At 36.0% G+C, this 237,342-nt stretch overlaps 16 protein-coding genes across 25 annotated transcripts in view; 7 read left to right on the top strand and 9 right to left on the bottom strand.

Annotated features, from left to right (window-relative positions):
• The first annotated feature begins 40,816 nt into the window (after positions 1–40,816).
• On the top strand, positions 40,817–43,516 carry gadd45aa (growth arrest and DNA-damage-inducible, alpha, a). Its single transcript, XM_051096632.1, has 4 exons — positions 40,817–40,982; positions 41,507–41,608; positions 41,849–42,065; positions 42,755–43,516. Exons 1-4 carry the CDS (start codon positions 40,942–40,944, stop codon positions 42,866–42,868), a joined length of 474 nt encoding a protein of 157 aa, XP_050952589.1. The 5' UTR covers positions 40,817–40,941; the 3' UTR covers positions 42,869–43,516.
• Positions 43,517–46,035: 2,519 nt separating this feature from the next.
• On the bottom strand, positions 46,036–64,769 carry gng12a (guanine nucleotide binding protein (G protein), gamma 12a). Of its 3 annotated transcripts, XM_051093412.1 has the most exons (4): positions 64,525–64,769; positions 64,326–64,422; positions 47,840–47,948; positions 46,036–46,420 (listed from the first exon to the last, which is right to left on the bottom strand). In XM_051093412.1, the coding sequence occupies exons 3-4, from the start codon at positions 47,942–47,944 to the stop codon at positions 46,295–46,297; spliced, it is 231 nt and encodes a 76-aa protein (XP_050949369.1). In that variant the 5' UTR covers positions 47,945–47,948; positions 64,326–64,422; positions 64,525–64,769; the 3' UTR covers positions 46,036–46,294. The 3 variants fall into 3 exon arrangements, with proteins under 3 accessions (XP_050949369.1, XP_050949351.1, XP_050949362.1); XM_051093394.1 differs by lacking the exon at positions 64,326–64,422 and having other exon boundaries at positions 64,525–64,766; XM_051093405.1 differs by lacking the exons at positions 64,326–64,422; positions 64,525–64,769 and adding an exon at positions 54,127–54,268.
• Positions 64,770–66,593: 1,824 nt separating this feature from the next.
• Positions 66,594–89,878, bottom strand: wls (Wnt ligand secretion mediator). Its single transcript, XM_051134710.1, has 12 exons — positions 89,637–89,878; positions 86,782–87,057; positions 81,477–81,601; positions 79,997–80,158; positions 79,509–79,645; positions 73,590–73,758; positions 73,272–73,369; positions 73,090–73,153; positions 72,675–72,818; positions 71,866–71,949; positions 71,612–71,765; positions 66,594–67,585 (listed from the first exon to the last, which is right to left on the bottom strand). The coding sequence occupies exons 1-12, from the start codon at positions 89,740–89,742 to the stop codon at positions 67,476–67,478; spliced, it is 1,629 nt and encodes a 542-aa protein (XP_050990667.1). The 5' UTR covers positions 89,743–89,878; the 3' UTR covers positions 66,594–67,475.
• A 1,930-nt stretch (positions 89,879–91,808) lies between these two features.
• scinlb (scinderin like b) lies at positions 91,809–106,008 on the bottom strand. The gene is given in 18 exon segments (XM_051127680.1): positions 91,809–92,993; positions 94,613–94,673; positions 95,511–95,588; positions 95,688–95,803; positions 95,873–96,047; positions 96,122–96,268; positions 96,270–96,293; positions 96,613–96,703; positions 96,804–96,937; positions 97,422–97,637; positions 97,754–97,842; positions 98,507–98,639; positions 98,877–98,966; positions 99,468–99,617; positions 100,636–100,797; positions 101,146–101,300; positions 104,044–104,229; positions 105,850–106,008. Coding segments are annotated over 17 exon segments (2,163 nt in total). The 5' UTR covers positions 104,225–104,229; positions 105,850–106,008; the 3' UTR covers positions 91,809–92,832.
• Positions 106,009–109,764: 3,756 nt separating this feature from the next.
• On the bottom strand, positions 109,765–142,490 carry ccdc18 (coiled-coil domain containing 18). Its single transcript, XM_051127669.1, is given in 29 exon segments — positions 109,765–110,173; positions 110,826–111,042; positions 111,044–111,307; positions 113,979–114,191; positions 114,278–114,415; positions 120,157–120,298; positions 121,102–121,169; positions 121,248–121,364; positions 121,443–121,542; positions 123,420–123,633; positions 123,999–124,162; positions 124,919–125,061; positions 127,674–127,841; positions 127,954–128,070; positions 130,972–131,049; positions 131,568–131,702; positions 131,790–131,921; positions 132,005–132,115; positions 132,679–132,896; positions 133,027–133,114; positions 135,076–135,364; positions 136,341–136,462; positions 136,560–136,656; positions 138,780–138,908; positions 139,005–139,114; positions 140,123–140,272; positions 140,415–140,586; positions 141,988–142,109; positions 142,239–142,490. Coding segments are annotated over 28 exon segments (4,005 nt in total). The 5' UTR covers positions 142,089–142,109; positions 142,239–142,490; the 3' UTR covers positions 109,765–110,165.
• A 1,224-nt stretch (positions 142,491–143,714) lies between these two features.
• mtf2 (metal response element binding transcription factor 2) lies at positions 143,715–155,093 on the bottom strand. The gene is made up of 15 exons (XM_051096580.1): positions 154,819–155,093; positions 154,134–154,335; positions 153,119–153,200; positions 151,496–151,588; positions 151,295–151,395; positions 150,191–150,339; positions 149,936–150,031; positions 149,779–149,847; positions 148,185–148,308; positions 148,029–148,096; positions 147,764–147,934; positions 147,545–147,644; positions 147,358–147,416; positions 147,151–147,258; positions 143,715–144,693 (listed from the first exon to the last, which is right to left on the bottom strand). The coding sequence occupies exons 1-15, from the start codon at positions 154,821–154,823 to the stop codon at positions 144,318–144,320; spliced, it is 1,803 nt and encodes a 600-aa protein (XP_050952537.1). The 5' UTR covers positions 154,824–155,093; the 3' UTR covers positions 143,715–144,317.
• Positions 155,094–157,211: 2,118 nt separating this feature from the next.
• Positions 157,212–175,604, top strand: dipk1aa (divergent protein kinase domain 1Aa). Its single transcript, XM_051132111.1, has 5 exons — positions 157,212–157,625; positions 169,369–169,503; positions 170,577–170,684; positions 170,933–171,109; positions 173,024–175,604. The coding sequence occupies exons 1-5, from the start codon at positions 157,572–157,574 to the stop codon at positions 173,834–173,836; spliced, it is 1,287 nt and encodes a 428-aa protein (XP_050988068.1). The 5' UTR covers positions 157,212–157,571; the 3' UTR covers positions 173,837–175,604.
• rpl5a (ribosomal protein L5a) lies at positions 175,483–179,611 on the bottom strand. The gene is made up of 8 exons (XM_051132123.1): positions 179,466–179,611; positions 178,973–179,042; positions 178,715–178,830; positions 178,481–178,615; positions 178,194–178,396; positions 176,482–176,659; positions 176,026–176,114; positions 175,483–175,645 (listed from the first exon to the last, which is right to left on the bottom strand). The coding sequence occupies exons 1-8, from the start codon at positions 179,466–179,468 to the stop codon at positions 175,546–175,548; spliced, it is 894 nt and encodes a 297-aa protein (XP_050988080.1). The 5' UTR covers positions 179,469–179,611; the 3' UTR covers positions 175,483–175,545.
• Positions 179,612–180,042: 431 nt separating this feature from the next.
• On the top strand, positions 180,043–198,476 carry evi5a (ecotropic viral integration site 5a). 4 transcript variants are annotated; one of them, XM_051129747.1, is made up of 17 exons: positions 180,043–180,804; positions 181,047–181,202; positions 181,847–182,000; positions 182,081–182,305; positions 182,397–182,471; positions 182,558–182,683; positions 186,022–186,165; positions 186,675–186,764; positions 186,904–186,995; positions 187,613–187,673; positions 187,800–187,853; positions 187,949–188,068; positions 188,447–188,542; positions 188,634–188,783; positions 190,279–190,425; positions 193,316–193,399; positions 197,835–198,476. In XM_051129747.1, exons 2-17 carry the CDS (start codon positions 181,105–181,107, stop codon positions 197,922–197,924), a joined length of 1,806 nt encoding a protein of 601 aa, XP_050985704.1. In that variant the 5' UTR covers positions 180,043–180,804; positions 181,047–181,104; the 3' UTR covers positions 197,925–198,476. The 4 variants fall into 4 exon arrangements, with proteins under 4 accessions (XP_050985704.1, XP_050985709.1, XP_050985717.1 ...); XM_051129739.1 differs by having other exon boundaries at positions 180,327–180,804; positions 188,405–188,542; XM_051129752.1 differs by lacking the exon at positions 188,634–188,783 and having other exon boundaries at positions 188,405–188,542.
• gfi1aa (growth factor independent 1A transcription repressor a) lies at positions 197,841–203,119 on the top strand. 2 transcript variants are annotated; one of them, XM_051129799.1, is made up of 7 exons: positions 197,841–197,979; positions 200,785–200,948; positions 201,039–201,224; positions 201,487–201,869; positions 202,282–202,419; positions 202,513–202,678; positions 202,797–203,119. In XM_051129799.1, exons 2-7 carry the CDS (start codon positions 200,843–200,845, stop codon positions 202,973–202,975), a joined length of 1,158 nt encoding a protein of 385 aa, XP_050985756.1. In that variant the 5' UTR covers positions 197,841–197,979; positions 200,785–200,842; the 3' UTR covers positions 202,976–203,119. The 2 variants fall into 2 exon arrangements, with proteins under 2 accessions (XP_050985756.1, XP_050985763.1); XM_051129806.1 differs by lacking the exon at positions 197,841–197,979 and adding an exon at positions 198,874–198,950 and having other exon boundaries at positions 202,797–203,118.
• A 363-nt stretch (positions 203,120–203,482) lies between these two features.
• rpap2 (RNA polymerase II associated protein 2) lies at positions 203,483–211,036 on the bottom strand. Of its 2 annotated transcripts, XM_051129768.1 has the most exons (12): positions 210,916–211,036; positions 210,788–210,833; positions 210,566–210,680; positions 210,371–210,469; positions 210,190–210,255; positions 209,995–210,083; positions 209,525–209,560; positions 208,498–209,392; positions 207,869–207,960; positions 207,300–207,380; positions 206,315–206,383; positions 203,483–203,921 (listed from the first exon to the last, which is right to left on the bottom strand). In XM_051129768.1, exons 1-12 carry the CDS (start codon positions 210,959–210,961, stop codon positions 203,768–203,770), a joined length of 1,788 nt encoding a protein of 595 aa, XP_050985725.1. In that variant the 5' UTR covers positions 210,962–211,036; the 3' UTR covers positions 203,483–203,767. The 2 variants fall into 2 exon arrangements, with proteins under 2 accessions (XP_050985725.1, XP_050985733.1); XM_051129776.1 differs by lacking the exon at positions 207,300–207,380.
• On the top strand, positions 210,987–221,061 carry glmna (glomulin, FKBP associated protein a). Its single transcript, XM_051129789.1, has 19 exons — positions 210,987–211,083; positions 211,490–211,565; positions 211,642–211,767; positions 211,852–211,965; positions 212,068–212,176; positions 213,019–213,268; positions 214,597–214,696; positions 215,960–216,141; positions 216,238–216,291; positions 216,371–216,401; positions 216,532–216,621; positions 216,713–216,754; positions 216,852–216,925; positions 217,487–217,571; positions 217,670–217,779; positions 217,874–217,937; positions 219,675–219,810; positions 220,136–220,212; positions 220,339–221,061. Exons 2-19 carry the CDS (start codon positions 211,527–211,529, stop codon positions 220,432–220,434), a joined length of 1,779 nt encoding a protein of 592 aa, XP_050985746.1. The 5' UTR covers positions 210,987–211,083; positions 211,490–211,526; the 3' UTR covers positions 220,435–221,061.
• A 787-nt stretch (positions 221,062–221,848) lies between these two features.
• On the bottom strand, positions 221,849–226,305 carry cdc7 (cell division cycle 7 homolog (S. cerevisiae)). Of its 3 annotated transcripts, none has more exons than XM_051124790.1 (11): positions 226,163–226,305; positions 225,720–225,806; positions 225,477–225,612; positions 225,247–225,340; positions 225,004–225,146; positions 224,534–224,771; positions 224,276–224,371; positions 223,989–224,194; positions 223,528–223,610; positions 222,456–222,605; positions 221,849–222,346 (listed from the first exon to the last, which is right to left on the bottom strand). In XM_051124790.1, exons 1-11 carry the CDS (start codon positions 226,236–226,238, stop codon positions 222,012–222,014), a joined length of 1,644 nt encoding a protein of 547 aa, XP_050980747.1. In that variant the 5' UTR covers positions 226,239–226,305; the 3' UTR covers positions 221,849–222,011. The 3 variants fall into 3 exon arrangements, with proteins under 3 accessions (XP_050980747.1, XP_050980755.1, XP_050980763.1); XM_051124798.1 differs by having other exon boundaries at positions 224,708–224,771; XM_051124806.1 differs by lacking the exon at positions 224,276–224,371 and having other exon boundaries at positions 224,708–224,771.
• A 929-nt stretch (positions 226,306–227,234) lies between these two features.
• tceanc2 (transcription elongation factor A (SII) N-terminal and central domain containing 2) lies at positions 227,235–229,307 on the top strand. Its single transcript, XM_051124178.1, has 4 exons — positions 227,235–227,513; positions 227,597–227,738; positions 228,007–228,203; positions 228,918–229,307. The coding sequence occupies exons 1-4, from the start codon at positions 227,415–227,417 to the stop codon at positions 229,110–229,112; spliced, it is 633 nt and encodes a 210-aa protein (XP_050980135.1). The 5' UTR covers positions 227,235–227,414; the 3' UTR covers positions 229,113–229,307.
• Positions 229,308–229,387: 80 nt separating this feature from the next.
• Positions 229,388–235,248, bottom strand: cdcp2 (CUB domain containing protein 2). The gene is made up of 6 exons (XM_051124163.1): positions 235,148–235,248; positions 234,000–234,347; positions 232,204–232,545; positions 231,769–232,122; positions 229,807–229,985; positions 229,388–229,693 (listed from the first exon to the last, which is right to left on the bottom strand). Exons 1-6 carry the CDS (start codon positions 235,212–235,214, stop codon positions 229,388–229,390), a joined length of 1,596 nt encoding a protein of 531 aa, XP_050980120.1. The 5' UTR covers positions 235,215–235,248.
• Positions 235,249–236,350: 1,102 nt separating this feature from the next.
• Positions 236,351–237,342, top strand: part of mrpl37 (mitochondrial ribosomal protein L37) — a 15,480-nt gene continuing 14,488 nt past the window's right edge. Inside the window, exon 1 of the mRNA XM_051126526.1 lies at positions 236,351–236,867. Coding sequence (XP_050982483.1) covers positions 236,483–236,867 — 385 coding nt within the window. The 5' untranslated portion in view covers positions 236,351–236,482. The remainder of the gene's footprint in view (positions 236,868–237,342) is intronic.

Here is a 237,342-nt window from a genome sequence, read left to right as displayed (position 1 = left end):
TGAGAGCATTATCCTAATAGTTAAAGCTAATTGGCAGGGGCATGAGCATTTTAAGGCACCCAGTCAGTTTGATTATATTGATGAGCTGACATTCTGATTTTTCAGCAGTAGACAGCTGTGGTGTGAGTTTGGTGGCATTTACAGATCACCTCAGTTGAAAGGGATTGGTGCACATTCTTAATACAAGCAAAGTCCTCTTTCAGATAAAAAGATGGGTTCAGAAGTTGCAAATCTGCCCTTGACGACAATACGCTTCCCATTAACTCCTTGCCCCTGAGTATGGATTGCTCTCCATTGCACGGCTACAACATCTGTCTTTACTTTCGCAAATCCCTCTGTATCAGCTCTGGGCTTTGTACTATCAGTCAGTAATCTGGCTCTCAGCACTCTATGCGTATTGAGGCACTTTGGCGAAGTGGTTTAAAACATGACCCGGGATTCGAAATAAGCGGACTCCCTGCTTCTGACTGAAGTTTTCATCATCCTCTCAATGAGTGGCTTTAAGAGGATACCTGAGAAGAACCATTGGCACCTCAGCCATAAGTACCCACATTGGATCTGTGCTTGGCGGTCTTATCCTTTAAGAAATGAAATAGTCTCATAACCTGTTTCGTGAGTGTATTTTTGCTGTTGTAGATGATGAGAAGCGATCGAGCTGGCAGGAGGGCCGCTGACTATCTCAGGTGCCTGTCGTCCACACGATCGGCTTTAACGTGTCTCCGGCCGAGCGAGTAGACAGTGACTATGAGCTGTTTGCGTCATCAACGCGTTACATTACATAGCGCACAGATTTCGTCATCTGTAAAATAGCTAGCTAACTGCTGGACCTCGGCTAAGTGCTTCAACAATGCAGTTCTGTTTGATGAGCTCTTCACAGGGGTCCCCATTTAGACCTTATAGCAGCATCTCCCTTTGGCACCCACACCTTAACGGAGCTAATGCTCTTTTAATAGCGTAAACAGAGAGAACAATTGACTCATTAGAGAGTCAACTAGGCAAATCCGCCACAATCTATTGAAAATGCTGAAGAGGGTGGCTCCAGCATTAGCAGCACCTGGAAAGCCCAGATTTGAGTCTTCTGATAACAGTAATACTTCCTCTTCTCCATTCATTCCCAATGCGTAGTCTGAACCACCTCCGTATGGGATTACCTGGCCCCACTGTAAAATATTTTTTTGCAGTATGGCTGCCTGATGCTTAGCCTCCCACAATAAGTATAAATCCTCTTCTTCTGTGGGAATTACGGGAATGAGCATAAGGGATTGTGTTATTGTTGACCTATAATCTGGTTTTAACTCCTTGTTTTACAAATGGCCCTTTTAAAAAGCTTTTCCACTGCTCTTGGCATTGTTAAAGCTCCTGGTCTGCATTTCCCTTACATCTTGCTTCAGAGCATTATTTGACTTGTACAATAAATGTCTGCCGTTTTAAACCAGAATCCCTCATTCCACTCTATTGCTCAGAGAAATAAAAGACTGATCAGGTTTTTTGTATTAATTAAACAATTAAATATTTGTTTAGTTGTAGGATGCGTCATAGTATGCAGTAATATTTGCATTAATTCGTTAATTTACTAATTTCGTTACAAACATATATGACATTCCTCCTCCTGTGAAACATAAAGAGAAAAATTATAAACATGTCTCTACTGTTTTTGTCCAGTCAGTAAAAGTCAGTGGGATTGACTTTATTGTATGACATTTTTTAAAAAAAATATCTTCTGTTGTATTCAGTGGAAGAAAAGTAAGTCATACACGTTTTGAAAAACGTAAATGATGACAGAATTTACATTGGCTATTAATATGCATTGGTTGAACTATAAATGGTTTAAACATTACTAGAGACACTTTTGAGTCACATGTGCTTATATCACTCTTAAACCACACCTGCATGCATAATGTTTCTTTATTTACACTGGCATGCATGTCATCCATGCAAACTTTACAATATCTGACATCTAGCACTGTGATAAATCACATATCATTAGCTATTTTGAAAGCAAAATTGCTTTTTTTTTTTTTTTTTTTTTTTTTCTTGAAGAACCAAGCATCTTTTCCTCTGAGGCCCATTGACTCTGGCCAGAGCTATTTAGCAGTAATCAAGATGTCTAAATAGACTTTCAATGAGAGTCATGCTATAGAAAACCTCTCATCTCTTTCTTATTAAGCTAATTTGCAGAGACGATTGGAAAAGATAATATTGGCCAAAAGACTCCACATTAGAGGGTTTAAATGGCCTAAAGAGGAATGATCAATGCTTATATAAGGGAATTAAAGCATTTATTTCTGGGCTAATTGTTGATTTCACCCCTGACCTTGCTTCATTTAGCAAGCAAGTGCTGTTTTTGTGACTGGTGTGTGTATGGTCTAGATTTCTATTTTTTAGCCTGGTTACATTTTATTTTATAGCCACATTGTTGGACTGAAATTCCACAGTACTGAGTAATATGAGCTGTGTGTATTTACTGGGTTAAGGTTAGGGTTTGGTTTAGAAAACTTTTTAAAACTTGCTGCCTCACAGACTGTAACAGATGCAGAGTGGCATGTGCTACTGTCACTGTAACCAATAGTCAATGAACTTTGGTGATCAGTCATCAGGGAACTGGCACAGCTGTGCCTTCAGCCCCGTCCACACCAATGTACTCGGCACTGATCCAGAGCCTGATTGGTGGAGATCACCATGTCAAAGGAACCTCCTCTCTCTGTATGTCCCTGAGGCCCGCTTCTTATTTTTTCTCCCTGTGATGGTGAACAGAGTCTTGCTGGGCCCAACTGCCCATGTAAAGAGGTGGGCTGGTCTGTCCCAGTGGGGTGGGAATGAAGTGACAGTCCCCCTCAGTTGCTGGGAGCTTGTCAAGGCCTTGTTAGCTCCTCCACCTCCCCATTGCCTCCTGCTCCTGTTCCCTGGTAATCCTCCAACACTCTTCCCCAGCAGGGAGGAGACGTAAGGACAGAGGGAGGGCCAGAATTAATGGACATGTTTGTTTACCTATTTGTCCTTGACATGATCAATTGATCAGGAGGCTAATTCACTGCCTCCGTGGGATCATTAAATTTCCATTTAAATTGCAAATGGATTTCTCCCCAACCTCCCCAGACCACCACCTCTATTTATGTACTCGCATATGCACTTCTGTATGTTTTTTCCTGTTACCACCTCTATTGCTGTTTAATGAAGATGGCTACACTTTTAAAAATAAAGGTTCCAAAAGGGGGTATTCACAGGAATGCTGTGGAAGAACAATACTGGGCTTTTCCTTACAATGAACAGTTCTTAAAATAACTTTTTTTCTTAGTATGAAGGACATATTAAAAATCTAAAGAACTTTTATGAACCTTTTGTTCAGTAAAAAGTTTACATGGATGTTCTTCATGGAACCATAGATGCCAATAAAGAAGCTTTATTTTTTTAAGAGTGTCATTTGCACAATATGGGCAGATTGATTGGAATGTCAAATTTGCCTTTACTTCTGATAAGATTCTGGCTGAAGAGCATTTCCACAATGCTGAGAACACTGTGGTACTGTATCCAAGCTCACAGACCTCAAAAGATATCTTTTGTGTGTGTGCATAGGCATAATGTATTGTCATCTTTCTTTTTTCATTTAACAAAACATCCCTCAGGAAGAGGGGTGGTGAATAGATCTGTTCAACTCATTTGAAAACATCAGTGGTGATAATTACCCATATCATGAAGATGTCAGTCATTTAACTGGCAGTTAATTTGCTTTTCATGGCATCCCCCTCGAACACTCACACATGCATATACATGCTCTCAGTCATCTATAGCGCGTTGAGAGGAAAATATGTTAATTCCTCTATGGAAAAGCCCTGCGATTAAACAGCACTACAGAGATTACAATGAATGATTACAGTTTTATATTTGAGTGCTGAAGAGCCCTTTTTTCCAGTGGGGCCATGCGGAATTAAATCACTCTCTAATTTGAGCAGAATAACTGCTAAATTTTAGTATCTGATCATATTTCTGCCGGTGGTGTAAAATGTATGTATATTAGGTGTTGAGTGCAATTATGTATGTTAGTTTTTAAGTAAAATTATTTGTTATATTATGTTGTTATATATAATACACTACCATTTAAAAGTTTGAGGTCTCTATGATATTTTTTATGTTTTTTAAAAAAAGTCTCCTAAACAAGACTGCATTTATTTAATAAAAATGCAGTAGCAATAGTAACATTAAAATATAAACACATAAAATATTTTTACAATTTAAAATAGCTGTTTGCATAATTATTTGTCTGATGCAACATGACTTCTCAGCAGCCATTACTCTGGTCTTTAGTGTCACAATGATTCGTCAGAAATCATTCTAATATGCTGATTTGCTGCTCAAGAAACAGTTCTTATTATTATCTCTGTTAAAAACAGTTGCTCCTTAATATTTTTGTGGAAATCATCATAAATATCTTTCAGGATTCTTTGATAAATAGAAAGTTTAAAAGAATGTAATTTATTTGAACAAATATTTTGTAACAGTATAAATGTCTTTATTGTCACTTATTATTTTTGACAATTTAATGTATCCTTGCTGATGTTTTTGTTTTAATCTTACTGACTATAAACGTATGAATGGTAGTGTAAAAATATTAATAATTAATGCATATAAAATATTATAAGTCATTTATTGCTTTTCTTCTAACAAAATAACAATCAATAGCCTCTGTAACACATTATTACATGGTGCATATGCTTTTTCAATGTGAATGTTATAACCTAAACAATTAAAGGTTAATTTCAAGAAATGGACGTAATTCAATTCAAGCAAGAAGAGAGCAGATTGCAGTGTCAGTTGTTAAAATGTGGTTATTTGATAATGGTAAGTTTGATTTGAGATATTTGATACCCTATGGGTTTAGGGAAACATGCTAATCAACCTCACGATGTGGCAAGGTATGTGTGCTTATTGACCAATGCATCTATATCACAGACCGGCTCCTCTTCTATAGAGTCATTACCTAATGTTGGTTCTCCAGAGGGTGTGAGTCAGTCATCAGTGCATGTCAGGTGTTTTTCCCAACACTGTCATTTGCCCCCATCTCTGACACATGTTGGCCCTGAGCCAGATAAAGCCGTCCCTCATGCACTCTAATGGGGCTGATCTGATAACCCTGTAAACCCTCTTCTAATATCCCTTCACCAACACACACCAGTCCGATCGAAGCCTGTAAATTTGATCTCCATCTAGCCTGCCGCCGGGTGCAAGCTGCGGCCTCTCCCCCTGCTTCTTGTTTCAAAGTCCAGCCCTTCCTGACACATCCGTCAGGAACCCTGTTGAACTTTGACCTCTCCCACTTGGCCCTGTTATTGATTTATTTTTTTTTCGCCACCTCATCGTGCTCAATCCGGATGAAAGGGGCAAAAGGGAGAATTAGTGAGTGAGACAGGAGGGACTCAGAGGATATGGAGCGATCGATGGCGAGTGATTTTGAGCTTACAGCAGCGGAAAAAAATGTAGACAGGTAGAAAATGCTTGAGGCATGACAGATAAGCATTAACAGAGCAGGACTTCAGCCAGTGGACAACTAAAACCAAAAACAGGGTTGATTTTCTGAGCTCCAGTCTTTGCTTTGGTCAAAAGGTCAGTCATTTCAACAACAACAAGCCACTGCGAAACCCTGTGAATAAACATGTTTCGCAGTGGCAATACAGATCCCCAATTCCAACAATGTTTTTCATAAGTGCAGGTGCAAAAGCCTCCCATGAAGCTTTCAGTTGCACAGATCTCACATTGCTTTCCTTCACTATTCACTTGTTGAATCACGGGCCGCCTCCGTCAGTCACGTGGCTCAATTGGTCATGGCACCTGCTCAGCTAAATAAAGTTTGTCATGGCCCTGTTCACTGGCACTCCTGGGACAGCACGGGCTGCACCACACAAGCTGATTAGTGTCATATCGCACTTTCTCTGAGCTCATATTTACCGCCTTGCCACAGTGCCCAGACAACCTGCGGCACAGACTGACCGTGTCCTCATGGAGGAGATGCTCGCGCTATGTTTGTGTGTGATGAGGGTTGTAGGCAGGCTGGTTTGGCTTCCCTCTTACTTTGGCTAATGTGCTGGGTGACACAGATATGCATAATCATTTTAAAGGATTTTTTTGATTAGCTGATTAGTGATTTTAATAAGGCAAATTTATTTATAAAGCGTTTTTGTTCACAGTGGTAATTTAAAATGCTTTGACGTAATAAAGAGAAGAATAGACAAAAAATGAAAATTTGAATTACAAATGGATGAAAAGAATTTATAAATATATATTTTATTCATTCAAAAAAAAAAAACAGTATTTTATTCCTGTAATCAGTTGTGCTGCTTAATATTTTTTGTGAAACTGTCATACATTGTATTTCCAGGATTTTTTTGTAGGAAGTTCAAAAGAACAGCATTTATTTGAAATCTATTCACCAAAAAAAAAAAAAAAAAATCAAACTGTTTGATTTTCAGGTGAATGAATGTTGGATGTTTAGTTCCTTATAGACACAGAGCAGCTGAATTCTTGTGCATCTGAAAGATTAGCATCATCTTGTGTATCTCATGTGCATCAAAACACATGTGCATCTGGAAGATAAGTGTAACCTAACCTAATACCATATATTATGTTCAAGAAAATTTGGACTTCAGATTTGGATTTCACAATTGCAGAAAAGAAATGTGGAGGCACTGACCATGCGGTAAATGTTTTCAAACAGCATGTGTGTGACATCCAATGAAGTGTAGTATCTGAACTCCATGAATATCCCAGAGAGAAGTCTAAAGCATGCTACATATGCTTAGCAGAGACCCTAATATCTCCAAAATCCCTGAGCGTGAACTGATAGAGCAGTTTTATGTATGGAGACATGCCTCCCTTCCTCATGATTTGTTCCATAAGCCAGTCCTCACACCTCTACACTCATCCAAACTGTGACTGGATTCTGCAATCTCACCCACCCAGAGCTGTGGATTAATGGGCCCTGGATTTCCTCACACCTCACAGACGTGTCACTGGAGAAGAGACCCCCACTGACACTCAATACTGATATCAAAAAAGGCCCTCGTCCTATTGGCCCTCATTAGAGTGATCCAGAGGCCAAATCCCTCAAGCTGTGAATTATAAAGACCCTATAGCGTTGATCAGAGTATAGCGTTGAGTATATGGGTCCTGACAGTACGGGGGGATTCTCTCGCATGCTTAGGGCACTATCAGGCACGGCCCAAAACTGATCATAATCCTCTTAGCTGTCAGCCTTATTAACCAATCGTCCCATTAGACGTGGAAGAGAGGCCTACCAGTTGGAGTAAATCTTCACTGCCGGTGTATATTTTTATTCAAATTTTTGAGCTTCCATTTTGGTCACAGTCTCTCTGAGAGACATTTGACATTAATTGCTTTGGCTTCTGCTTTCTTCCTAAATCCGCAGATAAACTGAAATTTATTTAAGTCATTTCTGTCAAGTCATATCTACCGGTTAATTAAATTGAACATTGTTTGCAACAGTATAATGTTTTAATCATATTCAAAGGATGACTGCAAACTAAAGTGCGTAAATTGAACGTGACAGCTGATTGTTTTAAATGAAAGTGCCGTCTCCTCCCTGATGCCCCACCCTTTCCCCTCCTTTACTGCTCCCCACACTCACCCACCCTCTCTAGGGGCAGATCAAGCCAAATTCCCCAGTTCCCTGCTAATTGATATTTATGTAATTGAGTCAGGCTGGGATTTCCACCGAGAGTTGGGTGTTCTCTGTGGCCCTCTGTCTCCAATGGCTTGAGAATCAAATAGATTTTAAAGCAGCAATTATAAAAGCCCCTGTGTCTAATTCAGAAACACACAGTTTGCATGTGCTGAAATGAAAGGCAACTTTGAGTACTAATAGGGGTTATGGCTGATGTATTCCAGTTCACTCCCAGCAGACACTGGTTTATGGCCTCTGAGACTGAGGGGTGGCCGTGTCATATTTAGTTACTTATACATTGAAATTCCTCCACCTTTTTCAAACTTGGGACAATCACATGCTCAATGTTTCCTTGGCTGGAGGAAAAAATGCTAGCTCCTAACTTGGATTTTACTCAGACTGACGTCCAGTTGACTTCATTGCCATTTGACATTGAACTTATGACAAAACTATAGCCTTATTTTTAGCTTTACACATGCCTGATAAAATGTCCAGTCACAACTAAACTCCAGTCACAACTAATCTGTACATCGTTTATCACTGAACAAACTAGTCTTCAGTTATTATTATCTAGATGATTGATAACATTAGCACCAATCTACCATCTGGTGTGGGCTCAGACTGATCTGGTAGTCCTTGATCAATAAAGAAACAGGTTTGTCCTGGTAGACCACTTTGGGCTAGCAACAAACTAGTTAACATTCCTAGTTGGAAATGTATGTAGCTTTCTTCAAAAAATGATGTGATATGGCACGCATTTCAAGCACTCTTTACAAAAATAAAGTTAATTTTTGGCATTGATGCTTGCATGAAGAACATTTTGGAAATTAAATTTTTTAAGAGTGAAGGGATATAGACTTACAATTAAACTTTTTTTTTATTTTGTATTTCTTAAAGTGCAGCAAACATTTAAACTATAAACCTGAACTGTTTCTTTTCACCAGTGGCCTGACCCACTTTAACTGAACGTGATTGTAAGTGGGAAAAGTCTATATGCTCTATGACTCAGAAATTCCATTAAATAGTATTTCAATAAATTTACATGTAGATCCTAGTGAAAAATAAATAATCTAAAATGTATTTAAAATACATTTATTTCATACTAAATACTACAAATGCATTTACATATTACATACTTAATAAAAATACCCTGCAGTTGTACTTTTAGCATACTAAATTGGTATATTTAAAGTCTGCTAAATTGGAACAACTAATTTTGTACATAATGCACTTTAACTGTACAGATATAGTGCTTGAGTCCAACTAAAGATAAACTTAACCTAAGTATATTTAATTGTGCTAAAGTAGAACTATTGCAAGTATACTTAAGGTACACTTTAAATAAATGTTACAGTTTAATTAATTTTTGTATCAGTAAATTTCAAGTGTTATGCCAGTAAATATGTTAATAGAACTATATTTAATATAAAATAAATACATTTCAAATCTATTACCACTAGGGGAGGCATTGTGGCATTACATTTTTTTTTTAAATCAGTGCTCTATTATTATATTATTGCATCTATCAAATGCATTTCTCAAATGCATTACTACTAACCTAATTCAAAAAAACTTTAGGGGGTAATTTAGGTAAAGTGAGTTAATTAAAGTGTTATTTCCCCCTGATTTAGGACAACTTTGTTTTTTAGTAATAAACAGTGCACATAATGATAGATTAAACACTTCTGATTGCTCTATATTGACAGCTCTGGATATAGTTTTTCAAGTCATCCTCATGTGAAATTAGTCCAAACTTCATATGAATAATGAACTTGGACTAATAACCACCCTGGTAACTAAAAAGTTAGTTCCATTGTTTCTTAAAACTTTACACTTAACTTAAAACTACAGCAACTGATTGATGAGCTTTAATCATTTGTAATGTAAATTCAGAGCAGATGCCTCCTAGCTAAATAGCTGTATAGTTATTGTGAATTGTCAAATGACTGATATTATGTGGTAGTCACTTCTCAACTGATTATCTCTGGGGAGAGGCTTTTAATTAAATTCTAGATTAGATTAGATGAAGATGATTAGTAAAATCCGGGTCTAGCATGTTCATGTGGATGGGAGAAAAGGGGTTAAATTGAAAGAGTAGCTGGGTTACACACTCACTCCCTCTGGGGAGATTTTATCATTAGACAAGATAAACACTGTGTTTTCCTGACTCAAAACTGTGATAATCCTGACAAATTCCCATGAATCTTGGGTATTAATGATGAATAAGTCTTAAATCCTGGTTTATCTGGCAGCTTTTCCGAGGCTTTGGAAGGAATGCACAAAATAGAGAAAGCCTTTCGCAAATGTGCTGAATTTGACTTAAACCCCCCCGATAAAGCTGTTTTTCCAATGTGGTCTGTTTTTAATCTGAGCTGTTAACCGCTGTTGATTCAGCATGGACGAATCTTGAAATTAGGTGGACAGAGAGTCAACGTACTGTATATCCAGTCATTACAATTTTGGTTTGTCTAAGTCTGGTATTCTACGTCACATCATCAATTCTAAAGTCCCGTTCACACCAAGGATGATAACTGTAACAGTAAAATATTATATCAATTAAGCCTACTGTAACATATTGCTTTGCAAATTTTATGGCTTCTAAATTATCAGCGTGATCAAAACTTTACTAAAAAACCTGTTGTACACAATCTGCTACGAACTTCTGCCATCTGATTGATAGTTTAATTTTCTTTAGAAAGTAAAAGGCCTATACAGATTTTTAAAAAAATAAACGCAAGAATAACTTTTATATTGTTAGTAACATTTAAAAATGAAAACTTTCTGGAGTACTAAATTGAGTACTTGATTATCCATAAGTATTTTTTTAGAAGAAATCATGTTAAACTATGAGTATCAAATATGACACATCAGGCTTTTGTAGAACATTTATTTGTACATGTACATTTGTACATTTGTATGGACTCCAATATAGTAATCATTGTAGTTATCTTTATAGTTGTTGGTGATGTGAACCTAAAGAATCTTTTTACACTATAAAGAACTTTTTGTGCAGTGAAAGGTTTCCATGCTTGTTAAAGGTTCCTCATGGAACCGTCAATGGTAGTGAAAAGCCTTTATTATTAGCATTGAATAATGTATCTCTTAAATACAAAGAACTTGAACTTATATAGGCAAGTATTCATCTGACTGTAATGTTTAAACTATTAGAATTAGGGGTGAATTCAAGTCAAGTAAAATGTTTTCTGACACTGTTTTTCTTTAGGTTAAACTCTTAAATTGAGCAGTACTATTCAAATCACTTTCAGAATAATAAAACAATATGAAACAATGAACAATAAAAACTTGCTGAAGTCAGTGATAGGGTAGAACATTATTAGCAGAACAGGTTAACAAAGCTGAAAACAAGGAAACATATCAATCTGATCAGTTCACGGTGGTCTGTCACTGTCTGTAAGTGATGGAATCATGCTGTAAAAGCAGTTTTGTAGCTTTCTTCAAATCTGCCAGTGCAGATTCCTCATATACATCCTCTCAGCTCTAAACCAATGTAGTGTGTGTTGACTCGATTATTATCAAGACTCTGTCAAATCGTGACACTTGCGCTTAAAATACTCACAATGAACTTCACTGCAACGCCTCACTGTCTGCGCACTGCCAGACAAATGTGTACATTACAGAAGATCTCACACACTGAGGCACCACACATTAAAGGATCCATTGGAAATACTATAAAATTTCACAACCCCTTGAAAAATTCCCCTGTCCCTGGAAAATAATAAGTACAGTGGCTCTCTGTGTAGTCTGAATCAGTCTCTTAGGTTGAGGTGCAGGTAAAGTTCAGCCTTTTTTACTTAATTTCAGTGAATGCATGCTTTTATTTTATTTGAAGTGTGTTCATTACTTAAATTTTAAATACTTACTTTTTAAAAAACCATAATGTACAAATCATAACCATTTGTATATTGTTGCAGTTAAAACAAGTAACCAGATTATTCAAATAATCTGCCAAGATTATATATATATATATATATAAATAATAAATATGTATAAATAAATTATGTAATTGTGATGCTTGACTAATACATGAACATTTATTTACTTAGCATGCGCTTTTATCCTAAATGAATTACAAAGGGGTGTAATACAGGCATAAATGTTTAAATGAGGGGTGAAATTACGCTTTGGTCCTATACAGTGGACCACAATAGTACAGTGCAAATTAAGCTCTAATTGCACCATTCACCTTCATTTACCTTCACCACAAAATTGTTCCAAGTTTAATCTATAGCCAGGACTTCTGTAGAGGTCAAGATGGGGCGACTTGGCGTCTTAGCATCCATTACATATTCTCAGGCTCAGCGGTGTGTTAGATTGAAGGAATTTATGTATGAGTGTGATGTATGTGTCTGTATACTGTGTGTGTCTGCATAAAGAGGGCCAACCATGTTTGTTTTGCAAGATCTTCAGTACATGCTGAGGGAAGCTGTCATCAGGTGCTGTTGGAAGTAGTGGGGCACGTCTTAGTTTTCCCCTGTTAAGCTCTGCTGCACGGCAGTCTTGGAATGACAGCACTGTGTCAGTGTTAATATTTACCTGTTCTGAGGAGCTGAGAGAGTCTCACCTTCTCTCTCATTCTCACACCTCTCTCACCTCATTCAGGTGAACTGTTTATGTTATCACAAGCTTTAGGATGTGAACAACTATACAAAATCAAAAACCAGAGCACTTTTTTAATCCTGTTTTCATGGTAGATTTATTACATAATATATAATAAGATACAGTTCATTAAGCACATGTTGACCTTTTGTGATAACATGGCCTAATAGTATAACATGTTTTCAGACTATATGAGAAAGTTGGAACCAGCTATTGGAGCCAGTCAGTAAACAGTATATATATTTTTCTCAACCAAAGAGCCAGGGCCCACTAGGGGGCCTCAGCATGACTTAAAATAAGACAAAATAAGCGTTAATATAAGCTAAAACAATATTTCCTTTATTTTCATTCTCCTACTCAGCATTTGTTTGATCCAACTAAAAAAAATCCCAAAGACTTGAAAAATCTAGATATATGAGGTAGCTTAATTTTAAATTTGTCTGATTTGTAGACCTGAAAAAAACTTAAAACAGCATGTAATGACATGCTCAAAAATATTTTATCTGGTAAACATTGTGAGTAAAAATATTTTTTAAAAATCCTTATTTTTAATCCTTTTCCTGAAACAACAAAAGTGTGAACAGAAACAGAAATATGAAACCACTATTTTACCAACAAATATTGGTTAATTAATAAACTGTATAAATTAAATCTATAATATACTGTATAAAACATTGTGACAGGGTGCCCTAAAGTGACATTTATGAATTGTGTAATTAAACTTTTGGCTCAAAATCTGAGATACAGCTTTTTACTGCATAACTAGCCCCAGTCTCGCTTAATGGCAGTTTGGGAACAATTTAAAATAATAAAATCATTAACAGACTCTTAAATCCATAATGAATTAGTCACAGTCCAGAAGTCACATAAATTAACTGTTCATGATCACTTATCGTTGTAACTGTGCAAATATTTCTGTCTTTGGCCTTCAGTCAGATGGCTTCTCACGTGGGAAGAATGACACACTGATCTGACTTCCACTACCACTCACTAAGGCTTTTTATTTCTGAGATGTGCCATGCAATATGGTGGCTGAGATTTTCAAAATGAACGCCTCCTTGTCCTGTTTTAAGGGGAGAGAGATTCCCTGGGCTAGTGCTGAAAAGAGATTAAGGATGCCGTTGAGCGTTAAGCTCTTTAAAGAGGTATCGCCATGCTGTTCAGGCTCCAGCACGCTGGGTCACTGACCATGAACCTTGGACTCCCAGCATGCAATGATAAACCCACACTGAGTTCATGAACCAGAGCTGCACACCTAAGATGATGAGGAAAAAGAAAATACATGACGAGACTGGAATATTTCAAAATTAAATTGAAAATTTAAATTGTTTTCTCTGTGATATATTGGAGAATCATGCAATCACAGCTACTATTATTATTATTATTATAAGGCTTTCCCATTTTAACTAAAACTACAACAATAACACGTCATTATAATAATTAATATTAATAATAATAAAAATTAAAATTATAATAATAGCTATTATTGTTGTCGTTGTAGTGTTAGCTAAAATATGGTATATATTCATATGTTGGCTAAAATAGGGTATATATTCATATGAAAATGCATATTATCTGTTAGCAAGCAAACAAAAAATGAACTGCATATTTTGTCCTGTGTTTCTTTTTATTCTGAAATAGCTTTTATGTTATAATTTTGTTTTAATATTAACATTATTTTAGCATTTAAACTGAGGCATCTCAGACTACAGCTGCATTTCAATTCATATTTTCTGTGACCATTAATGTGTAGGTGTAATAGTGTAATATTTATAAAGGTGTAATAAAATGAATACATAAATAATAATGCATAATTATGACTTGGTAAAACAATCAAATTCTTTGCTCTGTTGTAAGCCAGTGCTTAAAAAAAAAAAAAAGAAAAGAACCTTATCTAGTCAATTCAAAGGCCTGTTACCATACAGAGAGGATAACAGACAGAGTCCTGGGAATATCAGTGGCTGCCAATTGCAGTAATGGCCTCTAATTCCAAATTAATTCAGTCTAAATGAACTGTCAGGAGAAGATTGATCTGTTGTAAAGGTTGTCTTGATGAGGAGTGTCTTGGGAAAGGGTGATTAGCCGCGGAGGGCTGGCTCAACCCGCCACTGCCTGAGGCCGGAGCGATGCTGAGGAGCAGCTGTGAGCCCAATGGATGGAGGAGGGAATATTTAGGAACCGGTAGAAGAATCAGAAGCCTTATGATTTTAGAGACACTGAATTCTGTCGAGAATTTAAGTGTCAGTTGCTTTTCAAGTTGTATGCAGATTAACTTCCACACAGTGCAATCTTCAATAGGATTAGCCTTGATTAGCTTGATTTTGGTAAATATTGATTACATGCATCATCTGAGCCTCTAAAAATAACTGTATCGCTTTCCTGTTCGTTATTCAGTCTACTGTTCTGTTTATGACAGCATTATGTTTCCTATACAGTACAAAATTTTTACATTTATAAAAATGTGGTTTAGGTTATCATCATAACCTAAACCACAGTTTTAGGGGTGATACACTTTGTGTCTGTTTTGTCCTGTGTCTATTTCAGGCACAGAATCAGCCTTCACTGTCAGTGCTTGACCTTTTCCTTTAGAGCAGAGTATTTGTCTCTTTGTGAAATACATTTAGTAATGATGAATTCCATCATTTTTTGTCCTGAATCACCCCAAGCAAAGTTAATTTTGAGTGGCACTTCATAGGATGATCTCATAAGTTTGGAAGGTCTTTTATTTGATTGTCACAGTTAATGACATCCTGACTTTCATGATTAACCAGACTTCCTTCTGAGATACAACTGATATATTGATGAGTAAACAGTTGAGAGATTAAGAAATATTGTAATCAGACAAACAAAAAAGTGTATTGGAAAAAACAACAACAGAGAATGTCTCCTTTTCAATTAATAAAAAAATATGAATGTTGCAATAACATTTCAGGGTGCAAAACTAGTCAAAAAAAAAAAAAAAAAGCTGTTCACGCTCTAAACTGATTCCATAGCATTTTATTTATTAGGTAATCATAATTTTTTGATCCTTGATCCATAGGGTCAGGCCTCTTCCCAATCCTATACTCAGGGATGGGTCGTTATGGTTACTATACCACTGAATTCCTCCGAGCATAATTATGTTAATCTACACAGCAGGTTGAGCTCCAGTGCTGACACCAGAACTTTAAACCCCACCAGCTTGAAAGAGGCCGGCCTATAAGGTACTGTTTGATGTTCAAATCAATCTCTTTCAAAGTCTATATTAACGGCGTGCCTTAAAGTATTGGACACACTCCCAAGTACTGCAATGGCATTAGATCTACTGTCATTAATTTGGCCAGGCCCTTGGAAAAATATGAGAAGCCTCTCAAAAGCCAAAATAGTTAACCTTATTAAGGCATCCATTTATTTAGAGTGTCTGTTTATTTATTTATTTGTAGGCCCAGAGTGGAATTTTCTGCTTTGTGAATAAATATAGGCCATAAAAATATTTTCAGAACTGAGCTTTATGCTGAAAAACTCCTTATGATGCAAAGAGGAAAAAATTATGGTCATCATAGGAATGTGTATAAATAAATATCGTTTTAATGGAATGGATATAGTAATTTGAGGACCTGGCCACTACAGATTGCTCTGATGTGCTATAATTTGCATGCAAATAACTTTGAGCGCCCACATTTGTTGTTTTTTGTACAGACTGATGAACTATAGTTTAAACATTATCAATTACTTTCTCTATTTCAAAATGTTTTCCTTATAGTTGTATTATAAAATGGCAGAAGTGTTATTTACACTGTACTACAGCTCCATCATGGGCATTTGTGTGTCTGTGTAGTGTTTTTTTTCCTCACTCTCACTTAGTTAATCCTTGTGAACCTTCCTTTTAAACACAACACATAGGAGATTAAGTATCCGGTCAGAGAAACATGTTTTGCGAAAAGATGTTGACGACCACTGATCAATTAATATTCTCATGTCCATCTGGACTCATGTTTTCTGAAATTGATCTCTGTTTTCTTCTCTTGTTGTTCGACTGCACTGTACCATACTAATCCTCCCAAGAAAAACAGATTTGTTTTTGCATAAATTATGTCACAAGTCTGTTTTAAGAATATTAACATTACTTTATGCATATACAGTGTGGTCTAAATGTCTTGGATTTAAAATGAACATATTAAATCAAATAAATATAAAATGAACAAGAAATAAAAATGTTGTACTATTTCTAAGTCTGTGCAAAAAAAAAAAAAAATGTAAAAGTTAAAGATTCTGATTTTAATATATAATTTAATTAAGTTTCAGCTACTTAGTATTTAAGTGGATTTATATTTACAATATAATTTAATATTAATTTTAATATTAAGATTAGTCTTTTTGTGGACTCAAATTTTATAAGTTTGAATAAGTACTCAAAAATATTTTTAAACTTAAAAGGTAACCTTTTAAGGTAATCGGTTTCCTGAAATGGTTTCCTGACATGATCATGTCATTTGTAATGAAAAAAATATAAAAGGGAAAATCATTTTCACTGGTGTCAGATTTTTATACCCTACTGTTCTTTGTTGGGTAAAAGTGAAAAATGAATAATACTATTTTTATGTCCTGTTTTAAACAGCCCTCATTTTACTTACATTGCCATGTCATTATCATGTAGTTCATTAGTTATTAGCATCAGCTCAGCGAGCCAGTGCTGGTGTAAGGGACCTGTGCATCCTGAGAGAATCTGCTCTGTCTCTATTTAATCTGGCTGCCTGGCTGGCTGTAAAGTAACTTTGGACCCTTGATGCACCTCAGGACATATGGTGTCCAATGTCTCATTTCCCTGATGTACCTCCTTGCCGTTTGACATCGCAGAGATTTGACGTCGATGAGATCATTAGCAACTTTACTCCCCCGGTCGCCCGGGGCTATAAGCAGATAGACGGCACAATCTCTATGGATTCCCTTCATTTCAGCCCGACGCCGTCCTCGTCCTTCTTCCAGTGTCATCCTCTCTCCATCTCCATCTCCTCTCCCCCCTCCTCCTCCTCTCACGAATGGAGTCATTTCCATCCTTAAAAAAACTTATTTCAACCCTCGGCCTCTGTTGCCCTCTCTCTGTGATCAATATGGGGCGCCGATGTCGGCAAGCACCTCAGCAGATTAGATTATCGATAGCATTTAAATACTCCTCTTGGATTCAGAATGGATGCTCATTATTTAGTAATGTTTTAGTCTGGCCAGGAGAGATCTTACCTGGTTGGAATACACTCATTCACTGTAAAAGATTATTTTTTAAATTTGTAAGCACAGCAAAGATTATTAGAGTATGTTTTACAGGGAAATCTTCATTCCTTCTATCTCAAAATTTCATGTTTAACTTAACGTCTTTAATTATTTGTGAATTGTACTAGATATTTCTAAGTGAAAATTTTTTTCTACAATTTTTTTTTAGTGGTCCCTCAGCCTTAATCTTTTGCTCACAACAAATGCTACTACATTTAAAAAAAATAAGAGAAATACCATGCAAAACCAGCCTGACTTAATATAGAATATCAAATCTTGTAATGGGATCATTAACATTTACTTGATTGTCCATCGTAGTTTTAATGAGTACACTATTAATTATTAGGTTTTGGTGCAAATAAAATGTTTGAAAATCGAAACGTATAAGACAATAGGCGCTGAAAAATTTAATTTGAGATGCCTCGGTGCTTAATACATCTCATCATTAGGTGAAAAAACAACATTCATTGAGAAATGCATCAAATGAGCCATGACTTCCCCACACCCGAAGCCATAATCCAATTTATATTTCGATTCTGCAAAGCAGCAATGTGATCATTCCATCTTGTTGTGCCACTGAGCCTAATTTCCTCTACTTGATGAACATGTTAGTAAAATATTTAAATATATGTTACCTTGTGATTAAAACTCAGGAAGTTTTATTGCGCCTAAATATTCTGTGAATTACAGAGGAAAAATGAGATAAGTCTTGACTTTGGATCTGTTGTCACATGCTGCATCTTTTTCCTTCAAAGACTGAAGGCCTGGCCGTCTCACTGTAAAATCACCTGAACTTGGGTTTAACTAATATGTAAAGTGGGCCAGAGCTTAGAAAGGCATGATGCGATTTCGAGGAGTGCCGTCGTTTTGGAAGAGGACTCTTAGAGATCTGAAGTGCCTCCCTCCCTCTTTCTCCTGCTCTAGAGGTTTAGAGACCCAGTGCAATCTCGTTCCAAATCCCTCTGATTTCATGACTCTCAGCGAGCTTCTGGAAGGGGGTGTCGGACGGTGGGTCGACTTTAGGGTGGCGTACCTTCTCATGGGCTGAAGCTGGCAGCCGCAGAGGGGGTGTGTGATTTGTTTGTGCTCCCCTTTAGAAAAAGAGCTTACGAGTTCGGCAGAAGAAACGCGGGGAGCTAATGTGAAGATTTAGGACTTTCTCTCAGGCTTGGCCTTCCTTAAGCTCTGTCTGCTTGAGCTGTTTGCTGAGGTCCTGCTCCCACTGAGCGCGGATTAATACTCCCTCACTCCTATAGTCCGAGTGACCCACCCACACCGGCTTCCAGCCAGTCCGCTCACACACAAACACGGACACAAACAGTCCTAATCACCCCAGTGCTCTAATCCACATTCTGTTATCTCGCTCGCTATCTTGACTAAGCATCTTCCGGGGTTATTATTTTCAACAAGCTAATGTATGGAGAAATAAGATAAATATGTTTTTTTTTCTTTTCCCTCTTTCAAAGCCACAAATCTACAGCATTAGGTGGAATTGACAAGAAGCTTTTGATTGACCTTGTGGTCTTTAAGAAGATGTTTGTCTGATTTGGTGGAGATGGTAAAATTTTAAATGGTGTAAATGCAGTTCTGTCTTAGAGTCAGCGATTCAAATTATTAGAATTTTTTCAGAATACTTTCATTTATGCTGGTGTACTGTTATTAAAATGTATTATTTAAAAAAAGTAATAATAATATCCATATTTTAGAGATAATTCAGCAGTGATTGAGGGAAAAAAATACATATATATATATATATATATATATATATAATTTTAATTAATATTTAATAATTAGAAGATTATTTAATTTCAAGCAAAATAGATTACCTTTTTTTTTTTTTTTTTTTTTTTTTTTTTTTTTTTTTTTACCTTTTTTTACCTTTTTTTGTCTTATTCATATTGATGACTATGATTCAAAATAAAATATCAATACAGATTGACTTTTTTTTTTTTTATTATGAAAATAGTAGTAGAGGATAGTTCTGCTTTCTGATTGGCCAATTAGTGGATCTTTTTTGCACTTGCATTGCCACAATACATCCCCAACATTTTGTAAGGCTGTATTGTAAAGACACATAAAGTTTATACTTGACTACTGCTGTTCCTCAGTTGAAAGAATTACAGAAGATGCTATCATTCCCGGTCTTTTATTTTACACAAGTATTACTGACTTTGTAGACTCTTTGCTAAGTCGTATCCACAAACTTCCATCGTCTAGCCCTTCCCCCCGCCCTAACCACCACAAAAGTAGCTGGGAAAGAAACAGAATAACAAACATATTTGGAGCAAAGCAAGAAAAAGAGGATGAGCCTTTTTTGCCATGCAAAGAGGCTGTCAAAACCCATTACCTAAGTGTCCTTTATCTTCCCATATGCTTTTGTTGTCTAATCAGCTTTGTATCTCCCTAAATCCAGGATTGAGATGAAAAAAAAAAAAAAAAACACACAAATGGATGAGCCCATCATGTAGAGGAATGTGTTCCCAGCAGCCTGAGGTGGGCTAGCACGGCTCTGTGGCCAGACGAGGGAGTGCAGTCAGAAATAGGACATGCCACTCGTTAACTCTCCTTGCCGCCAGATCCGATTCTCCAGCCGCTCTCTCGGCTCTTGATCCTCTTGGATTTTTCCTTTCTCTCTCTTTTTTTCCAATAGAAAGGAGGATTGTGGCTTATTCCACCACAATCCACACTGGTGGAAGAGAAGAGGACATATTCAGGATCAGGGCTGGACTTGAGCGGGAAATTGCCTCACAATAGAACTATTACTCTTATCAGATTTGCGTGAGAGGGTTGGTGTTTTTAAAAAGGGATGTATTGTAAACGTATGCCTGCACAGAGGGCCAGCTTTTTTCTGTGGTGTTTGCTAACACACTTATGTTTTTGTATTGCATGCTATGATAGAGACAAGTATGGTATCTGACCTAGGAATCATCATGGTTGTATCTCTAACAGATCAATGAGAGTGAAATAACTGGCCACACACACACACACAAACAGCCCCATCAGCTCTCCTCTCATCCACTAATCTATACCAGACAAATTAGCCTGGCAAACAGATCGGGACAGAAAAGATTTACTCTGTGCTGGCTAATTACATCAGCTCATTAAGAGTCTTTAAGAGGCTGTGATTAGAGATGTTTGTTCACACTCTGCATGGTGTGTTTAATGGCTGACAGTTTATCACCCATCTGCCTGAAGCTGAGGGGAGGAACCTATTGGAATTCATCAATATTTAAGAAGCTTGTGTCCTGGAGTCAGAAAAAACATTCAGTGGTAGAGCATCCTGTGAGTTTAGGGTTGTGAGAGATGCCTGTTGAGGTGAGCCCAGACAGGACATCCTGTTTGTTGTCTCCACATGTCATTGCAGGTTCCTATGCAAACTTCTTACGGCCCTTTCCAAACTGTGTTTGAGTTTAGAGGCTTGTTTCAACCTCACATTTTAGGTTCACATCTCAGGTGGGTCTCTTTCCTGTGTCCTTGAGAAATAGTCTAACCTGGATTTCCAACATGAGCACACATGGTGTTAGGCATCTTAGCATCTCCTTGCCTGTGGAGACTCATGGGTCCTCAACATTTTTTAGGCTAAGGAGCCCTTGGTGGATAGAGAAACAGAGCAGGGAGCCCCTTTGCATGTTGTATAAAACTGAGTGGTATGTTGTTTGGCCTCCAACCTAAAGTAACAATGTATACTTTTACTGTACGTACTTTAATAAGATCCTGACATTGCACATTAATTAAGACTTTAACGGTAAAAGACTCTAAAAATGCTACAGTAAAAAAACTGTTAATGCTTATATAGTGAAATACTGTATTGGACATGGCATGTAATTTTACGCTAGTATACTGTCAGTATGCTGTTATACTGCAGTGAAAAGAATGTGTAATTTACAGTGAATAAGATTCCCAGAGTTCCCCGCATTACATTTCAAATTTGATCTTTTTTGTTGTTGTTGAAAGAACTATTTTTCTTCTTAGTTTTTTTCTTATCAGTTGTGTACATTAGGTTTGTAAGTTACATCTAATGTTGTCATATGAATGTGTATTACATTATTTCAGTTTCATGATGGTGTTTAGTGTTTGTGTGAATGACACTGTGCACCTTCTATATATGTTAATATTTAAAAGCTGCTTGTGATGAGCTTTGGTTCATCATGTGACTTTCTCATCACAACCTGCTTTTGGTGGTTATCAATGTGTTACAAATGTACAAAACAGATTTAAGCACTTTATTAGGTTGGTATATTAACATTATTTCAGTTAATGACATTACAGTATTTAAATGTAAAAATTAAGTTAAACCTATAAAACCAAAATATTGCTACCGTACTTTTTTTTTTTTAATTAGTCATACACACATATTTCAAAAGTTTAAGGTCAGTAGGATTCTTTTTTTTTTTTTTTTTAAAGAAATTAATACTTTATTCAGTAAGGATGTACTGAATTATTCAAAACTGACAGTAACGACGTTTATTATATTTCAATGTGTTTCTATTTGAAATAAATGCTCTTTGTTTAAACTTCTTTATACATCAAAGAATTCTGAAAAATATTGTATCACAGTGTCCAAAAAAAAAAGAAAAAGTAGCACAACATTCATAATAAGAAATATTTCTTGAACACAAAATTAGCATATTAGAATGATTTCTGATGGATACTCAAGACTGGAGTAATGGCTGCCGAAAGTTCAGCTATCCAATCACAGAATTAAATTACATTTTAAAATACATTAAAACCAAACAAAGCTATTTTAAATAGTAAAAATCTTTCATAATGTTACTGTTTTTACTGTATTTTTGATCAAATAAATGCAGCCTTGGTGAGCATAACAGACTTCTAAAAACATTTATAAAAAAAAAAAAAAAAAATCATACTAACCTCAAACGTTTGAATGGCAATCCAATGTCTATTTAATGACTGACTGACTTTTGTGTACACACACAAAAAAAGGCTACAAACAAAACTAAACCCCATGCATTGAGTTTTATTACATGCATATAAAACTTTTCTTTTAAAAAAAGAAAAAAGAAAAGAAAGTGGAAAATTTCCCCTAGTGAAAAATAAATATTCTGAAGTGTGTTTAAAATATATTTATTTTATGCTAAGTATACTACAAATGCATTTACACATTTAATACTTTAAAAATACCTTTCAATTGTACTTTTAGTGTACTAAATTGCTAAACTGGAACAACTATTGTGCAGAAGTAGTACTGAAGTCCAACTAAAGATATACTGAAGTATATTTGATTGTGCTAAAGTGGAACTATTGCAAGTATACTTTAGGTGCACTTTAAATTTGCGTTTAGAGATGGATATTATTTAAATATCGTACAATCCTCATCAATAGTGACATTAAAACATATTTTAGGCTTAATAATGTATTGTGCACAAGTAGTACTCCAAATAAAGTTTAATTATAGTTTTTATATCAGGAAGTCTCAAGCGATAAGTCAGTAAATGTGTTAATAGATTTGAACTATACTTTGTATAAAATAAATATATTTGAAATACATTAGTTTTTTACTAAAATTCACACTGTTTTGAAACCACAGAATTTTTATTATTATTTTATTTTAACTATCAGTGATATTGTATTTTCAATTTACATTTTATTTTTCTCACAAAACTTTGATGCGGATTAAACAATAATTTTGTGGTCTGCCTACAACACAGTCAAAGACTCCCTGTTGAAGACCACTGCTCCAGAAGATTGGGCCTTGGGTAGACTCTAAGCTGAGACATAAAGAGGAACTACTGTTGTTGTGTTTTCTGTTTTGTTTTTTTCTATATATATATATATCTTTCAAAGAGTGCATGATGTTACACCACCAATCCTCCTTAGCTGCTGTATAAACTTGAGTACGCATTGCAACACATAGCACTCTTATGACAAAACAAGACAGCACGTGCACATACGCAGACATTAAGTCACTCACATACCAACAGATAATGATGAGAAGATGTTCATATTTCTGACTGATACCAGACTACCTGTGTTGTCACCACGTGTCCCCAGAGAGAGAGCCCTTCTCTCAGCTCCAGTTACCCACACACCCCCCATCTGCCCCGCGGCGACGCGTTCCACAATGGAGAACGGAGCGGTTTGGGAAATGGAGGCCATTTATAACTGCCGCATACGCACACACACCCCCCGTCCCAACTTGCGCCGCATTCGGAGACAAAGCGAGAGCCCCCTCTCCATGCTAATGTCACACAATTACCTTTTAACCGCTCAGACAAACGGCGTGTGGGGGGGAGAAGTGACATCAAATCAAAACTGTCACAGGTGATCGAGTCCAGTCATCGAGAGAGAGCGTCGGCTCGCCGCCTGTCACGCGTGCTTATGGGGGCGCTGGAGGTTGAGGGGAGTGTGTTTGTGTGTGTGTGATTGGAAATGATAACTGACTGCTAATATCCCCCAACATGTTCTTCTCATCAGCTACTAATGTCGCCGCAGAACCGGCCCTCAGACACACTGCCATAAATCACCAGACTTTTGGATATCTCTCTCTCGCGCGCACACTCGTGTTCGCTTCCCCCCTTCCTATTTCTCTTTTCTCTCCAGCTCCGTCTCTTTCTCTGCCATATCTCTCTGGGGCTTGAGCTGGCAAGCATGGAAAATGGAATGGTCTTGACTAATGATATTCAAAAATGATAGGGAAGAGATTGAAAAAGTGTTCCCCCCTGAACCATGCCGAATGTGTACCTACTAAAGCATTGCTTTTTTAATGGAGTTTTAGGGGACACTCTTAAACTGCATATGCAGTCAATGTCAACTTATCTCCCACCCTCCAGTGAGTTGAGTTATTGATGGATTATAGGGATCTTTGCGTCTGACAAAGAGGTTCTTGGGGTGTATCCGAATTAAAAACAGCTCAAAATCTCTTAAAATCCAATTTTGCGTCATCTTGCAGAATTAATTGCAATTTGCACATCAGGTTCATTCCATAGTGGGCAAATTTCCAGCGTCATTTTCTGATGATTCATTGGCGGTAATTCTGTCGTTATGAAGCGATCGGTGGCAGATCGGCTCCTTGCTGAGACTTTGATGGTGTTGTGAGCTTGAAATAAGTGTCTTTGAGATGGCAGCCAACGACTGGCAAATTACAACAACATTACCGCACAGCATGTAACCATGCCTACAATGCAGCGAGACAAAGAGTCAGAATCCCTCATTGCGTCATTCGATCTTTTTTATTGTTAATCATCCAGTGATGTTTAATCTAACTTTAAAATGGAATCACAAACAAATGTCTCTTTAAAATCTTTGAGAGGAATTATGTTGTTGGTCTTATTATTGCTGCTTTTGTGTTAGTAAAGGAAGGCTGTAAATTAGAGAGATTCTTAATCAATCAGAGATGTTCCTTCCGTCGAGGTGTGTGTGGTTGCTCACACATCGGTGAAAGCAAAGCCCTCAGTCTGACAGCAGAAGCCTTACACTGCACCACACGCCCCACAAAGCTGTCACACTCTTAATTGCCTGTGTGACCCTACCTCCTTCTTTGACAGCCTGCTAATTACCCCCTTTGAGAGCGTGTGTGAGAGAGAGAGAATGAGAGACGAAAATCACTCATAAGCAAGTTTAGTCACAGAAAATAAGGCATTATAGACAAAATTCTGTAGAAATCATTGAATTTATTTTAAAAGTGATAAATTCAAGTACTGTCGTAAGTATAAAGGTAAAATTTATATATTTCTTTTTAGTGGGATATTGACAGAACTCAAATTTTCAAAAGTTTAGGGCCAAAAATTTTTGGAAATAGAAGAACAAAATTTATATTTTTATTTAGCATGCATTAAGTTGAAGGTGACTGCATTTTTTGTGCATTGTTGCATATGATTAAATTAAATGCTGTTCTTTTGAAATTCGTTTTATCAAAGAATCCTGAAAAAAAAATTATCAGTTTCCACAAAAATATTAAGCAGAACAACTGTTTTCAACATTGATAAAAATGTTTCTTAAGCACCAGATCAGCATATATCCAAAGGATCATGTGACTCTGAAAACTGGAGTAATGGCCACTGAAAATTCAGCTTTCCCATCACAAAAATAAATTACATTTTAACAAACATTAAAACCAAAAACAGCTATTTTAAATTGTGAAAACATTTCATAATATTACTGTTTTACTGTATTTTTAATCAAATAAATGCAGCCTTGTTGAGCATAAGAGAATTCCAAAAACAATTTTAAAAAATCATACTGACCCCAAACTTTAGAATGGCAACCCAGAAAAAAAGTATACTTGAATGCTGTGATTTGACATCACAAAAATAAATCACATATTAAAATACATTAAAATACAAAAATATTTTAAATTGTAATATTTGATTCTGTTTTTTAATTAAAAATGCACCCTTGGTGAGCTCTAGAGACTCCAAACTTTTGAATAGTTTGAGAGACCAAATACTAAGTTAGCATAATTGTTTGACTTTGTTCGTTTTCATAAGACTCTCATGGTAAGAGTTGTGCATATGGCTCCTTTCAGCAGCAGTCATTACAGATTTACTTCAGTTGTGCCCTTACACAGGCCTTCCCAGGACTTTCCTTTCTGACATTCTCCTCAAACATGAACAAAAAAAAAAATAATTAAAGCAGACGAGGGAAGTTCTAAAAAAGGCTATGCAAATGAAATGCTAATGGCATGCTAATGAGGGCTGAGGGGAGGCGGGCGGTGGGTAAAGTTTGGTTAGAGAGCGAGGCAGCGAGGAAGCAGGAAATGGCTGGGTGAGCAGTGAGTACGACTGGTGCCATGCTGAGTGGAGGAACGTTTTGTTAGCGAGGGAATGAGAGAGAGAAAGTGTGGGATGTAGGGAGGAGCGAATGGATGCCCCGTGGGCTAATGAATACTGATTGATTTCCAAATTAAATTTCACAACTGTTCTCTCTTTTCGTCTGCATTTTACTCTCACATTCTCTCTCATACATGCATTTGTTTATTATACTTACAGACTTACAGTTTTAGGTGTCTGATTATTATTTCCTCAAGTCTTGAAAATGGAAAGAAAATTTCACAGTCATGTTCAGGACTGTCCAGTGGACACTGTAAGAATGAAATCTATTACTCAAAACATCATCCGTCTGTCACAACCTCTTATAAATGGCAAACCAAGACATAGTTCTGTTTGTCTGAGGCCGCTAATGTTCATCACTCTGTTTTGTGCCCCCATCTCTGCTGCCGGCTTCATTTCAATCTTAAAACCCTTTACACGTCCGAGCAGGCAGAGTTTTTGTTGTTTATTTCAGTGCAGGAGGGGGCACAGGCAGGGTTGATCATTAGACGACAGTGTAAAACAAATGCACAAGGTGTAAGAGAGCGTAATGATGAGGAAAGCAGGAAGGGAAAAAAACAACGTTCAAATACAAGAGGCAATTCTGTTGTTTTTTTCTTAAACAAAATATTAATGATCTTTCATTTGGCTCTCATCACAAGGCGCGCGAGGAGAAATTGCATTCTATTTCGCAAAGCCTAAGAAAGCACGGGCCTAGGTAATGGGTAATAGGTGTAGAGAGGAGAACGGAGGTGAGGGCCGTGGGGCAGAGAAAGCGAGGGAGAGAAAAAAAAAACTGAACGAGAAATATTCCCTGAGAGAAAGGGGGGCAGGAAAGGCTGGCTAAGGTGGGAGCGAGAAAAAAAGGAGAGGAGATTGGAAATTGAAATTGATGACATTGAGAGTGACTATGACAGAGACAGGCCCTTTATTCTTTTCTCTTTTTTGAGGAAATCACAGCAGCCAACCTTGCAATGAGGGCAGATCAAGCTAAAATAGGCTGTTGAGTGCTCAGAGAGAGAGAGAGAGAGAGAGAGGGAGAAACGGGGAGAGGTGGTTTGGCAGGAAGGGAGCAGACAGAAGTGGAGGACATTAGTGAGTAGATGATGTTGTCAGTGACCGATGTAAATCACAGCGATACATAGTCAACAGACACACTCGGCTGACTGTGAGGGGGGCAGCCGTCAGGATGCTGGCACTGACAAATGGAATATTTTCAGAGGACTTAATCAGAGGAAAATGGGGTTTCATCTGCACGCCTCCCCGCTCCACTGCCCTCAAAGAGAGAAATGATTGCCTGTCTTTCTCACCCTCGCCTTCCCTCTTCTCTTCTCTGTCTCACTCACTCGTCAAGCATAACCGCAACACACTGGAAAGGTTACAGGAAGACCGTGTACATAGCTGCTTTGGGCCGCTGTTTTACAATACAGAATGTGCAGAGGGGCACACGCACACACACACACATTCATGTAGATACATCACATGCACTATGACTGATGGACATCGCTATCTGAGATGACAGAGAGGTAATATCTCTGTCTGAGACATGCATCCGATTTTAAACACTTCCACAACTTCTTTTGTTTGTTCTTTTTTTCATGTTCCCATACCAGGCAAGATCTATATGTCAGTCGCTGTGTGACGTTCTAGTTTTCATGTGAATCAGAGGAATGTGAATCATGTATAATCAACACCAGTGCTGGGAGTAACATAGTCAGATCACTTTCTTTTTTCTTTTTTTTTTTTACCAGTAACAAACTTAACATTTTCAAACGTTACTTTTATATTACAAAAGCTGTATGTGTGAACGTATGCCTCTGGAGATACTGTGACAAATTTACTGTTGTCTCATCTCATAAAGATATGTATCTATTCATTCTAGATATAAGATATATCTATTCATCAAAGAAACCTGAAAAAATATTACTCTGCTGTTTTCAACATAATAATAATAATACATGTTTTTTTGAATAGTAAATCAGAATATTAGAATGATTTCTGAAGGATCATGTGACTGGAGTAATGATGCTTTGAAATCACAGGAATAAATTACATTTTAAAATATATTCAAATAGAAAACAGTTCTTTAAAATAGTACAAAATATTTCAGAATTTTACTGTTTTTGCTGTACTTTGGATCAAATAAATCCAGGCTTGGTGAGCAGGAAAGACTTTATCAAAAGAAACATTAAAAATCTTACTGTTCAAAAACTTTTGACTGGTAGTGTTAATATATATAATATAAAAAAAATAAAATAAAAAAAAGTGTATATAAAAAACACAACCAACTCTGATTATCTTCTGACCAAAAGCAGGGAAACACCTCTAACATGCAGTCCAAATATCTAAATTTGCTTAAGAACCAGTTACTGAAATACCAACTGAGGGATCACAGAAAGTATTTTGAACGTGTATATAAGAATCAATTCGTCCTTGACTCTAAATGCCCCATGGCTTCTTCTAGCGCATGTGAGGCCAGAGATTGGTACAGAACGGTGTCAAACTAATAATCAACCTAACTTTTACAGTACACGTCCAAATCTCACTCCACTTAACCCATAATCACAGGTCATGGGGGTTATGGGTAAGATTTGTGGCTGACTGTATGAGCAGGTTTTAGCATGACAAGTCACCTCTATTAAGTTTTCCACAAGACTGTTTTTCCATTAGCCTGTGTTCGGTTTAGCATGCCGAGACATCCAAACACCTAGAAAAATGAAGTACATAGCCTGTGCTACTCATACACGCCACAAGTTTACACGCACAAACACACACACAAATAATCATGTACTGCAAATTTGTACATATAAGCGCAGTGACACATGCACACACACACCCTCCCTGTTCATGGTGCACAGGGCCTAGGTCTCTAAGCCGCAGGTGACCACCGAGCGCTGGATAAACACTAATAAATCTTCCTGCACAGCTCGGCAATCAGTCATCTATCAAAACTTAGTGACAGAGAGAGAGAGAGAGAGAGAGAGTGGAGAGCAAGGAGGGGAGGAGTGTCCGTTAACAAGAAAGTACAGGAAAGTCACCAAGTGAGTGTGTGTGAGTTTAAGTGTGTATTGTATTGAATTGTTAAAAATGCTTTGAAGATCTGCACTAATTTCTAGGTCTCTAATGAAATTAGCAAATTTGAGCCCTTTGAACGTCTGTCATTAAGGCAAATTGGTAACATAACAAATACTTTATTATACTAATTTTCCATGTAAATACGTTTCTTACAAATTGTTATACTTAATATGATTTGATATAATTTTTATCATTTGAAATTAAATGTAAACCAAAACTATATGGTTAAAGAATAAAATGACAAAATTATAAATTATTAACTTAAAATTAAAATGAAACTTGAAAATAATAATAATAATATAAAAATAATAATCTCAATTATACTAAAATAACACATTACATTACAAATATGCTTTGTGTAGTTTCATATAAACTAGTGTTAATTTACACAGAATTACCCTGAGTAATATTGGCTTACTTCAGAAAACTGACTAAGGGTCAGATCAGGTAGAAATAGCTTCTTGAAAGGAAAGTGCACCTAAAAAGTTCTGCCATCACTTACTCACCTTCATGTCATTCCAAACCTCAGACTTTGTTCTGTGGAAGATAAAAAGGAGACATTTTGAAAATTGTTTTACTGTTCATACAATAGTTAACAAGTTATTGTTGTTAATATTGTTTGGACCCCAATAATTTTCAGTATATCTTTTATTGTGTATCATTAGGGAGTAGCTAATAACCAACTGTGGATCCAAATAGATCCATCCAGAAGTCATATAGCCAAGTATGACCTCTCATTAACTTTTTTTTTTAATTAATTTATTTATTTTTGGCCTTTATTATGATAGGACAGATCATAAAGGATAGGAAGCGAAGTGGAAGAGAGAGAAGGGGGCAGAATCAGGAAAGGACCTCGAGCTGGGATTCGAACTCAGGACACCCATAGCGCAACAACGCTGCATGTCGGCACACTGCCCACAAGGCTATTGGCGCCAACCAGCTCTCATTAACTTTTAGTTTCAAATAAAATTATTTTAATTCTAGAAAATGAAATATTGCAGAAATCTTAATTTTTGCAACCGTGTCCAGTATATCATGTAATCAAGAGGACATTAAAAGGAATCTGAAGCTTAGTTTGTCTTTCCAGCCTCTCCACCCTCAGTCCTGGCAGTAAGCGTTACAAGCCCCTGATGCCATCCATTTGTCTCATGATGAATGTGGCAATCTTCCAGCCCCTTGCCCTGTCCAACTCATTTGTTATGACCTGACATGCCGGCTGCTTTCCGCTCCATTCTTGCCAGTGGGGACCACAAGCTAAGTAGGATGAGAACTCTGTAGCAGACTTTGTTGAAGAGAGGCTGCCAATTGTTTTTGTTTTTGTTGTGTCAATGATACAAAGTTATTCTGTTGTGAATTGTCGTCGGAGTCATCCTGCAATAATCTACAAGCTCTCTACTGCAGTTTCAGTGTTGAGGAAGCCAGAAAAACCCAGAACGATCAATGTTCAGAGTGGGAGAAAAAGTTTCTTAGGAACCATAAAGGTGATTTGATGCTAATCGTTCCTCGAGCTTACATAGACAGCTCGAGAAAAATGTTTACAGCTGTCTTTAGCTGAGGGTCCGATCAGAAGATCAGCTCTCTCGTTCCTCAGCTAGATAAAGGTTACATTGCTTATATTAGCTGGAGGAGGCTATTTAGTTGTGGCACGCTCACCGTTAGTCCAACGCTCAAGCATGAATCACGCACTGTTGCGACAGCGAAATTTGTCACCTTTTCCAGCAGATCAATGATAATTACCTCCCTGACACGAGTTCAGTTATTACTTTACAGGATCAAGGACAGAGGGGAGGGAGGGCTGGGGGCGATAGGCAGAGTCTGATCGATACTCTCTGAAATATGGCTGCTACAGGCCTCAGCAGCTCAACAAACCATTACAGCCACTGTTCTCCACAGCTTAGTAACTGGATCTGTTCTGAGTCCAGCTGTCTCTAAGCTTACTGCCGCTCTGAGAATCAGACAAACCATTAATGAGGAAAATTATGTCTTTTCTGGTGAATACCTATAATTGTGGGTTTCGTGCCAAAGAAGGGACAATCCCTGTTGTCATTTAACTTTTAATGCAATTATGACAGGTTATACTGTCAGGTGTCATAAACTGAAGATCAGTTGTGAACATTCTTTTTTCGAAAGTAAAGTGTAGTTTAAAAGATGATGTTCAGCAGATTTGTTGTTGTTATTAAAATGATTTATCCTATCTCAGCTTAATATCCAGAGAAGTAAACCATCCAATTGTTTCCCCCTGAAAAGTATAAACACTGTGGCACTGAAATGGTTGCTCTGACACCATAACACTGGCTCAAAAAATTACAGTGGTGGCCAAAATTATTACACTAACATTTTCACCAGCTAAAAATGGTTTTAAGTCAGTTGTTTCTATCTCTTGCTATCAGTTTACATTCCCAAACATTCATTTTGCTATTAATTGTAATAATCCAGTGAGGTTTTGTTTGAACAAGGAGTCTGACAGCAGCCAAAGCTCCACACAGAGATCTGATCTCATCATCATCCAGTCTGTCTGGAATGAAATGAAGAAACAGAACAAACTGAGACAGACTAAATCCAGAACTGTGGCAACGCCTCCAAGATGCTTCAAAAAACCTACCTGCAAAGCTAAAGTACTGTTAAAAGTTTTAGGCATTTGTGTGAAGATGCTGTAAAATGAGGGTGCTGTCAAAAATAATGTCATAAATAGATTTTCTTTATCAATTAACTAAATCAGCATTTGGTGTGACCATCCTTTGCATTTAAAGCAGCTTTTGCCCTAGATGCACTTGCACATAGTTTTTTACATTGCTTTGCAGGTAGGCCTCTTGAAGCATCTTGGAGAAGTGGTCACAGTTCTTCTGGATTTAGTCTGTCTCAGGTTTTTTTTCTGTTTCTTCATGTCAATCTAGACAGAGTGGATAATGATGAGATCAGATATCTGTATGGAGCACTGGCTGTTGTCAGACTAAAATCTCACAGGATTATTATAGTTAATGACAAAATTAACGTTTGGAAATTGATATTTAAACTGATATTTCCTACTTACACACTATAGCAAAAGCCATTTTTAGCTGTTGAAAATGGCCACCACTGTAGGTGAGCATCAGCTTTAGCTAAATTAAGCTAGATGATGACACTCTTGTTTTCTGTAGAGCTTCTTTACAGCTGAATCACATCTTGCAATATTGACACTGATATTGAACTAAACTAATTCAACATTGAACAGACTCGGGCTGAAAAGGACATTGCTGCCTTTTTTCCGAAATACTTGTAGCTGATTGATTAACTTCACAGTTTGTGGTCTAAACTGACACAGTCTGTATTGTAAAAAGCATAAATACACAAACATACACTACCATTCAAATGTTTAAGATCAGTAATATCTTTAATGTATTTTAAGAAGTCTCTAATGCTCATCAAGGCTGCATTTATTTGATCAAAAATACAAATAAAAACAGTAATAATGTGAAATATTATTACAGTTTAAAATAGCAGTTTTTATTTTAATATAAATATAACTCAAAATATAACTTATTCCTGTGGTGGCCATTGCTACAGTCTTGTAGCCATTGCTACAGTCTTCAGTGTCACATGACCCTTTAGAAATCATTTAAACAGTTGTGTTGTTTAATATTTTTTGGAACATGTGATATTTATACAAAATAGAAATCTACACTACTGTTCCCTTTCGAGAGAACATCGAACTGTGTCCTCTAGCGGTCGCTATGGGGAATGTCTCCAGCGTGACCCGTGTATGAAGCATACATTCAGAAACTACAACATGTTGGCCAGCGATAACCTATGACGTCACTACCGGTCAACCACAGTATAAAAGGGTGCCGGGAGAATACATCATCCTCTTCTTCGTCTTCATTGACTGCTTTGTCTAGCGTGCATTCTGGTGGTAAGAATCGTTTTCTTCCCTTGTTTCATTATGGCGAGCACTAGTAAGGTGTTTAAGAAGTGCGTGGATCCATGTCCTTGTTATCTTACACACATGATTTTTGCATCATTTGTTTGGGCGAAGAGCACGCAGGCGATGTTCTTGCGGGGGCAATCTGTGTGCATTGCGAGGGTTTTTTAATGAAAAAGCTCCGTTCTCGTTTGTCTCTCTTTTCGAGGTCTATGGTGCTCTGTATATACGCTGGTCTGCCCCTCGGAGTGCCGTGGTCACGTAAGGTCTCTTGAACCCCTTCTAAAATCCATGTTATGGTAAGTGCGCACATTTGTCTTTGGGCACTTTCTTAAAATCCACATTGTGGTATGGATGCACATCAGACATTTTATGTCCATTTCTAAAATCCTGTATGGTAGGGATCATGCGCTGCCAGCCCGTACCCTTTCTTTCAGTTGGTTCAGACCCCGTCATTCATCCTAGGGGCAACTCCCTAAGCTTTGGTAGAGTTGGTACTTAATGCTCGCCCTTACCTGGCATGCACTCCCCTCAGCATGGCAGCATGGGTATACTGTTCCCCATAGCAACGGCCAGAGGATGCAGTTCGATGTTTCCTCGAAGGTTCTCAGGTTACGTATGTAACCATGGTTCCCTGAGAGGGGAACAAGACACTGTGTCCTCTAGAATCCTCACCATGCTTCAGACGAAGAAGCGGATGACGTATTCTCCCGGCGCCCTTTTTTACTGTGGTCGCACAGGTAGTGACATCATAGGTTGTCGATGGCCAACATGTTGTAGTTTTTGAATGTACGCTTCAGACACGGGTCACACTGGAGACGTTCCCCATAGCAACCGCTAGAGGACGCAGTGTCTGATTTGGAATATCAGGCCCTTTCTTTCAGAACATGCTAACCCTCTAACACTTGCACTCTCGATTATATTTCTATTCTAACTACTTGGTTTCTTTAAAAAGAAAAAAAGACCCTCTAACACTAGCATTATCTTTTGTTTTATTATTCTATCTCCTTTTTTTTTTATTGATTATAAAAAAAAATGATCCTCTAACACTAGCATTCTCTCTTTGTTTTTCTATTCTATATGCTTGTTTACTTTTTATTTATTATAATAAATGACCCTCTAACACTAGCATTATCTATTCTTTTTCTGTTTTCTTTTTATTTATTTTTTTAAAAAAAGTTTGCTATGTGTACTGCATAAGGCTAACCGAGACTTGTCATAGCACTTACATATTGTTCTTTTGTTGGTTTTAATTGTTTCTATTGTCTTTATTTGTAAGTCGCTTTGGATAAAAGTGTCTGCTAAATGACTAAATATAAATGTAATGAAAATGTTCCGAAGTTTGGGGTCAGTAAAATTAATCTAACAATTTGGAAAAAATCTTTAGGTTATCTAAAATCAAATATTGCGGCATCCTTTTTCCTAAAAAAAAAATGCAGTGTGCTTTGTTTCTTTAAATGTGACATCATTTTGTTAACTCATAAGCATCACTAAAAGTGTATATTTGCAAGTTATGTGTAAATAAGGCTTGTTTTAAGGAACAAGAGAACTTAATCACTGGTCTGATACTCTAACAATGCTTTGCCATATATCCATTTGGTGAAAACACATACTCACATGACTCCACATAAAGAATGAAAATTAATACCACACTTGCAAATTTTTTTCTACTTGATTATCCTAAGACATTTGTCTTAAAGGTTTGGAAAACTGAAGAAGATAAATGAATGAAATAGGCCAGTTGCCTTTTTCAGAAATTCCTGTTTCCCAGAGTTTTCTGATTCAGGGCTCAGTGCAAAAGCATATTTTATTTTTAGACTCCCACCTTAACACACACACAGTCCCCGTTCTCAGCCACGCTCCACAGAGTGAGGTCTCTCTCTCTCTCTTTATTAAATGACCTGTCTGCCTGTTTTTGCTGTCTGTCCCTAGTGGCGCTGTATGTTAAATTCTATCATTAAAACCCATTACTGAGCTATCAAAACCCTCTGTAATTCCAGCTAATGACCTCATTTCCCTAAGTGTCACCCATGTCAGTCAGTGCTGGGGCCACTTGCTCTGGCAGGCACTCAAAGTAGTGTCACTCAGTTACGGGACATCCCCCACCCTCCTTTTTTCAGAAAAGAAAAGGGGAAAAAAAGCTCTTAGAAATCAATGGAGGTGGAAAATGACAAAGCGCAGTGGCATGGGACTTGAGCCCACGTGTTCTGATATACTGATTGACCTAATAGGTGCAGTAGTCAAACTGGGGACAGCTTCTGATGTGTTAAGCAGTTTGAGGAGAACATAGACCTGATAAAAGGCGAACGGATGCCATTTCACAAGCGATTGTTGCAGATCTCTCACGTGCCAATCACAATTTTCCCGTTTTCAGAAGCCGCTTCGTAATGAACGTTTAAAAAAATGCAAAGTGGGGATAATGACACACATCATTTCCCAGTTTAATCTTCATCCCGCTTCTCCTCTTCTCCACGAGTTCCCCTTTTTCTACACTGCCAGGCATCGTCCTCTCAATTGGAAAAAGGACCCTAAGGCCACTGGAGCACCAAGCCCCTGTTTCTTCAAGGGATGGATAATTGACTCCCTTCGCTTGGTAATTTATCGCTTGCATATGCAGCTAATACATCAGCAGGCAAAACAGTGCTGACCTCCCAACCTTGTCCAACAACTCTACCACTGCTACCAAAACAAGCCCACATGCCCACACACACATACACGTGCACTTTCGGCCCAGCACACCCCCCTCAATAAAGAGCCAGGAGCCTAGATGTGAATTGGAGAGGGACACAACTGGCAGGGGAAAGGAAATAAAATGATAGATGGGGTGCATTGTGGCATTATGAATGAATTATGCTGGCCAAATACCTTGAGCAGAGCAGTGTGTCAGCCAGTGTCTATACTAATCTTAGAGGAAATATGACTGTCTCTATATTAAAGAGTGTGGCGCAGGGTGAGCTGGCGAATTAGTTCAATCAGTCCATTACAAAGACATATCTTAGATGGCATTATTCAGTGGCCACATTTATCAGCCTCACGCTGTATAATACTCAGCAGTTGACTTGTTGTTTTTGCTGTTTCTATCAGTGGGGTATCAGTATTGTCTGTCACCTTCTGTACATTCACTCTGTTTGACAAGGATTCATCGTCACCTTCACTCGAGCTCCATCTACCTCCCAATTCATCATGATGACAACACAATGTAAAATACATTATTATGAACACTTTAGTAAATTTAAACTTGATCTGACATATATGTCTTCACTATATTCTTTAAACACCCAGGAGGAACAATTAAGAGTTTTACTCTGTCTGTAAAACTAAAAAACCATTAATGAAATATTGCTTACTTTTTATCAAACTATAGCACAGGTCATTTCAAATGTTGCTGTACTCTTTTTTTTATTATTATTATTATTATTTTAACAGGAATAGCTGTAATAAAAGTTGAGCCTAAAATACTTTGATGCAGAAAGAAAACAGGTTATTCACAGAAACATAAATATACATGACCAAAATAAAAAAGACATTTGTTTGTTGTGAGATGCTTTGATTCAAATTTTAAAACACATATAAACTTTAATCTGACTGCTGTCAAAACTAGAGCAGCAAAACCTACAAACTATAGTGTGTGCATAATTATGTGACAGTTAATGACTAAGTAAAATAATTACAAATCATGTCAGCAATGCTACAAATACATTTGATTTAATTTCCGAAATATGATTGTAATTAGAGTAAATAATGACAATGTGTAATGTAAATATAATTATGCTTTTCTAAATAAGTTTCATAGCTGTATAATCTGTTCAGATAAATATTACATAGAAAACCCCTTCACATTAGACATTATTTGTAAAATACAAATATAAGATCTTTATACACACTCATGCCTGATAAAGTGCACAGATTATTAATATAAAATTATTTAAAAAAAAAAATAATAACCTAATAATTATTCGTTGGTAGTGTTTTTTTTTTTTTTTGTTGTTTTTTTTTTTTTTTGTTTTGTTTTGTTTTGTTTTGTTTTGCATATTACTCAATTCTTAGGATGTCACGTCCCATGTAACATCATTGTTTATTAATTATTTTATTTTTAATTCATTCAGATGTCTGGCAAAAATGCATTTTAGAGACCTTCATGGATCACAATTCTCTTTATTTCAGCGTGCTCTGTCAACGCTCGTGTTATATATTCATTTGGTTTTGACGCCATCTGCTGTTAAATTGTAAAATTTCTCTGCAATTGTTTTATACAAGCACAACTTCACTAGATTTAATTTTGTTAACTTAATTAGCCCATAAAGGCAGTTATAAGCAATCAGTGATTTAAAACATGTAGCCACACTATTCTGTGAAACTATCTACTAATGACATTACAGATAACAGATTTGACCCAGTAGACTGATTGATTGATTGACTGATTTTTTACTTCAAAGTTTTATTTAACCCTAAAAAGATGGTAAAAAGGGTGTTTATTTGTGAATACTTAGATCTGCTTATAACTTTGTTCATACGTTCTTTGTTTAGACCACAGGCGGCATTTAATACAACATGGTCACCTGTAATGGGAACTACTCACCCTCAGATAAAAGTTGATGTATTTCACATATTTAGAATATTTGGAGAAAACTTACATGCATAATGTTGTTGTTAAGTCTTAGCTTATGTTTATGTTGGAAAAGTATTAATTAAATTTTTACATTTTTCATAATCTGTCTTTAAATGTTTGTATCTCAGGAGGATATGTTGCCCTTTTTAAGATTCTTTTTTCACATAGACTCTGTGGTCCATACAGAAAATCACTACTTAATAATCTTAAAAGAAAAATTTGTATGCAACCGTTTATTGATTCATCTATATTGAATTTAGTTTTAGGTCAACAAAACATGGATTTTTCCAGGCAGTTTGTGTCAACATTTTCTATAGTCGAAGGAAGAGACATTTTATAGTAGAAGTAAGGGATCTAGTTTGAAAATGTGCATTTTGTTGAATATCATATTTCATACATGAGGCTTTTATGGCTCAAATATGCAATTAGATAACTGCGTAACTGCAGTTCAGTGATGATTAAGAGATACACAAATAAACCTTCCTCAAAATCCTAATGTAAAAAAAGTAAGTAGAATAATAATAATAATACTTTTTAAACATTAAAAAATGATGTGTGGATAATCAGGAAAACCCAAGCTGCTTCAGTCTATTTCATCTTGAGTTATTTGTTCATAATATATAAGTTATTCTTTCTTCATAAAAATCATTGAAGATTTCACAGCAAAAAGACTTTCACTGATTTAAAAAAGCATAATTTATCAATCAAAGAGCAGAAAGCATGAAATAGATTGTATACAACAGGTTTTAGCAAAGTTTTGATAATGTTGATAATTAATTCTCTAGAAAATTGCATATCAAATAAGATACAGCAGGCTAATATATTAATAAATATACACACTTATTGTTTAACAGAATTTTACAATGAATTATTGTAAGGGACAGGATTAATGACAGGATTAAATGTTTTAAAAATTGTTTTCAATCAATTTATACCCCAAAATGGACAACGTATTCTGGGGGATACTAAATAAAAAAAAAAAAAAAAAAAAAAAAATTTATAATGTATAAAAACAGATCATGAAATTGCATTATTTCTGGCCTAATACGATGGAAAATAGCTATAATTTATTATTTTCTGATGTCTCTTAATGGTTTTGCCCTTTTTAAGGTTTTAGGCCCATTGGCTGTCCAGCCAACAAACACTAGAAAATATTACTAACGTTCTTGTGTTACTTTCTTTCAATTTCAGACATCGCTGATATAACTTATTGTGAATTAAATGTATCTTACAATAGAATCCTGTCAGCCTTCCACTGGTCTGGAATCATGTGGCCTGACTTAACTTTATTATTTGGCCTTTATTGTGCCTCAGTGTTTTATGTACTTGATTGTCATGTACAAACAAACAAACAAAAATGTTTGTTTTTTCAAATCAGAAGATTTGGTAGGAGATTTTGGTAAGACTCTGTTTTATACCTTAATTAGAAGCACAAATGTAAATACTGAAGCAATGTGTTAATTTGTCCTCAGGGTGTCACTGTTGGGTTAGGGATCACAACAGACAGAAATTGTACCAAAGCGCTTACAGGGCAGAAAACAGTGGTTTGCATCATGTCATTGAGTCACAAATTATTAAAGCTGTTTGCAACTGTACCCACAGAAAAGCTCAGAAATGTCCATACTGATGATCCACTAACATAATTTTAGTGTGCAGTTGCAATCAAAATTATTCAACCTCCTTGACCTGCATGTCATTTTGCTGCGGAGAACAAAATTTTGTGAAAACAATTCAACAAAGGCATCAGTACGCTATTGGAGGTTTATTAATACATAATTGAGCAATTCTAAGAACGTAAGTTGATGAATAAATAAATAAATAAATAAATAAATAAATAAATAAATAAATAATCTAATTCAACCCCCAAAGGTAAAATTTGGTGCAGAATCTTTTATTCTTTAAAACCAACAGTAAACGCTGCTTGCAATCTACTGCAATCTTAGCCCATTCCTTGCCTGAAAAAGCTTTTAGGTCACTGATAATCTTTGGTTTTCACATTGCCACTGCTTTCTTCATATTCAACCGAATATTTATAATGAGAATTAAATCTAGAGGCTGAACAGGGCACCCAAGAACATTCTATGACTGATCCCTGAACCAAACATAAGAAGATTTGGATGTAAACTTTGGGATGATTGTCTTGCAGGAAATCTTTAGCTACAGTGCACCAAAAGCATCACAATTCTTGCCAAAATGGCCTGATACTTCAAAGAATCAATGATATCCTTCATACGGTCATGTTTTCCGCTTCCTTCTACAGTAAAACAACCCCATAACAGGACTGGTCCACATGTTTGACTATGGAGATGGTGTTCTTTTGCTCATTAGCTTTGCCTTTTTTTTTTCTTTTTTTTTTTGCACCTGACATACTGCTGATCCATAGTTTCTAAAAGCTTAATTGTGTTTTAAGACAATTTTGTTCCTTACCATAAAAATAAGTGACTTAAAACAACAATGCTGAATGGGGGTTGAATAATTATGACATAGCTGTGTGTTATTAAAAAATCTTTTACCTCAAAAACATTGCATTATATATTGACATTATCACCTTTAATATGCCAGTAAACTGTTGTAGATGCAATGTTGTGTTTATGAATTTATGTAAAATTGTATTATTTATTGTAATGTTTTTAATATTTTATGTGTTACATAGTTAATGTGGTTGAATATCTGTTGGGTAAATTCCCTGCTTTCCTTTGCCCTGACATGTCACTGCAAAGTTTTCCAACAAGGTTAAAAACAACGTCACCCAACGTGACTGCCCCAAACTCTGCCAACTTAGACGGGCGAATGAGAATGGTCGACTTTTGTAAGTGCAGGGTGACAACCAATCAAAATGTTTTTTACTTATCTTGATTTGCATGTGTCCAATGAGGACTATTATGCAGATATTGCTCTCCTTGCAGCTCTCGGGGAAATTAAATCTAATGTAACTCCTCGCAACGTCAGATTTTCCCGGTGACAGTCAGAGTAAGAAGACATACGAGAACACTTGTGGATTTACTCTGTTTTTAAAAGAAATTAATTCAAGACAGTGCTGGATTTTACGTGCAACATGACGTTTGAAGAACTTAATGGAGATTATTCTATTGAAAGGTAAATATGCCATTATTTATTTATTCGATAATTAAGCGGTAAAACATTATTGTAGTAATTTTACCAATAATTGAGTAATGTGCGAAGAAGCTGTTATATTTTAAATGAACACAAGTTAGTGATTTCTATAGTTATGTTTCTATTTATTGTGAAATATAAGGAATAATAACATGTCAAACACATGTACCGGATAAACTCAGTTGCACAAGCTCAGCTCACGAGACCCTTCGCGCGCTGTGACGTGCCTATTAAACAGCCAAACTTTATCAGTCTAAAGCAGGTCTTTTAAGTCAAAAACATAAGTTTTGTTTATGTTTTACTTGCTTATATAAGTCGAACGTCGGCAAATTACTCACACAAACATTTAAACTAGCAGTGAGTACACTGCACAAATTACTGTAATACTTTTCAACCGCCGCAGCTTAAAACTGTGCTCAAGCTGTTGCCATGCAAAAACGTTTAATGTTCTGGACTTTTTAAATGTATTAATACTTAATGATTTATCCAAATTGTGTTTTTTACAGGATGGATTCTGTGATTAAAGCTTTAGAGGAGGTCCTGCGCTCTGCATTACCGCAGGGATGTGTTACAGTTGGGGTCTACGAGGCTGCAAAGTCACTCAATGTGTAAGTTTAGAGGCTTTCATTTAGAGCAGGGTTGGGCAAATTAGGTCATGGAGGGTCACTGTCATTTGAGCAAGATGTCTTCAAGATCACTAGAAAGCTACAGGCAGGTGTTAGATTAGGCTTGGAGCTAAACTCTGCAGGACTGTGGCCCTCCAGGACCAGCGTTGCCCATTCAGGTTTAGAGGCTTTCAGTGTGTCATTGGTTTTCAAACTAACTAAAATCTCAACTCTTATACTCAGTGACCCCGACAACGTGGTATTGTGCATCCTGGCCACAGACGACGATGATGTGAAGGACGTGGCGCTTCAGATTCACTTCACTCTCATTCAGGCTTTCTGCTGCGAGAACGACATCAACATCCTGCGGGTGAACAACACACGTCGTCTCGCGCATATCCTTGGGGGCGCAGGAGTGCACGGCAGCGAGCAAATGGATCTGCACTGCATTCTGGTTACTGTAAGTGTCAACAATCTGTGATTAGAATCTAAATAGGAAGCAAAAGCCTAAAAAGGACAGTAACCAGCACGTGAGACACTTTTTTTTAGTAACTTGTCAGGACATGCCCAGGTGTAACTGCCAGTGCGTGACACCCACATGCGCATCCTGCTCTGTACTCATTCTTAGGCAAATAGGAATTTCTTCACATAATGTTCCAGGTTCCTATTTGCATTGATTTTGCTCCATTGGTATCAAATGAACAGGTGCTTCAGTATTCATCATTGTAATGTTCTTTTTAAAAAGATTTTATTGACTCCCCTGGATGCATTCAGTAAGATTTGCATAGTCTCAAAATCCATTCGGCCATTTGAATTCATGGTCATCTAATTCAGTTTGACTTCACTTTTATTTATACTCATGTAAAGTGTCTATAGCTCCTCTTTTTCCTGGACATTCTGTAGAATGTATTTATGGTTTGGGAAATTGAGGTGTCAGTCTTACTAATGGCCAGTACTAATATACAGAGACCAGGGTGAGGATAGGTGATAGAATGTTGATGATATATTCAAAACTCAGAAAATATTTGAAATCACAAGGCTGTTTGATAAATTAGAAAGGACAGTGCTCAGTGTGTATAAGTTACTCAGCATGATGTTTTAGCGAAGCAAAACAGAATGTAATCCTATCGCTTCTTCTGATGTTCACAGGTTCCACATGCATCCACATGGAAGAACCCAGCTTTGGGAAAAGTGAACCGCTTCTGCAGAGAGAGTCGCTGTATGGATCAATGGGTGCCCATTATTAACCTTCCAGAACGATGAAGACAGCTAAAAAAAAAAAAAATCAAGGGGAAACCTGGATAAAAAATATCTAGTAAAAATGATAAAAGCTAAAAAAGGTGGTCACAAAAAGGACTGGTAGTCCAGACTGGTGGAACTGAGGACTAACCAACAGAATAAACTGGAGGAGGAGCACCCTTTTGCAATCTGAGATGATTCAGCAGTTTTTGGCTTTGGTTGTGGGACTTTTTAAGGACGTCACATAAAGCTAATTGTGAATGGAAGTGAGCACCCGAGTATCTTGTGAGAGTTATTGGTGGGGTGTCATAAAGCACTTCAGTTAATTACAGGATGAAATATTTCTCAGGCAACACAATATCAGAGATGATATTTTTCAAAGAGGCTGCCCTAATTGTATTTTTGATATCATTTTTGAATAGTATACTATTAGTACTTGTTTATTAATGTTGGGAAATAAGTTATTTAAAGGGACTTGCTTCTAAACCATTGAGATGAAAGCTGTGCATTCACAGTATCCTGTAAGAACTGTTTTTTTTTTTTCCATAAGTTAATTGTTCTTTTGTGGTCTTTAAATTATTTATATTAAATTAAAAAAGTATTTATGTAAAAACTTTTATACTATTATATTCAAATGCGAAATGAATTTTGTTGTAATAAAAGTATTTTTGAACACAACATGGTAGTCATGCTGGTTATTCTGTTAGAGGTTTCTGGAAAAGCAGAGTGGACTAGTAGAAATGACCTGACAACACCATACACCTCTCAGATCAGCAGGGTCATGATGGACTCGGTGGCCTTCGTGATTCCCTATTCCAGACTAACAAAAGCCATCCAAGCCTTTCTTTTGTCCTGCTTTAGTTAGCGTGACCACTGCATCTATTCATCAGATTCTTTTTTCAGCTGAAATGAATTGCTCAGTTTCAGTTTGCTGTATGCTTGCTTGCGTCAATGTCAAACTTACTGTCGTAAATCAAGTTGCTCTTAATTGTGCTATGTTTGACAAACTGATACTACTCTGTAGGTTAAAAGTCAAAGTATGTAACACATTACACAAGGAGGAGCCTAGAGACTTGTCTGTAGGTGTTCAGAAAGCACGGATGTGATCACATGACTGGTACATATTAGGTCAGGTTTCCTGATACCATATACCAGTAAATCAGTTGTGTAACCCACCACTTCCCTATACAAAGATGATGAAGCAACATTTGAATGATGTTAGGCTGATGTAAGGCAGGTAAACCCCAGTCATGTTAATAAGAAAAAAAAAAATAGGTTAAGTTAAATGCAAAACATGGCAGTTAGGAATTACATAAAATTTAGCTTAGCAGTTTGTGTAAATGAACCATAATTCATCCCGAGCAAAAATTAGCCAGTCTCTCAACTCAAATAATTAATGGATTTTGTAGGTGTTCACTGTGCTGTGTAGGCAGTTTTCTGACATCTTTAAAAAGATTATTTTTTGAAAGCAGGTACAACAAGGACCAGGTGATATAAATACCGTTTTGTCACAATTTACATCAGTGCACCACTCCTAGCAGCCCACGCCACATTACAATTGTTTGTGTCACATCTTTCATGCCTTAGCAGAATTTTGAAGAACTATCATCCAGAGTATATACTTTAATAATTGTATTTTGCTATCAGTTACACTACAGTTCAAAAGTTGCTATTCTTTTTTTTTTCTTCATTTTGTTCATTCAGCAAGGATGCATTACACTGACCATAAATGACAGTAAAAACATTTTCACATCATTGGTATCACAATAATAAATTCCAATTCAAAATAAAGTAGAAAAGTTATTTTAAATTGTAGAAATATTTCACAAAATTTGTTTACTGTATTTTTTAATAAATACAGCCTTGATGAGCATAAACTCAATATTTTTTAAAAAATATTAAACATCAATAAATTAATAAAAATATTAATATTAACCACAAACTATTGAACAGGTTATTTGGTTTCTAACTATTCTAACACCTAAGCCTTGGGGTAAAAACATTGTTTTGTTTCCTTTGTGTTTAATAAGGTATAATTCACCAAAAAATTAAATATCTGTCACCATTTACTTGCCTTCATATTATTAAAAAACCCATATTACTTTATTTCTTATGTGGAGCACAAATAGATATATCTTGCAGACATTAAAAAGTCAGTTTACAATAACATAGTAATAATATAGTACAAACAGTTCAACGTTAGATTTTGCAAGAACACATACATTTGCGATGCACTTAGTTTTACTATTTCACAATTTTAATAAAATCTTTCAAGGTACAGTACATATAGCACATTATGAAGGCTTGCAAAAGTACAGAAATTAGAAAATTAAAAAAAAACAACAAAAAAAAACAACAAAAAGAACAAAAGGAAACGTGTTTCTTCAGAGATACACAGGGGTCACAGGGATCTGGTTGTTAATCTCAAATACTGCATAACTTCTCTGATGTCTCCAAAATAATACACACGTTGCAGCATCAATATATTGTTGCTCGGCCCATTAAAAGTGTAAGTGTTTCACGACTGCCCTTTTTTGGAAAAAAATCCATTTCTTCATAGACAAGATCAAACAGTGGTCTTTGTTTTACAAATGTGCTTAGCACATTACAAATCAGAAGGAAAGGCACTTTAAATCTAAACAGAACAAAAAGTCACGCAGTGTCAACAGACAAAACGTTTCATCTTCTGTCATACATGAGGACTGCTTTAAACAACTTAAGGCACGTGGGTTTGAAAGTGCAGGGTAATCGGTTCTCCTTTCATATAAACCACACTAGAAACTTGTCTCTAATGGTTTTGCACATAGTGGTACTGCCTTTCGTTGAGAACAAATCAGTATTGGTGTGACATGAGATTCACAATATTGTTTAATTTACCCAGCATCCACTCAAACAGTGATGATTGCAGAAGTCACATTAGATTCATAATCCAAATCAAAATATGGATCTTTAAATTCCATTTATTTCAGTCAGTCCCTTTGCTATTACATTATTCATACATACTACTCGAGGAATATATAACAAACGTCCACCTATCAGACGTTAAATCAGATTTAATCAGTTAATGTAGTTGCAAGCTCTTTACATCATGTGTCGTGCTACTTCCCTATTTGAAGCACAAAGTGTAACTAAAGGCATCATTCGGTGAAAAGAGGAACTTAAGACCATTTTAAAACATCTAAACGGCTTGATTTTCCTGGAATGACTTCAGTTTGGCCCAAACAACCAAACAGAGGACAAGTGATGCTGGTAAAGATGAGACACAATGCTAATCATTACCAAAATGGCAATTAATTAGTACTGATTGGAGTTTATTTACAGTAATAAATACTGTAAGAGCTAAATACAGTTAAGACATGGCACAAAGTTATACTAAGGATCTAGAGCTGGATGTAAGGCAAAGTTGAGTAATAGTAATTATTAAATAAGATGCCTGTAGTGCTTTTTACACTACAATATAGTGCAAGGCTTTTTGTCCTTGAAGGGGTTTTCTGAGGCAGGAATGCCCATGAGCAGGGGGTCGTATTTGGCGTTTTCTCCACAGTAACGCATGAGATCAGCAGAGGCCTTGGATACCTGGATGAGACAAGCCAGAATGTAAAAAATGTTCTTGCATGTTTTTGTTCTTGAGTAATTTGCTTAACCCTTTGACACATTAATTATTAAATCACGGAGAAACCATATCTTATGGTTTCTTTTTAATTCAAAACAAGAATATACACTACTGTTCAAAAGTTTTGGGTCATCATGTTTTTTTTTTTTAGATCTTTGCTAAAATAATAATAATAATTTATTTTACAACAATTGCACTGACCCCAAACTTTTGGAGGGTAGCATAATCATTACCATTTTTCCCCCAAAAAGACCTAACCGCTATATGACTACCACAACATCACAGCCACATGTCCATGTGTCTATACTCTACATCATTCACTCAAAAGTGAGGAGCATAAGCTCAGATCAATGAGGCCTATGGGCAGAAAAAAAATATAGTAACCGTGCTAATCAAAAGAAAACAAGTTGACAAAAATATTGAATTTTTAAAGGAGTAGTTCACTTCCAGAACTAAAATTTACAGATAATGTACTCACTCCCTTGTCCTCCAAGATGTTCATTTCTTTCTTTCTTCAGTCGTAAAGAAATTATGTTTTTTGAGGAAAACATTTCAGGATTTCTCTTCCTATAATGGATATGTATGGTGCCCCTGAGTTTGAACCTCCAAAATGCAGTTTAAATGCAGCTTCAAAGGGCTCTAAATGATCCCAGCCGAGAAAGAATTATTATCTAGCGAAACTATTGGTTATTTTGTTTAAAAAAATTACAATTTATACACTTTTTAACCGCAAATTGGTCTTGCTCTGTGTTTTACTTTTTTGTAAAGGATCACCTTTGCACAGTTTTTCAACATACCCTAACTGTGCTAAACAGGAATACACACAGTTCACACAGAGCTAGAACAAGATGAGCGTTTGCGGTTAAAAGTATATATATTGTAATTTTATTCAGAAAATAACCAATTGTTTTGCTAGATAAGACCCTTCTTCCTCGGCTGCGATCATTTAGAGCCCTTTGAAGCTGTATTTAAACTGCATTTTGGAAGTTCAAACTCAGGGATGCCATAGATATCCATTATATGGACAGAAATCCTAAAATGTTTTCCTCAAAAAATAAATAAATAAATAAATTCTTTACGACTGAGGAAAGAAAGACATGAACATCTTGGATGACAAGGGGGTGAGTACATTATCTGTAAATTTTTGTTCTGGAAGTGAACTGCTCCTTTAAAGGCCTTTTTCGACTAGGAGGTATAACTAATTGTTTGTTATTTTGTTCAAATAAATTTAAAAATACACAATCACACATAAAGAGGACTACAGGAGGACTATGGGGAAAGGGTCAATGGTGAGCATCCATGATGGAGAATGGATAAAATGGCTATTAAAGATCTGTTCACAGTAATGAAATTACCCATGTAAAGAAACAAAAAAATATTACCTTTATCCTCTCAATACTGGCCTCAACTCTTAGTTGCTGTACCATCCTTCTAGCATGTGCCAGGTTGTTTGAGCCCACCATTTTAGAGGACATTTTTGAAACCATATAACTGCAAAAACAAAACAAAAAAGGGTCGTAAATCTGCAGACAAATCTTAAAACAATCACACCAAAACAAGATGGCATCACCTGTGCATCACCAGTTTCTCAGCATCAGAGAACAACACATGTGACACAGTGGCAGAGATTTTGACATCGCATTGACAAATCCAACCTCTAACTTCAACAAATCAACAAATTTACAGTAACGGAATCTGAAGCATTTTCATGCACAGAAATGAATGCACAACAGTCTACATAATAAAAGTGTACTGTAGACTGTACTGCTATCCGTTAAAAGGGACTTTGTTCACTATTAAAGTCAGTATACATGTACTCCTCTCTACAGTCCCACACACATCTTTACTCACACAAACTGGAAGGTTATGTGCAATAGTTACGGACAGACACTCAAGTGATTCTTAATTCTCTGAAGATAACATGACGAAACCTTCTCAGGAAGTAAAGTAATGCTGGAATTGAAGTGCTTGTACTTTTGAAAAGTTATGTCTTGTGTTTGGCTAATAGCATCCACTGGATCCAACTGGATTCATTATAATATGACAGTTCTGTTTAATATGCATTTCAGTCATGCTTTGCTTACATTTGATATATTTTAAGCCACTAATACAAATCTACCCTGAAAGACCTGAATCTTTTTTGAGATTATCGTTTGGTTTAATAAGCCAGTCTGACAAGATAACATAAATGAATTGTTTTGTTCAAAGCAGGAATGGGTCATGATGGTCAAAACGTCTAGATATCTTTTCCCTTCTTTTTTTAAAACTTCTGTTTCATTTTAAATGCACGAACACATCCTATGTCATAAGGAACACAACTGTAATCAGGGTCAGGTGAACTCCATTGTAAACCATTGTAATTATACATAACAAATTCGAAAGTTCCTGTAATGTATTACATTTAATCCACTTCCAGGTTCCTGCACTCTCTAAACTTGAGATAACTGGAATACCTCTGAGTAAAGCACAATGAGGTAGTAAACACCATCTACTGTCATTCAAAACTAAAAGAGACAAAAAGTTTATTTTTACTGACTTATGGGTAAAGGAAGAGGAAATGTTGCAATGGTGGTGTTTTAGGTTACTAGTCCTCAAAGACAAAACATTTTTTCACATGGGACATGTCCTACTTTACCTGGCTTGAGGAAGTTTGGCAGTGGCATAATGCCATGCCCTTACAAAACCGGGACAGTGTTACAGTGCTCTCCATAGTTGCATAACCACAAATGACATCCCATAATATCCAGTCGGCAGTCGGCAGACAGTCTGCACTACAAATGCCCAGATTAATATTCAAGTTCAGTAATGCCAAAAAAAACTCAAAGAGATGTAAGAAGTGCAATCGCAATTTAACATGTAAATATTACAATGGCATTAGATTTTGAAAGCTGAACATTGTATGAATGTACACTACAGTTTAAAAGCTTAGAGTCGGAAAGGCTTTTTAATGTTTCTGAAAGAGGTCTCATGTTCACCAAGGCTACACTTATTTGATCAAAATTATAGTAAAATGGCCACAAGATCCTTCAGAAATCTCTTTAACATGAATAGAAAGTTCAAAAGAGCAGTATTTATTTGTAACAGAAATCTTCTGTAACATATAAATGTTTGACTGTTACTTTTAAGTAAATTTACGTAATCGTAAATGTTCTTCCAGAAGATCCAGGCCTCAGTCGACAGACAAACCACAGGAGATTGTGTCTGCACTACAACTGTCCAGTTTAATCTATTCAAGTTCCGTAATATCAAAGAAATAGATTTTAAAAAGCATATTTTATGAGAAATAGAAAGAAGTGCTCCAAACATCATTGGTTTTTTTTCAATTACAGTTTCTGGCATGAAATACATTTGAAAAAATATATATAAAAATATTTGGGCCATTTCCCATTGCTATACTCGTGAAGTCATGAAGGAACATTTCTAAATAATTTATTATGAACACTGGAACATTTAGACTAAATTTAGTAACAGAAGATACAAATTACACTGGATGTCATCATTTACACGACACACTGCTAAAATTTTATGACCATGTCTGACTGGAAGACGGTCTTCAAAGATAAGAGTGTATGTTTATTCCTCAATCCAAGAAAATGTGCTGATGACTTTATGTTCTGCATACAGATGTGTAGATGTGTGTAGGGGTGGTACACAAAACATGCCCCTGTCTAAGTGGTACCCTATTAGCCCTGAGGTCACCAACTGCTGCCCCTAGACATGTTCATTCAGCAGATGTTATCAGTTCTTGCCACTCGCTTAGTCACATGATCTCTCAGTGACACCAGCACGCCCTGATCAACCAGCCGTAGCAATGCAACTCATTCTCACTCAGCATGTACTACTGTGACTACTCATTTGGACTTGCATCACCTGAAAGCCGCAAACTAAGTTTTAGGTAAGCTCAGGTTTTAAGCATTAGTTAGGAAGATAAGACAGGTCACAATTCAATATGCAAAAAGTGTGTCAAGAATACTAATTATTAGATGTTTAGGGCAGTACTACATCCTTAGATGAATTAGAGAAATAGTTCACCCAAAAATGAATTAATTCACTCTCAGGTCTTCCAAGATGTAGATGAGTTTGTTTCTTTATCAGAACAGTTTTGGAGAAATTTAGCATTACATCACTTTACTCACCAATTCACCAACGGATCTTCTGATAAAAACATCACATAATCAACAAGTAACCCACAAGACTCCAGTCCATCAATTAATGTCATGTGAATTGAAAAGCTGCATGTTTGTAAGAAATTAATCCATCATTAAGATGTTTTATCCATAATATTCATATGGATTCACTCTATCCATAATATTGCTTTCTTCAGTGAAAAAGCTGTTTTGTCTGACTGGAAAGAAATATGCACAGATCAAGCACAACTTACAAAAAAAAAAAAAAAAAAAAAAAAAAAGTTAAAAACCGTTCCAAACAAATACTTGAATGGATTTTGATGTGAGAGGGACAACAGTGGATGAATTTTTAAAAACATCTTAATGGATCTGTGTCTTACAAATGCAATGCAGTCTTACAATGCTGCTTTTTGCTTTTTTAAGACATTACTTGATGGATTGAAGTTGTGTGCACTTGTCGATTATTGTGATGTTTTTCTTAGCTGATTGAACTGTTCTGACGACAGCCATCACACTATGAAATGGTCATTTTATGATGAATGACTGACAGGCTAAGAGGCGTAAAGTTAACCGACCCAATATCTGACAACCATCTCTCTTTCTCCAGGGTCTTTTAACGACTTTATGGAAATTTTATTAGGTAGGTCAGAGGCCATTTCTACAGAAAGTGGTCTGTTAACCCCCAGGGTCCAGTTCTGTAGAAACAACTCTCGAAACCACTTCACATTTGACTGCACATGCAGCTCTCTGGTTTTGCCCAACAGTTCTATGGAAAGCATCAGCCTAGACATTTTTATCATGAAAAGATTTTAACAGCTATTAAAATTACACTGCAAAATTACTCCACCGTATGAATGTGTGCTCATATCAGTACAGCAAAATTCAGTCTTATGCAGTTAGATAAAACATTGCCTAAACACTGATATTCTAGGCAATCTGGGTTGGGCTTTCTGGGATGGCTCTCAATTGGTTCAGGTCATACTTGGAAGGGAGAGGTTATTATGTGAGTATAGGAGAGCATAAGTCTAAGTGGACATTCATGACATGCGGAGTCCCCAAAGGCTCAATTCTTGCGCTGCTCTTGTTTAGCCTGTATATGCTTCCGCTAAGTCAAATAATGAGAAAGAACCAAATTGCCTATCATAGCTATGCTGATGATACCCAGATTTACCTAGTCTTATCACCAAATGACTACAGCCCCACTGACTCCCCCTTCCAATGCACTGATGAAATTAACAGTTGGACTCCCAAAACTTCCTTTAGTTAAACAAGGAGAAAACTGAAGTCATTGCATTTGGAAGCAAATAGGAAGTTCTTAAGGTGAATGCATACCTTGACTCTAGGGGTCAAACAACTAAAAATCAAGTCAGGAATCTTGGTGTAGTCTTGTTTCAGTAGTCATGTCAAAGCAGTAACTAAATCAGCATACTATCATCTCAAAAACACTGCAAGAATTAGATGTTTTGTTTCCAGTCAAGACTTGGAGAAACTTCTTCATGCCTTTATCACAAGCTGGGTGGACTACTGTAATGGTCTCCTCACTGGCATTCCCAAGAAGACTATTTGACAGCTGCAGCTCATCCAGAACGCTGCTGCCAGGATTCTGACTAGAACCAGAAAATCTGAGCATATCACACCAGTCCTCAGGTCCCTACACTGGCTTCCAGTTATATTTAGAATTGATTTTAAAGTACTTTTACTTGTTTATAAATTACTCAATGGCCTAGGACCTAAATACATTGTAGATATGCTCACTGAATATAAACCTAACAGACCACTCAGATCATTACGTTCGAGTCAGTTAGAAATAGCAAGGGTTCACACAAAACCAGGGGAATCCGCTTTTAGCTATTATGCTGCCCGCAGTTGGAATCAGCTTCCAGAAGAGATCAAATGTGCTAAAACATTAGCCGCATTTAAATCTAGACTCAAAACTCATCTGTTTAGCTGTGTATTTACTGAATGAGCACTGTGCTACGTCCGAACTGATTGCACTGTATAATCCTTTTTTTTTTATTTTTTAACTGTCTTAAATTTATTTTAAATCAAATTTTAAACCATTTTAAAAGTTTTTAAATTCTTTGTTTTATTGTTGTGATTATTGTTTTTATGATTATTATACTTCCTTTTTTGTGATTATTGTTTTTATTATTGTTTTTATGATTATTCTACTTCCTTTTATGTAAAGCACTTTGAATTACTTTTGTGTATGAAATGTGCTATATAAATAAACTTGCCTTGCCTTGCCTTGCCTTGCAATCCTCCCTTCTTTTGGATACACACGTACACCGAGTACAATTCTGGTCAGTAATGATAACCTAAATTATTTCACGTTATAGCCAATAACTGATAAATTACTTACTAAGAATCTGTACTATTTTGTCTAAATGCATTACCAAGTTTGGGCCAGTAAGATTTTTTTTCAACATTTCTAAAATAAGTCTCATGCTCAGGAAAGCTCCATTTATTTGATGTTTTAATATTTTAAAGGAAACCACAATCCTTTTCAGTATTATTTGATGAATAGAACATTCAAAAGAAAAGCATTTAATTGGAATAGAATTTTTTTTAACATTATATGGATTTCCTCTCACTTTTTCTCAATTTCATTGTGGATATTTATTATAAGATTGACTAAGGCTAAGGCTATTGCATTACATTTTTTTTATTAGCAATTAAATGTTCCATATTAACTGAAAATAATAAATTAATATTAATGACATGATACCAATGTATTGTGCTTTCCTAGTTTAAAAAAAGCCATTTCCATTATATTCATTAAAGGATCTCTGCTAAATAATTAGGAGTTTTATGAAAGTTTTAAACCTTTAAAAGCACTGTAGCACAATGAGGCCAGTTTGGTTTAGTATTTAACAACTGTAATCTGATTTGCAACCAACAGTGTAAAGTATAAAGGTGATAATCATGTACTTGCCCAAGCATCAAGCAGTATTAATAGTCATGACAAAAATAGCCACTGTGCAGTGACTCCTAGCAGAAGGGAATATGTGAACAAGTCCAAAAAAAGAGAGCCAATCCACATAGAACAACATAGGGCTAGGCCTACAATAATGGGCCATTATCAGCCAATGCCTGGGGCCTAAACAAACACCAGCTCTTGCAGATAATGTCTCATGTACGTCAGCATGTGTGCAGCCTGATAACCAAGAGCTGTGTGTGGAGGTTTCACCCCTTGGAAAATAAATAACTTTGTCGTGAGGGGATGAACCAGCGCAGTGGTAGTTCCCAAAGTCATGCAGCCCTGGAAAAATTAAGGGCTGGGAACAGTCAAGCGAAAGAATTGGTGGAGAAGTGGTTTAAAATGGAATCACAGAGAAAAAAGAAAGCGAGAAAGAGGATGCAGCTGTGAACAGGAGGTTATTCGTATATCTGTGGGCAAGACGCCAAATTTGCTGGTGCAGCAGAGGTGCAATAAAACTCCCGTCCATTGTTTTCTCTGCCTGCCACCCCCCTCTTAACGCCCCTATTCATCTCAGCAGCTGAAAAATGCACAACTATTCAACTTCGAACAACAAACTCACCCCAGCAGAGCTCTGCGTTTAGGCTACAACCCTAAAACAAAGCAGTCTTTATGAAGCCACAGTCACTAGCAGCTCCACTGTGTATGAGTACATCAGATTATATATCGCTATCCGAGGCCAAAGGTCTGCGCTTGGCTCCTCCTAGTTAATATGCTGGACGGTTCAATAACAGGGAAAACACAGTAATGTCACACAGCAGTGAATGGGTTTGGGCTTTTACAGGGACAGTCTTTGTGTTGAGGGGCTCCACTATGGGAAAAGTGAGACAAGAAAACAAGCAAACATAGAATGAGAGAAAGAATAACTTGCTGTAAGTTTATGGAAAACAAATCACCCAAAAAAAATTTCACGTACACACCTTCACGTCAGTCCAAACCTGTATGACTTTCTGTTTTTTACTAGACACAAAAGATGATATTTTGAATGATGTGTGTTTTTTTCCCCCAACTTTTTGGTTTCACAGAAGAAATAAAGTCATACAGGTTTGGAAGAATGTGAAGGCAAGTAAAGTATTTTTGAAGGAAGCAACTCCAACCACAATGAAAATAACTAAATGACAGTTTAAGAAATGATTAAAATAATGAGAAGCCATAAACTCATTCATTAATACAAGCTGCAAATACATGTTTACAATTTCTGTAATTAGTTTCCAAGGTGTTGCTTTGCAGTTACTAAAGTATTTTGTAGTGAGGTGCTACTGTATGCAGTTGCAAGGGTTTTCTGGGTGGTTGCCAGAGTGTTGTGTTCTAGCAAAAATGAACACATTAACATTTAAAAATGGGGGCCATCGTGGCCTAATGGTTAGAGAGTCAGACTTGCAACCCTAAGGTTGTGGGTTTGAGTCTCGGTACTGGGATTGTAGGTGGGAATGTATAGTGCTCTCTTCCACCTTCAATACCACGACTGAGGTGGGACTTTCACCGAACCCCCAACTGGTTCTCGGACGCTACAGCAAAAAAAAATAAAAATAAACTGCAACATTTTACAATCTTTTTACAAACAAAAAAAATGATCCCATGCAACTCATTCTATATTCAAAGTGTTCTGAAAGTATACGGCAGGGTTTGCGGAGAAACAAACAGAAAATGTTGCAACACTTCATGCCGAATCACAAAGGAAAGCACACAAGCAAGTTATTTTGAAACAAGACAAATAAAATTAACACAGTACTTTCTTTACTGAGGTGAAAAAGCTCTGTTCTGAGACAGCCTAGAATGCGTGCAGAGCGCTCCCTCTATAATCACTAAATGCAGTCATTCACTTCAGTTCATCGCAATTGTGAACTGAGGCTCTCTACACTGCAAAATGAATCTGTTAGTTATCTACACTTTTATAATGAGAGGATTCAGGCGCTTGCAGAACTCTGGACTTGATAAAAACTCAGCATTTTGAGTGGTAAGTGATTCTGTCTTAAACACTTCTGGTCACTGCGTTCAAGAAAGTTTTTTTATCATAGCAAAGGCAACATACAGAAATACCGTGAGCAGTGGGCAGTAGCCCATTTTAGAAAAAATCTGTAGCATTAATTCTGTTCATAGCTGAAATACAAAAACAGTTTGACGATCGTCGTAGGAGAAGTCACACTGCAGGACTGAGACTTTCGTCTGAGGTAAAATTTAATCGCAACGGTCATTTATCAGCTGTCTGTAAACATGTCAAACTAACAAAGACTACAAATTCTAGTCTAGGATCAGAGGAATCATTTAGGATTTGTGAAATTTTTCCTCAGGCAGCCAAATCGTGGCCAAAATTGTACAGTGTGTGCCCAACTTGAATAATGCACACAATGTTTAACTAATGAAATTTAAACAGGATTGGTTTAAATTACTGTTTCATTGGAGATCACTGCTCTGGTCTCTCTTTCAATAGGCATATAGGATTTTCTGCACATTTCATGCATTATTGTGCTGGATGAGTTACAAACCAAAGTTTAAAATTTTGGGTTAGGGTTTGCTCCGACCCCATCAAGCACCATTAATGAGTAACGTTCCAGCCACAACAGTGTTCTCTTAGATCTACAGTGGTGTAATTTAAAGGACAGGGTTGTGTATGAAATGCCAAATATTCTCATTAAGAATGAGAACAAGAGACACATGGGAATGAAGAGGAACTTCAATGTACTTTGCAAAATGGAGCTGCTTAGGAACTAATGAAACAAGCCAAAACTTGAAATGAGAAACAAACCGAGTCGAAAAGAGTCTGACGTGCAAGATATGTTTTGCATGTATTTGCATAAACCATTCATATTGACAGAAGTATATGTGAACCTGTAGCAATCATATTCACCTTTGTACAGCAATCTGATGATAATACTTAGAAAGAAAAAATCTGCATGTCTCTAATAACTCTTTTAAAACAAACAATGTTTGCTTTGGTTTAAAAGAAACCCTGTCAATCCAGCCTCCCTTCACAAACTGGAAAGAATTCCACACATGCCGCCTCCAGAGTTTCTGAATGTCACATGAACCGACGTGTCATCATAGGATCAAAGATCCTTTCCATGAACTCATCAGCACATGACAACACCCATATGATATAATGGTCAACTGGCTCCACAGCATCAAGTGTTTTCACTAATAGAATAAAGCCTACAGGAGATTGTGTCAGGTTTGGGCATAGTGTATAATAATATGGGGAAAACCACTGTGTGACAGGATCTTGTAAACACTTGTTCTGTGCCACTACTAAAGACAATCACTGTGAAGTAGACATTTTAAAGCTCCATCCCCATAAATGCTATAGACTAAAAGTAGAGGTTTACATTTTATGGAAATCTGAGTGGTGTTTGTACATGCGAAATTTGCAATACCAAAGTGTTGCAATGGAGTTCCTAAGGTGTTATAGGTGCTTTTTAGCATGTTTTTGTGTGGTTAAAAGAGTGTTCTGAGTTGTTGGTTAGGGACCCAAGTGAGGTATTAAGTTGCAATTTGGAGATACAAATGTGCAATTACTTGAAGTAAAGCTGCAATTGCACAACAAAGTTGCAATCACCTGCAGGAGGTGAAAAGGTTTTAAGGGTGCTGCCACATTAGTGAAATACTGTGAAACTTTGTGAGCAAAAATTTACCCACTAAACCTGAAGTGAAATCTGTGTGGGGACATATTTTGCCTTTACAGAAAATTCCATATCTCAAGGAATTTTAAATGACTTCTGTCTGTGAAAATTAAAAGTATAAGCAATACTAAAATTGATGCTTGCCTCATTAACCACAAGCTTAGCACTAGTAAAGCAGTGATCTTGCAGAAAGTACACGTTTCCAAAACTTCACATTTTTCATTATTTCTAAACATATATAACCAAATAGCACATAACCAAGATCTTTGTATAATATTTGTGCACTTACTAGCTAAAGAGGAGACACAGCAGGCACATAACACCTTAAGACAGCAGCTCAGTGATGAAATCATAAGCATTTCTTGGAAGTTATTTTGAACCAGGCAGAAGCTCAGAACATCATGACACAAACTGTTCCAGGCACAGAATGTTTAGTCCACAGTGAACTTGAATTGACCAACAAAACAGAGTACTTGGAAAAAGGTAAAGTCAAGTATCTGTGCCTTGTTTCTTTAGAATCTCTTAAAAAAAAAAACATAAACATAAAACCTTACGATCTGATGTCAGACACACTACCGTTGCATCACAAGGTCACTACAATTTTGTGCCCGATAGAAGGAGAAAGAAAGTGACCCAAAACACACTTTGGTTACAGGTGAGTAGAGTAAGTCAAGGACAAATGCACAGAATGTATGTGACTGGGGGAGGAGAAAAACACAAAGTGACTTCAGAGAAACCACCTTTACACACAGAAGGGAAAAAGGAAGCAGTGAAAAGAATGACAAGCATGACAACCAACAACTCACACCAGGCTTTCCTTTGGAAAACCCATAATAAAAATTGGTTTATATGTGTTATGTTCAAATACCAATAAAAGTTGTCTTGCAGTTTGCTAGAAGGATAAATGGCATAAAGCCCCACAATGTCTATTAACTACTGAATTAAAGGAGGTCCCCTAAACACTGAACTATACGTTTTTATTTTCAATGTTTTTATCAAAATAAAAGATTTTTATTTAAGTCAGATTGAGTCTAATATTGATTCAGCAACCGCTTATTTCTGGATTCAGTCCAGAAGGATTCAGACTGACTCAGAAGAGTCATTCGTTAAGGAATCAGACTACACTGGATGCACTGTTTGCATCTGATTCACTAAAAAGAACCCACTCATAAGAGTCATTCATTCATGAATCAGTTACTTGTTTACACCGTATGTTTGTTTTTGCATAACACACTTGAAAACTGACATATTTGATGTTTAATATACAGGTCTGTGAAGGAGTATTGTGCACCAATGAGATAATCACAGAGGACAAGGATACCAAATAATGGCGGGGCGGGTGGGGGGACACTTTGAGACCTTTAGAAGCAATAGTCTTCTTCAGACATGATGCCAACATAAAAAGTCCCAATTGCTATGTTTGTCAATAACAGGCTATTTTTTCATCCTTGTTCCTGCTTGATCAAATGCCTTTGACTCTAAAGTTAAGACTTGCTTCAGTTCTAACATTAACCAGTTGGGGCTCAGAAAGCCAAGAGAAAGTGAGATGGTTGTCTGAACATAGAGAGCACTTGTATATCTCCATGCCACCTGCACACTTCATTCTCCAGCGGGACAAAACACTTTGGGGCCCTACGGCCCCCCTGAGAATGAGTTTCTCCCACACAGAACCTCTCTCACAAATCTCCCTTCACAAGTCCCCCCAAAACCAACCTCCGATCTTTGAGGAAGCTTCCCAAACATCTCATAAGTCCTGCTTTGTTCCCCCTGACAGTGAACTTCCCCTTGTACTCTCACAGAGCTTTGTTCCCTCATCACACAGTGTTAACCACCTGATGCTGCTTATTGTAATGGACATTTTCTCAGTTTACAGCATGAGACACCTTGCTAGATCAATGACTTCCATTCATTCAGTTGCCTTATGGGAGCCATTTCCTTGAGTCTTGCCCATCTTTACTCTCATGCTCTCGCTACCTTCCCGACAGGAAGGTAATTCTGTCAGATCCCTGTGCTGAAGCGGAAGTTGTCCAAATAAGAATAGGTTGTTGTGGGTTTCATTCCCAAAGGACATACTGGCAAAATGTTAACTTTGAACGCATTGTATGTTGTTTTATAAAAAAAAGCATCTGGTAAATGCATTCTTGACTCATATGAGCCTCTTGTTTTTAGTGAATCAAAAAATAAAAAAATAAAAAAACAGCACAACCAGTGCAGTTCGATTCCCAAGCTCTTTAGTGAATCAAAATATACAGTGCACTGAGTTCAACACTGCCTGATTGCCAAATAAATGACTGTTATGGGTTAGTTATTTTCAGTGAATCAAATACAAACAGCTTACAGCTGTGAGAAATCACTGTAGTAACTGGTTGTTCACATAGTACAGTTAAAGATGCATGTTACACTAGAAAGAAGAATGGTATAAACATACATGCAAATATAAATAACTATTTTGCATGAATATAGTTGTTCAGTGTTTTATTAAGGACAATTTGGTCATGTTTTATTCTCACTATTAATTTACTACAACTTTTACCTTAATAAACTCCTAATTTGCTGCTTATTAACAGTTAGTAAGGTAGTTGTTAAGAAATCTAAAATATGGTCATGCAGAATAAGCATTAATATATGCTTTACAAGTACTAATAAACAGGCAACATGTTAGTCATATGCATATAACTATATGACTAGTGTGTATATTAAGCCATTAAGGAACCAGAAACATAAAGAGGAATCTGAACCGGAATCATTCATTTCTTTATGATTCCCATCCCTAGATAGGAAAGACACACCTAAACGTCACCATCCTCTTAGTACTCCCACAGACAATTGGGAAATATATAACTTGTGTATGCTTTTAAATTCTTCAAATGTAATAAATGCACCAACATTTTTATGCTACTATATAAAGATAAATTATGTCACTACTAAATACAGTAGTATATCATAAAAAGGATACGTCCAGGTTATAGAGTAACAAAACAATAATCTTGTATTGATATCTCTGACATCTGTTTCAAGGTCCATTTATGGTAATGTCATGCCCTATTGATTTCTGAAAAATGACTTCTAATGTGAATTTGGACTAGTTTCAAACTGTTGTAGTTAATGAATAGATAGGATACCTCAGAGTTACTCAGCATTAATCACTCCATGCTGGTGTCAGACAGCAAGGAAATGTCAACTTTGTCCAACTGACCTTGGTCAAGCTAAAAAAAATGACGTATCATTCTGACCATCTGTCAGTGTTGATGGACGTTTACGCTGTGTCTCGCCATGGGTCTGACCCCTGCTAAACCTTACAATGGAAATTTGTGTCATATGGCAGCTTTTTTTTTTTTCAGCTATGGCCTCATTGGATTTCATCCACAAAATCAAGAGTGCAAAATCAAGTGTGAGCCACGTACGCCACCTTTTGGAGACAAACGGTAGTGCAGGGATTTAGCTGCCATAACAACATCTTTGTGGTCACAGGCCATAACATTAAAATCACTACCAGATACATATTACCAGTAGATGGCATCCTACCATGTTAAGTTAGCTGACATATTCTAAAACTTTTAACATCAACAGTACAAATATTACAATATTCTATGTGAAAAAAACACTGTTAGTAATTATTAATAAAAACTGTTAAAAATAATTACTAAAATAGTATTAATTATAATAATTTAACTAAACTGCATTATACATTACATAAAATTATATTAAAAAATAATTATACAAAACTTAATTATACAAAAATTATACTACTACTACTACTAATAATATAGCCATACAATAATAATAAAACAAAATACAAAAAAATATATATAATAATAATAATAATAATAATAATAATAATAATAACTAAAACCGTATTAGATTAAGTACAGCTTGTCACACTACAGGACACAGCTGTCATCAATGTGGAATATGCCTTGCTCAAAATTCATGACAAAAGTACTGAACTGAAAAATAAAAAATACTATGGATTTATACTAAACAGATCTTTCATGCACATACTACAGATTTTATTATCAGCTCCTTATTTACAGACTGATTCGAACTGTTATGGATGGTATTTGAGGTCGACACAAACACGCCTAACAGTGGAAGCGCATGACAATTTTGACAAGGGTGATACAATAAATCCATTCATCAGACTGGGATGGAGGTGAATGACTTGTAAACATAAGGTAGAGTCCACTAATTCTCAAAAACCTCATGGCCACCATTTCACCCATCATATGCATAATGCACTGCATCATATTTACTTGCAGTAACATGTATATCTAAAAGGATTACCCGAGAAGGTCAAGGAAAACCAAAGAGAAACATGGAGAAATAAATGTGACGCTTGGATAACAATTTTCACATTTGATATAAGAACTAGGAAACCATTGCCCAAAATTACACATGATCTTGTAATTCTATTATTGCATAACTTTAATCTTCCAAAGTACAGTCTTTTGATTTAGTTCTGAAGTCATGCGGCAGCTCTTTAAATCTGTTTCTAATGGTATCGGAGGATGAAAGTGACTGCATGAGCCTGATCTTGGCAAAGACATTTTTCTGTGAAATCACAGGAGTGAGAAGGCGGTTTATGACACAAGTTAGATTCAAACCCACACTGCCTGAGGATGGGACAGAGCGTATGTGCTAACCACTAGATCATGGCTCGAACCCTTTTAAATGCACCAAATAAACCATATATATACAGTCGTCTTAAGACAAGAACGGGTATTGTTTTGGTTTTTGGATAACTTTGATGCAGGGTTTTGATCCACTTCAAATGTTGACTACTGTATGTGTTTATATATATATATATATATATATATATATATATATATAAAACAATTATCTATATATTATTATTGTATTGATCAATATTTTTAGGTTTAATTATTATTATAATTAGGTTTAATTTTTATATTTTCATTTTTGTTTTAGTAATTTTAAGTGCTTTGCCAGTGTATGTAGCTGTAAGGTGAGAGCGGCGGTGACAGATGTATAGTGGTGCGATATAACAAATCTTAATGTGGCTTCTGAGGAAACCAAAATGGTGCAACACTTAGTTTCACAATCAAATTGAGAAATGGTATGAACTATTGCAACAATTACGAACACTGGCTAAATGTTACTATGCCTTGTGAGGCCACCCAACTTATTTTATTAACATCTTATAGTCTAATACAGTAGTAACAGTGAATACACTGTACATCATTACCAAAAACTAAACAGAAGAAAAACAAACAAAGTGAAACTCAAACTGCACATAGTTTTCAGAGTAAACAGTACATTTACATTTTCTTGAGTGACAGGAAAACACCAGTGTTTGCAGGTTTTAAAAGTCTACCATGTCATATTGCAGCCAAAAGTTTGAGAGCTGGTGGGTTTGTAAAGTAAACTTTTAAAGTAAACCAGTAAACCTTTGCTTTTGTCATTCTCTGTGTCTAATAGAAAAAAAGCTTTGATTAGATGGGTCATGCATATGGTGTAATTTAACAGCATTGCTGGAATCTAACCCAGTGCTGATTATTCATGTGCAATGATGCAAAAGGTCTACAGTACAGCATGTCTCACAAATAGCTAGCATTATTCAAATATTAGATATTTCTTAAGTTAAAGCAGTGCTACAGTCAGTAGATGTTTAGTTTTAGCAGAGCTCTGTTTCCAGTCACATCCTAAATACAGACAAAATATAAACAGAGGACACATTTGAAGAATTCTGTGGTTAATCACTGCAACACTAAAAGCCACCACTACCTCAAAGGGAAGTAGCGGATTTATATGTCTGAATTGTTTTTTTAAAAAATTATTCTCAAAACTTCAATATTTCAATAATACGTCAATATTTACTCATATTGCTCTATTACTGAAGCTGACATTGAATGATGACTTCACTCCTTTCTATACAACAACCATTCATGGTGTCCATGTTTATCAAGTTTAAATCAAATAGAAATGTTTAATCAAATCATGCCGGAAGTTTGCTGACTAATTTAGAAGGCTGATTCCCCACAGATTAATTTAGGAAATTCCAATTGATTGAAATTTGCTTTTTCATTTCAATTACTGAAAAAGAAATCTTGAGAGAATCCATGACAAAAATGCTAATTATGATCTAGAATATTATTATGTACCTAAGATTTTATGTCAATAATGTTTGGTCACCAGAAACATGAGAATCAAAAATATTTGATGGTTGCAAAGTTGGATGTCAGTGCCACATTGCATCAAAAGGAGCTATGACTGAAAAACTACAGTGAAAAATGAATTAAACTTTTGTCTGTTCATCACAAACACATTTTATGGCTCCAGTAGAAGTGGAATATAGCATTTAAGTCATATTGTCTGCATTTATAGTGTTTTACCTCTTTTTGTCCATTTTGGAGCTTAATCGACAACATGGCAGAGGGTAAAAAAAAAAAGTATCTGTTTTTAGGTAGTGTATTCATATGAACAGAAATCTAAGATTATTTAAATTGCGTTAATTGTGTATGTATAGGAGTTTACGGACATCCTCAGGGCCATGTGTCAGCTTTCAGAGGAAATTAGACTAGATTCAGTACAACCTCCTATACATGAAGACAACATGGATGTGGCTTCCAAGCCAGTAACATTAGATTGTTTTGTTGCCCATAAAACAAATACTTGGGAGGACGGTCCTTGAACAGAGTTTGATAAAAGAGAAATGAAGCGTTCCTCAATGGGCTCACATGCAAACTAATGAGTGCGGATCATTAACAGTGTAGTCATGCATGCAAACCCCTTCAGAGAGGCAAAACTGGGGGTTTAAAACACTGTACACAAGTCTGGACTTTACGTTTCATAGCCCATATTTAATGTGCAGCACATCCCCTATAGGTTTCACTGACTACAGAAGGAAATTCAGTCGTCTTGTCTCTACTTGTAGTTTGATCTGTGGCAGTATCACAGAAGCTAAGAAAGATTTTAAATGATTTCTGATGTATGTTAGTGTATTTTCATCTCAAAACAACCCTACCACAGTCATTTTGGCCTACTAATAACAATAATTCAAATACAGGAATTTCCCTCGCATACCATAAGGTGGATAACAGGCATTCACTTTTAACTTTAACTTTGTAGCTCATGAGTTATAACCACCCACTAAATTACAGTTTAATATTTCACATTGACTAACCTGTTGAATAGTGAAAGTTTGTGATCCGCTTCACAACTTGATATACACTTAAAGGATTACAAGGCAACAACTTTCTCTTTTCGACATACAAATGTACCTAGGCCACAAAAAGAAGCAGAGCTGCCACATTTTGTGGTATTTGTGAAATACATATAACTTAAACGGTAAAACTCATTCGCCGTCGACAGAATATGCTTACCTTTAAAACAATCTCTCAAGTGTGATCTCCTGATAAATCAGTGAACAAACGGAAAATACGCCCCAGAATTGGCTTTACGTGAACTTCAAAAGATCCGTGTGTAAAAATGCCTGGGGAAAAAATGATCTAAATACTATTTTAAAGTTAATTGCATTCTTTATCACTATTGTAATGTATTCCTGTTACTTTGTGAATGACACCGTTTGTAACACTTCCACCTACGCTGACCAATCACAGTCAGCGCACGACATGACGTCACCGTCGACCTTTCGAAGCCATCGAACTGTGGAGAGAGACGCCGCAGATTGTTTTCCGCCTCTTTTCATCCGAATTCTCTTCAATTCGGGCGCCCTCTTTCTGTGATTCTGGGAACAATCGATTCCTCGCCTTCACAAAATAGCGGGGAATGTTGACTATGTTATTTTAGTACTGTTAAGAATTTGTCGTTGTGATTATGGCTGTCTACATTACGACACTGACACAGTCAAACGTATAGATTTATGTGTTACACTGATTCTGCCATTAGTTTTGAAAATAGCAAAATTATGATATCATCAGTCCACTTGTCCTCAGATTGTAAATTTTTCAAATATAATGTTTTTATTTTTGTCAACACAGTGACAAAATTATTTAAGACTTCATCCCGATGGTCCTCACTCCATATTTCATCTGTTTAAACACAATTACATTTCAACCATGATGTTAACTATACAAATTTGTCCAGTTGTCCTGAATTTTCATTCGTCAACTGTCCTGCCATGGCTTACTGCGCATGCTCACATCAATACTGCGTCATTTTTGTCACATTGTACAACACGTAATTACAGCATTTGCATTACTGTAAAGGTAGGTTTAGGGTTGTAGGGACAGACATCTGAGTGGTAGCAGTCTTCGTTGTCGAATTGTGCTCCCTGCTGTATTTATGGAAGGTAAATTAGCAAAAGCTCACGGGGTAGCACAAATCGTCAGAACACTGTAATGAAGTTGTCTGGGATTTTAGTACCCTCATTTTTAGGTACGTATTATTAATAGATAGCAACACCATACACACAGTGAAAAATGGTCAGTGAATTTTCTAAATATTTATGACAGAGTGATACTGAATGGCATTTTGTGATAAAATAGGTAAGCTTGAGATTGCACTAAAAGTGAATACCCATATACACTGATTAGGTCTACTATAAATAGTTAATACATACACCTTTTTTCAGTTTTCCATTATTGATATCCAGATAAACAATGATATTTCCCCCAGAATTCATAGGTCATGGCCACTTCTAAGCAGAAAAAAAACACTTCTTGCCATAGTGTACAATCTTGAGTAGCTGACACAATTGTACTCAAAAAATAGCAATTATTGTATGGTAGTTGTGTATATGTTTGTCTGTCTGTGTTATTACATCGGTAGAGCACTAGTCTGCACCTGGGTGAAGAACACAGCAGAAGATTGTTGAGGCGGAGATAAACTGAAAGGCTGCTGTGTTGCAGAGATGGCCAACAGGAAGATGATGGCAGCATACTAAGCAATGAAATGGTGCATTTTCAGGTTTTGCTACTTCTAAACTCTAAACTAACTTTTTCCTCTACTTTATAAAGTGTGTTTTTTCCATTTTAAATTAGCTTTAATTTTAATATTTTCATTTTAATTTGATTAATTTTAATTAGTAATTAAGTAATTTTTTGTTGTATGTTTGTCATTTTATTAGTTTTTTTAACTATTTTGAAACAAGTTTATTTGTTTTAGTTTTATTTCTGCTTGTAATTTCAAAACTTAAACTTATTTCAGTTAGCTGCTAAAATGTAATTTTCATTTAATCTAGCATTTAAATGTTTTAGCTTTATTATTATTATTTTGTGGGGTTTTTTTTAAGTTTTAGTTTTTAACATTACCAATTCCTAACACAGGAAACATTTTGACTTATAGTTCAGTGTTTTGTGCCTCCATTACAACTTATATATACATAAAACTAAAGCTAAATCAAAGATCTAAAGTCAAGTGAGGTTTAAAATTACAGTGATTGTATTTAGTCTCCCAATTATCAAGTGTAGTTTTTATGCTGCAGCACATCTTTCAGTTCTGTTCACCAATATTTTATTAAGCAAAGTCCCTTTAACCAAACAATTCTAATTTTTTTTATTATTATTTAAATTAGCATAAAAAGCATGAAAAAAGAAAAAACTAAATTTCCATGTGATACAAACAAAAATCTGAAAAAGATACTTTTTTTACAACACAATACAATACAGCCACTAATGCTTTCATACAGATGAAAATAAGCACTTTATAAAAAATATATCTCTACATTGTAACATAATGAACATAGTGTTTGCCATTCAGAACACAAGGACCTGAATCTATCCATATGTGTCACTTTACATCCACATCTTGTTTTGGGAGACCTTGGTTTGAACTTGGTCATTCATGTTATGGGTTCCATGTGTGTGTTTACTTTTGGTAGGGAGTGTTTAAGGAAGTCATATGAGGAAGGATCAACAGAAAAACATACCTAACCATACAGTATGCTGACAGAGTTTTTCTTCCTTGTTTTGTAATTACAAAATTAAAGTGGAAAACAATGACCTCAGCTACAGAATAAAGAAACAAGAAAGAACTGCTGCATAATTAAATTAACTGACCTTGTTTCCCTTTCCTCCCTATTTTTGAAGTATTTTGTATTGGTCCTTGCAAACACCAGTGCTTTTCCAGAGTGCGAGATACACTTCATAATTCCTCTCAGCACCCACAAGATGGTGCACAACTCCGTTTTTCTACAGCATTGCACAAGCAGATGTTTTAGACTAAACCTCAGTGGAATGGAAAGCCAAAAAGTGAAAAAGGGGCTTGATATTTGTGACGCTGTGTTTGAAATGACGGGGACCACACAGGAAACGCAAAAGCCTATTGTTTGAATTTTTGAGATTCTTGTTGGATTGCTGAATAAAGGAGATGGTTACTCTTGAGCTTCTTTGCCGGTCATTTTGTAGATCTCTGTAGGTCCGTCCACATGTGTGATGGTGGTGGTCAACTGTATGTCTTCACCACTGTTTCCAGCCTGATCAGCTATATGGAAAAAGGTAGTGAGGAATATGTATTAGTGACTGATCAATACTTAATCTTAAACAGATTATTAAGACATTGTAGGAACAACAGGAAACATGTTTTTGAGGCAATAATGTTTTCTTCATAAAGAATTCAGCATAACAAACAAGAAAATACTCCAAAAATGCTGCCGCACAAGTCTGAATAAATATGGAAATCCATGTGTGATGCACTATTTTTCTATCTAGCACAGTCATTTTTCAGTACTAAATTAAGATCCACTATGTTTGCAATCACATCAAGAACAAATAGTGTAAATATGCAATAACAATAAAGACCATTTGGGAACAGAAAACTCTAAAGTTTTAAGCAGGACATCAAGATATTGGTGGTTTTCATTAGACCAGCCCTGGCCTAGAGTGGAATTACTCACTGCTGCCTGTGGGGCCCATTTCCACACAGAAGAGAAGGGGAGAAAAAAGGCCAAAAAGTAAGGAAGCACCTTGTCTTTTTTTCTCTCTCTCTCTCTCTCTCTCTCTTTCTCTCTAACGGCCACCTTCATAAAGAATTCAGCATAACAAACAAGAAAATACCCCAAAATTGTTGCCACCAAGACAGCATTTATTTGATCAAAAATATACTGAAAACAACAATACACTTAAATATTACAATTTAAATTTAATTCATTAAAAATGTATTTATTTATTTTAATATATTTGAAAATGTAATTTTGTCCTGTGATAGTAAAGCTGAATTTTCATATGATTTCACATGATCTTTCAGAAATCATTCTAATATGCTGATTTTAAATAACAGAATTTTTTTGTAACATTATAAAATGTCTATAAAGTAATTTTTTTTAATCAAAAATTAAATATTATTGACCCCAAATATTTCAGTGGTATATTCTTTATAAATGTATTCTTACCTACCAAACATCTTGCCAGTAAAGTCATCATAAACCACAGTCATTATGAAATAAACAATATAATACCAGTTTTTCTATATGTTGCCTACAAAACGTTAGTGAATTTCAACGTGAGAGCTGAGAGTGATTTGTTAACTCCTGGCATCATGCACTTAAATAAAATAAACCCATAAAACAAAGCACGAAATATTGAAGTAATGTTTGAAGATCGGGGCGTCATGAACTCATTATTTTTGAAGGGGCACGAGTGGGCGGTTATGTTAGTTGATCTATTACGGGCGATGGTCAAAGTAGCCTTATAATGTAGTCTATTAACTATGCATAAAAACCTATCTGTTTACTTAAGAAACAGATATGGGTGTCATGCCATATCATATTTTTAATATGACTGACTTTATATTTAATGTGAATTTAACACTGAAAGTTATGTGAATAAAAACATTGCAAGTTAGGCTACTAATCATAACACTTTCGATGTACAGAAAGAGAGCAAAGAACATTTACATTATCAAAGAACATTTTCACTGACAGTCTAGAGTTCAAGCACTCCCAAAAACTCCCATTAAAATCACTGAAGCCGTTTACACTGTAAAATGAATATATTACAGATTTGTACACACATCTGCACTTTGTTATTTCTGACGAGAGAATCCGCCAGAAAGAAGTATTCAGTCAGTAAACGAGTAAAGAAAACACTGGCATTTTTAGTGATGACTCATCTGAATGCCTCTGATTGGTCATTGCATTCATATGCTCAACAGAATCGTGTGTGATTGGTTATAATTCACAGTGCTGTAAAAACGTCTCTGGCTCAACACCAGCCAGCGAATGCAGATTTGAATTAGCAGCTGATGATGATACTCACTGAACAATCTAATCACACCGGTGTGATTGTATTAAATATAGAAAATATTATTTGGCTATTTTTTGTCTTTTGGAATCTGCATTCAAAATCCACTTGGCTCAAAATCTGAGGGGGCACATTCCGGAATGCCTAATCTGACATTACAATAAAAACCATTCGGGGACAGAAACTGTAAAGAAAGTTTCAAGCACGACATCAAGATATTGATGGTTTTCATTAGACCAGCCCAAGTAGGAAGCCTGGCCTAGATTAGAGACACCCACTGCCGCCAATGAGGCCCATTTCCCAAAAAGAGGGGAAAAAAAAAAAACAAGCCCCACCCTTTCCTGGCATCAAGATGTGCTAGTCCAACAAACACGGGGAGACTGTTTTACATGGTGCTAAGTCAATGTGAGTGCTGCACGTACTGATTTCTTTGTGCTACAAACATGAAACTGCACTGTCTGACTCTTTTGAGACATCTTTTTCACATTCCAAGATTGATTTAGACAACCTGTGCATTTCGATACAGCACAATTAAAAAAAAAACATTTGTGCATTACACATTAATTTCTCATGATTCAAGGGAAAAACTGAGCAGTTTTGGGTGTGCCTCAAAATGTAGTCTCAGTTTATCTGAAAACCAAATAATCCTAATGCTAATAAGGGCAACATTTTTGCACATTTGTATGTATTTACAGCTATCTGGAAGACATAAAATAAAGTATTTTTATTGTATCAAAGTATATAAAATGTTTGGGGTTTTTTTGGTTTTCTAATGTCAAATGGCCACTTTCGAAACACTAAAAATATAATATAAACATAATATACAATGCTATGGCTATAGAGTCTGAACTATATGTCGATGCCACTGTAGATTAGGCAAGTTTACTCCAGGTCAAATATTAGTTTGGTTAGGATTTTCATCAAACGTTATAATCATGGGCGTAAATTTCATTTAACAGTAGGGGGGGACAATAAATATAAAATTTCTCATGAGCAATTTTTGAAGGGGACACAAATAATACAGTCAAACTGTACTTATAAAGATATGTCCCCACAGTGAAAAACTTTGCTTCTATCATTATTATTGTAGCATGGAGACTGCGCCATTATGGTTATTTTCAAAGTTTTTCTCAAGTTCAATGACAAAGCAGATTTTTCTTCAAAACTATTTATTGCATTGTTTGTTATGTTGTTTACAGTCAAGCCATCAACATACAATAAAATTTAAACATGACTGTTATTGTGAAAAAGATATATAAAATAAGTAATGTTTTGTAACAAAATCAATTATTAAATAATATGGTAATTCAAATTGCTTTACATAAAGAAAGTAAAACTATCATAAAAAATAATCACAACAATAAAAACAAGGAATTAAAAAAAGGTTTAAATTGTATTTAAAATTAATTAAGACACTTAGAACGGAATAGATATTGATTATACAAAAAAATACAGTGGGGTCAGTTCGGACGTAGCACAGTGCTCATTTAGTAAAACAATATGCTAATTGTGGCCGTTAATGTTAAGTTAACATTATGCCAAGTCGTCACAAATAAAACAATGCATGGGAAACGGCTTTGTCGTGTTAGTTGTAGTGCACTATGCAACAAGCTATTGTAAACAAGCTAACGTTAACTAGATAAGTAATAATTTAATCGCTAATATAGCAGATTCATGGAAAATTACATCGGTAATCAGCATTTTTGCCGCAACTAATTTATGAATGAGTCTGCATCAACTACATTAAAGATAATCGCTTTATTTAAAGTGAATAATATACCCTACTTACTGGAGTTTAACATTAATTGAGCCGCAACCACACACCTGACTTGAACTGGGAAAGCAGTGGGCCAAACCACTGTGAGGAAGGGGAGGGGGAACTCAACTGTTTCTAAATGCATTTTTTGCGGGGGGGGTTTTCTACTTACACTACTTATTTTAGGTATACATACATATATTTTTCACAATAGAGAGTGCGATTTTTTTTTTTTTTAATAATTTTTTGTTTTGGGGGGGGACATGTCCCCTCCGTCCCCCCCGGGATTTACGCCCATGGTTATAATTATCTATCAAGGGTCCATAATGTCCATTCCATGATGACTGACGAGGTGCATATTGCTGGACCATCCTTGATCTTGGTTGATACAGGCTTATAATTCAGAATGACCTATGATATGGAGCATGTCTGTGTAGACGTTTTCCCATCAGAGTTATAAAGTAGCTATTATTCAAGCTGTCAGAATGCAGGTTTACTGTCCAAGAGTCTCACCGCTTGATTGCTCGTCCCCATAACGCTTGTGGGATGGTGCATAGAGAAACATGAGGGCAAACACATAGAGGTTCCACATGCCATAGATTCCTGTGAAGAAGGCGCTGTTCACCTGAACCGTGTAGCCACCCCAGTGCCAGTGACCCTCATTCACCTGTTAACACACAACACATACATAATGAAAACCATATGAATGAATCAATCTACAATAACATATCATGTAGAAACTGATTTAGCAGACAATTAATCTATACCTGGCTAATAATGAAGAAGATGACAGTCATTGCAGCACATGCTAGTGTGACCAACATCAGGAACTTGAAGCGGAAGATGAGGCCCTACATGAGAGAAAACATATTCAAGAAACTTAAGTTATGTAAAATCAAACTGGTAAAATTAAATACATCAAACATCAAAAAGTTGAATACACAATACTGTTCAAAATTTGGGATTAGTAAAAGTGACAGTAAAGACTTTTATTAAAAACTGTACCATTTATAAATGCTGTTTTTATGAACATACTATTCAAAGAATCCTGTAAAAAAAAGTATTTCATTGTTTCCACAAAAATATTACACTGATACTACCAAATGTTTCTAGACCACTAAATCAGCATTGTAAGGAACCTCAAGTACTTTGATCTAATGATATATGGGCAATACAAACACATTTTGAACGAGTAAAATATTCATTTTGAAAAAGTAAATAGTTAAAAATAATCACCAAGTGTCACAATATTAAAAGTCAGAAACGGACAATCAACCAGTTTGCATTTCAACCTAAATTCGAGATTATGGAGTCTGAAAGCTTAACTGAAACTAAACTACTTGGCACAACCGAAAAGACCAAACACGCAGGAAACCTTCAGCTACCATTGGATAATAAATAAATTATAGGAATAAATTATATTTTACAAATTACATGTAAAATATATTAAAATAGGAAACAGTTATTTAAAATTGTAAATATATTTGACAAAATTGCTATTTTTACTGCATTTTTGAGCAAATGCAGCCTTGGTTAGCATATCAAAACGAAGACATAAAGATAGATTACACATTACCTCATAATGAAGTCGACGAGCCTTCGTCATAGCAGGTAAGGACGACCTTTTCCCACTGATGTTTCTGAACACTTGGAACACCATGAAGCACAGGAACAGAAAGTAGAGACATGCACAGATTCCTGCTACAATGATGAAAGCCATCTGCACCAGCCTCAGTTAAAGTGGTAACTTAACACAAAGCATATACCACAAAAGTGTAGAAATAAGCAACAGTATGGCTAAGTGGATCATTATTTACTCTAGAAGGCTTTAGTGGCATAGTAGGTCTGAACATATGTGGCACATAAGGAAGATGCATGACTACAATACATTACTGAACAGAGCATGGTTTTGACCATTAGTCACCATCCTGAAGATCTTCTCTTTAATTAAGAAACATCTGTATCGACATCCCACACTGCCAAAAGGATACAGCTAGCTCTGTCCCAACATCTGACGCCCAGATACTGTAGAAAGGGTTCTTCAGCTGTACTCCTCTATGAAGGAAATAAATAGAATGTTTTTTTCAATACTAAGGACTAAAGAACTGGAGTTAGATGGACACTAAAGAGAATACTTCATGCCAAGAATATGGGTAGTTCAACATTGGCTCACCTTTCACACATATCAAAAATGAACAGGCAGAAGGAGCCAAAGACAATGGGTCCGACTTGCTTCCAGTACACAGAAAAACGGTTTCTCTCAGTCTGGTCCTTGAGGGAAAAAAAAAAAATGTAACATTATATAAAACATGTTCAATTTTGTATGGCAATCAATTGTATGGCAATATGAAAATCAATTCAGTAGCTCTGTTTACTACAAGTTAGTTTAGTCTAACACAAAACTGCAAAGTAATTCTGCATTAAATAAACAATTTCCAAGCACTCCTTTATAGTATTCCATTGTTTGGACAAACAGTAAAGTGGTACTTACCATGAGATGTTCTCCGCAGAAGACGATCCAGAAAGAAAGAAGCATGGCGTAGAAGATGCCCTGTCGGATGTCACCAAACAGCAGCATCCAGGTCCAGTTGAAACCCACTGAGAACCATTCAACTGGGATATTGATGAAGGTCATGGATATTCCCAGAGCGAAGATAATCCTAAAGTACACAAAGCATACAGAGATATGATCATTTTTAATCATAACCAACAAAGATCACTTTTTTTTTTTTTTTTAAATCCAACATATACATGAAAAGACAAAGCCAAAACAAAGTCAAACAAATATGGCTCCATGTTGGATTTAACCTTTTCTAGTGTTCAAAAGCAAGCGTGCTGGGACAAGTTAATTTGGCGCAACTGAGATGGGGTGTAGAATGTGACTTCAAACACATGAATCACATTCCAGTCTGCCCAATCAGGGCAGAAAGAGACCATATTGTGTTGGAATGCCAGGAATGTTCCATGAGTTCAACTCTGGTGAGGGTATGAAGGTGCATTTGTATGCTTGCAATGGGAACAAAGCAGCTTTTCAGCTAGCAAAAAGTAAATTTGCAGTATGAAATGACAAGAGAGTCCACAATAAAGAAAAGAAAATATCTTTGAAAATATTAGTTTAGAACACATGTACCAAGTTCTTAGACATGTACTCAATTTCATGTTGGCTTCATGTGGTTTTATAGCAAGAAACGTTAAAGTAATAACATTCTTCATCCACAATAAACACACTAATCAATGTTACTTTTTTTTTTTTTTTTTTAAGTTTTAGATGCATTTTCAGGTGCTTTTTAAGTTTGGGGGTCAATGAGGTTTTTTTTGTTTTTTTTTGAAAGAAAGAAATTAATATTCTTTTCAACAAGGATACATTAAATTGATCAAAAGTGACAAAAGATTTGTATTTCAAATGCTCTTTTGTATTTCAAATACTCTTCCGCTACTCTTTTGAACTCTCTTTTTTTAAAGACTTTTTTTTAAAGATACTAAAGTATCAAGGCTTTGACAATAAGAAATGTTATTCAGCATCAAATGAGCATATTAGAATGATTTCTGAAGGATCATATGATACTAAAGACTGGAGTAATGACTGCTGAAAATTCAGCTTTGCCTGATGTTTCACAGTTCTTATTTTACATGCAATGTATTTAAGTCACTGTATGTATGAAGGTGCATTTATGTATTTTTGAAGAAAAAAAAAAAAGAGCATCATATCATTGATCCAAGAACTAGAAGAATATTTTAAACGCACAAGTGCACAAACAGCTAGCTGTGAAGAGCAAGAATGCAAGACAGCACACATCCATGACGTCAACTAAAATAAGCTGTTCCCTGGAGACGTGTAACTCACACACTCCGCCGGTTCCACTGCCATGAAGCAGCATTCTGGCATCATTCCAATAACAAGAAAGCCAGCGGGAGCCCATGTCACACATTTCTTAGCTCCCTTAGAAAAGTAAAAGAGGATTCCAGTTCCCATCTTGACATTCCAGTAAAAAACATGCTATGGAAAAGCTTTTACAACATGAAAAAATAATTATCCTGTCTGCAAGATGCACAGAGAACAACCGCTTGAGAGCTTCCTGTCTTCTGGGACCACTAGTGCAAAGGCACTAAGGAGTGTGTGAGAGATGGATGGTTGGTGCATGTTTAGTTTGCAAAGAAGAAACTAAATGAAAATTTAATTTTAATTAAATTATGGAAAAGATGAAAAAGACAGTGATCATCAGGATTTTCATTAAAGGGAAAATTCTGTCATTAACTACTCGTCGTTCCAAACCTGTAAGACATTCAATCTTCTTCGGAACACAAATTAAGATATTGTAGATAAAATTCAAGAGCAGCTTTCTGACCCTCCATAGACAGCAGGAGTCCTACCACGGTCAAGGCACAGAAACACAGTAAGGACGTCGTTAAAATAGTTCATGTGATCAGTGGTTTAACTGTAATTTTAGGAAAATTGCACAAAGAAAAACAAAATATTGACTTCAGCAATTCTTCTCCTATGTGTCACCCTAGCGCCATTATGAAGAGTACCATGATGCATGTGCTCTGTACGTAAACAAGGCAGAAGATAAACGAAGGTCTTGGGTTTGGAATGACATGAGGGTGAGTAATTAAAGGTGAACTCCACTTCCAGAACAACAATTTACAAATAATTTACTCACCCACTTGTCATCCAAGATGTTCATGTCTTTCTTTCTTCAGTCGTACAGAAATTATGCTTTCTGAGGAAAACATTTCAGCATTTTTCTCCATATAAGGGACTGGTATGGTGCCCCAATTTTGAACTTCCAAAATGCAGTTTAAATACAGCTTCAAACGATCCCAAATGTGGTTGTAAATGATCCCAGCCAAGAAAGAAGGCTCTTATCTAGCACAACGATCAGTTATTATTTTAATAAAAAGAATACAATTTATATACTTTTTAATGCCAAACACCGTCTCGTCTTACTCTGCTTGCACTGTTTTTGTTTCGGTTCGTGACAGTTAGGGTATGTCAAAAAACTCCCATCTCATGTTCTCCCTCAACTTCAAAAATCGCCCTATATCGCTGTTTTACCTTTTTTGTGTTTGATCTTCTTTGCATGTTCACGTTGCAAAGACTTGGTTGGAACTTCTGCAGCGATGTAGGATGATTTTGAAATGATTTTTGAAGTTGAGAGAGAAAATACGATTGGAGTTTTTCGACATACCCTAACTGTCTTGAGCCAGAATACACAGAGTTCATGGAGAGAAACGCAAGACAAGCATTTGAGATTAAAAAGTATTTAAATTGTATTTTTTTAGTGAAAATAACCGAACGTTTCGCTAGATAAGACCCTTCCTCCTCGGCTGGGATCGTTTACAACCGCGTTTGAAGCCGCATTTAAACCGTATTTTGGAAGTTCAAACTTGGGGCACCATAGCAGTCCATTATATGGAAAAAAAATCCTGAAATGTTTTCCTCAGAAAACAATTTCTTTACAACTGAAGAAAGAAAGACATGAACATCGTGGATGACGAAGGAGTGAGTACATTATATGTGAATCTTTGTTTTGGAAGTGGACTTCTCCTTTAATGACAGAATTTTCGGGTGAACTATCCCTTTAATATCGGATCTTGGTCATCTAACTGAAATAGTGTCATATCAAACACTTTCACAATTCAATTTATTTTGTATTGAGAAATTGATTGTTAAATGCATTCCTGTAGCTCAAACAGTTGATCATGGCGCTAACAACAACAAGATCATGGGTTTGATTTTTAGGGAATGCATGAACAAATGAACTGATAAAACGCTTAAATGCAGTTTAGATTGCTTTGTATAAGAGAGTACACAATATGCTTGAATGTAAATGTATTATGAAGTGCTTTTGAAAACATTAAGATGTTTCATAACAAAACATTTTACCATTTTGATTCCTTCATCAAATTTAAAGTGTTGTCAGTAGCAAGCACCTAGCTATCAACCCACAACACCCAAGCAAGTACTGTAATACTGTAAAAACAACCCATAACCCCTGTTTTCTCATAAACTCACCCAAACAGCCCAACAAAACTGCAACACCATAGCAACGCTTTTGCAAAAAAATGTTACCAAAATGTTTCCTATGGTCACAGCAGTGTGAGGATCTAAATGATCTTACATTTCTTTATTCTATTGACCAGTAAAACAATAACACCAGAAACAAATTACTATGTTAACTTCTGTGCTACAAAACATATCTACATTTGTATAAATATGCATCTAAAGTCAACCCCGTATTCCATTTGCAACCACTATCTGTAATTACAGTGTTAGTCATAAATGTCATATATAGTGACATTCAAAACTGCAAGTCTTTTCACATTTGACACATCAAAAGTTCAACTGAGGCCCAATTTAGTCTGTCAAATCTTAATTAACCAATGACAGCTTTATACCTCAGTAAAGAGCAGAGCTTTTGAGAAGCGAGCAGACAACAAAATTGACAGGATTAACTGCGGTGGAGGATAGTTACTGGTAGGGCTGCACAATTAATCAAATTTATAATCGTGATTACAATTACAGATGCCACAATTATGTAATCATTCAAAGGCATATATATGTATATATATATATATATATATATATATATATATATATATATATATTAGGGGTGTGCAAAGCAGCCGGTATTTGTATCTGTATTTGTATTTGTTGAGGGGAGAAAAGTATTTGTATTTGTATTTGTATTCGAGTAAAATTCAAAATAGGCGTAAAAATCCAGTTTTTTTGCGTTACACTTCTACACACTTTTTTTGGCCGGTGGAGGACCAAGAGATCTCAGCAGCAGCCACACTCTTTTCTATTTGGTTGCCCAAATCCATGTGAGGAGTTCCAACTAAGTTAATGAGTGACGGGAAGCTATGCTAAGGTGAACTGGGGAGTCGCTCTCTAAACGTGGGGTATTAAAATCGCTTTTGAATGCGCGCGCGCGCGTTTTACTTTCGGTTTAGTTTTAACGATGGCGCGAAACTCTCTGCGGTGCTGAGCGTGCATTCCACAATACAAGACATTAATTTAACAAAACTATTGAAGTGGTGGGACACAAACGGGATTTTGAAAAGTGTGTCCCCAGTGGAAATTACGCCCCTGCGTGAGTGGAGTTATCATTTGATGTGAATGTATGCCAGAATGTGCGCTGTAGCACAAAATATAGTATATTTCTTCAAAAGCAGATTGTGGAGACATTTTAATTGTCCACAATCAAAAATCGTCATATCACACACCCCTAATTGCAATGTAGTTTGTACAAATCTGGAACAGAGGTTGGTTAAGAGAGAGAGAAAAACGGCCGGTTCCGAGTTTCAGCGGAGCGCAGTGTCAGTGACAGGGAGTGATTGACGGCTAATATCTAAAATCTGTTAAGAATGTAAAGATCAAGTTTAGTTAGTTATGTAATGTTGGAGAAAACGGCGAAACTGTCACTGTATCAGCTCACAGCAGTCTGGGCAGTAGTTAGGCTAGCGAAAGTTTTGTAAAGAAATAAAAACAAGTCGCACCGCAACGATTTCTCGCACTCGCACAAATGCTTCCAAATATATTTTGCGGTCGCGCAGATTAAATTTTGGGAGCATATGCCCTGCCCCCAACCCCTCCGACTCCTGAATGTCACCCACTCACTCGCTCATGCGGGCATGCACTGCGGTCTCATGAGGAAACGCAGCTTTTTGATATGAAGTTTTTCTTGTTCCCGAATACAAATATTTTTTTAAGTATTTGTTCGAAATAAGTATTTGTAAAAAACACGCTATTTGTGCCTTTCCGAATACCGTATTCGGGTTCGGCTCCACCCCTATATATATATATATATATATATTCTGCCTGCTTAAGATGTGGGGGTGGGTGTGTTTTTCCTACATGTTATCTTTTCCTACATGTTTTTTTTTTCATAGTTTTAATTTTTACATTTTTTATATTTAAAGAAGAAACTATACATAAAAAGGTGCCATGCAGCGCTTCAAACAATGGTATAAAGCCATTCAAAGCATCATTAAATATAAATTGTGATAATCATAATTAATAATCAACAATTATGATTTTTGTCATAATCGTGCAGCCGTAGTGACTGGATCTAAAATCTCAGATGACACAGCTCATACCTGCTTTTCTGTAAATTACGGAAAACAATGAAACGAAACATGAAAACCTGCAATGTGAAAGCTAATTAGTTATGATTGTGTGTATGTTCACACAGCAGGGCTTCCCCTAAAATACAGATCTGAAACCCAAGTTTACTTATGTAAGTTTGGTTATAGAATACAGTTATCAAACCCATAAATTACCAAACTGTGTCTGAACGTAACCCTATTAAGGACTCAAATACAGGACTGACAATATTCTGCTGCTGTGTGAACGTTGCCTTGATTTAGCAGAAAATTTAAGCAAGTGACAGAAGCAAAATGGTCTTACTTTTCCAGAAGAACAGGTGGCCTGGTCATCTGGGTTATTCTCCTCCAGTACCAGATCATGATAATGAGGACGCTGGGAGTAAGGAACGTCTTCATGGCAAACCAAACCTTGGTGAAGCCACCATTTTGATGAATGCTCTGGAAAGTTACATTAAGAGGGACAATACAATGACATCACAAGTAACACATTAAGAGCACTTAATTGATAGGTATGGTTGTTTGCTGAGAGTCAAATAAGCGGAGTAAGACAAACAAAAGTGAGGATTAAGAGGTGATGCAATCCAGATATCTCCAGTCCACTGACATTTGTATAACCATTGCCCTGTCCAGACGTGTCTGCCAATTATAACAAGCCGAGACTGGGCCAAAATCCTCCCATGCAAACAAAGCTCAAACAAAACTGCTTGGATAACTGCTTGAGTAAACATGCATTCTATGACTGTATTTATCAAATTCACAGCACACATTCTGTACTGTGTGAAGACTCACCACAAGACGGATGTCTTTGATTTCTCCAATCCCGATGTTGACTTTTTTGCGTTCATTGACAGGTAGACGGATGTTAAGAAGATAATATTTATGGGCCACACTGCCAACCTCCATAAAGGGCAACAGGTCACAGTCATAGTAGCGCCCCTCGTTCTCATAAGTCTGAAAATAAAAAGATATTCTGGTGAGGTTTTGAACATTTACAAAGGAAACAAAGCTGAATACTGAGCTATTTAAGGTACAATACACTTGTTCCCTATATAGTGTTTATAGAGACTGCAGGCAACTGAGCATGTGCAAGCTAAATTCAGTTTGACCGGTTGTGAACAAAATTGGGTAATGGGAAGCGGCAGCCTTGCACATTGTAAAATGGCCTGAAAGGAGAAGTTCACTTCAAGAACAAAAATTTACTCAACCCCCTTGTCATCCAAGATGTTCATGTCTTTCTTTCTTCAGTCATAAAGAAATTAAGTTTTTGAGGAAAACATTTCAGGAATGTTCTCCATATAGTGGACTTCTATGGTGCCCACAAGTTTGAACTTCCAAAATGCAGTTTAAATGCAGCTTTAAATGGCTCTAAACGATCGCAGCCGAGGAAAAAGTGTCTTAAACTATCGGTTATTTTCTAAAACAAAAAAGGTTTACAATTTATATACTTTTTAAAATCTTCCTAAATTGCTACAGAAGCACCAACCCAGTGTTTACAAACTTAACGTGCAAAGAAGGTCAAATGCCCTTTACAAAAAAAAAAAAAAAAACAGCAATGTAGGACAATTTTTAAAGTTGGAGGACAAAATGAGATGGAAGTTTTTCAACCTACTCTAACTGTCTTGAACCAGAATGCACAGAGTACACACAGAGTTAAACAAGACGAGCATTTGAGGTTTAAAAGTAAATAAATTGTAAAAATTGTAAGAAAATAACCGATCGTTTCGCAAGATAAGACCCTTCTTCCTCGGCTGGGATCTTTTAGAGCCCTTTAAACCTGCATTTAAACTGCATTTTGGAATTTCAAACTCGTGGGCACCATATAAGTCTTTTCACATTTGACACATCAAAACAACTGAGGCCCAATTTAGTCTGTCAAATCTTAATTAACCAACGACAGCTTTATACCTCGGTAAAGAGCAGAGCATTTGAGAAGTGAGCAGACAACAAAACTGACAGGATTACCTGCGGTGGAGGATAGTGACTGGTAGGGCTGCACAATTAATCGAATTTATAATCGTGATTACAATTACAGATGCCACAATTATGTAATCGTTCATTTTGGAATTTCAAACTCGTGGGCACCATATAAGTCCACTATATGGGAAACATTCCTGAAATGTTTACGACTGAAAAAAGAAAGCCATGAACATCTTGGATGACAAGGGGGTGAGTAAATTATCTGTAATTTTTTATTCTGGAAGTGAACTTCTCTTTTAACACTATCAGTGTTAAGGATTTGTTATAGGTCAGAAATGACTAACATGTTTACCTTGGTTGCAGTGAAATTGCAGCTCAGTTTGCGATGCTCTATGGAATGGGCCATTTCAGTCCACTCACTCAGGGTACTGTCTCTGTAGGCCAGACCAACATCCATGGTGACCAAAGCTCCATCTTCTACATGCCAACAAAGAACACACATAATTCAGTCTGATATATCACAAAGATAATGCACCAGTAACATATATAACCAGTAACAGTTGCTGGATTATAATAACTACTATTTTCTACTTATCTTAACCGCTTAATCTTCTTTAAAACCTCTGATTGCCAAATCTGATATCCGATCTTTTTTTTTTTTTAAACAAGGAATTTTTTTTCTTTAATCGTAAGACAATAAAGAATGAAAAAGTATATAAAATAAGATGTTTTTGCTCTATTACAGGCTGAACTGACCTCGAAAAATATCTGTAGCCATGTGGAATTAACACAATCCAAACAAAGATGCCAGCGACATCTTTGCAGCATGAGAAGATATTTTTTATAGCGCACACAAATTCATTGCAAAATATGCATACACATACAAATATTTAAATATTTTGAGAGCTTAAGGAGTTCGACTTTACGTCATTCGCAGTCTCATCTCTGGCCTCTGTTAACGTCCTGTTCACAGACTTTGTTATATTTCTACACAGATGACATTTTGTGAAATGACTGCAACGCATTTTGTCTGTGAATGTAAACAGTTGTGGAAAAAAAAACTGCATGTGTATATCAAATCTGTAAAATATTGGAAATGACGATGCAACACAGGACCTCGCTCCACCGGGGTGGTAATTATTTAAATTCTGGATATAGGTTGTAGGTTCCCTTAAGAGAACTCGGGACTACAATCAAAGAATCTGAGGGAGTTTTAAAAAAAAAAAGCACCTGCTGATATACAGTCTGGATTTGGGAACTAGATCAAATCGATTTATTGAAATGATGAGACTACGAAGTGCATCATTCTCAGTGAATGACAAAATAAATTCAGTCTCACACAATCATTATCATATGGCTACAGGACTCTTTGAACATTATTCTACGAGTTCTACTGACCACTTTACTTTTACTGTTTTACTATTTAACCACCGTTACTTTTGGTCTGCCATTCGGATTTTGACAACACCTAAAAAACAATCTTTTGTGTTTCACAGGAAAAGTCGTTGCATAGGCTTGCAACAACACTAGGGTGAGAGTAAATGATCACTGCAGGTAATTTTCGAGTAAACTCTTATCTCTTCAAAACCCTGACATCTGGGGAATTAAATGAGTGCCTGCTGACTGAAGAACAGTAGTGAACTTTTATGGACAAGGCTAAATGCAGCCATGTGAAAGGACAGATTTATGACATCCCATACCATTCTTATGAATAACTCTTTTGTCATCATACTATGGCTAAAAGTGGCTCAAGGTAACCCAGGAGTCATTTTCTCTATTCAAGTCAATCATAACCTTACACACACCTCTTTCAACACATCAGGAGGTATATATAAAAGATCAAATTCACATGGACTCAACTTTGGTTCAACTTTGCATAAGGGATTGTCAAAGTATTACAGAGTCATGTGGTGTGATTCTCCTGAGCTTTGGGAAAGCAGGAGGTAGCTGGGAAAGGGGCCGTGGTTTAGATCGCTTTGCACAGCCTTGTGAGTTCCACTTCACTTCTCTAAAGAGATCCTTGTTGTGTTATGAAACAAGCTGGAGAGCACTAAAGAGAATTCCTGCACATAGAGGGCTGAGCTTTATGGGGGGAAGGGCAGCAGGAACAGAGAGGGAGAGAGGGGCAGACATTATTAGCCCAATCCTCTCTCCTCCAGTGTGTCTGCAGTGGCCCCCACCTACGACCGGCTGTGCCAAAGAGCTTTGAATGTCAGCTTAGCACACACAAACATTCCGCCCGGGCGCAGCGCGCATCACCCCGGCGACTAAGCCATTTCAACAGCTGTGTTATTGCTGGAGATTGGCCAAACTGTGCTGCTTGGCCAGAGAGACGAGAAAGACAGAACCAATGGCACTCTATTGAAAATGAAGCAGAGGGACTGGTGATCCCGATGATGGTCATGTGATCCATTAGAATGGCCTGAATCTAGATTTTTATAAAGGTTAACTTTTTTCTCTTTTGTTTTCAAAAGCAACAGGTCTTAAAATAAGCACAAATTATCATAAATGTACATCTAATTTAACACAGCAGATTCAGTTATAAAACAATTACATTATATTATAAATGCATATTATTATAGAATATGTGACCCTGGACCACAAAACCAGCCTTAAGTAGCATGGCTATATTTGTAGCAATAGGCAAAAATACATTGCATGGGTCAAAATTATCGATTTTTCTTTTATTCCAAAAATTATTAGGATATTAAGTAAATATCATGTTCCATCAAGGCATTGTAAATTTCCCACCATAAATATATCAAAACTTAATTTTTGATTAGTAATATACATTGCTAAGAACTTCATTTAGACAACTTTAAAGATGATTTTCTCAATTTTTAAATTCTTTTGCACCCTCAGATTCCAGATTTTCAAATAGCTGTATCTCGGCCAAATATTGTCCCAAACCATACATCAATGGAAAGAGTATTTATTCAGCTTTCAGGTGATGTAGATGGATGAATCAATTTCAAAAATTTCTCTTATGACTGGACTTGTGGTCCAGGGTCACTTATAGTAATGGCTTTACCTGCAATCCAAAACTTGGCACTCTGACATGTGTATTCTGATTATGTCACTCAACAGTGCCACACCAAGTTGGCTGGCCAAAGCCTGCAGAATCTGTACTGTGGTGAAAGGAGTAAAATAACCATATTCTGTATTCTGGCAAAGTTGAATTTTCAACAGCCATTACTCCAGTCTTCAGTGTCACATGATCATTCAGAAATCATTCTAATATGCTGATTTGGTGCTCAGGAAACAGTTCTTATTATCAATTTTGAAAACTTTTTTATTCGTATTTTTGTGGAAACTTCTTGTAAAATTAGGTCTTTACTGTTACTTTTGATAAATTTAATGCATATTGCTAAATAAAAGTGTTTTTTTTTTCTCTCCAAAAACCTCTTACTGACTCCAAACCTTTGATTGGTAGTGTATCATATCTTAATACAGGTTTCGCTGGAAACTGTATTAACCTTCAATGAAAGGACGCAACATGCAACACAAATTATTTTTGAAAGTCAATTTATATATTTTAAAAAATATTCAATTATTATGATTTCACTGGCACTGTATTAAAAACATTTAACTTTTAAATTAGAGGCTATAAATATGCATTATTTAATGGTGCTCTTAGTTATAATGCAACTATTAAAAATCTCTGTTTATTTAAACACCTTTTTAAGCAATGTGTTAAAAATACTGTTTTACATTTAGAGTGATAAAACAACTAGAAAGGAAAGATTTGGAAACAAAATGTGTATAAAGTAGCTTTGTATTCACCAATGTGCAGTGTTGGGAAAAGTTACTTTTAAAAATAATGCATTACAATATAGCACTACTCCCTAAAAACAAATCGCAAAACAAATTGCATTACTTAGTTTTATGGAAGGTAATGCGTTACTTTACTTTTTGCATTACTTTTTCTCATTTAGGCTGGGCTTGCTTGTTTGTTTTTAATATAAAAAGTTCTATTTTTAGCAAATGTAAAAACCCTTTCAAACCTAAAGTGAAATGAATAAGCCTCAGGCCGAAGGAAATGTAAATTCACGTCTGTAGAGTGTGCAGCTCAAACAAACCTTTCAGCTGTGCTGCCATTCTGGATTGCAGGAAGAAAAGATGCCAGAGAAGAAAGTTTAACATTCTTCAGCAAATTAAAAAAATGAAACACAAATGTTATGTTTATCTAAAGTCATTTTTGCTTAGTAGTATGGTTGAATTGGATCATCGGAGGTCAGCAGCAAAGACACTGGTTAGTAAAATGGGATGTGTGCAAAGTAACACTTTACTTTAGTAGTTACTTAAAAAAAAAAAAAAAAAAGTGTTTACGTAATCACACGATTGTGTTACCCCAACACTACCAAAGTACCATCTGTAATTAAAAAGTAATATGAACACGCCTCTCTCTCTGCACAACATTACTTTTTCAATGTGAAATGCTGAGTGCCAAATTAATTCCTGCTAGGACCTTATAAGACTGCTGACACTCTGTGAGGTCTTGCTCAGAGAACAGGATACACAGAGTGAGAGAGAAACAGCTGGCAGAAGATCACACAAGACTTATGGTAAACACATAACATCTGGCTGCGGATGATCTTCTAGGAGAGCATGTTCCAGACTGTGCTAGAAAACCCTGAACTATACAAAAATGGTTTATTCAAGTGCTCAAGGCAGAATTAATTATGCAAAGATCTGCAGTAAAGGCACTTATAGTGAGAACGCTGTGTCAAACAAGTAAAAAAAATACATATATTTTTCTCCTACTAGCACATGCTTCAGGGTGGAGTATACAACAACAAAACCATGGTAGCTCCACACAGTAGTTAATGTACCAAGGAACCAAAAAACTCCTCCTACATTTCTCAAGGCTTGAATAACCAGCAAAGGTGCTCCTGCTGCTAGAAGGAGCAGACGTTCCGATCACTTTCCCAGACTGCTCTAGCTCGACAATGGCTCTTCATTAGTGGCCAGTGTTATCCGCTTAATCCTGTTTTTGAAAGGGCAGACTTGGAGCTGTTCCAGATCCCCACCCTCCCACAGCCAGATGATTTTAAATGGCAACAGTACTATGCAGGTCCACAAGGCCGGAACCAGTCAGGTTCAAACAAAGACGCATTAACTTGACAAACAAAAAAAAAAACAAAAAAAAACAACAACTGTCAAAAGGAACTTAAATGGTGATGGAAACACTAATGAGCTAAAACATTAGTGAAGATATATTTTATTAATCTTTAAAATTTGATTTGTGCATCTTAATTCTCAAATGGCAATCAAACCAGATGGGAGGACTACATTCCTTTTTATTATCCTGCAATTGTCTGTGTTCAAGCCTTAAGCAGTTCCCCCCTACCTGCATGCTGACTTAATCCTCATTGAGGTCCCTCAGGCTCCAACCACAACAGTGAGAAAACAGACCATCCATCATTGTTAGTCCTCTCACAGCATGTGAGAAATCCAATCTACTTTTGAGTGAATAGAATGGGAAATTCCACTGGGTGTTCACGTGTCCCTCCTACACTTTCGTCACAATAGTGATGTTCGTATAACCTTATAAACCATAGTGATATCATGTTTATGTTTTTTGGGGGGCAGAGAAGGTGCACATTATAGCCTCAAACACACAAAAAAAACACAATCACACATTTTTTATTACTCACCAATCTGGTTTTGCATTTTAAAGGCAATGTCAAACTGGAGAATAACCAACATGAACTGGAACCAGGCACTCATCTCTCTGTTGGGCAAAGGAATGTGGACTGCAAACACAATGTTGTTGGCCTCGATTCTCTTGGCCATGGCCTCATCAAAGTCTCTGATCTTGCTGCACTGGTCAGGGCCCCATGGCATGAACCACTTGGAGCCCTTATGGTGGGTCTTCACGGTGTCCACACACTTGGTGGCCAGGTAGTGGACGGCAGTGGTTGGGCTGGGAGCTACGGAAACATATTTGAATATCAGTTTAAGAATAGCTTGAGAGAAATCCAATCCAATCAGTAACTTCAGGTACTGATAACCACACAGGCAAGAGATAACAAGTAAGAGCTCTCATATATATTTTTACAGGAATTGAAGAAACAGAAGAGCTTTTTTGAATCACATGGAGTATAAAATCTTTAATTTTTTTAATTAAATTTAGTCTTAAATTAAATTTAGCCCCTATATTTTTGGAATGTTATAAAGTTACTAAATCTTAAATAAAATACCAAGCAGGAAATTGCAATTGCAATTATTCAGCGTATAATCCATTTATTAAAAAAATTAATTAAAAAAATAATAATTCTTACAGAAACTGGAAACAGATGGTTTTACAAATAGGAATTTATACTTTCAAAAACTAAAATTGCATATAAAATAGAGAATTTCCCACTTTTCAGCAAGAATGCATTAAAATGATTAAAAGTGACAGTAAAGACTATTTCAAATAAATGCCAAGAATTCTTTGTAACTTTTTGAACATTAAACTATAAAAACAATTTTCAACAATAAGCAATAATAATAAAACAGCAATAATAAGCATATTAGAATGATTGCTGAAGGATAATGTGACAATGAAGAATAGAGTAAAGGCTGCCAAAAATTCTACTTCTGCCATCACCAGAAGAAACCACATTTTAACATACTTGAAAAACAGAATTATTTTTTTTTCTTTTTTCATTTTAAATTGTAATGACATTTCACAAATTTACTGTATTTTGACTGTATTTTGACCAAATAAATGCAGCCTTGGTGAGCATGAGACTTCTTTAGACTTCACGTACTGACCCCAAACTTTTGAACAGTAGCGAATATAAAGAAACACAAAGGTTTAGACAATAAATACAAGACTCGCAAAATTACTCTCTGATATACTCTTACTAAGGGGGTCATTAGCATAAGAAAGTATGGACAGGCTTCCTCCACCATTCAGAAGGCTGGTCCTGGTATTTTTGTTAAGTATGAGTCAATAGAACCCTTCCTGGGTCATCAAGGACATCTGAAGCGTGCAAATGACCAGGAAGTGAGAGATAATGTGAACAAGCCTATAGCTTGAGGACACTATTCAGATACAGTCTCTATTCCGGGAGTGTTTATCAGTATTCATTTAATATAACTGAGCAACAGCACGATTAAAAATGTTAATAATATCTAAAAAGCTTATGGGTGGGCCTTTAAATTGCTCTGCTCACATATTGCGGGGTACAACCATGTTACTGTGAAATACACTTAGCAAACAAAATTAGCTGTACTAAACCTCTCTGGATTCAATTATTCATTGACCCACAATCCTGGGAACAAACCCTCTTCAAAATACCAACACAAAATAATAGTCGCCTTTCGGCCCGGTGACCTCATGCCGTGTTTAAGATGTCCAATAACAGGGGAAGCAGCGCGCCTTTCTACTCAATTACCCTGGCTGCCACCAGCCACCGAACAAACACAAAGGAATCCTGCTTCATTAAATCAATCACAGGCAAGAATAGCCAAAGCAAGCTAATTTATCACCATTCATCCCACATTCTGCAGGAGACCAAGAAATTATTCCCTTCCTATCAAAATCAGAAGGAAGTGTGTGGTTGCAAATAGGAAAAGTGGAAGAGAACAAAACAGTCTTTCCAGTTGGTGTCAAATGGAACAAGCTACATAGAAATTTATACTCAAGCCTTAAGATAGAAGGGAATATTTCATTGTTTCTGTAAAAAAGGGAACAAAATAACACTGGTGAGGTCGACACGAACTGAGAAAAGAGCTGGAAGAGCCTGTGGGCACAGAGGAGGGGTTGTCTGTTCAGATGTAAGATCAAAGAAAAGTTCTAGAGATGCACCTCGTTTAACTCTTTATTGTCTGACCAGAAGTAGACAGGCTGAATGTAACAACAGAATACAAGACTGGTACAAGTTAATTGACTAAAATTAGCAAATAAAATGTGTAATATACAGCATACTTCATTCCTACCTTCGTCTATTGTTTGTCTATAACATTTCTTTATGCTGTACTAAGGAGAGGTATTAATGTGTTTGCTCTGCAATGGAAACATTAAGAACTATCTATGATTGAACATTAATTAAAAAGTTGTTTATAATAAGTTAGTAAACAAAACAAATATGGAAGACACTTAACACTATTAAATAAAAGATCAAGCTGGTTTAAACAAGCCTTTCCTCCGTTTAGTTTCTCGTGCTATATTTCAGAGACCCGGGACAAACTAGACACATCAAGGCGCACAAGTAGCGAGTAAAAATCAATGTTGTATATGATCTGCTCTCAAACTTCCAGGCGGAACACTGAAAGCAGCAGCACAAAGACTGCACCAGTCGACGGCGTGAAAATAAGCGCCCATCTTTGACACTACTGTAACAAAGCCATTCCGCAACTTTTCACTCCTTCTTAGAACGCGAAGAAGACTCTCTGTTTTGGCCAACAAAAAAAAAAACACCGTGTTGCACACCAGAGCGAATGGCAACATTCTCTGTAGTAAAAGCCAACAAACCCTGAACTACCAAATCTAGGCGGATTTGTAAAAGTAGCTACTCACCAATCAGTCCGCCGACCATAAAGGAGAACGCCTGGAATAAAAGGAGAATTACTCCCACAATCACCAACTTTTTGGTGCTCATATTCTCAATAATTGCTCCAGCCATTTTCAAAGTGTCTCTGTTGTCAGGACTGAATGCAAAGAAACGAAAGTCACGGCATCCAGGTGGACCAGTGCGCTGTCCGAGATTGAGAGCGCGACACAGGCTGTGTCTCAAACCCTAGTGAACTGCTTGTGTTGCGCTCTTCCTAGGGAACTATAGGGAAAAGGGAATGACCACGTGACCCACCCTGCATCAGGAACTCCAGACTAAACGAGTGCACGTGACGTCACACCACACTCTTGACTAGATGCACAAAACTTAAAGCTTTTTTAAAGCATTGGCCGCATGCAAAACGAAATGGTTGATTTTTAATGGTTCCAGTATTCAGAGGTATGTATAACATTTGCTCAGTCTTTTAATACGAAACACATTTGTCATATTCCCATCTGTGATATTCTCCACAAATCATGTTTCCATGCTTTTTGACTGGCAAGCTTTTAGCTATGTAGCTAAAATTATGCTACTCTATAAATTTTTCAGATTGTGCTGGAGGCAACACAGAGTCTGAGAGTCTCAATAGGACAATAGGACAAACCTGCTTCATTTTAGCCTTGTGTTGCTGTTCCAGCTCTAAGTATTAACTTAGTAACTCTGAGGTACCAAGCAATAATACATACAATATACAATTATATGGTTTTGATTGAACTGTTTCAATTTCAAGACACTCATTTTAGATTGTTACTATATGAGTTTTTCAGAGAGCTTCCTCATGTGTCACCATGTGAACAATTTTGAAATCAGATGACAACATCCAAAAAACATTCTCAGATCTTGCACATAAAGATTGACTGCAGTTTTTTTCAGAATATTACTACTAAAGAAGCATTGCTTCTTTTTTTTTTTTTTTTTTTTTTTTTTTTTTTTTTTTTGTAGCCCTGTCCATTACCAGTTTTTAGGTTTTTGGGCAGCAGCCATGTTGAGTTAAGCAATGTATCATTTCCCCAGGTAGGGACAAGCTTCTTCATGAACACATTTTCATATTTGGAAAAAAACAGCTGTAGATCTTAAGAGAATGACACAGGATGGCCTCAGTACAGGAGACTCATCATACACATACTTTCAACTGATTCTTTGAAAGAAAAAAATAAAAACAGCTGCTGTGTAAATTCATTTAAAAGCTGAATGTGGATCAAGCTTGGTTAAATGTGGCATTCTAGGGACACTAGGTTGTCTAGAGAAAGCAGGTTGCTTTATAGCAAAAGAGCACAGTGCCGTTGTGTGATCTAGTTGTGTTAGACTTGAACAACACCTATGACTCATATGGCTTAATCCCAGTGATCCTGTTTAAAGTCTAACTGAGGAGGAGTGCAACAGATAAATTTATATGCCGAAAACAAGTCTATAATTCCTTCGACTACAAAGCTGAATTTTCAGCAGCCATTACTCCAGTCATCAGTCACGTTATCCATCAAAAATCATTTTAATATGCTGATTTGCTCAAGAAACATTTCTTCTTATTATCGATGTGTGTATAATTAACATTGTGCTGCTTAATATTTTTGTGGAAATCATGAAAATGTTCTTTGATGAATTTCTTAAATAAAAAATAAATGCTTAAAGAACAGCATTTATTTGAACAAGAAATCTTTTGTAACATTATAAAAAGTCTTTACTGTCACTTTTGATCAGTTTATCATCTCAAAATCTCAATTTATTAAAGGCCAACGTATCATCATACAAACTGAAAATATATCAATGGCTTGTGTATAAACAGTAGTCATGACGTTTCCAACACATTTCATAATGCTACCATTTTATAATGCTAATGCTAACATGATAGGAAGCCATAATGGCAGAAATAAATAGCCAAAAGACTTGACAAAATAACAAGGGTAACAAGGGTTTATCCACTATTATGAGTGCTAATCATTTGGAGAAATTTCTTCTATTATGACCGCTGGTTCTTCTTAAACAGAGCTAATTTTTACTGGACTAGGTTCAATAAAACTATGGATCTGTAATCTGTCTCTGAAACCTGTCAGTTTTAATGGTAATTTTTTTTTATTAAAAAATGTAAAGAAATTAATGGTTATGGTTATGGTTAAAATAATCACGAGAAGACAAAGCAGTAGTACTAAAGAAGACGTTTTATTTTACATGGAGTGCATTGCCTCATGAGGACAGACATGTTAAGATCACATGACCAGCTGACTTTACTTACTCAACTATAGACCAGTTCAGTGTTTGCAAACAGGGATGATGTTTTTGTTTAGTTTTTTGTGGGCAGAGATTATCTGGTTGCAGAAAATTACGGTTTTCATGTAGTAGTCTATGGAGCAATGGAATTAAAGAATAAAAAGGTAAATTTGAGTTTATATTTCAAAATTCTGACATTATTCTCACAATTCCGAGATTAAATCTCACAATTCTGATGAGAAAAAACAACTCGCTCTTTTTTTCCATTGGCTCTGGCTCACTATTGTTGAGTTAAATCGAGTTATAAAATCTGAACTACGACATATAAACTTGCATTTGCAAGAAAAAAGTCAGAATTGTGAGATAAAATGTTATCACTCTATATCATTATAGTAAAAGATTTAAATATTATGTCATGCTGTAACTTTAGGGCTAATACAATGCATCCCCTACAAACAGCATATGGGAATATTATGTAGACATATTGTTTAAATCAAATTTATGCTTTAAAAGTAGAGTAATCATATCAGATTTCATCCATAGTTTGTCCGTTTAACTTTAAATAGCGTCTTTGACGATAGTATTCTCTAAAAATTTTTGTTCCGATTCTGGCATCAAAAGGCACAAAAATAGTTTTTTTTTCTCTTATTACATGGATTTTACCCATTTCCCTCCACCTGTTAGCAGTGTTTTTCTGCCACCACTATGCACGCACAGTGACGTAACTGTTGCATCTACTCCAAATTGGTCTATTATTGGACTCTTTTGCTTACTGAATAACTGAATTATTTCTACAATGGCATCTGTAACTAAAAACTAGTTACAGTCCAAGACCAATCGCACAATGGCCAACAAAATCTTAAACAAGTAAAACAACAGATTGGACCTTTAAGTGAGATGGGCATTTCACCACAAGAAGTGCTTATATGAAGAAAAGAGAAAGGAACAGTTCTGGGTTTAAAAGCGAGCTCGGATTGTCTCCAGAGGGTCAGTGTCCCACATATTTGGGTCCCAAGCCTGGAACCAGCCTGTGAAGGTTGGGGGCTCTGCTCCCTGCTTTATGGTTGTGATGGGCAGCCCACGACGTCCAGAAGGATCAGAGTCCACATAGTCTTTAGCTACAGACAAAGAACATTCTTAGTTATAGAGTATATAGAATACAAAGTGCTATAGGAGTGACATATTTTTGTAGGTCAACCTGTATGTTAGCACTATCCTGTTTCCCTTAACAATTTTTTTCCATTGGCTTTTGGATTATTGTAGAAAATAAACTCAGCGATTAACAAAAGCGCTGTGATTCTTACACATTTTGCTCATCATGATAATCTTCACAAATGAACACAACCTTTATATATTTTGAAGCCTAAATACAATCACTTGAAGTAAAAAACTAAAGGCTACAGTATATGCATAATTATTAACTATTAAATTGATATTCTGATCATATTTTTTTCCAAGCCCATTTTACCAATTCCAAACCACATCAATCTTAATAACTATTATTAATTTAGTATTTAATCATTTATAAGTGATATATAATTGTCCATAGAGACTGGAATTGAAAAACTTCATATACTGAGATGTGCATAATTATTAGGTAGGTTTTCTTTAACAGATGAAATGAGCCAAGAGATTTAACTAAAAAAATATTAAATGCCCATGAGAAATATTAAAAACTAATGCAACACAGAAATTGCAAAGTTAAGACAAGACCACTGGACAGCAAAATGCTCACTGGATCAGTAGGATCAGGGAAAAAACAGGTGGGGAAGAAAAGACATGTTAACTGCAAAAAAATATGAATTAATGTGAAGAAACAGGTGTGAAACCATCAGAAACCCTTTAGTCTCCAGTGCCACCATTTTCCAGAACTGCAAGCTATTCTGGAGTCTCCAGAAGTGCAAGGTGTCAGATTCTCAGAGACTTAGGTTAGGTAAAGAATCCTAAAAATGACCTGTACTTAATAAGAATGCTGAACTGTTGTGTCACATGCTGAAGTGTTGTGAAATACATAAAGACTGGTTGTATTATGGGCTTTATAGATAGATAATTATTATGCACACCTGAATAAATGAAGTTTTTCACTTCCAGTCTTCATGGACAATTATATATTACTTATAAGTAATTAAATACAACATTAATAGTAGTTATTAAGATTGATTTGGTTTGTAATTGGTAAAATGTGCTTGGAAAAAAATATGATAAGAATATCAACTCGCCTAATAATTATGCAAAAACTGTGACTGAAATGTCACTACCATTAAGCTTTTGAGCACTCTTTTGATCTTAATTTAAAAACTATAACTTGGAAAGTCTGAGAGAATAGTTTGCAAGAATGTGAAAATGATGCTATAAAAGCAGTTTATTGGTTGGTGTGATGAACCTCTCTTATCCCATTAAGCCAATTTTTTAGCAACTGCCTTTTTCAAGACAAGTAAAAGCTTTAAAAATCACGAGTGGGGTATTACTGATGTATTTTATGCCGTAGAATGAAATGGAAAAATATCTTATGCTTGTGTTAACCAAAATCCTGTTAAAAAAGCTAAGTTGTTTTTACATTTTAGGACTCTTTCCTATAGCACCCAATTAACTGGTACTAACTACATGACTGCAATTCTGTATAGACCAATCAGCATCCAGGACAAGAAAATGTTTTATGATAGAGGATCATGTAAGTGGTTCTTCAATTCAATGTTTTATCATGTGAAAACGATTTAGTAAACATTTGATCACTCACCTATTTTTGGTGACTCGGTTTTTTCAACCTCATTGGCTTCAATACCAATCCAAATGAAGATCTAGAAAGAGCAGCAGTTCTTCAGCATTACAGGTCATTAACTAAATGCGTACTAGCTTATACTTAATTTGTTTTCCAATTCAGACTGTATCCGTCCCAGGCCATAAAGGATACAACAAATGGATCCTTCATGGCCCAGGCTATCCTAAGATTCATTGCATGCTCATGACAACAGGAAAATCCTACATTATCCTGTTTTGTTTTCAGAGAGCTGAATATAACTTTTACAAAAATACAATACAAACATTACTGGCCGCTCATCAGCTGCAGCTGTCATAGCAGTCCTCCGTAAGCTAGACTGTCCCATTTAACAATGCTCAGTTTGACCTACACAGACTTCAAAAATATGGCCTTCAAAGTCTATGTCCTTCTGAGGATGCATCACCTGAATTGGGACACAGCTACAGTCTAAACAAGTGGTTCTCAAACTTTTTGACTCCAAGGTCCCTCATCATCTAAGACAAGTTATTTTTGGTACTTCAGCTATACTGACAAAGTTGCTCGTTTTCAAACCTTTTAATACAAACTTTATTAATATAATAAATATAATAGTATTATAATATTGTATTCATATAGTAAAAATCATGCATTTATTAAATATATTTTCATAACTTTTCAAATTTGTATTAATTTCCATGACTTCATAGATCTAAAAATGTATACATTTATTATATTATTTTAAATAATAAATTAATAAATAAGAATGAGGGAACATGTTAGATCTTGGGAAACAAAGTAGTCATCTTGAAGCCCCATTATAGGTTTGCTGCGACCCCCTAATTGAGAACCACTGGTCTGAACTACATTCGTGTGGACTACATACTGTGAATCAACTCACCTGATCCCAGGCATCAAGCAACATAACATCATCGGTAGCCAGGTCTGACTGAGTGAAGTCTCCAGGAACTTCCTCAACCTGAGAAAAAGAACAAGACATTCGATCCATGAAATCACCATATTTACAAACCGCAGGTGTCCTCCAGCCTGCCTGTGTGTTTCTGTGACTCTCACTTACCACTAGCCGGCCTGTCTTATTGGAGCAGCCAAACAGACGTGGTGGTTTGACCATATTTCGTAGAGTTGGAGATGTCTGGTATTCCTTCTTCCCACCCAGAGCTGACCAGAATCCAGCTGAAGAGAGAGCTATTTAAGAAAGGAGTTCATATAATGCATCATAAAGAAAACATGGCAGACTCTCACCTGGTTCTTTACCCTCGGCCACATCAGTGGATTTTCCTCCCAGCACACTTACAACATACTTTGCAGCTACCATTTCTTCCTCGCTGGCACCTGCGCCTTTCCACACAAACACACAATCTGCCGACTTCAGCACAAATACGTCATTGGTGTTTAAGTTGGGTGCAGATGGTTCAACCTATAATGGAAGTTATAGGTGATTCATGAGAAACATTACACTATGTGTATGACAGTATCCAGACTGTGACTGACCTCTACAGCACGTGTGGCTCTAGAAGAGCTCTGACGGATGTGGAAGAGGCGCGTGCTGCCTGTCTTGGTCTGGCCATCCTTGCGGGACGTTCCTCCACTATGGATAATCATAGGTTTGCCCTTGAACAGACTCATCAGATGGGGGGGGTTCTTGACCCTGTGTCACTCGCACCTGAGCAATTTATTGAGATGGACACAATCATTTTAGCATCTTTTTTAATGATGGTGACTACAACTGATAAAATTCACAATAGACAAACTAGGTTAATTTAATAGCTCTTCTGATAAAGGTTGCACCCTGGTAGTAACCATCAAAAATACGGCAAATTTCTTGGACTTTTTGGGTATTATAGGCCTGCCCAACCCAAGTGCAATGCAAAACGTACAACCCAAACCTAAATCTGTACCCCATAAGTTTATCAGTAAATAGCATTTTAACCAAGGCAAAAAGCTTTTTCAAAATGCTGTTTTATTCTACAGATTATTTTCACCTGCACTGGAGCTCCTCCCATGGAGTCATCCAGCTGGACTGTAAGGAAGGCAGAAGCTGCCAGCTCATCTTGAGTGCTCTTCAGCCCTTGCCTGTAACACGCCACATGCAAGCAATATAATGACACTTTGTTCATATGAAACAGATAACATAGATAATATACTATAAAGCACTATAAACATGAGGACTGACCAGGTGTAGATGATATGCTGCTCCCTACTTCCCTGTTTGTAACTGTAGAGGATCAGGTAACAGTCTCCCCCAAAGAACTGACCGTAAGTAGAGGGATCCACTGGGACACGGGCTCCTCCTTCCACACGCCAGATCTGACTCGGACAAACATGAGTGTTAATGTCAGGCTGATTGAAGGACATTCCTAACTTTATTCCCCTTTTGTACGTATAAGCAGGGTCCAACTTTAATATTTAATAACCTCTGAATGCAGGTAAACACTGGATTTGCTACTTGTAAAGAGCTAAAATATAATATATGGTTTAAATCCAGTTGGAAAAATTATATTTGGACCATCACTGATGACCATTTTAGATTCTAATGTAAGCGATTTCCAATCCCATTGTAATTCCATTTGAAAAATATTATTCTTAAGAAAAAAATATTTTATTTATACTGTGTGTATATACACATTAAGGCTGGCAAACACTTTATTTGCTATATTTGGTATAGATTTTGAATTATAGTAGACCTAAATCATGTTTATCAACTTCATATACACTACAGTTCAAAAGTTTGGGGTCTGCAAGATGTCATATGTCACTATGAAAGAATTTTGATGACTAAAATGAAATCTACCTGGATTTTTCCAGAACCATCATCAACCATGTTGTGCTGGGCTGCCATGGCCTTGTTGTTATGGAGGCTGGAGGCATCGAAAGGTATCTGCTCAACATGGGCTATTTTGCCAATGGTGTAGGCCTTGGTGGGACCAGTGGTTTGGTCCTTGTCCTTCCAGTTAGAGAAGAACTGCTTGAACAGGGTAGTCTCGCCCCCTGCAGGAAGCACCTGGATCTACAGCGTCAAGTATTGAAGGTAAATCATTAGAAAATGTGACATTAGTTCTTCATATATACAGATGATTTTCTTTAATTGTCAATATTATGTGTTTCAAATCATAATTTATGTACCTGTGTTCTACTAGAGTAGTTCTTCTCTTTTATGAACTGCTCTGCTGCTTTCATAGCCGCTTTGCGTTCAGATGTATTTGCATTTGGTCCTGTTGGCAAAGGGAAGGCAGAGACATATGCTAAATAAAGTTCTTTCATTTTATGAAAAATATGTGGCACATTTAAACAAAGGGCCCTTAGTGATCTGCGTTGTATGTCAGCGATATGGAAAAAACACAAAGATGGTATCAGTCTGACATATTTATAATATGATATAAGAACCATTATAGGGCAGATTCAATGTCTAAACAGATTTATACTATTAGCTGCTGAATAACATTAATTTAAAGGGATCATCCACCCAAAAATGAAAACTGTGTCATCATTTACGCACCCTCATGCTTTTCCAAATCTGTATGCATTATTTATTTTGTATGTTTATTTTTTAATTTTAATTTAATTTAATTTATTTTTTTTTGTAGAAAAAACAGTAACCAAACAATTTTGGGTCCCACTGACACCAAAAGTATTTTTATGTTATGTAAGTCAGTGGGAGCAGAAACATTCTTTGGTTTAATAACCAACATGTTCCACAAAAGAAAGTCAGTCATACAGGGTTGGAACGACTTGACGGTGGGTAAATAATGACACTATTCAAATTTTTGACTAGACTATCCCTTTAATAAAACGGATGGTCTATATAAGAGCAGGAATGTGTGTTAGAAAAAAAATAGGATCTGTTATAGTTAACAAGTCATGTACAGAGAAACACACCTTTCCAAACAAACACATTCTTATCAACTCCATTGTCCATGATATAGCACTCATCTAGGGAGAGCATCTCCTGTTTGAACGGACTAGTCTGGGCCACAACAGATGTTTTCATGGAGCCAGAGGCGTCTGAAATCTACAATAATGATAAACCACAGGACAGCAATCAGGCATGAATTGTAGATAGATAAATAAATGTGTTGAAAGCTTAATAAATAAAGATAATAAGAAACAATGTTTTGTGTGAATGATGTAGGCAGAATTTTAGGTTTTACAGCTGTCAGCTCTAAATGTACACCAGTCCACATAAATAATTAAAAGTAAATATTCAGAACTGAGCTAAAATGTAAATAGAGATAACAGTCTTTATTACCATATACAATGCTGCCTTCTTCTTGTTGGAGGTTTCCACTTCCTCATCATCAGGAGTTGCTGGGGCGATGCTGGATTTGGGCCCAAGAACCTGCGAGAGGAAATACAGAATTAAAGTCCATATGGGACCAGCAGGGCTTTATTTCTAACACTTATCTGATGCCAAGTGGACCAAAAATAGTGAACCCTGTGCTGAGTGACCTGATAGCAGACTGAATATTTGGCATGCAAAACTCATCTTCTCTCATTAAACGCATAATGGATGCTTTCTCATTAACACTACACACAAGTCAGAGCCAGAACACAAACAAGCAAGCCATTGTGCCAAATTTTACATCAGACCTGGTTGATAGTGTTCATACCCTAATGTGTGGCTATTCAGCATCCATGAAACCTGTGTTTTTCATTTCACAAATACAGGCATATCTTGTGTAGTGTCAGCTTTGATTTAACATTTTGCACTTAACCAGCTAACAAAGAAATAAATTCTAAGTGATTTTGAAGTGGATATCAACCCATATTTTTCAGTACATCACATGGTGGTTGAGCAGAAACGGTTATTGGAAGGATAGATCTTAAATCTTTCACTCACTTTAGTCAGAGCTTCTGGTTCAGCCCCATCCTCCACCATGATCAGCTTGGCCCTGCCGTTCCTTTCATTGTCCCGGATATCAATGGCCAACTGGGAGGCCTTTAGACGTTCAAAACGATTGCACTCACTGCCGCACCACTGATATATGTCCTGATGGAAAATGGGAAAAGTGTCTTTAAAATGACTAAATTGTGCAGCACCATTCAAAAGTTTAGAGTTTATAAGAATTTATTTTGAAAAAAAGGGAGATATTTAGTTTTTAATTCTCTTTTCAAGAATTAGAACGAATGGCTCTGTTTTCCGCATTGCAATGATGTCACAACACGGTCCATTAGAATATTATTAAAATAAATCCCACCGACAGAAAATTCGAATTGTTGGAGGGTGTGTAGGGACAGGGTGGGTGATTAGCCTTACTTTAGCGATGCAGCGCGAAGAACTGCTTCAACGATAAACACAAGCCTTGACTACAGTGGCCGCTTCAATGCAGTAACTCGCCGCAATCTCTACTCCGGTTTCTCTAATAATAAATAGTGCACGGCTCCGGGGGTCAATAAAGGCCTCCTGTAGCAATTTGATGCATTTTTGTAAAAAAAAAAATATCCATATTTAAAACGTAAGAATCACTTCAATCTAGCTTGCGCTAACAGTTGTACACAGAACTTGCTGCTTTGACAAGGGGTGTGACAGTACTGAAACACCGCCTAAGCTGTTCGCCAAACACAGTGGGAGAGCTAACCAATCACAACACACTTTGTTTTTTGGAAGGCTGGCCTTCATTAAACCCGGAACTAATCTAGCCATTTGTGCCAGGTTGGGAGAAATGTATTGTAATAATGTAAATTATGTTAAAAAATAAAGCGTTTTTCGAACCACCAAGCATGAAATCATGTTCTAGTACATCCCCCAAAACAAAATCAAGACTTTGTAAAAGAGCATAACAGGACCCCTTTAAAGAATCTTAAAAACACACACACACAAATATTAAGCAAGTTTTAAACACAGTAATTCTGACTCCCAATTTTTTGAACTGTAGTGTATTAAAAAATAACAGTAAAATATTTTAGTATATCTTAAAACATTCAAATGTGTTCTAATGGCAGCTCTCAGGAAAGTATATAAATAAAACAAAATGTTTTCCAGTCTGGTCAGGTTCTGTTATCTATACCTTTCCTAAGTCTACAATAAAGCAGTCTCCTTTGTTGAAGCTCTTCCAGGACATCTCCACCTCAGTAGCTCTGATGGCCCTCCTCCCCTTGATGTGCAGCAAACGTTTCACATCCACGTCATTGGTCAACACGTGATGGAAACCAGATGCAACCCCACCTTGCTGAGGAGTCAGGAAAGACAGTTCACTCATTCCATTACATAAAATGTTACAGGGATAATTGCCAAAATAAAAAATTAAAAATGAGCAAAGAACTAAATGCAAACTATTCAGCAAAGTGCTTCTTAAAGAGCCATGCAGACTTACTGAGCTAAGCAAACTGCTGAATATAATGGAAAGAATGCGGCATGACTAATGAGTAATGGATGTTTTAGAGCCATAATTGATTCTACCCTGGTGCTTTTACAAAGTAAAGCCAGCAGGAAGACTACTTTTGCATTCTCACTGCAAGTTAATGATGAACTCTGCTTCTGAGAAGGGTCATTTTCATTAAAGCAAAGGTGAGTTTACCTTATACTTGATGCCAGACTTGAAGTAGCCCAGGAAGGTGAGTGACTCGTTGTTTTGGACCTCACGGAACTGAACTGGACCACCCCCGAGAAAGTCATCCAGCTGTGTGGCGAAGATAGCTGCAGCTCCACTTTCATCTTGAGAACACTCATTCCCTGAAAGAGAAGGAAATGGTCACAGGTAAATTAGTGAAAAGGCCTGCTTGTTTGTGCTTTCTTATTAAAATATATGTATATGTAAATATATATATATAAATATATATATATATATATATAAAGCAACTCAAAAATGCAATTCACACATCTAATGATGAGTTAAATGAAGAGCCTAATGAAATACTTGGAAAAGTAATAACCTTAAGTAGTTTGTAATATAATATGTAATATAAAATGTATTATGTAATAAATGTAATATAAAATATAATTTAAAAATATTTTAACATAAATGCTTCACTGCTTTTGTAAGTTTAATGTTTGAAGGCTTTTTTATATTTCTATTTACCTTTATTTCAGAAAATTCTTTGAATTTGAATCTTCATATTTTCATTTTGAAGATTTTTTAAATACTTATAGTTCACAATAACAACCCTGCTATGTCAGCAAGTTCAGTAACTCTCTTACAATATCAATAATTTGCCTCTTTTTTGACAAGTCATGGTTAGTTCAGGTTGTAAAATATCATGTGATGCAGCTCCCCTAGAGGCATATTTATGAATTAATAATTCATGAATACATCATGATACATCACACTTTTTTTTTTTTTATCTTTTTTGAAAATAATGATATGTAAGCAAAATTATATATATACTTTTAAATCTTAATTTCTCAAGAAAAAAACTGTCCTGCAGCTTACAGGAACATTCAAACTGTCAACGTGGCAAATTCAGGTGACCAACTTGAACCAGTGGTGAAATATTCTTGGAGAAATCTTTCATCTCACATAAAATTCCTCAACCAACTGAATTCATGGACCAACTGTTGTATAAAGTGCCTCAGTAAAGTTTTAAATGCATTTGTGTTTAAGTTCATGGCAGATGTCACTGGCAGAAAATATAAAGAGCATTTCTTAGTAAATGCCCATTACATTTCTTAAGAGTTAAACACAGCCTAGCACTCCCTTATGGGAAATGCAGCATTAAACATGAAATGACATGAAACTGAAAAAGACAGACAGGCCACAATCTTTCTCATCTAATAAAGCAAATTAAAAATGTATGTGGTTCACCATGTGCGAAAAAATATGTTCATATTGTACATCCCTAACTTAAATGCTTATATCACCTTTTTTTGTTTTGTTTTGTTTGTTTGTTTGTTTTTTGGAAAACAATGTGTAGACTCTCATGTATTCAGTGTGTAAGGAAAATTATATGGTGTTTACTTTTAAATTGTCATTAAATTGATACATTTCTTAAAAATGTATCACTTTTTTATTTTGAACACATCCTACTTTTACACAAAAACAGCATACAAAAGACAAGGTAGATGCTTCTGTTAGTGAAAAAGCTGTCCTGCAGCTTACAGGAACATTCAAACTGACCTTGCTTGTCAAGCAGCACTAGCAGTGAATCTGTCTTTAGCAAAATAAGAACCAAATAAAAACCCCAAAGAGACCACATGGAGCACATTATGAGATTTTCCACTCTGTGTCCTCAAATAAACCTTTTCTTCCCACACTACAGCTCCATTCAAACGTTTAAGCACTACTATGGTTTGGAGCATTTCTGCGAGCAAAACAAGCAAGTTTAAACCACTGGGTGGAACAAAAACGGCATCTCACTGCTCAGTTTAATCCTGGAATACAGGATGCCACATAAACCTAAGCGGGCTGAGAGTCAACGGTTGACGCATTGCCACAAAAACAAGTGGAGGCACGCTTAAGTCTGTGGAGGTGACTAAACCCTTTAAGTGACTACCCTTCTGAGATATGCCATCAGTACTTGATCAAAAGAACATCTCCTCAAGGGTAGGAGGGGCTGTCTTACATAATTAGCAGAAAATAAGTGGACTTTCAGAATGTTTTATATTTCTGTGAGCTAATAGTGGAAGCTCATGAGAATTACAGTATTCATAAAAAGTAGACAAAATGTCCTCGGATGACCTACTATTTCCAGCAGATTCTGAAGTGCACATCTGATGGAAGATTTACTATCCCATGAGGCCATGGCAAAGGATTTGTGAATGTCAGTAATGCAACACAACTGATGCTGGAAGGTCACATGACAATGACAACATGATGACTATGTACTATGTCTGGATTACTCCAAAAATTCATACTAGATAGAATATACTTTTTAACAGTTCTAAAGAAGCACTTACTTAGAGAGTATGTGATTTGGAACGTAGCCAGTCACTTTTCGTTCCTGAATGAATCAGTGTTTTTGAAGGAATCGGCTGAATGAAGGATTCAACAACTTATAGACAGTGATCTGCTGCGTCTATTGGTGTACATGTACCAGTAAAATTCCTATTATCTTCAAGGTCTATCATCAATAGTGTAGTGATGTACACTATTTTAACGGTGGTGAAATATACTACACTTAAAATTCCCCCGAATGCCACTCAACCAATTGAATTCATTGATCAACTGTTGTATAAAGTACTTCAGTTTATGGCAGATGTCACTGACAGAAAGTATAAAAAGCTTTTATAGGCTCATTACACAGCATACAATGCTCAAGAGCTAAACATAAACTAGCACTCACTTAGAGGAAAAGCAGCTTTTGAAAAAAACAACAACAGTGAAAATTACATGAAACTGAAAAAACAGGCCACATCCTTCCTCATCTAGCAAATTAAAAACATATGTGGTTCACCATGTGTGAAAAGATATGTCCATATTATTTTATATCCCTAGCTAAAATGCTTCTATTCTGTTCAGTCCACTAGGTGTGTCACTTACCCATCCACATATGTATATAGTACGAGGGTGCGTTGGTGGTATACAGCAGAAGGTAGGCATCACCCGTGTAAAAGTTGCCATAAAGATTCTTAGGCACTGGCTTCAGGTCCATGTTCTCAATGCGCCATATCTGCAGACCAGGAGCTTTCCCTGCAGTCTCAAACTCCTTATGGGACACCATAGTGACTGAAGGAAATGCAGAAGATAAAAGGTTTGGATGTCATTTCAGGGATTTACATCATGCTGGGAAAATGAGAAATGTCTAGTGTGCAAGCAATGGAGAAGAGAAATAGGCTTTAGAGAAATAAGAAGTATCTGTTCCTCTGAGAATGCTTTTGGATATTGCATGAGAACTATATGAAGTCTGAATCTTCTGATGTCTGTGATTTTGCAATACAACACATTTACTGACATGCAAATACCCAGATGCAAATGTAATGAACCATACATCACACCTCTGTGCCTGTGTGATGGGAGGTAAAAGACTGAGCTTTCAAAAAGAGGATCTTAGTCATCATAGTGTTGACTACAACACACAGCTGATAAGGATGAGAAACACATGATAAAGGTGACAAACATGTTTTACATGCTACCTCAGAAACTAAACATTTTACAAGGTCTTATGCTTCTCATATAGTAATCAATAAAAGATACATTCTGCATTCTACAGTCAAGGTTAATGCCTCTATGCCATTGCTGCCTACAACTAACACATATGGGTTTTCATTTGTTGCTTTTCTCCATCTGAAATATTATACATATAGGACATGGCTTTGAAGCACAGAAACCACAAAACCCATGCAAATGTATATGTTTAAATATATTTCCTGCAGCAGATGTAAATGGCTCTTTGAGTAACTTTAATAGACATGTCATTATATTAATAGCTTGACCTGTTTCAGTCAAATTAACGGCCAAAGAGGTTCTGCTGCTGTAATGTAATGCAGTGGATTTATATACGATTTATTACAGTTTTACGGTTTTTGAAAGAAGTCTCTTATGCTCACCAGGACTCCATTTAACTGATCAAAATAGTTAAAAAGTAATGTTGTGAAATATCATAATACTCTGTAATTTAGTGATGTGATGGCAAAGCTGCATTTTCATCATTACTCCAGTCTCCAGTATCACGTGATCCTTCAGAAATAATTTTAATATGCTGATTTGGTGGTTAAGAAATGTTGCATTTACATAAAAAATATATATATATATTTACACATTTAAATAAAAGCATTTATTTGGAAAAGAAATGTTTTGTTACATTAGATGCGTGGGTGTGTGTCTGTGCACACAATGTATAACGTATATAAAGTTTGTATAGCAGTAAAAAGCCAATATTGTTCCTATAGCTAAAAACGATCGAAGCGAATTCACAGCTACATCTACATAAGTGTAGCAATGACATGCATTTTAGATTTTATATAACCACAAATCCTGCAAAGGTTTTTTTTTTTTTTTTTTTTTTTTTTTTTTTTAATGTCCGTTCTTCTTTGCTGTACTTTACTATACTCAAAGTCTTTCGTTTTTACGAGCAGAAATAAATTATTGCACTACTACGGACAGCAAAGTACTAGTTGGACTTTGTCTTATGAAGGTGGAAACGTGGTGTTAAACCGCGTTGACTTCTGAATAACAAACATTTAGCAAAATCCGCGTAGGCAGAATAACACAGTACATACTACCATATATTGCTACTTGAGGACAGTGAAAACATTCCATTCATTTAGTCTTTATTATGCAGCCAGTGAATTTTAAGAGCGATATGATGTAAAAATTAAAAAATTAAAAAATTTGAAAACAACTTACGAGAATGTGGCAGATGCAGAAAGCTGTCAGTGCACAAGAAAAAGCGATGTGTTGCTTGATAAAGTGTAGTCTTTCTTTACCGAATCTGCGATTTAAAAGGAGGGAGTGTCTGTAAAACAGGGGCGTGTATGAACACACGGTAATCTTTTAGTACAGTTGTGTCTCAAAGCCTGATGTCAGCGGACTACCTAACATTTTATTGTAACATTATTTAACAATGCCATTTACTAAAACAGCTTTCCAGGGTTTTTTTTCCCCATTTGCAACGAACCTAAATACAATATGTACAGTATTCTATACAATATGAACCGTTTTATGTCAGCCAAAAGTTTCTCAGTATATTCAATAAGGTAACAACATTCATGTTTGTCATGAACTTCTGTATATATAAACTGTTCTAATACATTTTTAAAACAAAACTCAAACTTTCAAATAAAAGCCCTTGCTTAAGGCTGTTACTGGCTAATTTAATGAAACTCAAGCTCTACAAATAACACAAGGGTGTTACAAGTATATGATGTAGCAACAGGAAAGCAATGACCATACAATACCAGAGAAACTGTAATGCCAAACACTGTTGGTTTACTCAAATATTGTTGGCAAACACATTTTGAGCTTCTGATACAGGATGCACTGCATAAGAAAATGTCTCTTAGGCAAGGCCCTTGCAAAATGGCAGACAAAAATCTTACAATGTAAAATAAGAATCAGATGCTGCTTTTGTGGGTTGCTCACCACTAAAGAGGCTTGAAACTTGAAACATCTCCCCCACTAACATGTGCTTGCAATTAACCCACAGACATGAAAGGCTATTTAAAATGGCATCGGATGTATTGAATATAAACTCTCAGAGAGGAGCTAAAAATGACATTACAGATGGACATTATTGTATTTTATACATTTTAAAACTGTTTTGTGATTTTCTCTTCTATTTCAACTCAAAGACATTAGCAGGCTCATATTTCTTACTTCCTAAAGTAAACAACCACAAGCAAACTGACCGTTGGAGGTTGAGCCATAATGTGAAAGCTTCACTGTTAACCACATAAAAAGCAACATCACTCAGTAATATTTACCAGATTATAATCATGATTATAAACTGACTGCAAGCAGAGCTGATGGAGAGCTTATGTTAAAACTGAACTGTCAAGTTTAATAATCAACGGACAGATGGCAAGCCAAAAAGCTCTCTGAACGGCAATGGATTTCCGGGATTAAACTCCTCTGCAGTGTGATCATGCTGGAATAACTGCGACTCCTCGGCCTATGAAAACAACAGCTGTGGACATCTGCAAAAAAACGATGGGTGACAAAAGCATGCATTTAGGATGAAGGGGCTGTGGCAATGTCAATAGTCAAACAAAGAGAGGGAATCACCAGAGACCTTTACTGTCTCATGGAAACTGTTGCCATGGCTGCCATTGGGGACCTCTCCATTGTATAGGTCAAGTTAACGAGAAAAAGGCTGCAGAGATATTGTCACAAAAAACAAGGCTATGGATTTGAAACACTGGTATTTATCTGTCTGCCGTTCTTGCAAGCACATCAGAGTGTCAGGTTGTGGCCTAGTGGTTATTACAAATGCTCCAGCAAGAAGACCCTGTGCTCACGTGGGAAATGTGGGTTTGAGTCTGCAAAAACTCTGTTGCGATTGTTATACATAATGTAAGGTCTGTTAGAAAAAAGAAGTCTACAAGATGATAAAGCATTTGCAGCACAACTTTGTTTGGAAAGTGAACTTTACTACATCCGTTTTCTGATATACTGTAGATATGTCTAATCATTTAGTGCTCACATACTCCTATGAAGAAGTAGACTTTAGAATGCTTTTTAAAAAAGTATAACAGAAATAATATACTTAAGTGCAAACTAAATTTAATGTATTCCAACACTTAACTGCATGTAACTGCAATTAAACGAAAATGTATTACACCTTAAATTTATATCAAATGCAATTAGCTGAACTTCAGAGAACTTTTTTGACCCACTACTTAAATGTAAGCATTTATGGTAAACTAAAATATACTTTAATGCCATTTCTGTTTACACTTGTTTGGGATGTATTTAAATATATCTGTAATCACACATTTATAAAGTTGCAGTTCAGAACATTTAAATATATTATCTTTAAACACAATATTCAATAACACTCTACAATTAAACTATAATCAATTACTTTACATATGCTTTAGTATGTATCCAATCCATCATTTCAATATTATCATTAACAAAGAGATGGTTGAAAAGGCAGAGCATTTCAGATACCTTGATGTTACACTGGACAATCTTCTAATCTTCAATTAGCATAGTCTAGGAAATCTACAAGTGCTGTCAACAGATACTTAGACACTTGTCTGTTCAGTATTGTTGAGCCATTGCTTATGGTGCCATTCGTCTCTTTCATATGCTTACAGTTACGAATAGGAACAAAGATAACTCATTCAGATAGTGAAATTACTGGCATTCCTACTCCAAAATTTTCAGACTGCATCACTTCATTTGTGATTTGCAAACCCCTTTTAATCCTAAATGATCCAGACAATCCACTCCATCAGCATTTTATCCCCTTTCCTTCTGGCCACAGGTATCGATTACCTATGTTCAGAAAGGCCAACTATAGTAAGAGTTTTGTTTCTACAGCTATACAAGCTTTTAATACATCGGAAATTAGCCATTTTATGCCATCTTATGCTCTTGCATTTGTTGTGTGATCCTTTTTTTTTTAGTGTTTTGTAACGTGTTTTGCTTATTGTGTTATGCACCCACTATGGAAACACATTTCCTTCCTAAAGACAAATGAATGATCAATCTGATCATCTTATGTTAGTCAGCACATCAAAATAAGTGCATTTCATTAAAGCAAGTCTTAAAAGTGAACATTTAGGTGGCCTTTTATTTCTTTAACATTAAATTATCTGCATGTACGGTTAAAAATTATTTGAAGTTTCGTGCAGTTACTTTTGCGCACACAGAGTGCACACAATTAAAATGAACATGACAGTCGTGTGCCAGAAAACCAAATGTTCCTGCTTTGAGAGGACTGAAACGGTACATGGTTTCTGCCCTAAACACCACAGAACTCTCAAAGCCACACGCAACAAGATCAATGTTTGATGCAGACAGAAGCACCAACTCTGTGCTTCATGTCTTTTAAATCCACCTCATACAGGCATATACAATGCATGTTTTAAACAATCTTATTTCCATTTGTTTGGTAAATTTGTTAAAGAAATGAACTAATGTATGAGGGGCTTCCAGATGACAGAGCTCTCTTTATTTGTGCACATAGCGTGAGCGCACTGCTCACACAAAACTTTGACCACATCCTCTTCATTGCAAGCCAAAGCCTCTTGTATGCATGCAAATGCCTCCTTCAACATAATGAGAGAAAACAGAAGAAGTGATAATTTGCTAGTGTTCCCTTTTATGCTTTTTACAATGCTTTTGCATATGCGTAATATGTGGAACATTTTCTGGGAAGCCCTGGTTTCAATATTGCAAATCTTTATTTTTATTTGATCTAGTTCTATCAGCACAATGGCAATAAAGTGCTTGACATCCTCCTAAAATGATGGCAAATTACATACCTACACAAAAAAAGAAGACACAACAGACCTGCCAGCCTGCATCTGAGCAGCAACTACACCACCTCCAGCAAACACAATGTTGTATCATTAAACAACGGGCCTGTTTAAACACGTATGAGTGCACACGTATGTAAATACAAAAATGTTCCTGCATAGATACACACACAGTTAGTATCAAAAGGCTGCGTGTTGTGATACATATTAACTTGGTTCATTTAAACTATGACACACTTCCTATTAAAGTGCTATATAGAGTACTGTGGTCTAAGGCTGAAACAAGGTGATTCAGAAAAGGTTTAGCATGACAGTTTAACATGACAGCAAAGAGAAATTTCTGAATATCTAAAGATTTATTATGAATTAACCAGTCAGTCATTCACATTAGAAATTTTATAAATTAGCATCATAAAATGTAAAACAAAAAAAAAAAAAAAAATACATCTCTAAATACAAAAACACCACCAAAAGGACATTCCAAATACAGTTGGGACAAACTTGATCATGCTACCAGACAAGCTCAAACACCTCTAGCTTATCCAAACTGATTGATAACTGAATTGAGGTTAATGTAACATTTGGGATTCATATAAAAATAATCTAGTAGCTCAGGGCAAAATAAATGAATCAGCAGGTTTTGGACGTCTATGCAGTTATTTTGCAAAGGCTTCAGGAATATTAATAGTTGATCCGCTCTCCTGTGAGGATAGACACAGTACAGCTGCCACCACATTATGATTCTGTAGGAAAAGTAAAAGATTTAGATTTTCATTAAAAATTTCATTAAAATAAAAATAGAGGTTGTTAATGCAAAATCTGCCACAGTGACACTATAGGCTGTTGCCATGTAATTGGTAAAGTGTTTTGAGTGTTTTTAGTTTGCTGCTATGCTGTTGCTGTATGCTGTTTTATTGTGGCTAATGGGTGGCTTTCAGGCCCAAATTAAAAGAGCAAAATGAATGAAAATTCACTCAAAATGTACTCATCCCCATGTTGTTCTAAGTCTTTTATGCTAAAATTGGCTGCAATTATTCTGAAATATTTTTTTTTTAATATATAAACTTAATAGAACTATTTAATATAAGCATGTATAATGTATCTTTCCTGAATTAAAGAAGAAAAAAAAACATGATCTCATACTTTTGAACAGTAGTGTATTTTACAGAATGTTTCAATTGTTCAACTGTGACCTCACTGACTTTCATTCTATGGAAAAAATCTTTTAAAAACATTTTTTGTACTCCGAAAAAGACAGAAATGATGACAATTTTTATTTTAAGGTAAACTACGCTTTTAAGTATGAGCGATAAGAAGTTAATGAACATTTAAAAATCCACTCCACTGTGTACACTAGACATGACAGAAGTGCTTATATGTAGCTGTGTTACTTGCCTGTTTTATGGGTGCTGGTGTCACAGAGAGATTGTTGCTCTTGAAGGGCCAAAGTCTGGTTAACAAACCTCAGCATACCTGACAGAGAGTCTAGATCTGGTTCCTCTGGTTGCCCTTGGTCCAGCATGTATGTGAGTGGATTAAAGGACATGTCTGTAGTGGAGGTGGCCTCATGGGTGCTAAGACCCTGCCAGGTCTGGTCTGGGGAGGGGGGGCAGCATTATTGAAGTCTGTACACTGGCTTTAAAACTGTCTGAAAGCTCTAGAGAGGTGTCAGAGAAGGTGTTCTTCCAGGAGGAGATGCTGGAACGTGCTGAAGTGTTTTTGTGAGAGGGGGGCGGGAAGCCATGAAGAATAGAGTCTTTGAGAGGAGGAGAGAGAGGTGGGGGAGTGCTGGGTTTATGACGAAGTGTGATGTTGTGTAGTTCTGTGGCCCTTTCGAAGCTGGAGAGCTTGGCTTGAAGACGGGTGAGCTCGGACTCCTAAGAAAACACAGTATAAGGAATGAGGGAAAAACCTCACAAAAAAGTTACTGAAAATCATACATTAGCTCTGTTCCAAAACCTTGTGAGATGCCTACTGAGACTGTTTATTTTTGTATCTTTTTAACAAGGGTATACAGTACATTAGGCTTTTAAGGCAAGGTTTATAAAGGCAAGATTTATTCAAAGACATTGATTACTGTTTGCTTTACAGTACGCAGTCCGTTTTTGTCAATGTGTTAGAAAAACAGTTGAGGTAAAAAATTTACATAGAGCATGCAGAATCTGCAAAATGTTAATTATTTTACTAATGCATGTTATTTTTTTTTTATTTTGAACTGACCTGAATAAGATATTTCAAATAAAAGATGTTTACATAAAGTCCACAAGAGAAAATAATAGTTGAATTTATAAAAAAAAGGACCCCGTTCAAAAGTTTACATACACTTTATACTTAATACTGTGTTGTTACTTGAATGATGCACAGCTGTTTTTTGTTTTTTTGTTTAGTGATAGTTGTTCATGAGTCCCTTGTTTGTCCTGAACATTAAACTGCCTGCTGTTCTTCAAAAAAATCATTCAAGTCCCACAAATGATTTGTTTTTTCAGCCTTTTTGTGTATTTAAACCCTTTCCAACAATGACTGTATGATTTTGAGATCCATCTTTTCACAATGAGGACAACTGAGGGACTCACATGCAACTATTACAGAAGGTTCAAACACTCACTGATGTTCCAGAAGAAAACACAATGCATTAAGAGACGGGGATTTGAATTTGATGATCAGGGTATATTTAACTTATTTTGTCTTCTAGGAAACATGTTTCTTCTGTAGCTTCTGAAGGGCTGTATTAAATGAAGAAAATATGATATTTAGGTAAAATAACAAAAATATACACATCTTCATTCTGTTCAAAAGATTACACCCCTGACTCTTAAAGCATTGTTTTTCCTTCTGGAGCATCAGTGAGCATTTGAACCTTCTTTATTAGCTGTATTTGAGTCCCTCAGTTGTCCTCAGTGTAAAAAGATGGATCTCAAAAATCATACAGTCATTGTTGGTTCAAATAAAAAAATACTGAAAAACCAAATAACTTTTCGGACTTGAAGGATTTGTCTGAAGAACAGCAGGCAGTTTACCTGTTCAGGTTTCAAGGAACTCATGAAAAACTATCACTAAACAAAAAAACACACCTGTGGATCATGCAGGTAACACAGTATTAAGAATCAAGCATAGGGCTCTATGATTTCCAAAATAAAACATGGATGAACTGCAGAATCCAGTAATGAAAATGGAATTTACTATATAATGTGGAATGTTGCGGAATATGTCAAAGTGGATGAATAAAGCAGAAGTAGGTCTACACACATACTGAAGCACATCGTCTTACTAAATGAGGACATAAATACATGAACAACATCTCCAGAACTGCTCTGAGAGTCACTTCATGAGCATTTTACAGTTTAATTTGAGCAAAACTAGCGACATATCATATACACATAGATGTTTAAAGGAATTCACAGCACCCCGTCAGAACAAAAGTCTGGTTAAACTTGAAGACATTGTGCCAGAAATATATTACTATTGTTCAGTAAAATGTACGTAGTACTACTATTACTACGACTAAAATGAAATAAACATTAAAAAAAAAAAAAAAGAAAAAGAATAAATCACACTACATTTCTTCCATGTTTTAGTGTTTTCCAAAAAAAAAAAAAAAAAAAAAAAAAAAGCTTGTTTAAATGTCAGTAATTAAAACATAAATTAATTTTATAAGGCTATTATATAAATATGAATAAATTTGAATAAATTAAGTTGTTTTTATGCATTCAAATAATTAGACATGCTAAAACACAGAATTTGATAACAATAAAACACATAGTGAGAAAAAATAAAACATTTCACAAGGCCCTAAGCATGCAATTTTGTTAAACTTTTAATAAATAGATGTGAAATTGTATAAGTTTCATTACTTTAATTAACATGCTTCATGATTAATAAAATTTTATTTAACCATTAAAAAGAAGCAGTGGAAAATTAAAATAGAAAAAAAAAAATGGAATCCAGAAAAATTAAAACTGAAAAAACAGAATTTGGAAAAAATAAAACGGAATTTGTAATAATTGCGGAATAATTATATCATTAATCATATTTACAATTGTATTAACTTTATATTATTACAATTATTATTATTATTATTATTATTATTATAAAACATTATTACAAAATTGTCCTCAAACACTATTACTTTTTATTTTACAGAAAAACAATACAATAGTAATATCATATATTTAAATACTTGTATGTATGTATTATTATTATTTATTAATCACAAAATAAAATCACAACATTTTTGCCTCTATTATGTAGTCCTACAAAAAGCACAGCAAAAACAAACACAAAAAATGCATTTTTTTTTTTTTTATACAAACTGTACAGTCGTACTTCTGCTTGTACATGCACGTTTTTTTCACAATATAACTCTTTTATAATTGAGGAACTGTTTTTATATGTAAAATCTTTAATATAAATCCTGGGATGGACTGGCCACCAAAAATGCTGGGATAGGCTCCAGCTTTTGGAAAAGCAGTTTTGGAGAGCTTACGGATGTTTGTATGAAATTGTTGTATGTAGCGCTTTTTATAAGACACCATCCAGTGAGTCACGCACCTTGATAAGCAGGGTCTCATTAGCACTCTGTAGGAGCTGTTCTTTGCTGTGAAGCTCTGCGTGTAGGCGAGCAGAGGTAGATCTAGCCTCTTCAAGCTGGTCTCGGGCCTGTTGCAGCCGCTGACTCAGCTGCTCTTGAGAGTTACGCAAACTGCTGGAGATCTGATCTGACACCTTCAGCAGCTGCCCACGTGTCTGCTGCAGAGCTGAAAGCTAGGAGGCAAAAAGAGAGGGTCAAGCCCAGCAAATCAGCTCAACTGTCCCACAAATACAAAGACAAACTTTCTGTTTCTCTAAACCTCTTTGTGGTGCTCTTCTTTCTGCTGCTCAAGTTCCTGCTGCAGGGTGGTAATTGTGGCCTGGAGTCTGACCTCAGTCTGTACAGAGCACTTCTCCATCATAGACATCTCTTCTCGCAGCTCTTGAACTGCATTCTCCTATAGAAAAACAACAAGCAGGTTAGGGACCATCATCATCATACTAAATGCTAAATGACCCTGTCCACAAGTTTACATACACTTGATTCTTAATACTGTGTTGTTATCTGAATGATCCACAGCTGTTTTTTTCAGTTGTTCATGAGTCCCTTGTTTCTCCTGAACAGTTAAACTGCCCGCTGTCCTTCAGGTCCCACAGATACAAATACACACAGATAGCATTTGTGTGTATTTGAACCCTTTTCAACAATGACGATGATTTTGATATCCATCTTTTCACACTGAGGAAAACTGAGGGACTCATACGCAACTATAACAGAAAGTTCAAACGCTGATGCTTCAGAAGGAAAAACTATGCATTAAGAGCCAGGTGTGTAAACTTCTGAACAGAATGGGGATGTGTACATTTTTTTTATTTTGCCTAAATATATATATTTTTTTAAATTAGCACAGCCCTTCAGAAGCTACAGAAGATACTTATATGTTCCCCAGAAGACAAAGTAAAAGTAAAATTTACCCTGATCTTCAAATGCAAAAAGTTTTCACCCCCTGACAGCTTAATGCATCATTTTCCCCTTTAAAGCATAAGTGAGCATTTGAACCCTCTGTTATAGTTGCATAGGAGTCCCTTAGTTGTCCTCAGTGTAAAAAGATGGATCTCAAAATCATCGTCATTGTTGGAATGGGTTCAAATACACAAAAATGCTGAAAAACCAAAGAATTTGTGGGGCCTTAAGGATTTTTCTGAAGAACAACAGGCAGTTTAACTTAAACTAAATCACTAAACAAACAAACAAACTTCATTCATCATTCAGGTAACAACACAGTAGTAAGAATCAAATGTAAACTTTTGAACAGGGTCAATTTTATACATTCAACTATTATTTTCTCTGGTGAACTATATGTAAATGTCTTTTATGCGAAATATCTTATTCAGCTTAGTACTAAAAAAAATAACATGCATTTTGTATAATCTCTGTTATTTTGGCAAAACAATTAACTTTTTGCAGATTCTGAAAAAATGTATGTAAACTTTTGCCCTTAACTGTATTTCATGAAAAGGGAACTTTCACTTTGCTGATTTGATCATAAGAACTGACATATCTCTAAAACACAGGTTGTGATGTTACACAACACACAGCTCTCAAAGAGGATATACAGTGGGGCAAAAAAGTATTTAGTCAGCCACCAATTGTGCAAGTTCTCCCACTTAAAAAGATGAGAGAGGCCTGTAATTTTCATCATAGGTATAACTCAACTACGAGATACAAAATGAGAAAAAAAAATCCAGAAAATCACATTGTCTGATTTTTAAAGAATTTATTTGCAAATTATGGTGGAAAATAAGTATTTGGTCACCTACAAACAAGCAAGATTTCTGGCTCTCACAGACCTGTAACTTCTTCTGTAAGAGGCTCCTCTGTCCTCCACTCGTAACCTGCATTAATGGCACCTGTTTGAACTCGTTATCAGTATAAAAGACACCTGTCCACAACCTCAAACAGTCACACTCCAAACTCCACTATGGCCAAGACCAGAGAGCTGTCAAAGGACACCAGAAACACAATTGTAGACCTGCACCAGGCTGGGAAGACTGAATCTGCAATAGGTAAGCAACTTGGTGTGAAGAAATCAACTGGGAGCAATTATTAGAAAATGGAAGACATACAAGACCACTGATAATCTCCCTCGATCTGGGGCTCCACGCGAGATCTCAGCCCGTGGGGTCAAAATGATCACAAGAACGGTGAGCAAAAATCCCAGAACCACACGGGGAGACCTAGTGAATGACCTGCAGAGAGCTGGGACCAAAGTAACAAAGGCTACCATCAGTAACACACTATGCCGCCAGGGACTCAAATCCTGCAGTGCCAGACATGTCCCCCTGCTTAAGCCAGTACATGTCCAGGCCCGTCAGAAGTTTGCTAGAGAGCATTTGGATGATCCAGAAGAGGATTGGGAGAATGTCATATGGTCAGATGAAACCAAAATAGAACTTTTTGGTAAAAACTCTACTCGTCGTGTTTGGAGGAGAAAGAATGCTGAGTTGCATCCAAAGAACACCATACCTACTGTGAAGCATGGGGGTGGAAACATCATGCTTTGGGGCTGTTTTTCTGTAAAGGGACCAGGACGACTGATCCGTGTAAAGGAAAGAATGAATGGGGCCATGTATCATCAGATTTTGAGTGAAAACCTCCTTCCATCAGCAAGGGCATTGAAGATGAAACGTGGCTGGGTCTTTCACCATGACAATGATCCCAAACACACTGCCCGGGTAACGAAGGAGTGGCTTCGTAAGAAGCATATCAAGGTCCTGGAGTGGCCTAGCCAGTCTCCAGATCTCAACCCCATAGAAAATCTTTGGAGGGAGTTGAAAGTCTGTGTTGCCCAGCGACAGCCCCAAAACATCACTGCTCTAGAGGAGATCTGCATGGAGGAATGGGCCAAAATACCAGCAACAGTGTGTGAAAACCTTGTGAAGACTTACAGAAAACGTTTGACCTCTGTCATTGCCAACAAAGGGTATATAACAGTATTGAGATGAACTTTTGTTATTGACCAAATACTTATTTTCCACCATAATTTGCAAATAAATTCTTTAAAAATCAGACAATGTGATTTTCTGGATTTTTTTTTTTTTCTCATTTTGTATCTCATAGTTGAGGTATACCTATGATGAAAATTACAGGCCTCTCTCATCTTTTTAAGTGGGAGAACTTGCACAATTGGTGGCTGACTAAATACTTTTTTGCCCCACTGTATTCAAAAGGGCCATATGCTCAAAATGTAGATGAAATCTACAAAATAAAATATGATGTTAAAAAATGTATAAATTATTTATTTTTCTGAAGTTACACATCCAAATGAGAGCACAACTCTGAGCACACCACAAAATGTAATTTGTCTGGAAATTACGTTAATATTATATTTGGTCCGTAAAAGGTTGTTAACAGAGGCCAGAAATGCAGAAGATGGACATAAAGAGGAGAAAATACTGTAGCAGGCAGATCAATCTCACTGTTCACGAATTACGATGCACGAAATATTGGAAGAAACTCCTAAATACTGAACTGGGCGTAAGAGTTCATATGAATGCATCTCTGAGGGGAACTGTCTGTCCTCAGAAAAGTTTACATGGTGTTTTCTTTCCATCTAGCATCTGTATTATGCATTATAAAGCAGTGTTAATGAGCGTAACCAGGAAAAGCAGTAACCAAGGAAAAACTTAGCATTCAGCCCTCTATTAACTTAAGTTTAAATATAAATTATAACACCCTTTTCTTGCTTACTAAGTCCTTCTCTATATGATTCAGTAGCTTCCACACATTTTTACCATGGTTTAGACATAAATAAGCCATGCTGCTGTTCACATCTGAGTATCGCCACAATGGCCGTGCATCTGGGTAACTGACCAAAATGTGACATAGGTGCAACCCTCTACTAATAGCACTTCCCTATTCTATTCTATTTGTTTAATTTATTTAAAAGAAAAAATAAATAAACCTATGTGTACTCTGCTGGACTAACTGAGACCTGTCACAGCACTTGTATACTGTTGCCCTCGTGTTGGTCTAAATGCCTCCGGTTCTCCTCATTTTTAAGTTGCTTTGGATAATAGTGTCTGCTAAATGATTAAATGTAAGTGCAACACGCTTTACTAGTTTACATGCAAACCAATAGCAGACAAATGCATTCAAATAATTTCATTAATACATGGTTACCACATTTCAGTTCTAACTGCTTAATTGCAAGTTTAAAAAACCTTGACTGATGTTAAAAGTATTTTCAGATCATATCTATTGTCAAGATGAACGTAGAGGGTTGCATATTCTTCTCTCATGTTTGAAGTTTGTATGACTACACCACTTCTCCTTCACCTGCACGAGATGAGAATACCTTTTTAGAATGTATTTTAGAATACAAAGAGTCCAAGTGTACAATATATTTCCTCCTCTACAGAAAACGGTTTAAAGGAGAACTCCCCTTCCAGAACAAAAATTTACAGATAATGTACTCACCCCCTTGTCATCCAAGATGTTCATGTCTTTTTTTCTTCAGTTTCTTCAGTTCATTTTTTTTGAGGGAAAACATTTCAGGATTTTTCTCCATGTAATGGACTGGTATGGTGCCCCGAGTTTGAACTTCCAAAATGCAGTTTAAATGTGGCTTCAAACAATCCCAAATGCGGTTATAAACGATCCCAGCCGAGGAAGAAGGATCTTATCGAGCAAAACGATCGGTTATTTTAATTTTAAAAAATACAATTTAAATACCTCTTACTCTCAAACATTCATCTTGTCTTGCTCTCCCTGAACTCTGTGTATTCTGGCTCAAAACATTTTCTCCCTCAACTTCAAAAAGCATTTCAAAATCATCCTACATCGCTGCAGAAGTGCCGACCCAGTCTATGCAAAGTGAACACGCAAAGAAGATCAAGTACCCTTAACAAAAAAGGTAAAAGAGCGATAAAGAACGGTTTTAAAGTTGAGGGAATAAATACGATCATCGAGTTTTTCGACATATCCTAACTGTCTTGAGCCAGAATACACAAAGTTCAGGGAGAGCAAGACAAGACGAGCATTTGACATTAAAAAGTATATAAATTGTATTATTTTTATGAGAATAACTGATCGTTTTGCTAGATAAGACCCTTCTTCCTCTGCTGGGATCATTTACAACCACATTTGGGATCGTTTGAAGCCACATTTAAATTGCATTTTGTAAGTTCAAACTCCTGGCACCATATCAGTCCATTATATGGACAAAATGTTTCCCTCAAAAAACAATTTCTTTACGACTGAAGAAAGAAAGACATGAACATTTTGGATGACAAGAGGGTGAGTACATTATCTGTAAATTGTTGTTCTGGAAGTGGACTTTTCCTTTAAGTAGTTTACATGAACACACATGTCGATTTAAGCATAATTGTTTTAAAAATGTGCATGCAAGCACTAACTGAGACCCTAAAGCAGTGGTTCTCAGTTGCAGTCCATGTGTCTCTCTTATTTAACACACCTGATTCAGATCATCAGTTTTTTAAAAGAGAGCTCCATGCATGAACTGTGCATGGTCCAGTTGACATGGTCCCTACACAGTGTTCAATGCTCCCTACTCCCTGAGCACGGGAAATTCGTTGAAGTTTACTTCCCTTTAGAACATTCATTCAAGGATATGCGCTATGCCATGGCCTGCAGCGTCTTCACACACAGACGAAACTTACTAGAGAAGTGTGAAATTTGACATAATATGCCTCTGTAATTAAATAGAATTTATATTCACTTTAATGCTCTTTAAATTTAACATATACACTCCCTTCAAAATGGAATCTTTGCAGAATATCCTGTGATGTCCACTTCACAGGGCACTTACAGTCAAATAGAACAACATTTTGAAGTACAAAAGAAAAATACAAAATGGCAAAGTGGGGGAGTGTGAGAACTGCAATTGAGAACAGCTGCCCTAATTCAAGCAGTGAATGTAAGCATTATGGTAAAATAAAGGTGAAGAACAAATTAGTTCAGGAATGCCTCCACATCAGTGCAACTGGTTGATCACACTGCCATTCCAAAAATGTGAAAATAAACAACAAGTTATGTTTAGTCAAAATGAACTGACTAATTACAGACCTACTCACTGTGAAAACCCGGTTTAATGAATTTAAATGAACTTGAAGTGAAACTGAAATCTGTGAGTGCCTTGAGATACAGCTGCTGAGTTTAAAGCCTCAGACTTTTCACCTTTTGATGTGCTTGCTGAGTGATTTCATCTATCTGTCTGTTCAGAGATTCACAGCGTGTATGTGCTTCTTGTAGCTCCTGCACCGTCTTCTGGAGCTGCTCACGATACACTCGCAGCTGCTGACCATGTTCAAGAGCATCCACACACACACACACACACACACACACACACACACACACACACACACACACACACACACACACACACACACACACACACACACACAAAATAAGTTGAAATTAAACAGTGCAATTGTCTGAAAGTCTTACTCAGTAATTTTTTTTTTTTTTTAGCAATTTTTAAATCATACAGTAAACACCAAGCATGCATACTTGCATAAGATTATGTTGAGAATAGTATATATATATATATATATATATATATATATATATAAACATATAAATAATAATAATAATAATAATATTATATGTATATATATATATATATATTTTTTTCTCTTTTCTTAAATATACACATGCATGTGTATATATATATATATATATATATATATATATATACACACACATATATTATGTAAACAAAAACTTCTATTTTGTATGCAATTAATTGTTTGACAGCACTAATTGAGAAAAACTGTATTAGAAAACCTAAGACTGATAAAACTATTGTTTTTTCTAAATGACATAGCACCCACGATAAAATACAAAGCAGAAATAACTAACAACGCCCTGTGAAGATCAGTGTTACACAACTTATTGGTATTGTTTCATTTCTGTAAAGTAACAGTTTAATGTTGTAACACTGTGTGTGTCACTTTGTGTGTCATGTAACGTTTTATTATTCACATTTTTTGAGGTTTCAGAATTTTGAGGGTTCAAATCTCCTTAAAATCTGAGTGAAAGTAGAATTAACTTTACCTTGTTAACTATAGGGTAAATAAAATTCTACTCTCTCCTCTCTCTAGTTCAAACATGTGCCGTACCCTCTCCAGGTCCTCCTTAACCTGAATCTGTGACTTCAGCATCTCCAGTCTCCCCGTCAAGAACTGCATCTGTCCAGAGAACAACGAGACCTCATCAGCTGATTCGTCCATTAACAAACTCATCTGTGTTCACTCTCAGTAACTCACCTGCTGGTCTTTCTCTCTCAGCTCTTTCTGGCTCTTCTCCAGAGCTTCCTGTAAATACTCCACATTCTTTTCCATCTCCACCTTATGCTCCTTAATGGCCACATCCAGCTGCCCCAACTCAAGAGAGAACACAATGCTTTAGTAGAGTGGAAACATGAAGGTAATGGAGACATTGCACATATTTATGTGTATTACCAGCTGAGCTCTCTGCTGTAGCTCCCCCTGTCTCTCTTTCAGAGCATTGTCCAGATCCAGCACCTCATGGTTCCTCTCCTCCAGCTCCCTCTGACTCTCTCTGTAAACACATCCAATGATGGAGAAACTGATTATTTGTTCTTTTATCCATTTATATTTTTGCTTGCAACAGATTTAGAATAGATAAGAATAGAACAAAGCTGAATGATATGATATGTGCAATTTTTTTAGGTTAAAATGCTTCTTCCCATCCTACATGCAAAAACAACTACAAATAAATAAGAGGGTATTTAAGATTCCTGTGCTTAAAGCATCCATTTGATACAAATAGGCTGATGGGGAGATTTGTCATAATTTTTTTTTTAACTGTTATAGATGCAGAAATTACACACTTCATTTTTAACTGGTGGCCAGTCATGTCACAATAATAAAAATCACAGATCTACATGCGCACAAAGATTTTAATTTGTTCTATGAGGTACAAAAAAAAAACATTTGCAACATTCGCAGGCACCACAATCCACTGCTAATGTTATCATATGTGACTTGAGTACACGCTTAGTTCTGTTTTGAGTCCAGTGTGCAACATGGGGAAAATAGCATACTATTGGTCAAAAACACATGATGAAAAAGTAGATGAATGTAGGAATCATATATGGTGGGAGTTGTGTGGATATTTTCTGTGCTTCTAACTTGTGTCTCTGTCAAACAAAGTTATATTTATGAAGAAATCATTTGATTGTTGCAGTTGGAATAATTTTGTCTAAGCAGATATGGGTGAAGGTTGGATAAATGTGGTGCATTTCAACAAAATTAATATTCATGACAACAAATTCTCTTATGAAGCACTACTGTTGTTGTTTTTGTTTTTTCTTTCCCTGTGGCTTGACGTAATGTTTTTTTGGGTAGAGTTGTGAATGTGTGTGTTTGTTTTGACCATGATTAGAACAAACTGAAACCATTCTGAATAATGGAAGTTTCTGAGTTGTAGCCAACACTAATTTCAGGGTCAAGAAGATTTTTTAATGTTTGAAAGAAGAATGAAAGAAGTCTCCTATGCTCTTAAGTCTTATAAAGTATTTAAGGCTGCATTTATTTGACACAAAATGTGGAACATTATTACAATTTAGAATAACTCTATAGTGTAATGTATTTCTGTGATAGCAAAGCTGAAATTTCAGAAGCTGTTACTCCAGTCTTCAGTGTCACATGAACCTATCAGAAGTGATGCTGCTTAATATTTTTGTGAAAACTGTGAGCATGTTTTTCAGGATATTTTGATGATAAGAATGTTTAAATGGACAACATTTATCTGAAACAGAAATTTTTATAACAAACATTTTACTGTCAATTTGAAGATTTGAAGATAAAAGAAAAGATTTAGTTTAATCTAAACCAATAAATTAAAATACATAACATTAATAAAAGAAAAAAAACAATAAATATAAGTTATAAAGGCTCACATTTATAATTAAAATAATGGATTTAGACAATTATTATATTAGAGCAGCATATTGTGGTTTGAATTTTCATTTTCAAAGTGCATATACTATTATTTATACATATAAACATATGTATGAAGTGTTGAAAACAGGGTTTAGGAAATAAAAAGAAACTGGAATGACCTCATAGGTTTCTGATGAGACAGATCCACCATTAATGTCCATCAGGAAGAATGGAAGAAAAAACACCAAAACAGACTGTAACCATCAGCAGGTAATTACAAGGAAATACTTGTCCTTTTTTACATCCCATATGAAAATACGTTATTTAGGTTATCTAAAGACACAAAATGTCTTCCGAGGTCTTTACAGATCCATCATAATCTCTTTCAGAGATATACAAGCAACAACACAAAGTGCTCAATTTAGGTTGTTCTCAGCCAAACTGAGGAAACCTCAGAATTGCTCTGTATCCACTGATGGACAGACTGCCGTGACTTCCCAGCAGTCAGAGCAAGGTGGTGGAGCAGCTCACCTGAGCTCAGCAGCTAATCTATCAATGGTCGCTTGCTGTTGGTCTGATGTCAGCTGTGTCCGCTGCAGCAAGTCTCTCAGCTCCTGCAGGTGGTCTAGGGTGTCCGCCAGCTCCCCACGCACCTCCTGCAACTGTCCCTCCAGCAACTGCGCCCGCTGCAGTGAGTTCCTTCTGTCCATCTCACTGCGGTGGAGCTTTTCTTCAAGGTCCATAACTGAGACACATAGACAAGAAAACATAAGACTATTATTAAAAAAAAAAATGCATTTAATGTTTCTCAGAGTTTGTAGACTAGACTACACTATACTAGACTAAAACAATTCTTGTTAGGTTCAAACGACCTTTGGCTGAGCATTTCTTAAAGTGAGTTCTGCAAACCCCTAGGGGTCTAGCAATGAATGTCTGTTGACAATTCTTAACTTGTAAGCTAAAAGTTCTCACTGAAAAACTGGTCACATAATCCTTACAACAGTGTCTGCTCACTTTTTTTTTTTTTTTTTAGAGGCTTAGGTTTTAGCTACAACTCAGATAGAGGTTACACCCATTATTGTTTTCTTGGTGGTCACTGGAGTTGCATACCTATTTCACTCTTCTTATCCAGCAGGCCTTTGGTCTCTTTGAGAGTCTCCTCCATCTGATTAAGCTGAGAGGCTTTCGTGTTGCTGTCTCGCCTCAGACGCAACAACTCAAGCTCCATGTCTGACAGCTCCACTCGACACTTACTCATCTCTGAGCTCAGCTGCCTGAAAAACACACACAGCTTAACATTACTGTTTTTCTCACTGCTTTTATGATTGTCCAGTTGCTATATGGACAAGACTACAGGTAAAAGATAACTGACCTTAAAATAAATGACAGAAAAGCATTAAGCAATGAAAATCCTAGTTGTCTAGTTTTGTCTTTTATGTAAACAGCCAATACGTAACGCACTTTCTTCCTCAGCTAAAATAATTTTCTGTTGCAGTATATATAGAGAAAGAGTTTTGCGGGTGTGGCTATGGACACAAAGGCTCTGAAGCCAGTAAAAAAAAAAAAAAAGTCATAAGATCATCTCAAGTGACTCCCTCAGGACAAGTTGCATGAAAAAAAGTTCAGTGTTATAATTGAGGTAAACTGAAGCCAACAAACATTTTCTAGTAATTTCTTCAGTCATATGCTTTCACACTTTCATGAAAAACACTGCTTGCATTATGTTTTCATTTTTTTTTTTTTTTTTTTTTAGAAATTCTAGTTTATATTTTCAAAAACAGAATATGGGCAATAGCCTGAAAACACAAACATTTTTACATACTCTGTTTTCTTTTTACATACTCTGTTTTCTTATCAAGACCTTGAAAACACTAAGATCAACACATAAATTCCACACTTTTCCATATTGCGTAGGAACCCATAAACATTTTGAGCATTTTATTTGCAGTAGTGCACAAAAAAGAACTTTGAAGAAATGTTCTCACAATACTAAAGGTAAATTAAGGAACTGAAATGCTACGTGATCTCACGTTATGGAGCCAGAGAGCTCTGCAGCCTGTTTCTCCTTCTTCTGCACCTCCTGAGTGGCCTCCTCCACCTCTCTCTCCCTTTTCCTTAGAGCCTGAGATAAGGCAGTGCGCTCCTTCTCCAAATCTTGTTCCAATTTGGACACCTGTGGGCAATAAGTAGACGTTATCCCGCTGATGGGTTTTTTTTTTTTCATGCAGTAAGGTCATGAGATTGTGTAACCCATTTTTTTTTTTTTTTACATTATTTAAACTCTATTTAAGTGAGGCACGGCCTGTACATGAGCAACAGGGTGTCATGGTTTTGCACAAACAGATAGAACAGTGTTTGTCATGGGGAAGTGCATCATAATGCACAATCCTGTTGAAATCTTAAAACCTTATTAATATCAGTTATATGCAATTCACTTTTCTGCTGTAAAGTGTATGTATTTCCAAAAGAAGGTCTACTTTAGACATTCTACGAAGTAGAATAAGTAACTTTGCAACTACAGGTCAACTAACTTTCATGAATTCGCAACTACAAGTCAATTAACTCTAGTATTAATAGAGTTGTATTAGTACACTGTTAGGTTAGGGTTAGGAGAATAAGTTGACATTTATTTGCGAAGTTTTTAACAGTCAGTAGAATGTCTAAAGTTAAAAAAAAAAAAAAAATGACCAAACATTCAACAGTGAAAAAAAAAAAAAAAAAAATTAATATATATATATATATATATATATATATATATATATATATATATATTAATACTTTTATTCACCAAGGATGTATTAAGTTAATAATTAAAAGTTTATTAAAAGTTAATAATAAATAATTTACATTGTTATAAAATATTTTTATTTTGAATAAACACTGTACTTTTTAAACTTGTTATTCAAGAAAGAATCCTGAAAAAATAAATAAATAAATAAATAAATCAATCAATCAATCAATCACAGGTTCCAAAAAATATTTGGCCGCACAACTGTTGATATTATCTAACATTGATCATTCTAATAATAAATCCGCATATTAGAATGATTTCTGAAGGATCATGTGACACTTAAGACTGGAGTAACAGCTGATAAAAATTCAGCTTTTCATCACAGGAATAAATTCTATTTTAAAGTATGTTAAAATAAAAAACATTATTTTATATTGTAAAAACATTTTGCAATATTACTGGTTTTTTTCTATATTTTTAATCAAATAAATGCAGCCTTGATGAGCATAAGAGACTTCTTTAAAGACTATTACAAGTCTTACTGACCCCAAACTTTTGAACAGTAGTGTATATATATATATATATATATATATATATATATATATATATACACATATAGTATACGAACACTTGATTATTTGGAGTAACCAATGAGTAGTTTAAAATGAGACCAGAATCGTGCTTTAATAAAGCAAATAGGGTCAGGACAAAGGGTTTTTTTTTTTTTTTTTACTGGAAAAGGAGCTTGTTTTGTGTTGGAGCAGAACAACCCTTAGGCAGAGCTATACATATCTTCAAACACATGAATGACTCTATTATTTATTGATCAGGTATTAATAAGGATGACATTTAAAAATAACAATGATCAGGAGAATGAATACTGAATATACAAAAATGATCAGATCGAAGTGATGATATTCTGTTTGTTAAGTTACTCTCATATGGGAAATGATGATATAGATTTATGTTTCTTACAGTAAACAGTGTCTGCTAGTCAGGATATGTTCTACGTCTGACCTAGATGTTTTTGTTAGCTGTGACTAAGCCTAACAATGTGACTTAAATGTGTGGGTTTGTCGAGTGTGTGTAATAACATATAGTTCAATTTCTTTTTATTTTTTATGCAAAAAGCACACCCAGACATGTGGATAGTCACAGGTACTGTTAAAATGAAAACATGCAATAACAATAAATTATATACACTATACGAACAAAAGTATTGGGACACACCTCTTAAAAAAACGTTGTTTTGAAAAGCTCAGTGTATTTAAGCGTGGTACTATGATAGGATGCTACCTTTGCAATAAGTAAGTGAAATTTCATCCTTGCTGTTTAGCATAGTGTATATGATTCAATTGAGAATTCAATTGCTTTCCAGTTTATGGAAAATCTTCCTCAAGATAACTTTAAGTGTGTATGTTAGCATCCCAGACAGTGAATTTCAATTACTTTTACAGCTGTTTGTAATTATGAAATAACCATTTTAAAAAATGATTTACCGATTTTTATTAGTTCAAGAACCAACTGAAAATATTTGACTAAAAAGAACAATTTGCACACAAATCAGACTAAAAAAGTATATTCACTAATGAGATAACTGACTTAAGATTTTAATGTTCTCACAAAACAAAGTTTTGATGCTTTTAGTATGAATAGCTTAGCCTTAGGGATATCTCTAAGCTAGCGTGACAGTGTAAATATGATAATTTGGGGCAAATGAAGTTTGGTTTCACGTCAGTGTCACGCAAACCTCTGTCCAGAGACAGGATAGCATAGAGCAGATCATATACATGTGGTGGCACAGACAACATGTATCAGACCCATTTGAATTCTACAAATGCTGAATTTTAAAGCTCTACAGAGGAGACAAAGCAAACATTGCAAACTGTTAGACAGCCTCAGCATTATAAAAAACAATGACGAGTAGTGTTACCACCGGTGCAATGCACCAACAAAAGCTTTTCAAACTACACATAATAACCATTGCTAAAATGGTCACAAATTTCCTGGTATGTCCTGGTTCTCCATGACCATGTGAACCCTGGTGTGTGTACCTGGCTCTGCAGCTGACTCTGGCTCTCCTCCAGCTGTGCGATGCGTAACATGCTCTCCTGCAACATGGTGTGCTGGTTCTGGATGGAGTGCTGCAGCTGCAGGTTCTCCTCACTGGAGCTCTGATAAGCCACACATTTTCTCTTCAGCTCTTCCTGCAGCTGTGACAGCTGATAAACATGCCACATTGAGTGATACATTGACCAAAAGCAGTTACTTACTGTCATTCAAATAATGTTCCCCAGGCAGACAGGAAGAGGATGTGCCTAGCTCGTGACTGACCTCACTGTTCTTCAGCTCCAGTTGTCTATCATGATGTTTCTTTACCTCCTCCATCTGCTGGAGATAATGACTCAGCTCCTCTTTACAGGAGGACAGTTCAGTCTGTAGGTTCCAAACCTAGAATGATCAATACAGAAATTACTACCATGTCTTAACCAGGTCTGGTGCAATAAAGCAATAAATTGTGTAAAAATTGAGTTTTTGTCCTATAAAACACTTCCAAACAGTTGCATCTTAAATAAAGGATATACTACTTATTGGCTACTACTTTCTCCTTTGAGGACAGAATGATTACTTGACACTGGAAACAAGATTTGGCAACCCTGCTCTACAATAAGGTCCCATTAGTCAACATTCCTTAAAGGAGAAGTCCACTTCCAGAACAAAGATTTACAGATAATGTACTCACCCTCTTGTCATCCAAGATGTTCATGTCCTTCTTTCTTCAATTGTAAAGAAATTATGTTTTTTGAGGAAAACATTTCAGCATTTTTCTCCATATAGTGGACTTCTATGGTGCCCCGAGTTTGAATCGGTTATTTTAATAAAAATAATATAATTTATATACTTTTTAATGTCAAACGCTCGTCTCGTCTTACTCTCCCTGAGCTCCCTGTTTTTTTCCGGTTCATGACAGATAGGGTATGTCGAAAAACTCCCATCTCATGTTCTCCGTCAATTTCAAAATCTTCCTATATCGTTGTTTTACCTTTTTTGTTAAAGGGGTCATCGGATGCCCATTTTCCACAAGTTGATATGATTCTTTAGGGTCTTAATGAAAAGTCTATAATATACTTTGGTTAAAAATTCTCAATGGTTGTGTAAAACAACACCCTTTTCACCTTGCCAAAATAAGCTCTGCAAAAATCATCTCATTCTGGTCAACGCTGCTTTAAATGCAAATGAGCTCTGCTTGCCCCACCTCTCTCTTCTCTCTGTGAATTGACGAGCCTGTTTACTTTAGCCGCATTTAGCCGCTAAACTTGCTAACTAGCACATTATTAGGAAAGGCGAGCGCAAAGATTCATAAAATAACCCTTATACTCACTTCTGCTGTAAGTGAAGCTAAATCATGAATGATTCGCGTGAACATAGACGGACATATGTAGATCGGGAGGCTCATTCCCTTCACAAACAAACATAATCTACTGCATCTTCAGTGGCTCAGATGTCGGGAGTAAATGACGACCACTACGTTCATTATTACATCCAGCAACACAACACCTCAATCGCTCAATCGGAAATATTCTTGTCTAACTTACATCCCTGCTCTGGCATCGAAACAAAGAGGGCGGACTGTTACAGCTGATCTGAGGTAAAATGCTCATGTCAGTCAACTATCGTGGGAGCAGCCTCTGCTGGCATGACGCCACAACGACAGGCATCTGAGAATGGCTCGATTTGAAAAAGGGAAAATTATTTTTACAGATTAATTAAAAACCACTGCATGGATTTTTATCATTATAGGGTAGATTTGTACATACACTGCCAACACACATTAATGTTCAAACAACATGTAAAAGTGAACTTAGCATCCTATGACCCCTTTAAGGGTGTTTAAGGGTCTTTAAACTGCATTTTGGAAGTTCAAACTTGGGGCACCATAGCAGTCCATTATATGGAGAAAAATCCTGAAATATTTTTCTCAAAAAACATTATTTCTTTACGACTGAAGAAAGAAAGACATGAACATCTTGGATGACAAGGGGGTGAGTACATTATTTGTAAATTTTTGTTCTGGAAATTAGGGTTGTGCCGATAGATGATAGTATTGTGTATCGACGATAGTCAGAGATATCGCCTGTTGCTGATGCCTTTGACAGTAGCAAGACGATTATTATTATCATCATCCGTTAAAAACAGACTAGGTGCCTAACTTTAGTGATGCAGTGCAGAGAGCCGCTTCTGAGGCGCTTCAGAAACTTGCCGCGATGTGGCTGGTATAAACGCAAAGGCAAAAATCACGGTGAGTGGGAGAGGGTGTTTCGGGAGGGAAGCAGCTGCTGACGCTTGCGCAATCGCTTTCTTATACGTGCTGTTTTTCTGGTTTTGCTTTCCCTTTCGAAATCGATCCCGTTCAGCAAGGAGGGGAGAGGATGGAAAAGGGGGGCACAGTAACTCACTTTGGGGGGAACGCCCCCCTCGCGCCGCAGACGTGTGCAGTGTAATTAAGGGGTAAGAAATTTATTAATCATACAGTGACGTAACTATTGTATTCACTTACGGTACTGGGAGTGTTTTTTAAAGTGCATAAACTCGCGCTAGACTAGACTAGGCTAGGCTAATAAGCGATGATGTTCTTTGATAACGTAAATGTTATTTGCTCGTTTTCTGTAGCTGCTTTTTGAATAACTAGGGAAATGTAATCATTAGTAACTTGTTTCTATTAAATTGTTATCATGTTAAGCACAAATTAAGTCATACTGAAATCATTAGGCTGCTTTTAGCCTTATGCTGGTTTTGGTTCATTTGCTGGCAATGAAACTAATTAAGTAAATAATTAAAAAAATTAGCACGATAATATCGTGTATCGGCGATCTCACAGGCTGACGATAGGACGATATGAGAATTGAGCATATCGCCCAACACTACTGGAAATGGACTTCTCCTTTAAAGAATAAGTTAACAACGAGCAATACATCTGTTACAGTATTAATTTACCACTACCATTAAATAATATTAAAAGATACAGCTTTTAAAAATGTACTAGCAAATGTTTAAATATATATGATCACGATGTAAACCGAGACATTTTCACCCCACAATAACTATGTTCCATGGTTAGATAATTTAACATATCAACACAGTCAGTTTCTGTTACTTAAAGTATGAAAGGAAGCAACTTCATCAAAATTGCTGCAGAAATAATGAAATACCTTTGAATATCATGTTGGACAATGGGAGCGTTTGAGTCAAAAAGGGTGATAACTACTTTTTTAGACAAAGCAAAGTAATGACAAACTCCCTGTTCTGATCACAGTGCTGAGCAGACAAACAAGACAAAAAAGTCAGTCTCACCTTTGAAGCAGAGTCAGCAGCTTGCTCTTCAACATTTCTAAGCTTCTCTTCACTGGATTTTGATTTTGCCTCAAAATCCTGTCCAAGGAACAGAGACATACTGAGTGAGAAATTCATGCAAACTCACACCATTCACTGTTAATGTCAGTTTCAGTGGCGTCCAAAAATCTGAGAAAAGTAAAAATGCTTTTTTCTTTTACATTTAATATAGAAAACTTTTTATTAGAAATTAATGTGAAGTGTAAAACCTGATGATCATGTTATCCAGCATGATCTAAGAATGAACTAACAAGCAGCTTGTGCTTCATTGGAAGAATAATGATCAATACAACAAATTTCATTTGATTACTGATCAATTTATAATCAAAAAAATTCCTCTTCATTTAAAGGTAGGGTAGGCCATGTCCAGTGACAAGCTACTAGTGTCAATATAATAAAAATGTTTCTGTAAAAACACCTTTAAATGTCACAACTTTTCTTTGTTTTAAACTTTTCAAAATCCTGCAACTTTATGTACTAAAACTTTCAATATGTTCTCAGACTTTGGAAGCCCACTGTATCCATGAAATGAGTATGCATAAAGGGCAAGATCCGACCTCAGTGAGCTTATCTATAATGTTCTGCAGAAGAGTAGCTCTCTGCTGTGACTGCTGCTTCTCTGTGTGAAGATCAGTCACATTTCGTTCTAGCTCCTCAAGTTCAGTCTGTTTCTGAGCCAGAGACAACTGAAGCTGAAACATACATGCATACACTCTTTTAACTTTTTTTTTGTTTTTTTTTGAACAATTTCAATATAATTACTAAATGCACGTACATACCACCTCAATTCTATCTTCCAGTTCTTTGCATCTGTGTGACTGTGCCATCTTGATTTTCTCTATAGTCTGCTGATGCTCCCTCTGTTTCTTGCTTAAGACTGACTGGTAGTGCTGAATACTGCTAGCATTTTCCTAATTTAACACAGATACATAGAACAGTATAGATTTGCAGTTTTATCTTAAAACATTATTTGCTTTATATGTACATATGTTACCAGAAGGTCTTGTTCAAGCTGGCTGGTCTTTATTACAGCCTGTGAATAAGCAGCACTCTTCTCCTGCAGCTGTTTCTCCAGGACGGTCACACGCGAACTCTTCTTTTTTAACTAAAGAACAGATTTTTTGCTCAGTCAATACACTTTAACTCACTACTTTGCACACCAGTTAGAATTACACAATGTGTATAAGTAGAGGTTTCCAACTTGATTATTTTGTTCAATACAATGTGTGATTCAAGTGTTCCCTTATTGTTCTTTTTGAGCAGTGTGTATACACACACACACATATTTATAAAGATATTTATATGTACCATTCCCCAAACTTTTGAATGGTAGTACATGCCATTGCTTACGTTTAATTAGTTCATATTTAATAAATATTAAACTTTCTAATGAGTTGTTTATTAACCTATTACTTTCTGCATTGGTAATTACATGACTTAACTGTATTATTGAGCAAGAATCATGTCACATGTGAAATGTTTCTAAAAGCAGTACATAACATTCAAACAAACTGAAGAGTTTGAGATACTTTTTTCAACTGATTCAAGCTCACATTGTTTTACGTGCAGCCAACAGAGAAAATTTAATACAAATATTTTCATGGTACCCAACAAAATTGCTGTGACACTATTCCGGTACAGGAAGCGCTGATTTATTAGGTCACTAACCTCTTTCTCTAAGGAGGTGGCCTGTGTAGCCTTGTCCAGTAGCTGGTTGTGGAGCTGCTGGTAGTGAGAGGATCTCTCTGTGATGGAGGTCTGCAGGGAGGAGATCTCCTCCTGGGCTCTAGTCAGTCTCTCTTGTAGGCCCTGAGCGGCACTGGCGTGCCGGGTCTTCTCCCTCTCAACCATCTGAAGCACCGCCAACAGTTTCTGATAACGTTCACCTATATGATGGGGGAAGAGATTAAAGTAACAGTTTATCCAGTAAAATAATGCAAAATATAAAGAACTGCAAGAATAAATGAAAGTAGACAGGAAGGCAGCAGTATCCTGTGCTGAGAGTTATATGCTCACCAGGTTTGTGTTTGAGAGATTCAGTGGAGCTTGTGTGGCACAGTGCAGGCAGCAAACAAGGGTTCACACACAGTGCACCCTCCCGATTCTGAAACAAGTCATTCCACCGTCATGAAGATATTTTAAAGACTTTTTCAACTGTTTATGCCAATGTAAGTCTTGAAGAACCTCAGACACTTTGATCTTTGGAGGTACGGACAATACACACACAATATATTGGTTTCAACATCTCACTGAGAGAAGATGCGAGATAAACTCCACTTCCTTCCCCTCACCCATCTCCCTTCACTTAGCTCACTCAGAATGGTCAACAGCATAAGATAATGTACTACATAAATGCAAGTGATATTCACATTCATGTCTGGTATCATTTGAATTGTCTTAGGTCGGCTGGTACAATGGTCTCAATCTTAGAAGTAGTAGACTAAACGATAACACAGATCCTAAGAGTTTAGAAATATTTTGCTTACTGTAGGGGGATGCTATTTCCCAGTGTCTTTCGTGCAAATTACCATCTGTCCCCAAATGCTGTAAACTCTTACATCTAGGACTTGATCAATGAATATTCCAATTGTTAGTTCCTGTCTCCATTTGGAGGATGTTTGTCTTTGTCTGAGTACTTAAGTAAAAGCTGGAAGAAGATCAGGGCGCTTCTGTAGCCAGATGAGCCCGTAGCGTGAAGTGTGTCTATACACATCATATTATGTATTTTCCTGAAATCAGGTATGCATCTTTACTATTAGATTTATCTTTAAGAATTTGATGTCTTGTATTGACCATCTCTGAATTGACTATGTGATTGGTATAATGCATTTTACCTGACTAATAATAAATTAGTTGTCACATTTGATATCATTATGACTTACTCTGAAATTACTTTCTCAAGTAGATTAAATGAAGGCGTATGTTTCCGCAAATCTGCATCCAGGGCTAAGTACATACTAGATCTCAGCTTAGATGGAGCATGGGACACATCAGGTGGGTTCTAGATTTCTTTTAGTTACAACTATCGGGAACTAGATAAAAATACTAGCATAGCATAACCTCTGATTACTATCACAGCTTTATTCAAGTTGTACATTATTTTAATTGTCAGGGACTAGACAAATAGTACTAGCACAACTTTTTGATTACCATTTGAGCTTTAACTAATTTGTACATAGATAACTGTAGGGTGCAAAACAAAACTACTATTTAAAAAATGGTAAGCATGGGTGATCTACTAAATAGTATTAGTCATAACCTCTGGCTAATAATCAGGCTGGTCAGTTTGTCATCACGAGGTCCGTGTAAAATGGTTGACATGAGACACTCTAAGTGACATAGTTTCCTAATGAACGAGTAAATATAAAGTAAAGGGTTAACTAGAATAATCAAGTGCCAGAATAATAATAATTATTGGACATAAATGGACAAAATTAAATAATTGGACCAAATTTCATCTAAATTCGAGGTCATATTAAAATACAGTCAGATTAGAATTAATTTTAAATTAAATTACTCTGTGCACCAAAAAGAAACCTTCAGACACTATTGGATACCTTCGTTGCCCAATTAGGTGGATCTTACACCAATAAAACTAAAATCAGTGAAGTCAAATGATGTTTTGGACCCCATAACTTTCAATGATTACAAAAAAAAAAAAAAAAAAAAAAACACAATACCAATTTTTTGTCCAATACCTTCTTTTTTGACCCCCCCAAAAAATTTTGGGACTACATGGGGGTGAGTAAAGGCCAGTTTACACCAAGAATGATAATTATAACGATATAGTTTTGAAAATCATTCTGAAAGTTAAATAGCAGAAATGAGTCCAAACCACAACTGTTACTTTTTTTTTCCAACTGATGAAAAACATTGACTGTCAACTGGACTCCATTCTGCTTTAAAGTGCTCAAGCTAAGTGTGGATGCTAATATAGTTATCATTCTTGGTGTGAATGGGCCTTTTTAAGTGAATTATCACTTTAAATGTGCACAAAGCAATAAAAAATTTAAAATGTAATTACTTCTATTTAGGATGTGTGTGTTTGTGTGTGTATTCCAACACCTCTCTCAGATGTAATAAGTCCAGTATGCTCTCTAGGCTGGTCAGCTCGGCTCTGTCCTGTTCTTTCTCTCTGTGGGCATGAGTCACCCTCTGCTCCTGACATGCTGTGAGGAGTCGCAGGTCCTCGTTCTCTTTCCTCAGCCCTCCCATCTCCTGCAGCTGAGCCTCCTTCTCAGCAACCTCCCTCTGTAGCCGTTTCAGCTGATCTGAGAGTAGCTGAACCTGAGACTGCAGCTGGACATACTTAGTGGAGAGAGACTCAGAGCGGCTGTGAACCTCCTTCAGCTCACTGATCAGAGAACAGAAACAGCAGTAACTAGCATGAGCAGTTTACCTTTTCCAAACAGTCTAGAAGCTAAACAACTGGTCAAACGATAGGTTCACTTACTGATTAACATTACACAATATGCATATCAGTTGTAATGACTTCAATAAAACTTTGTTTTCAAATATACTGAGTGAATTTTGGTTTTAACATAAATGCCTGAGAATTGAGGAAAATAATTGCCAATAATACATTCAAAATATATTTCCTGAAAACAAATCTTTGTATTTTATGCAATTTTGTTTATTTATCAAATTATATATGTATAAGCTTTAATTACAGTGTTATGAAATCAGCACCTCAAAGTTAGTTCAAATAAGTAGTTTTCATTCATTCTTTCAGCAAATACAATGCATAGTGGTATTATGATTATGATTTGTTTGCAGTGTATTCACTTTCACTTGACATTTGAATGAATTAGTCTGAAGTTTTCATTAGTGTAACTAATCTTGTACCGTTTTCCCAGACGTTTTCTTTCAGCTAACTCGGGTTTAACAACCCTTAGCTCATCTCTGACACTGTACATAAATTGCGACTGAAAATACTGATTTCATTTTCATTCGAATTCTGAAATAATCTGTCACCAAAAAAAGTTTGTCAAACCTTTAAAAGTTCAGGGTTGGTAAGATTTTTAAAGAAATTAATACTTTTGTTCAGTATGAATAAATTAAATTGTTAATAATGACAGGAACGACATTTATAATGTTACAAAAGATTTCTATTTCAGGTAAATGTTTTTCCTTAGATAAAAAAAAAAAAAAAAAAAAATCAGCTTTGCCATTAAAGGAATAAGTTATATAAAATATTTAAATATGAAACTATTTTAAAATATTTCACAATTTACTGTATTTTTGATCAAAGAAATGTATATTTGATGAGCATAAGAGACCACAACACAAATCAGTTTAAGTTTATATCAGTATATAACATGGTCTCTTACAAGATGTTGTGACAAAGACCATCCTTCTCTCTCTCCAGCTCAGCACACTTCTTCTCCAGCTCCTCTCTCTGCCTGTCACACTCCATTAGGCTGACTTTCAGCTGGCCCTCACTCTCCAACACCTTCAACAAATGCAGGACATGCATCATACATACAGCAAGAAAAGAAGTAATTACAAAATGATTCCTATGTAGGGTAAAGATTTCCATGTTAGATTACCTTCCTGAGTTTCTCAGAAATGTCCTCTTTGTATTCTTTAAAGGCGACTGTGAGCTTCTCTGCATTTTGGAGTGCTTGGTTTCTCTGCTGCTCAGCACTTAGAAAAAACAGTTTCCCAGAAATTTAAGATGTGGGCTTTCAGGAATTCCAAAAAAGACTTTTTGTAAATTTAAGATAATTCCAGCTTTAAGTAATTACTGTAAGCTTTAAAGAAGAACTCCACTTCCAGAACAACAGTTTACAAATAATTTACTCACCCACGACGTTCATTTCAGCATTTTTATGGGATTATTTTTGTGCCAATAAGAATGAACGTAACTTTATAAAACTGAACGTAACTTTCCAAGAAACGATCAAAAATATGCCACTGCAAAAGAAGAAAAACACAATGAAAATGAAAAAATGAACTCAGTCGCACGAATTTAACATGCTCTTCAAATATGCTTCATTCTTTGTTAATGATTTTCAAAGAATCGTTTTCGCGAATCATGGATTCTGAATGCGTTGCCACAGCTTTCGCTTACGCTTCGCAAATTTTCGTTTGCTGTTTTGGCACAAACCTCTCGTGGGGGCGGGCTTAACAGCGATCTACTCTGATTGGCTAATGAGCTTTTGATGGACAGTTGCTCTCTGACCTGGAAGCACGGACGGTGACGTCAGTGGCGCACATATTGGAAAGTTGTTGCGGTGTGCAATACGTCGTGCTTTGTTTATAGAAACTATCAGAACTGTTGCACACTGTACATGAATAAAACTTTTATCGATGTTATTGATTAACGTTACTTTAGCAACACGAACTTCAAGCTGCCCTGAGGGACAAGCTGAGGTGGAAGATGATGCCACTCCGTGTCTCTCCTGGGAGCTCATCTTTAGAAACTAAGAGACGACCGTAGGTGAAATACTAATAACATTAATACTTAATATAAACAAAGCACGACGTATTGCACACGCAACAACTTTCCAATATGTGCGCCACTGACGTCACCGTCCGTGCTTCCAGGTCAGAGAGCAACTGTCCATCAAAAGCTCATTAGCCAATCAGAGTAGATCGCTGTTAAGCCCGCCCCCATGAGAGGTTTGTGCCAAAACAGCAAACGAAAATTTGCGAAGCATAAGCGAAAGCTGTGGCAACGCATTCAGAATCCATGATTCGCGAAAACGATTCTTTGAAAATCATTAACAAAGAATGAAGCATATTTGAAGAGCATGTTAAATTCGTGCGACTGAGTTCATTTTTTCATTTTCATTGTGTTTTTCTTCTTTTGCAGTGGCATATTTTTGATCGTTTCTTGGAAAGTTACGTTCAGTTTTATAAAGTTACGTTCATTCTTATTGGCACAAAAATAATCCCATACATTTTCCCCATATAATGGACTGCTATGGTGCCCCCATTTTGAACTTCCAAAAGGCAGTTTAAATGCGGCTTCAAACGATCCCAAATGCGGTTGTAAACGACCCCAGCCGAGGAAGAAGGGTCTTATCTAGCAAAACGATTGGTTATTTACATAAAAAAAATACTATTTAAATACTTTTTATTCTCAAATGCTCGTCTTGCCTCGTCCTTGAACTCTGTGTACTCTGGCTCAAGACAGTTAGGGTATGTCGAAAAAACTCATATTTTCTCCCTCAACTTCAAAAATCATTTCAAAATTATCCTACATCACTGCAGAAGTTCCGACCCAGTCTTTGCAAAGTAAACATGCAAAAAAGATCAAACACCCTTAACAAAAAAGGTAAAACAGCGATATAGGACGATTTTGAAGTTGAGGGAGAACATGAGAGAGAGGGAGTTTTTCAACATACCCTAACTGTCATGAACAGGAACAAAAACAGTCCAGGCAGAGTAAGACAAGACAAGCGTTTGGCATTAAAAAGTATTTAAATTGTATTATTTTTATTAAAATAACCGATCGTTACCCAAGATAAGACCCTTCTTCCTCAGCTGGGATTGTTTACAACCACATCTGGGATCGTTTGAAGCTGCATTTAAAATGCATTTTGGAAGTTCAAAATCAGGGCACCATAGCATTCCATTATATGGGGAAAAATGCTGAAATGCTATAATTTCTTTACGACTGAAGAAAGAAAGACATGAACGTCGTGGACGACAAGGGGGTGAGTAAATTATTTGTAAATTGTTGTTCTGGAGGTGGAGTTCTCCTTTAAAGAATTACAAGATGAATTAGTCTGAAGTTTTTATTAGTGTAACTAATCTTGTACCGTTTTCCCAGACGTTTTCTTTCAGCTAACTCGGCTTTAACAACCCTTAGCTCATCTCTGAGCTTCTCCACCAGCCTGTTACTCTGCATCACTGTCTGTTCACTTTCTTCCAACTTCTGCTCTGCAGCCCTGAAGAAACAAGAACATGCTGCTCCACATATCTGTCAGAAAAGAATCTTTCAAAGATTTTTGAGGAGGATGTAACTGGTCAGAAGATGCACCTACACTAAAGCTTTGGTTTGGGTTTCCAGTTCTGCCTCAAGACCCAGAATATGCTCTTTCATGTGAGACACACTGGAGGTCCTTGCTCCCAAAGTGGATCCCAACTGACGGATCTATACAACAAACATCAGTTAACAATATAACTAGACTGGAGTTGTGTCACCAGAGGATTGAGCTATGACACTGATAACATGCATGTTGAAATTTCATTTAATGTCGACATTAAGGTGTCAAACTGTTTTTAAATTGTATGGATTACTTAATAATTTTATGTTGCTATTTAGTCTTTTTGCAGCTTCACAGTACCACTTCTCATTCACTTTCATTATGTGCTCCACAGAGTAACAATGTAATAGATGATACATTTTTTATTTTACGTTTAATATCACTTATGCTAAGTATGAACAATAGCAATAATTTATTTAAAAATTGTCACTACTTAAAACAAATGATGATTTATGGTTTCAGAACAGCATGCTATAAATACATTGTAAAATAAACAGATAATTATTAGGTATACACAATGTCGTTCAAACGTTTGGAGTCAGCAAGAAATGAATACTTTTTAAATGTTTGAAAAGCAACAGCACACACATTTAAAAAAAAAAAATAATAATAAAAAAGATAAAAAAGAAAAAAAGATTTTTATTTTAAATGAATTCTGTTCTTTGAACTTTATATTTGGTAAAGAATACTGTATAATAGTATAAGAGTTACACTATAATAATTAAAAAAAAAGCAGCATAATCATTTTCAATATTGATCAGAATAATAATCTGTAAGGTTTTGTAAGCATTAATTTAGCATATTGGAATGATTTTCGAAGGCTGATGTGACACTGACGACTGGAGTAATGACTGCTGGAAAGTCAGCTTTGCCATGACAGCAATAAATTACTATTAATTTAAAATACATCAAAATAGTTATTTTAAATCGTAATAATATTTCACACTATTACTGTTTTTAGTGTATTTTTGACCTTAATGCATATAAAAGACTAACCAAAAACTAACCTACCCCAAATTTTGGAATAGTAGTATAACTCTGTATAACTTCACTGAAACGCAACACACAGTATAATAAGCTGACACCATAATCAATCGCTATGTGAGGAGCATTACCTTGGACCTTGAGCTGACTAACTCAAGTTGAGCAGCTTCTATGTCACTGATGAGCTGCCTGTTCTCCATAGCCAGAGAAGTGTTCTTTTGCCTGATGGTGTTAAGCTTCCTCCTGAGTACAGATGTCTCTGTCTCCATGTCTCTGTCTGACTACAGATGAACACAAAAAACACACCTCAAATAATGCAAAAACCTCTAAAATCTGTGGGTCTTGGGGTCAATTTTATGAACAACAAGCATTTAAAAGGCAAAACACACTCCATCTATCTGATATATTTTCACGGCATCTTACCCAGCAGTCACAGATGGATAGACATGCACATGCCCTCTGCTCAGGGTTTGAATATGCTCCTCTTGGTTGTCCAGGATCAGGATTGTGAAGGTCCTCTAAAGTAAGACGACCTGGGAATCCGTCCACAGCACTTCTGTTATTATCCTCGCCAATGATTTCATTTCCTGACTGACTGAAATGAGTGCAAATACAACTTTGTTTAATTACAAAATGCTAACAATACAATAATAGCATTAAGACTACCAGTCAAAAGCCTGCATTTATTTAATCCACAACACAGCAAAAGGAGTAATATTGTGAAATATTACTATTTAAAATAACTGCTTTCCATTTGAATATATTTTTAAAATTTAATTTATTTCTTTGACCAAAGCTAATTTTCCATATCATTACAGTCCTCAGTGTCATATAATCCTTCAGAAATAATTCTAATATGCTTATTTGCTGTTCAAAATATATTGTTGTTGTATTATTATTATTATTATCAATACTTAAAACAGTTCATGGCGGTCATGGCTTAATGGTTATAGAGTCAGGCTTGTAACCCAATAGTTGCGGGTTCAAGTCTCAGTACCGGCAGGGATTGTAGGTGGGGGAGTGGATGACCAGCACGAATCACAACTGAGGTGAGACTCTTGAGCAAGGCACCTAACCACCAGCAAATGGCTGCCCATTGCTCTGGGTGTGGTGTGGGTTGTTCACTACTCACTGCTGTGTGTTCTCATTTGGAAGGGTTAAATGCAGAGCACAAATTCCAAGTATGGGACATGACACTTGGCCACACCTCACGTCCTTCCCTTCTTTTCAGGATTCTTTGATGACTAGAAAGATCCAAAGATCAGCATTTATCTGCTATACCATTCAAAAGCTTGGAGTCAGTATGAGTTTTTTTTTTTTGTTGTTGTTTTTTTTTGGAGAAATTATATAAGTTAATACTTTTATTTAGCAAGGATGCTTTAAATTGATCATAAGTGATGATAAAGACATTTATAATGTTACAAAATTTTTATTTCAGATAAATGCTGTTCTTCTGAACTTTCTGTTCATCAAAGACACTGAAAAAATTCTACTCAGCTGTTTGCAACATAATAATAATAAATGTTGAGCAGCAAATCAGAACTCTAATGATTTCTGAAGGGCCATGTGACACTAAAGACAAGTAATAATGCTAAAAATTTAGCTTTAAAAATCACAGTATTTACATTTTAAAATATATTTAAACATAAAACAGTTATTTTAAATAGCAAAAATATTTCAAATTTGTACTGCTTTTGCTGTGCTCTGGATAAATGCAGACTTGGTGAGCAGAAGAGACTTAAAAAAAAAAACCTTACTGTTCAAAAAACTTTGACTGGTAACTTAGTGTACTTACCAGCAGTACTGTATCTCAAAGCCTTAATAATAAAAATAATATTACAGTAAATACTTAAAATATATATATCTAAACATTTCTAAGAAATCTCAGAATGTGAACCACAGACACAAAACGGGATCTTGAATTATGTCTGAAAAGCTATCACACAGTAAAACCCACAATGCATTTCAGCAATCCTCAAAAGACGAAATGCCTCACCTTAAATGTTCCCCCAGTGACTGCAGGTTCTTCTCGGTTAATCGCAGCTGATTTCTCAAGGAAACAACATCCTCTACCAACCCCCTGTTGTCTTTGAACATTGGTGATTGTTATGAAGAACGCTGTAAATAAAGATTATCTTGTTTAAAAGGACTTGACTAAAAAACAACACTGAACTCGCACCATAGTTCGTGCTTTAAATTTACAGCATTGTCTATTTATGGCAATGAGTAATGAACTATCACACCTACCTTACATTCAAATGATGTGGCTTCATTTCATGTATTCAACAGGTTGTCCAGGAGTAACGTTAGTCTAACATCATTTTTCAGCTCTCCGCTGCTTTTCGGTAGGCTTTTTGACAAGATATTTCTATTCTAGTGAATACCTGCTCATCAGCATATTCAAAACAACAGTTTTGTGCAGAAGCTACCGTACTCCCAGCAGATTTAGCCTAGCATTCACTACATTTAGATCTAAACAAAACACGCTGCCATTGTCGCTTCAGTTGATTGGCTGAGATGAAAAACCGTCCTCAACAGTCATGACGTAAAACTGACGTGCTAGGGCCGCGAGTGATAGCGCGAATATCACAGCGGTGAAGTTTCACTGTTGTTGTTTTCATTACATTATTATTTACAGCTGTTATTGCTTTGTTTATTTGCTAGGTTAAAATTTGTCAATAGATCTGAAGGCAAAAAATTTAAAAGCAATCGCATTCACCGTCAAGTTACTTATTGTAGCAAATAAACTAGCAGAGCCATATACGTTTCCTATATTTTTCTGGAATTTTTGTCCAAATAGTATTTTTTTTCTGCCCTGGTCCAAAACGTCGCAAAACATTCAAAATGGCCAGTTACACCGGTAAGGTTTTAGATTTTTATTCTTTGGCTAAAGGAGCCTGCTCAAAGCCAGGAAAATACAAAGCAAGCTTTACTAACACTGGTACACCAACTGAATAATGCTTTATACACATAACATAAGAGATTTATAACAATTTTTTTGTATCAAAATCTGGAGGTATTAATGTTGAAGTCCAAAACTTGCCTGATAACAATACTACATCCACCCTCTGCAAGTGGTTAGATATTATTGAGAACAGGGCATTCTCAGGTCAAAACAAAAAAAAAAAAACACCTTTTAGGATTTTAGAAATGTATGAAAATACAAAGCTAAGAAATGAAAATCTCATTTGGATGTCCTATCAAATCTTACAATGAAGTTGTAAATTAACCTGAGTGTTCACGTGAATTGACAATTTGTTAGTGTACACTGTTTGAAAGCAATAAATAGCACCACAAAAAGCCTGAGTCAGTTGTAACAAAAATATTGCTGCCGTTTTCTGATTGTAATGTGAAGCTGAAGCTGGAAAAAAAGAAAAGAAAAATACACAGGTATGTTGAATTAGTTGCATAGTATAACAAAGTATACAAATAAGACTATCCCTCAGTCACAAAAATAAAAATGAAAATTAAACATCTGATTTAAAATTGTATAAATGAGGGGGAAAAAAAAAATTAAAACTTAAATTCCCACGGCAGATATTAACAGCAGATGTTTTTAAGGGGATGATATACAAAGACCTCCTAACGCCACAGCGATCGTCATAGAACTCCTTCGATTAGCCTTCTGGGAATGTGGAATGTGTCCGAAAAATTTCAAAATTATGTAAATATTAATGCTACTAATTTTTTTTTTTAATTTGATGTTTTGTGGCAGGAGAAGAATAAACCATTTTCCTTTTTTTTTTTTAACATCATAATCTCATTTTATAATGAAATTCAAAAACTAGGCTGTTTAAACTGAAATGACACAATACTGGATGTACAGGATGAGAGCTTATGTGCAATCAGTTGAAATGTAAATAAAAGTGCCCTAATGACAATACCGCTCTCTCCTCTTGGCAAATCGAGCTATGAGAAAATATTTAACTGAATAAGGAGAAAAAAAAAAACTCTCTCTCCAGCAGCATATATAGCATCCGTTTCACAAACCCTTTTAAGGCACCTCCACATCAGGGACAAAAAGCAAGGACTTGGGTTATTTTCACATAGTAGTGAACTGATTAGGTCTTCAACCTGAAACTACAGGCACCTTCAATGTGTAAATCCAGTCCATGTGAAGGCAGTCTGTTTCAATTTCAACAGAGACAGGTCACATACACAAAACTCTACAAAGTCCCATCTTTTCATTATAGTCCTGAGGCCCCTCGACTATCTCAGTCAACCACATACATTTGGGCACGATCACTGCTCTTCTGTCCTTACAGGTTACATATTTATTGTCAAGAAATGAAGTAAATAATGTACTTCATTAGACCCATATGAAGCTCAGGAGGCAGTGACGCCCTCCCATTCCACCAAGTACTGTACTTTGCCATCGTTAGTGACACGGCGAGCGAGCACACGGTACTTCTCCCCACAGGCCAGGCGTCCTGCAGCTCCGAAGTAAGTGCTGATGGAACTCTTGAGATGGTTGAGCTGGGTGTTGGGGTCCATGATGTCCATGCCGCTGTAGAGGCAGGAGGGTAGGGGGCTGGGCTCAGGGACGTTGTTGCTGGGTTGCAGCTCTGAGTTGCAGGGTGGAGGAATCTCTGGATTTGGGGGCTGCAGTGCTCGTCGTGGACGTCCCCGACGTCTCTTAATCGGCGGCTGCTTGACGGTTGGCCATAAACATCCAGTGCGTGGTCCACTCGGACTGCCCAAACTGGAGATGAACAAGGTACACACATCATGCAAAATAACAGTTATAATCTGCTTTTGAAAAATTAGGTGCTTAGTTCTTCTGATAGAGCATGGGCATTAAAGGTCTAGTTCACCCAAAAATGAAAATTCTGTCATTAATAGCATGTTGTTACGAACCCATAAGACCTTCGTTCATCTTAGGAAAACAAATTAAGATCTTTTTAATGAAATCTGAGAGCTTTCTGACCCTGCATAGACAGCAATGCAACTGACACGTTCATGGCCCAGAAAGGTAATAAGAGAAAATTGTTAAAATAGCGATTCAACCGTAACTTTATGAAGCTACGAGAATACTTTTTGTGTGCAAAGAAAACAGAACTACTTCTCTCCTATGTCAGACTTCGATGCATGCACGCATGTGGTGCTGCTGAAGCAGGAGCCAACGTCCTGACGTAGAATGTCTATCTCTCTCAGGGTGTACTCTTGAACCGTGCCCAAGCGTGTTTGACCTCCAAAGCCCAGTTCATTTGAATAGTGTAAGCATGGTTTGTTTAGCCGTCCCTGGCCCGGTTGGAAGAGGTGGGCCAGGGCATGGTTCAGTTGGGTTTGGCCGCAGTACCGTGCCAGAGCACAGAACAGATACTATTTTGTGTGCGCTACTGTCAATATTACAACTGCAAACATATTCTATTGCTACTACTACACTACAGGCTCCTGCATCAGAAGCACCACATGTATGCGTCATGGACCTCTCACACACGTCTAAGACTGACACCTTAAAAAAAAAAACCTTAAAAAACAAAAAACCCTTTAAATTAAAACTTGGAAAGAAATATATACTTAAAATATTTTATACATTTCATGAATTTTAAACCAACAAAATTACTGTAACAAAGACTTTTTAAAAGTGAAGATAAATATATATTTAAAGGCCGTACAAAAATTCTATTTTTTTTTTAATTAAAAACAAATAATATATAATATATTATATTATATTATATTATATTAATACTTTTAATTTTATTACTACAACTTTAGGTTTTCTATTTGAATGTATTTTCTATCTGAATTTCATTTAAAATGTAACATTCCTGTCTTTAGTCTCACATGATGCTTCAGAAATTTATAGTATGCTGATTTCATGCTTGAGAAACACTACTACTTAATATCAATTTTGAAAATAGTTCTTCTGCTTAATATTAAATTAAATTTTTTTTCTGTAATCTTCTTTTGTAAGTTCACAAAAACTGCATGTATTTGAAATGGAAATATTTTGTAACAAATGTCTTTACTGTTACTTTTGATCAATTTAATGTGTCTGCGATGATTAAAAGCATTAAAGGGTCATGAAACCCTAAAACAATTTTTTTGAGATGTTAACATATGCATAGGTTGTGCCTCAGTGAAAACAATATTAGCACTCATTCTGTCTATTATTAAGGGAAAAGTGGTTAGTTTTTCATTTTTCATTTCATTCTTCCAGTTTAAAAAGTAAAGTTGAAACAACGTCACGAAAAATGACGTATATGCGTTAATTTGGAATGGTGATTGGCTGCCGTGGCTGGAGAGTACGCATCAATGTCATCAGTTTTTTGAGCTTTTCTCAGTATTATTTGTGGAAATGAACTCTTATGATTCAATCCCTGCACTGTATTATGCATGAGGTTGTATTACATCTTAAAATTCAAATCTCATGAAAGAGCTTCCTCGTCCGTTCATCTCAGTAAACATGACCGTAATGATATTTCATATGTAAAAACACGTGGGGCACACGAGAGAGCAGTTTCTGCACGAAAGGCGCAATGAGTTTAACAACACTCACTGCACAGATCGTAGTTCATATCCGGACCGGAGTAAGTGTATTTAAGTATGTATGTAAATATTAAGTATTTAAACGAAATATGTGCAAATAAGGGACGAGTCATTTGTTCTGAGAATGTAGTGCTGGTAAACAAAAATAGTACTAGAACTTTTAAATGTTTTTCTTTTTTCTTATAGACCAGTATCTCTGCTTATATTTTTAAATAATAATTTATCAAACATTCTGGATTTGTTCATGATAGTTGTTAGTCTCTAATGATAGGATTTCCTGAGAGCTCATTATCATTATTATTATATTTTTAAAATATATCAAGGCGGCCCTTATCTCCGTAGTTGCTTGTTTTTTTCTTCATTCTCCGTTTATATTTTAATATTCATTTGTCTGTATAATGAGTGTATTGTAGGTCTGTGTTTCATTGGTTGTTTTCTCCCCTCTTCCCACTATCTTCACTCCCACTTTTCCACAGCTTTACACGCCCATTTCTTGAGACTTTTTCAAATTTGGGGTGTGAACAACCAATGCTAAAACTGGGGGGGTTTCATGACACTTTAATGTCTTTCTGGCCCTAAACTTCTAAATGGTATAATCACAGTACTGAGGATAAATAATTGTCATGAAAAGTGTCATGAGAATTAAATTAAATGAAAAATAAATCACCTGGACTGCCTTGAGAGGGTGGTTGAGGTAGTTTCACTGGTGCTGGTGGCATCAACGGATTCAACATCTGAGGTACTTGATGAAACCAAAGATTTTTCACTTTTAGCACTAAAAAAAAAAAAAGTAAGGGTAAAAAGGTTTTACCTTTTATAGTTTTATAATTCAGCATAATTTCTAGAAAGTATTTTGTGGTAATCCCTGTCTCACCTTTTTGAAGCCATCAGGTCCAATGAGCTATTTTCTAGAGTTGGAAACTTCCCATCATTCTTAATAAAACCAAAAAAAAAAGTTGAAAACTAAATATTAATGTCCACATTCATTAAACTTTTTTTTTAGTTGATAAAATTATAAAACCAACCATAAAATAATGTAAAAATTAATCTCACTTCTTTACCTGTGCCAGAAGTTCACTTGATCTTCTCAGTTTGGCCAACGTCTCTAAGGAGTGTGTGTGATGCTTCCTTTTTCCTTTCTTCATTCCATTGGTGACAGTGCTAAAACAGTTACAAAATTAAGGCAAATAAAAAAAAAAAAAAAAAAAAAACAATTAAACTGCAGCTTACAATACATTCACCACAGTAGAGCTGATAGAATTAAATAAGCGATGACTAACCTGGATGAATGAGGGGGTTTGGTGGCCTTCCTGCCTTTGATTTTGATCTCATGGGAGGCTTTTTCCGGCTCTCGACCTGACAGGAGCTCAGAACTCTGGGGGGCTGGTGGGAAGCGAATTCGTAATCCAAACAGGTGTTTCTTCTTTTTTATCTCTTTCCCTGACATGAACCTAAAACCCACCAGGGCAAAAGGACAAGATGAATTTATTCAAGCTTTTCTGTATTGAAATAAAGGGCCCAAGATGTGCAAACAGATAAACTTACATGTTGAGGTTGCTGTTAAGTGCTTCCAGAATGCATTCATATCGTTCTGCTCTTGGAGTATCTGCAAGCTGGTGGTGCAAAGCCATAAATGAATTAAAGGGACGTTAACACTAGCTGATTAACTAATGCAATTACAATGATTGGGCAGACCAATACCTCGCCAAGCTGAAGCCTGTCCCAGTTTTCATTGATGTAAGTCATCAGTTCAAGCTCGGAGTCAAAGTATTTCTTTTTATGAATTACACTTAGGTTATAGAGGCTCAGATGTGCAACATCTTCCCTGTGAATGAAGACAACACACGTGATGGAACAAAAAATTCCTCTGTGAAACTATTCAAACAAAAAAGTTAGGGATGCACAGAAATTCTGGCCAATATCAAGATGATATTTACTTTTATGTTATGGCGGATAACCAGTAAATACTATTTTGTCTTTAAATAAATTTTGTCTCTAAATTAAAATTAGTTAATTATGTTTTTATTATATTCGTCATAATTATTTTTAATGCTACAGATGAATTTGGATGACACATTATAATGTACAGTATGAAAAGTGGATATTTATCATTTTGTGTTTTGGCCAATAACAAAAAAAACAAAAACAAAAACAAAAAAAAAAAAAAAACAGATGGCTTATATTAAAATTCTATACCATTTACTACAACTATAAGTAAACAACAAGGCACTTAAAGGGGTCATCGGATGCCCATTTTCCACAAGTTGATATGATTCTTTAGGGTCTTAATGAAAAGTCTCTAATATACTTTGATTAAAAATTCTCAATGGTTTTGTAAAACAACACCCTTTTTACCTTGCCAAAATCAGCTCTGCAAAAATCATCTCATTCTAAGGGGTTGTTCCTTTAAATGCAAATGAGCTCTGCTCACCCCGCCCCTCTCTTCTATCTGTGGAAAGACTGTCTTGTTAGCCGTGTTTAGCCGCTAAACTTCCTAACTACCACGTTATAAGGAAAGGGGATCGCAAAGATTCATAAAAAAAAAACCTTACACTCACTTCTGCTGTAAGTGAAGCTGGATCATGAATGATTCGAGCAAACACAGACGGATATATGTAGGTCGGGAGGTGCATTCCCTTACACATACAAACGTAATCTGCTGCATCTTCAGCGGCTCAGATGTCGGGAGTAAACGACGACCACTATGTTCATTATTACATCCAGCAACACAACACCTCAATCGCTCAATCGGAGATATTCTTGTCTAACTTAGATCCCTGCTCTGGCATCAAAACATGGAAAGTTACTGGACTGTGACAGCTGGTCTAAGGTAAGAGCTCATGTCAATCAACTATTATGGGAGCGGCCTCTGTCGGTTTGAAAAAGGGGATATTATTTTTACAGATTAATTAAAAACCACTGCATGAATTTTCATCATTTTAGGGTAGATTTGTACATACACGGTCAACACACATTAATGTTCAAACAACATGAAAAAGTGAATTTAGCATCCGATGACCCCTTTAAGAGCAGATAAATAATTTTTAAATGCTACAAGTGAATTAAGCCAAAACAACATACTATACTATGTACTCTACTTTACATAAAAAAAAAAAAAAATGCATATTCATTTTGAGAATACATTTAACAGTTAAATGGCTGATGTTTTTAAAGTACATTTTAACTAAGCATTCCGCATCACTTACAAACATCTACTTAACTTTGAAATTTCAATTTCAGAATCACTTGGGGTGACTTTCACACTGTGAAAGTGTGAAAACAGCTCAAAACTCACCATCTCAGAGGCAAACGTTTGAGGTACTCTGGTCCACTATTACAAACGGAACAAATAAATAGATAGAACCTGAGAATAAAGACGGAAAACATTAAATGACAAAAACTTCAACCAATGGCTTTCACTTCAATCAAAGCACTGGAAAGCAGTACTTCACCTGTCTCCAAAGAGCATGGGCTTCTGAAAACACTGGATACAGGCTTCATGAAACCACTGTTTACACTTATTACACTGCAGCATCTTCAGATACCAGCTGAGGGAGGAAAGAATCATTACAATTCTGCTTCATGTATTCTATACCCACAATTCTCTGCAACTTATGATTCAATGCCTGATCTAGTGGGGTTTATCCTAAGGAGAAATACATCAGACAACAGTGTTTTTAGCAACAGTGTCTGTGTGTTGCACTTACTCGCCAGGTCCTCCACAGTAGCAGTAGCACTGCTGGATGTTGGTCTTGTGGCCCTGGTCCCACACTAAATCCTCAAGGGTGTATGGCAGAGACTGCTTCATTTCCTGTAGGGCTTTGGCATTTGGCCCTTTCTTCAGTGCACCGCCTCTCTGTGATTCCAGAGATACAACCACAACAATTCATGACAGATAAATATGCCTCTAGTATGCATGTCACTCAATTCTAAGTTGGACTAACTCTGGAGGTCAGGGTTTACATATCCCTTCTAGTCATACCAGCAAAGTGTAGTGTTACATGAGGAGTGTCACTGACCGTTTTTTACACTACTGTTGAAAAGTTTGGGGTCAGTAAAATTCAATACTTTTATTCCATTAGGATGCATTAATTACAAAAAGAGAGAAAACAGATTATATTTATTGTAAATTAAAATTGGTGTGTATGGCAAAAAGTTTAATTTGGACCCTGAGAACAAGATTATACTCTACAGCTCAACAACCTATAAAAATGTTTGGTTGGTCATTTTATCACTTCTTTTCTGGCTAGAATTTGTTAATTTGTATAGATATAAAATTATATTAGACCCAAATCACAAATATCAACTACACACTACTGTTCAAAAGTTTGAGATCAGTAAGATTTTTTTTTTAACAAGAATGCAGTGAATTGATCAAAAGAGACAGTAATACTTTTACATTGTTACAAAACAAATTCTAAAATTAATACTGTTCTTATGTTTAACCATTTTCAACATTGATACAAGAAATGTTTCTTGAAAACTGAAACTTCTGAAGAATCATGTGACACTGTAGACTTGGAGTAATGGCTGCTAAAAATCAGCTTGGCCAAAACAGGAATAAATTTAAATGTATTAAACGGTATTTTAAACTGTAATATGTAACAAATTTTAATAGTGCAATTTGGTGGTCTCCTACAGGTCATTTAATTTATGAAAACAATAGGTCTGGAGAAGTTTTTGACATACTTAAATATGCAGCATCAGGTCATACTGAAAACTCTTCACATGATGAAGAGAGATCTCTCTGTCACCTCTCTATGCACTTTAGACATATTCTTTCAATAGGAGTGAACATGGCATCAACAAACCTTCGTTGTTGTAGCAAACACGCACTGTCTGCACAGCCATTTGTCATCAGAGGCAATGACACTGGGGTCGATTATGGGAGCGTGGCATAGCTGATGGTATCCTGTGGAAGAGACAATTGGCAGCAATAAAACAGGGAACTCAATACCTTATATTGTTGAGTGAAGTGACTCAGATTTACAAGTAGGATAGTGACAACCTACCTTGTCCACATTTGTCACAGATGACTATTTCATTGGGGGGCTCGGAGCTTTCATTCTGGCAAATAGAGCAGAGCATTTCCCCTCCACTGTCTCCTGAAAAAAGGAACAAAGAAAATTAACAAGTGTGCGTGTATATTCGACTGTTTTATCCATTACAGATGGGAACAGTGGGTCTCATTCACTAATAATTGCAAAGATTATTTCATATTTGTACACACAGTAGAACAAAAAAAAAATAAAAAAATCCACCTAATTTATAAGACATGTATACACTAATGAATTTCTTCATAACCTCATTCAAATGTCTTGGAAATTTGAAGCATTCTAAATAAGTGAAAGGTTAATAAGCGTACCAGAGGTTAGTCATTTGAATAAAAAAAATAATAAAAAATAAAACACGCCCTAACCATCTCCATATAAGGGCTTTACGCACAACCTTCCATTTACAGCCTTTAGCCACTCTAGAAAAAGATATGACACCCTCTAAAGAACCAATATCCTTGAGCAATGGCAAGTGTGCCTTCCTAAAAAGCAAGTTCAAACACAATGAACACCTTTTATACAGACTCGGTTTACAGGCCTCTCATTAACCAGCTATACATACACATATATCTGCTTTGTTATTTAGAGAAACCTTGACATAGCTTTTCTTATATTTTCTTAAATTACTATATGGTAAAATATAGAGAAAATATAAATATTATCTTAAGATGACTATAACAACACCCAGAATATGTGCTTTTTGCATTTGTGGTTTCAGTTGTTCCTACATTTTTTTAACAAGTTTAGAATAAGTTTTAGTACAAAAAGTTTAGGTAAATCATTATTTGTTTGTGAAAACATTCATGCGCAAGTTTATGTGCATGCATACTTAGTGAATGAGACCCAGTGACTACATTTATGAGAGGTGGAGAGACGACATTAGTGAGTCTAAAAGTTACTAAAAGGGGTTGTTGTTCTAGAATATTTCTGAACTTCTAATGGAAACTGTTCAAACCACTTAAGATCACAAAAGGAGGAAAGGTGTGCAATAGTTGCCAGCCATCACTGATGGTAAACAACACTGTGAAATATTTCACTGCAACTGCCACAAAGAAGATCTGAAGATAAAACTATGAGAAAAATTCTTAAGCGTATACTTAAACGCCTTTGTTGAATTGTTAGCAAGAGATATACCAACAGATGCCAGAGGTACCTTCCCTATTCTTGTCTCCTGGCTTGATGTGGGACTTACGATTTGTGTAAGCCTGGAGACTCTGAGCTCTGTCAACTGTCAGGGACAAATTAAGAGATAACTCAGGCTGAATGAAGGAGACAGGGAAGAGAAACCAAAGGCGGCAAGCGGCAAACAGCAAAACCACATGTCAGACAGCATGAAAGAAGCAGCGTAATAGAAGAACTCACCAATCTTCTATTAAAATGACCAGAAAGAACACAGGAATGTTATTTTATAGTAAAAGAGAACCAGTATTTCAACCAGTCAGTGGATGGTGTGCATAAATCTAAGTCATGATGTTCAAGATCTCATTATAAAACCCACCTCAGAGATGCCATCAAGACTGGTAACAGGGCATCAGCTTTTTTTTAATCAAAAAAACATAATATACAAATGTTTGTATTTACCTGTCTGAATGTCCTTCCACAGAACCCAGGATTTAGACTGATCTTCAAAAATCACAAAGCAGCGGTGCTTATGTTTATCTATCTGTGGAAAGCATAAATCAAGAAAAGTTCTGATTACTCTACATAGACACAATCTTTCTGGTGATTATAGTACAATTAAAGGGTGTACTAATGTCCGCCCACTACAAGGCACATCACAACATTTACAAACCTTGATCTGAGGCAAAAAAAAAGTATCTGAATATCACATACAAAGACAGAGGTACAAGATTGTGTACTTATTAGCTTGTATGAGGAAAAGAACTACAATCCCAAAAAGCACTGTGAATTACATTAAAATTAAAGCGACATATAAAACTATTGATTTAAGATGCTGATTATAATATGTAGCAACAATGAATTTTATGTTTATTGCAAAATATGCATATTTAGACAAATATTTAGTTTAAAAGAGCAAAGAGATTGACTATTGTGTCCTCCACAGTACTTCATGGGAGTAGGTGGGTGCTACAGAGCTTTAGTAAATCTCTTCCAGAATCATGGGTAATGCAGTTTTCACCTGTAATTCTGCTGTTAAACAGTTATTTTAAAAATATGATGAAATTGGCAAGCTGGTGTCTACAATAAAAGCATAAGATATATTAAAATCCTTGTAGCTTACAGTAAGTCTATATTTAACATAATTATTGTTTAAAATACATTTTTCCTACAGAGAAAATGAATGGGATTTTTACTTCAAGAAACCACTTCATGTACTCTTTAACACAGTAAAATACATGATTCTGATTGGCCGTATATTTTTGTATGACCATTAAACTGTATGAATGACTGTTGCCCTAGGCAGCCGATTTACTACATAGCTGCAATACTTTTATTTTACATCCTTCCACTATACATTTCTTTTTATATATATATATTAGTACACTCAAAAGAACACATGATGTCCACTTATTTGTTTTATATTTTGATGTTATTATAATAATTACCATCTGTTTGTACATTATTTCTTACACACCTTGGAGATAGTTCCCAGGTAAAAGAGGCCATCTGACCATCGGGCCAGGACGTCCTGGCCTTCTTCAAACTTGCTGGCGAGTTTGGCCGTGTCAGTCAGCCCATCTTTCGGGGAAAATTGTGACAAGGGCACCGGTGACTTGTGTTGGCGATTTGGAGTTGACTTTTGATGGGCGGCCAGGTTATCTGCACTTGCTGAGTCTCTGTCGAATTAGCAAAACAGCTCATGAAAAACATGATTCAACCACACTTTTGCTTACACTAATGGAAAAAAGCCAATTGCACATGCTCAAATAAACAAAAAAGGTTGAAAATGCAGTATCAAACTACCCTGGTGCAGGTTTTAGAGGTATTTCACATGTAAAAGCAGCGTAGGATCTTTTTTAGGACTGAGTGCACTTTGTATTGGCTGGTCAGTGAAGCGCCCAAACAGAATGACAGAGAAAGCTAAAAGCCTCTTTTGTTAGCAGCATAGCTGGAGAGAGCTAACAGGATTTTTCATTCAAAACAATGTGACTTCAAATAAAAGCCTCCCGTTCAAAAGCCTCATTGTTTGTCTCATTGAAATCAGAAAACGTAAGTTTAAACCCAGTAATTTTTACCTGCTGGTAAGTGAAAGATGAAAGCCCCCCCCACACCCCCTTGTTTTATTGTAACAGATTGAATCCTGTCTGGATCTGTCTTACCTCATTCGGCCACTTTCCCGGGTTACAATGCCTCACAAACACAAAGAGCTACACCATAAACGGTCAGCAGGAGCACCGCTGTAAATCGAGGTGGTGCTGATTGCCCGAGATTAAACTAACGTATTAAACGTTTTACACTATGGTAAACGGCTGGTTTGGCTCACTTGCTCTCGCCATTTTGGTTTCCCGCTGAGCGGCGAGTGCATTGTGGGACGCGCTCGCGCTCCGCACGGACTCACTTTCCCTCACAAATTTGAAAAAGCGTTAGTGGGAGGATGTTTACCTCACTCACACCGTCACTTATCTCTATGCTTCGTTGTCCCAGTACACTTCCGCATCACTATTTTGACTTTGTATTGACATTTAGATAATCAGAATGTTTTATTTTTGGTCAATGACAAAAAAGTATGTCCGCGAATATAAAAAAGAAATCTTTTAAAAACAGAATTTAAAACACATGTTCCAAGCTCTTAAAATGTAATCTTCATATTAATGTTAGTCTCAAGGAAAAATGTAACCATAAAGTTAAAAGCACTAAAATAGATGTATACAATAAAACCCATTCTTTTATTCCTTTAAAAAGTTCATAAACATATTTTACAAAGTACTGATAAAATTATTAAGTTATTTGATATTTAAAAAAACCCAAACGAGAATTTTAATGTGTCCACTTATATATATATATATATATATATATATATATATATATATATATATATATTTTTTTTTTTTTTTTTTTTTAAATATCACTGGTCAGTCACACATAACAAATTTACTTTTTAATCACTCTTTTTAAGAATTTGCTGTCTCTTCCATCATATAACTGCAGCTAACTAAAATATAAATTAATGTAACAATTATCAACATTTTAGTGCTTTGGTTGTAATATCGGCTAAAAGGCAACAGCCCTGTGTCTTAAAATTTTCAAATGGCTAACATGCAACATAACAAATGGTCACCAGTTTTTCTGAAAAACATGCATGGCAAACAGATGACAATCTTACTGTATTACAATATGGTGGGTGCAATATTTTGTTTTAGACCTTTCAAGACAACATTTAATATGAGCTCATGTATATAGCAATGTATTATTGTGTTCTGCCGAGCTGTTGGATGTATCATGTACCTCTAAGTTGGCCTCACCAATGAAGCTGAACCTCGCATGCCAGGAATACAAATGGTGCATTGTACTAGCAGTCTATGGAGGACCAAACTATGGAGGACCAAGCATGCAGAAATTAAAAATAAATAAATAAATAACAGAAAAAAATAAAGACATATATGATCTGATAAAAACAACTATAGTCCATGTGTAATAAAATTTAATCCTGAATTTATTTTTATTACCCTTTTCCTTGTAATAATATGTATTATTTTCTGTATTTATTTTTACATTTATTTTCATTCTTCTTAACTTTCATTTACTTATTCTTTCATTTAGTTTTATATTTATTTTATTTATTTATTATTAGTATTGAACTATTAAAAGTAGATAAATAAAACGATTTAAAATAATTTATTAATTAAAAAATCATTTATGTATTAAAAGTGTTAAACATGTATATTTATTTTCCAATGTGATTACTGATTAAAACTTCTTATATTGATTACCTCTCTTTTTAAGTGTCACTATAGTCCTCCATATATTAAGGGCCATTTATAGAACTGGAACCAGACTTTGCCCTTTTAAATCCAGCACTGACCAGTTGAAGCCTTGAGAAAGATTTATTTAGAGATCTTTAAGCAAAGCTAGCTCATAGCACAATGCACATTCTGTATGTTCCTTTAAATATCATAGCATTTATATCAGTGCTATTTTAGTATCAGTAATATATTATTTGATTTTAGTTCGTTTACATTTTTAGTAATTTTGTTATGTTTTTTTTTTTTTTTTCTTTTTCTTTTTTTTTTTTTTTAAATCTAAATTATTTTAGTACATCAGGTACAAACTGAAACAAAATGATTTTTTTTTTTTTTTCGCCTTGGCAACTTTCTGAAATAAAATAAGTTTCTAAATATTTAATTTCAGTTAACATGTATTTTATTTTTAGTTAACATGTGATATACAAGCTTGAATTATTCTTGCATATAACAATAAAACACATTTCAGTTCAAAACACTTTCAAGGTAACTTTTAATACAAGCAAGTGGGTAAAAATTAAATTTAAACAGCTTACAAAAATGCTTCCAAAAAAGCAAAAGACTCTTTAAAATTTAGATCTCCTTTAAGTATATATCTTTTAAACAATATACAGACAGCACGAAGACATTACTTGTGCATGTTTATGTGCTGCTAGTTGCATTTTTAATGATTAGGTGTTCGTATTAGCAAATCATACCACAAAAAATATATTATGTGTATGCTGTTCAGTAGAGGGCGCCAGTAAACATGACGCACAGCTCGCCCAAGAGAGAAAAAGCACAACATTAGGTCGGCAGAAATTGTGTACGCTTGCGCCCTTGACATGCTGCTGTCTTGCTATTTTAAAACAGCTGCACTTGAATGTGTTAGCCGCTGGATGTCAACTGAGACGACTTGAATAACATGAATTCTTAATATATAAATTCACACAGCATTCCTTGTGGAGTCTAATAATATGTAACTATATCGGCTGGCCGTGAGCACCGTACACGTCATGTGTAGCGCGAGCCAAATCACTTGAAGTTCGCTGGACATTATTTCATTTTCTTATCGGGCATACTGAGACTCTGCTCTAGATAGCTCACAATTTTTGAGATGATCCATTTCTGCAATGGCGAGGGGTCTGTTTTCACGGGCCTGGCTGTCAAAGACTTACCACTTTCAGGTAACAGTCCTTTTGAAATTTATTATGCGTTACGTCCCAGCGAATGCTAGGTGAAAATGAATTTTCGCAGCAGTGTGGTTTTCTTCGTCAGTGTATATATTATGTTTCCACCGAGGCAAAAACGTGGTGCAACTGCTGTTGCAATCTGCTTTGAATCTATCAGGTCTTTATCAGTAACCGTAGTGACAGTAGCTCGCTTTTGCACACGGGTCAGCGATTTCAAAATATGTTTTTACGTCAGAGACATATGGTGAGGGAATTCTTCTTCTTTATGGAAATAATTAATCCATTTACCCTTGAGAGGACTGAGATGCCATGGGCTGCTCTGCTGTAAGATTAATCCTCTTCACTGAATGAAGTTAAACTGGGTCTGTGGTGCCATGGCAGCCTGCACAACTCCACAGCAGGACTAAGGAGCTTAAACAGAAGATAGGCTTAGAGCTGAAATGTTGTTGTTTTGTGCATGTAAAAGGTTGAATCATTGTTTATGGTTTATATGTTAGCTAGAGACATTCATAATAACATTTAAAATGGTAAACTAAATATGAAAGCCATTCGTTCACATGATAAAAAAAGCTTAAAATATGGAATTCCTGGGAGGTCAGATGTAAAAATATAGTACCAACTGTCCCATATATTAATTTACATTTAAAATAGTAACCACCAAGGTTCTAGGATCTAGGACCGTACTCGTTGATCAGTGAGCATTTGTTTAGAATATGAGATATTACAAAATGTGCTCTATACAGTTCCTGTTTTTTAGCAGGCAGTTTTTTTCATACCATTGTGCACACCTTTTCTTTGTGTACATGCACGATTAATGTATGTATGTATGTATGTGTGTGTGTGTGTGTGTACTTGTTCTTGCTACATTGTGGGGACCAAATGTCCACACAAGGATAGTAAAATCTGAAATTTTTGACATTGTAAAAAAATGATTAAAAATAGTAAATGATGTCTGCTGATCTCAGAATTACATAATTGTTCTTAATAAACAGGAACTGAAGTTTGATGCACATTTTTAACCAGAGAACATTTCTCAGAAATTAAAGGCAAAATGCCACCAAACACGCACATTTTTAATGTAACTAATAAATCACATCATTTGCTAGGCAAAGAGTATAAATACACAAACGTAATTATACTTCTATATAAATAATAATACAAAGAAAACACTTTTAAAAAAACCCAAACTTTAGTCTGCCATGGTGCTGTATAATGTATTATATATTAGGGACTGTCTTATTATTTAAAATGTATGCTAGCAATAATATGATTTTTTTTTTTGCGCATTGTTGAGGCAGATTTGATTTCAAATCAACAGCCATAATTGTGTAAAGTTTATTTAGATTGAGGTCAGAGTAAACTAGAACTTGCAGTCACCTTTACTTTCGTATTGTAGCATATTCTGACAAAAGATTACAAAGACAAACATTTTTTTTTTTTAAACTTGCACAATGTAGTTGTTTACCACAATACTAGTAATGTGGGCTAACAAAGTAAATAGGGTTCATTTTATTTCATGCTGACTTTTATTGAAACTGAATTTGAAATGGACGAAATACTGTTTGCATATTATTAGAAAAGAAGAATTCCAGGAATCAAATATTATCCTTAATAAAATGTTTATTTTTGACAATGCTTACAAGAATGATGAATTTTTTTATGAGAATAAAACCCAGTCTGAAATGCAGTTGATTATGGAGAACTACTTTCTTCCTCAAAGGCATTTTGATTAACTCATCATATCAGAATATCCTAATGTTTATGGTAACATTTGACAACTCAAAATTTTAGAAAGGCTATATTACCTCAAGTAGCCTATAGACCCATTCTGACTAAGAATGATAATTATAACGATAACAATATTAGCATCCACACCAACAGACAATACCATTCTGTTAATTATTGTAAAAGTGAGCTGTAGTTATGTCTGATTGGACTCTGATGTGGTGTCAATGTTTTTACCATTAATCAGGTAAAATTGTTCTGAATGTAATTCCAACAATCTATCATTATTGCTGTAGTTATGGTTTGGATTCTGCTATCCTTTTAAATTTATAATGATTTTAAAACTTTTATCTTTATCATTATTGTCCTTGGTGTGAACAGGGGATTATTTTAGTTTACTGAAGCTAGATCCATAAAAAAGCATTTTTCGTTACTTGAAATAAAAGAAACATTAACTGAAATAAAATAAAATACTTATGTTAGTTGCCAGTGCAACATTTCTCTTTTTCTTTTAGTTTAACGTTAATTACTAAAATAACTAGAACTAATGAATCTAAATTAATAAAAACCATATAGACATATTAAAAAAGCAACTAGAACTAAAACTAAAACTAAAGTGAAAACAGAAAATATATTAACAAAAAAAAATCTAATTCAAAATATTAACAAAAAAATATATCAATGATACTACAGTAACACTAGTGTGAACTGTGCCTTAACTGTGAAGTCAGAGCAAGTTATTACATTTCAATGAAAGATTACTTTAACCTCAGTGATTTATTACACTGGCATAGTTTTTGGGCAAGATCTGCACAAGGACAATAAAGTACTCTAGGATTTCAATGCTAGCAATTATCTTTATCGTCTTTTTTAGATCATCTAAGTATAGGGTGTGGCCCATTTGCTTTGCAAGTGTGAGCATAGATGAGCTCAGCATGAAGAGAATCCAGTTTAAATACGCTTTACACTAAAGGCGGGCGTACACGGTGCGATTTTTGAGGTCGTACGAGCTCGCATGCGATTTTTTTTGGTTATCGGAGGAAATCGTCTCTTCTCGTATGGTCGGGGCTCGTATGGTGTGTGAGAAATTACGAGACGAGCAGAGTGCCTTACGAGCACTTCCCGACCTTACGATCATTTTTAAACATGTCAAAAAACTTCGGGTGCTGTCGGATTGAAAGCGTGACATGTGTGCTGTTGAACGAGCCGATTTGTTGAGCAAACTGGAAATGACCAATCTAAGAAAAGAAAACCATATAGCAAAAGTCCTGAAGGCAGTTTTATGATTCTGCATTACTGTTCTTCCACAACAATAGAACATGTAAGTTACAGTATGTATACAATAATACCTGAACTATCCAGCATTTTAACATGTATAAAAACTACGTCACAAATTGCAGAAACTTGCATGACACGCAATGATTGTGTAATTTACAATATCTTCCACGACGACGATTAAGAAAAGAAAGTCCATGTTGTTCTCTGCCCTTCAGCCAAACTCTTTGCCATGCCCTTCGTTTTCTTTTCTTTTTTTTGTTTTTTCGCAAGCCATTGCTGCCACAAAGAAAAGGATCTCTTCCTCAGAGTCCATGTTTTTGGCGCGGAACTTCGTGAATGTGATTGCCTCGGAAATCGGCAGGTTTTAAAATCGTGCCGTGTACCACTGCGTCCGTAAACAAAGTCACTCGTGACGTGTGCGTGGCCATACGGTCTTCCGACTGTCCGAATTCGCACCGTGTACGGCCGCCCTTAGAATTGTGTCTGGCAGACTAGCTCTGAATAGCGCTGTCAGATTGATTTCTGAAAATGGAGCCAGGGCTACATTATGTGTGAAATAACTTCTCCTGAGGTAATTGTTCAGGGCTGAAGCTGCTTGTAAGCCAAATCGGTTAATTAAGCTGTTTCAGCAGCCAGACAGTGGTTTTCTAAACTCTTTTTTTGCACTGAACAGTGCTTGCGAAGGTTAAGAGAAAACATTGTTCATAGTACTGTGGAGGTTTGGGCTGGTCGTAGATTTGCACCTCTATACTTAGACACAACCCTCATAGTCCTCAGTGACCTATCCATTCCATAAAACACAGAGATTCTGAAAGTCTGAAACAAGCTCCATTGAGACATTTGTACTGGAATTTTGGCATTGTTCTCAGTTTATTGCCTCACATTCATCTCATCATGATCAGACACATCTGGATGGAGTTTTTCTTGGAGCTTTTCCTGGACCTCTCTGTAGTTTGTATGCACATGATTTGAAGCTACAATATGTAGCAGCTAACTTCTTAGCCTTTTCAGAAGTTGAATAAGATGTTCTCAGTGTGGTTATACAGGTTGCTCAGTATAAACCGGACCTACAGGTTTACACAGTGTCAGAACTTTATTACGTGATGTACTTTTGTTGTTGACTCTGTAAATAAGGAGAAAGCAGCTTTGTCTGGTATTAAACTGCTTCATCTGATATTATTTGGGGCAAAATCCAGTCGCTTCCTGTCTTTTCAATTGTTTTATCAGCATAAAATTTAAAAACTTAAAGAAAAGTAAAGAAATGTCAAGTCACATACAAAATACACACAAAAGGGAGTGATGCAAGTTCTGGATTTCCAATCATCAGGAAAGTTATAATGAGAGGTTGAATGACATACGAGTCACAAGGAAGAACATTTCAGACAAATCAAATTTGGACTTTCAAAGACTGAAGCCTGCAGGGAAACCTGTAATCATGTCTGAAGGAAACTAGTATTTACCTACCAGCTTTATTGCAGTTTTCTCCTGTAAAGAGTGACTGGGATTTCTGACGTATGAAAGGAAATAAAAACTGAGCTGGTACCTCAAGCCCACATAATGTGTCTTTTGGTACTTCGAGTCACATTCTTAAAGCTGAAGTGTGCATAATTTCTGCAGTGCTAGCAGCACCAGACATAATTGCAAAAGTAATATGATTGGTCCACAGGTAGCCCTCATCCCAGTATCTTGGTTGGGTCAGTTTTGCTGTGTTGGGTTTTGACTGCGTTGATTTCTCACTTGGGTCATTCCATATCAAATCAACCAAATTTCAGAAACTTCCCTGGCTAAAAGTTTTGATTTTGTGTTACCTATATGGGCCATTCTACAGAATTCAGTCAGAGTTGGAAACGTCTTGAACTTGTATCTTTTTCCAAAAAAATTGTATGTATGCAAATTGTATAATATCCAAGGTACACGTTTCTAATTGTGCATATTGTATTTTCAGAAAGTTTTGGAATATTTGTCCTCTCCCCAAATTTGTCACTACTGAAACAGTAATAATAATTTAATTAGAATGGTTATATTGACCTGTTAAGATTTTGCTTAAATCTAGATAGTAAATATATATTTTTTACTATGTTGTTCAGCATTTTCCAGAGGTAAAACAATTACATTAACAATTACATTTTTAACAATATTGAAAAGTGTAATTTATGAGATTTGTTGTATTTTGAATCCAGAAAAGTTGATCATACTGATTTCAACATTAAGGGTTCATTAGTTTGAATATACATTGAACTATTATAACATCTTAGCTGATAATTCAGTATACTTTTTGACAAAACAGTATTGCTTTGGTAGCAACCACATCACATTGCGGAATTTTAACTCACATACTAAAACACTACTAAAACATACTAAAATGCAAAAACAAAATATTATTATTATAATTATTATTATTATTATTATTATATGTTCCCTTTTGTCATTACTGAAACAATGATGACATGTTTTGGTAGTGACTGTTTCAGTTACCGAAACTCCACCCAATGTTTCGGTAGTGACAATTTTAGATATTTTTGAACCTAGCTCAAAGATGCTAATCAGCATATGGTTAGCTAGCACAGTTCTGGACAGTGGTACACATATGAACATCAAATGTTATGGAATAAATCCCAAAAAAGTGTGCTTAATTGCAGAAAAAAAGATGTTTGGTAGTGACGTAAAACTACAGACAGATTTTTCAGACTTTTGAACACATTTACCTCAAAATGATGAGACCTATCTACTCAAACCTTGTAGCTATGAGAGAGGGGGACACAGGAATATTTCCTAATCATAAATTTATGGGTTTAGTTAAAATCAGTCTCTGCCAATGGACTAAAACATACACTGTTTTGGTAGTGACACGAAAAATGCGGGCCGCATTTTTTTCATTATTATTTTTTAAGGTTTCATAATTTACAAAGAAAACTTTTGAATTTTTTTTAACTTCACTTTTTAAAAGAATCAGAAAGATACTTTTAAAAACAACAATGAAAAAAATACGAAAATTATTTCAGTATAATTTTCATAAGTTTAATAAATTTAGGGGTTAGGGTTCAGGTCAGCACCTCCCAAATGAAAGTACCCAATAAATGATGATTTTATTTTAAGCTATTTTTTATTTTTATTTTAAATATTATTGTGGGTTTCAATAGATAATAGAAGGATCTTAATAAACATCTAAGATTTGAATAGTTAAATGCTTTTTAAATGTGTTTTTTGGCCATTTTGGGTTTCTTTCGCATCAGTAGCCAGTGAGCTTGCTGCTCAACATTCAAACACTTGGCTACTGCTTACAGTTGCAGTTACAGCGCGAATCAGAAATCCTCTACCTTCCCCAGCTCCACCTATATAGATCTGGTACAGGGTGATTTTGTGTATGTTATATATGGGGGTAATTTCATTACCATTAACATTGCCATGCGTATGCTTGTTAACTCTCCAAGATTGTCATGACAGAAATATATAAAGAGGAATATCTGAAGAGCAAATAATGTTGAGACTAGAAAAGTATCTTGTTTCTCTCTATCAAAAAAATTGCATAGAACATATGTCTGGTTGTCATAGTTGTATACAAAGTGACCTGCATTTGGTTTTTGTTGAGGGATGCTTGGGTGCTTGTCAATGGATTTGCATGCCTGGGCTATTATTAACTGAAATCTCACACACAAGTTAGAATGAGATCCTCACTGCAGAACACAAGATTCAGGGGGCGAGGTTGGATCTAGATCCCTCTCCTCCCACCTTACATATACCCAAACCTATCCGTCTCCACCCACTGATCGCTAAACCCACCCATCTCCACCCCCTAGATGTGGATCCAACCCCGCCTCCTGGATCTTGTGTTCTGCAGTGAGGGGCTACTGGTTAAAATGCTTACAGTAGACTGGTCTTCATTTACAAGTAAGCAAGAATCCAAACAAACCACATTTCCAGTCCTTCACCAATACAAATTTACTTGCATAGCATAGCTGTCAAAAAACTTGTGTGCACCTTCCCTCTGGCAACACCTGTTACCTGAGTAAATATTCATCCATGAGATTTAATATTTTGGCTTCCTTCTTAAAATTTTTATCTCTTTCCCAAGAAAAAATTTTTAGCCAGGGACCTCTGGTTGAGTTGACACAGACTGACCCATTTAGAGTCGTATTTTAAGAATGGTATCTTGGATCATAGCTAGGAATTAACCGTAATTGTCTGTAATCATTTTTATTGTACTCCCAGATGTACTTTGATAGCAGCTGTTGGTGGAATACCCAAAAAGCAAATGCACAGGCTGAGTTATACTTTGCACCGAGAAAGGACATCTCTGACGTATAAAGCGTAATGACCTGTTTCTAACAAATGTAGTACATTAACCTTAGCTTGTGCTTCATTTACATGGACCTGCACTACATACAGTACACCCACAGTTTGCATGTGCCCATATAGTGCAAGAACTTCCACCCACGGCCACCCTAGCACGAAATTTTCATAAAATGTAGCACATAGCCCTGTCTCTAATGCAAATATGAAAGTAAAGCCCGTAAACACCAACCCAGTGGTTGATTTGTAAATTGCGAGGTCCCACAACAAAGCAGGGTGGCGGATCCGGCAAGTAATCGGAGGAGGGAAAGGTAACGGAGCATTGATCTTTTGCGCAATCACATTGGTGAACCAACTTGAGTGATTACCAGCTTGCATCAGTTGCTATTATAGTGTGCACATGTACTCATGGTTATTTTTTTCAACCCAAACTTTTTTTAGTTTTTGGGTGGTTTTTGTGTAATCCAGCTCCTGACAGTAGTCGCAACAACCCAGCAGTTATAATGAGCGAGATAATTTGCATCCTCTTCAGGTTAGTTCTCAGTGCTTCCAACTTGGATTTCTTTGCTAAAATATAGGTTTGTGTATGTTTTATACAATCTATAAAACTGTTTCTGTGCTGTAAATCATTTTATTTTATGCAAAGCAAACTAAAGAGACGCGATGTCAGTCACTTAAACAAGTCTCATCTATTCAAAACATTTAAATGTTTCATTTTTACTTTTAAAAAAAACTTGTTAAACTGGTTTAGATGTACGAAATATTATATATATTTTAAATGGTAAAATATGTTGTATTAAGAACTGTATTTAATTTGTCAAAATAAATGAAAAACGAAAATGAAACTAACAACAGTTATTGAAAACCTAACTGAAATAAAATAATTATCAAAAATAAATAATTGTGTTCGTAATCATTATGTTCTCACCCCGTGGAGCTGCCCGAGTGCATGAGACTGGTTTGTGCACTGCGAAAGGTACGCCTTATTTGTCCCTGATGAATAAGACATGATCGATGCATTGGAAGTTGAGAGTGAAATTTAGCTACAATATTTGCATACGTTTACCATCTAATCAATCTCAGCATGTTTTAATTTTGTGTCGCTAAAGGTTTTTGTCACTAAGCTTAAATTAAAATGTCTTTAGTCTGCGCTCTGAAAGTGTTCTGTTAAACTTTAATTACTAAAACTAAAAAAATTATATAAAAACTAAATAGAAATGTGTTCACAAAATAAAAACTAAATTCCAATTAACCAAATTTTAAATATAACTAATAAACACAAAACTGAATTTTATAGTGAAAATTGAAAACGGTACTAAAATAAAAATAAATTTAAAAATGCAGAACTATATTAACCTTGGGACAAACATCTTTCATTGGTGTGTGAGGAGGGGGATCTGCCAAATAAGGTCCCGGATCTGATTTCAGAGGTGCCGGATTGAGATCTGCTTATTCCAGCACAATTTAAGCCCTGCATTTACACTAATAGCTGGTCATTTGTGTTTCAAAGTGGAAAAAAGCAAAAACTAACCCCCAATATCACCATTTGCATTTTAAATTAATGAACAAATGGAAGAACAAAATTATTGTAGTGTTGATGTTTTTTCTTTAAACTTAACCTGAAGATTTGTAATGTTTTACAACATTTGCAAAGTAATTAAATAATAAATAATAAATAATCATTGATAGTAATAAGAAATGTTTCTTGAGCACCAAATCAGCATATTAGAATGATTTCTAAAGGATTGTGTGACACAGAAGACTGGAGCAGTGTTGGGTGTAACTATTTACTAATTAGTTACAGTAATTTAATTACTTTTCCCTTGAAAAAGTAAAGTAATGGATTACTCTTATTTTTTCTAGAATTTAATTAGTTACTTCTTATGTTATTAGGCTGGCTTGAGAAAGCCATGCTAGAAACCTGCTAATCATGCTAGAAACATGCTAGCAACTTTTTAAAGATCTTAAACGTTTCAAACTTTTTCAAACTTTTCTGGTCTGGCTTTCTCAAGCCAACTTTTTTATCTAGTTGAACTTAATACTGTGTATAGACTGTAGAACATTTATATACAATACAATAGTGGATTTAACATCAAAATTTAAAGTCTAACCTTAAAGGAGAAGTTCACTTCCAGAACAAAAATGTACAGATAATTTACTAACCCCCTTGTCATCCAAGATGTTTGTGTCTTTCTTTCTTCAGTAGTAAAAAAATTATGTTTCTTGAGGAAAACATTTCAGGCGTTATCTCTATATAGTAGACTTCAGTGGTGCCCCCAAATTTGAACTTCCTAAATGCAGCTTCAAATGGCTCTAAACGATCCCAGCCAGGTCTTATCTAGCAAAATAGATTGGTCATTTTCAAAACAAATTGACAGTTTATATACTTTTTAACCTCAAATGCTCGCCTAGTCTCGTCTCATCTCTGTGATGTGCATGTGTAGTCTGTGAAAATCAGGTCACTACAATTAGGGTAGGGTAGCTTCAACGTCAAAATCATCCTACAATGCTGTTTTTTTGTAAATGCCATTAAATGTTCTTTGCATGTTCGCTTTGTAAACGCTGGGTCTGTACTTCTGAAGCGATGTAGGATGATTTTGAAGTTGCGGAAGAATACGGGATGAGAGTTTTGTGTTGACCGTATTGACCCAGAAAAAAAAACACCTAGATAAGATGAGCGTTTGAGGTTAAAAAGTATATAAATTGTCAATTCGTTTTGAAAATGACCAATCATTTCGCTAGATAAGACCCTTCTTCCTCTGTTGGGATCGTTTAGAGCCATTTGAAGCTGCATTTAAACTGCATTTTGGAAGTTCAAACTTGGGGGCACCATTAAACTCCACTATATGGATATAATTCCTGACATTTTTTTCTCAAGAAACATAATTTCTTATTGACTGAAGAAAGAAAGAGACAAACATCTTGGATGAAAAGGGGGTGAGTAAATTTAATTATATTTAAAATGCATGTTTTTTTATGTACCCTTCTCACTTTAAATACTTTGAGTTAATAAGAATATTGGTAACACTTTAGTGTCCATTTCTCACTATTACTTAGTTGATTATTAGCATGAATATTACTGGGACATTTGCTGTTTATTATTACTTAAAAAGCACGTATTAATGTCTTATTCTGCAAGAACTTATTCTGAATCCTTAATCCTACCCAATTCCAATTCTTAAACTTCACAACTACTTTACTAAGTATTATTAAGCAGTAATTAGGAATATATTGAGGCAAAAGTCATAGTTGATAGTTAGTTAATAGTGAGAATTGGACCCAGAGAAGTGTGACCAGAATAACTTACATAGTTATCTATTATTTATTTGAAAGAATTAAAAGAACCGTTTCATGTCTATCCTTGTATCATTAACTTGTACAGGTTGATATAGGATTTAGAAAGTAATTAGTAATAAGTAATTAAATACTTTTTGGAGAGAGTAATTTGTACAGTAATCTAATTACACAGTTGAAGATGTAATTAGTAACTAGTAATTAATTACTTTTTTAGAGTAATAGTAACTTACCCAACACAGGACCTGGAGTAATGGCAGAAGAAATTTAGCTTTGCCATTACTGCAATAACTTGCATTTTAAAATATGTTCAAACAGAACAAAGTTATTTTAAATTGTACTATTTTACAATATAACTGTATTTACTGTTTTTTTGTTTGTTTGTTTGTTTTGTTTTTTGTTTTTTATTATATACAGTCAATGCAGTTTTGGTAGGCATAAGAGAATTCTTTCTGAAACTTACAAATCTTATTGACCCCAATCTACTAGTAGCATTATTCTACTGTATATTCTCTACCTCATGATGGCTGAAACAACAGCACAAATAGCCCATAAAGGCCACTTTACTGTGGCTGCAAAGCTCCTGGCTGTTCTTGTACCCTACATGGGGATGCCCCTGAAGCCTTTCACTTCAAACTGCTATAAAGCTTGATTTGATAAAAGTGACATGGTAAAGCTTTGGTTACCACAGTAACCACATGCTTTTCATTTCTGGGGCATAAATCTTCATGGAGGTATATTTGTAGTTCAAAGGCCTGTATGCAAGTAAACTGACAGAACCACCCTCTAGGCCTTCTTTCATAGTGACTTCATTAAAATTAGGTTATGTAGAAGATGATTATTGACCTTGCTTTAGTTAAATGTGATAAGATTGTACTCATTTTATGACCCATTGGCTGGTAGTGTGCAAATTAGTTGTTTGTTCACTGTTGATGGTTGTATTTCTTTGGGTTGTAGCAGGAGGTTTTTGTTGTTGTATTGATATGAACGTTGTTTCAGCCTCAATTTCTGTTTTGAAATTTGACAGAGTGAAACTATAAGTAAACACTTGACATTGAGTTTAGTCAGGATTTGTGTTTACTTTTAGCATGGAGTGTGTTTAAGTTCACAGACCTGGGCTTATGTTTACTTTCTGCTTCCTTTCTCTCAGGCTCGCCTGTCCTATATTCGTGTAAAGTATCTCTTTCTCACATGGCTTGCTGTGTTTGTGGGCAGTTGGGTTGTGTATGTGCAGTACTCAACTTACACTGAGCTGTGCAGAGGACGAGAATGCAAGAGCATCATTGTGAGTACAACACTTTTTAACTAATTTTCAGCCTCAGACTATGCAGCCGGATAAATATTGGTCAATATGGAGTATTAAATTGTGTGGTTAATTTCCCTTATTTTTTAGATTACCTTAAACATCATCTAATGCTTACTTAAAGTTCATCTTGAAAACATATTTTAATAATCTAATAATTTAATATGGTAAATGTCATCTTTAGACGATTGATTTTAATTTTTAGTGTCTTAATTTCTATTAATTTAGACTAAATAGTATAGAATTTTAATAGCAGCTATTTGTATTTGACAACATGAAAATAATAATAATTTTAATAGTGGTGCATGCCTAATAATAGTACAGTGACACAACAGTGACACTAAAGTGGATAGTTCACTTAAAAAGATTAAAAGTAAAGAATTGAAAATGAAAATCTCACCCTCATGTTGTTCTAAACATGTTTTTTCTTCTTCTTCCATAGAAAACAAAAGGACACTAGATAGGTCATACAATAACTTTGTGAGGAATTCACAGATATTTAAATTACTACTGAATGTAAATCTTCTCCAGCTTAGCTCTCCAATTTCATTTGAATATCGTGCCTAAAGATAAGGTTCTTATTTGTATTTGCAAATGAAATTTAAGAGCTGTATCGACAGGACTTTTTGTGTGACACTTAAAGCTAAAGTTATCTCTAAAAATACTTTATCAATCTTTCTACTTCTAATGACATTTTTTTGTAATTATTTGTGAAATTTACTAGCAATATCTGATTAAAATTACTTTTAGTAAGTAAAACATTTTTTCATGTGGAAAAGAGAAGCTTAAACATTCTGCTTGAATATGAATACACAATATCTTTTGTGTTCTGTAGAAGAAAGAATGTTATATTGATCATTTTGGGGTAAACTATCCATTTAAGACTTAAATGAGATGGGAAAAACATTAATATAATACCTAACCCCACAGCCCCATCTACTGGTAATGTGGTAAAAATGTTTTATTTAAGCCATTACACATCTTAATGTAAGGCTTATTTGATAGATGGAATGTCACTTACATTCTCATTGAAATGGACGTTCCCTTTCCAACAGTGTGAAAAATACAGCAAAGGTATTATTGATGGCTCTGCCTGTAGCAGCCTGTGTGAAGAAAGCTCACTGTACTTTGGAAGGTGTCTCTCTACCAAGCCAAATAATCAGGTTTGACACTACCACACTCAACCACAGACCCTAAAATAGAATCCAATCCTGCTCCTGGAAGGCACCTTCAAGAAGAATCTAGCACTAATGAAACACCTGAACCAGCTAAGTAAAGGTCTTCAGAATCACTAGAAACTTTTATGCAGGTGTGTTGGCGCTAAACTCTGAATGAAAGAGGCCCTCTAGGAGCAGGATTGGACATTCCTCAGTACTGTCATGATGACACTGTGTTCCTCTGTTACTCTCAGGTCTATACAGGTAGCTGGGGTGATCATGACGGTGTCATCAAGTGTCAGCTGAGTGACATAATGCACTATGAGCTGGGAGAGGAGCTGGAACCAAAGAAAGAGGTTGCACTCTTTGATAAACCCACTCGAGGAACCTCTGTAGAGAAGTTCAAAGAGATGGTTGCTAGTCATTTGAAGGTTTGGATGCTTTTTTTTTTTTTTTTGGCTTTAGCACTCATTGAAGGTTTTGATGCACTGTTTGCATTGTTTAGCACACAATTCTTTAAAGGAAGGCCACAGAAATGTCATCAGAGAGAGGTAGCCCCCCAAAGGGCACATAACTCAGCACTTGTAAAAACCAAAAATGGCGAATTACCAAACGTGTATACATGGTGGCCATTTTAAGTCCACAGGACCAAAAGTTCAAATGAAGTGTGCTGTGTTTGCTGCGTAAAATATGGGTTGAATTTTTTTTTTTAAGATTTATTTTTGCCATTTTTAGCCTTTATTTAGATAGGACAGTTAAAGAACAGGTCATCTGGTTTTTTTTTAAAGAGTCCTAATATTGTTTTGGAGTTCCCTACAACAGGTTTAAATGCATCTAAAGTCAGAAAACATTGTAATTTTCACAGAATATACATTTAATATTAGAGCTGAAAATATACGTCCCAAGCAGTTCTCAGCAAACCCCTCCCTTTTATAGCCTACTCTGCTCTGATTGGTCAGCTGGCCAAGTCTGTTGTGATTGGTACAGAAAGGTGTACTTGAGCAAGTTAGCGAGCGCTACCATTGACAAAGCATGCACCTTTACATATAGTGCTCCAATCCATTCTTAAAATAAAAACATAAAAATGATTTTGTTTAACACTTATGCAAGGAAAAAGTTTAGCTGCTAAATTGTAAACACTTCACAAAACAATAATGGTGGATACGTTAGTCGAGTGCTAACATGTCTGATGAAACAATACAGTTTGTAAACCAAAATATGTTTACATTCAGTAAGACAGTAATATCGTGGTTTACCTAGAAACCTAAAACTGCACTAGGTATACATCACATATTAGCACAAAAAACTTGATATTTTGAGCACTCGCTTGAAAATGGACACATAACGCATCAATCGTACTTACAGGTTGTGGTTTGGAGACACTTGTTGGTCCGAATAAAAAAGGTATGGACTTATCTTTCATTGGCAAGTGTTAAGCAAATCTGGCTTTGAACTTGCCAAGACTAGAGAAGCAGTCCTTGGTAAAATGATGAGCACACAACAAAAGGTTTGAATTATATTGCTGTGGTATCGCGGAAAATATCTTATATAATTAATAATTTTAACCACTGATTCATTACATCATCATCTTTCGGCAATGAAAGCAAAAATTTGCTTTCACAGCGCAGAATTTAGTCTTCTCGACATAATGTAAACACACTAGCAGAAGTGTTTGTAGACAGGTCAGAGTGTTCGTATTTCGTGGGCAGGCAGGGATTATGCTAATGTTACCTAATGACGTATATCAGTAGCAGGCAGAAAATCCGAAAATATGATGACTCGTTAAGGTGTTCCAGAATCAAGACTTACTTTTGAGAGACAATATCTTTATTTATCATGCACCTTTTTAACAACTTTGCAGACTGTTTATAAGTTATAGACTGTTAACTGCAAAATATTTTTTTTTCGAAAACCCATATGACCTGCTTTTTAACTGACAGGAAGTGAAGTGGGAGATTGAGTGAGGGGCGGGATTGGGAAAGGTCCACAACCCGGGAGTGCAAAGGCGGTACATGTTGGCGTGCTGCCCACGAGGCCATCGGTGCCAACATGGATTGATTTTTTTCATGTTGGTCTCAAAGCAGAGCTGCACTTATTATAAACGCCACTATTTTAATTTGGCATTAGGGGCAAGATGAGATAAAAATGCCATCAAAACTTTTCTGAAGTCGGTTCTCTTCTGCGATACATTGATGTAAAAACACCCACGCAGCATTTTGACCTTGAAACGTGCAGCTCATATTTATTCAATAAAGTTTTTCACATTAAGCCAGGAGTCACCACACTCTGTCGGGACTTGTATGAAATCATAAAATCATAGCAAATTCTTTGTGTTGTTTCTACAGGCAAAAGTTGGAGAGCAAGCCAACCTCTCCAGTTTGGTAGGCATGATTCTTTCAGTGGCAGACAGCAATAAAGATGGCCACATCTCTCTCCCAGAAGCCAAGTCTGCATGGGCTTTGCTGCAACTCAACGAGGTTCTGCTGGCAGTGGTGCTCCAGGACAGAGAGCACACACCTAGACTGTTGGGCTTCTGCGGGGACCTGTACGTGGTGGAGCGGGTGCCTCACACTCCTCTGTATGGCCTCAGCCTGCCGTGGCCCATGGAACTTTGGATTCCTGCGGGCATGAGGCGAAACATGGACCAGTGGTTCACACCTTCCTGGCCCCGCAAGGCTAAAATCTTTATCGGCTTGCTGGAGCTTATAGAAGACATCTTCCACGGTACCTTTGGGAGCTTCTTAATGTGCGACATGAGAGCCAGTACTTTCGGTTACACCGATCGGCATGACCTCAGGCTGGTGGACGGGCGGCGCGTAGTAGCTGAGGAGGCCTTTAAACAGACCATGATTCTTCAGCGCTGTGAGGAAGACGAGGACTGCGTCTACGGTGTGGACTGTAGGACTTCGTGCGACCGCACAGAACACCGCTGCATGGCCAAGGTGGCTCAACCCAATCTGGCCAGGGCTTGCGGAGCACTGAAGGATTACCTCCTACGAGGAGCTCCGGTCCATCTACAGGAAGAGCTGGAGAAGCAGCTGTATGCCTGCATGGCTCTCAAAGGTTCAGCTGAGCAGATGGAAATGGAGCACTCGCTCATTCTCAACAACCTCAAGACACTGCTATGGAAACAGATCTCACATACCAATGACTCCTGAAGAGAAATAAAGATGCATTGGTGACAACATTCAGATTCTTGGATGTCTAATAAAGAACTTCAGGCCATTGTGAATCTGGCTGGAGCTTACAATGCTGGTAGTAAAGTAGCTGGAAAAAGAGGCTGATGACAATATTCATTGCTGCTTTGATACTTAAGTTCTTTTTCATGACAAAAGTAGTATCAAAACTATGAAGAATTACTGCTCAGGCTCAATTTAAGAACTTAAGGAGTAACATTCACTTCTTAGTTTCGTGTCTTTGTGCTTTGTTCTCAAACACAGTTGATCAGTGATCATGTTTATTTTATACTTCCTTCAGATGTTATGAAGGAGCAAATGACTCTTTTAACTTTGCATCCATTGTTGGATGTTAACATAGAAAGCTAAGAAATGCACTCGCCACCAACTGTGGTTGTGTAAGTCTCGTATTTTAATGTTTGTCACATGAGCACAGCAAAAAGAGCCATAAAAGAGCCATTTTGAAATTGACATATTAATCAATGCCTTGATATGCATGTTGCCAGTGAGTGTTTTTTTTTAGTTTGATGCTTGTGGGTGAAAATGTCTCATTCTGTGTACTTGGACAATTCTTAGAAATGGTTAGACTATGATTTGAAGGTAACATTACAATAAGGTTAAATATAAATATAAAAAATACTTAGAACAAATTTATAATACAATACTTTTAAAGCATTAGTCTATGTTAATGTTAATTTATTTATGTACAAATACATTTTTAGCCTCTCAAGAATTTAATATCTTACAAACATTAATTACCTTAGAATAATATTTAGAAATTAACATTAATCTAGATTAATAAATACTGTAAATCATTAATTAGTCTGTGATACCTAATGCAGTAACTAATGTTAATGAATTTAACCTTATTGTGTAAAGTGTTAAGGCAAGCTCACACACTACACAATTTTGGCTGGATTATTTTAGATTATTTTCAAACCTATTTGATATTATGATGTGATCTTGACACTAGTGGAACTAATCTAGCCATCCACTGTGTAGATGGTATAACTTAAAAATCGTATCACTTGCATCAGTTTATTTGAGAAAATGTTTTTTTTTCCTCTTTTGGCCAGGACTGCCTTGACCAATTTTTTTGTAGTTTGAGCACATTATGAATATTATGTGGTGTGAGCTTGCCCTTACTGATCTGAATGCTTACAAGAGTGAGTCTTGTAAATGACACTGGGAGGCCCTTCTCAACCATGATGGTTCACAACATCTTTCTTTTATTGCTTTGTTGGGTTCCTATTTTGTACTCTTAAGGCATGTCTAGTGAAAACCATCCTGATATGGTAAAAATTTATTTTAATCTAAAAACAATATGAAATGTTTATCATCACAGTCATGATTCTTGATGTACTTGTGAAGAGATTAAAAGGTGCTTCTTGTTTTTTATCAATCATTTTTCAGTGGTATGTTTCAGATTATATGTCGTCAGACTGCTTCAGGTTTGTGTATTCATAAATCTCACTGCTGCTGCTTAAGAGTTAAATGGAGATTTTTTACAAGATTTAATTGCATGACTTTGCACATTAAAAATGTTTCAAATAATCTCAAATGTATCTTCATTGTCAAATCCTCATTTTCTCATCTTCTACTATACCAAAGACCACAAACACACTGTATTCTTTCCAAATTATTTATTTGGAAAAGGTGCACACTTTCTTTGGAGCAGCTGACACTTCTCTTTAGTCGTCTGCAGCAGCTTCCTGAGCCCGGAGGAAGCTGGCCTTTTTCTGGGCCACACGGTCCTTCCTCTGAGCCAGAGTCAGCTTGGCACGGTTCCACCTACCAACACAATATTAATGAGGTTTTAAAAAAAAAAAAAAAAAAAAAACCATCCCATCTGCTCAGAATAATGTAAAAAAGGTCTAAAAAAGGTCTAAACATCAGACTTTTAACTGTTAGAAGTAGCAGCTACAGCTGTTATTTGCATTATCTTAAACATAACCCTTGAGACCTTATAGGAAGACTCAAGACTCAAACCTTTATCTTAGACAACAGAATGTTTTAAGATCAACATGTCTAACCGTAAAGACCATTTATGCAGTTTTGCCATCAAAACTACTACATGCCAACACTGTCAAGTTTCATGGCAATATCAATTTCATGACAGTAGGCAGAGCATCCCTTAAATCTGAAGCAGTGATAGAAGCCTGAGAACGCACCTCTTCTTCTTGATTTCTCCCTTAGGCTTCTTCTCATGAACTGGGTTCTCACGGATGGAAGCATGGGCCTTTTTGTACATCTCTTCAACCTGCAGAAACCAGACAGGCATATAACAACAAGTGAAGGTAAGGTGAAGGGGTAAAGCACAAGATTTACAATAAATAAGGATTTTTTTTTTTTTTTTTAACTGTATACAACTGCACGAAACAAAAAAATAAGTTAATCTACAACAAAAATTTGACATTTAGCCAGCAGCAACATGCCACTAATAGTGTGCATCTATAGATGATGACCAAAATGACACTTTCTTGTATCAAATACAATATTACAAATAATTTATATCAATATAAGCCCTGATTCCTCTTGCAATCTGAATAGGTCGATTACTATAAAAAAAAGCAACAAATGAAACTGAACAAACATAATACAAATGTTGCCAGCAAAGTGTTTCTTACAGATTCGGGTGTGATGCCGTTCTTGATGAAGCGGGAGAACTGCTTCTTGTACTGGTCTTCGTCCTCCTCAATCAGATAGCTCATGTACTCTGACACATTCTGGCCCATTATGTGCTTCCTGTGCACCTCCGCGTTAAACTCCTTACTTTCTGAGTCGTAGCCTGGGAACCGTTTCGTGCTTAGAAAGAAAAAAGTAATGTCAATATTCCAATAATGATGACAAAGATGAGACATAAAAGCAAAAATAAAGCATAAAGCAAAGGCAATCATCAAGTACTCTGCAAAAGCTCAAAAAGCTAAAATAAGCAAGATGCCTGCACAACATTCCTCATTCAGAAAAACTTAAGATTATTTGGATGGCAATTCAAGTAGGCAGCAGGGCAGTGTGATTCATCAAATTTTATTTTGTCCTGCAGAGTTTAGCTACAACTTGCCTCAACACACCTGCCTGCAGGTGTATACCTAAGTATACCTATTAAGACCTTGATTAGCTGTTTCAGGTGTGTTTGATTAAGGTTGGAGCTAAACACTGTAGGACACCGGCCCTCAAGGACCGAGTGTGGTGACCCCTGGCTTACATTGTTTATTAAAACTAGATTAAACGATTATTGTGCTGCATTCTGTTCATTTAAAATGTGCTTTTCACCCCTCATTAAAAGCCCAAACGTAATCTCCTGTTGGACATGTTTGATATTAAAAGAGTTATAAAAAGTACATTAAGCCACAAAAGAGAACTTGTGCTGTTCCCCAGGCAGGACAAGTAAGGTAACATTTGGGTTTTGCGTATTCACATAGACACAGTTGGTTATGTCCTAAGTGAAAATAAACAGCCGGGAAACAAATCCAATGTATGATAGCTAATTAGATACAAGCAAGGTCTTAGTAACCGGAGCGCAATATAAGTCTGAATTTATTAAAGTAGCTTTAATATACTGCTAGATTAACTTACATAAACTTAAAGCATTATTTATTTTATTTGTAGTTTTATTATTACTGTTATTATTATCGCTGATCAATTTTGTGATACAAATACATATTTACTGAATGTCAAAGGTATATCATCTAAACAAAAGCGCTTTCAGTGCACAAAGACAGATTACGGAGTACATGGTAGGTTAGTGTTTACTTCCTTTTTAGTCATGCTTCTAACAAATTTGCACTGCAAATGTGGCACAGAAACTTTTGAAGTGGCATTTTTGAAAAAAATTATTTGGGAAAAAAAAAACTGTAATAAGACTACAGAATTAAAAAAAAGCATAAATCTATTTATTTTAAATATTAAATTGACAAATTTTCCAAAGTATTATTTATAACTTAGGGCTGTCAAATGATTAATCGCGATTATTCGCATACAAAATAAAAGTTTGAGTTTTCCTAATATATGTGTGTGTACCGTGTTTAATTATTATGTATATATAAATACACACAAAGGAATGTATATATTTAAGAGAAATATGTTATGTACAAAATATTTTTATGTATAATAAAAAATTATATAAAAAAATTCTAATTAATACACATACTTGTAAATATTTCTTAAATATAGGCATGAATGTGTTTGTATTTATATATACATAATAATTACATATTAGGAAAACTCAAACTTTTTAACGCTTAATCGAGATTAATGTTCGAAAGCACCCAAAACTACTAAATCAAATGTCCAATGTCTAAGCTTTGCAAACTGGGGAAAAAAAACTACATGTACTGACCTGTGAGGGATGGACAGTCCTCCATCCACTGCTCCCTTGAGAGCTCCAAACACCTTATTCCCTGTGGTGGTTCTGGCTAGTCCAGCATCCAGGTAGCATGAAAACGCACCTGGCTGGCCATCAATGCTTTCCACATTAAATTCATCGCCAGTCACCTCAACCTGGCCTTCGTAGACCTTATCCAGACCAAACTTATTCAGCAGCTGTAAACAGAAAGCAAGTCTGAGTATGATCATATTCTGAGATGTGAACAGCACCATTTATTCCTAACCGATAAGGACATTTACCCTGCGTGCACACAGTAAACCGGTGCAGTAGGCGGCAGCGTAGTTTGTCAGTCCAACAGCAATGCCATACTTTGGCAACTCATGAGAGTAAGCAGCGCAGACGATCGCGTCGCCTTCAATTTTGGCATATGCGATCTAAGAAAGATGCAAGATCATCCTGATACATTCAGCAATACAATGGTAATTAATAACATTTCAGTAACACTGGCAAAGATGACATGGTGGTAGCTGTACCTGGCAAACAATATCCCTGTTGGAGAGTCGAACGATCATCCTGTACTTAGGTGTGTTGTACTTGTTCTTGTCCTGAATGACAAGGCGCTTCCGGGCAAAGTAGTCAGTTTTTCCCTCTGAAATGGTCAATAATATTAGTTAATGTTGGTCAGGCTGTCAGACAAAGTTTTTACAACAGTAATATGTTCAGGTCATTTCATTGTGACAAATGAAAACATCCTTCAGTTAAGATAAATATAAGGAAACACCTCAACATACCTCGCCTCCTCCTGAACTTGACCTGGTATCTCTTGAAATACGCTTTGTTCTTAACCACTTTAACGAAGCCCTGCCGGAAAAAAAAAAAACTATATTTGTAAACTATATTTATAAATGGTTGACCAGCAGGACTGTCAAAAACATATTCTGAAGCAGTCTGACTAATATTTGGGCAAAATCAAGTGATAAAATGCGCTACGTGACAGTAAACGTGAAACACAAAACTGATTAGAGGGAAAAACATCTAACCAGGGCAACCAAAAACTACTCCAGAGGGAGACATTTTATTTTATGCGCTTTCAGTGTCATCAAAAATGATTATTTGAGTATTTAGTGAGAAATGTGCCACTGACGTTCATACAGCGACTAGTCTGATCGACTTAATCTATAACCATCCTGTCGCTTCAATTGTTCATCTTTCATGGAAATCGAACTGAAATAGCGGGAGAGGGAACGTAATGAGTAAAACATTGTATTTTGGTGATTTACTGACCATTTTGTTATCGTTTGTTCTCCTTTAGGTTGGGAGACTGAAGTCTTCAGACTCCGATACTGCTCCCGCTGCACTGTAAAAAGGAAGTTCATGCTGCGCTGCGACCGGAAAATCATAGCATTCGGAGGCAAAAGTGTGTGCTCCTCTAGCGTCATGGAGGATAAACGGCAGGATATTCTAATGCACGATACTTAAAACATTTATTTCAATGAAATGAGTCAATGAATAAGATAGATAGATAGACAGGATTCTTCATTATTACAAATGTAATTATTTAGACTATAAATACACGACATGCAAGTTTCAGTAGAAATGACAATTAAGTAAATTTAAGTTTACCACAAATTTCAGTACACTTTAACCATATTTAAAGAAAAAAAAAAACAAAAAACAAACTAGAAGTAATTACAAAATGTTAAACATTACATTACATTTCATACTTGTATTTTCCTATTATTCCCATAATACATACTCTTTTTGAAAGTATGTTTTTTTTTCCTACAAGAGTTTGTTTATGGTGTCTTTAAAAAGTACATGAAACATACATTTATTCTTATTCTTATTAAGGAGGCTATTCACAAGTTGCAATTAACAATACCAATAATCAATATTATACAATAACACAGCACACAAAAATAATAAATACATATGAGAAACTAAATGAAGACTAAAAAGACTAAAAAGACTATAAGACAAGCGATCATAGATTAGTTAACACTTGGTTAGCATTTTTACAGTAAATGTCACAGTTTGTAAAGTGTTTAGATGAGTGGTGTGAATAAATGTAGTGTGAAAATGTGCATATAGAGTTGCAAACAAACCAGAACTAGTGTGCAACTTCCTTAAAATAGGGCGGGGCAAAAAAGTAGATGCCACTCCACCTAATGTTGACACACAGTCCTTTTGAACCTAAAACTTACTTTCTGCATATAGGGAAGCTTCTGTCAAAGCTTGTCCCACACAGCACTGGATGAGATTAATAATGCAGCAGACTCTCTTGGCAAGCAAACCGGTTGAAGTCCCCGAGGTAACCGTTATCTCAGGGCCCATATTTGTCAGCTAAAAATTATAAGAAGTTGTAAGAGGAAGTTGTTCACTCAGTTAGGTCACTTTAAAAACAAGCTCCTGAGTCACCGGCAGAGCTGTTATTTTGAGGAACTTTGACCAGCGTGTGAGACTCTGCTATAAAGCGACATGTGATTGTTTTGTTGTTTTGTCGTTTTTTCCTCTGCGGTATGGAAGAGCCAGGTGTGACAGCTAATGTCACTGGAACAAGTTTGACAGAGGAAAGATTTTGTGGAGACATTTGCTCCCCCAAATGCCAAGTTCTTGTGCACTGGTAAGAAATCCCAGTTTTCACTATTATTAGGCCAATGATCCTGATAAAAATGTCATAAAATATGATATACAATCTAGATGTGATACATGTGTATGAAAAAAGCAATGCATTTATATGTTTATATTCCATTATCAATTATATATTTCAATTATATATTTGACACTCAATTATATATTTTCATAAGCACTTTTTGTGTGTGTGTGTGTGTGTGTGTGTGTTTCTGTCATTTAATGATGTTTTAGCTCATTGGAGAGAGTTACTTAGTTTCTAAGACATCCTGCTTCTTTCTGAGTGTTACATATGGACTCTTTGACTGTACCATCTCTGTCTCCCTCAACGGTATCTCAGCTCAGTGTGGATGAGATGAAGTTACTTGCTAAACTTGAGGAACAGAACAGGTCACTTTTTCACACCCATACTACACTGTTTCCTACAAACAACAACTCAAACTAAAAAGTTACACATTACATTAGTGAGACATCTCTGTTTCCACACTGTCAGCCCAACTTGTTTTCTGTAGGTTTAAGATTAGAGAACATTATTTCTTTCTTTCTTTCTTTCTTTCTTTCTTTCTTTCTTTCTTTCAGATGTATTTTAAATACATCTATTAATATCTCAATAGATGTATAGTAGATTACATCTACTATATCTCAAAATAGTGCTTGCTGAAAGTATGCTATTTATTTGTCTGTTCAATTATTTTTATTTTTTTTTAATTGACATTTAACTTTAAATATTATTAGATGCATTTTAAATGCTTATCGTGTTGATCATACATCTCAAAACAGAACTTATGAAAAGTGTATTTATTTATTTGTTTGTTTAAATGACATTCAGGATCAAACTAACTTTCTATCTAAATAATTTTAAAGACTGCACACATCTTAAACACTCACTTCTTTTGGATTATTGTAAATAATTAATGTTTGTATTATGGCAAGTCATTCATCCCTAATAATTATTCACTCAGTTCTATTTGGTGTATGAAATTGATGAGTACACATCACATCTACACTCCTAAACAGGCTGTTTTTCTCAACAGACTGCTAGAGACTGACACTAAGTCTCTGTACTCTGTAAATGGGGTCCTGCAAAGTCCCACCTCACCCAAAACCTTCTCTTTTGAGGATGACTTATGGGATAATCTCATTAAAGAATGGGATGACTGGCGCAAGAGAAAAGTTGGACAGATCAAGGTAATCAACTTATCAATCCACCAGTTTCATGTCATGATTTCAGTCTCACCACTCAGTTTACCGTACCATTCCTCCTTCAGGTGCTGATCAGGAGGGGTGTCCCTGCTCACCTGCGGCCTGTTGTGTGGCAGCTGTTATGTGACGCTCAGAATGTGGCTGTGCGGCAGAAGTACACAGATTTGCTGAAGAGCTCGTCTCTCTCTGAGTCGCTGATACTCAGAGACCTGAAACGTATCCTCCCTCAACACCAGCTCTTTCTCAACAAAGTTGCTACCTACCAGAAACCACTGTTTAATGTGCTGAAGGTTAGACGACTGAGAATCTCTACCTGTGACAAAAAATGTAACAGTTATACATTTTAGGTGTATAGATAACACAGTGTGGCTTTTATTACAGGCTTACTCAGTCTTAGACCGAGAGATTGGCTATTGCCAGGGAAGTGTGTTTATTGTAGGCCTGTTGCTAACGCAGGTAATGAATTGCTTTTTTAATTGAAATTATAATTCTGCATTATAGTAGCTAGTACTAGTCAATGAATTGAGATGATCACCTTTTAGATGGCAGAAGAGGAGGCCTTCTACATTTTTGTGAGGCTAATGAAGGACTTCAGAATGAGAGATCTGTATAGATCCAATATGGTTGAACTCAGCTGCTGTATTTACCAGTTTGAGGCTTTGATTAAGGTAAGCAATAATAATTCTTTTTGGATTATTTGTAAAATGTCCTTTCCAAAAACCTTGAGCTGAGTAAGTCATCTTTCCATTTCCTGATAAATGTCAGATTTCTGAGAACTGCACATTTGACAAGAACTTCTGAGTTGTAGATCTCCAGATTTGGTGTTTTGTAAGTAAGGGATAGTGGAATTTTCAGCAGTCATTACTCCAGTCTTCAACGTGTCACATCTTTCTTAAGGATTATTCTATGGTGATTTGTAACGGGACTCATCAGAAGCGTGATAGATCCAAGTGCAAGCTTTACTGAACACAACGTAATCAGACAGGCAGGGTCGATCTCCAAACAAACAGTGATATCCAGGGCAAAACAATAGCGTAATCCAGAAAACAGACAGAGGGTCAAAATACCAGTGAGCAGTCCAAAGTAACAAATAAAACAAGGCAATGAAACAAGACAAAACTATGGCAATGAAACAAGGAGAAACTATGACTATGAAACAAAAACAATGACCATGAAACAAGGCAATGAAAACTGGGAAAACGCTTGGTAGAGTCCGCACAGGCAAAACAATACTTCGCCACCTCCTGTTTGGCATGGCCCTCCTTATATGGCTGCCAAACAGGAAGTAATCATAGAAGCAGCAGAGGGAGCGGAAACAGTCAGTACATGGGTGAGGGCTCCCTCTGCTGGTGTGGCGTTACAGAATCCCCCCCTCTAGAAGCGACTCCTGGCGCTCCAGAAACAACAGTCCAGGAGGGTGGGGGAACAGAGGGTGGGAAGGAGGACCAGGTCCATGCAGAGGAAGTGGGCCTGGATCATGGAGAAGTGACAGACAGTGAAGCACTGGAGGACCTGGGCCATGGAACAGTGGCAGACAGTGAAGCACTGGAGGACCTGGGCCGTGGAGCAGTGGCAGACAGTGGAACCCTGGAGGATCTGGACCATGGAGTAGTGGCAGACAGTGGAACCTTGGAGGACCTGGGCCGTGGAGCTGTGGCAGACAGTGGAACACTGGAGGACCTGGGCCAAGGAGCAGTGGCAGACAGTGGAACACTGGAGGACCTGGGCCATGGAGTAATGGCAGACAGTGGAACACTGGAGGACCTGGGCCGTGGAGTAGTGGCAGACAGTGGAACACTGTAGGACCTGGGCCGTAGAGCTGTAGCAGACAGTGGAACACTGTAGGACCTGGGAAGTGGAGCAGTGGCAGACAGTGAAACACCGGAGGACCTGGGCCGTGGAGCAGTGGCTGACAGTGAAACACTGAAGCCGAAGTCCACCATGTTAGATTCTGAGGAGCCATGGCGGAGCAGGTAGAGCAGGGAGCCATGGCAGAGCAGGCAGAACAGGAAGACATGGCGGGGCAGGCAGAGCAGGCAACCATGGCGGGGCTGGCAGAGCAGGGAGCCATGGCGGGGCAGACAGAGCAGGCAGAGCAGGGAGCCATGGCAGGGCAGGCAGAGCAGGGAGCCATGGCGGGGCAGACAGAGCAGGCAGAGCAGGGAGCCATGGCGGGGCAGGCGTGACGTGGCTTTGGAAGGTCAGACGGGACCTGGCGAGGTTCTGGCATGACTGCCGTGGCTTGGCGAGGCTCTATACTAGGAGCCATGACGTGAAGAGGCTCTGTTAGGAGCGCAGCTGTGTCTTGACTTGACTCAGGGAGGTCTGCCGTGACTTGACTTGACTCAGGGAGGTCTGCCGTGACTTGATTTGACTCAGGGAGGTCTGCCGTGACTTGACTTGACTCAGGGAGGTCTGCCGTGACTTGGCTTGACTCAGAGAAATCAGAAATGACTTGACTCAACTTGTGAAGAACAGCTGTGACTTGACCTGGCTCGTGAAGACCAGCTGTGACTTGACTTGGCTCGTGAAGGTCAGCTGTGAGTTGACTTTACTCAGGAACAACAGCAGTAACTTGACTTGGCTCATGAAGATTTGCTGTAACTTGGCTTGGCTCATGAAGATCAGCTGTGGCTTGACTTGACTCGGGAACAACATCAGTAGCTTGGCTTGACTCATGAGGATCTGCTGTAACTTGGCTTGGCTCATGAAGATCAGCTGTGGCTTGGCTTAACATAGACAACCCAGCTGCAACTTGACTTGACTCAGGAACAACAGCTGTAACGTGACTTGACTCAGGAACAACAGCTGAAACTTGGCTTGACTTAGGAACAACAGCTGTAACTTGACTTGGCACTGAAAGTGCAGCTCTGACTTGACTTGACACCGGAGGATCAGCCATCAATTGACTTGCTCTGGGTATGGCAGACATGATGGGATGAGGTTTGGATGAGATGATTTTGGAATGTTGAGGCTCAGGTGTGGCAGCCATCTTGGCCGGGGACTCAGATGGACTCAACTTGTGAACTGTCTTGGGGATGGTGGCTATTGTAAAACTGTCTTGGGGATGGCGGCCATCTTGTGAACTGTCTTGGGGATGGCGACCATCTTGTGAACTGTCTTGGGGATGGCGGCCATCTTGTGAACTGGCTGTAGAAGGGCAGCCATGACAGGTGCAGACTCTGGAAGGGCGGCCATGACGTAAGCAGATCCTGGAGCGGCAGGCATGGTGTGCGCAGGCCCTGGAGCGGCAGGCATGGCGTGAGCAGACTTTGGCTTGGCAGACATGACGTGAGCGGGCTTTTGTTGGGTAGGTTTGATGTGAACTGGCTTTGGTTTGGCAGGCTTGGCGTGAGAGGTCTCTGACCGGTTACTGAGTCGAATGAGGCATGATGCTGGGTCCATGGTAATCTGTGTTCCAAAAGCTGCTGGATCTGTGGGAGGTGAAGTATTCTGTAGGCAATGAAAACTGGGAAAACGCTTGGTAGAGTCAGCACAGGCAAAACAATACTTCACCACCTCCTGTTTGGCATGGCCCTCCTTATATGGGTGTCAAACAGGAAGTAACCATAGAAGCAGCAGAGGGGCGTGGCGTTACATGATTTAGTACTAAAGAAATATTTCTTATTATTATCAACACTGACAACAGTTGTGCTGCTTTTTTTCTTGAAACTGTGGTAAGATTTTTTTTCAGGATTCTTTGATAAATAAAAGGTTTAAAAGAACAGGATTTAACTATTAAATTCTTTAAAAAATACTCATAAACTCAGTACTCAAAAAGTACCCCCTTTTGAACTGACCATTTTAAATTGCATTGTATTTGATATTATTATTTGACCTAAAACATTCCTTAGACAAAATGTTTAGCATAAAAATGCTTATCAATACATGGTAACATGACCAAAACGGTACACAGTTTTGTAGCTAAAGGGGGTGACACTTCTTACCCCAGAGATTAGAGATTGTGGCCATCTGTTGTCTGATAATATTTTTCTCCTACTGATAGGATCAACTTCCTGAGCTTCATTCCCACTTCCAGACTCAGGGTTTCCACACCTCTATGTTCTCCTCCTCTTGGTTTCTCAACATCCTTCTGTCATCTTTGCCGCTCAGAGTTGCCAGTAGGATTTTTGATATCTTCATGTGTGAGGTACAATTAATTGCATCACCACATCACATCATAACCCATCACTTCACACTGCATGTCATGCAATTTCTATAAAAACTTTATAGAAAATAAATAAGAAATATATATGTGTGTGTGTGTTTATTCATATTTAGAAATGGGATTTATTTTTATGTTTTCAGTTTTCATTTTAGTTTTAGCAATTTTTATCTTGTCTTTTTGTCAATGTTTTTTTTTTTTTAATATTTATATTTAGCTTAAATGTTATTTCTGTTTTAGTTCAACTTTAAACAGTTACAGTATGTAAGAGTAATTTTAATATTTAAACTTATTTATTTCTGTCAGTTAGTTGCAAAGTTAAGATTTAAGTTTTCTTTTTTAAATTTAAGATTTTCATGTAATATTTTATTTTATTTTCAATTACAAAAAACCTTTTAATAGATTTACTTTTTACGTAACAACAACACTGCTGCTAATATCTAAATATAATCACTTAATTGACAATATCAGTGATTATAGTCATGTGTTTGTAGGGTTTGGAGATCGTGTTCCGGGTTGGTTTGGCTATACTGCGTATGAAGCAGACAGAACTCATCAAGCATGATGCAGAAGGAATGATGAACGTAATAGAGCACCTCAATGAAACAAAATTTTTGTTTGGTTTTTATTTGCCACATGCTAGCTTTAAGGATTTTTAAATGTTTTAAAATGATTATGTCTTTGAAATATAGCCACTTTGAATTTTGATTCTGTTGTTTTCAGTGCTTGCAGAATCTAGAATCATGGGATTTAGATCCTGATGAATTGATCGAAGCAGCATATCAAATAAAATACAACCCCAGCAGAATGAAAGAGTATGTCCTTCCATTTTTTTTCTTGTTCCTGTGTTTGCATATCCAGTTGTCTAAGCAAGCTGTGCCCAGACTCGGTCCTGGAGGGCCAGTGTCCTGCAGAGTTTAGCTCCAACCCCAATTAGACACATCTGAATCAGCTAATCAAGCTCTTTCCAATTGTCACATACCACCGCTCTGCTTATTTTGCATGTCTCTCTTATTTAACACACATGATTCAGATCATTGGCTGGTTAGAAAAGAGCTCCATGCATAAAATGTGTTCCGATTGACATTGTTTATTGCTCCCTACTCCCTGAGCATGTGAAAGCTTTTGAAATTTACTTCACTTCAGAACATTCATTCACAGATTTGCACTACGCAATTGCCTGCAGCGTCTTCACACACAAAAGAAACTTACTAGAAAAGTCGCACACTTTAATGCCCCTTGAATGGAACGTATACGCTCCTTTCAAAACTGGAACCATGGCAGAATATCCTCTAATGTCAGCTTCACAGGATACTTACGGTCGAATAGATCAAATGTCTAAAGTGATAAGACATACATACAAAAAGGTGGTACGCGAGAATTGAGAACCACTGGTCTATGCAAACAAAATGACTTACTTTGTTTGTTTTAGATTGAGACAAGAGTATGCATCTATCAAGACAAAAGAGCTGGAGGAGCAGGAAGAACTAAATGTGAGCGCTTGTTTGTTTCTCTTCATATAATATTTCTGAACAGTACAGTAAAATGTTTAGGTTATGAATCAATACCCAAGCCATTTTCAGCCACTGCAAATGCTAATTTTTTTCACTTATCTCAAGGGACTTTTCTCAGAGAACAAACATTTAAAGCAGAGGCTTGCCTTACTGGAGAAGGTAAGTGTATTGCATGGCTTTGTGTTAATGTTACTGTTAAAGTTTTTTCTAAACATATGTTCATGCTCTTACTCCCACATGTGTCGACCCACCAGAGGTGCTCAGAAAAACTGGTGTCACAGCTGAAGAAAGAGCTGGAGAAAACTTTGCAAAACACGGCCAGGTCACAAAGTGCTTTAAAAGAGATGCAGGCAAACATCTTGCAGATAGAAGAGGTCAAAATGCAATCCAAACTTGTTTTATATACATTAATATAAAGTATTAAGTGCAATGTTCGTGTGCTGCAGTGATTACCTAATTTTGTAGGCCAACCCACAAATTAGAATAACCCTGGTTTCCGCAACAAAACAAGTCAGTAGGACTTTTCCATTGGCTTTTGGAATGCTGGTAGTCGGTATTATACTGGTAGTAATAATAGGTCATCCTTGCAGCAGTTTATTCATAGGCTTAAATGTATTAAACTTGAAAGCATGTCAGACATCACATGCTGATGTTTAGACAGATTTGGGGTTGCTTTAGTAATCATAAACATGTGTGTGTCTGTGTTGTAGAAAAGCACTGTGCCTAATGAGGACAGTGTGATGTATCTGCAGACGGAGCTGATCAGCTGTAGAATGCAGGAAGCAGAGGCACTTACTGAACTCAAAGTGCTAAAACAACGCATTAAAGACCTAGAGGAGAAATGGCAGGTAACTTTGTATGGGTTTAGAGAAAAGAAGATATTCAGTATTCAGTATACCGTGAGTAAGGGTTATCAAAACCTCACTGTCTCTCTCCCAGAGGCAACAGGTGCATTGTAGTGGTCAGCAGAAAATCAGCATTACACAGAATGAACTGCAGGTGGAGCTGTTGAGCACAAGACTGAAGGAAACACTCACTCAAGCCGCGCTTAAAGAGGGCCGCCACAGACTGATGAAGCTGCAGACAGAGGTTAAAACCCTCAGCTGATAATATCTGCTGGTTTACAACTTTATGCACTGCAATATGAGGAACAGAAGAGCAGTGAACGCTTAGTTCTTGTCGCTTACTCCTGGAACTGGTTTTAGGTCAAAATTGACACTAAAATACAGTTTATTATTAAGTGTATTATATAATTTATATTAGCATATGATATTATAAAGATATAGAACAACTTATGGCACGCTTGCATTGCACAGGGTTAACCACTGGGACGTGAACAACACCGAGAGGGTAGACTAGATTCATATATTTAAGTCTCTCACATACAGATCTGCATTTAGAGATAACCCTTCCTCAGAAGCTATAAATACCATTAAAGTGTGGGAATTAAAGCATTCGCGCTGCTTGAACAAACCATTGGCGCGCGCACTAACCATCACGAGTCGTGAAGACACGACGCAGATCAAGGCAGCAGCGCTGTGTGAATCGAGCAATCCGTTTCGCTTCAGTCGTGCTGCGTGATAGAGCGGGTGACCGCTCACAATTTTTTTCTGTTGTAATTGTTGTCTTTATCTTTCCTAAAAAAAAAAAAAAAAAAAGAAACTGTCGCGGTCAGCATTAGATATTTTAAAATTAGAAAATTTTAATGGCCAGTAAAATGCAAACGTCGAATCTTACTTGTAGCTATTTATGATATTGACCTTAGTTCATTTGGTACTTTCGTAATTCCGTTATGTTGCCAACATTAAATAAAAAGACGACACAGAAAAAACGTATGTGTTTGGTCGGTTATAATTAGCTCCAACTTAGGCTATCACACGGAGTTTTAAATCTGAAATGTGAAAATATAGACAGTTTAATTTTAATTATTAAAAAAATGAATCAAAATTAATGAATCAAAAATACTGGAGAATTTCTATTGAATAACCAACTTTGTGACTGTTAAGCTAGAATAACATGGACTAATAGCTATCAAATGTTAAGTGTTATTTTGTTACTTGTATTTTGTTAATAATGAAATAAAATGTAATATTATTTAGTTTAATATATAATAAATTATTTAAAACTAATGTATTTTTTTACATCATAATAATTTATTGTAATAATTGCATTTCAATTACTGCATTTTAATATTTCAGTATTTGTCTTCTTTCCTGACATTTGGAGACATAACCCCCTTTTTACCTTTTTGATAAATATGTTAATCATGTTTTGTTTATTTTATTAAAAGGCATATATATTTTAGTTACCAACTGGAGAATTTTGTTTTTCACTGTCACTGCAACATGATGAAACATCCTGAGATTTCAAAAGTATTCTTATCTCTGATTGGGAAACATTACAAAGATGTCTAGAAATGTCTAGGGCTGCGTAAGACAGGACTCCAAAATCAGATTCTGAAAAACTGAAATCACTAACGCAGTTAGTACTACTGCAAATCAATGCTAAACTATGTCCTGACATGGGCTTGTTAAATGTGACTTAATTCAGTCCTCTTATTTTAACCGTTCTCTTCTCACTACAGAACAAAATATACAGTAACCAGCTAAATCGAATTGAAGCGCATGTAAAAAGCCAGCGAGATCATCTACAGGAGCTGACATCACAGAACCAAGATCTGTGCAGCCAATTACAACAGAGCAGACAGCAGTTTTCAACTGTTCAATACAAGGTAACACCACACCTGACATCATCTGCTATTTGACAGTCTGGAGGTGTCTAATTACAGTGTCATTTACCCTCGCTGACTTCCTTCAGGCTAAAATAATCCTGGTTTGGACCACGAGTGTCATTACATTTCTCTCACTGACTGAGCTCAACTCCGTTAAAGGAATATTTTAGCTTGAGTACAAGTTAAGCTCAGTCGACAGCACTTGTGGCATTAAAGCACAAAAAAAGTGATTTCCTATTGTCTACACTTTTCTTAAAAAAAAAGCACAAATCTGGGTTATGGTGAGGCACTTACAGAATAAAATGTGAGAAAAATAGCAAAATAACATTGTACTGTGTAAAGTTATATTCAGTTTTAAACCTTTGTGACCATGACAACACAATAAACAAAAATGACAGCTTAACAGGGTCATTCCGTGTCAAATCAACCAAATTTCAGAAACTTCCCCGGCTCAAATTCTTGATTTTGCTAATATTTTTTCTAAAGAAAGATATACATGTATAATAATGAAAGCCAAAATATTAAATGTCATGGATGAATATTTACTGAGTAATCCACTATTTTGTAGAGGGAGGACAAAATGGAAATTTTCACCTTAGATTCAGAGAGAAGTTACAGGGGGGTAAATATGGCTTCAGAAAGAAGGCACCATCATTATTTTATTTTTACTCAGAGATTAATAGTTCTATTAGTAAAATCTGTTGACTTTAGCAGTCTTTGTTGCATTATGTGCCAATGGTGACCATTCAAAAATGAGGAAACAGCACTTTTTTAACACTTTTTTTTAGCACTTTCTTAAAAAAATCTTAATCTTAATTTTCAAGGCCCTATATTATTCAGTCCCAGAGATATGGGGATCTCAATGAGGCTCCATGTCCAGATTGTTGGATATTACCCATTTTTGGTCACTTTGTGTACAGCTGATACTTATTTTATTCAAAGAACAATGTCCAAAGAAGTAATAATGTTAAAATTAGAACTGTGTCCTGTTTCCCTCTATCGAAACAACTGCATAGCTAGAACATACCTGTTTGACTCTTATAAATATTATTTTTCCAAAATTTGTGTGCACTCAAGTAGTATTAAAGTTATCTTAATATGATTTTAGAATCTGGTTCTTAAGAAACTTTTCTTCTTGAATCTTCATTTTTTAAGGCCCTATATGGTTAAATCCCAGAGATATCGAGATCTCAGTGCAGCTCCAAATTTAGTATCCTACCCATTTTGAGTGGTCATTACTGTTTACAATGCAAATATGCAAAAAATAACAGTAACCTAGGGATTAGGACTGTACAGTGTGACAAGTACAGTGCTTTTAGCGTTCAGACAGTTATGTTCTATAAAATTGTTTTGATAGAGGGAAACAAGATACAATTCTAAGTTTAACAGTTTCTTCTTTAGACATTGTTATTTATATAAAATAAGTATCAGCTGTACACAAAGTGACCAACATTTGGTTTTTGACCACTGAAAATGGGTAACATTCAGCAATCATGGAGCCTCATTGAGATCCCCATAACTTAGGGACTGAATGATGTAGGGCCTTGGAAATTAAGATTTCAAAAGAAAAGTTTATTAACAACTAGAATCTAAAATCTTATTGCAATATCTTTAATACTTCTTGAGTTATAGGCACACAAACTTTGGAAAAAGAATATTTATGGCACTCAGAAAGGTATGTTCAATGCAGTTGTCTTGACAGAAAGAGATACACCTCTAGTTTTAACGTTATTTGTTCTTCAGACATTCCTCTTTAAAAGAGAAGAAATATCATATTTTTTCAAACTGACCCACATTTGGTTTTTGACCACTGAAAATGTGTACAATTTAACGATTTACTCCTGGAGCCATATTGAAATTCCAACATCTCTGGAACCGAATAAAGAAAAATAAAGATGCCAAAAGGAAAGTTTGTTAAGACCCAATATCTAAAAGGGCATTAAGATATCTTTAATATTTCTTGAGTTACAGCCATGCAAACTTTGGAGAAAAACTTGAAAAGTCTGTTTCCCCATTTTTGAATGGTCACCATTGGCACATACTGCAACAAAGATTGCTAAAGTCAACAGATTTTACTAATAGAACTATTAATCTCTGAGTAAAAATAGGATCTTTCTTCTGAATAAATATTAGCAAAATCAAACATTTGAGCCGGAGACCTCTGGTCTCCAACAGTGCTTTTATTAAATTTTTAGATACACATCCTCCAAATATTGGCCTTATTTACGTCCATTGTACGCAGCCTATTTTTTTTTGTGATATTTGTGATAATTAATGTTATGCCAAAAATGCTTCCCTTAACTCATTTTCTGACTGACAGAAGAAATGAAAGCACTTCACAATACACTAGCTTTTTCCATGAGCACTAATCACAGTCCAATTCATTTGTGAAGCTCAGATCAGCGACTATTCCATTTATTCATCACACATGACTTGCAAAAGTGGCTTGTCTGTTTTTTCAGCCAATCAGCTTTGAGGGAACCGGTATCTTCTGCTTTTCTAGAAGCAGAGCAATGATAACATCTTTCTCACTTTGCTGGCCAAATCTTCAGATGCTGGCGTAGTTCACACACTCAGACCAAGCCTCCACATCTCACTTGTCTATCAGCTCTTTTATGCAGAAGTGATTTTGCAAGAAAATGCCAACACTGTATCTCACTTTACAGTGATGTGAAACAGACAACTGTTTGCATTAATGTCAGAAGAGTGCTCCATCGGATGGGCTAGTCTGGTGCGTTGGTGGTAGACGAAAATATTCTTATGAGTTTAAGTCTGATTTCAAAACACTGAGTGTTACTTTACCATTTATCATATTGTGTCTTTTATACCAGCCTGTTTGCATCATTTGCTGTGCTTCAGTGAATTTAAGAGGTGTTTACCTTTTCCCCAGCAAAAGGAAAAGCAGGACAAAGAAGCAGCGAACATGACCATCATCACAGTTCTTCAAAAGCAGATCACAGAATTACAAATTCAAGTATGTCTGACCTTTTTCATTTCATGTCACATCCGTTTCTCTTTTTGCACATCAACAGGCCCAGCAGTGTAACTGTCCATGGCTTCATATACTGAATGCCAGTTTTGCTCACCAGTGATTGAACAGTATCAGTATTTATGGTTATACTAATTCACAATTGAAAAGTATGTCTGTCTTTAAAGGGTTAAATCACCCAAAAATTAAAATTACTCATCAGTTACTCTTGTGCCAGGCAAGTATGGTTAAACTTCTGTTTACCATATTTGTTAAGCTCTACGTGTGTTGATCAGTGTGAAAAGCTTAAATTAAAACTGTTTATCATATAAAGTGATCAAAGACTTGGATTAAACCACTCAGTTTATATGGATTACTTTTACAATGGCGTTATGAGCTTTTTAAAGCATCAAAGTTTGAAAGATTTTTTTTTTTATTGGAGGGACATAAATCTCTATTTATTTGTGTTTTTCCTTATTGTGTGAGTAATTAATGGCAGAATTTCTTTGGGTGAACGATGCCTTTTGATGGTTTAAAGATGCAATTTGCAAATTGAGAATAGCAAAGTCCACAGCTATATTAAAATTGACATGGAACGATACTATCAGAATTACTTTTAAAACACTTTTTTCAACTGATGAATGATAAAAACATTGACAGCCAATCAGAATCCACTCAACTTTAAAGAATGTGAGAATGTAAAACAGTCGTTGACAGAACTGCTGCATGCTTATAAAAACATCTGTTGGGGTGGGCGCATAAATAGTTATCATAATAGTTATCTTTCTAGTTAACATTCTTGGTATGAATTGGCCTAAACATTATTGAAAAAGAAACAGTATGGACTGAGGACTTGGATATCTATCAGAGTTATAACATTTTACAAGATCAAAAAAAAAGAAAGAAAGAAACTTTACTTATTTTCATTAATTACTTATTTACATTATTTACATTTTGCCTGTACAAAAACAGTCTGTTATGCTGCATGATATTGCAAACTGGTACTTTCTATCATACTATTTTGCACTATTCTTCTAGTCAATTTCCTATAGCACTTAATGAATTGAAAGTCTCACACATTCACAGAAAATAGCTTACTTCCGGATAATATGCAGTTACAAAATAGACAGGGTGAATTTTAATTTCATGGTGACTTTTAATTAAAGAAAATTCAACTGCAACTTCTCCTGAGATGTAAAGATTTTCTACATTTTGATTGTGACTTGCTAGCCACATGTTTTACACATCTTGTCAGGCGGAGGTGGTGCACCCAGACAAATAAATCTTCCAGTAAGACCGCAGATTACAATTAGACTGTGTCAGAAGCTACACAGTGAGGCTAACACACATACGAGCATGCTAACGCTACTACTGCAGTAGTACTGCAGCACAGCAAGGCACAAAGGAACCAAAACGAAACTTCTGACATGAAATGAAATTAGTCAAATACACGTGTCACAATATGCCATCAGAGCCATGATCATGCACGTATGGTGTGGAGCCAAACTTCTCCTTATTGAGAGAACATTTTCTCAAATAGCCACACAATGGCCAGGAAACTCTTAGCACCTCTCAACACGTCTGCCTCCATGTGATTTGTAGCACCCCACTGTTCAGTAGATTTACAACCAGAAACCCTGGCACGCAGGTTCACGATGAGCATAGCTGATTACAAAGATAACGGAAGACCTCCTCCCATTGTAACCGGTTAACCGTGCTGCCTGGTTCATTATTGTCTTGCCACATAGCATTGTCAAAAAGGTGCTAGTGAGATAAACTGCAGTTCACATGGTGCAACAAGAAGAGAATCAAGCCATGTGACAAACAATCACTCTGCAGCTAACATATATGGATGAATCATCAGTTTTAGTAGTTTTAGTTTGTGATTTCACACGTAGTTAAAAAAAAAAAAATCCCTGTGTTAGTATAGAGATTTTAAACCATTATTATGACGTTAAAAAACTGTAGCCTTTTTCCACACTCTGGGTCAGTTTTGACCCAGTAAAACAAACTTGCTTGTTACCATGCATACCATGTTATTATTACACTTACATCCTTTAAGTGAACAGTAGCGGGAAAACAAATGTTTTTTCAAAAATCCCCCCCCACACATTATTTATGAGATTTTATTTTAATATATTATTTTTAAAAAAATATTTTGTATTTATTTTATATTTATGACAGCATGTAAATATATATATATATATATAAAAACCTACATTTTAAAGCCTGCAATGTTTTCTAATAAAATATATAAATTTTACTTGAATAGACTTTTCAGAATAGACTACTCTGCATTAAAATGTTTGCTCTGCAAAATTTTGGGATTGTAGTTTATTTGCTATTTGTCCCCCGCTAAAAATAATTTAAAAATATATATTTTTTGTATTCTATTCTTTTTTATATTTTCTATTAAAATGATACAAAATATTACAGATTTTTTTATATGGCTTTATCACTTAAAAAAAAAGACATAAATCCCATCCTAAAAATGTATTATTTGTTTTAATTTAAAAAAAATACCTCTGGGTCAGAAATGACCCAAATGCATAAGGCTCAGAGTAGTTTCATGACACAACACATTTTTGGACATCTTCTGATGCATAATTTTGCCCTAATGTTTCCTATGTTCCCTATCTGTCACGAACAGAAACACTGCCAGTGGTTTGAGGTCTGGTGAGAAACTGCCACTATCAGATAACCTGTAGGTGTGAGCGCCCCTGAACACCTCCTGCTTGCTGACTGATTTTCTGTGGTTTTGGTGGCAAGAGGTGCCAGTCTGATTAAATTAGATGGATACGTATTTCTTATAATCTGGTTTGTTACTGATAGCATTGTGTTTTGCTCATAAATGTTGTAGTCAAATCTCTTTGGGAGAACTTTAGAGTTCTGTGATAGCTAGAAGTTCTTGTTCAGTCTGTACTGATATAGAAATATAATGCTGTTGTATGCATTGAGAATGTATGCATTCTGAACGTTAATTCTCACATGCGTGGTTTCGAATTGAGAGATGTGTGTGGCTATAATCAATGTCTCCTTTTTTAAAGAGCTGCTAAGCCATGCGCCATCTCTGATTGCTCTCTGGTTGAGAGTTGTAGGCTGACTTCTCAAATTTAGAAATAACGTTGTGGTCGTGAAAGCTTGTATACGTCTCATACTTTCTTCTCATAACTACCAGACAAAGTGAATGCTCTGAGAACCTAGAAACCTCAAACCATTATCACAGCTACTTTATGCAGCTATTTCAATCACGTACTCCCTAAAGAGATGCAGAAAGTCTCTGCCCTAGAAGAAAGCAGAGAAAGAAAAATAGACGTCAGTGTTTCAGAAGTATTGACCTATTGCTGCAGTTATAGTGTCTGTTCAAGTCTGTCTTTGGTTTCCTGTTCTTGATGTGAGGAGGAGGAGGTTTGTCACGTTTACACTCCGTGCTATGCTGTTAGATAGACTGTGTCTGTATTTTGACTTTGCTTCACATTTACTCTTTATACTGCCATTAGCTTTGATCTGGAAGGATTGAAGACAGAGGACTTTCAATATAAGATTAATTCTTAGTAGACCATACTATCAGAAAATTAGGCATTTTAAATAAATTTATGTTTAAATAAATTTTAAAATAAATGTTTCAATAAATTTAAATACAAAATTAATTTGAATTGAATTTTAAAATATAATTTTAATAAATTAATAGAAAATAAATATATACGTAAAATGAAAATAATTGCAGTTAAAAATGAAGCTAAATGAAAAAAAAATTGAATGATTAGTCATCCTATTATTACTATTGTTATTAATGTAAAAAAAAAAAAAAAACTCTCACTATAATACTATATATTCAACAAAACCCAAAACAGTGAATACAGATATCTGACTCTACAGGTCACTATGGTATCTACAAAGACACACTAAATTTATTACTAGGCCTACAACAATATTAAAAATTAATAGACCTATCAAAGACAAGATAAAAGATAAAGAAACAAAAAATGCACTATTATTTTTTTTTTTTTTTTTTTTTTTGTGAATATGTGAGGCATCTTTGTCACTTTCTGTGGCAATTGTGGTTAATTGTGGTAAATTCTGCATATGCATATGTCAGTGCAGAAACATTAGTGCTGTGTGACTTCAAGTGATAGTTCACCCAAAAATGAAAATTCTGCAGTCATTTACTAACCCTCATGTCATTCCAAATCTGTATGACTTTTTTTTTTTTTTTTTTTTTTTACAAAATATTTTTGTGTTCTGCAGAAGAAAAAGTCATACAGTTTGAAACGATATGAGGGTAAGTAAATGATGACAGCCATCTCATTTCTGGATGGACAATCCTTTTAAAGCTTCAGTGTTAATATAATCAGCCCTTGATTTAGTTTCTGTTTAATGTTTTTATACAGTATGATTATGTAGTCTTTTTACAACACTGGATTGATCTCATTCTTCACAGATTCAGGGCCTCTCCAAACATACTACGTCATTTTCTCAACCCGCACTAAGGCCTTCCACATCCGCCTCTCTGAAGCACCATGACACCTAAAAATGGACAGCAGCCCTAACGTCCCGTCATCCTGTCTCCAGAAGCACGCCATCCGGTGAGACGCTGAAGATGTTCTATTAAGAGCGCTACCCACAGCTGAAGTGTCCACTATGAGAGAGTCTTCACAGCCCCAGCTGTTAAACATGCTGCAACACTTTAAGTGTCATGAGTGCAGACACTCTGTGACAGTTTTGCCATTAACACTTGAAAGTGACAGCAAGATTTCTCATTCTTACCAGAAAAAAAGGATGTTAAATGTCTTAGATCTAACATCAAGTGAACATCAGACAGCACTTGTTAGTACTGTCACATTGTAAAAGAGTTTTTAGTCATAGTCAGCCATAAATATTTCTGTTGTTTTAAATGCATAGGAATTTTGTAAACTTTATGTCAGTATGTCAGTAATATTATTAATAGTATGGTTATTTAATTATTTTAATCTGGTTTTTCTTTATTATTCTTTTTTATTTTATTATATTTTCTTTATATGTATAAAACTCAATCTTTATGTCTCAAACCTACAAATATAAATAAAACATTCCAAAATTTTAACTGTAAATTGAAAACATATTCGTCATAGAATAGGTGTATTCAGGTCACTGTATGTATGGATTTGAATGTATTTTTAAAAATGCAATAACACCCAGCGTTGGCTGAACTGTTATTCCAGGAAGAATAATTACAGAAAACCACACCTGGGGCAAATATAAAATCGTCCCACACAGACAAGCCAAAAATCCTAATGTGATTTAGGATCACTATGGGCGTCTACAGTAATCAGGCTACATCATAACATGCAGTTCACATAACTATCATTTATGTCTCCTTACAACTGGAATTGAAATGTATAGGGTTACGTCGCTGCAGGCACTTACAAAAATTGGGTGAAATGTTTGTGAGACACGATCAAACACGGTCGCGTTCAGGAAGTTAAAATGTGTATTTAAGGCGCGTGTGTTGCGCGGCTGTAGTTTGACACGGAGGCAGCAGTCATCTGTAGCGGAGCACAACAGCGCAGCGCAACAGGTGAGTCCCGTCCTGACTCAGTACAATCAGTTTAGACCAACAGCGTGCAGCAGATTGCAATTTTGATGGATGCCTTACTTCTCTTGCCTCTATTTCTAATCGCATTTTCATTCGGATAGAAGTCAGGTGTCATAACTTTAAAAAAATCGCTTTGGATAAAGTTTGTTGTCTTGACGCATTGACCTTGGTAAGTTTTAAGACATTTGGGTTTCTGCACATACTTTGCCAGATAACTGTAACTTAATGGAGAAACGTTAAGAGATACCATAGCATACTTGTAGCCACACACTGTGAGTGTGAACAGCCGGTGCGCCAAAGTTTTTCCCATTCACAGTCTGACTGCTAGAACCTTAGTTCGATATTATTGAAATTGTCAGGCCAGTTTATACAACCGCTGCGTTGGCATATCAGTGTTGTTCATTTTTTAATCAGCTACAGGCAGAACATTAGCTATACGTTGCCTAAGGCAGGAGTTTTCAAACGGGGTCCGGGGACCCCAATGGGACCGCAAGGGGGTGCTAGGGGGTCTAGGGAAAAAATCAGATTGAAAGAAAAAGTGTAAAATAAAATATGGAAATTAAACAAAATGGAAAAGGTAACATTTTACCGACATTTAAAAGTATAATGACTTCATTCTAAAGACTACTCTGAAATTATGAGATGAATCTGATTCTATTGATAGTCCTAATTTTAATTGTAAGAAAATAAAAAGCATACATAGCCTACTTTTGTGAAGCAAACGGTTGTTATTTATGATATTTTATTTTTATTTAATTATTACAATTAGTAATAGTTCCTTCCTTTTTCATTTGCACACTAAAGATTACTTCGTAGCCTGTTGCATCATTTTCTCGCCGTCACTGTCTCCTTTATCTTGCTCATTGCTGTCAATGCATAAAACTGTTTTGGAACAATTTTGTTTATAAAAAAAAGTGTTGCTATACAAATAATTAAAAAACGTTTCTTCTCAGGTTTATACAGAAAGTCAACAGAAAAAGATACATTATCAAATACAACGTAAATATTTTCCAGATAATATCATAATGATTTCCTTTGGCTTTTGTGCAATTAAAACACAAAAGCCAGTTATTTAATTTAGAACGTAACATGTATAATATGTCCGTATGCATGAAAATATATGACTCAAGGATGCTGAACAATTGTCCTAATGAATTGTTTGTCACATTTTATACAACTGTTCGTCGTTTTCCAAAAGAATTGCGCAATCAGATGTATGATAGGGCCTATACCGTCTTTATAAATGTACATAGAACAACCAATTAAACATTCTATTTACTACGTAATTTTTGTTTTATTTATGCTAAATCGAATAAGCATGCCATTGTGCGTGAGACAGGAACAGAGATGCTATTCATAATTCTAACCTGTTCGATATATAATAACACTGTCTTTATTATTTATTATTAGGGAAACAGATATATTTGAAACAATGAATTTGCCCTACTTCAATTTGATATTCCTTAAGTCTCGACATCAGGTTATTTACGACTAAAAAAACAATTAGTTATTGGCAATAATACTCTGTGTTCCATTTGCAGGCCCTTACTTGAAAGTGACGTGAGGTTGGTATATCGCGATGTCAGAGGATCAGTTTACTAAGGCTTTGAGATCAAGTTGCCAAAAGGCAGCCTAATAACAAAGTGTACTGTGGAGTGCCTCGACTTCAAATCGCTTTTGCTTTATTTGGGAGGTTTTGATTGCAAAAGGCTGCATGGTAGAGATTTGACAGACCGGCCCTATGCAGTTCTGTCAAGATCAGGTGCATTTTTTCACACTGGTGCTCTCGATCTAAATCCGTTTTGCGCCATTTTAGGCAGGATTGGAGAGCCGTGAGTGATTGGTGACCCTGAGCCTGATAACGGAGAGTAAACATGCCGAGGTCATTTTTGGTGAAGAGCAAACGGGCGTACAGTTATCACCAACCCCGTTACCTGGACGACAACTGCATCCCAATCGAGAAACTTCTCACATGCCAAGGTACGAATTATAAGTCAATTCTAATCAGGCAATGAAAAGCGTTAATTAAAATAGCGATGAATAATGCATTGTGAATTTTATTGGGTTTAGAAAGTCAAATGGGGCAGATCCCGGAGAGCCCGGTGGAGGTGGGCAATCATTCCCCTAAGGTCAGCATGGTGTGCACGGCGGATCATTCCTCTCAACAGTCTCCGCTGAGCTGCGAGGGCAGTGTGTGTGACCGCTCATCCGACTATGAGGACTTCTGGAGACCCCTGTCATCGGGAACTTCTCCAGGTTGGGATGGTCTCATACACTCTCAGAAAAAGTTACAAAACTGCCGCTGTGGCAGTACCCTTTTGAAACAAAAATATACATTTTGATATACTTCTGAAGTAGGCTACTAATTTAAAATATTAAAAAAGTAGGCTACAGGGTCTTAAGCCTACCGACCCAGCTTTGTAACTTTTTTGGGAGTACCAATTTTACAGTAAAGTTTTTACATGAAAACGCTTGTACAATTATCATTACATGTTCCTTTTACAACAATTGACTCTAGATCTGGATAAATGCCCGGTGTCTTCTCCAGATGATTCTCAGCCTTTCGACATGACTTTCCGTCCGTATGTTTGGGCCCATTCAACATCCGAACTCAGACAGCTTATTCAGTCCTGCAACCGTGTTTCTGTGGATTCAGAGGCATCAGTGGGGGTGTATGATGCCATGGACAGAAAGCCGGGTCCCCATCTACTCATTGAACCAACACAATCCGGGCGATTTTACCAGGACTATGGCTCTCTGACCACTAACTTGTTGGATAGTAGAGGCTTTTATGCCGACTTCAAGATGGCAACTAAAGTAGCAGAAATCGACTCGGAGTCTGATATTATGTGCACGCGACTTCAACTAAGCGGGTCGTACAAATGCGTAAAATGCACAAAGGTATCAATGTTTCTATTATTTATGTCTTTATAAATATATATTTTTATTCTAAGCAACATCAGCTGCTTGTCCTTAACTATTCGCTCCAAGTTATCTATTAAATAAATTAAAAGTAATAATTGAAATAAAACTTTAGTTTAAAAATAATAAAGGCAGAATTTGTATTTGTTTAAAAAAACTAATTCCCAGCATTTAAGCATAAAGACCAGTTCACACCAAGAACGGTATATAGCTATATAGCCTAGAGTAACTAGAACGATATAATATCGTCTAGCCTACACCAAATGCACAATAACGTTCTATTTATTAAAAGCGCATGCTGTAGACACGTAACTGCTGCTATCAGACGACTGTTTAAAATCAGAGAATTATGTTCCCTCTTCTAAACTGTTATGCTTTTGTTTTTTAACAGGTATTTTCGACCCCTCATGGGCTAGAAGTTCATGTGCGGAGGTCACACAGTGGCACGAGGCCTTTCGCGTGCGAAATCTGTGGAAAAACGTTCGGCCACGCTGTCAGCCTGGAGCAACATAAAGCTGTCCATTCACAGGTAAGGCTTATGCCTGCATTCTCACAATTTTTAATAATTTAGACAGTAATATAAGCCTAGACAATCTTACTAATGACCTTTTTTTCCCGGCAGGAAAGGGTCTTTAGCTGCAAAATCTGCGACAAAAGCTTCAAGAGGTCGTCCACTTTGTCTACGCACCTTCTCATCCACTCTGACACCAGACCATATCCCTGTCAGTACTGCGGCAAACGATTCCACCAGAAATCGGATATGAAAAAACACACGTTCATTCATACAGGTGATTTATATTTTGATGAAAATAATGCAAATACATATTTCTGCAAAGTATTATTTGTCATAAATAAATAAATACATACATACATACATAAATATCTTATATTTCATATATTTTACAGGTGAAAAGCCGCACAAGTGTCAAGTGTGTGGCAAGGCCTTCAGTCAGAGTTCAAATCTCATCACGCACAGCAGAAAACACACAGGATTCAAGCCTTTCGGATGCGAACTTTGTGGCAAAGGCTTTCAGCGCAAAGTAGATTTGAGGAGACACAAAGAAACACAACATGGACTTAAATAGGACATTTTTTTACATATGACTGTTTGCACATGTGACACTTTGTAGAATTAATGTAATTGTGTGGTTTTATGGATTAAGGAAATTTATTTTCCTGGTATTTTGTAACAAGCTGTGATATTTTATCCTTGCAAAGTATTAATAAACAAAACAAAAAATCAGTTCTTTTTACTTGGAAAAATTCATTAAAATGGATTAAATTGAAATACTCCATCATAAGGTCAATATGTAGGCCAAAAAGATTTAATGTATATGTTAACTCATATTCTTGTGATGTTTCCAATGCTTGCAGCAACTTGTTAGCAATATACCTGTCAAAGTAGCAGCTTGAAAATTAAAATTCAAGGTACTTTATGTTGTAGAAGTAAACATGAAAGTACAAATTAACCACTACACCACTTTAACCACATATTTTTAATCTAAAAACATATTCTGCAATGAGTATTATAATGCATCTTAAGGTTAAATACATTTTGTTTTGCTTTTTAAATCCTGAGGTCATCAAGACCATTGCTTTGCATTTGCATTTAACATACATTGCATTAATATCCTTCAGAAATTCTATTAATTCTGTTCATTTTTTAATGTCCTGTGAGATTTTAACAGCTCCATCTTAATTAGATTTCTTTATGATTATTTCATTTTTCAAGCAAATAAATATTGTATAAACAGTCTCAAAGTACCAGATATCATTGATTACTTAAATATAATATTAAGTACTGAAAATGAAATGATGTACAGAATCATTGCTTCAGGCATACACTTTTATTAGAACATCTAAGTGTGCGTGGAAGATCATGTTTGTGGAGTAACACAGGGTTTGAAGAGCAGCACAAGGTTGTGTAGATCTTCGTCCTCCAGTTTCAGCTCGCTCATAAGAGAGGAGATGTACTCCACTGAAGATGGACTTGCCAATGACTCTCTCAGCAATGGTGACACTTCTGTTAATCTGAACAAACATACAGCTTTTAGTCATGTAAAAATATAAATCAAAACAGAGGTTAGAGAATAGCAAATGAACTGTCCAAAGCACTTTTAAAGTGTCAACCCCCACAATAAACTTCTCCTGTATGATTTAATAAAACAAATCAAAATATTAATTTCAATACTATTTAGAACACTACCTGTTTATGTATTGAAAATAATGATTAATGGTAAAGTTAAACACACATAAACACCTGCATTTATGCCATTTTAAGAAGTCGTCCATCCATAGTTCTTTCTCTACGAGAAAAGAGGGTTATTGCAGCAGCTCGGATTCAACCTGTTCTACAGTTTCTGGTGCTTTATCTATTATTGAAATGCTCTCAACAAAAGCCCACAGGCCAGTGGCACACCTGACATAAGGCACAGAGAGGTGCGCTTCCAAATTATTCATGAAGGGAAAATAACAGGCCCATTGCTGATAAACAGACTGAAAGCCTCAAATGAGCTCTGAAACTTAATGGAGATGAGCAGCTAAAGTCTAAAATACACTGAGATTAGTGAATATAGTTATTTACAATAAATAATCTTATTTAAGGTATTTTCAAGCACTTCATTCCAAACATGTCCTATCAAAACTAAGGGTAACACTTTAGATTTGGGAACACTATTAACCAAGAGTTTTCCCTCAATAAACTCTCAATTGATAGCAAGTAAGGTAGTTATATGCATGCTAATAAGCGACTAGTTAATAATAAATAACACTGCCTAATCTAACATGTTTCTGAACAAAGTTAACACATACATACATTAATTTTTACTCTGCTGATGCACATTAGTTTCTCATGGGAATCTAACAACCAAACAAAGCTCTTCTTTGATGAACTGGTAAAATTCTCCAGCCAGTAAATAATAAATCAGAGCCGTGTCTTTAGGCAGATCTTTAAATGGGGAGTGGTTTAATTGGGGTTGTGTGTTGGCTCTTCAGGTGGAATGTTTCCCATGCTGTTACTGCAGCATCACGGATCTGCAGCAATCAGGCCGTGATAAGATACGAGCTTGTGTTGACACAGACAGGGAGCAGCACGGAACTCTCCTCAGAGTTAGTGGCTCTGTCAAGCATTCATAAACCTGAGGGAAGTCATACCAGCCACCTGGCACTGTACAAACATGATTGGGTAGTCTTTTCTACAAACACATTTTACACGCTTCAAAACAATCTCATTTCCTTTGAGAGAACTGCAAGATGGCATTCTAAAACTAGAGTGTAGAGTCAATGACAAATAAGAGTAAATCAAAGGATGAACCTAGTTTGAAACTCTAACTAGAATTTTTGTTTGAGTGTAAAACATATAATTATTGTCAACAGTACACACTTTAATAGTTTAAGTTTATATGTATGTATGTATCTATGTATTTTTTTATTTTCTTTTTTTAATTTTAAATATAGTTTAAGAAGTTGAATTATTATGTTTTTGGTGAGTCACAGCACATTACATTTTACAACCTAAACTAATGTTGCCTTGCCATAAAAATACCAAATTATCTGATATTTTAAGACACTTGCTGACCATGATACAATCATGAGGGTCTGCAGGGGTCCTTTTTTGTATTTATTTTTCTACACATAAGTAGCACCACAAGACTGTGATTTGGCAGACAAACATTTTTTTCAAAATTTTTTTTTTTTTTTAAATAACTGAACCAGTAAAATCTATCTATCGATCTATCGATCTAAATCTGTCACTATTAAAAACAAAAGTCCACGATCAATCCTTAAAAGAAGCAGAAATCTTTATCTAGTAGACAAATATTAACTTGGAGCCCAAAGAAATGCACACAAATCATACACGCACTTGGACAGACATAAATCACTTGTGTCTTATAGCTCTGCATAGTGTGTCCCTGAAGAGAAAACAATGCTCCCTGATTTCCTCTGTCCTGTTCCCGTATGCTCTTGTTAAAGCCAGGCCCTCCAGCTGTTGATCTGTCTACCGCATACTTTCACTGTCAGAGCACAGCAGGCCACCGAGGTACCATAAAGCCCCAATCAACAATCATCTCAGATAAATCCACTGCATTATCTGCAGTTGCAATAATCTAAGCCTTTATACGAGCACACGTTAGCTAAGTTGGGGAACAGCCCTGCTGGCCTCTCATGGCAAATACCAACACATGTGGCACTTTCCCATGCATAAGAAAATGGACAAAAGCCATGCTGTAGTAGATAATTAGCTTAAGCAATCTAAAGATCTGTTTGACATCTAAAAGATAAATTTGTTGTGACTCGACTCTGGTTGGAATTAATCTGGACACACGTTTAGTTCTGAGGTATAATAAACCATATATCAACTACCCATCAACTTCAGAAATGCTTAAATCTAGTTTTAATGTACTGAATATTCATTTGATACTTACACTGACAGAAGAACCACAGCAATTAAAGTCCATTCTGGCCTTTTGTGAATGATATTAGTGTTTGTAAACCTAAAACAAAAGGACAATTCATAGCACCATTAGCAAAAATGCACAAATGCTATTATATTTTTTTTAATGTGCACTGATGTTGGTCATGAAGACTTGCACTTGCATTTGGGTAAATAAGGGCAATATTAAAGTCAAAATGCTTTATTTGGTGTAATGTTTTTGAAGTTGCTTGGATTTAGTAGCTCTCAACAGGAGAGAGAGAATTCCTGGAAGCAGGTTCAATCCATGGGTGAAGTGCCCCTTCAGAATGGTAAATCATCTTCATAGAGTGACACACTACTTCCTGTTGACAACACTTCTATGGCCAATCATAATTTATGGGCCGTGAAACTCAAAACTTTATGGTTTAGGCCAAAAAGGTCAAATGAGTGGCTGACAGACAGACGGAAACACTGATTTTACCCTGTCACATGCTAGTTTTCAAAGGATTTGGGGTTTGTAAGATGTTATTAAAGCTTCAAAAAAGAAGCAATTATTTGATCACAAACACAGTAAAAACATAAATATTATTTATAGTTCAAATAAGTTTGTATTTTAATGCATTTTAAAATGTAATTTATTACTGTAATAAAAAGGCATAATTTTTATCATTCATTATCACATGACATTTTGAAAAATCATTCTAATATGCTGATTTCTTAGTATCAAAGCTGACAATAGTTGTGCAACTAATTGTGCACGATATTAATTTTCAAGATTCTTTGATGAATAAATAAGTTGAAAAGATCATTTATTTGAAATAGAAATCTTTTATGACATTTTAAATGCCTCTACTGTCACTTTTGATTAATTTAAGGCATCCTTACTCAATAAAAGTATGAGAAACGATTAGTAACTAATACATATGACCAGTAGTGTACATGTCTGAAAATGCATAAAAGTCTTGACCCTTCGTCTAGTGTGCATTGTGACTTACCTGAATGTCTTGACCAAATTATTTATTTCACTGATGACATCACTCATCGTTAGACGCAGGGGTCCAACAACATCTCTCAAGCTATGAAAAGTCACAAGGAGGGGTCTTTAACTAATATGTACTTACATTTAAAAAAAATTAATAATATTGAGGTGTGATATGGGTAAGGTTAGGGGCAGGTTTGGTGGTATGGTTAGGTTTAGCCTAGGTTTAAGGGTGGGCCAGGGTGTAGGAGTAGGGTCAGCAGTGTAATTACTGATATAAGTACAGAAATGAATTACATACGTAACCACTTCTTTTTTTTTCTTTTTTAAATATAGGTGCATTGTATAAAATCATTCATTTAAATGCAAGTTCATTATAGTTAATATATAGGGGGTCCCAAGGAGCATATGTTAAATAAAAATTTAGAAGAAGATGTGAGGGCTGGGTATCCAGCATATCTTACAACAATAATTACAAATTTCAAGTAGGTCTAATGCATAAGATAACACTATTATAGTGTAAGCAAAACAATGTTAATGTATCTGGGATGACAAACACTGATCCGACCATTGCAAAACACTGACCTCCGGCTGAGCTTCTCCACAGTAATGCGTTTCTGAATCAGGTGCTGTGCATGAGAATCAACCAACGGCAGAGGAGGGTCCATTTGATTGCCCTGCAGGACCATGAAAAAGTGTTAATCAAGAACGTAATATGCAGAAATCAATGAGAGATGCTGCCAGTTATCATGAGGAAGCCCAGTCTAACATACTTGAATTGAGCACCCACAACAGGACAGTCAAAGTAACTGCATGTTGTGCGATGGCCTGAAAATGTATTTGTATCTGTATTAAACTACACTTATAAAATACTAATATCATTGCTTTAGATATAAAATATTAAATCAACTTAACTGAAGTCACATTTTAAAAGAACATGAACTTTTTGTGAACATGCATATTTAAGTCATAAAAACTTGATAGGTTACAAAATAATGTTTAAAAAATTGTGGCTGTCAAATATTGGTGGCTCATATTTATAACAGGATTATTACAGTTAACTAAAACTAAAATTATTAAAACTTGAAAAAGTAAACGTTAACTGCAAAAAATCTCTCAATAGTTTTGAATTTGGAAAAAAAGACATTTCAGTGCAAGTGTAAGCCTTTCAGTGTACCTTAAAGGTGTGATAGGCAAACCCCTTTAGCTCTCACCTGTGTGTCCTGAGTGTCTTTAATGGCATCTGACTTGATCTCTTCAGGCAGAACATACACACCTTTATAAAATTCCCTCACCCTCAGCTCCAGCAACTCGGTCTCCTTACGCAGCGTTTTAAAATCAGGAGCTGGTGCACTGGGTCTGGAAGAACTTGCACTGTTCTGTCTTAAGCTCACTTCCACCTCAGCCTCATCCAAGTCATCCTCATCCAGTTCCTCCACTTCCTGTGCTGAAGACTCTGTTCCACAGGCATAATCAGGCCCATAAAGAAACTTAATGGTTTCCTCAGTTCTCCACTCCATAAAAGTTTGTCGCAGATGCTCTAGCAGGCACAAACTGATAGTTGCAGGAGTTGTTTTAGCTTTGTTATGATCCTTCAACAAGCCTTTGAGGTCTGCAGCTCCTCTCTTACTCATGCCCACCTGAGTGATGTTCAGACCAGAAGATAAGTTAGTTTCCTGTTGGGATGCAGCGTCCTTCAGACTACAATGATTCAAAAGCTCCAGAGTTCCTTCAACATCAGATCCAGCAGATGTGGTATTGTTTGGTATAGACAGACAGGCACTAGGGTCCTTCTGTGGTTGAGGAGCTTTTGAAATTCCACTTTCATCATTATTTTCTCCATCAAGTCTTTGTGTACGTTCAGGGTCAGTACTCGACCCATCCTCACTTACTCCCTCTCTCTTTGGCAGTTTACCCCAGTGTACTCGTGTGTTTTTGGACTGTCTGGACACCACACTAGAGACAAAGTCTTCCTCAAGGTCGCTGTTGTCGCTCCGGCTGAAGGGAGTGGAGTCCTTGTTAGATTCAGAAATGTCTGGGACAGGATTCTCAATGTCAGCTTCTGTCACAGGCTTGTCTACCAACTTTATTTCCTGTCCTGAGCTACCTCTGTGGACAGGTGAAAATAAATTGTGAGTCAGTTTATACAAATATTATCTATAAATTTATACTGAATATTATTCCACTGGAAAAGATCTATTACAACATGACATTTCTCTAAGACAAACAGCATGTACATACCCATCTCCTTCTTTCATCAGCTTAACCTCAGGAGGCCTTTTATGAAAAAGAATGTAACTTTTTTTTTAAGAACTAAAATGCTAAACATTGTTACATAAAATAAAAAAGACAAATTTTAAATATCTTATTACTGAATACACTACTGCTCAAAAATTCCGGGTCTGTAAGATATATATATTTTTTAATAAATGAAAACATTAATTCGGTAAGGTATATTCAGCATAAGAGACTTCTTTCAAGAACAAAAAAATTTTTTCAGAATCCAAACTTTTGAACAGTAGAAGAAATGTAATAATACTACTGAATACTTATTTCATAATTTTATAATGTACAATTCTAGTTAGTTATAATTTTATAATATACAGTTATATATAAAATAGATGTGATTAATAAATTAAACATTTACCTAATTATAATTAAGTATAAGTACTTTAACTAAAAGTTAAGTAATTGATTAAAAGATACACTACCTCTCATCCTTTCTAAGCCAAAGTGGAGTTTTCGATATCTGGAGCTCAAAACATTTGGAGGCTTTGTAGCAGAAATTACTGCAAAAAGACTGAAAAATAAAACAAATAAAAGAACATGATTAAGAACTTGACTGCTTAATCTGCTAATTAGTTATTAAAAATGAAATGAAAACAGAGCAAAGAATAAAATCATACCTTGCGCTCTGTAATATCATAGACTCTATTGGTTTTAGTGGATATTTTAAACTGCTGAGTGGGTACCTAAAATGTTAATAAGACAAATAAGACAGACAGACATGCAACATGATACAACATGAGTAATTTAAGAAATGGGAAAGAAGTGATGTTTACTGTGTAATTCCCTAAAGGTTCTTACATTGGTTAGTTTATTTGGACACCTAGGATATCCACACAGTTTAGCAATGGACCGTTCTTCCACTGTATCCTTGTAGTTGGCAGGAGTGATGTGCCATGCCTACAGTACAAGATAACAGGACATTCTCTTTGAAGCACAACAAACAACTATTTACATATTCAGCTGAACTGTACACATGTCAATTATGTGATTTACACAGTCCACGAGGAACTCCTCTGTCACACTGTCCTCTAGCAGCCGCTCAACCACCTGCAGGGCTTTGCGCTCCAACTCAAGCTTCTGTCTGAGCGCCTCTTTAATAGCTTCCCTCCTGCAAACATGACACTTCATATAACCTATATCATTTTAGTAAATATATTAACCTATCATATAAAGTGTCACTCAAAACAGTTCAACTAAAAATGTAAACAAACTCACTTTCTCGCCTCATCCGCTGCTGAAATCCCCTGGGCTCCTTTGCCACCTACAATTCAGGACAAATATTCTGTTAAAATATAAAAGCAAAAAAGGGAAAATTTTCATGTAAATCCATACATGAAAGTTACCTTTCTTCTTCGATTTTGAGACTCGAATCTTTCTAGTCGCCTCCATGCTTGTTTTCTCAAAACAATACTCCTTCCGCTTACGTCAGAGCACTACGGCAAGCAGCCGGCGACACGCTTCATTCCGCAGCAGTTTCTAAACATGCGGAGCTGCTTATTGAAAGTATAGTTGTAAGTGAGCGCGCTTTTGCAATTTGTGTCTTGTTAAGTAGGCATATATATATTATTAACAAAATAAATCAGCAGCCATGCCTATACAAAGCTACGCGAAAGCATAATTTTATTGTAGAGCCTATTTTGTATAGAGATTTTAGCTATCTTGCTAATGACTGCAATAACCAGTTTTACATCTATACCGAATCTGTGAGGCAGATTGATGTCTAATTATGGATCTTATTTATTATATGAATATTTTTTCTAATATGTGTGTATGCTGTGTTTGTTATTAATAGCTGGACGGTGTGTGACAGTGAGCTGCTCTTTATAAAGATGTGATGATTGATCATGAGGTCAATGCACTCTTGTCTTTGCACCTTATTACTCTGTAGTCAATTATAATATCGTAATTTCTTTACAGAAAGCTTTGATCACAGAAGACGTTTCGGACCATCAAGATGGCTCTTGAACAGCTCTGTGATGTGGTCCAGAGATGTGTAAGTGTACATATGTGTTACTGTACTCACAATGTGTCACTTACACTCGGGCACTTATGTAATCACTTTTTTTTAGCAAGCAGTTAAGGATGAAAGCTTCTCCCCAGAAGACTATGATTTATTCTTCACTGCAGGAAGAACCTGTATAGAGCAAGGCAGCAGTGCTCAGGTTCTCAGCATCCTAGTTGATGAGAAGAACCAGGTGAGTTGGACAGCATCTAGTGCTCTTTGTGATTCATGTATGGAGAGGCCAAATTCAGGAAGCTTTATCCTTGTTTTACTCAAGAACATCGTGAGATTCATGGGCTGGAATCTGCTGGGACCTTTAGTACAGATCCTCCTGAAGAAGGAAGACAGAAACCTTCCCCACTGCCATGCCATCCTGTCACATCTACTGGAGGTTATTTGTATTTTGATTTTAAACTGTGATGAGATATGTGGTTATGACCAGCATGCAGTTTCCATGCTGTTTGCATTTATTCAGTGCTGTTTTGTGAACCAGGTTGGCAGTCCTAAAGAGTTGCTGGTGGGTTTATTGGAGCAGGTGGAAGAGGCTGATTCTGCCTCCATCGCTGAAACAGTTACTCTTCTCCTCAAGCCTTTACAAACAGGTTTCTCATCTCTTACTCATAAACATTGAAATACATTGCTGTTGTTTTTTTTTAAAAAAAACAAATGTTTTGTGGTGATTTTTGGAGTGTTTTGGTGTTTTGAGGGGAATTAAGTTATATGTAATTTACCTGGAATGTTTTTTGGTGTACTGCTGACAGCCTAAACCAGGGGTGCCCATCCCTGTTCCTGGAGATCTACCTTCCTGCAGAGTTTAGTTCCAACCCTGATAAAACATATCAAGTGCTCTTTCAGATCCTAATTAGTTGGTTCAGGTGTGTTTGATCAGGGTTGGAGCTGAACTCTGCAGGAAGGTAGATCGCCAGGAACAGGGTTGAGCACCCCTGGCCTAAACAATGCAGCTACTAAAACTGTTTTCAGAAGTTTAGAGATTTAAGCATTGATATTTTAAAAATTGTAATCTAAAGTAGTCTCTTATGCTCAAAAAGGGTGCATTTATTTTGATCACATAAAATAAAAAGAGTTATACAGTAAAAACAATAAAATTAGTAGTGAAATATTATGAATTATTATTCTAATTTAAAATAACTATTTTCAATTTTTAATATATTTGAAAATATAATTCAATCCTATACTGAAAAAAAAACTTACTGAGCCCAGACATTATAGATTGTATAGATAAACTCACTAGATTTCACTGACTAGTTGTTGACTGACTAGTTGTTGTCCAACTAGTCGACTTTTCTTTCTCATCCATACTGAACACATAAAGCTCTTCCAAATGACTCTTATTTATTAATTTTTTTTTTTTTGAATGTTGATATTGAATAAATCCTAAGTTAAATGAATCCTCCTTCTCCCCAATGTCTCCTGACCTTCTCAGTGCTGCTGCGGCTGGGCATGAAGAAGGCCTCGTCTGTGGGCATGACTCTCTCCACACTGCTCAGCCAGGTAGCCAGACTGCCAGTGCCTGTCACCAAAGAGCAGGAGGAGGATGATGTTTTTGGCTTGTGTCGCTGCTGCAGTGCTCTTATACAATTTGTCAAGCCCTTTGTGGAAGAGATCAAGGAGGAAATCAAGGATAACAACAGAATATCCAAGGACAATGAGCTCAGAGTGGAACTTCTGAAGTTGTAGGTGCCCAATTATGTTGTTTAGAATTATGTAGATAACAGTTGTTGCCCCAGTTAGGAAAATATCGGTTTCAACTGAGTTATTGTCTTACATTAGAGATTGTTAAATTTACTGGTATTGGTCAGTATTGGATATTTATTTGTGCTTACTCATTTCCTCCATTTTTACATTTAGATAACCGTTGCTGTCTTCTAATGTTCACTTAATCTTTTAAAGTGCCCCTATTTTGGATTTTGTAAGGTTCATATTTTGATTTTGGGAGTCCCCAACAACAGGTTGATATGCATGCAAGGTCAAAAGACACTTTCGTTATTATAATATAATGAAAATATAATAATAATGCATATATTTTTAACTTTATTTGCTCTACGACTCGCTCAACTCTTCATATTTCCAATCCCCTTCTTTAGCGTGACGCTAATTTGTGGTGATTGGTCTGATGACCCAGTCTATTGTGATTAGTCTACTACGTGCAGAGCTTGTCGGAAATGGAACGCCCATCACCATTACATTGAACACCCAAACAACCATGGTGTATGCGTTAGCCCAATGCAGAAATGTACTGATAAAGCACTGCAGTTTGTACACCAACGTAGTGCTCTATTCTTTATCATAACTCCAAGTAACAATAACAACATTCACTATTCATCGACACATTTCTAGACAATTGCAAGTGAACAGATATTGCTGTTAGGCGGTTAGCCAGAGATCAACAATTACTCCACTGATTACTCCACTTTCAGAATAAAAATTTCCTGTTAATTTACTCACCCCCATGTCATTCAAGATATTCATGTCTTTTGTTCTTTAGTCGCAAATAAAAAATGTTTTTTTTTTGAGGAAAACATTTCAGGATTTTTCTCCATATAGTGGACTTCAATGGTGCTCAATGGATTGAAGGTTAAAAATGCAGCTTCAAATGGCTCTGAACGATCCCAGCCAAGTCTTATCTAGCAAAACGATCTGCCATTTTCTTAAAAAAAAAAAAAAAAGTTTTCAAGTTTTCGAGGGTCTGTGCGTGCAACAAGTGGGTGAACAATATAACATGAAACAGCTTGGGATTTGTTTTAAAAATGATTCGTTTAGATGATTCAGAGTTGACTCTTTCTTTTGAGTGACAATAACTTTATACACAGCGCACTTTCAGATTTAGTTTTCGGTAATTTTCAAAAATCCATAATGGGGCACTTTAAAAGCACTGTTAATTTTTCATACTGTACATTATATTGTTACGTGCTTTTAAAACAATTGAGTTTTTAATATTTTAATATAGCATACAATTTTAATATTGGCCATTCATCTGTTAATTATATATTTTTTTATCCAGCTGTATGAAGAGTTTGAGTGAGCCTCTACTGGAGGTGCATTTAAAAGATCCAGACACACTTCTGAAATCCCCTCTGAGAGACTTTGCTACAGAGATACTGGTATTATATACTGCATGAATGTTCTTTTACTGCATTACATATTGCACTTACACTACTGCTAAAAAGTTTGCGTATTTTTGTAATATATTCTGCAAGGATGCATTAACCTTTTAACATTTAACTGTCACCCCCATTATTTATATATATATTATTTTTGGGGGGTTATTTTATGCCTTTTTTATTAGACAGGACAGTACAGAGCATACAGGAAAGTATTGGGTGGAGAGATGGGGGTGGGGTCGGCAAAGGACCTCGAGACGGGAATTGAACTCGGGTCACCATGCGCGCAGTTGTGGTACATGTTGGCGCACTTACCACAAGGCTATCAGTGCTGACTGTCACCCCCATTTTTGAACATAGATGTGAAAGTGCACTCTAAACTAAAGTGCAATCTAAAGTTAAATTATTATAATTTATGAACGAATACATTTTTAAATATGATTTTAAAGTACCATTTTCATTTTAATACAATGGCTTTAAGAGGATGAATTTTGAGGTTTTAAGCTTTCAGTTGATATATCATTTATTATGATCTCTAAAACGTGATAGGGAAAAAGGCACCTGAAAAAGACTTTTTGTGACAAAGGTCAGAACTCCTGTTATCATATAGATTTTTGAGGTGCACTCTTGTCATAAATTAATCTATTACTGTTCCTACATAATTTGTCTTAGACCTTTCCAATGATATATATAGTTTGTCATAATTAGATTAGGATTTATTTGTAATATAGTGAAGTAAACTTAGGTGTTCCACTGAGGGGACGGGTGACAGTCAAAAGGTTAGGTTGTTAAAAAAAGACAGTAAAAACTTTATAAATATAACAAAAGATTTCTGTTTCAAATAAACACTGTTTACTTTCTATGCATCAGAGAATCCTGAAAAAATATATCATAGTTTCTACAAAAATATTAAGCAGCACAACGAAAATAAGAAACATTAACTGTGAATCAGCATATTAGAATGGTTTCTGAAGGTTCATGTGACACTGAAGACTGGAGTCTTCAGCTTTGCCATCACCATCACAGGAATAAATTACATTTAAAAAATATTAAAATAGAAACAGTTGTTTTAAATTGTCATAATATTTCATTTCAACATTTCGTAATGTAACAGTATTTTAAATCAAAACAGACTTCTGATCAATAGTATCAGTTGCACTAATAAGATTGCATTAAGAAACAAAATTAAATCTAGAGGCATCTGCCAGTGGATTTCAGTATTACTGCCTTGATTTTCATACTTTATCTGCATTATGTTTATAGATCATTTTGTCGAGTATTGGGGAGTCACTCCCTGATTTGTTAAGTCGTAGTGTACTGAAGAGAAGGGAGGTCCCCGGTTTTCTTGAGGAGGAGGTGAGATACCCAAAGGAGTCACTGGCCTGCTTGTCCCACCTGCTTTTTGTGGATTATATCGCTGTGGACATCTTTCCAGCTGTTCTCAGGTGAAGAGTGAAGCTGCTGACCATGTTGATTTACATTTGTATTATAATTATACAGAACTAATGTTTTTGCTGACGTTTACTTACATGTTTTTTCAGTCCGGTTTTTGTTCTTCAATGCAACATGGAATATATTGAGCTGCTGTTAAGCAGGTGATTATGGAGTTATGGCAGTAAGTCTGAATATTTAATTGAGTGTCTTCTGACAGACAAATTTTATCTGCATTCATAGAACTGAAGAATCTCGTCTGCAGAAAGGATTGGTATGAGTGTTCATTACAATATCAAAACATACCACACTGTATCTATGTTTTATTCACAGATTGATAGCAATAATTTATTACATTCAATTGTAATATTCCTTAATATTTCTTAATAATTCTTTCATCGCAGGAATTGTATGAAAAAAGTCTTATCAGAGTAGAAGATAACAGTCTACCAGTAGATCTGTTGGAGCTGAAGACATTTTTCAGTGTTCCACAGGTTAAAATGTTACAACTAATTACATTTTAACAATAGTTTTGTGTGTCTTTTAGGTAAGATCTTGTTCTAAGATGTTCTGTTTTCTCTTTAGAATTTGGTTAAAGTTATGACTCTGTGTCCGGACCAGACTTTGGTAAGTAAGACCTTTTGTGTGGAGGTAACTTGTAAAATAATGTGGTTTGTGGTTTGTTATTGTTGATTTGGATTTGTCTCTGCCCACCTCCCCACAGAGAACAAAAGGCCTGAAAGTGTTTCAGCTGAGTATTGACAAGTTTAACACAGAGGCCAAATACAAGTTTTTCAAGTAAGCCCTTATTCTGATATTTAAACATGAAAACTTCTCATTATTATTCGGTCCAACACAAAACATAGTATTTTTTTGGTTAATAAAAATATACAGAAACATATGGAAGTCTTTTTCTGCCTATGATATGTTAAAAAGGCAACTGTAACAATTTTTCATTATTTTGACTTTATAACTCACAACGTGAATTAAACATTTTGCAGAGTACATCAGCTAATTAATAAAATTGTTAATAATTGCCATTACAGTAATGAACAACAAATTTGATTATTGATAAATCAATTTACATGTGTCAGTTTTGTTTTCCTCACTCCATAATTTTATGGGTGTATGTTTGTCTGTAAATATTAGAAAGTCACACTTTTGTTTACAGTTTAAATAAAGGCTCATCCTGGCTTATTCATTTTGGTAAATAATGAATAATTTCTCTAAAATTTCACATGTTGGCAGTAAATCATAACGATAGCTTTTTAATGCCAAAAGAGGGTTTGTGTTGGCACAAGCTGATGGTAAATCTGTCCATTAGAAAAGGTTCAGTATATGATATTTCTCCATTTCCAGGGGCATGTTGAAAACAAGTCACCATGCAGGGGTGGAGGGATATATAATCAAGAACATCAAGAACCAGATTGACTGTTCACTCAAGGTATGATAAGTCATGATATCATGTCAGTTCATCAACATTAACCTTCTTAAATTTGCACATCCATTGATTTTTTTTTTTTTTGATATTGCCTTTTTTAGCCATGTAACGGTAATGATTGGTTCCTGGGTAAACATCTGCTGCCTCTGCTGCGGCTAGTGCTGTGCCTTCCACATGGACCAGAAACAGACCTGCTGCAAAACTTAGACAAGTGAGACCTTTTAAACAACCCTGATTCTTTCTGCCACAGTGGTTGGTCAGTTTCGGTCATTTGACTTGACAAAACTGCTATCTATATCAAATAGGATCATGGAATCACTGAACCTCCTGAGATACATGCTCATCCGAGATAAAGAATGGGAGAATGAGGTAAGCTCATTTCATTTTCTAATGACTATACAAAGTAGATCAGTGGTTCAACCAAAGCCCTGGGAGCCACTAAGGGGCATTAGCACACTTCCACTTTATTTTAAAATAATTTCATATAAGATAAAACAAGCCCTAAAAAAGATAAATCAACTAAGATTTCTATTAAAAAGTCATATAAAAATTAAGAAAACAAATATATATATATATATATATATATATATATATGAAAAAAAGGAAAAAGGAGAAAATCCATGGGTGTTCTGAAAAGGGTACAAGATACAAAGTAGGGGAGAGAGCGGGGACGGTTGCAACACTTTTTGCATTTCCTTTAGTTTCTCAGAGACTGTTTGTTTTAGAAAGCCAAAATTTTAATACAGCTACATCTGTCATCTACTCACCCACACTGCTGCAACATTTGTGCATATAATAATATACGTACAATTTACAGTTGAATAGACAAAGTGAAATGTTGCAACTGACCCCACGACAATGGACCGTTGCAACATTTATTAAAATGTAATTAAATCATTCTTAAATATCATTTTGCAATTTCTTTATTTTATTTGTGCACAGACGGTCTTCAATAAGGTAAATTGGCTGTATAAAACCAAAGAATAGTAAATGGGAAAACATTTTCAAGTAACAAGTAGATTTTTAACCTATTCACTTAAATAAAGAAGAGAGATACCTAACTACTTAAAGGGGTTCATTATTAATCCATAAAATTACAATATGTAATGTTATGGCAAGCTTTTAAATCAATGTTGTGGTAAGGGATAGCACGTGATAAAACTTGGTATATTAGCTTGACACAATATCAGTGACATTCACTGGCTATGCCTATTAGAAGCTCAGAAAAAACTGATTAAAATGTTATGTTTTTACAATGTGTCACACAGACAATAAAAATTTTACCATTTACCATGAAAATTGTTTTTTTTGTAGAAGGAATGGTCAAATGTGGCTGATTTCTTCCAGAAAGGATGAGGGGCCAATAAAGCATGTGCAGTATGAATATCATCACTGTAACTTATTCCTGCTTGAAGAAATAAGCCATGTTGCAACTACCCCTCGTTGCAGCCGCCCCCACTGTCCCCCATGTTAGTGGATATATCCTTACAAAATGAGAGCCTGCTTCCACGCCCAGGCACTCACTTAGATTTTTTTTTTTTTTTAAATATCAAAATGTATATGAATACCAGGACATAAAAGTATGCTCTCTAAACCTGTGACCTGTGTTGTTTTAGTGTAGTAGAGATACTGTTGTAGTTTTTTATGAATGTTTTGAAGTATTTTCTTCTCATAATATTTTCTATTTTAATCTTAAATTTAGCTTTTTTTTTAGTCTAAAAATTTTGTTGTCAGTTTTTGTCATTGTAATTATTTTTTTATTTTTTTATTTTTTATGTCTGTATCGTTTCGTTTTTAATAATTTTTATTTCAGTTTTGGTTTATTTTAGTATGTCAAGTTAAACTAAATGAAAATGAGAAATAAAATGCTAAAATAAAATAAGTTTAAGTTTTTTTTCTTTTTAAGTTTTCTGCCACTACTAGTTTCTGTAAATACAAAAGTTTAAAAACAAGCACTTTTGTTGTTACAACAAAAATTCCACAGGGGGCCTTGAATACTGTCTTTATTAGTGAGGGGTGGCCTTGTAGTCAAAAACGTTGAGAACCACTGCTCTATATGGCACAACAAATTCACATGTCGTGTTTTGTGTTTTCTTATCTGTTTAGACAGGAATCTGGACAGAGCTTTATAAGATTGAGGACAGCTACCTGAAGCCATTGCGGACAGGTCTGAACATGTCCAAAGCACATTATGAGGCAGAACTGAAGAGTACGAAAGAAAATAAGAAGATCCATTCAAAAGGTGCAGTACACTCTTCTTCATAACCCTAAGCTCTCTGAAAGTAACCACATTTAACATATTAAGCCAGAGGTCTCAAACTTAATTCCTGGAGAGCCACAGCTCTGCAGAGTTTAGCTCCAGACAGCTCCAGCTCACAGCTGCTTGGAAGTTTCAAGTAATCCTGAAGACCTTGATTAACTGAATCAGGTATGTTTGATTAGGGTTGGAGCTAAATTGTGCAGAGCTGTGGCCCTCCAGGAATTGAGTTTGAGACCACTTGTATTAAGCTGTGTGAATGTAGTTTGTGTCACTTGAATTTTCTCACTCTTTTTTTGGGGTTCAACAGACTCTAAAGCATCAGTCTGCACAGTAACTGTAGACAATGAGGAGCTGCCCAACATGACACCAGAAATGCAGATTCAGGTATATTATTCTGTGTATTAATTCACATTAGTGCTCTTATACAGTGGATGTTAGTATTATATTAGCAGGTTGTTAGTATATATTAGTGCTTTTACACAGTTAAGTGTTTGCATGCTTCTTCTGCAGGTTCTACAGTCAGCCATCTTCACATTTGACCTGATGGAGAGTGTCTTGGCAAGAATTGAGGAGATAATTGAAGCTAAAGAAAGACCCCTGTCATGATGTGAGAGTCTGTGTGACCCCTTCAATAACTTTCCTTTCGGTTAATGTAGTCACTCTTTCATCTTAATCCGGGTTCCTTTAAAGACCTTACAACCAATCAAAGGGAAAGATGATGCCACTGGCTCTAGGGTGGGAAACAAAGCATGGACTTAATTTGATTTACCTTATTTTGCTGTTTTTTATCTCTGGCTCCAGTCACTCATCACTAGTGTAGTACATAGTCAGTGAGAAAACATTAAAATCATGTTTGTGACTTTTTAGAATGGATTTTCAAGGTTTGACCGCTGAACTATGATTGTGCAAATTTGTTTATACATGTCAAGATACTAATGTAGAAAAGTCGTTAGGTCACCTATAAATGTTTATGACAGTACAGTATGTTGTTGGATTTTTATTTTTTCAGGCTTGAAATATTCAGCTTTGTGTATGTCAATCACAAAAAACAAACACTGTGAACTATGCAAAAGTATTGCACAGATTGAAGCAGAAAATTTCCTGGAGCTTTAAAATGCTGTTTGTAACTTCATTTTTGCATCTTTGTTTGTCAAATCTCTGCTCTTTTGTGAGGGAAATACTGAGCAATGTTTTCTCTTCTGATTTTACTTGAGTAAATACTGTTGTTTTCCAGATATAGTTTTACTTTTCTTACACAGGGTCTCATTCACTAACCATTTGTAATTTTTTAATATATCTATTTTTTTCTGTAAAAAAAAACAACAACATAGAATTAGTAACAACCAAAACAATGGGTATGTCACAAAAATCACATTTTGGGTGGCCTTATAAACATGTTATAATTTACATATTGTTCCCCAGGCACACATTTACTAATCAAAATTATGTGAACTCTTGGGAAATAGGCAAAGTTTTGAAGGTGTTTTAGCATTTTAAGAACAGGTTCATGCAAGTTTTGAATAGTCTATAGTGGAAGCAAATGGCAGAGCATCTGCCATTTGCTTCAGGGATGTAGGTGCAAATCAGTTTCTCATTATGCCCACAGTGGTGTCAATATTTAAGTCAGATTTGTCTGGCTAAGCCAGATGCTACAAGTTTATCTTTGTGATCCTAATGCCTAGTTTTCCTGATGACATTATATCTATTTTGCATTTTAGCATTGGTGTCTGATTAGTTATAGAAATTGCAGCTCTTTCACGGATGTTGGCTTTGTGAAGTTCTCTGTAGTGTCAGCCACATCTTGTACCACTGCTGAACACAACTTCTACTACACTGATTTACAAACTCATTTATAAACAAAAATGATATAACATAATAGCAACATTTTTTTTTCACTGTAGCCTGCACAAATAATATCACCTCCTATAATATATCAACAAAACAGGTGGTTTCCAAAAGTGTTTGTCAATTTAATTTTATCCAAAAATGTGTCAGAATCTTACATTCAGGAAACAATAGATTAATTTTAAACAAGTTTGAAAATTTTATTCTCAAAAGTGAATCTTAAGAATCCTCAAAAATAAGACAAATAAATAAAACATCACTGTACAGCATGTAGTTAGGAAATAAATGCATATGTAACTCTCTACAGAATACAACAAAATCAGAAGCAGGCACAAGAATTAATCAGTCATATCTCTGAAAAGTGGATGCTGCAGTGCCATAGAGGCATTTATCCTTGTTGCTGGGTTTAAATCTAAGAGTTTATCCAAGAGGTCATATACATCATCAGGCACTTTATCCCAGCCCATCTCCTGCAGCTCTGCACTGCTTTTGAGAGAGCTCTTATGTTTCTTAGCAGGACTCCCTGCATCCTGTTTTCCTTCTGCTGGGTTATGTGAGGCTTGAAACTCAGTAGGAAGTAAGCCGTCATCCCATGATCGCAAACCTCTTAGAGTCTCACAGAGGATCTTCAGGTCCAGCCGAGGAAGCTCACGACTGCACACTACAGATTTACCTGTGATCAGACATATAAAATAATATTCAATCAATTTAATAAAATAAGAATCAATCTACAACACAATCCAGAGACATCTAAACTCATGAGTCTTTAGAAAATGACATACCGAACGTCTTAGCAGCCTCTATTGTCTCTCTAGATCCTCGAATGGTCATGATCTGAGTAAGAGCAATCAGATCATCACTGGCTTTGAAGAATGGATACCTTCCACTCAGCAGTGACAGTAATATGACACCTGCTGACCACATGTCAATAGCTACAGAGAGATGTTGCTTCATTAGTCAGAATTTATTAATGTAATCTGTACAAAAGAATATATGTGACCGTAAACCACCAAACCAAAGTTGCATGGGTATATTTGTAGCAATTGCCACAAATTCATTGTATTGGTCAAAATGATCAACTTTTCTTTTATGCCAAAAATCATTAAGATATTAAGTAAAGATCATGTTCCATGAAGATATTTTGTACATTTCCACATATCAAAACTTAATTATTGATTAGTAATATGCATTGCTAATATCTTCATTTGGACAACTTTAAAGGTGATTTTCTCAATATTTAGGTATTTTTGCACCCTCAGATTCCAGATTTTCAAATAGTTGTATCTTGGCCAAATATTGTCCTATCCTAACAAACCATACATCAATGGAAAGCTTATTTATCATCAGCTTTCAGATGATGCATAAAATTTTGAAAAATTTACCCTTATGACTGCTAGACAAAATTGAAGTGATTATGAAATGTACAGCACACCTTTTTAACAGACAAAATTGAAATCAAAGTCAGTTGTGGGTTACTATTACTACTTGATATCTCTGTCTTACAACCATGAAACATTATGTTGTCCAATCCTCAAATGATGACATTAGCATTGAATATCAAACAGACTTAGTGAACTGACTTGTATCCAATTCACAAGGTTTTGACATGATTTGACTCTTGGGTATATTTACTTGATGTTGATTCAGTAATCACTCAGATTCAGTATGTGATTTTCTTTAAAGATATATTAATAGAAATAAAAAAAGAAACTCATTTGTTTATGAAACAGACTACATTTATGTTGGAAGTCCTACATCAATTGCCATTGTACTTTTTCAAGTAGGTAAAGCTAAATCACGCCCCAAATAACATTAAAAAAAAACACAAATAAAGATGTCTTTTGCTAGCTTTACCTGTTCCCTGGTTGGGGCACTTAGTCAGGACTTCAGGAGCCCTAAAGCCTGGGGTACCAGCCCTCGGAGCCACCTGCTGTTTCCTGTAAAAAACAAAAAGTTCTTCACTCACTGCACTATTAAATTATTGCTGTAAAGCCTGGCATATAAAAATCATTTTAAATGGTTTGTCGAACTGCTAGACAAAATCTACAAAAACTTAAAAAAATTAAGTTTGCTTTTATTAAAATCCTGACCTATATTTGACATTTTGCCATTATTTTTCTAAAAAATGTGGATAATCCACAAAGTGTAGATAATCAAGTAAAGTTAAATTGCTTCATCCAAGCATGCTTCATGTAAGTGTTCATCTTGAAATACTACTTACAATATAAGTTATTCCTATGTTTACTTGCATATCAAATAAGAAAGTAGGCTTTATAAAATTAAAAATCTCTGAACTATATGACTTGAGCATGTACCTGGACAGGCAGATGTTGCAGATGCGGTCAGTCATGTAACAGTTGCAGGTGAGACTCGGGTTGACCGCAGTGGGTTTGGGTTTCTGAGTCTCAGTGGGGGCTTTCTGTTTCTGATTCAGTGGTATTCTAACAGGAACTGAACGGTGTTTTGTAGAAACTATCTTGCGTGGAATTAATTCATCTCGTTTAGGTTTTGAAAGCAGCCCCTGAAAGACAATTTGACAGGTGAAGAGCTTATAGTTATTCAGGTGGTGTCAGATGCAACCAGTGTGAAAACAGATGCTAACCTCAACTTTGTCAGTGCCAGGTTTGTGAGAGTTTGTGCGGTTAACGTTTTTCTCCCCAAATACAGATCGTGGTGCATTATCAAGTCCCAACAGTTCCTTTGAGAGGAAGGACAGAAGTTTTGGCATAAGTTTCCCAAAATAAAACAATATAAGCATGGACATGTAAACTTGGAAGTACAGTATTCCCCTAATTTGACTCAACCGTCATAATAGTGAAAGCTTAATTAATCTATTTAACAAAGAAACCAGTGCAGACACCTTGCTTTGTTTAATGCGTGAAGTTGGACTTGGTCTTTTAGCAGGTGCTTTAGTGACGGACTGTAGAGCAGTGTTTCTGGTGTTGGGTGGTAAAGGCACAAGTTTCTGTTTCTCAAGTGATTCCTCCACCATCTTAGATGACCCACCACCTTTATGAGGTTTGGACTTTACCACCTTCAGCAGTTCTATCTGTGTATCAGGAGTGCCCTGTGCCAGGCCAAAATCGACAAGAGCATACCTGAGACAAATGAGAGACGGCAATCAGCATGCGTCAGTTTACTTGGATACTTGGACATTATAACCTGTTATAATGTTATGATTACATCCCTTCCACCCCAAATTTCAACAAACAAACAAACAAACATTTTTTCAATCAATTGTTTCCATTATCTTAAATGAGCAAGAAAGTGTGATGATTTCATGCGTTTTAGGAAGAGACTACCACAGAGACATGAACATCAGCTACATACTCCCTCTTTTGTCGATTGAACAGGAAATTAGTTGGTTTGATGTCTCGGTGGATAATGCCAAACTTGTGAATGTGTCTCAAGGCTTTAAGCAGGTGGAAGATGTAATGCCTCACATCCTCAAAACTCAAAGAGCCAACAATATCCTACAAGAAATGAAGACCTTTTGGTAAAATCTTGGGTATTGGGTAAATGATTCATGGTGCATCAATATTTAGGTTAAAAGCACATACTGTGGACCCTTACCACAAAGGTTTGATGCTCCATGTATGGCATGACAATGACCACATGATGCTCTTTCCTGAAGCAGTATGTGACTCCCATCACATTTTCTTTCCCTCTAAGGAGGGAGACATAATATTTAAATACTCTAATGAAACTCAGAAACCCAAGATTGTTCAATCAAAAATACCTTACAAGGTATCTATCCAAGAAAATGGTAATAGGTCAAAATATTAAACATTTTCATCACTCACCCAGCGACAGTCAGGCACTGGAGTTCAGCAGCTATACGCACAGGGTGACTGGTAGGGATCAGATGTTTCAATGCAAACATCCTTCTCGACCTGTCAGTCATCTGCGCCTCTGCCAAATACACTGAGCTAAAAGTACCTGTAATGACAATAAAGGTTAAAGGCTGCCACTTAGCAGAAAGAAAACAGAAAACATTTTTTCAGTGAATTCAAAGCTATCTCATGTAATGAAATGTAATGGCAAACCTTCTCCAATTTTATCTGTGATACGAAAAATTTGAGACAGCTGTGGCAGAACTTCATACAAGTATGCAATGTCTGTCTCAACATCCCCTAAACAAAAGAGAATCAGGTAGGCTAAATTATTTTGAATAACATCATGAAACAGAGATATTGCAAAATCTCAGTAAACAAACAACCATTCCCTTGTGCAAAAAACGTACCCTTTAGAATATTTAAAAGTGCTCAGTGAAATAACATTCTATAAAAGAATATACTTGTATGTCATGCACTTAAATATATTTGTAATTAAATATAATCTCAAATAACACAATACAGTTCAAATTGTAATCATGCACTTAACAAAAATACACATCAAAATGTGTAAGCACGAGAAAAGATTATGATTGATATTATTATGACTACATTTTAAGTGTACTTCTTTCCTGCGTATTGAAAAATGGTCTTACTGGGAATTTTGTGTTGGCTCCTGCCCTTTTCCACACTTTGTTGAGTACTTCTCTGGACAGTCTGAGCTGTATCCATTTAATCCCACAATAACCAGCAGATATAACAATGGGGGAAACTGCTGGATGACATTAGATAGAATTATTGTTCATACAGCTCAACTGGCATAATACTAGTTTAACTTTATATCCAAACAAGACCAAAACAGACACACACGATAATAATAATAAGCCTCAATATAACGTACCTTTTAAAGTCGTAAGTTAATGCGGTAATGAATGAGCTTACCTGTTTTTTTTTTTTTTTTTTTTTGCTTTTACCGAGTTAATAAACAGCAGACTGTATCAGCGCTTACTTAAACAGTTACCACATACAGTTCAATGTTAATTAAGCTCTTATTTTGTTATTAAACAATAAATCCGTCTCCCTGTCAAACACGTTTATTTTTAAAAGAAACAGCAAGTGTTGTAATATACACAAATTTTGGTCTCGCTTGTGAAAAGTATTTTCTTCCCTCCAAGTTCCGCGCTAAAACAAAGACGCAAATCACGTGACCAATGCTATGCCATTTGGTCCAAGAATGCAGTTTCACCAACTCAGTCAATGCGTGGTTTACCTTTAGAAAAGTTAAATTATAATATGCAACTGTGGCTGATATTAATTCAGTGATGGCTGACATTTAATGTGGAGTTTTTTCCCCAAACAAAATTGAAATAAATAAAAATTACAAAATAACAGCTCAAATGATAAAAACAATGTTAAACGCAGTTTAATTTCCTTGTTTGATAAAACATAAACTGTAAGAAAAATAAAATAAAATTAAATTGAATTTGTGTTTAATATTTTTGCATTTTAAACAACTGAATTAGATTTTTTTTATCAAGCCATTAAAAAGGCGTTTTACTTATTGCTAAAATGTTGAGAAAAAAAGCTATTACACATTTGTATTATTTAGTGTATTGCTAAACTGATGATCGAATTGTTTTTATTGTGTTTTTACATTGCCTATTTTGTTCGTGATATAATTTAAGAAGGCTTTTATAATGAAAAATCTTTATCCTGCAGACGCGCGATCTCTTCCGGTGTGAAGTAAAATTCACAGTTTTTTTCGCACAGTTTTATTCACTGATGTATGTACAATGCAGTAATCTACAAAATTAACTAGCTAGAGCTGGTGTAAGTAAACTATCGTTTATTAGGTTATTTCAGGTGTAAGTAAACTATCGTTCGCTGAAAGAAATCAGGTTTTCAATCATGGATAAATTTGTAGTTCGGTTACCAAAGGCAGACAGGGTAATACAGGAACCAAAACAAGAGAGGAATTATAAGCAAGTAACCTTAGAGTCTCTACGGGTAAGTCATTGGTCATTTACCCTGGCCATCATTTTTTGCCAAGTGTGTATTATTCATGTAACAGTTATCTGTTGTTGTTCCAGAGAGTTGTCGTGATTGAAGACATTGAAAGGTACAAGTCAATCCTTGAACTGCCTGGACAGCCAAAAGAAAATATGATAGAAGCATTGAAGGAGTTGGATAAGAAAATGCCTTCCAAGGAAGTGCTGAAGAAAACTAGAATCGGTAACAGTTTATTACTCTTTCTATTCAGATGTTCTTGTTATATTCCTCTTTGTTTTATTTCTCAGTCTCGTAGATATTGAGACATTTGAAACAAAGATATCAGACAATTGATATCATCTGCCATTGAGTTGGACCAAAGGTGTTTTTAAGTGTGGTATCCCCAAAAATCATTCCACATAATGTTCTTATTATAGCCCTGTTATTGTTCAGTCTCACTCACAAAATCCTATTTGAAATTTATACCTCTTTCTCGTTGGTTTAAATGCAGGGCACACAGTTAACAACCTCCGCAAACACTCAGAAGATCCTGAAATCAAGTCACTAGCAGGGGAGGTGTATAAACACTGGAGGACCTTCATTGAGGAATATGCAAATAAACCTACTATAGAAGTTCGTTGTGACAAACAGACAGAAATTTTAAGGAACAATGCCAAGAAATTGCTTTCTGAAGCCATGGGACTAAAGGTATTGATCCTAATTGATCACTGGCATTTCCTAACCACTGTTTATGCTTTCATAAGTTTATTGCTATTGAGGAATATCTTAAAGGGATAGTTTTTGGGTGAACTATCCCTTTAAGCGTTGAATACCCAAAATATACATTACTAGTGATTACTAGTATTACTAGTGAAGCAGAATGACATCAGCTATAAAGTCTTGTTTTCTTGTTTTCAGAGTGACTGATCAAAATCAAGTGAGTTTTTGATTAAAAAATAATGATTTTTGACATAAAAGAAAAATCTGTAATTTTGACCCATACAATATAATGTTGGCCATTGCTGCAAATATACCCGTGCTACTTACGACTGGTTTTGTGGTCCAGGGTCACATTTATTCTTGTTTTAATCATAAATTCACTTAATTTTGATAAAAAGGCACAGTTATTGTTATTTCTACATTCTATTAGTTAGGAGCAGAGCCATTCAAACCTTAAGCCATTTCTTTTTTGTAAAATGAATTAAAGAACAAATGGTGATCTGTAGAAAGTTGTATTTTCAAATTTCCTAGACATTTACATTTAAAGAACCTATTGATATATTGTCTTCCCTTTATGCCTTTGTAAAGTCTTAAGTCTTAAATGTACCTTATAAAAGCTTCAGAAACCCTGTATTACCATGACGCAGTTGTACTTTAAATTCTTAAAGTACATAGATAATAATTTTTTTCCTAATGTTCCAGGTGGAGCATGGACTAGTGGAGATCATTGAGAGAGAAGTGTTTCACCAAAGCTCTCGACTTGTTAGTGGAGCATACAGAAGGACTGTGAGGGCTCTTGTCTTTGCTCTGAAAAACAGGCCTGAGTTGAGAACGCAGGTCAAGGATGGCAAACTACCAGTTAATAAATTTGTAAGCAGTCACAAAAAGAAACCGTAAAGAACTAAAGAACTGAAATGTGGGAACTCGAGAATTTTTTTTTTTTTAAAATCAAGACTTTTAAAAAATCATTTTCTTTACCCATTTAATAAAAAAAAACATTTATTTTTTTCCATACAAAGCTATTATTTACTCATATGATCATTTTTAACCTACAGTCTTGTTTTTAAATACAACATTTGACTTTTTACTTCACATTTGTCAGAATGTTATTTCCAAAACGGTACAAAAATAAGTGATATATCAAGTCCTTATAAATGCATTGTATGGCACACCTATAGAAGCACCAACCACACAATAGCAATTAACATGAGGATGACAGCGAGAACGCAGATGCTGATGAAGATGATGTCACTGGTCTCATGAGGTTCACTTTCCTCATCGACATTCTTGTTGTTTGACTCCTCGGCCAGACGGGCCAGTTCATTGAGCCGGTTGCGCTCCTCAACTGAGATGATGTTGACCATGGCCACTTTCCTCTGGGCGTCACACTGCACCTCATACTCCTGAATATTCTGCTGCGGTCCATCGGAGTAGTCAATATAAAGCGAGTTCACCAGCATGGTGATGTTTTGACGTTTCTGCAGAAGATTACAGGATATGGGGCAACATTAATGTTGATTTGAACAAAGCCAAAACAAAGTGTTTTAAATGTGGGGTCCCAAGAAATCACTGCATGAGTGTCTCTTTATACCTGTCCAGCAGTTCCACAGTTGACAAAACGGGCTAGAATTTTGTAGGATGTTTCTGTCAGCTGGGCGGAACAGGATGGATTCCCAAGATAAATGTTCTCACGGTCCAGCTGGGGCAAAGCCTGTCTGGAGATCTGAATCTGAAACTCAGTTCGGGTGCAGCTTACATTTACTGGCACCACTGTGAGACACAAAGACAACAAATGATCAACTATTCAGGCTGAGTTAAGTGAATGTGTGATATTTACAAGTACAATTGAGGTCAAAAGTTTGCACCCCCCTTTTAGAATAATTAAAAATTTTATTTGACCAAAATAAGAGGGATCATACAAAATGCATGTTATTGTTTATTTAGTACTGACCTGAAAAAGATATTTCACATAAAAGATACTTATAGTCCACAAGAGAAAATCATTTCATTTATAAAAATGACCCGATTCAAAAGTTTACATCCCGTTGATTCGTAATACTGTTGTTACCTGAATGATCCACAGCCGTGATTTTTTTTTTTTAATGATAGTTGTTTGAGTCCCTTGCAGTTACACTGCCTGCTGTTCTTAAGACAAACCCTTCAAGTCCCACAAATTCTTTGGTTTTCCAGCATTTTTGTGTATTTGAACCCTTTCCAACAATGACTGAATGAGTCTGAGATCCATCTTTTTACACTGAGGACAATTGAGGGACTCATAAGCAACTATTACAGAAGGTTCAAACACAACTGATGCTCCAGAAGAAAACATAAACTTTTTGAATTCGAAGATCAGGGTAAATTTAACTTGTTTTGTCTTCTGGGAAACATGTAACTATCTTCTGTAGCCTTCTGTAGAGGGCAGTACTAAATGAAAAAATATGATATTTAGGCATATATAGATATTTCTGTTCAAAAGTTTACACCCCCTGGTTCTTAATGCATGGTTTTTCCTTCTGGAGCATCAGTGAGCGTTTGAACCTTCTCTAATAGTTGCATATGAGTCCCTCAGTTGTCCTCTGACTGAAAAGATGGATCTCAAATCATACAGTCATTGTTGGAAAGGGTTCATATACACAAAAATGCTGGAAAACCAAAGAACTTATGGGACCTGAAGGATTTTTCTGAAGAACAGCAGACAGTTTAACTGTTCAGGACAAACAAGGGACTCATGAACAACTATCACTAAACAAAAAAAAAAAAAACACCTGTGGATCATTCAGGTAAGAACACAGTATCAAGAATCAAGAGGATGTAAACTTTTGAACAGGGTCATTTTTATAAAAAAAAAATAAATAAATAAAATTGTGGACTATATGTAAACATCTTTCATGTGAAATATCTTATTCAGGTCAGTACTAAATAAACAGTAACATGCATTTTGTATGATCGCTATTATTTTGGTAAAATAATTAACATTTTTAATGATTCTGAAAGGAGGATGCAAACTTTTGACCTCAACTGTATGATTAACTTTTGAAATAAATCTTGTAAAAGGTATTCACACTGAATTTAATCATTTTTCATTGTGTTTAATAACTGACTTTAAATGACTTTTTATAAGAGTCATGATAATATTGTTATATTGTAATCATTTATTTATTTAAAACACTTTATTTAAAACACTTTATCTTTGCTTTTTGATAAACACACTTTGATCATGGATTATTTAAAACGAAAAACCTCAGGGGAATGTATATAATATGTACCTTTACAAGCTGTCACATAAAAAAACAGTCAGTAACTGAAATGATTTATGTGTGTTTGTATGCTGTGTGTCATATTCACTTAAAAAACTCAACCCAATAGAGACATTTAGAAATAGGACTGGTGCACTATGTTTTGGATTCACTACATAGAACTAATTCATAATAAACCTGGTCATGCACATGAATTGCTAGCAACGGAACGTGTGAGAAGTGTTAAAGGAACCTCATTCAGTTCAAATCAGTGCAGTTAGAATAGAAAATTCAAACTGTGATAAGTAAGCACTCACCTCCTATATAGGAAGCTGTGAATCCCTTAAAGGCATAGTTCCGGTCAGTGCTGAGAACAAGAAGTAGTTTATTTCCCTTAGAGGTCAAAGATGGAGGGTGTTCACTGCCACACCACTGACCCAAAAGAGTGTCTGTCTCGCTGTCCCCATCGTACACAGCCACAGAGTCATAGTCACACATGTCAGTCAGGCTGTTCCGATCTTCGAGGTCCAGAAAGGGGAAAAATAGCTTGATCCTGTAGCCAGCTGCTAAAGTGATTGTCCAGTGACAGTTGATGTTGTTTGGGTAGATGTTTGGGTAGTGAGGGCTAGTAAAGTTCCCACTGATATTTTTGAGTACTTGCTGGCACTCTCCTTTAAAAACAGCAATATCAAGGAATATGTATTTGAAATTTTATTGTGATTATGCACCTTGTATATAAAAATGTGTCTCACCTGAGTAGTAGTAGGCTTTAAAACCTCTCCCACCAATATTAAAGTCAGATTTGAAGACCACCAGCAGATGGTTTGATGTGGTGATGGTGCTGGGAGGTCTCTCATTACCACAGTAATTGCCCAGGTGACGGTGTTTAACAGTGGGGCCATCAAAGAGAGCTACGTAGTCAAAGTTGCACCCCTCATTGTTTTCCAACTGGAAGTCGAGAAACACCAGGCTGACTACACTCTGATTGGACACATGTACAGTCCAGGAGCAGTCAGCATTGTTGTTGTACTCCAGTGGATAACCTGGGCTTGAGATGACCCCCGAAAGACCGGTCAGAACGCCTCCACACGTATCTGTTTTTGAGAAAGGAACAAATCAATTAGAATATAAACTAATTTTTATTTTTTACATTTGTTGCAATACATTAAAAAATCTGTCATCTGGCATGCTGTCATTTGCTGCCAATTACAGAAAAAAATGTAATTATTTCTTAGTTTGTACTCAGCCTGAACTTATAACAAAAACTTCAATGGGGCAAGGCATTCTGGATGCTTTAAAAGCAGAATGTGCAGCTCATATATTTGTATAAAGTGCTACAGACATAATTTCTTTTAGTGTATTTACTGAACCATAACCCATGCATGTCTTTTTTTTTTTTTTAACTTAAACTCTAAACCTAAAGAAAAACATAATTTTTATTTTGAAATTTTGAAATTTTTTATCTTTAAGTGTAGAATTTTTAAGAATTTTAAAAGTTTTTAAAAGAGCTATCGTGACACATGATAATATTTATGATGTTAGATGTAAGTTTCATTAATTTGGACTGTTTTTGAATGTTCTTTAGTTATACATTCAAAAGAATTGAATTAAATCCATTGATTTCAACATATTTCAGTATAACATTTGTCTTGTTTCACAGTAGTTTTTATTATAATAGGTCATTTTTTTAAAATAAAAAGTGAAAAGTAAACGTAACGTTGGAATCTGAAATGTTAGCTCATTCATTCAATAATGAGATGTTATTAGATACAAGTATTAAATTTTTGACTTTTTTACAAACTGACATTCCATCAGGTCAAAACGGACCTACAATATGAATACAGTTCTTTATAATTATTCCCTTTTAGATGCTCAAGCCATCATCTAGCCATAGAAACAGGCAGATGGAGTAATACACCGGTGGCAGAGAGAATTTGTAATTATTGTAAGTTAACATCAAGATTTCTGTGATAGAAGATGAGAAGCATTTTTTGTATGGTTGCTCTTTGTATGTGGATCTGCATAAGAAATATTTAGGTGATCTGGTTCTTGTTGGTGATGTTTGTAGTGATGTGTCAAGTGTTTGTGATTTGGGGTATGCATGGAGATTGGCATTGTATACATATCATGGAATGAAGAAAAGACTATCTGCCATGTGATGATGATTTTGTGGAACTTTGGGCTGAGTGGCCATATATTCCTGAAATAAATTTGAATGAATCTTTGTAATGCATTATGCAAGGTTTAGATGGTCATGACAGGAGTTGAAAGATTGGATATAACAACGTTAGTAAGCAATTTCATCACACTAGAATTCTGTTAACACATATAAAGTTGAAGTTTTGTGGCTATACTACTGAAACAAGGTGTATTTTAACATTTATCCTTGTGAAATGTTTTGCCCCATAGAGTTTACTGATTGTAAATGGATTACAACAAATGCAATATTTACTTATTTTTACAAACTGAGGCACAAGCAGTATTTATTGTTGTAATCAACTGCATATTAATTGATTTTCAGCCTGGAATCTTTAGTTGCACACCTCACCTTTTCTATAGCCAATCGAGAAACCCTTGTGTGCAACATGGCGGTCTGAATGAAAGATGATGGACATGACGTTCCAGGATGAGCTGAACTGAGGAGGAGACACATCTCCACAGAATTTCCCCAGAAGGTTGCCTTCATCCTCTGAGATGCCATTGTATATCTTGATGTAGTCATAAGCACAGTCTGTATGGTATTCCAGCTCAAAGTGATGGAAGGTTAATAGTACAGAAGAGCCTTCCGAGACCACTATCAACCAGGTGCATTCAGTGTTGTAAGGGTACAGGCCTGGAAAATTAGGGCTTGACACGTTGCCGCTGCTTGCAGAGAGGATTCCGCCACATTTAACACCTACAAACATATTATACTGTAAAAAAATGCTACATCAAAGTTCCCTTCCTAGTAACTTACCTTATAGTCTTATAGTCTTACCTTATAGTGAAAAAATGTAATAGATCTAATGGGACATTTCATGTTATTTTACATTGAAATACTGTTAAATTTACAGGTTTGGGAGTGAAAAGGAACAGGTCATCTTATAAACACTTGTATGCTTCTTAGTTTGTTTTTTTTTTGCTTATCAGTTATGTACAGTAAGGTTTTATGTTACATCTTAAGTTGTTAAATGAATGTTTATTGCATTATTTTAGTGTCGTGTTTGTTAGCGATGGTGTATTTGTACATGATAGGTTAAACATTTTATATATATTAGTATTTACAAGTTAATCAATTATATGTTTTTAATGTAAATTTAAGTTTAATCAGAAAACTTAAAAAGTTGATACCATATTTTTAATGGTAAAGTTCTGGAAACCGCAGCTACTGTTTTTTTTTTTAACCTCAAATATTTAAAGTATATTTTTTTACAGTGTACATTTTAATCAGTTTTATACAGTTTTATCCAAAGCAACTTACAAAATCTATGTTGTATTCAAGATCTACACGTTGTCAGTATGCTTTTCCTACTGAATATACTTGTGTTTAAGCTAATGCTCAGAAATGGACAGGCACATACTAAAAAAATTAGACATTGAAAACATACAGCAAGACTAGGAATCTGCCATACAAATTTTCGGAAGACCTGAGGTGTTTACAATGATAAACATTCATAGGGTGTACACTTTCACCCATGAGATAGGAAGCCGTCCTACCTTTCTTGGAGGTGACTTTTCCAGCAATAAACAAAACATGAATGAAGACAGTTATCCTTAAAACCATGTTGTTTCTTGTTGTATGTAGTGTTTATGTTCTTCTGCACATGCTGTGCTACAGGGTTCAGAGAGCAGGAGTAATATTCTCATTCTGTGGCCTCTCATTCTGGGGCAATTTGATAGGTGGTCCACTCTTTGGCTCTCCGACTAAATTTTAATGAGGACTATCAAATGCACTCAGGTGGCTTGTCAATACACTGTTCGGAGAGAAAGGCATGAAATTTTAATGAGTGTATCATGCACATGGAACAAGTTGTGTGTTTTAGGTTGATAAGAGGAAGAGACACACAGATGACCACATGTATTACAAGCAGTGTAACACTGGTGATATTATAAAGTTTAGACATAGACTTGTGAAGTTTAGACACAACCATTATTATATAGCCACAATTCAGCAATTTTTAATATGATTTAATAAATATGATCTAAAAATCAACAAATAGTAAGGACCTTACATTTATTTGTTATTTATTACATTAACCTTACATTTATTTATCTAGCAGACACTTTTATCCAAAGTGACAAATGAGGACAATGGAAGCAATCAAAATCAATAAAAGAGCAATAATATGCAAGTGCTATGACAAGTCTCACTTAGCCTAACACAGTAAAGTAGCAAGTGTTTTTTCTTCAGTAATTATATAATAAATAAAAAGAAAACAGATAGGATAGGAAAAGAATAGAGAAAGCTAGTGTTAGAGTGTTTTTTTAAGAAAACAAGCAGTTAGAAAATAAATAAAGTGGTACACGTTCAACTGGATGTTAAGAAAAATATCTGATCAGCTAATCATATGGCAACAACTGAATGCATTAAGGCAGTAGGGAGATTTAAGTGATTTAAGACTTTAAAGTGGCATGGTGGTTGTTGTTTCCAGTAACCAACCACTTGTTCACTGAGGTAGGCAGAAGAGCATCTCTGAATACACATGTTGAACCCTGAAGCAAATGGAATACAGCAGCAGAAGACCAGACCGCGTGCCACTCTTGTCAGTTAAGAAAAGAAAACTGAGTCTACATTAACCTAATAAAGTGGCCTGTGAGTGCATGTGGCTTCGAGAACGTTTATGCAGTAACCTACAATGATCGATAGATGGCAGTGATGCGTAATATCTGTCAACATACACGTTCACTGTTTCCAGAAGAAGACAGCCTCTCCACGTGACGTCACACAATCATGGCCGCCTCCTGAGGGCAACGAGAAAATGTCACAACGACGAACATCATTTAGTTTTGTTGCTTATAGACTAGTATATTAATTTCAGACATTTATTATCCATGCTAGTAAAAATGCTTAACGCAACAGTGCAAAGAATTATCACGTCGGCAGCTAAAATAACTCAAAACCGTAAAACAAAAGACTGTCATAGTGTCCTCATTATGATTCCACATGGACGTCGCTGCTTGTCAACCAGCTCTTGCTTATATGGAAAAATTCTTCCGAGAAAAAAACCTCGAGTGGTCCATGAAATAGCAGGACTGGAGCCGATCTCTTATGCCGACAGGATGCACTTCGTCCCTGGACTTGCAAAGCCAAAGTTTCCTCCTTGGGAACGTGGATGGAAAGAACCGAATCACTATCTGTCCCCTAAACTAGAAGACATGCCTCTGTATAAAGACAAACCATGTTACATATTCAACCAGAGGACGAATGTGCTGGAAGGTAGTTATAGTGTTTCATTGGATATTTGTGGGAGAGATACGATGTATGATGTTATAGATGATTTTTATAAAATTATGTCCTATCTATACATCTTATATTAGATATTTTGTTTATTAAATGTTTATTATATTATGAAAAATTATAGATACAGCATTTAGTCAAAAGTTGAAGTCAAATGTTTACATGCATCTTGCAGAATCTGCAAAATTATAATTATTTTACCAAAATAAGAGGGATCATACAAAATGCATGTTATTGTTTATTTAGTACTGACCTGAATAAGATATTTACATATAGTCCACAAGAGAAAATAATATTTGAATGACCCTGTTCGAAGTTTACATACACTTGGTTCTTAATACTGTGTTGTTACCTGAATGATCCACAGCTATGTTTTTTTTTTGTTTAGTGATAGTTGTTTCCTTGTTTGTCCTGAATAGTTAAACTGCCCACTGTTCTTCAGAAAAATCCTTCA

Source organism: Labeo rohita, chromosome 2 (assembly GCF_022985175.1).
Source record: "Labeo rohita strain BAU-BD-2019 chromosome 2, IGBB_LRoh.1.0, whole genome shotgun sequence".
NCBI classification, from domain to species: domain Eukaryota; kingdom Metazoa; phylum Chordata; class Actinopteri; order Cypriniformes; family Cyprinidae; genus Labeo; species Labeo rohita.
This window is presented reverse-complemented; position numbering and strand designations above follow the sequence as displayed.

Bases quoted from the DNA above. Each gene is read 5' to 3' on its own strand.
- dipk1aa (XM_051132111.1), top strand. From the start codon at position 157,572: ATGGCGAGGGGTCTGTTTTCACGGGCCTGGCTGTCAAAGACTTACCAC. The intron at 157,626-169,368 runs GTAACAGTCCTT...CCTTTCTCTCAG, and splicing joins CAAAGACTTACCACTTTCAG to GCTCGCCTGTCCTATATTCG. The intron at 171,110-173,023 runs GTTTGGATGCTT...TTGTTTCTACAG, and splicing joins TGGTTGCTAGTCATTTGAAG to GCAAAAGTTGGAGAGCAAGC.
- gfi1aa (XM_051129799.1), top strand. From the start codon at position 200,843: ATGCCGAGGTCATTTTTGGTGAAGAGCAAACGGGCGTACAGTTATCAC. The intron at 201,870-202,281 runs GTATCAATGTTT...GTTTTTTAACAG, and splicing joins AATGCGTAAAATGCACAAAG to GTATTTTCGACCCCTCATGG. The intron at 202,679-202,796 runs GTGATTTATATT...TATATTTTACAG, and splicing joins ACACACGTTCATTCATACAG to GTGAAAAGCCGCACAAGTGT.
- rpap2 (XM_051129768.1), bottom strand. From the start codon at position 210,961: ATGGAGGCGACTAGAAAGATTCGAGTCTCAAAATCGAAGAAGAAAG. The intron at 210,470-210,565 runs GTAAATCACATA...CTTGTACTGTAG, and splicing joins AGGAGTTCCTCGTGGACTGT to GCATGGCACATCACTCCTGC. The intron at 209,393-209,524 runs GTATGTACATGC...ACCTGTCCACAG, and splicing joins CTGATGAAAGAAGGAGATGG to AGGTAGCTCAGGACAGGAAA.
- wls (XM_051134710.1), bottom strand. From the start codon at position 89,742: ATGGCTGGAGCAATTATTGAGAATATGAGCACCAAAAAGTTGGTGATT. The intron at 73,370-73,589 runs GTAAGTACCACT...TTTTCCCTCAAG, and splicing joins TCTGCGGAGAACATCTCATG to GACCAGACTGAGAGAAACCG. The intron at 73,154-73,271 runs GTGAGCCAATGT...TTTCCTTCATAG, and splicing joins ATTTTTGATATGTGTGAAAG to AGGAGTACAGCTGAAGAACC.
- cdc7 (XM_051124790.1), bottom strand. From the start codon at position 226,238: ATGGATACAGCTCAGACTGTCCAGAGAAGTACTCAACAAAGTGTGGAA. The intron at 224,772-225,003 runs GTATGTAGCTGA...CATTTGTCTCAG, and splicing joins TTCAATCGACAAAAGAGGGA to GTATGCTCTTGTCGATTTTG. The intron at 224,195-224,275 runs GTTAGCATCTGT...ATTGTCTTTCAG, and splicing joins CTGGCACTGACAAAGTTGAG to GGGCTGCTTTCAAAACCTAA.
- gng12a (XM_051093412.1), bottom strand. From the start codon at position 47,944: ATGGTTTCAAAAATGTCCTCTAAAATGGTGGGCTCAAACAACCTGGCA. The intron at 46,421-47,839 runs GTAATATTTTTT...TGTCTCATCCAG, and splicing joins CCAGTATTGAGAGGATAAAG to GTATCCAAGGCCTCTGCTGA.
- evi5a (XM_051129739.1), top strand. From the start codon at position 181,105: ATGGACTCTTTGACTGTACCATCTCTGTCTCCCTCAACGGTATCTCAG. The intron at 187,674-187,799 runs GTGAGCGCTTGT...ACTTATCTCAAG, and splicing joins AGGAGCAGGAAGAACTAAAT to GGACTTTTCTCAGAGAACAA. The intron at 187,854-187,948 runs GTAAGTGTATTG...TCGACCCACCAG, and splicing joins GGCTTGCCTTACTGGAGAAG to AGGTGCTCAGAAAAACTGGT.
- glmna (XM_051129789.1), top strand. From the start codon at position 211,527: ATGGCTCTTGAACAGCTCTGTGATGTGGTCCAGAGATGT. The intron at 216,926-217,486 runs GTAAGCCCTTAT...CTCCATTTCCAG, and splicing joins GCCAAATACAAGTTTTTCAA to GGGCATGTTGAAAACAAGTC. The intron at 219,811-220,135 runs GTGCAGTACACT...GGGGTTCAACAG, and splicing joins TAAGAAGATCCATTCAAAAG to ACTCTAAAGCATCAGTCTGC.
- tceanc2 (XM_051124178.1), top strand. From the start codon at position 227,415: ATGGATAAATTTGTAGTTCGGTTACCAAAGGCAGACAGGGTAATACAG. The intron at 227,514-227,596 runs GTAAGTCATTGG...TTGTTGTTCCAG, and splicing joins TAACCTTAGAGTCTCTACGG to AGAGTTGTCGTGATTGAAGA. The intron at 228,204-228,917 runs GTATTGATCCTA...CTAATGTTCCAG, and splicing joins CTGAAGCCATGGGACTAAAG to GTGGAGCATGGACTAGTGGA.
- mtf2 (XM_051096580.1), bottom strand. The intron at 151,589-153,118 runs GTAAATACAAAC...TCCTTTTTTCAG, and splicing joins GTGGAAGGACATTCAGACAG to GAGACAGTGGAGGGGAAATG. The intron at 151,396-151,495 runs GTAGGTTGTCAC...TCTCTTCCACAG, and splicing joins CTGTGACAAATGTGGACAAG to GATACCATCAGCTATGCCAC.
- cdcp2 (XM_051124163.1), bottom strand. From the start codon at position 235,214: ATGGTTTTAAGGATAACTGTCTTCATTCATGTTTTGTTTATTGCTGGA. The intron at 232,546-233,999 runs GTGAGGTGTGCA...TCTCAAAAACAG, and splicing joins CTCGATTGGCTATAGAAAAG to ATACGTGTGGAGGCGTTCTG. The intron at 232,123-232,203 runs GTGAGACACATT...CTGTTTTTAAAG, and splicing joins TAAAGCCTACTACTACTCAG to GAGAGTGCCAGCAAGTACTC.
- gadd45aa (XM_051096632.1), top strand. From the start codon at position 40,942: ATGACGTTTGAAGAACTTAATGGAGATTATTCTATTGAAAG. The intron at 40,983-41,506 runs GTAAATATGCCA...TGTTTTTTACAG, and splicing joins GGAGATTATTCTATTGAAAG to GATGGATTCTGTGATTAAAG. The intron at 41,609-41,848 runs GTAAGTTTAGAG...TCTTATACTCAG, and splicing joins GCTGCAAAGTCACTCAATGT to TGACCCCGACAACGTGGTAT.
- rpl5a (XM_051132123.1), bottom strand. The intron at 178,831-178,972 runs GTATGTTGAGGT...TGACCATTTCAG, and splicing joins CAAGTTCAGGAGGAGGCGAG to AGGGAAAAACTGACTACTTT. The intron at 176,115-176,481 runs GTAAGAAACACT...TGGTTTCTGCAG, and splicing joins ACGGCATCACACCCGAATCT to GTTGAAGAGATGTACAAAAA.